Below are 288,358 nucleotides of genomic sequence, written 5' to 3' on the forward strand. Positions count from 1 at the left end.
CTGCTTATAGCATATTATTGGGCAAAGATTAAACAGCCAACTATTTGGGGAAGGGTTTTTTTTGGGGGGGGAGTTGTTTAGGAGTGAGAGGTCCTACTCTTAATCCTTATTGTATGGAGTTCTGCAGGATTCAGCACTCTTTCCATTCCTGTTTATACTACATGAAGCCAATAGGTAGATCATCCATTACCATGAGATGAGGAATTATCAGTACAAGTATATCAGAAAACACACACACACCTTTCACAGTAATGTAGTTGATGTCTAATCCCAGAGGTTTGTATGGGCTTTTTAAAAAAATTTTCAGCTGAACCTTGGCAAGGCTGAATGGCTTTGAATTTGGGCTGCCTTTTTTCTGTACCAAAACTAGGATAATGTGTTTAATTTAGCAAATTAGTATCTAATCCCGTGCTTATTCCAGAGAAGAAAATTCTGTGGATTATGTTCAAAGGTGAACTGCTTTGTTTGATTCACCAAATGAAAATCATACAGACTGAATATGCACCTGTGTTTTTATTTGTTTAGTTAAAGGTGCAGAAATAGTTTATCAATGTTATCAACGGACATTGTCAATTATCATCCAGTTTAACAGGTGAATTTTGGTGCTTTGTTTCAACACGATTTTATTTGGGTGATGCATTTCGGAATTAATACTAAATGATAATTCAGAGAGAAGAAAAAAATGTTCCTACTCTTTGTAATTCCTTGTAATAATGGAATTCTGACATGTTAATAATTGAACACATGCTCATTCATTATAGCCAGATCTTGTCTGTCCGATAATGACTAAAAAGAGGATGATGAGTGGATTCACACATAAAGGGATTTCTTTGTTGATGGAGGGACAAGACGCATTTCCAATTTGCATCTTGGGGATACATTTTCAGAATCCCTGCTTCCTTTTGATATGCACTCAGTTGTTATACCAAAATACCTGCTCTAGAGGTCAAGGATATTTCTGCACTACATATATGGAATTGCCTAAATAGATTTTATGGAAATATTAACAATTTCCATATAGAACAAGGGAAAGGATGTGATTTTATACATGCAATAATATAAATGGACATGCATCACAAAGTCATTTATGCACCAGTAGAATAGGAGTTCTTATCTTCAAACTAACTATGGAGGACTTTCTATCTTTTTAAATTTTTAATTAAGCATATGTAAAACTTTTCAAGGCTTTAGCTTCAGGAATGAATTTCAATATTCAAATACTCCTATGTATAGTAAGAAAAAAGATCCTTTTTATAAAAGAATGATTTCAGATTATAAATAGTTCAGCTAAACTATCTCCTGACATATGAATGTTCTTCATTATAATTGGCTTATTAATTTAAACAAATTTTCAAATGTTTCTATCTCTATAGGGAAACTAATAATCCATAATTGAGACATATATGAATCTCTCTTGCTCTAATTTTCTAAGATTAAAATCCATTCTTAATATAAAGTATTTTGTAATTACTGATGTAATTGTTAGGATTGTTAGAAATCTGATATATTTTAATACATGAATAAGAATAATATGTTGGGTTTTATGTTTTATGCTTGTTTTTTAATACCTCCATTAAAATAACCACATTTTAAATCACAATTTGCACTAATACATGCCCCTCCCTTCACCCTTTTAAAACAGGTTTTAAAGTTTAAATTACTGCAAGGTGGGAAATAGTGGCGCAAAGGCTTAATGATGTTGGAACTGCCAGACAGAAATGGTCTGCACTCCGGTGATTTGAGCCTAGGTCCATGAGATGGTATGAGCTCCTATCACTCCACCCTTAGCTCCTGTCAGCCCAGCAGTTCAAAATAATGCAATATTGTGAGTAGATAAATGGGTTCACGTGTGAGAAGAGAAGAAACCAGCGTCCGACCTGGCCGACATGAAACACCATGACACAAAGAGATGCGAGGAGAGACCGGCAGAGGAGCTTGGAAGAACCAGCAATCTGAGTGCCATAAATTAATTGGTGTAAAGTTAGTTTGCCCCCATGGTGCAGCAAAGATAGGCATACAAATGCTAAACAGAATTAACCAGCAATCTAAGACTGCATTGTATCAGGACTGTATTGTATCTAGCATGTGTAGATTTCCCTGACATTTTATGCCATGTTCTAATAAATAAATAAATAACCTCAAGGTAAGTTCTTTTGCAGTAAATATCTAATCCTTTTTGTGGCATTGTTTATAATTCTGTACTCTCAAAAAACTGTAAATGTATGAGTAAAGCAATGCATAAATGGAGTGAAAGCTGAAGGTGCCATCTTCATTGCTCATGCCTGCTGCATGGTGTACAAGAAATCCCAAGACTATACAGCTAAACTCCTAAACCCCTATACATAGAGGCTTTTCAAGCATTCAGATAAACTAGCATCAGTTGTGAAGGGAGAAAAGGGACTAAGTCATAGTTTGCCAGTATGGGGCTGTCCGTTTCTTGTGTGTTTAGTAAACCTGTGAGGCTGGCTGACTAGAAGATTTTTAAAGGATGTAATATAGACTATAATGTATTTTGATAATCAAAGCCAAGTTAGGAACAGATGAGTTAGCTATATAGTTTATTTAGAGCACATTTAAAATTTATGGGTATGCAGTGTGAATAATTGTAAAATAAATACAAAAAATTCTTGTTTTATGCAAAGTGATACAGCCAGTCACAAAATGCTCTGATCCACTAAGATGTTCTTTATTAACATAGCGGAAACTTTATGGACTTTAGAAGAAGGAAGGGAGGGAGAGAGGGAGAGAGGGAGGGAGGGAGGGAGGGAGGGAGGAAGGAAGGAAGGAAGGAAGGAAGGAAGGAAGGAAGGAAGGAAGGAAGGAAGGAAGGAAGGAAAGATTTGTGATGTTCACTGCCATCCAGTAATATAAAAGAAAACAATACTTCTGTGCATGGCAACAACAGTCTGAGTATTTTGTGTTCAAATTATGTAATAGTATGCTAGAAACTATCATATACTAGAGTAGTTGAGAGAGCAGTGCAAATGTTAACTTATTCAGCAGAGCCACAAAAAGCTTTCTTTTGGTATTTGACAATGGTTCCCTTGTTAAATGTCATACTGTAAACTGAATTTAGAGTTGTATCTACAATCTTGAATAGAAACTCACTATTCAAAAGCCACAATCTTTTAAACTAGTACAGGACAACATTCAGCAGCTCTTAGGATCACCTCTGTCATATAAAGAACTGAAGGTTTGTATTAAAGGACACACTATTGGGAACGTGTTATCTCCAATGACTCATCCTGAATATAATGTCAATTGCAAAAGTTTCCACACACCATAAGATTTTAGGCAATTAGTCCTTAAAAAAACATACAAGGAGATGGAAAAGAAAGAAATGTGTCTTGTTTTCTGATAGCAAGAAACAATCAGGGCACAGGTCCTGGCAGACTGGCTTGAATAAGGGAGCAGTGTTAACTGTTGCTTGCAGAATTACAGACTTGACAAAGGTTGCCAGATCAACATTTCCAATAATAAAGGGCACTGCAAAGATGTAGAATTTGTTGTTTTTCAACAGAGCAACTGTGTTTTGAAATAAGGGAGGTCCATTATGTAAAACAAAGATGAGATATTTTGGAATGAGACACAGTCATTTACAATCAAGGATATCCCAGAGGCAGCAGAAAAAATCTGGCAGTATTATCATTGAAATACTTTGCACATAAAAACAAAAAAGGGACAATGGGAAGTTGGAGCCTGGAGTGTGGGAAGAAGACACAAAAGCATCACTGATGGGGAAAAGGTTGGTTCAAAGTGAAGATGCCATTTTATCTGCTGGATTTGGAAAAGGCAAACCAAGGAAAACTCTGAAAAACATCAACCTTGTGATTACTTCCCGAACACATTAAAAGAAGTGAAGGATGTTGCTATTTAAGGGAACACCCTCCCCCACATGCTCTTGGTGACAATTTTGTTTTAGTTACACCGAAGGAGAGGCAGCATAAAAAGCACAAAAAGTTGGATCTTTTGCTTGTTGCACGTTTAAAAAATTAGAATACCGAAGTACCAAACCTGCTAAGCTTACATGGCTGCATTTCAGAAAGATTTTGTTTTACATTTCAGAAGATAAATACAAGAATTTGTTAAAAATTTTTGGCCTAATTTCTTGTGTGCAGATGATTTTTTATTTTATTTTAGGAGACCTGAATTTTCCTAGGGGACACAAACATTGCTATAAGATGGCACAGTGGTTAGAATGCAGTATTGCAGGCTACTTCTCAGAGGCAGTTCAATTCTCACTGGCTCAAAGTGGACTTAGCTTTCTATCCTTCTGAGGTAGGTAAAATGAGGACCCAGATTGTTGGGGGCAATATGCTGACTCTAGAAATTGTTTAGGAAGGGCTGTAAATTACTGTGAAGTGGCATATAAATCTAAGTGCTATTGCTACTGCTATAATGACAAAATGGTGATGGGAGTTACCAATATGCATATATACATATGTGGGGTTATATAATTTCTTACAGAAAGTAGTTTTGAATCCTAGCTATAAAGATAAGTCTTGAAATGAATGCTAATTTAATGTATACTCCCATCTGTGATTCTACTTCAGTTTGGCTCCAAATCTATTATGAAATCTGAAAAAGATAAATGACTGAGCTTGCATTGGATAGAATCTCTTTTCATGGTATAGTTCACCATTATAAAATACTATAGACTGATATAGTAATAGGTCTAATCACAACCAAAGATAGTTCAAGTATTGACCCCAATTGTCCAACAGAATATATTTAAATTTCTATTCTGCTGTAGGTTTTACTGCTGATTATGGACCATATATCCTCCTATACACATGCAATAATATACCTGATGCTTAGCCAGAAGAGGAAGCAACTATACTGCCTTGGGGTCAATTCTTGCAGAAATTTCTGTAAGACTGTTATAGTTTGTTGTTAATATATCTTTATATGTGTGCTTTGATCCAACTTGTATTGGTGTCTGTGCTATTGTAACAGGGTGTATGTTGAAACTTAAGAAACTTAAGGATATTTTGATGACCAGCTCATGTCATTCACACTCTCTTATCAGCTAAGCAAGTTTTTTAAAAAAACTTGAATATAAACTTACACAACTTCAAAGCATGTATATGTATATCCAGTCAGCCCTGAATATGATTGCTCAATACAACATTGTCCTACTGTAATTAATAAATAATGAGATCTAAAAAGAGGAATAAATGAGACAGGAAAAAACTTAACAGTTTTTGAAGCTAGGGAGGATTGGGATGGTAAGGAAAAGTTCACAGCTGTAGACAATTGGTGATGTGGGAGAGCAATAGCAAATGACTTCTTAGACTTTTACAAGGAAAGCTCGTCCATATTGTCACCAGAAATAGAGCTAAATTTTTAGTCTTTGCAAATCAATGAAATGTTATCAATATGTAAGATCTCAAGATTCTGTCTTGAGAACCTTTCATCTGTCTATCCTTCAGTAGGATTACTCTTGGCAAATGGAATGGAAATAACTTTGCTGTGATGAGAGAAGGTGATTCTCCCAAAAAGCTAACATTAATAAAGAACCATGGAATCAGATGAAACTGTGAGAAAAAATAATGCAAAAACAATTCAATTTACCCCAAATGGAGAGTAACCTGTAGATTCCAAAATTCCACCATTATTAACTGTCCTCTGATCTTTCCTGGTCATATAACCAAGAATGAAACATTTTGTATAGGGAATTCTGGGAGCTGAACTCCAGTCTTCTTAAAGTTGTTGGGATAGAGAAACATTTTTAAGGACCAAGAAAAATTCAGAAGCCATACTTAATCTATTTTCCTGTCTGTTTACATTTATATAAACAGTAAAATTGCTTATAAAATCTCATTTTTATTCCATTAGAGAGGAGAAAAGTGCAACAAGTTCCACAAGTTATCAGAAAAGAAAAGAAAAATCAGACCTTTGTAAACATATATGAAAGACAGATTTCTCTTGATGCTATTTTAAGATAAAAGAAAACAAGCAGCCTTTGTATGTGACCAGAGCAAAAAGATCAGTGATCAGGCTCAGCAGGACTGAATTAGTGAGTAACTCATCTTTCTCCTGGGAATGTAATTGTGCTTTCAAAAGAAAATTCTGTGTAATATTTGCTCTTGCAAACTATACCATGATGTCACAGGATATTAAAAGGGAAGGAACACTGTGTCTAGAGGTGGGGAGATTTTTACAACGCTCTTGGAAAGGGGGAAATTAAGGGTCTTATTTGTTTATGTGCGTTCCCAAAAATCTTGAAAAAGGGGTCAGATGTTGAAGTTACAGTGATACATAATAAATGGATAAATAACCCATTACACAGCACTTTGTTTTCTAGAGCCATTAGTGGCAAAAAGTGGCAAAAAGATTAAAAATGAATTGTAAATTGTTGAAGGAAATGCTGTGCACAAAGTTAAAATGAAAAAAGTTAAATGGCATGGCCATGAAAAGGACACATCATACACTATGCAGACTGTTCAGTTTATATAGCTAGTATTTAATTAGCTCTTTTGATTTATTCAGAATGCCTCACAAATATATCCATGATGTACTTGCCATTATAATTCTTTTTTTTTGGGCGGGGGTGTCATTATGTCTTTTTTTCTTTAGTGGCCAAAAGAAAAAGAAAGAGAGAGTATCCTATGTGGGTTTATATTTGTTCAAAATAAATTAAAAATTGACGAGGAAGCAAAATGTTGCAAATTCAACATCAGTTACATTGACTAATATTGGCTCTTTTGCACCATTAATTATTCATATGAATCAATGGTTAACCATAAGGAAAAATATTCTTTATTTTGTTATTGCAAAATTTGCCCAAATGTCCATGCATAGAGACCCCTTCTAAGCTTAGAAAAGCCTGAAAAATGTAAGAATGTTCATATATGAGAAAACAGTATATTTTTGAACCTCATTTTTGTATTCTTTAGTGAATTGTTCTTTTCCATTCTGTTTTTGAAAAAGGTACAGTTGCACTGTGATTTTGTATTATATATTTGTTTACCCATGTTTGCATTATTAGCTTAATATTTGCTTTTACAGTTCTGATTAAAATAAAAGAAATAAAGAAATAAGAGAAACCTTCCCTTTAAAATGTAATCTGTTTTTGCCAGCATTTAACATTACACATTTGTTACTGCTTTCCATAAACTATTATTAGTTCCTTATCCTAGTTTCTAGAAAACATAGTAGCTACTACAATTAAAACTATGGAGGTACATCTATACCCAAAATATTTCAAACTACACTGTTACGCTATAAGGGGAGACAGAAACTTTGTTTCTACCATTCTTCTGTTTTTGTTTTTTTCATATAATCTGGTAAACACAATAGCTTCAGTTTAAAAGTTTATTTTCTTTGGGGCAATGCTTACGTGTAGAATTAAATATTCTCCCTGGTAATACCACTATTCTGTTCCAAATGGTCTATTCTTCTTAAATGATATTTTGGAAAGACCATATATTTGTTATTTATTGTTATTTACATTTTAACATGTTTTTATTTATTTATTACATTCATTATGCCGCCCACCTCATCGTTGAGTAATTCTATATTCTCTGTCAGCCATAGAATCACAGGTTTGAGACAGGGGGCCATCAAAATCGAATGAATGAGTGAGTGAATAAATGAATATTTGTATTAAATATTCCAGTACAGAAAGACTAATGAAGTCAGAAGGTGGGCTAAATGGAACATTCTGACATGGACATTAAATTACTCTGCCATGAGTAATTCAAGAGTGTGTTTTGTTTTGTTTTTTGCTGGAAAGTGGAAAAAACTGGCCATGAAAAAGTAACAGATTGAAGTCATGTTGAAGTCATAGGATGTTGTAATGGATTATAAATGCAAACCATTTGCCAAGTGCTCAAAATGCAACCACGTGATCATGGGGACAGGAGTGGCAGTCGTAACTTTGAAGATGAGTACTTTTGGGATGGGACCACTGTAACTTTGAGTGGCCATTAAGTGACTGGTCATAAAGTGAGGACTACTTGTACTATTGAGCCTACACGTGTTGTTACCAAAATATGAGAATTTTCTATAGTCTGGCAAACTAGTCAAAATAGGTTGGTTAGTTAATTAAGCTTACAGGTTAAAAAGCCAGGTTCTTGTCTAAACATTTATAATTATATAATTATGCATTCTTCCTATAGCATAGGGAGAAAACCAAAATCATGAATAATATGGATGCTCTTTTGCAGAAATTTCTGTTGTATATAATTAAAATAAGTTATAGGCTGATTTACAGTAGCTCAATAAAACTAGGTAGCTGAGCAATGATGATATGGAGAAATGAGAAATAAGAGATTTTCCTCTGACAATGGGTCTCCATTCATTTACATCTGCACACAAGTATCCTTTCCACATTAAAAATGAATCCTGACCTTTTAATTAAAATGGAAAAAAGAGGAGAAAAGTGCCACTTACAGAGAGCCTAAATCTCTAATATTGGAAGCTTACTATATGTGATGCAATTAATTTAAAGTGCAAATCAAGTTCTCTGGGCATTAAAAAGGCTTTTTGGAATCAGATTGTGACTTTGAGCCCCCAGGGACAGGGTGATTGATCACTTCTGTAGTTATTTTTAATAATCCCAGTAATATTTTTCATCGCATAGAAAGTTGCCTTCCTATTTTATATTCAGACATGTTGTCACAGTACTTGGCCATGTGTTAAGAATTTTCAGTCTTGCACTTGCAGAAATTTAGTGTCACTTTCTGTTTTAAGGGAAGAAAAATGTGCAATATAAAGTTTAGCATGGATTTTAATCATATATAAATATAAGAGCAGGATATTATAAATCATACTTAAACATTTTTCTGGAATGGTTCAATGGAAGTTGGAGTAGATAGATTGCATTATTCTAATGGAGAATGCCAGAATTGCCTGTTCATAATCTTTACACATACAGTAGATTACTCTTAGTAAAGAAACAGGGTGTACAAACCATTTTTATGAATGCAATATAGATCTTATGGATTCTATAAGATAGTTAACTACTGGTGCAAAGTTAATGAAATGGAGACTGATAGACTACCCAAATTATGCCTACTAGAGCAAATAAAACCACAATCACAAATCTCCTGGATCCTTAAACTAACAAATTTTGTAAGAATCTGTGGTCTTCCTATCTCTTGTGTATCAGGAGAACAATCTAAAAAAAGAGTTGCCCAAAGAATTAAGGATATAGATGCACCAACTGATATCGCTATCCTTAGTAAGGTAGTTAACTTGAAATGGTTGAGTAAATACAAATGTACTTTCCAAATAGATAGCTACTTGAAGTCACAACTCCCAAAACATCTTAGGGAGATATTCACGAGAGCAAGATTTGAACAGCTTGATACAATGGTTAGATATGGGAGATTTCATGCAATACCGTACAATGAGTGTCTCTGCATTTGCGAAGTGGCAGAGGTAGAGGACCTGGCTCATATCCTATTTGACTGTTGCCTGTATAAGAGGATGAGAGACAGGTATCTTAGTCTATATATCAGATGAATGACCCATTGGGATACTCATATCAAAATAACTTACCTTATGTCCAGCCAGAACTTGAAAATAACATTTAAAGTAGCACAGTATTTAAACAAAATGATTCAGCTGAGATCTGCATATGTGGGATTGATTGGGGTAGACTGCAAGGGCGACTCTGTTATTATATTTTATCTATATCTATTATATTTTATCTATATCTTAAATTATTGTACATTATTACAATTTTATTTTGGATTGTATTTTATTATTATTTCATCTTAAATCGTATTTTGTCTAGATTCCATTTTAAATTGTATTTTATCAAGTTCCATTTTAAATTGTATTTTATCTAATTTCACTTTGAATTGCTTTTATTAAATTTTAGTAACATATTGTTGCTGGAACTTTGCACTTTGATATGGCCCAAGAGCTAATCAATAAAGACGACTTCTTCTTCTTCTTCTTCTTCTTTCTTCTTCTTCTTTCTTCTTCTTCTTCTTCTTCTTCTTCTTCTTCTTCTTCTTCTTCTTCTTCTTCTTCTTCTTCTTCTTCTTCTTCTTCTTCTTCTTCTTCTTCTTCTTCTTCCTCCTCCTCCTCCCTCCTCCTCCTCCTCCTCCCTCCTCCTCCTCCTCCTCCTCCTTCTTCTTCTTCTTATTATTATTATTATTATTATATACCCTAATTGTCATTTTTCTCAAACTTTGTTATCTTGGGGAAAAAAACTTTCCATAACATATATGTTCTTGAAACTATAAATATCATGTTTTATTTCTTAGTTGTTAGTTAGCTAGTTGTTGCTGACTATAGGGGTGGTGTTCATCTCCATTTCACAGCCATTGAGCCAGCACTGTCCGAAGACAGGCATGTGGCCAGCATGACATCAGAGAACACTATTATTTTCCCACCAAAGTGGTACCTATTTATTTACTCACACTTACATGCTTTTGAATTGCTAGGTTGGCAGAAGCTGGGATAAGGACAGCAGTTCACCTGTAGTGTGGTGCTTGGGTCTCAAATGTGGGTTACAGTTTTCTATTTACAAGTCCAGCATCTTAACTGCTAAGCACCACACTGCTCTTTTCATCTTGGAAACACTGAGCTAATTTTCTTAGAAAACCTGCAGAGACTATTTAGAGAATATTCAATCTTCAAGCTTTTATAGTGGTGTGTGTGTGTGTGTGAATGCACATGCATGCATACATGTGCACTCTTGAGTATACATATAAAATTGGAAAACAAATATAGAAATGTAGTTCATTTTATGTTATCTGAAAAGGAAATCAAATTCTGGCTTTCAGGATGTTATTTTTAAAGATGGAATTCCTGTTCCATAATCTGTGAATACTTGAAAATATCCATTTATTCCCATATCCAAAAATACTCCTGAGGAAACAAATACCTAGGATTGACATACCATGTGACATACAGAACATGTATGAAGACTGGATATCAGGAGTGGGATTCTACCAGTTCGCACCTATTTGCTAGTGACTTATGACCATTCTTCACACTTACGATTGTTGCAGCATCCCCACAGTCATGAGAGGCCAGGCGAGAAGATGCATGCCTTGATATGAGTGATATTGAGTTGGCCACGCCCAGCCAATAACATGACCACCAAGCCATGTCCACCCAGTCACATGACTACCAAGCCATGCCCACCACCTAAGCCACATCCACAGAACCAGTTGTTAAGAATTTTGAATTCCACCCCTGCTGGATATGCTTCCATCATTTATGTATGTAGACCATGCCCTGCAGTTTTATGTACTACAGATGTAGAGGAATAAGCCAACAGGCATAGTCATCAGTTTTCTTTTGATGAAGAAGCAGAGCGAATTCTTATCAGATCCACAGATCACACAAAAGTTCGTGGGATAGCTAGGGTATAAAAATAAAATTCAAAACTAGCTTGATAATTTAGACACCCAGCTGACAATAACAGAACTTAACACAGATAAGCACAGATTTTTCACTTAACAAACCAAAAATTAAATATATGGATATAGGATAGAATCATCAAGCTTGACAACTTTTCACAAGACATGTATCTCTGAATAGTAGTTGATTGCAAACTGGATATGATCCAGCAGTGTGATTGGCGGCAAGAAAAGCAAATGCCATTTTATGCTATATCAATGGAATTATACTTTCAAAATTATCAGAAGCTATCACCCTACTTCATTCTGCTTTGGTCACATCTTACCACAAGCACTGTGTCACAAGTTCTGAATACCATGTTCTGAGTACCATAACAAGGATTCAGAGAAACCTGAAGGAATTCTGGCAAGTATAATCTGAGGACTAGAAACTAACAGCAAACATAAACTTCAGTAAGTATAGAGTAATGGGAGGACATGTGCATTTTTATCCTTAACAAAAGAGACTGATGAGCAATATTATAGAATACTGCAAAAACCAGAAAGGATGTCACACAGAAAGTCAAGACAAGCCAGAATTTAAATTAAAATAAGCCAGATTCTTATTGAACATTAGTAAAACTGCCTAATATTAATTTGATTCTGATTTCCCTCTTTTTTGTGTAGAACTTTTAGAATCATATGGAACTTTTCAAAACATATTTTTAAAAAGGTGTGAATTTTTAGATTGACAAAAATAGACTAGACTAAACTAGACTAGGCTAGAATCTGGAAGGGACCTTGAGGTCTTCTAGTCCAGCCCCCTGCTCAAGCATACCATCTCAGACAAGTAACTGTTCTGTCTCTTCTTTAAAATCTCCAGTGATGAGCGCCTACAATTTCTGAAGGCAAGTGGTTCAACTGGTTAATTGTCCTCACTGTTGGGAAGTTTCTCCTTAATTTCAGGTTGCTTCTAGATTCCAGATTGGAGCTAGATTGCTGTGATGGAATTTACAGTAGATTTAATTACCATTACATTATTATTACATCACCTGTAAACCTCCTGTAAGCCTCCATGATAAATATGGTACTTATATAAATAATAAATTATGACGTATGAAAAAAATTGAACTCTTATCCTTCCATCTTCCCCTTTACCTAATCTGGCAGATGTGCAGAATAGCACTGATAAATACCAGCAGGCAAATAATTTATCTTTCCTATCACAGCCCTTGGAATGACTTCATTTGAGTCTTACATAACTAGATAAACAGAACAAAGGTTTGAAGACACGTTATTTAATAACTCATATTAAAAACATGCATTCCAAAAAGAGACTACCAGAAGATAAATAGCTCTGGAAAATAAAAGCTTTTCACCAATGGAAAAGCAACAAAGTGTGGAGGAGAGATGACATTGTAATGTTGCCTAGTTTGCACACAGAATCTCCAAGGCACCATTAAGAGTGTCCTGGGGTGTGAATTATTATCATAAGCTTCCAAATTACAAAGTCCCCAAAGCATAGAGAGTTACAACTTGCTTTCCCTATCAAAGGGAATGAGATTGAAAAATTCTATGGCATCTCTGTTCTCACAAATGCTTGAATTTTGATAACTCCATTTAGGGCTGCAATTGTATCAGAGCTGAGATTCCTGCATGTTATCAAACTATGAATGTTCAGCAATGTCAGAGGGAGAGACCCACGTTTTCTGTTGAGTATGTCAGCTTTGCCAGGAAATTGCTAAAGCTGCAGGTGCGCATGGGATGCTGTGCGTGTACATGTGTGGGAAGAGCAGAATGTTTTGTGATTTATTGGCAGGTACTTTGTGGGAGAGTGCAGGATTGTATCAGCTTTGTTTTTATGCTCAGTGTCACAGTGTGAATCCCTGCAGAGCAGCAAGGTAAGACTGAACACTGTGTTGTCAAAGGAATTTCTTGTGCAACAAGTTCTCTCTGAATGGGTATCGTTGTCCATGTATGGTCCAGTCCAGTTCATATAACACTGCATGTGGCCCATAGTGCCAGCTGTAGTGAAGAAGGAAAGGAATCCCGATAGCATTAGTATTGTGTACAGAAACAATGTTCAAGCATTGACCTTAATGGGAGTAACCATGAGACTTATACAAGAGTGAAGATTTTGTTTTCCTGTCCCATTTTGGGAGGTTGTTTTTGCCAAAAGCAACTGTATTAGTCTCCACTTTGAATCTTCATTGATGGACTATTTCTTTTTCATCTGACTTTTCCCCAGTGCCACATGCCCCTATCACACTGCTACTAACCAAAATGCTTTGAAGAGAAAGCACACTTGACAAATTTCACAGGGCAGTCACTTGAAGGCAATTAAGCAATTGCTTTGCTGTCCAGTCAAGCCATCAATTTATGATTTTTTTACACTCTTTCTACTGATAACTGAATAGAAGCTCTTGAGATGGCATAGTAAATTGTCAAGGTGCATTAAAATGCATTAATCCTAAAGCATAGTCTTCACTTGCAAGCATTCATTTTGTTGTTGCTGTTCCTGTTTCCAACTTTTTGTGTCCAGCAGGGATTGCCTGTCAGTATTTTCTGTGAGACACTCATGTTTACTAAGAACCCCTCAGTTCAATGGAGCTTACTTTTTCAAGTTGCCAAACATAAAACTGAGCTCTCTGCTATAAATGGACTTTTCCTTGTTTTCATTCCAAAATGAAGGTAGAGATAAAATTTAATCTGTGCCAGTCTGGTTTGGCACTCTACACTTACTTCTATGAAATAAAAGAACAGATAGATGGTTTCAGTGTGTGTATTTAATGTAATTGTTTGATAGTTCAAAAAATGCCACAAAAACCATGACTAAAGCATAATATTTTTTCCAACTGATGCAAATGATGTTGTTTTAGTTTTGTATACCACCCAGAGTCACTGTTATGAAGCAGAGTTAGAAATCATATAAAACACCTGGTCACCTTTCATACACCTCAAATATGCTAAAACTGAAGAAAGATTATATACTTAGTTGGATTTACTTTTTGTATAACAGGCATATTATAACATTTTTAAATGTTACTGGTGTGTGGTGTGTGGGATCATACACCACTGCATATAAGGTGGCTTATTTAATTTTGGCTAGCATGTTTTGCAAACTCAGAGAGTCATGGTTTATTTAACAAATAAATGCCTTAGCATTTTAGCAATCTAATCGGAACGTTAATCTCAAATTTGGGCTGGAAAAGGACAATTTTAAATCATAAAATACAAAATTAATGCCAAACACATCCTTCCCCTATTTAAAGTGTGTGAATTATATTATGTTGAATGTGAGAATGGATTCTGGGAGAAGAATAAAACTATGAGGATCAAAATATATCTGGGATTATAGTTTTCAACATAGTCTAAAACAGTGGTGGTATTCAAATATTGTTGTCACTGGTTTGGTGGGTGTGGCTTGGTGGGCATGCTTTGTGTGCATGCACACACTTTGCGTGCACGTGTGCATCAAACGTGCACTTTGCACAGACATAGAGGTGTTTGCGCAGGCGCAGAGGGATTCTATCTCATCTCCTGCAAACCTGCACGATCCCAGTCACTCCAGCAGCTGCCACGTGGTGCTATTCTGTGCCGCGCAAAGCAGCTGCACTTCAAATTCAGCGGATAAAGGTGAGTATGGGAGCCTGGGCAGGCGGGTGGGCCCAACAGCAGAGCCAGCAGAGCAGCAGAGAGAACCGGTTTGGTTTCCACTGCTCATTGCTCCTTCCAGCTTTCTAGAAACGGGCAGAACCGGTTGAATATAACCACTGGTCTAAAAATATTTAGACATTATCTTCTTAGTGTCCCTTCCCTGAGACAATTGTCATATCTAAATTTCAAGGATGAATGCACAGATCTATGGTATATCAAAGTTGCAGAGTAACAGAATAACAGGGTTGGAAGGGACCTTGGAAACCATCTAGTTCAAGAAGCTGCTCAAGCAGGACACCCTAGACCATTTTAGACAACTGGTTTTCCAGTCTCTTCTTAAAAACCTGCAGTGATAGAGCACCCACAACATCTGAAGGAAGCTGTTCCATTGAATGGTCATCAAATATACCTTAAAAGGACCATAAGCAGAGCAAACCAGCAACCATTGCAGCTAGTACAACAGGGGTTTTACAAAGGTCTCCCAATGGGCCTCAAGAACTGTCTGCATAGCTGCCTTCTGTGCCAGCTATACTTCCAGATACTTGTCAAAGGTAGAGTTGCTGGTTAATGCTTTCTACTAGTCCTTGTTTCAATCCCAACTTCAGTAGGGCAGTAATTTTAGCACTTTAAAGATTGATAATGGTTTTTTTTTTAAAAAAAGAAAGAAATATAGGGATGAAGAATTGGGAATGGAAGGAACTGTTTTCAAACTCTGACCAAAAAAGAAAAAGAAAAAAGTCTAAGTGTGTTTTAACTGAACTCATAGCACCTCTACAATAGAGAAATTGATTGATTGAACAGTTATGTTTTTCCTTTCTGCAATCTAACAGGCTGCAAAAAAATACAAACAAACAATGGCATTATGAGTGAAATGCCCTCCAGAACAAACGCTGTCTTTTAGAAGGGTATCTTCTGGAAGAGTAGGAGCAGATCTAGGTTCAAGTAGAAGGTCATTCCTAAGGGCCAAAAGGGTCATTCCTAAGGGCCAAAATAAACAAGCAAATCACTTCCAAGCACTGACTCACTTAGCCTTCTGAAAGTGGGGAAAGCAGTGCTTCTCTTTCATAAAGAAGGGTCAGGCCAATTCCTATAGGAAGATGTGATACAATAGGTGGTCTTGAAAATGAAATGGCGTCTGCTTCAATTACCCAAGAACAAAGTGAAATTGGGCATTAAGTAAATAAAATGAGAAATCCATAGGTATCCCATGTGTAGCCAGTCAACCTCAAAAATAAAATGTGTTTCACCAAAATTAGGAACAAAGACAATTGTGGTGTTGATAGCCCTGAGAGTTTATTATGATTGTCCTTATCACTGCTACTACTTGGTTATTGAGGTTCCTACTTGGCAGTATGACATTAGCTCTTCAGATTCAGTTGTTCTGCATTACTTATTACAGAGGGTGAACCTCTGCCCACCCATTTCTGAGACATATATTAAACCTGGTTGCACATCTGGGATCCAGAGATCATAGGGTGCTAGAAAATCCAGATAACTTGAATTTTTATTAAAAACTTGGTTATTCTTCCTGAGCAGTTCCAGCTTTAGAAAACTGCTGTATGATTGAACATCTAGTTACACATGCACAAAGGAAACAAAGAGTGCATGATGATGCCACAAGCGGTAAAAATAAAAGGATTCCCATTTCCCAAGAAAAAGGCTAGCCAATATCCTGGGGTGTCTTGTGAGTTGACAAATAAAGAACAGATGCATAATTGATTTTCTTTTACTTTTATTTATGATAAAGCCATCTCCCTGCCTTTTCTTTCTTTGCTTCAGTAAAGATCTGAAACTGAAGAAAATGATTTTTATTCTACTCTTCAAAAAATGATCTCCTCCCTCTCCAAAATCTGACAATGCAAATTACTTCATTCCAGCAAGCTATCACTTGAAGTAACTTATTCTTTACTGGAGTAAAAAAAAATTGCACATGTCTGAAAGAGACAGTTTACTGCCACCACCACCACCACCTCCATTCAAAAGAAAAATCAAGGGAAAAGTGATCAAACAGAAGCAAGGAAACAAATCAGCCTCTCATCTCTTTCACTGTTAAGTAGTAAAGGATGAAAAGATTCAAGAAAAGCATCTTGGAGTTCTCTCCTTCTCAGTTGGGAAGTCCCTTGGAACTTTTCTCCCTGGACTACAGAGAGGTGACAAGCCAGGCTTCAGGACTGGTGGTGCCCAATTTTTCTCCCTTCCTCTCCTGTTCTAGGCAGTTAGCACTGCGGGTCCTATCCTGTCTTCAGCATCCAGAGTCAGAGGTGATTCATATTCACTCACTCATTCTCTCTCTCCCTCTCTCCCTCCCTGCCATAGAAAGATTCACCTCTGTCTCCCGCTTCCCTCCCGACAGCCGATCCTGGGCTTTGCGGGATTTAGTCCAATGAAACAAACCTAACCTACTGGTTAGTTAGCCAACCGTATATTAATTAGCCTGGTGGGTTGTGCGAACCCATCTCCTGCGGTTAGTTCTTAGTTCTGTGGGCGCCATAGGTACGCAGTTTAATTGGGTTAACCGAGACAAGGGCCATTTAAATAACCTTGGGTCAGCGTATCGTCGGAAGGCGGAGGTTCGCCGACTAGACGGAGTTGCTGAGTTAACTCCCAAGTGCAGAGGCTAAGTAAACTGGAGCACATCTCAAGCTGGAGATTTCAACGGGGATTTTTGTCTGAGATGTTCCCTATTCCTCACCACCCCCACCCCCACCTCCCCCACCCTGCACCCTGCACCTCCGCACAGGTTTTTCGCTTCTGCTGACGGCACGGCTGTTACTTTGGGTTTAGCCGAAACAAAAGCGGAGAGGGCAAGGGGACAAATGCTATTGATAACGCCGCGCCTCTCTTGGAATCAAAGCAGTCCCCTCCCCAAAAAGGGCGCTCCAAACAAGGAGAGGTTTGGTGGCGAAGTCCCACCACGCACAGACCCTCTCGCCGTTTTCCTGCAAAACGCTCCTCCTTTCACCGCTCGGTCGCTTTGAGTCACAGCCTTCCGGGATCCCAAGCGCGGCTTTGCTTGCTGGAAGGAAAGAAGGGCGCTAGGACCTGGGCGCGCCGGCCGGCAAAGTGCCGGCAGCCCAGGCAGTCCGCGAGACTCCTCCTCATTTCCAGTGTCAAACTTGACATCAGGCTGCGAGCGGAGCATGGTAACTTCTCCTGCCATCCAGAGCGCTCACATCAGTGGCATGCTCCGGGAAGAGATGCAGCTCGCGCTGCCCTCTGCACCAGCCACAGCATGGATTGTCACTTCCCCAGCTTCCTCTGCCGCCTCCTCCTCCTGGGATCTACGCTCGGCTGCTTGGCAGATCTGAGTCTTTCCCCATCCAACGAAGGTAAGCCGAGGAGGCGCTGCTTTTCGGAAAGCCGGGAGTTAAATGCCTCGCTCGTTCAATGCCGGGGCCACGGCTGGTTGCTCTTTTTAAGGTGGTCCGCGAGGGCCACGGAAGAGCGAGGAAAAGCTGCGCGGCGTTCGTCCCGGACCAGCCGCTGGGCGGTTTTGTGGGTGGGTGGGTGGGTGTGGGTGTAGCTGTGAACGGGCACCGATTGGCAAAGTTGGTTCGGGCACGCCTGCTGGCTTGCTGGCTCTGGCGATCTCGAGTCCCTTAGTTCCCTTTTGGGAAGATGCAGGTGAGAGAGTCGGGCGAGCTCCCCGTCGTTTTACATCAGCTGCGGCTTGACGGTCGCGCGTGGAAGCGGGTGCCGGTGTAAAGTGACTGAGACCCAGGTTATCGTGAATAGGGCGTGTATGTTTGATTATTAGCATAAATGTGATGGCGCAGAGGAACCTTCCCGGGGAAGTCTTACCGTGCAATCGCCTGCCTTCTAAGGAGGGAAGGAAGAGTAAACTATCCGTGCAACTATTTTTGGGGGTGGGTGAAAGCAAACATTCGGGAAGAGGAACAAAGAGTAGATTTGGAGCCTCGAGATGGTGCTTCCAAAAAACGATGCTAATTCCGCATCGCCTTTTCTTTTGATTCAGTTAACTAGAGGCGTGGTTTTATCTGGACTCGGAAGGAAAGCAACCTGTTTTACCCGGAGAGACCCCACGAGTTTATTAGGGCAAAGACTTCTTTTGCAGAGATCACAGCTTGTGACTCATTTACACCTAACATTGTGACGTAATTGCACCGAATCATTTTACAGAAATAATAAAATAAAAGCCCAGCAGTCCACCCACTTAAAAAAATGTTCGTTATAGAAATTAATGTTTGCATTTTAAAGCGTTGCTTTATTAGTTTGCGTCACAAACTTTAGATGTAATAAACGTTGCTTCTCTTTTTTCTAAATCACCTATCTTTGGTGTGACTTCTTTTGCTGTAAAAATTGAATGTTGTAATTTAAATAGGTCCAATATGGGTAAGAAATTGTTACTGTGATCTCTATATTTCCAGGGACAATGACCGTTGAATAGAAGTTTTCCCCAAAATAATAGAAGATATTCCACACATATTCTGTAATGTGTTATTGAAGTTACAGCATTAAAAATTCTATCTTCAACATGACTATTCAACTTTGTGTGTACAAAACGTACAGGCCAAAAGGGTGGCGATAATTCTTATCCAGTAACTGTACAAATGTTGCACCTGCTTGATCATTACTGGTTTAAGGGATTTCTAAATGTTTTTGTTTTGGCTTGTTTTTGTTTTGCAGTAGGAAAAGACAGACTTATTTGTTTATTGCTTCTGCTTTGAGGATTGCTATATTCAGGAACAATGCAGAAATGATTTTTGTAAGCAAGTAGCCAAAACTATTTCAGCTTAAAAGAAAAAAAAACTCCTTTGTAAAAAAAAAAGCACAGTCAGTGTATGTGTGTGTATAATTGGATTATATATATATTGGATTCATTATAGTGTAGTCAAATAATGAGTAGAATGTGTGTAGCTGATAGGAAATCTCTTTCTGGAGACACCATTCTGGAGTTAGGTAAAAGTCTTATCAGCAAAACTCAAGGATAATACACAATAGAGCAATAAACCATCTAGTGTGCTGGCAGGCAAATCATATTACATATTAAGATAGCAACTATTATTATATAAACCTCTTAGGTTTGTATCTGTTATATCTGTTATTTAGTGGGGGTTTTTGCTTTTTGCTATTTGAACGTGGCAGAAAATTGAATTTATCGCCCATAGATGATACTGTTTGAAGGATATGTTTCCTTCTCCTGTCTATGTAGTTGGATTCCCTCCCCCCTTTCTTTGTTTCTTACTTTTGGGGTGGGTGGGTAATAATAGATTCTACACAATATTCCTTAGTATCATAATAACCTAGCTAAGTAAGCTATATCATTAATTTTTAAATGTAAAGCAAGAACATTTATTTAAATTTTTCAAACTTTGAAATAAGTATATGATAAGTAATATTAAGTTTTAAAATTTTGTAATTTGAATTAGGTATATGATATAGAATAAATATGGGAAAATATACAATAAAAATATAGGAAGATGTGTTTCTATTTGAGTACACTGGATGTTTTTTCAGACATTCAAATAAAATATATATTTTTAAACTGTATTATTTGACATCATTTCCCTATATTTGAACTGTTTATAAAATAACTAAATTGCACTGATAAAGAGAGTCACTATATTCTGAATTTGTTAAGAAGGCATGCCTATAAATGCAAAAACCAAACTTGCAGTTGTATTTAATTACCTGTAAAGTTAGCCATATTGCAATAATAGGACCTGAATAGACCTATACAAGGATTGATCCTTTTTCTTCATATAATCTACTGGTGAATTAATGACCAAAAATCTTTAAAATATTTTGGAGCTCTACATATGACTTGATCTATAATTCTGCAGAAGAGTAGAACAAATTGTTTGTATGAGCTAAGTTTATACTAACTTAATACATACTTTTGTTAACTGATTACTTTTAGGTTTGTGTGTCTGTATTTTTTTTTAAAAAAAGCATTTGTTTCTCATAACATTTTATTGTTTTGGTTATATGGCATATTGCACAAAATACTTAATATTATAGCCATTCTGGAGTAGGAACACATGATGTCTTTCACTGAAACTCCAATTAAGCAAAGAGATAATAAAATGTATTTTCTTCAGTGCTATTTAATATAGTATTAATAAAATTGAAATTTTTTCTAAGGATATATATTGTGCATTGAATCAAAGAGGCAGTTAAACAATCTCAAATTGTTTTTAAATATATTGATTATAAATAGAAAAAGTTGTGAAGAGTTAATCATGTAACTATTAACAGTAAAATGTTATAGAAATTAATGTCTCAATAATGAGTATAATTTATTGCTTGCTGAGCTTTGGATAGATTTTTTTTAAAAAATAATAGAAATTTAAGTCTAAAAGCACATGCTTATAACTTTCCTCTTTTTTCAATTCAAGATGGACTTTTCAAGAGTCTTCTAGATTTTCTGGAATACAGATAACCCAATGTGTTTAATTAGAAACTTGTTTAAAGTTTCACTTTTTGCATCATGAACCAAATAAATAATAATTGCAACTTTGTAGCTATTTCACCTTAATCCATTTCTATAATGATACTATTTGCTCCTGGTTACCGGCAACCTTAATTTAACTGTTTTATAACCTGCAATAGTTAACACTTGACCTAGGTCATTAACAGGATTATCAGCAAATTGGTTTAATCTTTTACTGACAACCTGAATTGCTTCAATAATATTTTGACTAAGCAGACAGGAAACTTCTTTTAACCTCTCAAATCTCACATAAAGAATTTCTTATGAATACAATTTTCACTCCCTACCGTTCCCAAGTCACTAGAAATATACATCTGTTCATGGTTACCGTCAGGCTGTACTTTGGTAAACAAGTAACGCAAAGTATTTCAGTTTACAATATATTTGTACTTCTGGTTACAATGTGTGAATATTTCCTTATATGACTATATATATTTCCTTATATCCTAACTATATAACTACATTGATTCAGTTGTTAGCTATATTAGTCTCCAAAAATAATTTTAATGTTTATAGTAATTTAAAAATTAGTAGCAATGAAGTAGATCAGGAATTTGTATTAAATCTATATTCAAAAAACTTCTAACAAAATTCAACTCTTGTTTTTGTTCAAACAAAACACATAATTACAAGTAATATTATTTATGTTGTGCATGTATCCATTTTTTAAAAATTTAATCCTGTGGAATGTTCTTCAATTTTTCTGCAGAAGTCATACATCAAGTATAAGGAGAGCAAAGCAATTGCAATTATAGGTTCTTGCTCCCATGTACTTATTATTATTTAGAATAGTAGCCAGTCATTACAAGGCTTATAGGAATTCAGGAATTTTATTTCATTATAATGTACAATTTCAGTATGTGATTAAAAGTTTTTAAAAAATGAAAGGCAAAACCTGATATCACCTGAATGATAGATGAAGCATTTCCAAGACTCAGCATAATTAAAATTCCAGTTTTATAGCTATCTAGCTCTTCATCTTCTCACTTATTGAACCCTGCTGATGCCTGTTTAATCCCTGCTGTTAAACCAGACCAAATTACAGGGGCTTAAAGTAGTTCAAGTATATATATAGGTGCAACAATTTGACCAATTCTGATCTGCTTAAAATTTAGCATGATTCTATCACATTAAAAGAAAAAAAAAAACAGTGTTTAGGCAGGCATGTGTATTAATGCTGTGCCTGAATGAAACAGCTGCTATAAAACTAAATAATCAGAGTTGTAATGCAGAATGTAAAATTAAGTCAGGACAGTTTTGAAAAGGTCCTTTGGTTGCTCCAACACAATTAGAATACATTATAATGACTGTTTTTTATGATGATGATGATGATTATTATTATTTATTGAACTGGACATGTCGTACCTGGACAACAAAAATCCAAACAGCCAAGGAGTAAAGAATGCCTCTAGATTTTTTCCAGATATGATTCATTTAATAGCCCTTAAAAGTTACATCAATATAAAACTCAAAATTTTGTCAATTCTTTTTTCCTATTTCAAGTTTAGATTAATGTTTATTTATTTGAATTTATAAGCCACCCAACTTCAATGGACTCTTAATACAGTTAAAGTTCTACTTAAGAATCATGCTTGTCTTAATATTTTCTAACAAATGATTGATTCATTGGATAAACTTGCAGCCCATTGAATGAGACATGTCTCATGATAAATATAAGAAGCTAAATGTAATACCGTTATCATAGCTTAACCAAGAGCTTGTGCAGCACTTGTGCTTAGCAAAAACTAAGCAAATGCTGGTGGAGGAAATTAAGATAAAGGGTTGAAGAATTAAAATACATAAAACTTTAGAAACCAGCCAGCTTTAAATAAGCACTAAGAAGCTTCTTTGAAGAAGAAAAAGTTTTTAGAAATCAAAACATAAAGGTTTGCCATTTCAATAACAATCCATATGATTAATTTAACAGAATATTATCTTTACTAATATTTTTCAAAATGTAGGAATTAAAACATTATTCTTCTGGATAAATGTACTAGGGAGCAAATTTTGTTTTGTTAAATTTGATTTCCTTTTGTTCCAGATTGCACCATTTTTCATCAAATTATATAACTTGTTTGTTTGAGATAATTGTTACTGAATGAAAGGTTTAATAGAAAAAATGCAGGGTTTTTTTCCTTTTGTAGTGAGGAGTCTGGTATTTATCACCAGCAAGGGTCACTACAGAGCTTTTATCAACAGCAAGAGAAGATGATAGCAGAATTTTTGACTTAAGGCGCTTGCTGTTCAGCTAGGCACGATTTAGTTTATTTATATTACAACCACACTTGATTTCTATTGAGCTATTTGTTTGCATAATGGAGGTATAGATAATATAAAAGAGTAAACTCCTATTGTCATAGAAGAGATTTAAAAAGTGTGCATTTAATTCCTAAAACCCATAGTTATATCCTAGCTTGCTTACTCAAATGTGAAACTCATTGGATCCCTTGGGATTTGCTACCAGGACAAAAGTTAGAAATTCTGTTGTGTGTGTGAGAGAGAGGGAAGGGATGGGGGAGAAAGATTTAGATAAAAAAGATTGCATTAAAATCAATATTCTATAAGAGTGACATTCTGATACTTTTAATAAAAATATATAAATCCTAGACTTAAATTCAACTATTTCCATCTCTCAGTGTGATTGATTTCTAAACAAAGATATTAAGGCTGTCTTATTATGGTTGGTCGCAGCTAGATGTTTAGCTAGATGTTTGGATTTAGCATTTTATCTACCTGTTGAATCCTTTCCAAAGACTGGGGATAGGGATATGTTGTTTTTAAATAATATTAAAGGTATTGTCACTTAACGTATGGTGTTGCAAGTGAATCTGTTTTTTCACAATCGACTCATGGTGGTCTGTCATTGCCGATGGTGTTCAAGTGGTGGTCCAGATGTTTGGAATTGTACCAAAGGTGTTTACAACTATTGGTACTATTTTTACTTTCTTTTGCCACAGTTATTCTACTTCTACTTGTATTTTATGATTTTTCTACAGTAGTTTCTGTTCTATTCTGCTGTCTCCAATGCATCAGACTTCTGCAATTGTTAAATCTGGTGGCAGGTGTCATTCTTGTTGAATTCTAAAGTCCCAGGGCACATTAGTTTTTATTATTTTGTCTATTTTGCAGTCCCACCAGTTCTTGCTTACAGGCAAATGATAGTTATTGCAGATATCCCAATGTGCCATTATTGCTCTTTGTAGTTAGTCTGTGCAATTTGCTTCCAAAAGCTAACTAGGTGGTCTGTACTGTCTCCTTCTCCTTCTCCTTCTCTTCTCCATGGGACTGGGAACTCCATGGGAACTCAAATTTCTCCTTTTCCTTCTCCTCCTTCACCTTGGGACTGTCATTACTCATTCTTGTAGGATCCTCAATTTTATTAAGAATTATGAATGCCAATCCTAATTGTATATTGAAATATAACATGATAATGGATTTAGAAGTATTTAACATGTGTAGTTTAGAAAATTAACTAAAATGTAGGTGTTTGTTTTTGAATTGAATGTGTGTGTGTTTATACGTACATACATACATACATACATACATATATCCAGTATATTCTAATTTATATTCAATTCATTCAATACATTCATTCAGTACATTTCAATTCTAAACCATACATACTTTTTAATTTTCACACAAACTTAGTAAACTATTGAATAGAAAGAAAATTAACTAAAAAGTAGGTGTTTGTTTTAAAGTAGGTGTTGTTTTTAAATTCAAATTATAATCAGTGCACAAAATGTTGAGCAGTTAACTATTATATTTTCTGCATTAAAATACACTTTTTAAAAGATACTGGATCTTAATTTCTAGATTTAGCTGCATACAGCATCCTCTTGGAAAACTAACTGTTTTGAATGAACCATTAACATACAACTATTTAAAAATAAAAGCACTTACTATAATCCAATCACAGTTAATTTAAATTCCATTAATTTGAAATAGGAAATATAGGAAATAGGAAATATTCTGAGGCCTTCATTCTATAATTGAAGTTGGATATGTAAAATTTGTAGTACTTTGGTTATAAAAAGCCTACTGGGCTTCCCAAATAAATATGTTGCAATACTTTAACTCTGATTAAAACTATCTGAAAATCTGAACTGAATGTGTGATTCTGGCAGCAGATTAATCAATTAATTAATTACATAGAATTAATCAGAAATTGCCTAATCCAGAAACTGTTTTCAATTGTATGCATCAATTAAACAAATCAACATAAACTCAGTGAAAAATGCAATACAACCAATGAAACCCAAGGCTTCAGTAAATGATCTTAACTTGATTTTGGAAATGAAAGCAACAACATCTTGCTGTCCTGAAATGCTATTGACTGAAATCCATAACATTTCCAAAGTTTTACATTTCGGCTTGCTTGCAAAATTTATAAGTAGCAAATAGAGTGGTAAATAGCAATTGAGAAATAAAAATAAAGATCATACTACTTGAAAGAAACTGCTGGGAGAGAGCAACAAAAGACTAAAAGACTAGCCTACCAAGCCCTTGTTGAGGATTAACGAAACCATACAAAATTAATTCTTTAACGTGGGGAGGAGACATTATTCAAACTGATGAACTGTAAGTGAAAACTTAGGCAGCTTTTTTGTAAAGTAATGTATATCCTGCTGTTTTGGGCAGAGTGAGGAAGAAAATCCCATTAATCTGGTGGAAAAAATATTGGGAAAAGAATAAAAACCCACCAAACAAACAGTAGTGGAAATGTACAAGACGTTTGAGAGTGAAATAAGCTTGCACGTGGGAGAGAATTACAGCACACAATTACATCAGGTGAACTCATTTGGTATGCTTAAGAAAGCTTCCGTTTTCAAAACTCAGTGTTGAAAATTTTATACACATATCAGCCTATCAACTTTTGCATTTTATAATTTTGTTTAGGTTGCTTTTAGAGAAATAAGGAATTTTGGAAATAACAAATCTTGGTTGTCTAGCACTTTGCCAGATCTAAATATATGGATAAAAACAAATATGAAACACTGTAAGATAATATAATAGACAGTGATATTCTCAAAATATTTTTCTTTATATTTGTATCACTTCTACAAATCCAGGCAAAATTCAGCTTTGCCTTTGTGAACTCTCTTCTCTATTCCGTGCAAGTTTACAGAGATATTAGTTCTACTCAGTCCAAAAGTAGTTTCATGTGAAGATAAGACTGATACATAGACATGAAAACTTTAAGAAAAACAAAATAAAATGTTATTCCTATATGATTTTTATTTGCTGAAATACTTTGTTTTTCAATTTTAATTAGAATTGTTGATTTATTTTTCATTTTTTTAGAAACAATATTCTGGATTTATTTACATAGTTTTATAGAAAACTTCTCACCACTTCCCCCCACTCGGCCAAATAAATTTTTACAGCTATTTTAAGAATGAGAGCACTTTAAAAATACTTCTTTTTTCCTGAAGGTAATTGTCCTTTTGTAAATTATTCTTCCACTTGAGCTCAGTCCTGCTGACTTATAGGTACAATAGAATAATATTGGAAAGAGCTACAAGGTACTTTTTTTCATTGCTTTTTGTGGACTTCACAATCTATTCCACAGCCATAGTATTCCTCTCCGAGTGATAATTATATCCCAACATACTTGTCTTCCAAGAACAGACAAGGTCTATTATTTTAATTTTATGCTGCTTTGTATTGTATCCTCTACCCTACTTATATATTAATGAATAAAATCTTGGGCTGAATTGTTATCAGAAGACAATGAATTAATAGACTATTTTAAAAGAATACTAGAATAACAGTAGAATAACAAATTGGAAAGGACCTTGCAGGTCTTCTAGTCCAATCCCTTGATCAAGCAGGAAACACTATATCATTTTAGACAAATGATGGTTGAATCCCTTCTTTAAAACTTCCAGTGTTGGAGCACCCACAGCATCTAGAGACAAGCCATTTCACTGGGTAATGTTCTTACTGTCAGAAAATGTGTCCTTGGTTCTAGGTAGGGTCTCTCCCTGATTATCTTCTGCTCATTGCTTCTTGCCTTGCTTTCATGTGCTTTGGAGAATAAGTTAACACCCTCTTCCCAGTGGTAGCCCCTTAAATCATCATAACTTAATTTAATGATGATTTCAACTTACTAAATCTGAATGCAACTGCTATAGATAGGCAACAGCACGTACCATTAGTCTCATGGCAGATTCATCAATTATGCTCCCTGTTTGAAACATGGTGAAAGGTGGAATATACAAAAGGTGTATCCTGTCAGAGCTACTTACAAGTGCTCCATAAATTACATGGGTGAAAAAATAGTTTAGGAAATAAATACATTGGGAAACTGGAGTTGTCTCAAGAATATGGTGTTGAGTTATGGGGAAAATGAAATAGGCACGAGAACACCTGCGGTGTTGAGTTATGGGGAAAATGAAATAGGCACGAGAACACCTGCTTCCTAGTCAAGAAACCCCCCAAAATAAGTAGGATCAAGTAGGATTAATACACCAATAGCATGTATACTAATTTTGGATAGACTGAGAAAAAGACTTGTACCAAGCCTGCAAGCTACTGGAATAGGAGATGAATAACATACAACATTTTGATGGTTCAAGTAAGAGAGGCTGCAGTAGCCTATATTACTATTTCTCTTTATCTTAAGTCATTTCAAATGTCAAAAATGGGTAAGAATGTATGTAATTTTTGCTTGTAAGGGCAGCAGATTAAACTGGGGCAATTTTTTAAAAAAGAAAATGCAAATAGAAAGGCACATATGCTCTAAATTAATTACCTCATAAATTCTGTTAAACAATTAAAATAACTTCTTGGTGACATCAGCTAGTTGGAAAACATAACCAAATTCAGCAAAAGCATCCTGTTTTCCTCAGTGTGACACTCAATAGATTTTTAAAAATTGTATCAGCATGTTGTCTCCCATTCCTATATCCACATTAGTTGTGTATGAGGAAATAATTTGGGGGCAACGAGTAACATTCTTTGGGCTCTTAATCAACAAATATCATTACAATAATTAACTAAGTTTTCAGTAGCTTATTTTTGGTACTGAGCTACCATAACAGTGACAGTTTGTAGTGTGTTTGCATCTCAGTATGAGTCAGTAAAAATTTAAATATCATTTAGGTAAATTGATATAATTATTCCTCCTCCTCCTCTTCCTCCTCCATTAATGGGTTGTCTATTCCATCAGTTTACTTATAGTACTACACTCCTTATTTCCTTTTCATTGGAAATATGCCCTCACTAGATCTTTGCAAATTGAGGCCTTCTGTAATTCAAATTATAATATTATATTTTAATTCAAGATTAACAATGATATTAACCATAATTATTTTATTTTTGTTCTGGCAGCACCCACTATTTGGAGCATGGCTCTTTGACCATGTAAATCAAGTTTCAAACATGGCCCTCAGTTTCCCCTCTTCTCCCAAATTGTGCACTCTGAGCTATAGGCAACAGCTTTGATTTCCACAATATGTCTCCTTTGCTAGTAGAACCACTTTAATCAATTATCTTTAAGCAATCTATATATGGAGGGTGTAGGAAATGGCCCTGAAGAACAGGAAAAAGAGCTGCTACCAAGGCAATGATTAGACAAGCTCAATTTGATCTCATTCAAAAAATCTACTTTGAATAAACACTTCACACCCCTTCCTAGTTTACATTTAAAGTTTGGGAAGAAGAACTTTCAGACTTGCAAGATTCTGTAACTGTAGCTATTAAAATAAAAGTAGTACTCCTGACATATATGGCTGAAATGACATTGGATTCTGGTTGGGCCTACCTTAGATATGAATGTTTTTCAGAATACAAGACAAAACAAAAGGACTTTTCTTCAAGTTATGACAAAATTTCCCAGGGACGTGAAGATCATTTCCGAAGTGGGCATTGTTTATGATTTGTAAAACTGTATGCATGGATAAAGTCAAACTTGTAAATAATTATATTAAGATAGAACCCTTGTATATGATATAGGATTATTTTACAGGATGGCAATTTAAGAATTTAGAATTCCTGAGAATGAAGAGGGGAATTGAAGGGAGAAGTATTTTCCAACTTGGCATTAAAGTAAAAGAAAAATATTTGATTCTGATATTTGGAAAAAGAATAACAGCACTGCAATAAAGTTGCGAGCAATCAAACAGAAAAACAAAATCTATTTGAAAAATGTTTAATGAATTGTTGAGCCTTTTAAAGAACTAATACAATAAAAAAGCTGGCAATATTCCTGTTAGAAGTTCTTTTGCCTTTCATATTCACCTACTGATCTGATTTTACAATGTGTGCTTAAAATTGTATTTGGAACTAGATGTAATTATACATCATAAGTACAAAAAATAATGTAAGGTTGTGATATGTTTTACAAATATTGTTAAATCTTTTTAGGCTTCAAACCTAGGAATAAGTATCATTGAAGGCAATGGGATTTGGTTTTAAGCAGACAGGTGTAGACTTAATGAGAGAAATATCCCTAAACATTAAATGTGCAAGCAATTGGATGGAGTTTTATTTTCCTCAGAAAAATAAGCCTTTAATCACATTTCGAACACAGGAATAAAACATGATTCTAATTCTTGGAAATTTTCATATTATTTCCTAAAACAGAATCTGGATAGTTATTTCTGTTTTAAGGGAAATATTTAACTAAATAGTTCCATTGCTTTCCCCTCCCCCAAATGGCAAAGAAGTGAGGCCGTTTGCTCAGTTTAGGAAGCTATGGTTCTTATATGTATAGTACATTTATGTGAGAAGTTTCTTTTAAAACTAAGTTGGCTGCTGATCTGTCCTCTGAATATTTTTTGAGAGATAAGATGGAAGAACACTTAGGTCCTCTGTAATATATCAATTACTGGACTGTTACTATTTAAAGATGAGACACAAGACGCTTTGGTTGTTCCATTATATAAAATATTCAATAGTATCTTAATGAGAAAGTTCTAAAAAATATATGCTTAAAAAGTCTAAAATCTTTTTATGAAAAAATATACTTATATAATATCTACAAACTGCAGCAGATAACATAGTATACCTTTGAAATGTTTATTGCAGTTATGAGTACATTATAAAGTTCATCATGCTTCGGAAACTTTCTTAGCCCTAATTCAATCTGGCATCTTTTTCAAGTAAGTCTCAGAGGAATTAAAAGAACTTGGTGTGCTTTTATGCAGGTTAGATTCAAAAGTCAGTATAGATATATAACATTTCCCAAGAAGAACAAGCAAAATTACTCCTGATGTGGTTTTTAATTCCCAGTATAACCCTGAAAATCTTACCTGACGTTGAAATTGCAGGCATCCTGAAGACTCCCACTCATTTTCCTTGTTCAGATTGCTTGGGGTTGATAATTCATTATGACAAGTCAAATATCCACCTCCTCCTTTTGCATCACTGCAGGACTTAAAGCAGTATTGAAGTTTTGTGCATCCGATTAGCGAAGAATTAATCCTGACTTTGATTAGGGAGAGCTATGAAAACATTTTCTAATCAATGGTAAAAGAGGGGGAAGAGAAAGGCAGGTGAAGTGTTGAAATAAAGGGAACAGGTGCAATGGAAAAAGAAAACTTGATGAGAGTCTTCGTTCTTTCTGATGTTACTGTTTTAATTGGCTAGTATTCTAACAGCTGGTGCTTTACATAGTAGTGAAGAAGGAGATGGCTAATGGCTAGCTACTTGGAAAGAATGCTGAATTTGAAGAAGCAGTTTACCAAGAACTACAAGACTGACTTACGTTTGCTGTTAGGTTCTAAAATAAACAATAATGTAAAATGTGTTCATTAAGTAAAAGTGATACTAACACTTTGAAAAAATGCAAACACATATATTTTGAAAATTCTGTGAACTATTTGAACAAAAGAATGTGTGTATAATGTATGTATGATATATGCATATGTGTGTGAGAGTGTTACCATCACATTGCAGTTTCCCTTTCACAATAAGCTATCTTGGACAAGTCAAAAATGTGATTAAGAAATAGTAAGCAAAGGAAATTAGAGGCAGGAAAGGAGAAAAGGAAATTTCACCCAAGAAAAATGAGTATTTTGAAAAGGAAAGGAATGCTCTAAAGCTATAGAAGTATGGAAGTAAAAGGCATTCATGTTAAATGATACAAGTTATTCCCAAGTAAGATGTCAGTAAGGGTGCCCTAATAAGTAAGATGAGACCGCTTTGAGATCAGCTAGGTTGGATGTGTATTGCCACTCATGAGGCTATATAAATATTGCATTTAATTCAAATCTATTTAATAAAATAACTCTTTATGGATATATAATTTCCATCTTACATTTTAAAACTTTTCAGAAAGGGTTTCAGGAAATATATCAACCCCAAGGTTTACAAAACTTAAATTCTACCCCAGATGTAAATTTTTGTTTGTTTGTTTTCTTAAGGCAACAATATTTATCAGCTTGTATGGCTCGTATAACAACTAACTGGAAGTCTCACAAAGAACAATTTCGATCTAAGAGCTGATCTTTTAAATATTATTCAAACATGTAAAACTGTAAAAATAAAAAAAAAGGAGTCAAGTTCTCTGGGTTACCAAAATTAATATCAAGATATCGATCAGATTTATGCAGACTTTTTGCCTGCATCTCAGCAAGGCTTCCTTAGTGGAATAGTTCAGAAGTGGGCATTGTCCTGCAGTGATTATAGTATGTGAAAAAGATTGGCTGGTGACTGGAATGTTCTTGGGAGGTGTCAATTAATGGCTTTCTGGAAATGTTGTCTCTGTTAATACCCAGGAACCAATTAATAATTTCCAGTAACCCCTTAATTGACATTTCCCAGGAAACCCAATGACTAAATATGTACAGCAAGCCTGGGCCATAATTGTGAAAGTAATGGTTGATAAATGTATTATATTCATACATTTTTAAAGCATACATCTGTGGTCAGCCTTTTCTTCTTTATAATTTTCTCGAATTATACTCCACAATTGAAAATTATCACAGTAAGTTTCACTTTATAAGGAAATGATCTTGCAATTATCTGGTGCTTTCTTAATCATAGTTCTTGGGAAGGAAAAATAGCTTCATTGAGTTAAACTGTTCTTCCTGTGTTAGTGAATTGTGGGATCACAATGTTTCAGATTCATTTTTATAATTCTTTTTAGGACAATATTGCATGAGTAAATAATATTTTAATAGTTTTTCCAGATCTACATAGGGGCTGGAAAGATAAACAATAGGACTAAAATTGGTGAAACTCATAATCAATAGGCCAATTGATTAATACCAGTATTCAAATATTTGGAAATATATGAATGTTTTGGTGAATTACTTCTTTCTTTTCTGTTAGGAACAAGTATATATTATTACTTTTTGAATATTCAGATGAAAAAAGGATTGTTTGAGACCTGAGACCTGATCAACGTTTATGCAACCAAGTTAATTTTAGGTAATAAGTTAACATGTAACATGTTAACATGTATCCATTTCATGTATTCATAACTATGTTTATACTTATACCTGTTATCTTATAATCTATTGAGAAAAATAAATAAATAAAACATTTCAAAAAGTAGCATGCACATATCTGTATGCACGTATGTGCACTGGTTCCAGTTATAGAACATTTGATATAATTCTGCATGATTTGAGTTACAGGGACACAAGCATAAGACTTTGAATGTTTGAAGTTTAACAATTGTAAAGTAACTGTTTGGTTAGTAGGGTAGGGTCAATTTCATAAATTAAGAAAATGAAATAATGCTGAGAACCATTTTTGGTGTAGCCTGTGTTTGTATGACTTTGTCGTACCACAAATATTAATGCTAACCCAATCTCAGGGTACATCATTTTAATTCTAAAATTATTTCTCAGCAACACCTAATCTTTCATCCAAACCAAGCCACCAAATTGCAAAACACAATTTCAGACCTGGTTAATCCAGTCCAATCCTCCTTTTTCCTTTGCATATTGTACTGCTTTATATTTAACTCATGGCTTTTTTCTCTTGCCATACGAAACTTATCTCTGCCATTGTTTAATGGTACAAAAATTGTCAAAACCAGTATTGTCCAAAACAAAAACATCCTTCTGAGCACAGCATTCATCATTATCCCATAAATTATCCCCAACAATTGTAGTCTTTCCCATCTTAGCATGTTTTTTTTTAAATTTAAATCCATATTAACATAATTATTTAAAATAACATACAGTTATTTGTGATAGTGTTAGCCAGATAGTTTACTTTTTTCCTCTATCTTAAAACCAGTTTTCTTCATCAGTTTTGTTTGACTCTTTATTTTCATATTTTCATATCTTCACCTTCTGGTTTCTATTCAGAACTTAAAAACTGATTACTTTTTTCCCCAAGTTTTTTCTGGCAGTCAAACTAAAGAGTCACTGCTTTCAACCTTAAAGTAATGGTTTCATTTTTCAGATCTTTTAAACATTCGTTAAAAGAATAGGAGAGAAGAGGTGTAGTCAGTTAGTTGCATGCAAGATTTGAACACTTGGGAATCAATTTTGAAAGTTCTATTTTCCTAATGCATAGGATGTATCTATTGTTTTAAATAATTTTTAAGCAGTAAGATTCACCATAATACCTGCAGTTATTTGAGTGCATGATGCAATTTTAAATAATTGGACGAGTATAATAAAAACAAATTTCTTCATAATTACAATCAAATGAATTGAAGAAAGTTATTGTGCTGCACAGTTGGTGTTACAATGAATTGCTAGAGAAATTCTATAATTATGCATTCTAATTGAAATTCTATTTTGAAGAAACAAACATTCAACTATGCTAACATTATTGTGCAGTGTGTGCATGCACATATCCACACATGGAAACTGGGCCATGTAGTTTTTAAATATTATATGTGCCTGTAAACAGTCCTGGTGTTTTTTTTAGCTCCAAGCAAAGACTACCTAGAGCCTGCCTCAGGATAGCTTCTGTGCTTTCCAAATATGAATTACATGCTTTAATTTTGAGTATATTCATATTTATTTATTTATGTTATTGTTTTGCATAGAAAACTTTGATTTTTTCTGTGTTAGCATTTTTCTTATAAGTGAAAATTAATGGCTACAATAATGAAAGAAATGAAAAACTTTCACTTCCTCTGACATTTGAAAAATTGGGATGGTAAAAATTTCTGTTTTCAGTGATTATCTTTTTTTATAACTATTTTAATAACTTGTTCAGTAACTGTCAATTTTTGAAATTGTTTTATGTAAAAATAAATAAGGAATTTACTTATACAGGAATAAACTCTAAAACTATGCTTTTATTCATTTAGATTTTTATCTTGTCCCATTTTAGTTCAAAAGAAGCTGCAAATCTATTATAATGTAAAAATCCAAGCAAGGCTTACAGTTCTAACAAATCAAAGTTATATATATGCACACAGCTTAATTATAGTATCTACTTAAAAATAATTAAGTTTACATGAGATCCAATTTAACATCTGCATAGTTATTGATTGATTGAACTTCCCATTTTAGATGATAGAAAAGCTAAATTTAATATAATATGGAAGAATAGTGATCACAGTCCTTACATTTTGAGTGTTGGTTAATAATAAGGAATAATAATGATGAATAATCATTGATAAGCTTCACATAGCTACCTTCAATGCTGTGAAGTATCAAAAGAAGAAACATATCTATACATTTTATCTAATGTAAATAATTTTTTCATTTGCATGTTAGTATTAGCTATTCAAGGACAAAACAGAGCACCACATGTTCTGTTTTTCTGTCCCACCTCAAACCAATAGCAGCATTGCAAGAGAAAACTCAGGAATGTTCAGTTTTTTCCCCCTCAGTTATGTTGCTTACCCTTCATTGTTTTTAAAGAATATTACACTCTTTATCATTTTTACTTTGTGTCTAACTGAATAAGAGATTATATGAGTGTAGTTGTAGAATTCACTTTTTTCATGAAATATATAGTACAGAGTATATTTTTTAAATGATAGTTACAGTTAAAATAGTTTCTTAAAACTGTACATTCCCTTTGTCTTGATTTTAATCATAAACAGCCTAATGATTCTGCAACCTTAACATTGTTTATTTTTGTTAATCCCGGTTTAAACAAACAATGTTTTCAAAGTTCAGATGGCACAAATAACTGTTATTATGTTCAAGATTGTGATGATTCCAATTTCTGATTAATGAAATTAGTGGATACAGAGAATCAAAATGTTCTCTATTTCTTGGGTAGTGATGAGCATTTCTCAGTACTGTAAAAGGCCACTGTTTGCATTGTGCTTTGGAACCAAATGCCATACATAGTGAAACCAAGTTTTCAGTTATATGCTGTTCTTATTTCAAGTTCTCAAATGATACGTGCTTATAAATAGGACATCAGTATTGAGGCTGTGGCTTCTCTTAAACAGTGGCTTTTCTTAAATAGTGATCACAGTTGAGTTTGCGGTGGATGTGCTGGAAGCAGAATTTTTAGAAAAGGACACTGTTAATAATAGACAGTTGGTATGTCTGTTGGTATGGTGGAATAGGCTGTAAATACCCTAATGTTCTATTCTGTGGGTAAACCTATTTTTTTCCCTTAGGGGAAAGGAAATTGGGTAATTTTCACTCTTGCAATTTGCATCCTGTTCCAATGTCTGTTTATTCCAAATAAGTCCCATTGGCCTGGCAAGCTTTACTGCCAAATAATCAGATAGGTATGTAGATTTGCAGGGTTTGCATCTATAAACTGCTACACAATTTGAAAGTCAGTCAGGAGTCTCTGTTTATGGTTTTTTGGTTATTTACTTGCCATAGGATAATTGAATAACATTATAAGATCCTTTGAATTATACTTCAGGTGATACAACAAAAATAGAATTAAGTAATTCAGGATAAGCATCACATAGTGTTAGATCATTACTGTATGAATTGTGTTTTATTAAAGTGTTAATGTAATATTAATTGCAAAAGACATCCCCTGCATTTTCAGATTTCATTTTTATTACTGTCATTTCATCTCACATAAATAAGACCTGCCACAAATATTGTACTGGAGAACTTTTTTCCAACAGGTCTTTATGTGCTCTGTTTCTGTCTGCAGTTGCTAATGGTCAACAGTATTGGTTGAAAGTATATTTTGGAATATATTTGTATCCCAAGAATAAAGTTGAAAAATAAGTTGACAAAGCATTTCAGAATTTTCTGTGAGGAGGCAAAATCATACATTTTTCATGAACTCATAATATTAACAAAATAGTTTGATATTTCAGATGTCTGGGCATATGGGAAGGTCCTGGAAATGATGGATTTTTGCATTATCCTGACTCCTTTATATCCCCTCCTTTCACTCTCTGTGATTGTCAGTCAGTATTCTCTGACAACTTAATGTCATTTGATTATTCATGGTGGTGGTAAAGGAATTACATGTTTCACATTGAAAGTATAAAGTCACTCTGATTTACATCAGTGGATTGCCAGTATGCATAATTTAATTAGTATTTCTTTTACTGGGAAAGAAAAGAACATTTAAAGAAAGAATTGATTCATTTCCCAACATATGCAAAGCTTGGTGTACTTTCCATTTACCATTTTGTATTACCACTAGATACATAAAAAAACCACAAACAAAAATACAGATAGTTGTATTTATAATTGTGCTTGAGACTAGACCTCAGCTTAATGTAAAACATGTAGATGTAGATATATAAGCATTAAGTGAGAGGAAAGAAATTTAATTTTTAAGATTTCTAAAATGAACGATCTTACCTAAGAAATTTTAATTATTTGAAATAGACATTTTTTTAGCAGTTTTGGGGTGCTTTGAAGTGAGAGATCTTAGTTTTCAAATCTTATAAATATTCAATCTTTAATGTTCCATGCAGATGTCAAATGTGCTTTTTAAAATGTTTAAAATATTTGTACAAAATATTTGAAAGATATGCGTGAGTGTTCATCATTGCTTCAACTGTTTCCATTGTGTCCCTCTGTGTGTGTGCGCGCATGTGTGTATTGGGGTGGCAGGCTTCACTTCATTTCACCTTGTTGAAATGACTGCAGAGACCCATGCACAAACAGATCCCCGAAAACTGTTCCTCCAGTCATTGTAAACAACAAATTTAAACAACAAAAAGTCTTCATTTTGAGGTAAAAAAAATAGAGTATAAATCTTAGAAGAGACTTCACATAATGAAGATACATAACTAAGAACAGCACCTGAAGCAGGAGCAGCCTGGGAAAAAAACAGGGTCCTTTATTAATTCAAAAATTGGTGCTTATTAAATGTTTCTGTATTAGAAAGAAATTGTATGTTTACTAAAAGTGAACTGTTTACCATTATTCTTTTATGATTCTTTGTATCACATTAAATAACTCTTTATCCTTTCTATAACATGCCATTTCTTATTGTTCTTAATTCATATAAATTGATTGTAAAACTTTTTTTTTATATAAAAGGCACTTAAAGTTAAAGTTAACCCTTCATTGCCTCAAACTTTGCTTCTAATTGAACAGTTTAAGTGGACAGATTCTTAATACAATGATGAACTGTATTGTGACACTATGTCCATTTCTATCAATCATTTCTTCCTACATTGCTTTGAAGAATCTGTTGAGGTTATCAGGAGAAACTAATTTAATTGTACAATTAACATTGTTGTACCTCAATTTTATAGGAAGTGATGGGAACAGCAACCTTAATTTTCTTGATACAAATATAAGCTCTATCTTCTAGACCTCCAACAGAAAAAAAAATCATACAAATAAACTTATTGTTTAAAAATTATTAAAGGATAAGATATTTGCAATTATATGCTGCTATTTTATATTTTATATATATATATCTTATTCCTTTTCTAATTCAAAAAATAATAATTTATTCTAACATACAGTTTATTTTTTAAAAATTCCTGATTCATCCACTTATTATATCTTTTGTCTTTTTTAAAAATAAACCACAGTAACATTTTCCCCCTTTGATTTTGAGAAAACACGTTTTAGATATTTTATTTAAAAGTTTGTAATAGTAATCTGAATTATTTAGAGTTGGTGTTCTAAATCACATAAATAAATAAGGTATATTTCAGTAAAGGATTTCTTAAAAAGCTGTAATAAATCATACTAAAGGACTACCAAATTGACTAGCAAAATTTTGACAATCACTATATGATAACATTTCTTCATGCTATCATCTAGGAGTCATGCAGATTTTTGTAAACCTCAATAGTAGAAATAGTTATCAAGTACCATAAGTCTACAGTGCACATCTGATGTTACATGCAGGATATTATGCAGATAGAATGTATTTTGGATTTTCTTGGATATATTGAACAGACTTTGCTTTAGTGAAAGAAGACTTACAATGTTGGGGAGAAAAAAATACATCGTAGTGCTTAATATTTGTAACATGTGGATAAGATAATGAATGGTTTATTATATTGTATTTTATTTTCTGTGTGAATTAAATGATATTTATTTAATATGTATTAATAAATAAGTATGTCTATCTTCAGGAAAAATCAATACTTTTTATTGATTTTAGTAGTTTATATTTACATTAATCAAAATATAATAAAAACTTTTCCCTTGTACAGAAATAATTTTGTTTTATTCACTAGCATAGTTGGATTCTGATAGTTCAGTTGCTGTAATATGAACAGTTATAGTCCCGAAGCACAACAAAGAAACTTATAAATCGCCAGAAGCATTCTAAATCTTTACATGCTAAATTGCTACATTTTCATACAGGTCCCAATAATTCTTAATAATTTTGCCAATATGAAAACTATCATAATGATGTTTTGTAGAATCATAAGAATCTTTCAGAGGCTTTTAGATCAATATATTTATTATGAAATATAGCACAAGCTTAAGTGCTTTGTGTGGAGGGTGCATTGACAAAAGGCAGATTTTACTGGATTTGTTTTCAACATTAATTTCAGAGCTTCAAAATGTATTTAATTCCTTTTGCAACTCACATTTTCAAATAGCATATCTGGTCTTGGTGTCTGGGAGATGAAAAGATTGTTAAAAGCTTGAGGTTATCTCAAAATGGAAATATGTGTTTAAAAACTTTGTTTGAAGTTATGCTTTTTCCTTAAAAATATACCACGGCAGCAAGTAAAAATATCGGCAGAGGAAGTAGAATATATCATAATGGAGTCATTATTAATTGTTATGCATGCTGAATTAAATTTTTGAAGTGTGAAACTTTTTTAAAAAGCAGAATTTTGTTGCATCACTCACTGACATTTACTAGTACTTATTGAACCAACTTTTTGGGGGACTGGGTATAGAAATTGCAGCTGGAGTGTGAGAAGCTGGTACATTTCTTTTTTTAATCTTATGGAAATTAATTGAAGGTACATCTGTTGCTCTGCTTTTTCTGCACTTGGAATAATTTAATTCAAAACCAACCAATCAAGCCTTTTTAAAAACAACAACAGAGAACTATAACTGAACACAGATTAAATTCATTACTCTTTATTTTGTCTTCTTTTCACAGTTAATCTGCTAGATTCAAAAGCAATTCAAGGAGAGCTGGGGTGGATCTCCTATCCATCACATGGGGTGAGTGTAAAACGGGAAACAGCGCTGTGCTATTTAACCTTTTCTTCATTTGTGGAAAACAACAAAACACAAGTATGATTTAGTGTGGCATTAGTGTTCTTTATTCTTTTAAAACAGAGTTTATATTTTGGGACTCATGTTTCCAGTCACACATCCCTGAATATGTTCTGTATTTCATATATTACCCAAACAGCACCCAGCACTTCTTTTCAGAAGTATTGAAGTGATTATAAATATTTATGCTAAGGATTGCTAAGAAGAATTTGTTTTACTTACTCAGCTTTTTCTAACCTTATTCCTCCAAATTTGTGGTGCTTTAACTTCCATGTTCCTTATTAGAAAATTAGGATTGATTGTACTAAAGATTGATTTGATATTGATTATGGTTTGGATTGAATGATTGAAGATGGTTGACTCTTTCCTGAACATTTTCCATGTTAAAACATAAGGGATAAACAAGGAGAAGATTCTTTAATAATTGTGCTTCTTCCGTAAAACTGAGACTGTTGATTTTAAAACAAATTGACAAAAACAACTACAGCTCTATACCAATTTTTTTCTATTTTTTTTCCATACCAATTTTTTTCTATTTTTTCCTTGTTCTAGAAAATAACCATAATATGAAAATCTTTGCTAAACCTGTACTTAAATAGAATTTGTAAAACAGGTTACCAATTCAAAATAATGTGAACCAAACATTGGCTGTTGTATTTTCATTAGCTGCATGTAAACAGTTATAAGCACGAAGAGCAATGAGAAGCATGCATTGTAATCTCATTCTCACTAGACTCAGTTAAAAAGCTCGGTATGATTTGAAAGCTTCCATTATATTATAATTAGACTATACCAGGCACCCCATGCCTTGCTTTGATTATCATTTCACAGATACTTCCTCACCAGAGAAACCGAATGATTACAGGCAGGGAAAAGTAGTAGGAGTGGGAACAACTTCTGATTTCCTGCCGGCTTTCCTATTGAATTTCCTTATGAGAAGCTGACAGGGAGCATGAAGAATTTTCCTTCCTTTCTCCCTCCCCCCCTCCTTCCCTTTCCCTGCCTTTCATTGGGGGAAGAGTAATGGATTGTGGAATGTTATGAAACTTTGAAGAGGATGATCACATGACAGACCACTTCAGCAGCGCAACAATGCAGCAGCAGCCTGGCAGAACTAGAGCAGCCACAACTTTCCAAATTTTTATTTCTCAGGAGTTATGGGTTCCAGATTTTGGCTCATTATACAAATTAACCTATTTTAGTTTGCAATTTAAAACTTAGAATTGTATACAGACACACACACACACAAACACACACACACACACACACACACCTATTTATTTATACATTCATTCAACTAAGCCATGTATGTTTATATTTTCTATTTCATACTTTACAGGAAAAGTTGGGTTTATTACAGTATATGTAGACAGGGTTAAGATCAAGTGCATTCTTCGATTTCTATGTGTATAGATATTGAACTTTGAAGAAGGTCACTGGTTCTGCTAAATTTAAGATAGGTGCATATAATAATATCAACTAAGAAACTGACTAGGTTTTGATACCTCTATATCCTTAAGGGTCTGAGTTTTGACAAATGTACATAATGATATAAATTTTATGAAAATGCCAATTATTATACGGAGCTGGTAAAATAAAATACAACATATACATGAATGTAACAATAAAAGGCAAGTAATATAGTAATACATTATATAGTAATGTTTAATTTTTAATGTAACATTGGAATAGTAAAATTTAATTTAATTCGTTAGCTCTGTCTACGATGAAATAGCTTTTCCTCTTATTTCAGCTTTGAGTGCTGAGAATCAAAAACTGGAGAGTAGTGGCAAAGTGGCTGCTAAAGCATTATTAATCTAAATTCAAACAACTTCAGCTGTAGCTAAAGCAGAACTGGAGCTAAAGTAGAAGATTTGATAATTAATCTGCCTCTTGACTCGTTAATACAATTTAAAAACGACTGAATAAATTATTTTCTGGGAAATTTAGTGGACAGAGTTAACCAGTTAAGTGCACAGAGGTATGTAATTTTTTTTTAAAAAAACAATATTTTGGTTTTTCAGTACCAAACTAGACATTGGTTTTTAAGAATGTATGTAGCTATTTACTTTAATGATCTGATGGTAGTTTTACTGGAATTGAATTGTGATACTAACTAGAAAAAAAGAGTAATGTTTTGCTTTATAACAGCTTATCTTGGGTTATTTGAACAAAAGGTTTGCTTTTGAGAACTTCCTGTTTTCTATTTTACAAATATTCATTATGCTATTTTATTTAAATGATATTGTATTACTGGTTTCTTCATGCTATATTGACTAGCATAAAAAATTAATATAGCAAAAAATCTGAAATTATATTGTCTTCCAATACATAGGTAAGAATGTCTTCTTTAAGAAAAATGTTCAATATACACAGTATCACTGTGTAGTGAAATATGGATGCAGACCTATCATCTATATGAATCTGAAAAGAAATCTCACAGGATGTAATACATTGAAGACAGGAAATGTAGATTAAGTAAAATAATGGTATATCAGGAAAACAGCCATAGAATTTCATGATGTGATTTATTTTATTTTAAAGCTCAATGATTGAATGTTTTTTTGTTTTTCTAGACTTGTAGTCTTAAGTAACCAAACAAAGTTCTGCAAAATAATTGAAAAGAGGAAATACAATATTTTTATAATCTTCTCTAAGTATATATTACTTAAAACTCCAGTGAACCTACAACTTTCTGAAATCTAGCTACAATATGAATCTCAACTTCACAAGAAAACAGTATAATAAGGTTGTCACATCATATTGAAACATTACTAATAGTGCATAGGTAATTTACAAGCTCGTTAATAGAGCTGTGCTTGAAGCAGTGACTCAGAAATGAAGCTTATAGCATGATATCAGTCAAATTTTGGAACACAACAGTATAGTCTCATTATAGCCCAACAGTTCTTGTATGCCAATGTGAGCAATTTTTTCCTCATCCCTCTTTTCTTTAGATGGCATCAAATGATGATCTTCAGACTCATGAAATTGATATATGAAGTGTTAATTTAGGAAGAGGAAAAAGAACAGGTTTTGTTTAGTTGCTTGGGAATATTTCACATATTTTTCATTATTGTGTTCTGATTGTCATTTATGGAAAATTTTGGGATGTTTATTTCAGAACAGACTCTCCTTTTATGCACTAATTTGTACTTGATAAGTCTGAATTGACAGTGTGTTTTAATCCTGGATTCAATATTATTATTCTACAATAATGTAATAGTTTAATTTCTCCCCTTTCCTCTTGGGGGAAAAAGAAGAAAAATAAAGCTACCCCGTACATGTATAACACTTGCACTTGTGATACTGTAATGATTTGGGGGGAAAGGAAGCAAGAAAGCAAGAAAGCAGAGCAACAGAACTATTAAAAATGGCAAAATTTGCACTAGAAACATGTATTTCTACATGATTTCAGAGTCCACAGAGATAATATTCTAAACCACCACCTGCATTTATGCCATTTTCATTCTGTCAATCAATCAAATCTATGAAAGGGTCTGAGAAATGAAAGCCTCTTAGTCTTTGCTGAACATATTATTGATATGCTGATTAAGCATAACAGAACTGATTATTAACTGCAATTCACATAAATTACAGCACTACAGATGTAGAATGGGGGAAATTCAAGTCTTGTCAGTCAATAAAATGAATCTGAGTACATTTGCTCAGGGGAAGGGGAAGAAAGAGTCATAACCATATTTTATTTATTAAAGTAAGAAACTGTCCTGTTCAGTTTAGTGTTCCTGCACTTAGATTGTATACTAATAACTTTCAAAACATTTTATATTCATTTTCAGTGAAAGCATTACTGTACTCTATTATATATGTAGTCCATATAACATAAGAGTAGAGTCTACAAGTCAAGTTTGGCTCCTAGCACTGGGAGAGAATGATTGGCCAAGGATCACCTGTTTGACTTCAAGCCTAAGCAGGATTAGAATTCATAAGTCTCCCAGTTTTTAGCCTGATGCCTTAACTACTGAAGCAATCTGTGTCTCATATTTTGGATTATATATATGTAAATATTGGACATCTTAATTTTTTATTTTAAATTCCATTCAAGAACTCCTGTACATGAGTTTTGAATTTCCCTTCCCTTATGCTAACAATATCAGTGTAGAAAAAAGCATGTCTAACATTCTCTGTTGTGTTATTTAATAATAGGAAAAAGTCCTTCAGAATATTTTTAATAAAATTAAAATACTAGAATACAAAAGTATAATTGCATGCAAATGTATAACAAACCAATTTATTTTACATTAAATTTTACAAAAAGAAGCAAATTTACATTCAGGAAAAATGGAAGACATATAGTACAAGAGAAAAAGAAAATGAACTGGGTAGTATAATGTGTCGTCCACATATGTCCCCTTATTTGATAATATAATTAGGTTTCAGATCAACCGTTTATTTTCTAGAAGCATTAATAATGCAAGATTCAGATTTACTAACTAGAACCGAGTATGATTCATCTAAATATTTAATTTTTGACAATAGTGTCAGATATTCCTACAAAGTTATAAGGAGGGCATTGCTATTAAATCAGTATACCTAATGCATTAAATTTGTTTAAAAATTTGGTAATATAACTATTATAAATGTTAAACTTATCTAAATAATATTTTTCTATTTATTTACTTATTTTTTTTAAATTAAACTTACATGGCCATCCTTCTCGCTAAATATGATTTTAGTTAGAGTATAACCAACAATTAAAACAATGTCAAAATATTAAAACACTTTAAAATAAATAAAAACAAGATTGTGGGATAATGTCCATCTAAATACAATATAACTATCGTGCAGGTTCCTCTTAATATCCCAAAATTGCTTGAAGAGCCAAATTTTCTGATCTTCCAACAGGCTATCAGGGATGGAGCAAACTTCACATCAGGAGGAATGATATTCTAGAAAGTACACAGTCTGGGTCCTCTCAGATGTAACTCTTCAGACATGCAACCTGTCTTGGATATTATACACATCTTGCTTTTCTGCTTTCTTCTGTACTCCTGCCTATCCCAGTTTCAATATTAGTTTTTTTAAAATTCTTTGACAAGAATCCATATGTTGTGCTAATTATGATATAGTATGGGATGGGAGGGGAGGGGATAGAGCCAGTTTTGTGTAGTGGTTAAAGCATGGGGATAGAAACTAAAGGACTATGAGTTCTAGCCCCACCTTAGATATAAAGCCCTCTGGGATACTTTGGATGAGTCCTTAGCTGTAGGAAGCTTTCAGAATCTTGCCAAGAAGACAGCAGGATCACCAGAAATCAGCATTGATTCAAAAGAAATATATTAAGTTAACCATTTACAGTAAGTCCCAAAGGTGCTTTTTTCGAAAGGCAACTGTACTTTGTTTTTCCTTGAAGACATTTCACTTCTCATCCAAGAAGCTTCTCAGAACTGAAGATTCTTTAATGAGGAGAGAAACATCTTCAATGAAAAGCAAAAAAAATACAATTACCTTTTGAAAAAGCACATTTGGAATAATGATGGATGACTGTGAATCTCCATAGACATTTATAGTTATATTTTCTTTTGTGTATTTATTTATTTGATTCTTTATAATTCTCACAAGGCTGTTACATTAAGTATTGCATACTTTATTTTGCATTATGCACAATAATCAAAATGCAAAAGGAAATAACTTTGAAGTAAATAAATATTGTAACATATCATATTTAGATATATCAGTTCGGCAGTGAAGCAAGTAAGCTTTCATAGCTCTGAAATCATTTATTGAAGATCATACTATCTTCATAATACTAGGTTGCCAACAAAGGATGCACAGTAATAAAATACACTTTTCAGTCAACCTAAATTATGTAAGAAAATAAAATTTACTAAAAATAAGAAAATGTAGAAAAGAAAACTCTGCTAGACAGAAATAATTTGCATTTATATTTAATTTTATTCAGAAAGGATAATTATTCCATGATGAAACAAATTAATATGTGTAAGACTTGGCAACTGAAAAGCAGCATTGATTCTATAAGATTTTGTCAATAATTATCATATGAAATCTTGAAAACAAATGTATAATTGTATAGCCAGTGTAATTTAGTTGTGTTGATGTTTCAAACAAGTGACTACAATTTCCTGAAAAGCTACTTTTCAATGCCTTTTTGGATTCTCCAGTAATGAGTTTTAATTCTTAATATTAGCTCATGAAGTAACTGGAGAAAAAAATGATGAAACTGATGATTAATAACTCCATTATATTAGACAAATATAATTTCTAGTACCTCACTACCTCTTTTTTTCTCCTCAGAGGACTTTATGAGGACTTTTATAAATTAAATTTAATCCACTTTATATTAATACTAATCCAACAAAGCATTTATTTATATTTTTCATATATATTACATTCAATATAGAGTTTAAATTATTGAAGAGAATAATGAATGGTGAATCAGAAAAGCAAATTCTACACCTAGGATTCAAAGCAGGTTGAAGACCTGTAGAAATAGAAGAAGTGCTGTCTCCATAAATAGTTAACATTTGTATTTAGAGGATGAAATGAATGTCTTGTCTGTAGAGTGCCACACTTCGCTCAGCTGGAGAAGAGTTTAATTATTTACTACATGAAAATGAATTCTACAGGATTTTATACAAATACACAAACACAATATTTTCTGAGGATATCTATTTGATCCTTACAATAGGATTGAGGTGTTCATTCTTTATGACTTTTAAATTGATAATAACTAAAATCATCAAAATAGCAAAAACTGTTTCAATCAAAACTCTTTTTTACTCTACTAATTCTTGCCTGCTTTTTATATTTTCAAAAGTTTCCTCTTCACTTTATGGCAAATCTCTCAGGGTTTTTTTTTACAGTTTTGTTGTTTAAAATAATTAAAGCCACCATCAGCTTAAGAAAAGAGTTAAGAGCCTAGCAACTATGCTGCCACTGCACATTTGAGTAGAAGGGGGTTAGTAGTGAAAGACTTTCTTATTTAATTACATATATAATCAATCATTCTGCTGTTTGCAGAATAACTTGTTGCAGATGGGGTGTCATTTTTCTGTGGTTTCCAGAAATGTACATTTCAGCTCCCATTCTGAGGCCTAAATAAAGATTTTATTTAGAAGTTATACTGCGTATGTTCCAGCTTCCCATTTTCCCTTTTAACTTCAATGGTTAGAAACAGTATCATTTCCCTTGTGGGCAGGCATTTTATTTCTGTCAGACTCTCAGCATAAATGCAGACCATTTGTGGAAAGTTATCAGAGATGAGATCATGGTGGAGATTCCCTTCCCCCACCTTCAAAGTCTCCAAAGAAAAGCCTTCCCATCATTTCTGAATTTCCCACTGTTCTTCAGAATTGATTAGCATAAGATAACCATGGAATAAAATGCTGATGCTCATTTGGAAATAATGGTTGCATTATGTCTTATATGCAGAGTTCTTCCACTACATTACATCATATTTATGAGCCTGGAGACCTTGGAGAAAATTAAGTTTTGTAAATCACACAAGGAACAAATACTTTAACTGTACATTGCCACCTAAATCCTTCATAAAAGTTCCACTTCTATCACTTTAATATTTAAAGTAAATATAATTATCAAAATACTTTTCAAATAAATAAAATACTTTTCAAATAAATATATATTAATATGAAATATGCTTTATTCTGTAATGAGTATGCTGAAAGAAGCTTTTATTGTACATATCATAAGGTTTATAAAAGACTGCCATTCTTTAGAGAAAGAGTCATTGGAAATAAGATTGGTGAAACCCTGTTGGACCTTGAATAAGGTTTTTCTTATAAAGTATTCTTTTGGTCCATTTCTCCTAAACAAGTTCACTGAGGATTTGTTGAAACTACCCAATTATTTATCTTGTGGAGGAAAGTGTTTTCATTAAGTAGCTTTTTCAAAATAAGAGAATAATTTTGACCCATCAAGATCCCTAAAATGCTTCTACCTTTTAGGGTGCCCTGCTTTGTTCAAGGAATGTGGTACATGAGAAATTATAACTGGAATTATTTGTAAACTTCTTACATTTTTCAACCACTTTTTTAAAAAAAATTCTACATAAAATCTGTTATGTAAAAAAAAAAAGCAGAGAGAGAAACAGAGAAATAACTTCTTAGCAGTACGAGTTACTGACATAGACACATTCCACCAAATAAAATTAAAATTATAATTCTTTCATAGCTCACTAAATAATCCTGAAATTGTATTGTATCTGCCATTCAGGAGATTGCGCAGGGTAGCATGTTATGCACTTGATTTCCTGCAAGCTGTTACTACTCTTCACTAAAACAGAAATTGAGAAAACTTGCATGATCTTTATTTATAGGACAATATGGTAGATACCAACCAATCTGAACAAAAAAGGGATAGTTTTAGCCATTTTAGGAAGCTAAGACTTTTCCAATAAGGAGTAGACACCAATATTGAAAAGATTAAAAGACTAACTCAACAGAAGTGGAGGTGGGAGAAATATGAAGAATGAACTAAGGGCAAATTGTAGTTTATTCTAACTCAATTATAAAAATTATTAAAAGCTATTAAAAATTACAGAAATACAAAAATACAATTCAGGGAAAGGCTGGATAGATCACTGATGACAAGCTAAGCATGAACTAGGCAAGTGAGAATAAAGATACGGAGCTCATGCTGAATTACAAAAAACATTGTATCAAAGAATATGAAATGCTTATTACTTTCTGTTCTGCCAGTATAGTTTCAGATGCCACATTTCCAGAAAGATATCGGTTAGAATAGATTCAGAGGAGGATGATACAGTTCATACATGGATTGGAAAGAGGTTGATTTGAAACTTGAGATGTTTATTTTATTTATCCAATTTGTACCACCACCACCCCATTGCCACAATCCCAACTACTCTGGGTGACTCACAAGTAAAACAAGGGAAATAAAATATTCAGTTTGGAAAGAAAAAGAAAAGCAAACATGTACATAAAAGAATGATAGAGGGAAGAAGGTCAAGAACAACTTTACACTGCCACAGACCTTATACTGGAAATAATGGGCACAAGTTGCAATTATCTAGCTTTCATTTAAATATTAAAAAAAAACTTCCTGACAGTAAAATCTGGACAACAGTGAAAAACTTACAGAAGTGAGTGATTTAAGAGATTGGAGAAGCATTTCTTGAGAGTATTTTGACTGGTTTTCCTGTATGTTAGAGAGAGTTGAATTACAACTGTTGTCTGGACCCTTCCAATTCTAGTTCTATGATTCTGTGAACCATAAAAGAATGCTATTACATTAAAATTTAACATGAAGCATATTTAATACAAAAGGTAAATCATATTTGGATGGTTTTCAATGGTAAATTTAGAAATGGTATTCTTGCAGTACAATTTTAAAACCAGTTAAGTGGGGGGGTGTAGGCTGGGGAACCCCATAAATGCTGGCATAGTGTTTAGTTCTGTATATTTCACATGTCTATATGCTTTCATAGGACAGGAGTAATTATTCAGTCTCTTGATATGCATGCTTATGATGCTAAAGGCTACTGCAATATACAGATGAATTGAACCATAAATCTCAACTACTATTGCCCCCTCCCAATATTTCCAAATGTTTTTTTATACATTTTTAATTTTATTTTACAAACATTCCATCTTTTCTTTATACAGTGTGTCGGCTGGGTACAAATGTCTTGTGCATTGTATTGTGGTTAATTCAATTTCCTTACTTTACAACAACAATTACATTACATTTTTATTTTGAACCAGTATACATAATATATCTTATTATCTATATTTGTATATTCATACATGTTCTATATATCTATCTTCTATGTTCCTATATTTTGTTTCTAATTTCCATTTTTCTTTTCCAACCATTGATAAAATAATTACCATATCATATAATATTCAGTTTGTTCTTTTCCTTTAATTGCCAGTGTTAACCTATTCATTTCTGCACATTCTATTTTTTTTCCTAATCACATTCTCTTTTATTGGAATTTTTTCACCTTTGCATTTTGAGCATATACTATTCTAGTTGCAGTTAATACATGAATAATTAAATAAATATGTCTTTTCTTTACTATAACTTTCAGGTATCATCCCTAACAAAAATATGTCAGGTTTTAGATCTGTATGTTGTTTTATCATCTTTTCCAACCATGTGTGTATTTTTGTTCATATCTCCTAGCTTCACTACATGTCTACCACATGGTGGAAATATTCAAAATGTTGATGATGCCATATGGGGCTGGAACATTAAGCAACTCTGAAAATTGTAACTGTGCTGATGAGATATCACTTGAAGTATTTTCAATCTTAACAGTATGACTCTCCATTACTAACCTTTGTGGGAAGTTTGGTTTAAAACTTCCAATTCTCAGAAGAGCCCAATGACTTTTATATTTGTTGTAATGAAAATTCAACAATGTGTTTGCACACTAGTTACCCATGAAATGGTTTAAGTATGGCTTTCTCACATAAGGCCAAATTGATAGAATCCAAATTTTAAGGATCAAACTGTTTCTAGATGACTTCTGTTTTAATAAGTATGCAATTAGTAACAAATGTTTTCTACAAATGTCTTCACCTATGTTAGCAAGGCAAGATAATGAGCTAAGACTTATGTAAATGGAAGAATTCACAAGGGAAAAGCAATAGGGAATTTTTGCCAGATAAAAATTCTTTTGAATAAGGTAAACGTTATATTGATTTGCTGTAAGATTAAATATTTTGTTTTTGCATTGAGGAAATTATCAAAACTTTTAGAAATGCTGCTAAGAGCTGTGGTGTGGAGATGGTTTTTAAAGTAATTTGTCTTCCCCCATATTTCAGTAAAATAGCTTTGTGGACTATAAGAAATATAAGATGAAGCCCAGCTTAATGCTATTTGGGGAGAATAAAATGGTTAATTTTAATTCTTACCTGCCTTTATCACAATAATACTGTTTTATCATAGCTCTGTTTTGGGGGGCAGACTCAACCAGAGAAGCAGTGCATTATGTCAGTCTCCAATTTAATTACCAAAAGTAGTATTCTACAGAACATTGAAATGTGTCCTTGAAGGGATACAGGCAATTTTATATATATATATATATAAAAAAACATTTGTCAGGTTTGTGTGCTTTAAATTAGATTTTTGCAAAGTACACCTCTGGATCAAATACAATTAAACATACCTTATTTAAAATTTTGCAAACTCTAAATTCTGATTAAACAAATGTTATTTTCTGGATGTATAAGACCGGCTAATCTGAAATGCAATAGTACAATATTAAACTATATCCTTGGCCTTCTTAAATGGTCAGATGGAATTCGATGCCACTAGGGAAGGGATGGCTTTTTTTTTTTTTTACAATGAATGCAAAATTTCTGTGTAATTATGTGTGACATGTTTGGAAGTAAATTTTTTAAAACCACATGTACTTGGACTAGTATTGGACATTATTTACAAACATTGGTAAAACATGATTTGGATGTTTGTTTAGCTTGCTTTAGGAGTTGACTTAAAGACATACCTTTAATTAATGTAAACAAGTTTGAAATGTCCTTATTATGTATTGTGTATAGGAAATTGGTTCATTTGGTCAGTTATGTCTGGTTTTCATCTATATGACTATTTGTCATTTTTAAAACTGATCACTACCACAATTTGATTTCCTGAGGAATTCTTTGGTCAATTTTAAACTAAACCTTCTCATTGTTCTTTTTATACTCTAGGGCAAGATTAATATTAGCTGAACAGTCAGTCACTGACCTATACTTTTCCCATACTTCTTAGACTTTTTGAAAATTTGCTTGGACTTTGAAAAATTGTAGTATTTTTTTTCAATTAAATATTCACTTTATATTTTATACTTTTGGTACATATTCATTGACAAATTAATATTTGGGCTATCAAACTCCAGGAGACTGCATGTATCAATATTATATATCCATGATAAAGTGAACATAATTGGATAGAATGACTCTAAGGCAATACCATATTTTTATCCCCTAAAATATCTGAAAATGGATTTTATTCACTTTTTAAATGAAACATGTGATGTCTTAAGGGATATGAAATATGGTATATGAAATTTAACATTTAATTTCTAACAATGGAATACGTTGGGGAGTTACAAAGAGGGTATATCTTTACGTGCCCTAGGCATACACAGACTGAAACAATTTGACAATTTTATTCATTTTTATTGGTCTTATACTGATTCTTTTTGAAACCTTTTTGATTCTGTTTATAATTTAATTGTAACTTCCCCATAACATGACAAGGAAACAATGACATTTAGAATCAGATATACTTTCCATGTTTAAAATAGTAGTATTCAGAGGTGGTATTCAGCAAGTTCTGAGCAGTTCTGGAGAACCAGTAGTGGAAATTTTGAGTAGTTTGGAGAACTGGCAAATACCAAGTCTGATTGGTCCCGCCCCCATCTGTTCTCCATCTCCTGAGTCCCAGCTGATCAGCTTCTTTTGTTGCCCTGCATAGGAGAACAGAGCTGGAGAGCAGGTTAGTGGGTAGGGAGAGAGTAGAGATTTTGCAGTATCCTTCCCCTGCCACACCTGCAAAGCCATGCCCACCTAGCCATTCTAGGAACCAGTAGTAAAAGAAATTGAATCCCACCACTGGTAGTATTGTTCCATACATGTTTTCTGTAGCATTAATAGTTTTAGATATTATTCTGCTAAAGAGAAAACAAGGTTGATTTCTACAATCAACCTTGGTACTGACTCTAAAGGCAATTAGGGAACTGAATAGGCTGATACAATTTATGGGACTCCATTTACTATAATAATTTCTAGTGGTGGTATGATGAATATGGAAGTACAAAAAACCATTCATACAAATGCAAAATACAAATGGATAATTAAATGATCATAGATTAGTTAATACATTTATTAAACTAGTTAATAAAATTATTTAAACTGTTAATAAAGGAAGAATAGGAAAAATTGAATTAAAAGTAATCATGTTTAATTATTTGAGGAAGCCATGGTCAGTAAAAGAAGTTACTATTTATTATTTATTTAATTAAATTGATTTATAAGGCTGTGACTCTGGGCAGCTAACATGTTAAACACACACACAAACACACGTACACACAAACACATACACACAGGATAAAGTTATAGAGTGAAAATGTCGGGAATATTAAAATTTCAAAGAAAATGCAAAGAATTATGAATGCAAACATTTTTTTATTTTTGTTAATTTAAAAATATTATGGTTTCCAAAAAGGAACAATACAAGAAAACATGTCTAGATTAAATGACTTCAGAGTAATTGAATACTAATCATGCATCCTTAAGGTTGAATTATTATTACTGTGTTTTTTGAAATATATTGTATTGAAGTGAACCAGGCCAAAAAATAAAAGCAGATATTAAATTCTTTTTTCAGAGTTCTGTAAAGTGTTATAAACATGAATTTCATTATAACCCTTAACATATTAGTTTCTCTGAATTTCAATTTATAATTTACTTCCAACTATATTGTCAATAATTCAGGTACAACAGCTTTCCCGGTCTGAGTTTTGAAATCTAGTACAAAATTTTGCTGCCTGAAAGTCATTTCTCCCCCAGGGGTTCTTTTTGGAACATTGATAGGCCCTTACTTGAGTATTGCTTGTTGAAGTGAGCAGTGATATCCTAGCAAAGTTCAGGATTTGTTAACCATTGAGCTAGTGGGTTCTCACTTAGCACAAGCCACCTATCTTCAGGAAAGTTACAAGTAACAAGATGGAGAGAAAAGAGATGACAAGAGAAATGCGTAGACCAACTCTCAACCCTAGGTTTATCTTTGAACCCTGGAAAAACCATGATCAATGTGGGTATGACACTATCAAACCCTAGTATAAGTGAAAATAACTTAAACTTAAATACCAGTCATTTTTATTGATATTATGTTGTTTGAGATTAATGATGCTACCTTGAAGAACAAATTAACTTAATAAACATTGATTCTTTCCTGCTATGTAAGCACTGTTCCAACCTTATTTGTTTCATTTTATTTTGTTTCTCTCCTTAGATTTATTATTTTTGTTTTTATATAGAACAGGCATATGTTGGGATTTGGATCACAATGAAGTGTCAATGAAAAGAAAATAGCTGCAAATTGTGCAATGGATAATAGGTAGTTTTCTCTTTTATAAAAAAATGTTTTGCAATCTATTGCATAAACAGAGAATACACTTCTAAGAAGTAAATTAGTTTACTTGGGACCAGTTTGCACTAGATGTAAATTGATGTGAAGTACATAACAAAGAATTTTTGCCAACCAATTACACTGAAGGATTTGTATGTCATTACAAGAATATTGGATATTGCTCAGTAGTAAACAACAACCAGTGCCATGCCTTCATAATAGATGTGGTATGTTTGCAGCAGGTGTCCCTGTTTAATAATACTAAAAGTAGTATCTAGGTCAATGTCCCAAAGTTATTAACAGCTAGGCTTTTGATCCATTTTTTTCCTTGGATAGTTATGTTTTATAGAAGCAATAATTTTAATATAAAAACAACACATTTGATTTAATTTATTATCAATAATGGCTAACAACAATGCTGTCAAATTTGAGTAAAGTCAAGGATGTATTGTTTAGTCACTTCAAGAATGCAGGTAAAGGACAGCTTACCCTTAGGGTGTCTTTGTTAGAAATAAAATTTTGGTAATATCTAATTAAACATCATTTCTTTTCTAATAGGTCTACAATTTCTTAAGATATTATACTTTATGCTGAAATCAGAGGATCATATTGTGGTTCACAAGTAATTTGTAATATTGATTTCTGAGTTGCTGACAAATTGGACCATCCCATAATGTAGTGGCAGATGAGATAAGGTTAAAGGTTAAAAAATTGGATGTTTTTAGTTTGGAAAGGGGATTACTGAAAAACAAGGTAATTCAGATATCTGAAAGGTTATCATATTTATACTCTGTAATTCTGGAAGATAGGACTGGAACAAAGTAGTTTGGCCATCAGGGAAATGTTTTGATGAATCTTGAGTGAAAAAAACCCGACTTTCTGTTTTCCACTTGTGAAGATCCTTTCTTGACCTATTCTAAATCCTCACAGTATAATTTTTTTTGTCTTCAGATGTCTTCCTCTGCTATTGCACAGGGGCATAGGTCAGCAACTTTGGCTGCAACATCATATAGTTTACCACATCTTTTAGCTTCCACTTATTTTCAGTGTTCTTTTAAAAGAAGTTGAATGACTCAGGCTTTGAATATTTAATATTCTATGCCACTTGTTTTGTTTTGTTTTTAATTTTGGGGGGTGCCTCTTGACCTGATACCAAGGGAGAAATACCAAAGGGTGAAATCACTGTTTCTCCAGTCACAGTTGGATATACATGTTTGTAAATAAATGAATGTATTGTCAAAAGCATACATGACAATAAAACAATATACATTTAAACACAGGTCGCTGTTAACACAGCAATTAAACTAAATAACAACACCCCCAAATCAAAAGAATAAAATCCCAAACCCACAGAAAAATTCATTCTCAACTTATTCCAGATGGTGTCCTAAACAAATATTTAACTGAATTGTAGGCTCTCCACCTGAAATAAAATGAAATCAATTGACTTTTGAAAAGAAAAAAGAATATAGAAAAGACCATACAATTCAATAATATTGAAAATGGCCAGAATAATGCATGCTGCAGTGTATCTCTTCCCTGTTCTAGTACTGAAAAGAGCAAAAGGCTTTCATTATGGCATCTAATGTAATATTTCATTATAAGTATGTAGTTTCCCTTTGTCCTTTTTAACACTGAATAGGCAGTCTCTTGAAATATATTTAGAATGGCTAAGACAGAAACTGTCACAGAAAACAGGTAGATTGAAGACTGGAGAAAATAACTCTTTCTTCAGCCTTGGTATCAAAGAATAAAATAATGAATTACTACTGTGAAGGGAAAAGAAAAGGACAATTGTGGGATGGTGGAGAATTGTATTCATTAAATAGGCAAGTAACTTTCTTTTGCATTTGCACTTTTCAAATACTTTCAAGTATTTAAAACTTACACTTCATTTTTAAAAAGATGTTATTAAAATATTTTACTTACATTACTTACAAAGAAAAAGATATATATGAGGAGAAAAGAAATGAAGGAAAAAGTAGAGACAAAGAAAAAAGATAGAAAAAAATGAAAGAATAGAAATCATGAAAATAAAAATAATCAAATGATTTCCAATCTTAGTAGTTATACATACAATTCTAATCAAATCTTTTTCTAATGTTATATCATAATTCTTTTCTTTAACCTATTTTTAACTAATAATCAAAACTATGTTATAAACACATTTTATTTTTATGCAAAAATATTGAAATAATATTCCATGACACTTTTCTGTTTAAAATGAAAAGTTTTGGCTTCAATTGAATATTAATCTTTAGAATCATCTGTATGAATCTAATTTTTCTAGCTTTTTTACATGTCCATCAAGCATGATAAAATGTCCCTTTGTGTTCATATTTCTAACATACATTTGAAATACTGTTATACATTCTATATAATTAACATGGCATACCAACAATATATCATTTTATAAAATCTTTTAGTATTGCTATGACAAGTATGAATTGTCAAATACATTTCAAAATAACTATGTTAAGACAAATTGTTAGGAATCTGTCCACCAATTAGTTGGGTTGGCAATATATAAACCAACAATGTATGTTTGTAGCTTTAAGACAGGATTACTGTATTGGTTTGTACTATGTTCTGATTGGTTGATTGTGTTGCAAGTTGCCATAATAGGGAGCTAGAGATCATGGCTTGCTCTCTCTAACATTCTGTTTCTCTGACATTCTGTTGCTATCTAAACTGTGCTTATATTTGGATATCTTTGTTTACTGTAAATGACAAAGGCAACCAGTAAGAAGATTTTGTAATTGGATATTCTTTGGACTGTTAAACATATATGAGCTGTACTGTTTATTGGACTGTGCTATTTCTTAAAGTAAACTTTAACTCAATTTAGTGTATCTGTGTGTGGCTGGATAATTATTGATAACTATTCTCATAAACGTTTTCATGTGCATATCCTTGTTACTCAAGGGTTATTGTGTACATATCATAACACAAATAACAAAATTAAGAAATATGTGTTAAACTGGGAAAAATTAAAATTGTCACTATTGAGAGAGTTTCTATGATAAAAAGGTATATTTTGCCTAGAATGTTTTGTTTTGACAACATAATATACCATTCAAGTACTGCCAAAAAGATATATTTAAATTTGTATCATAAGAGAAAAAAACTCCACAACTTGAATACAAAGTTTGTCAGATACAAAAGAAAGAGGAAGATAGGTTTTTAAAACTTTTTTTTTAGATTGATGTGTGATTTGGATAAAAACAATGAGTATTGTTAAGAAACAAGAATTTTTGATATTTGTGATATAGTAAAGTGAATGTGGATTTTAAAAAGCATTTTAATAGATATACCACATTGAGAATATTGAATAGGTACAAATTCATGCTGTGCATCAAACATCTCTCTCTTTAAATTTCATTACAAGAAGCATTTGATAAAAGAGAAACAAGATAAATCATTAACATATCAGGAATTATTGGAGAATTATCAAGGGGAATATAAAATTAAATCAAGAGATCAACTATTTAAACTTGTTGAAATTTGAAATGGAAAAAGAATAGGATAAAGAATGTACGACAATATTAAGAATTTTGGTTATAGGATAGAAATGGATCAATTTGCAATTTAGATTATGCACTTCTTCCGAGACTCTTTCAGCACAATATGTTCACAAAAATGCATATCTTAAGAGAAAATACATTTACTAATTCCCTATTAAAATTATGCATAAATTAGTAATCAATGAAGAATATATATGTTATATATGTATGTTTTCTTAAATTTTCGCGTGTACTTACATGTATGGCATTCAGCTTTGTTCGTAGCTAGATGTAGCTACAACTTTAAAAGCACAACTACAATGACATGGGATAATACCCGAACAAAGCTGAATGCCATACATACATACATACATACATACATACATACATACATATATACATATATATATACACATACATACATACATACATATATACACAGAATGTCAATTAAATAACAAAATAATATGTACATAAGGAAATATATCTATACTAAAAGATGTACTTTTTTAATGCAGCAGACTTATTTTTAAATTGCATTATGAAGTAAAAATTAGACAGAGAAATTGGATAGAATGAATGCACAATGGAAAAAATGAGGAAGTGGCAGAAACTGAAATGGACAGACCTGGTCCAGATCCGCACTGATGTAAATCTTAAAATGGAAAGAAATATTTTTATGCGCCACCCATTTTATAATGTGGTGCAAATAAAGCCTACTAAATTCAAGAAAGATTCTTCTTAAAGGATTGGGCTCAGTGTTTTAAATAGTTTCGTTCAAGTTTGTGACGCTCTGAAAATTTTTCATGGTAAGAACAAACATTTGTTTCTGTGTTTAACATTCTTCATGATACTAACTGAGAACTGTTTAGATTAAGTTCATTTTTCTTTTTAATTAAACCAGGCATCTATATTGAAACAATCCTTATTACAAATTTTGATTTGTTGAGACTTTGTACTTACTGGACTTTTTACAGGTAGAGATACATATGGTTATACATGCATGCATTTATAGAAAGGTAACATCAGACACTATCATGTTACATGATTTGGGGGATGTTTTTCATCTCTTACAAGAACAAAAACATTCCTAGTGAAAAATGTGCATTTCTTATTCTGTTTTAATAATCAAGTTTATAACGTCTCCTTAATACTTTTTCTCAATCATTTTGGAATTGAGACACTTGCTTTAATGATATGAGAGCCTGATTTGGCTTCCATGTGTAATATTTCTTTCTATTGAAGTTTATTTAAACCAGATGTTTTGCAATAAATAATTTATAAGTTGTTACTTTACACAACATGAAAAAAATCTCTAGGGTAAAATACTGTCAGTAGCATAAACTTCCATGCTCAGACAATGAAAGTGGGGGAGGGAGAACCATTAGCAACTAAATGTGTTTTCAGTAGATTTTATTGACTGTGAATGTAGATGCCATTCTTAGATAGCTTAGAAGTCTTAGGAGACTTAAATTCACATACAGTATTTCTTCTATAATGGCTTTCTTTTCAATTGTTTTTTTTTTAATGCTGTGAAATTGCATCATAATATAGATCGGAAAACCCATGAAATAACCAAAATAAGCAGAACTATTGGTTTGTTATTTTTAATGCAAGAAAAATAAATAAATGAATACAAACTGGATAAAAATAATATGCTATATTAAGCATTTATTTAGCAATAGTTGTTCTACACAAACCATTCTACATAAATGCTATTGTTGGGTTTGCCATATGTGTGTGGTACAGAAATACATTAAATAAGTGCAGGGGTGGGATTCTACCAGTTCTGTCCAGCTCCGGTCAGAACTGGTAGCTCCAGTCCTGTGTATGCTACTGTTTTGGCCCACCCGCCCGCTTGGGTTCTTACCTGACCTTTATTTCCTGCTTTTTCAACCTCAGCTGCTTTGTGCAGCACAGCTGCGTTTGAAAAAGCAGGAAAATAGTGCTTTTTCAAATGCTGCGCACCTGCATGCAGCAAAACGTAAATCACCTAACCGGTAGTTAAACCAGTTGGATCCCACCCCTGAATAAGTGAATACATTATAAAAAATGTAAACCTCCATCTAAAGTTAATTGATAAAAATAAAAATTCATAAAAAATAATGAGAAAGTACCTAAAAAGATTTTCAAAGATATAATCTGACTTCTTAATTCAAACACTCTTTTAAAAAATCATGTAGATAGCTTACACACAAACTAAGTAATCAGAAAATAGATAAAAGAAATAAGTTTCTTCTTCTCTAGTTATGTTCTAACCTCATGGAGAGAAAGGAGACATTATATTAATATTTAATTCAAGCATCGTAAGTGAAAATAATAAATCATATCAGTAGAATGAAGCCTGAATCAATATTTAAACAAAGATAACTAAGCAGTTAATTATTTTTCTCTACACACATCTATTTCTGCTTTCCCATATTTGCATGTAATCTAGGGATAAAAGTTCCATCCCCCAAATATATAAGAACATATCCACACAGAGAGATGAGAATTACTGAACTCTAGTAAGTTTGCCAATTTATCTAGTTTCAATGACTTTGTTAGATTCTGTGAAATACCTTTTGAGAAAGCTCAAATTGCTAAAAAACTATTTCTAATTCAAAAACCCATGGCAATCTTGTCAGAGTTCTCTGATTTGGGATTATCTAAACTATGAACAGAAATGATGTAATGCTATCAAGTAAAGGTTCTGAATCTTAATAAACTCAAAGTCTTAATTACATCAATATCTTTAGAATCAGATAAATTTACACAGACAGACAGGCAGACGGAGGCTCCCGATGATTACGATATCAACTGATGATTTTCCACACAAATGCCATTAAATGAAACTTGTAAAAGATAGGTTTTCAATATTAATCATACAAAACTATCATAGGTTAGTCTTCAGAGGCAGACATTTTTATTATTTAATCTCTTTTGGTTTAGGATGTGAATTGTTTATGGATTGAGTTGTCTGAATTTGTATCCAAATGTGTGAATGAACTGTTTCTTATGTTGTCTGTAAAAACTTTTCAGTAGCAAAACTATGTAAAACAATACATTTATGCAAGTTTCAGAAGGAAAATTAAACCAGCTTATAAATAGAATAAATGAGGCTGGATAGTGGGGGTGAAAAAGAAAGGAAAATTTAAAAACTTGAATAAAAATGTCCCATGCTTCAAATTAAGACCTTTAATATGACACAGAAGATCAAGACTTTGATTGGTTTTGATAAAATGGAAATCTACAATTACTTGCAGCTGTCTTCTCACATAAAATTCAAAACCGACAGAGCCAGTAAATAAACAGAATTTTAAAGTAAATGTTTACTATGTCATGGAAGGAAATCACTTATATTTTTAGTCCCATATGAATTGTTAAACTAATGCTGCAACAACAGCAGCAGCAACAACAACAAAAATATGTTTTTTAAAATAGGGAAGAGTTTTCACAAGTGGTAATAACTTGTTCTATTCTAAAGATGTTCCTGAATCTTATATGGAAATAGTTATTGCAATTCTTCTCCTTCTAATTCATGCTAATCTAATTGTGTGTGTCTGCTTTGTTTGGGTATTTTCCCACATCTTAGTAGTTGTGAAAGCACAACTACGGGAAAATACCCGAACAAAGCCGAATGCCATACATGTAAGTAACCGCGAAAACTTAAGAAAACACACACACACACACACACACACACACACACACATATATGTGTGTGTGTGTGTGTATGCATTTTGATTTTTAAAAACTTAATTGCACTCATCATATATATATGAGTGGGGGGTGTTCTCATTGGTGTGTTCTCATCACCACAGTCCCAATAAGAACACAGCCAAGCCCCCACCCAGTCAAGTCGCACTCCCACTGGCAGTTAAAAGGAAGAATCAGCTGCAAGCTCACATTACTCCAAGAAGCACAAAGCCGAAGACACAAGCCTGAAGATAACGAATGAGATTTCGTTGAAACGTCGCCAATATACTTCCAATTTTACGCGGGAGAAAACCCGAATAACCAAAGATCCACATATGTATGTATGTATGTATGTATGTATGTATGTATACATTGGAGTCATAACATACATACATATATATATATATATATATATATATATATATATATATAAAGTGTATATATAATAGTTTATATTTTATTTTGTATTGCTTGTATTTCTTCATTTTATTTTATTCTACTGACATAGTATATGTTGTAGTTAAAGAAAAATATTTTTACAGATGATTTATCAAAGGCAGGGTTGTCAACGGATAATTATGCTATGCATTATTGCAGGGAATGATGTAAAACATGAGGAAGCAGTGAGCACTCATTGCTTATTCAGTCTGTAACTCCAAATTATGTAATTGGTGACATTGCAGTTTATGTTTTTCAAAAGCCGCTGGCTTGCTGTCAGTGAAAATAGAATATTATATGAGCTTTTTGTCTAGTGAACAAGCAACTTATAGCAACTGTATCATAGCCTGTCCAGATTATATTTCATTTGTGTTTTCATTGCTACAAGCTTAGATTATATCAAACGCTTGATCTCGTTGCACTTGAAAAGTTATCATTGATTTGTCATCCTATTCTCTGCTTTAAAGCACACATGCCTAAAGATGGGTGTAATCTGATTCTTTTCATGCGGTAACACACAGTCTCCTCTGTTTCAATAGCTTCGTGACAAGAGTAATCAGGGTCAGTAGATAAGATGCAGCTGGAACAAAGAAAGCCTGTCATAGAGTATGGGACTCAACATAGTATTTGTGTCAGGTGCTATGGAGCTTCAAGCTCTGGTACCAGTTGTTTACTCATTCTGCTACCATGACAGCTGTTCAGTTGATGGAACTATGAGACAAAAGCTTTGTCTGGATTTTTGGAATAAGGAAGATATGTGACATTTTCCCCATTCTGGTAGGTTGTAATTCTTTTTAGTTTGTACTTTTGGTATTCACAGTTTGTCACATAAGCTATCTTTCAGCATGTTGAATTCTCTTTGCCTTCTCTAATCCTGCATGAATTTTTGGTAGCTTCTTAGGCATCCTTCCCCAGTTTGGTGTTATCCAAATGTTTTGGATTTCAACTTCAAGATTATGCTGGCTAAAGTTGGAAAATTGAAGTCCATCTTTGGAGAACACTGTTGCTCTGTAATCTGACCAATACAAATATTTAAAGTAGATTAACCTTTTCCCAAATAATACCCTGTGAATTGAAGGGATTAAGATGATTTCTTTCATTTATTGAGAATATTATAGTAAAAGAAGGTCTTGTTGAATGTAATAAAATGGGCAGCAAGTAAAGGAGTAGAAACCATTGTTGGCTTTTCCTTTTCTCTTTACTTATGGAGAATGAATATTTGTAATTAAGATTGCCAGAGCTGATCTGGAAAAGTATGGAGATAACAGTCAAAAGTTCATTTCATTTCTAACCAATAGATGTTTTCAAGTCAGGTCTGCTGGCCATACTGTATTGGAAACCTTATTTATCTAGAGCACCAATGAAAATAAGGAATCTAGAAAATTAAGATTCTCATTTTGTCAAGGTTTACCATAAGAGATTTTGATTAGAGTGGTTTTTTTTTTTTTGATAGATGAAGTATGTATTTATTTTCTTGTGCTTGGAACTTCAGCACAAGTAGCCTTGTTTCGTTTTCTTTTGAAAACAGAAGGATCTAGTCTATTGGTATTGAGCTTCCAGCATCATGATTCCTTCTGAAAACATAATGAAAAAAGACTTTCTTCCACAGTTTTGACATGGGTTAAGATAATCTAAGCAGAGCTAATCTTAGCATAGCAGCAACCTATACATATTTACTAGAAGAGTACGAACCAATGAATTCAATGGGATTTATTACAGCATATGTACTGTATGCCCAGATTTATATCAGCTGAGTGAAGTTTTTTACTTCTCTGTGAATGTGTTTTGTATGTAAGAAAGTAGTTGTGTGTGACTAAATCCTCTCTAGGTATATATTTCATTGTTTAAGTTTATATAGATTGACAAATTGTTTTTATTAATAAAAGTTAGTTTATTGTATAGTAATTGAATGTTTTGTCTTGAACCTACTCTTTTTTGGAGTTTGTTATTTGACTAATATGAATATGTATATCTACTTAATTTATTAGTGACCCATATTTATGCATTTTTGTAGAGAAAGAGTTTCGAAACAGGTTTTAGTAGGAAATGGCAAGCCTTTGCAGGAAAAGTGTGGAATGTATAATATAACTTCTTTTTAAAAAAATATAGCATACATCGCTTCTTTCCTGTTTTCATGAAATGTACTTCTTTCAGTCACTCATATCCTGATTATGTCTGTTATAGACTATTGCAATGCGGTTTACATGGGGATATCCTTGAAGAGTATCTGGGAGCTGCAACTGGTAGAGAATGCAGCAATGTGAGCACTCTTGGGTGTCCATAGTATCAAACATTTCTGTAATATATGCTGCATTGAGTTCCAGTTTTCTTCCAGGTCCAATTCAGGGTTTTGGTTATTATCTTTAAAGTACTTCATGGCATGTACCTGTCTTATACCAATTATATTGTTCTGTCCCATCTGGTCAGGAAGGGAGGGTATGTGGTAGATCCCTTTGGTTAAAGAATTTTGGCTGATGGGATTCAGCTTTCTCTGCCATTGCCCTAACACTTTGGAAGAGGTGGACCCCACTCTCCTGGCCTAGATAAAAAGTATCAAAATCTGGCTCTGCTAAATGACATGAGGATAGAATAATGTTAGGCAACTCTGGGATGACATCATGAGGATGTCCCCTTCACTCTTTTAGCTTTTTAATGTTTAATTCTGTAAATCTATCTTTTAATCTGTTTTAACTTTGCTCCTGCCTATGGCTTTATATTTTGTGACCTGCTTTTATTGTAAGTCACTCTGAAATCACCTAGATAAGATGAATGTATAGAAATGTGGTAAATAAATGAAATAAATAATAAAAAACAATGTGTTAACCATGTGATTATTTTCAACTATGTTAAACTACAATTTCCAGATTTCCAGAAATTTCACTTACACCACTAAAAATACAATATTGAAAAAGGTATCATATAACTTTCTAGGACAATGGATATGTTTCTTCAAGGGCCACTTTCCTGTCATTTTAATATCTAAAGTTGCATTTACCTAAAAGATAGCAAGTCCATTTTATTAATTCCTTTGTTCTGTCCTTTATAAATTTTGCAAATAATTACATATACTTCAAATAGATAGAGGGAGCATGCTTACAATTGGACCCTTTTCTCTCTAATTTACATGTTATAACAGTCTATGAAAAGAAGTTGAGAGCAAAGAGAATTTATCTCTGGTGTAAGGATCAGACTGCACTTTGATTATATTGAGAACTGCATAGATATTGAAAAATGCTTGCCAGATAAAATGCTTTTCAGTTTTAAAAGAAGGAATTCTTACTAGAAGGTCTCATAGATACTGACCGTCTCAGTGGGATTTATCCTATTAGTGAGACTGAAAAGAAGAGGGAACACTTTAAAAAGAACAACATGGAAGATTTGAAAGTCTCACGACCCCTCTAATGCTTCTCCATCTTTGCCTGCCACCCTACTAATATTTGGGTGGCTTCTCTCTTTTCCCAACTGATTGGTGAAAGGAAACGGCAGCTTGTTTGTTCCCCACATTTTTGTTTTGATTACTTGACTTTTTCTCTAGCTTCCCACTTCAAAATATTTTAAAAGTAGCCAGGATAACTGGTGGCAATTAAATGTCTTAATAATGAAATGGCCTAGGTCTTGAGACAAATAATGGATAATTATTTTTACCATCTATTTTTGGCTGGTCTGTATTTTTATAGACCTCTACAAGAGGAAGCACTTTGAAATAATTAGCATACTAGTGCTTTGACAGTGAAGAATGAATCAAAGATTTGGGATACAAAATATGGAGTTCAGTAAAAAAAACAAATAAATGGATATTTTGTCTTGAAATTCCCAAGAAAAAATCTATATCGTATACAGGCAAAACTCAGCTTTCAGGTTTAGATTTAAAAGTCATTGTGCTAAAAAAACAAGAGTTACAAGCATAACTTATAATTATTTTTCTGGGATAGGTAACTATTACTTTGTTAGCATAAGGATAGAATCAAGACCATGTAAAGTGTTAATGCCACTTTATAAGTGGTATTGGTAAGACCACACTTGGAATACTGCATCCAGTTTTTTTTCACCACAAATGTAAAAAAGATCATGAGACTCTAGAAATAGTGCAGAGAAGAGCTATAAAGACTATTAGAGAACTGGAAGCTAAAACATATAAAGAACAGTTGCTGGAATTGGGTATGCCTAGTTTAATGAAAAGAATGACTAGGGGTAACATGATAGCAGTGTTCCAATATTTCAGGGGTTTCCACAAAAAAGAGGGACTCAAGCTGTTGTCCAAAGCACCTGTGGGCAGGACAAGAAGCAATGGGTGGAAACTAATCAAGGAGAGAACCAATCTACAACTGAGAAGAAATTTCCTGACAGAACAATTAATCAGTGAAACAACTTCACAAAGAAGTTGTGAATGCTCTAATAGTGGAAATTTTTAAGATGACAACCATTAGTCTGAAATGTACAGGGTTTCCTGCCTGACCAGGGGGTTGGACTAGAAGACCTTCAAAGTCCCTTCCAACTCTGTTATTGTATTCTATTCAATTCTATCTATTTTAATACATTTTTGTATCATTATATTTTTCCTTCCAGTCTTATTTGTTGTTTTTTTCTTTCCTTTCCAAACTTTTAGGCAGACAATTAATCTTCAAACACAGCAGATTCCAGACAAAAATATGTCTAGCTTGAGTTAGTCAATGCTGTAGATGGGATATGATAAATAAGCATTTTTGCTGACACAAACGTGGACTTTTAAGGCATCTAAAAGTTTTTTCTTTCCACATTTTCTCTATTAGCTGAAGGAGCTTTAGTCTTTGTAAAACTTGATAAAAATCTTTGAAAAGCCAAAATTTAGTGGAAAAAGAGGTAAGAAATTATCTTTTTATGTCATATTTTAAGAGGAGGAATTTATTAGAAATGTTCTTCAAAGCTTGCAGTTAATTGACATTTGTGTGTTTATGTGTGTTTTAGCACGAGGTTTTTTCCTGATTTTCCTTTGGAATAGGATATGCTGAAAGATTAAACAATCCTCTTCCAATTGTTTTACTATACCTGAATGTCAATAAATTAGCATCCAAGTCTTTCATGATGAATAGAGATGAAAAGCAGGTGCTTGAATTATTTTGTTTATAATTGCCAACTAGTGTAAATTGACTTTTCAAGGATTTCTGTGAACAAATAAAAACTTTAGAAACAGGCTCTTGTTGGTTGTGCCTGATTCCTAGTTTGGCATGGTCAATTTGTGCCTGATTCTTGCATGGTCAATATACATAGCTGTATAGAAGAGACAATGAAGTGCTCTTCTAACCTTGCTCACATTTGATAAAATGATGAGTAAAGCAGCTTTCTTTCTATCCTTTGATTAGATATGATTGAATAGATATCAAGCACACTTGGAAATCATTACATTTTGGACTTAAGTCCATAGTTTATACAATATAATTAGTAAGGTTTTTCTTAAACAATCATAGAAGTTTTCTTCAATTCCCATTCACACCTTCACAGAACTTAGTTCTTAAAATATGAAACTTTCAGTGAAGATGTACCTTTGTTTTTCTCATTTTAATCTTAAATCTAATGTATCTACTTCATATTATGGTTTCTATTGAATTTTGTACATTTTTGGTATTTGAAAATAGAATTAAGCAATGTTATAATAGAACTATATATTCAGGGCCCCTTTTCAGTATTTGAAGTATATGGATTTTTCATAATAAAAGTTATAATGGAAAAACAGTCTTTAATTTATGCCACAGTTTGATGCCATCTAATTCAATATAATTTTCCTCAATCCAGAAAATAGATTTAGCTCCATCCGATTTCAGACATATTCTTTTTCTGACTAATTTTTTAAGCTTCCTCCCTCTTTTACGGTTATTGGTTGTGTGACATAAGCATATTAGACATTTTGAGAAATTTCTGGATAACATAGAATTGGTGAGGACATCTTATGTTAACATGTGGGTCAGAAAATAATTGAGGCGTATATTGCTTATTCTGCATTAAGAAAGGAATGTGCTATTCAGAATCTCAGACTTGGCATTCATGTAACTCTGTGGGAAATGAAGCAGTGTAGCCATTATTTTGGCAAGCCTGAGACTTGTCAGTACCACATTTTTTGGTGGATGACTTTCCAAATTGGTTATGTTCTATATCCATTCTGATAGGATGATTTATTAGGGTATACTCTTTGCCTTTTATGTGAGCTAAAGCACATCACTTCTCTGTGTTCGCTGAAACAGCTGCCGTTTAGACTTCTACCTTGACCTAGAAATAAATATATATGTAAATGTATGTATGTATGCATGCATGTATGTGTGTGTGTGTGTGTGTGTGTGTGTGTGTGTGTGTGTGTATATATATATATATATATATATATATATATATATATATATATATATATAGTCATATATAATCATTTTAATCATATTATGGTTTCTATTGAATTTTGTACATTTTGGTATTTGAAATCATATATATGATTATAAACACACACACACACGCATATGCTTGATACCCGTGCTTCGCTATGAAACTTGGACTTAGGTTTTTGGGAGGAAAATAAGGGGAAAAAATCTGCCTCTGCCCACCAGCATCCATCGGTATTCATCTGGCTAGCGTCCTGTCAGTATGTGAGAGAGTTGAGGGCTGTTTAGAAACTGAAACAGTATTTGCTGTGTGAGCAAGAAGGAGACAGCAAGGAGCCTGGATGTGGCTTAGCTCAACTATTCAGTACTAAAGCTGCTTGGTGCTGTGATGCTAAAATTGAAACTGAAAGTCCTTTCCTCTGCTTGTGTTTTGCATTTGGAGATTTTTTTTCAGGTGGGGAGAGGGAGTAGAACTCCGTAGCATCAGCGGGTATTAATAATAATATACAAAATACTAATGCTATGATACTCATCTCAAAAAAATCCTTTCTTAGTGAGCACCTACAAGCCAAGAGGAATATGCGTGCCAAATTTCATGTTTGTAGACGTTATGGTTCTGGAGATTTTGTGATGATGCATGAGTGGTATTTTACTTTTATATATATATACACACACACATACACACCTTGATTAGAGTATCTAAACTGTTAGATAATTAGCTCTAGTATAGGGACAGAAAATTAACACATGGCTAAATATTTATCACAGCCGTTTTTGATTTTACACTTATAACTTTTAGCCCCACAAAATCTTTATTGAACTCCACTGCAAGACAAGATAAGTCAGTATTTTGTATTGTTTATAAGAATACTTTCTGATAGCAGAGGTTTAAGCACACAAACATTATCCAAAACTATTATCATTACATTAACTTTTGTTTTTGCAGAAAGATTTATGACATCATTGATTTTATTGTGTCATAACATGCTGACATCAGTGGAAACAGCAGCAACTGTTAAAAATGATCAAGTACAACTGATTAAAATTAATGATTGCTTTTGGGCATTAAAAGTAAAGATTTCTTTTTGAAGTATTAAAATAATGCTATCCTAATTGGTGTTTAGCTTTCATTAAAAAAAAAACAGATTGGCTGTGAATACATTTGGAACATTTGAATTATTTCACATATGTCAAGTTTGTTTTTGAGTTTGGGAAAATAGACAAAAACAACATGATTCCATGAGACAAGAACATTAACTTATATCAAATGTTGGATTAAAGTGCCAGTAAAGTCAGTAGACCATCATAGATGTAAGCGGTCTAGTAATGAAGAGATAATCAATTGAAAAATGAATCTAAAACTAACCAGCCTTTTTACTGGACTGGAAAGTATAATTACCCCATTCTGCACATATGCACAGCCTGTTTTCTTTCAAATGCTCACAAATGTACACATTGGTTATAATCCAGTCAGAAGTTGTTCTTTTTGTACTATGAGGAAAGATAGGCACTTCTGCTTTTAGCATTATTCAAAGACTTCTTTGGAGTCAGGATACAGTGAAAAGAATGAACAAAGTCACAAAAATATAACATGCTTACTTCTTTCTTAAATAGAAATTTTTTTAAAGCACATTGGACTTCAAATGAGGTTCAAGTAAGTTTAAATTCTACCAAACCTGGAGTTCCCTGCCCAATCATTTTCACCTTATCTCCATATCATAGCATTGTAGCTTGTGTGGAATGAAGATTCCTATAATAGAATAGTAATAAAGAATAAGAAAGAAAAAAAATTCTCCATAATATCCTAAACCCAAATTTAACCACAAGAGATACCACATTTTCCCAAATTTAAATAGAGGAGGTACCATATATACAAGGTTATAGAAGGCATAACCTGGTATGTGTTACCTACTACATTGTCCTACAAGAAGAATATTGGGGAGGAAGAAGAGGAATAAGCAACATCTTTGAAAAAAGTTGCTTTCAGAAGCTAGTGCTAGGTTTCTGTTGTATCAGAACAGGGATGTCAAACTCAAGGCCCATAGGACATTTAGATCTAGCCCACAGGGCCAGCATGGAAATGGCAAAGTACTGGCTCATGGTGCCTTTGGTAGCATTCCCCCACTCCCCGCAGCCTGTTTTTGGCCTGGACAGCCTCCTGGCCTGGACAACCTCCTACAGCACTCTCCTGGCCAAAATGGGCTACAGGGGCTCCAGCCCTCCAGGCCTCTGTTTGGGCCTCCAGTCTCTCCTGGCTTGTTACAAGCTGAAATGTTATAGGCTGAAACGGAGCATCTGGAAGCCTCAACCAGCCTGCTACAGGACAAAATGAAGCCTCCGTGAGCTGTATCTGGCCCGTTCTACCCAATTTCCCATGGCTTTAGTAATTACTTTTTGAAGACCTCCAGAAGAAGCTGACTCACATGGCAGAGAAGCCAAAGTCTTTGATTCAGAAGCCCGTGAAGCTGTAAAAATGTGAGATGTAAGGAAATTAGCTTTCACCATCTGAATAAAAACTGGCTTCTCTGCTATGAGGGTCTGCAAATGTAAATCTGGCCAGAGATGAGCAGCCTCCTGGTTGCTGCTGACTGACTAATTTGAATGAGCAGCTTCAGGGATTGGGGCATGGCAGCCAAACAACAAGGGGCTTGAGGTTCAGCCTGATGAGACAAAGGAAATAGCTCCTTGTTGATTGGCTTCTTCTGCTGGCTTAATCTCAGAAACAGGAAGCTCCTGTGGCCCAGTCCAGGCCTTTTACTCAGTCTTTTACTCAGATGCTGGTGAAAACATTTTCTTTAGATTTCATCTTCTTACAGCTTTAGCAATCATCTGAATAAACCTTGGGCTTCTCTGCCAGAGTCTTAGCCTCTTCTGGAGCTACTTTTACTACTTTTACTCAAAAAATTAAGTAATCCATTGGAAATGGGGTGGGGATGAATAAGTGGAATCTGGGATGCTAGCAAAGCAGGCCCAGTCTGTACAGACCCAGCGGGGCAGGATTGGGGGAAGCAATTGTGGGGACCCTAGGGGAGCATGAGGTATCTCAGTGGATTGGGGAAGACCTTGGATGGCCTGCTGCAGCAATAGGCCCTGCATGCTCTTCCCCACTCTGAGATACCTTATGTGCATTTAATGACCTGCATATTCAATTAAAAAATGCATTGGGGAAAGCAGGGAGTGATCACATTCATTTAACATGATTCAATCAACAAATCTTTGGTTACGAATGTAATTGGCAGGTTCTATTACATTTGTAACTTGAGGATTACCTGTATAATGTGAGGGAGTGTCTCAGTGAAGTCTTGCCTTAGCACTTGGCCACAACAGGTGCTCCCCTGACATGAGTTCCATGCCATGCCTATCATGCCCATGCCCACCATGAATATGGGCCCCTCGGCATGCTCCGTCCCCAGCCCTGCGAGGTCAAACACAACCCTGATGTGGCCCTCAATAAAATCTACTTTGATACCCCAGAATTATATAAATACATTGGATTCTCTATCTCATGCTGGTGAGGGTGGTGAGAATTGTATAATTGGAGTAGACTGCCAGAATTTCAACTCAGATGCAGTCACACTTGGCCAGAGCAAAACTGAGTTGTTCATCACTATCATTATTGGGTACAGGTTTCTGTAACTTTCTCTTCCATGAAGACAATTGGTAGCTTATAAGTGTCATAGAAAATGCTCTAGCATAGTGTTCCTCAACCTGAGTGCCCCAAAGATTGATGAATTGGTAGAATGTCCATCACTGGTGTCTAGAACCTCTGGAAGTTAATTCCATACACAGAGTATTTTAGGAAAGATTGATCTATCATAGAAGAGCAAAAAGATTGTGTGTATTTTAAAATAGTTTCTACAGTGCTTCTGCATATTAACAAGTTGTGGAAAGAAGCAATCATATGCTATTCAAGGGTGACCTTTGGGCTGCACTTTCCATTGACTGAATTATTATTATCATCCCTTCGCTGGAAGAAAACAATGGAATACCACTTCCTGATTAAATAAATTTCCACTTTGCAATCTAATACAAGACAAGCCGGTGTAATAAGCATATAGGATATATTTTGTAGGATATGGGAAAAGCAAACAATTAGGATGGGTTTGCTCATTAGTGTTCCCAGAAGGAAAGGTGGTAAAAGACAAGAGACTCTAGCCTCCTGCTTTGTGATTGAGACATTGTTCCCCACCCCACCCTTTGCAGTTTAAACTCCTTAGTCCATTTGTAATCAATGATGTGGCTTAATAGCGAGCTGAAAGGTTCTTAGCATCTTGTTATAAATGTTAATGCACACAATGATGTGGAGGATGGTTCTTTGTTGCTGTTAACATCGGGGCTAAATGGAAAAAAACTTCTCCTCATTCACCCTAGAGCCTTCTTCTTTATTCAGTTGTCAGGATCCTATTGTGCACTGAAATGCTATCAGCCTTTATTCCTGGCTTTTTATTAGCAGCTTGTCATTGAAGGCTGGGAAGTGGGAGAGTGAGGATATTGGGACTAGCCACCAGGTGGTGACCAACTGAGTAGCACTTGCAGATATCCGAAGTTAACACAGGTTCCCTCAAGGCTGGCTACAAAAGGCACATATAAGTCCCTGAAAGCTTCATTCACTTGTTTGGATGAGAAGTGTACTTTTGTGACATATTAATTAGTTCCTTACTCTCAAGTTTAACCTTTACTATGGTCACTTGATTCAAATTACTAATAATTGCAAGGTTGTTAGAAACAATCTATGGAAATGGTAGCAAAAGCCTTCCAGGATGGAATAAAATGTTTTTGTGAACTTTTGTAAAAGAAGAAGAAAATAAAAAGAAGTGTTAATGTGGGAAGGGGAGAGAAAGAGAGTAAGTTTTCCAATTTTTAAAAAGTTAAACACATATCTCTGTAAAAAGTCATTTTTAATATAAAAACCAAACAATTTAAATGCTATTTATCTATTCAGTTTCTCTCCTAGTATGCTGGTCAAGCATTTAAGTATGCTGGTCAAGCCAAATAATATAAATACCCAAACAAAACAAAATTTTTAAAAACAACATTAATTTAGAGCTTCTCAAAGGAAATGCATTTTGCATTATTGCACCATTCCCTAGAACAGTGTTTCTCAAGCTTGGCAACTTTAAGACATGCATATCAATTTCCAGAATGTGGTAAATTGGTAAATGTGGAAGTTGTTGCTTCTTTACCCAGATTTACCTTGTGCAGCAATTGTGTCTTTAGAACAGCACACATTCAGGACAATTAGTCATTGTATTACTGCAGTTTGTTTTCTACTGATAAAGAGTTGCTTTTGAAGATTACCCAGAAATTTAATTTAATTTTATTTATTTTATTTGGTTTGTCAATTGCTTACAAGATAATAAGTAAAAGCATAGTTATGAACACATGGATACATATAAGAAAAATAAAAGAAACAATAGGACAGGGATGGTAGGCATGTTGGTGCACTTATGCATGCCCCCTACAGACCTCTTAGGAAAGGGGTGAGGTCAATAGTAGAAAGTCTAAGGTTAAAGTTTTTGGGGTTTGGGGAAGAAACCACAGAGTCAGGTAGAGAATTCCAGACATTGACCACTCTGTTGCTGAAGTCGTATTTCCTGCAATTAAGTTTGGTGCAATTAATCTTGAGTTTGTATCTATTGTTTGCTCTTGTATTGTTATGGTTGAAGCTGAAGTATTCATTGACGGGTAAGACATTGCAATGTATGATTTTATATACTATACTTAGATCAGACCGAAGGCGGCATAGTTCTAGGTTTTCTAGGTCTGGAATTTCAAGTCTGATGGCATAAGGTATTCTGCAATGAGTAGAGGAGTGGAGAACTCTTCTTGTGAAATATTTCTGGACTTTCTCAACTGTGTTAATACCAGATATGTAATGTGGGTTCCAGACTGATGAGCTGTATTCGAGTATTGGTCTAGCAAATGTTTTGTATGCTCTAGTTAGTAGTGTAATATTACCAGAGAAAAAGACGTAAGATTAGGTTAACAACTCTTAATGCGTTTCTCCCATGAGCTGTTCAGAGCATCCAGAAGTGGGAGGTGCTTCAGTCTCTTCTGGAAAGGCTGGGCTTAAAATTCTAGGATGCTCCTCCTCCTCCACGGGACACCTCCCCAGAATCCCCAAGTTTTAGCTCAGCCTTCGTGGTAAGAGGTTGTGCATTCCCTGACTGGAACGGTTTTTGATTCAGCTAGTCAAGATTCAGGTTTGCTCTTGGGTTAATTCGGTTTGCAAATTTTTCCCCTATTAATCTGGCGATTTCAAGGCTTGTGGCTCTATTAGGTTATCCCCCTGATCAGTTGAGAGCAGCTCTCTGTGACTGGCGGAGCCTGCCACTTCGCAGGCAGCCTGAGACGGCCGCTTCAGACAATTAGCCTATCTAATTCCCCGATCGTCTTATCTTTGCGATCTTGCCGGAATGCTCGCAGCCGCGGGTTACTTCTCCTAACAGGATAAGACGATAAGCCTGACATTTTAGAGAGTCAGCAGCAGTGGCTCGTTAAACTGCTCAGGCATTTACATTGGAGATTCTGCCTTCCCGCCATTTTAAATGGCTGGCTTCAAGTTCGTGCCTAAATATTACAGCCGCCATTCCCCGCTGATTTCCCTTCTTAGGGACCGGGGCAAGTACTTTCCCACTCCACTTTCCTGGGATTATTTCTCTCTTAGCCTGCTGACGTTGGATAAGCAGGCTCTCCTTAAACAGGAAATTTTTTTCCCCTCTCACAATTGCTTTTGGATCGTTACCTTGGAGCGAAGCCTCAAGTGCCATTTCAAACAGTGGGATGTTTTTGACAGGAAAGGATCCATCCAGGATCTGTATAGTTGGTTTCCCTTGTTGGGGACCAGAGATCCTGAATATTTCTTGCTTGGAGCGCTTGGGGGGTTTCCCTTGCTGGGGACCCTTAGATACTGTTTCCCATATATATGGGCTTACATATAGATATAGGCATATGTATATATATGTGTGTTTGTATATAGATATAGATATATAGACTTACACTCCTGAAGAAGCGCTCTACTTTCAACCACAGGGGTAGGCATCACCCCTAAGTACAAATAATAATAATAATAATAATAATAATAATAATAATAATAATAATAATAATAATAATAATAATAATAATAATAATAATAATAAAGTTAGAGACATGAGATTCAGTCCTTCACAATGGAAGGTGACAACATCTTCCTCTCCAAGACAAATAAGTTCTGAGATAAGTCAGTGGGCCCCAAAAAGGCCTCTAAGGCAGCGGATAAGAATGCCCATAGATGGCACCAAGCCTTGGAAAGGCAGTTGCAGAAATGGGCCAGGGAGGTGGACAAGATGGCTATGACACAACAATTGGATCAGGGCCCAAGTCCATTGCTGGGGCCCTTGGACTTATCTACCTAGCCCAGACAGGCTATTTCTGGACAGTCTCCCATAGCCATATCTCCTCCAATGAGCACTGCCCGGTGAAGCCCAGAGGCAACCTTCACCCCTACGGCCACCAGTTTAAGACAGGAGGAGGGATTACCTGAGACTATTCCCATCAAAATGAGGCAATGGATGGAAATGGCAATTCAAAAGGGCATTGCGGTTGGAATTCAGCAATCCATCCAGACCAGACACTTTTTGGCTACTTCGGAAATGGGATCCCTGTCTGCTCGATCCTTTGTGCATATGGAACAACATCAAACTCAGGTATTCCCCAATATTCCTGACATACCAGTCCAGGGTCTTCAGGAGGAGGTGGAATTAGATAACCAGGATGTTCCCATGGACGTGGGGTCAATCCATTAGATGGACTTGGGGTTGTCAGAGGCTGACCCACTAGAACGAGGAATGTTGGATGACGAAGGCCTCATTCTGGACCAACCTACCTTTCCGCACCTCTTTAAATCTTTACTATTCAAAGCAAAGAACACTGCTAAACTAGGCACATCAAGTCCTCATCCATTGTCAACAGGGTCTCAGGACGAATCCGAGGACCTAATATTCTCACAACCGGCTAATGAGGCAGAAGCTATTCCTGTCCCTTGTATGTTTGCTGAATTAGTACAAAATCAATGGGCATCAGCAGCATCTTACCTAGTCCCAACAGGGTACAATAAACGATATTATAATTTGGCACCAGAGTTTTCAAATTGTCTCAAAACGCCGTAGGTGGATGAGCCCGTTGTGGCACTGGCCTCTTCTTTAATCTTTCCCAACAAAGCTGAGGAAGCCCTGAGACCGGAGGAAAAGAGAGCAGAGTTGGCACTCTGTAGGGTGCACGTTTCTGACGCCTGGGCCATTAGGGCAGCTACAGCTGCATCCTTTCTTACACGGTCCTTCCTACGATGGCTCTTCCACTTGAGGGATATATTGCCGGCGTCAAATGTCAGAACCCACCACGACATTGCTAAGATTATTGCAGTGGCAGAATTCTCCACCGACACCAGATTTAATGCAGTCAAATTCTCATCTAGAACCATAGCATCTCACGTGTCAGGACAGAGACTGCTATGGCTCAGACATTGGCAGGCGGATACCAAGCATAAATGCAAGCTGGCATCAGCCCCAATATCGGAAGATAAATTATTTGGCAGCGTCTTGGAGCCTCTGCTTATTGAGAATAGAAACAAGAAAAAAGTGCTTCCCCCTCTTTTTTGGAGGTCTGAAAACAGAACACCCCAGTTGTTTCGAAGGGGTACCTTTCATCCCCACTATCAAGGTCCATACGTTCCCAGATCGCAGAGGATATCAGGCTACAGGCCCAGTTTTAGACAGGACAGGTCTGAATCTTCTGATAGAGGTCAGTGGGGAGGCCAAAACAGAAGAAACACCAGAGGTACTGGAGGCCGATTTTTTCATCACCCCAAGTGAGTCCTTGATAGCAGCTCCCATTGGAGGGCAGTTAAAATTGTTTACTGATCAATGGGACAGCTCCACCTCTGATGCGTGGGTCAGGGACATTGTTAGGTTTGGCGCTAGAGTTTCAATCCTCCCCCCCAAACTTTTTCATTAGGAGTCCTAGATCCACGGATCCCATTAAGAGAGTGTGGAGGAGGCTATCAATCATCTTCTGCATATTAGGGCCATTAGGGAGGTCCCATCTGAACAACGGGGTCAAGGCTGTTATTCTATATTGTTTGTGGTCCCAAAGAGTTTGGGGGGCTGGAGGGCAATTCTGGACCTCAAAAGTCTGAACAGATCATTGGTTTATCGAAAATTCAAGATGACTACTCTCCAGTCCATTCTGCTCAGCATTAGAGAGAACGATGTCCTGACCTCTCTAGAACTCACACAGGCTTATCTACATATACCAATTAGACCTGCTCACTACAAATATCTTAGATTTTGCTATTGTGATCGGCACTACGAATATATCGCCCTACCATTCAGTCTGGCTTTGGCCCCTAGGACTTTTACCAAGGTCCTAGCGGCTTTGGCTGGCCTCTCTGAGGATCAAATCTATTCGTTTACAATGCTATCTGGATGATATTTTAATTTTGTCATCTTCCAGACATCAATCAAATTTGGATACCAAGATTACCCTGGAGACCCTTCAAGGTCATGGTTTTTCCATAAATTGGGATAAAAGCCATTTGATCCCCTCAGCTAGGTTAGTTCATTTAGGCAGTGATAGATACTGTGGAGGGCAAGGTTTTTCTCTCTCAGGATGGGTTGAATAGTATCCAGTCCTTGGCCAGAGAGATCAGAGCCTTAAAGAGGGTTTCCCTGACAGTTCTGTCTCAACTGTTAGGGAAACTGATTTCTTGTACTTCCATTGTGCCTTGGGCTCAATTCCATTCTAGAGATCTACAATGGTTCCTGCTACCTTTCCAGCAATCTGGAAGAGCCACTTCCAACGTCCGGATAAAGGTACCGCACAATGTTCTCCAATTGCTCCACTGGTGGTCAGAAAACACGATAAACAAGGGGTGTCAATTCAAGGACCCGTGCAGGGCAATGATCACGACCAATGCCAGCCTGATGGGATGGGGAGCTCACTTCCAATCCCACACTGCTCAGGGAATTTGGACTATTTACGAACAATCACAAAATATCAACCTGTTGGAGCTGCGAGCAGTTCATCTGGCGTTACGCAGTTTTCTACCCCTCTTCCAGTCACGCCACATTCTGGTCTTGACAGACAATATCACAACCAAGCCCCATGCAAACAGACAGGGGGGTACCCATTCCAAACTTATGCTGGAGACGGCCAGGTTGTTCAAGTGGGCCGAGGCCAATCTGTTGTCACTCAAGGCAGAGCACATTGCAGGGGCCTTAAATACACAAGCGGACTGGTTCAGCAGGGCCATGATAGATCAGGCAGAGTGGCACCTATACCCGTCTCTCTTGCAGGAAGCAGTGCGGAGGTTTGGGCAACTGGTGATCGATCTATTTGCCTCTCCCCTCAACACCCAATTGCCCCGGTATATTTCAAAGTACTCGACTCAGGGCGGAGGCCGTCAATGGACTTCTATATGTGTTTCCTCCACTCCCAATAATACCCAGGTTGATCCAGAAGTTACTGGAGGAATGAGCAGAATTGATATTGGTCGCCCCTTACTGGCCCAGGCGAACGTGATTCGCGGACTTACAGGACCTGTCGAGAGAACAACCTTGGAAAATCCCACCATCGAGGGTTTCCCTCTTGCAAGGGCCGGTACTTCACCCAGACCCACAGTGGCTCAGCCTAGCTGTATGGAGGTTGAGCAGAACTGTTTAAGGACCCAACAGATTTCAGAGGATGCCATTGCCACCATACAAGCATCCAGACAGTCCTCTACAAATCGTATATATGAGGCCACATGGTCTGCTTTCTGTCGCTGGTGCTGGGGGCCTAAGATCAACCCAACCGCTCCATCAATAGGACAATTATTGGACTTTTTACAGGAGGGGTTGACCAAGGGCCTATCTCCAAATACTTTACGCAGACAGGTGGCGGCCTTAGCCTCGATGATATCCTGGGGTAACCTTTGTTCCACAGCTCACCATCCACATGTCCGCAGCTTTCTTAAGGGTGCTGCTAACTTACGACCTCCTGTAATTCACCGCTATCCCACTTGGGAGCTCAACAAGGTGTTAACTGCACTTACAACTGGTCCATTCGAGCCTTTAAGAACTGCTAGTCTCAAATTCCTGACATATAAGGTGGTCTTCTTAATTGCGATCACATCAGCAAGGAGGATTTCTGAGTTGGCAGCATTGTCAACGAGAAAAGACCTGTGTGTGTTTCATGCGGACAGAGTGGTTCTCAGATTGGATCCATCGTTCATCCCTAAAGTAAATTCAGCCTTCCATAGAGTGCAGGAGTTGGTGCTTCCAAATTTTTGTCCGAAACCATCTCATAGACTGGAGCATCAATGGCATCGACTTGACATTCGAAGGGCGTTAAGCATCTATCTAGACTGCACGGCAGCATTTCGAAAATCTGAGGCTCTATTCCTATCCTTCAACCCATCCACTTTAGGACACAAGGTGTCGTCAACGAACATTGGTGGATGGTTGAGAGCCACCATAGCTAAAAGTTAGGAATGACAGTCCATCTCAGTTCCTAAGAGCATTACAGCCCACTTGACAAGGAGTGCAGCAACATCAGCAGCATGGGCCACTTGGGCTTCCATAGATGAAATTTGCAGAGCAGCGACTTGGGCTTCACCATCGCCCTTTGTCAGAAATTATAAAATTGATGTCTACACCTCAGCAGACACTTCATTTGGCAGAAGAGTCCTGCAGAGGGTCCATAGAGTTTACGAGTGGATTTCGATCCAGACGGAGTCCTTCCCTAAGGACAGGCCAAGCTTTGGTATGTCCCACTTCTGGATGCTCTGAACAGCTCATGGGAGAAAGAGCGTTGGTACTTACCTGATATGCCCGTTCTCTGTGAGCTGTGAAGAGCATCCAGCCCCACCCATTTCTTTCTGTCTGGTGGGGTTCCATTCCGGTCAGGGATCTAGATTAGGTGATGAGTTCTGGACTTTGGCACTCAGTCTTCACAAAACTGGGGGACGCTGGGGAGGTGTCCCGTGGAGGAGGAGGAGCATCCCAGAGTTTTAAGCCCAGCCTTTCCAGAAGAGACTGAAGCACCTCCCACTTCTGGATGCTCTTCACAGCTCACAGAGAACAGGCGTATCAGGTAAGTACCAACGCCCTTTTTGGCTCTATAGTTACAGTGGGCTGTAGCACTTAGTTCATTAGAGATGAGTATTCCAAGGTCCTTTACAGAGTTTGGATCATCAACAAGGTCTTGACTATTCAGCCTGTATTTTATTTTCTGTTTTTTTTTGTCAAGACAGAGCATTTATTTGTTGATATTTGAAGTTGCCATTTGTTTGACCATTCTGATACATAGTCGAGGTCTTTTTGAAAGGTAGCAAATTTTGAAATGTCTCTAAAGGAACTGTTGCAAGTTGAGGACTATCTATAATGGGAGATCATCCTTCCAGAATTTTTTTTAAGATCTATTCAGAATACATTCTTTACATCAAAAGAAACACATATATATCTGTAGATACTACTATTAGTATTTTCCCCATATGTATTGTATTATTACTTGTATTTTCTTATATGTACACAGTGCAGCACCTTAGAATCAGGCAAATTATAAATAAACAAACAAAATTAAAGCATAATAGAATATCTAGTATAGTTTTCTTACATTTCTTGTCCTGTCAAGTTTATATAAGCATTAATCTTTGCCATATAATTGTGTGAATTGTTTGATGGTAGGTTGTTTTAAAGTTGAAGAAATGAATGTATGACATCTGGACAAGGTGCTGCAGAATGAAGGGCTTTTTAGCCATCCCTGCCCTATCCTAAGTGGCTCCATTATTTTCATCTCGTCCTCTAGACAAGATTGAATAAAATATATTCAATCATCTAGGTAGTGAAAGTTCTCACTTCTCAATAGATTATTTATCAGTTCTCACTTCTCAATTGATTACTTTTTAAATATTTCATTCATCCTTCCTAATTATATTTGTTCTTTGCTTTCTATATTAAAAATATTTTTAGAAACAACCTGGGGCAAAGACGTAGTTGAAGGTTTTTAATATTGTATGTAAAATAGCTGAACTATTGAACTGAAATTAGAGAATCCCCCTATCAAAACAAAAGAAGGTCGAAAAGAGCTATCCTGAAATTATAGTTGATTCTCATTTTACATTTTGTCATTCATAGACTCTTATCTTATTTAAAAAGAAAAAAAATCAGTAGGAAGGAAAAGATTGGATTGCTGATTTTTAACTTTTAACTTTTAAAAGGAGTGACATGTTTAATACTTAGCAGGCGTTCCTTCAGGCTTGGTGGGCAGGGATGCATATTCTAAGTCCAGGGCATATCAGATCTTAAAGTGGTATATGTTATGTTTAAAGCAGAGGCATGGCCTAAAATAAATATAGTTGGTTATCTTCCACCACATAGTACTTCAATTGTAAATATAAAGTAATTTTAAATATACATAATATACATAATAAATATACATAATAACAAGCCTGTTCTTACATTACTAATTGTTTTATGGTAATTTTGCTTCTGAAAAATCTGGTTGTAAGGACAAGAACAGAGTACAATTTAGATTTTCTCAATCTCCCTAAAATCCTCTCATGAAAGGAATGTTTCACAACAGACCCACAGTAAAAATATTGGGGCTTGTGTGGATGTTTTTAAATTTAACAAGAATAACTACTGAAAGACATATAAAAAAAGAAAAGGAATCAGCAAAATACAGTTCTAAATCTTAGCATTCACACTGCATTGTTTTCTTGTTATATCCTGGATTCTCTGAAACAAGAAAAAGCTGAACTTCCTTTGACAAAAGTTCTGTAGATGTTTGTGTAGTTTGTTTTCCTATTTCCTTTCTTCTTGCTCTAAATTTTAGGATTAAATGGTGGGAGAATATATTCCATTTAAACCAGATTTTTTTTTCTTGACAGTGGCTAGAATATTATATGCACAATATTGGAAAAATTAAATCATACCTTCAAAAACAGAAATAATAAGAAAAAATATGGCATGTGCAGAATCAGATAGGTTAACTTTAGAAATAAAAGACAAAGGAGAGTCTAAATATTATAAAACATGGAATAAATTCTGTCAAGAATTTGTAATTATTATTTTAAATAAGGAGATTATAAATGATGAAGTAGACTGTATATATGTATAACAAAGATAAGTTGGATGTATTCTCATAATTAAAATTAAAAATAAATTTTAAAAGAAATCCCATAGCGCTTTCTTTTAGAGCTAAAGAGCGTGGGCAGAAGTGTAACCCTTTCTCAGTATTTAAAACTTCAGTGACACTATTTCCTTTACTTTCTCTAGTTAATAATTCTATGGGAACTTGCCTGGTAATTTCACAACTGGGTTAGGAAATTTGGGGGTAGGGGAGGAGCAGAAAAAACAAGTGGTAATCCACTTCTATAAAACTGCTAAGAAATTGAATGGACACAGACATTAAAAATGAAGATTTCCATTATTTACCTTATTCTTGTTATGATAACCTGGTTTGCTATTGTGTTTTAATTGTAAGTAATATTAAAGCAACAGCAATATGTTTAAATCCAAAATGCTGTAGACAGAGGTCTCTCTTGCACTAAACAGTTCTAAAAATGTTCAATCTTTTGTTATTCAGCTGCTTGAATTGCTTCTAACCATAATTCTTTTTTTTAGTAATTTAGAATGATTTTTTTCAATAGTCCAGTCAGTGAACATAAGCTGACCACTTTTATTTAAAACATTTCAATTTATTTTATAATTCTATAACTATATTAATTTTATACTTCAAAAATCTGGTTCATCTTTTAAAAAATGAAGTCTGTTGAATTTGGAGAGATTATAAAGAACAAGATGTGTGCAAAGAGAAAATATCTGTTGTGAACTCTGCATAGGCGTCAGGAAGGGCGTCTGGCCAATAAATGTCAGCTCCGCTCAGTTGCCCCATCCCCATCCCAAAACAAGGTATTACAAGGTGATAAAAAAGAGAACAAAATGTATGGTAAAGTTAAAAATGAGGCCTATGTTTTAGACTTCCTTCCTTCCTTCCTTCCTTCCTTCCTTCCTTCCTTCCTTCCTTCCTTCCTTCCTTCCTTCCTTCCTTCCTTCCTTCCTTCCTTCCTGACCCAAAATTGTCTGGTGTAGTTGTCAAAATACCATAATAAGTGTGGTAGGAGGATTCAAATGTTAGTTTTTGCTTGTGAGGTAACGGTCCCAACAATGAAAGAAGTAGGAAATGGGGACTAAAAGAGATCTTGAGTACATGGAATGGAGATTTTAGACATGCCATCTTCAAGATCTCTTAAAGAACTGATTAAAAAGCCACTTTAAACTGAAACAAAGTAGAAAATGAAGCATAAGAACCATATCATTTTGAGTTTCCTTTGTTTCTAATTCTTATCTTCTCTGCAGTATTCATAGAAGGTTTTGACATCTGAGGCTCGGTGGTCTTGTTTCAGGCTCCTGAGATTGAGTCATCTTTATCAGAAACACAAATAATTTGACATGTAGTAACTCAGAGGCTAACCTTTGGCCAAGAAGATCCCAAAGGACACTGATAGTCTGAAGGTTAAACCACCTCCTATCCTTGGAGTGTTCCTGAACTGCTGCCGAGGTCATAGGCAGGGCATTTTATAGGATTGTATAGTTGCCTACATGAGTTCTGTCTGGTGTGCAAATAAAGACTTTCATTGCAGTCTCATGAGATCTGCCTTTTTTTTTTTTTTTTTTGCCAAGGAGGCACAATTCATCAAAAAGTCAAACAATGAAGTCTTTGTGTGGCTTCCTCTCAACCTTCTTACCCATTCCCTTGTGCAGAATCAAACATAGAGGAAAAAGTTAAATGCACTTGTCGAAACATGCTCCTGGCAGAATTACATTTAGCTATATGTTAATAAAGATAAAGAGAAAATTTATGAAGCATATACCTCATTCCTTTTCAACCTAATCAATTTTTGGGCATTGTAGATTAGATTTTGTTTTAATCTTGTAAAAGGCACCTAAACAGAACGGTCAAAATATTTAGTTTAGTGTTTAAGTTTAGTGTTAGTTCTTTAATATAAAAATGACATGATAATTAGGTAATAATTGTCATTGCTTATTGTAGGGGATAGGGCTACTTTCAGGAGCATGTAAATATTTTGTAAAGATTATATATATTTGCACCTTAACCTAGTAGGGTCAATGTGCAATAGCTTTGGCTATTGTTGTAGTAGATGGCAAACTCCTTCTCGTATAAAAATTCCTCCCTGCCTGAGTAGTTTTTAAAGGCTGGCAAAAAAAAGAGATAATTTTATTTTAGAAGGTTTAATGAAGCCATTTCAATGTTTGTTATATGAGACATTATTTTGAGAAACAATGGAGTTTTAATGTGGACTGTTTAATTTAGCATTCCATCCAGAAATTAGCATTAGTAATAAAAGCCCACCATTTAAAGGAAAATTTCTCAGGCATTGCTGAAGACATTCCACTTTGTTCCCAAATGGTGGAGTGTCACCTATCTGTCTGTTTTATGTCTCATAGCAAAAAGAATTATACATCATGATATTGTGTATCCTTCAAGTGAAGTGAATCTTGAAGATGTGACTCCTGCCTGGGATAGGATAGAGGGTATATATTCTGTGCCTAATGTTTATGCTGTCTAAGTGGGAAATATTTTTTTGTTCGAGCAGGCATGCGATCTTTGTGTGGATTATATTTTTATTAGAAGTTTTAATAAACATTTGTTTTTATTTTTGCCACCCAGAATCATGGGCAGACCTAGGAATTGTATTAATTTATTCACTGACTATGCCGATAATCTAATCTGTGATGACTCTGGTGACTTACAAATTACAATGTAAAAACAACTAAAAGAAAAGGAATACATCATCAAATGAGAAATAATAAGCCAACAGACATCAAAAAACCAAAACACCACACAAGGGCATTGTCATCCAGTTTAACCCATAAATAAAATAATACAATTGAAAAAAACCTCTGGAGAATTAATAACTGCCAGATGACTGGAAAAGAGCAAGTATGGTACCACATTTCAAAAAGATGAATAAGAAAGGAAGTTCCAGGAAATTCCTTAACAGTTAACTTGACATCTGTACTATACAGATAACACCTCTTGTAATATCTGTACAAAAGATAGTACAACATCATGTTTACAATCATGTTTAAAAGAATGCTAAAGTTAAAGAATGTTTCATGGTTTTGTACAGAATAACTTTCATGAGTCTAACCTTATTTCCTTTTACTGCCCTTTATCTAGATAAAGGGAATTGTATAGGTCAACAATTATTCAGTAAGGTAAAGGTAAAGGTTCCCCTTGCATATATGTCTAGTCGTTTCTGATTCAAGGGGGCAGTGCTAATCTCTGTTACAAAGCCAAAGAGCCAGCGCTGTCCAAAGACATCTCCGTGGTCATGTGGCTGGCTAAATGCCGAAGACACACAAAACGCTGTTATCTTTCCACCAAAGTGGTCCCTATTTTTCTACATACTGCTACAAACTGCTAGATTGGCAAAAGCTGGGACAAATAACAGGAACTCACTCCGTTATGTGGTGCTAGGGAGTCAAACTGCCGAACTGCCGACCTTTCTGATTGACAAGCTCAGCATCTTAGCCACTGAGCCATCATGTCCCTGTTAATTATTCAGTATAAGGTTCAATAAATGGTTCAGTATCTGGTTCTCAATCAAATTTAAGAGAAGCATTTGGGGGATCCCTGAGTACTTACTATATGATTCTGATATATCATGTAGAGAATGGAGCAGAGGGAATACATGTCACATTTGAAGATGAACCAAGGTAGGGGAGTTGGCTAACACCTTTGAGAACAAAATAATGTTTAGAAAGTCTTAATCAACTTGAATAGCATCCAGTCCAACAGGATGCTATTCAACCGTGAACATCAGTATGAAAAAAGAAACATCAAACCATTATGTAAAGACAGGGCAGACCAACCTTCATGACAGTGTGTCAGAAGGATCTAATCCTACTGAACTATTAGCTGAACCAATGTAAGGAAACAATCTTGGACTACAATATAAGCAATGTGGTATTGTGCAAGAGAGTGAAGGTTGTAATAGTTTCCATTGTATACTGTGCTGGTTGGAGCACATTAGTATTATGATGCCCAGTTCTGAACTCTGAACTCTAAAAGCAACACAGAGAGGCTGAAGTAGATTCATAGAAGAGCTGCCAAGATATTAAATGATTTGGAATCTATGAGAATCAGTTTAAAAAGCTGGCCATGATTTGTTTGCAAAAGAGACTAAGGGAAGATTAAAGTAGTGGTCAACTAATACCAAAGGCTGTCATGCAAGGAGTAGGACAATAACTTATAAGTTGACATAAAATAAAATTAAGGATGAGTATTAAGAAAAGAAATTCAGGATGGAATATTAAGAATAAATGTTAAAAAGAATTTACTGATAGTAAGATGAGGGTGGGGTGGAATCTGTCTAGAACTATAGTGGGGATTTTCAGAGAGAAGCTATCTGAAGGTAGTTTAATAGCTTCCTGCACTGTAGAAATTGTGTAAGATGTCTTGAAAACTAACAGTATGTTCTATGATCCCATGAGATGAATCAAGGCTCTTTTTCTCATACCTCTATAATGAGTCTTTTTCAGGTAGATTAATAACAATTTAGCTTTTTAACAGTTTAACTCCAGCCACCTGGAGTGTCTTGTGGATATATGAATGAATAAATAAATATAAATACATACAATATTATAAACTTTGGGATTATTGTGATTTTTAGCGGTCTATGGAGTACTTTAAAGATTCTACTTATGGATAATTTAATTTTAAACCACATTTGAGATCCAGTTTTGACACTTCTGTATCAGCAAATCACAGTAGACTATTGAATGTGAACTTTAGGAATTTGTACTGCATTTTAGGTGGTGGCTTTCATGAGAAATATGCTATTTATATATTTGCCTCTCATTAATTACATGTAGTAAAAAGTAAATATGTTGAGGGGGAAAGCTGTTTGCTTATGAAAAGGGTCAAAATGTGGGTGCCAGGAATCTGAAATAAATTTGTGATAGATCATTTTATGAGGGAACAAAAGCTCACAAGGAAAATATTGGTAAATGTTAATGTTTCCTAAAGAATAAGGAAAAGCAGGGACAAGAAAAATTTAGGAAAAGTTTAAGCTTGCTGAAATGTGGGAATTTCTTCTTTGATTCATACCAATCCATGTATGTGTGCTTAGTAGCAATTTTCATGAAGGATTCTTTTCTACCTCTTTTTTCTAAAAGAGAAACATTTTAGGAATTATATACTTGATGATGAATGCTACTTCAATAGTAGCATGATAGTAGTTTTTAAATGAGCTTAAATGGACTCGGGAGGATGGTAGAGGACAGGAAAACCTGGAGGAATGTTGTCCCTGAGTCGCGATGGGTTGGACACGACTTCGCAACTAACAACAATGAAGTAGTTTTTAAATTAAAATTCCTACTTAATTAAACCTTTCATTTACTGAAGAGTATGTTAATTGGTCTCTTTATCCACATAAAGACCCTTTTTCAATATAAAACTTTAAAGATAAAACTTTACATTAAACCCTTCTTTATTTGGCTAGCATACAGGTAGATAATTATTTATATCTAAAGGCATTTATTTTTTTAAATAGAATGTCCCAGATAACTGAGCTCAATAAGAGAGGAGATTCTTTCCCAAAAGCCATCACATTTTTCACAGCCTGTTCACACTATTTGTTTTGTGGTAGCAGCTTGGTAATTCTGCTCCTATCACCTTCTTCTAAGGTAGTATTTAGAGGATATAGCCCTTCCCTTTGGGGGAAGAAAGCAAGCAAGATGAATGAATAATAAAATATAAAATGCAAACATATGCTGTTAAATAGATACATTGCAGAACTTTCCATTGGGATACAATGATTATTAGTGAGTTAAAGAGGCACAATCCAAAAGAAAATACAATCTTCCAGATAAGTCACCATATGACCTTGGAGAGATTACAAATTATTGCTAATTACAAGAATAGTCTATCAAAAATTATAATTTTGCAAACATGGACTGAAAGATAACTTGTACTGAGTGATACAGTTACTTCTGTTAAGCTATAGCTAGTCATAGTTAAATTGGTTTAAGGAAATATTTGATAGTGCCTGATGATATTCTCATGAATAAGAAAAAATAGAGTGTAAATTCTCTTGTTAGGTAGACCCCCTAGATGACTGAATGACCACCTCCACTGAATGCTCATGAATTATTGTACTTCACAGATCTTAGTTCTGGATCTTGTAGTGCTCGTTTTTAACTTGGATGAAGGAAGGAATGAAAGAATTGAGAGCACACTTATCAAGTTAACAGATAAGCTAGAAAGGGGGACTTAATATATAATGGAAGTGAGAAAAGATTTTAAAAAATTAATCTTGAACAGTGGACTGAAATGACATTAATAACAATTAAGGAGAAATGCAAAGTAAATGTTCCTTCTTACATTTATCCAAACTTTAATCAGAGACTATGGGGAATTATGATAGCCCTATGCTTTTTCAGCCTCAATCGATGGACTTCAACAGAGTTGTGGCTGTTTTATAATTACCAAAACTTTATGAGAATTAGTCAAGGGAAAGGGTGTGGTGTCTTTATATGATCCAGAGGATATTTCACTTATGGGGATAAATGTCTGGCATGAGAAACGAGAATAGAGGAGTATTATGATAACTTTAAAGAAGGAACATGATATAATTTGTTTCATAAGCACCAGCTTTATCCAGAAAAAAAGGAGCAGTGAGAAAGAAACTCAAAACTGTACTCCCTTGATATGGGAGGGAAGGAGGGAAGGAAGGAAGGAAGGAAGGAAGGAAGGAAGGAAGGAAGGAAGGAAGGAAGGAAGGAAGGAAGAGAAATCCTGTCAGGTTTTCAAGAGTTGTTTCCTGACATGACCTTGTTTTCAAGCACCAAGCAGGCTATATTCATAACAGGATGATTAATTGAGTTTCCTATCCCATACTAGTTCTAGATACTCCGCATTTCAAACCTTTGTGTAGGTTTTTGAGAGGGGATGCAGGAAATTGACAAAGAAAGGAAAACGATGTAAACACTTTTCTGCTTGACCTCCACTGGATATAACCCCATATTTTCAGCCAAACCAACACGTCATTTTTCTCTTTTCAATCTGCCAACCCATTTTGACTCTCTCTTCCCCAATTATAATGAATATGTTGCTGTACAATAGATTTGGGTTTGAAGTATATGTCTGAATTCAATAAGTTATCCATTAGATCAAAATATACTAGCCTTGTTTAAGCTAAATCAAGTGGGTAAAGCTATTGGCAGAAATGTAGGTTATAAATAACACACTAAATAAATATACAAGTGAAATTATGGGGACTCTGGCAGGGTAAGTCTGTTTTATAATGCCATATCATATAGATTATATGTGTCTTATGGTGATTTTTTTAGATAGTATAGGGAAATGCATTTTATGAGTTTTATAGCAGAAAGCATCACTTGATAGTTTTCTGAAAGACCTTTACTTTTGGTTGGTTTGTTAATTTACAGCACATTGTATATGTGCTAGCTGGCTTTATGATTGAAACCATCTCATACGCATAAACTTTTTTTCCATATGTTTTCATGTGAACATATATACAGGTCCTATTTGTGTCATAAGCCTAGACAGGAGAAATAAGATCCAGCTTAATTCACAATTGGGAAAGTTTGAGAACATATTTGTTTTTGCGGTTCTTTAGTCATAGGACTGCTGATTATATTTATTAGTTCTAAATATTAAACAGCCAGCAGAATTCCATTGTATATAAATAAGACATTTGAGATCTGGAAGTGAGCCATTTCTAATATAACCAGCTGGTGTTTTTTAATAGTTTTATTTTAGCACAGCATTAAGGAATCTGTGTGCATTTGAAGTCTTTAAAATGATGATAGAAGAATATTTACTTTTTAAAGATTTCTAACATATACAGTTATATATATTTAAAGTAATGTAATTATAGAAATGATATATTGTGCACCTGGTAGGTGTAACTTTTTTTTTCTTGCTTGCTTGCTTGCTTCTTTCAGACAGAAAGAATACCAGAAGCTAATATTTTGGAATGTGAAGATTTTAACTACTCTGAATTGTAATTAGGTATTTTCATATTAATATATTTCTCAGTTATATATACTATAGATCAATGAATTATTTTATGTGGATTACATCTTTCTGAAAGGAAGAAAATATTAAATATTAAAGCTGTACTGCTCTGCCTTTTATACTATTAAATTAATTTCATTATATAAAGCCAAAGAAATTATAACATAATTTTTCCCCTTTTTAACATTTATACACTATAAACTGATTACTATTATGTGAATTGTACCGCAACCTCTGCATGTAAGCTGCTTAGGACTTTTGTGCACAAGAAAATATAGTTTCTGAAAAATCATGTTATGTCACTTATGGATTCATAAATAGTGAACTAACTGTCCAAAAGCTAGAGAAGTCCATTTTCTGACAAGGGCTGAAAATCCTTCAGATAGAACTATAATACTGAATGTTTGAAATAGGAACTATAGATTTTTGTGCTGTTAGCTCATGAACAGCCATATAGATTGGAATTTTGAAAGTTTATGGCTTTGGCAAAAACATGCATATTGTCAGAAAAAAATGGTATTTCTGTACTGGTGGAACAAACCATCTGTTCTTGATCCTGGCTTGCAATACCCACCTGTTGCCTTCACCTCTAACCCTGACATCATGCATTCATTAAATCCTAATGCTCTGTTGTTTCTTCTGTACACTGCAGGGTGTCTGGCAATTCATCCATGAGGATTTTTTTCTTTAGGCAGGTCATGACACAACTTGTGGGAGGCACTGGGTTGAAAGGTTCCATGTTTTTATTTACTGTTTCTTACACCAATTACTTGGCAACTTAAAAACACTATTATCAGTTCCTTTCTGTTAGTGGAAAAAATGTAGTTGTCTTGCATTTGCAATATGAATATCTTGTACTGTATTTATGCTATTTTCTGTAGCACTATTCCATGAAAAAGTTTCAAAAGGCAGAAACATCAATGTGTGTACATTTATCTTCCATATCCTCTAGTTTAGAAACCTCTATTAAATGTACTTACTAAATGGGATCTAGGTTTAGGGTCATACATTTTTAGCGTAGTTTGGTTATAGGCTTATTGTGTGGGGAAATTAGAGAGAAGCATTATGTGACTAATTTAAATATTCCACTCGAATGAAACATAGGATAGAGCAATAGAATTTATATATTGCCTCACAGTGCTTTACAGTTCTCTCTAAGCAATTTACAGAGTCAGCACATTGCCCCCAACAATCTAGGTTCTAATTTTTCCAACCTTGGAAAGATGGAAGGCTGTGTCAACCTTGAGCCAATGAAAATTGAACTGCTGACAGTTGGCAGAATTAGCCTGGAATATTGCATTCTAACCACTGTGTCATCATGGCTCAATATGAATTAAGAATTATATAAATAACAATCTGAATTTTAGCAAATTTTGTCTACTATTGTAGGGAGCCATGAAATGACCTTGAAGAAACTATTAATGATGGTTACAGTGTCATGTGCAAAACATGCCTTGAAACTGTAAAAAAAAAGGAAAAACATTTAAAAGAGATTCAAGAGGGCTCCTCCCTGATTCCCTGGGATATAAGACAGCATGAAGGGAAAATGTAGCTAAGCTTTTGCAAGATTTTGTACCATGGCCAAGCCCAATGAAGTATACTTTTAGTAATCTTGTAGAGTTTGTTTCCCGATCTGGTGAATTTCGAAGAGCTGACAGCTATGATATTTCTGTTACATGAATGAGTTCAAAAGGTGATATAAAATAATTCCAATGACAATAAGCATGCTGTGCAATTTTGCCTATTTGGAATTTTTAAAAAAAGATATATTTACTTCCAGCAGAATATCTGGAACTTGTTAGCACATGTAGCAGTCTTCACATTTATTAGTATCTTAGTATCTCGTTGTTATTTACTTTTCTTAGTTACTCCCAAGTCCATATTGCCACTAATATTTTTAGGAATGGATAGGTCAGTTCAGCCTGATTTCCAAATATAAGCTTGAGATAATATAATAATTGGAGTAGTCATGATACTAAATAACAACAAACATGCAGTCAATTTGTTTGTATACTGTAGCTGTTAAATAGACTAAGTCTTATGGATTATTGTCTCCAGTATTGTGTTCTGTAATTTTAATAGTAATGAAATCCCTGATTCAAATTATACTGTACAACTGACCTTATTGTCTGAAGAATACATTTATATAAAACTCCAGAATGATATTTATGATGCGAAGTTCTATGGCACGATACTAATTAATATTAGTATATTTTCTGAATGTTTGAATATCTTTGTGTCTGAATATTATTAAAGCTTTGTGGGCATCTTACTAATATATAAAGGGAATCTGACTGAACAAAAGCACTGGAGTCATGTATTCCATATATAAATTTATCAAAACTGCAGGATGCTAGTAACAGATTTAACAGATAATCAGAGTTGGAAGGGACCTTGTAGGTCATCTAGTCCAACCCCCCCACCCAAGTGGGGGGGTTGGACTAGACCATTTCTGACAAATGGCAGTCCAATCTCTTCTTGAAAGTCTCAAGTGATGGTGCTCCCACAGCTTCCGTGGAGTTGGTTGATTGGTTGATTGTTCTCACTGTCAGAAAGTTTCTCCTTATTTCCAGGTTAAATCTCTCCTTGTTCAGTTTCCATCCATTGTTCCTTGTCTGGCCTACAGGTGCTTTAGAAAATAGCTTGACCCCTTCCTCCCTGTGGCAACCCCTCAAATATTGGAAGACTGCTATCATGTCTCCCCTGGTCCTTCTCTTTATTAGACTAGCCAAGCCCAGTTCGTGCAACCGTTCATTGTATGTTTTAGCCTCCAGTCCTCTAATCATCCTGGTTGCTCTTCTCTACATTTTTTCTAGTCTCAACATCTTTTTTATAATGTGGTGAACAAAACTGGATGCAGTGCTCTAGGTATGGCTTACTAAGGCTTTATAGAGTGGTATTAGTACTTCCCTTGATCTTGATTGTATCCCTCTGTTAATACAATTTAGGAATACATAAGCTTTTTTGGCTGCTGTGCACACTGCTGGCTCAAAATAGCTGGTTGTCCACTAAGACTCCAAGATCCTACTGACCTCTTTCAAAACCTCAGTATCGTTTCCTAAATTTACATCCCTTACAATTGAGTCCCCAATTGGCTTCTTTTTTTGGATGTCTTGCTCTTCTTGTGTGACTGGTGTGTAATACCTGATTCACACTTTCTCCTTTCCAAAGTAACTTCTTCTTCTAGGACCATGATCCCCGGCTTACTTGAGTTATCATTATCACAACTACCTTGACCTGTCACTTTAGTGTCCCTATTAAGGTCAGCAAGGGCACTGTATCTCTTATGTTACAAAACAGCAAAAGCTTTGCATTTATGGTCCACAGCTCTCACCCTGCCAGATCCCACGGTTGTCCATACTGCCCTTTTCCTGTAGGATCTTTGTGGTAGTGGGGGCTGGTAGCATGGCAGCTCAATAGATGGCTGGATTGGGCACTTAATTTCTGCTTGGAGAGCACAGATTAGAGATTCTAGATAGGTAATCTGTCCATGTAGACTGGTAATTTTTTTTACAAAGGGGACAGTATCCAAGTTTGAAAAGAGTACTGCAAAAGACAGCTGTAAAACAAATATTACACTGAACTAAGCCAGTCATTTTGAAATAAAATAAAATCACAATCTCAAGCGCACTTACCCTAAATGTCTTATTGGTATTCTTGGTTTATAGTTATATGATTCATGCGCCATTATGCGTGTGGGCTGCTATCTTTCTTCTTTCTACTCACCCTCTGCTTCCTTCACAAGCAACCAGCAGCTCCTCCTACAACCTCTGGGAATTTGAAATGCAATCATTCAACTTCAAGTAATTCAGTACAATGGATAAGTACGGTAATGGCAAGACAGTTGAATGATTATTTAATCAGATCTGAATAGGGCTCAACCCAGCCCTGTATAAATCTAATAAACCTTCATCACTGTGAAATTATTACTATGTAAATTCAAGAGGTACAGTATGCCTTGGTCAAAACAAATGTCTGAAGATCTCAGTTTAAAAGTAACTGATGCTTCTTGATCTAGGTAAGGTTACAAAAACAGTAAAGCTCTGTCAATAAACATATTGTCTTGAAATGGACAAAATCTAGGAAAATGGTAAATCTTCCCAAAATTGGTAGTGCAGTGTTATTTCAACAATTTGAAAAGAGTACCACTATACATACAGGTACATTCTAGTGTTTACATCCTTGGCATCAGAACCAAACTGACTGTTTTCTATGTTTCTCTTCTTGAATTTCCAAGTCATCTCCTGTCCCAAGAAGGAGATAAAAAAAGACAGGTCTGTGACAGCAAATATCTATTTTCTTTGACTATAAATTACATTTTCCAGATTCCTCTGCAAGAAAAGATGCTTTACATAGAGCTGAAGATGCAATTTTTCTATAGTTAGGCAAAACAAGATGAAGCAGAGAAATCCAGCTGAGTCCAATCCTTAATTTTTTTTCACAGAATCTTGCCAAACTACTGTAAAGCTATAATTTTCTAAGCTAGTTATATCCTAAGACATTCCAGGATGTAATTACCATAAACCTCATATCACCATATTCAGGACTTCACAGTCTCTTGATCCTGGTCTCTTCCTGGGAAACCTTTAAGTTGAAAAAAATCTTTCCACAATACTTCTGCAGGCACATTCCATCACAAGCTTACATCCATGGGTAGGATTCAACTGGTGTAACAACCAGTTTGGTGAGCACGCACTTTGCATTTCCAACTCACCTTCTGCTGCAAGCCCTATGTGTAAAACAGCTGATGTGCGGCAATCCACTGTGCCATGCGAATCAGCTGAGTTGGAAATAAAGCACAGACTAGAGTTGGGCTGGGTGGCAGGCCCAACAGCTGATCACTGGAGCAAACCTGTTTGCTCACAGCTGATCTTCAGAGCTACCGGTTTGCCAAATTGGGCCAAACCAGTAGAATCCTACCCCGCTTACATCCCAGCCATGGTAATACATCTGTTTCTAGAAGAACATTCTAAAACTGTCATGAGAAGTCAAGGACTAGGCTCAGATAGATAAATGGTGTTCACATACCAAATAATAAGAAAAGATCAGATTCTGTAGAGAAGAATAAGCTACCTATGATGCAGGTAATTATTTGTAGGAAGGTTAAAATCTTAAGTTTATTTACCACATTCCTTCATTCTAATGTACTGCTTGTCATTCTTTTCTCAGGCTGGTGCTATCTGCACAACTTTTACATAATTGTCTTGTCTGTTCTGGGCTATTTACTTTCCACTTTGCTGGTTTTACCTCTCCCCAATGACAAGGTTTGATGGAAGAGTGATGGAAGGAGTCCAATAACTATGTAACCTATGCAAATGCAGCTATAGATTCCATGGTATCTGAGAAAAGACAAACCATGATGTCATTGCACCAATAAGGGGAGAAGAATGCTGTCACATTCTTGTAACATTCTTACTTTCATCTTCGTAAGCTTGTTAATGACAACTCTGAGATTCTTCCTTGAAAAAAGATTTACTTTTGGTTCATGCAGCTGCTAACATATTCTTTTCAACATATACTTTTCACTTTGTGGTTGGTTTATTTTTACCACTAATTGCTTCAGTTTTGTACTGTGGATTCCATAGAATTGCTCTTGAAGCAATGTATTTGTAAACAGCAAAAGAAATTATATTCTTGTTGCCTCTCCCCAAATAATGGCCAGCTGCAGGATCACCTCTTTGCAAGATATACCATTGTAGTAAGTTTTCTTCTTCGTCATTTCTTTATATCTTACGTGTAGAAAAGGAGCATCTGGCTGACTCTGCCTGGGTTTGGAGTGAGTAATGTGCCTGATTAGAAATTGGAGGGCAAACTGAGAGAATAACAGGCATCTAAATTGCTATGAGAAATTAAAGAAACATTCCAGAAGAAAGCAGTAGCAGAGGGCTAATGCACTATTGCATGAAAATTATATAGCTGTAACTATAGAATCATTATGAGCCGAGTTCAATTGAAAAAAATACTTTATTTATTTAGCATTACTCTTGAGGGGTTACGTTGAAATATGCAACATTAAAAAGGATCTTATAAAATTTAAAAAAGAAAAAAATTTAAAACTGTATATAACAGAGGCTTACCTTTGAATTTTGATGTTTAGAATAATGTTACAAATGATAAAATGTGGTAGGACCTAAACATTAAAAAGGTTCTACATGTGAAAGCTTTTTTTTACATACAAATAATAACTACCAATAGAAGAATATATATGTATGTATGTATGCATGTATGTCAGGTTTGAACTTTGGGGACCTCTGAGCTTGGTTGTTTTCTTGCAGATATTTCTTATGCAACTAGGTAACATCATCAGTGCTTGAAAAAAAAAAGGTTTTCTTACTGTTTATATTCAAGTGGCTTATCCTGTCAGTGTTGGTAGAAGTATTCTTGGTAGTTACTTGATTAGATTGTTGGTTACTATTTATTTGTACCTTGATTTGTATATTGTTTCCTGCTTGATCGTTGGTCTATGATAAATTTTGGTTTTAATATCTGCTTACCTGGGTGTTGATTGCTGGCAAGAAGGTGCTCTGGTCTTGGCTGTGAACAACTGATTCACAAACTTACAAGGTTAGAAATGCTGATGGCAATTATTATGTAATCATTGTGACTATCCTTTCTTTATTAAGATCTGAAATAGTTGCTCAGGATTTATTTGCTTATTTAAGGAACTTATATGGCCACTAATTTCATTTATTAATTTATTCTGCAGAAGAGATAAGATTGCTAATATAAGATAATAATGGTGAGAAACAGCTGTTTGGTTTAACTTCTTTATACTCCAGTTACCTTTTTGTGAGATCTACATTGTGGGGAAAAAATTGTTCACAGGAAGTAGCACCAAATTTTGCTAAGAATTTTTTTCCCTTTTGAATATGTATAAATTTCCTGTGATAATTTAGCACCTGATATGATCACATGCTAAATACATTACAATGTATTCTAGTAGAAAAAAAAATTCTGTCATTTTTACTTATTTAGGCTTATCACTACTTTACCTCCTAGGAATCCATTTCCTCATTATGTTATTAGGCAAAAGTTTAGTGATTCATTTGTTTTAGTCATGACTATGCAAAGGAATTTCTTGATCGACTGCCTCTTCCAACACACTGACAATTCAATTATCTTTTCTTCATACTTCAATCAAATGAGTCTTTTATTAAAGCAAATGTATGCCCTTAGTTAAAGAGCTATTTCTGTCTTCTTATGTATAATATTACTTCTAATTAGTTGAATGCTGAACTAACCATTTATACTTCTTTGCTCTTTAAATATAAACATAGTAGAGGATGAATAAAGTTGTGGCATATGCGTACATATTCCATTAAATGTAAAATATCAGTTATGATTAGCATAACAAACTGTAAATCAAAGCAAAGTGATGATCAACATCATATAACAACATCAAACAAAGCTTAAACTTAGCTTCATTAGTTTTATTCCATATATTAAATTTAGCTTTCATTTTTTATCGATAAGCTGTTTTTGAGTCTTCTTTCATCATGTATAAGTTGAACAGTTGTACACAAAATGGCTGTTGATAAAACAGCAGAGAGACTTCATTCTGATCTTCTTTAGTCCCCTTTATACCCCTAACCCTAATCCTTGCCCCTTATTCAGATAATTTTATAATGTTATTTAATTTCTATAATTTATGATATAGACTTTGAAGTGATAAAAGCACTTTGTCACCATTTTAGATTTGTTTAGTTTATTTCTCCAGTTTTATGCCCATTCAAATGTGCAAATATAAAATTTAGCAGAAAAGCAAAAAAAGAAATATCAAGTTACAGGTAAAACACCGCATAAAATAACATTTGGATTCAGCAATAATTATGTAGATTCATTTGTAATATGGTGTCAGAGGAGCACCTGTGATAGACGAGTGCTAAGGCAGGACTTTCCTGAGACCCTCCCTCACTCTCATTATACAGGTAATCCTCAAGTTAAGAATGTAATAGAGTCTGCCAATTACATTCCTAACCTAAGGATTTGTTCGATTAAATCATGTTAAATGAATGTGATCACTCCCTGCTTTCCCCAATGCATTTATTAATTGAATGTGTGGTTCATTAAATGTACATGAGGTATCTCAGAGTGGGGAAGAGCATGTGGGGCCTAGTGCCTGAGCAGGTCATCCAAGGCCTCCCCAATCCACTGAGATACCTCATGCTCCCATAGGTCCCTACAATTGCTCTCCTCCCATACTGCCCTGCCAGGTTTCCACAGACTGGACCTGCTTTGCTAGCATTCCAGATTCACTTACTCTCCCCCGCATTTCCCATGGATTACTTTTTTGAAGATCTCCAGAGCTCCAGGAGAGGCTGACCCACTGGCAGAGAAGCCAAATGGTTTTATTCAGATAATGGTAGAGCTGTAAGAACATGAAATCTAAGGAAAACATTTTTACCAGCTTCTGATAAGAGACTTTGGCTTGGGGCCTCTGGTAGGAGAAAAAGCCTCTGCTTCAGGGATTGAGGCAAGGAGCTTGCTTCCTTTGTCTCATTGGGCTGAACTGCAAACCCCTTGTTGATTGGCTGCCATTCCCCAATCCCCAAATCTGCTCATTCGAACTGGCCAGTCAGCAGCAAGCAGGACGATGCTCCTTGCCATCCAGACTGGACCCAAACTAAGCCTGCATGCCCTCATGGCAGAGAAGCTGGTCTTTTATTCAGATGAGGAAACCTGTTTACCTTACATCTTATGTTCTTACAGCTTCATGGGCTTCTGAATAAAAGACTTTGGCTTCTCTGCCATGTAGGCCAGTCTCTTCTGGAACTCTTCAAAAAGTAAGTGCAGTATATCCATTTTCTTTGTCATTGAAAGGAAGTGTTTACACTTTTCTGTGAAAAACTAAATAAATAAACAATAAATTGAGGACTTTGAATATTATATACCATATACTGTATATTTTATAAAGCCCTCCAAAAAGAAATATAAAAGAGAGATGGAACTCAGATGATTTTAATGTTACAGTCTTCTTGGAAACTTTTGAAAAAATATTTTTGCCAACCTACAGGTTTTAAATGAGAAAAAATAGTAAAATGTTTATGGATTTATAACAATTGCATTGTTACACAATGTCATTGTTCTTCTGAAATTATTTTTCTTTGGTGATAACCTTTCAAGAAATCACCATTTTGTGATTTGTCTGGTTATTAGTGACTACATACAGTTTTTTTGTTTAACTAATTTATTTTTATGCTTCTTTCAGTGGGAAGAAATAAGTGGTGTTGATGAGAACTATACTCCAATCAGAACTTACCAAGTCTGCAACGTCATGGACCACAGTCAAAACAATTGGTTAAGAACAAATTGGATACCACGCAATTCAGCTCAGAAAATTTATGTGGAACTCAAGTTTACTCTGAGGGATTGTAACAGTATTCCATTGGTTCTGGGCACCTGTAAAGAAACTTTTAATTTGTATTATATGGAATCTGATGATGACCATTCTGTCAAGTTCAGAGAACACCAGTTTATAAAGATTGATACCATTGCTGCTGATGAGAGCTTTACTCAGATGGATCTTGGGGATCGGATTCTTAAGCTCAATACAGAAGTTCGTGAAGTGGGACCTGTGAGCAAGAAAGGATTTTATTTGGCTTTTCAAGATGTGGGTGCATGTGTGGCCTTAGTATCAGTGCGAGTGTACTTCAAAAAATGCCCTTTTACTATAAAGAACCTGGCCATGTTTCCAGATACAGTACCTATGGATTCTCAGTCACTAGTGGAAGTGCGAGGCTCCTGTGTTAATCATTCCAAAGAGGAAGACCCACCCAAGATGTACTGCAGTACTGAAGGAGAATGGCTAGTACCTATAGGGAAGTGCTTGTGTAATGCCGGCTATGAAGAAAGAGGCTACGCCTGCCAAGGTAACATAATGATTTAAACTATTTTTCAACAGAAGCACACCACTTCAGGAAGTAAGGAATGCAATTGTCCACAAATAGCTGGGTCATCATGAGCAAGACCTTTCTCTGTAGTACACCCGAACTATTATATACCTTTAAAAATAGAGCATATATTTGCTATGCTTTAGGAGTAGTATAGTGCAGATTAAGTATTAGAAAATCATGAATGAAGAAAAGATAGATTCGGTGCCATTGTAAAAGCAGTTTGGACCGCTGTGTGCTTTGGGGCCATTAATTTCAACCCTGAACTGATCCTAAGGCACTAAAAATTTTCCATGACTGTTACTTGAGCTCCTTGGTGTTAAAAGCAGGTGAAAGGACAAGCATATTGTGAATTGTTACACAAATTAGTTTAGCCAGTTGCTGTAGTATTTAAGGTACCAGGCTAGAAATCAGTAGATCAGGAATTCTAGTCCCACCTAATACACAAAGCACTTGGTAACCTTTGGTCAGTCTCTCTTTCTCACAACTGTAGGAGTGAGGCAACAGTAAATCACTTTTGAAAAACTGTGTCAAGAAAACTGCAAGGACTTTTCCAGATAGTTTCCAGGAGTCAAAAACTTATTCAAAGGCATACATTAATAAACAAAAAAAAAAACAAATAATATCCTATTTCAGAATAGAATTCTTGCATCTGTTTCTCGACCACATTTTCCCCATATTTTTATTTACATACTTTTCTTCTAGACCTATTTGCCTGGTACTTTTTCTTTTTTAAAAAAGTATTTATCTATTTCCTATTCAAGGCATTAAATCTAACTGCATCAGTCATTTCCCCTTTTCTTAATGATGGTCATGTCCAAAAATATTTCCTGGGACTCTATTCCCTGGGGTGCAGAGCATTTTCTGCTAATGTACCAGATTACAGATATTGAACAATGCAGCTTATTTAATATTGTGATTATGATTTTTTTGTTTTTGTTTTGTGTCTTCAAAAACATAAATGAATAAGCTTCAGTGAAACACAGTAAATTTTTTAAATAGAATCATTTAAAGTTTAAAATTAATGTAAAAAGAAAATTTATATTTGATATATAAATATATAGTATATTTATTTATATATAAACTTATATTTGAGCACAAATCTTACATTTTATATAAAATATATTGCTGTTTGTGCCTGTGTTCTTAAAATGAAGTTGAGTGATTTCAGTTTGTTTTTAATCTAGATTGTGTATGGGGTAAACGTGAAAGGAGTTTTTAGCTAGTGCTAAGGACAGAAATTCTCCAGCATTTTGGGTGTCAATTCTCAATAAATGTTGTAAAATAAAAATATTTCAGAAATTATTTGAAAGGATAATGGAGTTTGTGGGAAGTTTTTAAGAGAGGAACTGAGTTTTCTTGCACTGGTTTATATGATTAAAGGGTGGATATCTTTTCTTTAAACCTTATCTCCAGCAGCCTGAACTTTTCCAAGAGAAAGTTCCCATCACAAAAATACCTTCCATTGGATTTTTTCACTAGTAGAATCCTGCTTTTGAGACATTACTGGAGAAAGCCAGCAATTATGGAGAAATTTAAAGAATGCTTTTAACTAATGTATATATTCACATGCCCAACTTTTAGCCATTTGATGTTAAACAATTATTTCCTATAGTGTTTGTTTTATTTTCTCCACTCTCTTTGCTTACTGTTTTTATGGATAAAAATAAAACTAACTGAAGATTTTTCTGTCAAATATATACAGCAAGCATGGAAAGTCCATCCTGGAATGAGACTCCTTCTATAGAGAAAGGGATAAAATCCATACTCCCATATGTGCAGTCCAGTATGCATCAGATTCCCATGACTGAAATTTACATTTAAGAAATTATTCTCCTATTTATTCAAATGGCAGTTCATTCCAGTTACATTTTTAAAGTGAAATCTGAAGACTGGGGATAAGAAATGCTGTAGAAATTGCTTTCATAAGTGTTATATATATTTTTAAAATTTTCAGTTCTAGGATCCAAAAGTAGATGAAGACATGTGATTTCAAACCATTTGAATTTTTTTCTCAGTGAGGTTTTTTCATCAAAAAAGACTAATTGTAAGGACAAAGTAAAGTTTTGATAAAGCAGTCCCACTGAAAGTAACAAATTTGTTCAAGCATTTATTTATTTTAAATGTCAGCACAAATTAAGACAGACGGATATTGTCTTAAATCAGGAGTGTCAAACTTACAGCCCACTGGCCAGATGCATTGCATGCAATCTATCCCCATCCCAGCTCTGCAAAAAATGTTGTGATATATCACGTGACAGCAATGTGACACCTCAAATTTGACACCCATGTCTTAGGTGTTTATATCACTGGAAGAATAATATTTTTAGACACTGTATATATGTGCCATGTTTGCAGATGTGAATCAGGAAGATTATGTGTTTTTGAACAATTATTATTTATTAAGAAAATTTATATGGCCATCATCTCACTCTTGGTGACTCCAATTGGTTTTCAAGGGAAAAAAACCAGTACAGAAACCAATAACCCCATCCCTATTGAATATAAGACAAAATTAGATTCTGACTCTGCAGTAATTTCTTGCATCTAATTACATTTTCCTGTTTTCTTTGATTGCCATCCTATTTTTTTCTCATCAAGGAGAGCATTGAAGTAACATAACAATAGCAAAAGTGACAAGATAATCAGAATGCTTTTATTTTATCTACAGTATTCTGCTGTCTTGACAGCTTTTGTCAAAGCCCAAATTTGTCAAATATTTTTACCAGTGTAATTTAAGTGGCTCCTTAAAAGCAGTTGGTAATCCAATCACCAAATTGTTTTTGACATCAGTAATCTGGCAATCTCTCTCTCTCTTTTTCTCTGTCCCTCCCTTCCTTTCTTCCTTGTCAATGTGGCCAAGAATGGTTCCTTCTGTGCAGTGATCTCTAAATTTGACAAAATTAAATTTGAATTTCTGGATGCAGATCAGGCAATCAGTGGATACACAATCATCTCACTAATGTATGAAAATGATCATGAGACAGCACTATTATGTAGATCATGAATTTAGGAAAAATAAGATCATCTGAAAAATTTGGCATAAACTCTTACATACACTGTTCATGTATTTCCTCGACAGAGAACAGAATTTGTAAAATCTGAATTTCTAGTAATAGTTTAAATCATGTTTATATAATTTCAATGAGTTACTAAAACTTCTGTACACTATGAAACAATGTGGAAAAAAGAAATATAAGATTCAAATTACACTCTAACTTCTTCATGGCTTGATAAATCAGCTTTTCAGATTTCTTTTGAGAATGGAACATTGTGTTTAATTGAAATTGAAGACATAGGATAAACATAAAACTTATTCTGAAATTCATGTATTACAAATTTAAAATATTACATTTTTATGTCATGCTTATTTTTAAAGACCATTTAATTTGGATTTATAGCAGTTGCTCAATCAACATAGCTGACATGTTATGTTTAAAAATAAACTCTGGGGTTTTGTTCCTGGTATTTAGAGATGACAACCTAATTTGTACAGATATCAAAGATCTGAGAGAAATATATGCTTTTGGGGACAAGCTATTATTAATTGGTTCAGTCTTCATTCAGCTTCAATCCAGCACAGAAACTGCTTTAGAACGTAATATTCAGTATCTGTGTTATAAAATATTTTTTATAATACGTAGCCTGTGTATTCATTTTTTAAAATAAAGAGAACTGCTAGATTCATTTTACTTGTAAAAATCTCCCAAGAATTTGGAGCTTGTTAACAGTTCATAGACAAAATCTTTACTATAGACAGGTTTAAAACGTACATGATTACAATATCAAAGTAACATATTGAATATTGGTTTCCAGAACAACTATTTAAAAGTCTATCCTCCTGTCTGATGTTAAAGCAAAACAAGTAACGGGAATTTATATATATATCATAAGTAATTGTTAATTGTTTATTTTAGGGGAAATGGAAAGCCATTTCTGTAGATTCAAGATAGAGTCATTTCCAAAAGAGGGCATATGTTTTCTGAAATACATATATTTTGAATAAATATGTCAAAATAATTTAAATGACTATTTGGATTAGCTTAAAAATTAATTTAGTCAGTCATTGCCATTCAGCTATATAATGTAGTCTGATGAAATTTTGATAATCAGCAATAGCAAAGTAGTAGCATTGAGACTTCTATACTGCTTCATAGTTCTTTTTAGCACTCTAAGCAGTTTACAGAGTCAGCATATTGCTCCCAACAATCTGGGTCTTAATTTGACCAATCTAAGAAGGATGGAAGGCTGAGGATGGAATCTTGAGGTAGTTCAGTTAAATATTTCCTACTGGACAATTAGCCAAATTGTCTTCAGAGCACTAAGTGATCATTTCATTATTTGTTTGTTTGTTTGTATCCCACAAATAACTCAAAGTGGTTAACATATTCAACATCCCTTTCTCCTCCTATTTTCCCCACAACACCAACCCTGTGAAATGGGTTGGCCTAAGAGAGAGAAAGTGTCTGGCCTAAAGTCACCTAGCTGGCTTTCATGACTAAGTCTGTACTTGAACTCAGAGTCTCCTGCTTTCTACCCTGCTTTCTATTTGGAATCCAAAATGTTGAATCATAGAATAATTACCACTTAAATGTATATATAAAACAATATAACATATACATTTAACTAATATATAACATATTGTATCACATTGTATGCATTGATGCTTTTGAAGATAAGCTGAAACATTGGTAAAGATAAAATAAAAATTTTGAAATATTCTTTAAGGGTTACCTTACAGTGGTTTTGATTATTTCTACTATCTGGTTTCTATTTATGTTTAATAATAAGAAAAATTAATTTAGTAGCTCCATTGCAGCTAGAAATAAAAACATTTTATGTTACTAATTTTAATAGTAGTTTTTATCATGCTTATTTTAATATATATCTTCATCAGTACATGAATGAGTAGTAGGTATGAATGGTAAAATTGTGTTTTGAGGGAAGGCATTTATCTAGATTTATGATTGCCTTTGATAGATGGTTTGGTTTCATCATGAATTATTGGAATTCTGGTTTCTACAAAACCAGATGTAGCATCAGTAAATGTCTTTCCATTTACACAGCAGAAACATTCATAAAGGCATGAAAACCAAGTGAATAGTATGATTAGTCATTGTTCTTCTTATACCACATTTAAATTGTTAGTTTGTAGAAACTATTTTTAATTGTTTATTTAAAATATTTACATTATACCTGTCATATAATACCTGCATTAATTATATTTTGATTCTCTAACTGGTTGTTTCCTCTGTTCTGCTTATGCTTACAGCTAATAGGGTAGCTGGTTAGTTCAAGGATGACATATATAATACACTGCTCAAAAAAATAAAGGGAACACAAAAATAAGACATCCTAGATCTGAATGAATGAAATATTCTTATTAAATACTTCATTCATTACATAGTTGAATGTGCTGACAACAAAAGCACACAAAAATTATCAATGGAAATCAAATTTAGAAACCCATGGAGGTCTGGATTTGGAGTTACACTCAAAATTAAAGTGGAAAAAAGCACTACAGGCTGATCCAACTGTGATGTAATGTCCTTAAAACAAGTCAAAATGAGGCTCAGTAGTGTGTGTGGCTTCCACATGCCTGTATGACCTCCCTACAATGCCTGGGCATGCTCCTGATGAGGTGGCGGATGGTCTCCTGAGGGATCTCCTCCCACACCTGGACTAAAGCATCCCCCAACTCCTGGACAGTCTATGGTGCAACATGGCATTGGTAGATGGAGCAAGACATGATGTACCAGATATGCTCAATTGGATTCGGGCCTGGGGAACGGGCGGGCCAGTCCATCAATGCCTTTGTCTTGCAGGAACTGCTGACACACTCCAGCCACATGAGCTCTAGCATTGTCATGCATTAGGGAGGAACCCAGGGCCAACCGCACCAGCATATGGTCTCACAAGGGATCTGAAGATCTCATCTCGGTACCTAATGGCAGTCAGGCTACTTCTGGTGAGCACATGGAGGGCTGTACGGCCCCCTAAAGAAATGCCACCCCTCACCATTACTGACCCACTGCCAAACCAGTCATGCTGGAGGATGTTGCAAGCAGCAGAACGTTTTCCACGGCATTTCCAGACCCTGTCACGTCTGTCACATGTGCTCAGTGTGTACCTGCTTTCATCTGTGAAGAGCACAGGTCGCAGTGGACAATTTGCCAATCTTGGTGTTCTCTGGAAAATGCCAAACATCTTGCACAGTGTTGGGCTATAAGCACTACCCCCACCTGTGGATGTCGGGCCCTCATACCATCTTCATGGAGTCTGTTTCTGACCATTTGAGCAGCCACATGCACATTTGTAGCCCGCTGGAGGTCATTTTGCAGGGTTCTGGCAGTGCTCCTCCTGTCCCTCCTTGCACAAAGGCAGAGGTAGCGGTCCTGATGCTGGGTTGTTGCCCTCCTACAGCCTCCTCCACGTCTCCTGATGTACTGGCCTGTCTCCTGTAGCACCTCCATTCTCTGGACACTATGCTGACAGACACAGAAAACCTTCTTGCCACAGCTCGCATTAGCTGTACTACCTGAGGCACTTGTGTGGATTGTAGACTTCGTCTCATGCTACCACTAGAGTGACAGCACCGCCAGCATTCAAAAGTGACCAAACCATCAGCCAGAAAGCATAGGAACTGAATAGTGGTCTGTGGTCACCACCTGCAGAACCAGTCCTTTATTGGGGATGTCTTGCTAACTGCCTCTGCTTTCCACCTGTTGTCCATTCCATTTGCACAACAGCATGTGCAATTGATTGTCAATGAGTGTTGCTACCTAAGTGGACAGTTTGATTTCACAGAAGTGTGATTGACTTGGAGTTACATTGTGTTGTTTAAGTGTTCCCTTTGTTTTTTTGAGTAGTGTAGCTATGAACAGGTTTTGATGAAGAGCTATTATATAAATAGGTATGTTCTAATGATAAATGAAAATGCAGTTAAGTTATTTCATTTTGAATGTGGTTTCTTTAATAATTAAAAGACTGTGTGTTGCTCATGTTCACATGCATTGGAAACACAACTTTTAAAGTGCTTTCCATAATCTTAATCATTACTATATCTATGTTAATATGAACTGGGGCCTAAGATATATAGCTGAGTTTTTTTTTGGGTTTTTTTGCAATTGTGGAGCCTCCCTTTAAGTTGTGATTTCAACAAATTTGTAATATTGTTTTGAGATTGTAAAATAATTCAGAATAGTTTCAAAAATAAAGAACAGCAATGATGGTGGTGGTGGTGATTATGATGATGGTTATAATGCTCACCTAAACTTTTCAATATTAGTGTCATGGTCCTGTGCATTTTGCATCAATACCCTGCCTTTTCCATAGGTTTGTTGTCCTTCCCAATACAAATATTGCCTATTCTATTGTAAATCTAACACTTTTATAAGTGTCATTAATAGAATGAACTTTACTGAATCTGTCTGATTCATTTATCAGATTCTTTGATAAAAGCATTTATAGTCAGTATACCCACAAGAATCTCAAATATCAGATGTTTTGCAAAGCTGTTAATTTGAACATTATTATCAATTATTGCCAAGTAGTTTTTGAAACATTTCTTCAAAACTCTTTCTTTTTCTTTGTTTGATGTACTTTGTAGTTTTAGATATTACAAGTTTAAAAAGAAAAGACTGATATGAATAACAAGATAGTGCCTATGAAAACGATGAGGTTATGAGCCATGTGGTTGGTTAGAAACAAGTCAACATGTGTACAGAATTAAGATGAGGGTGAGTGTCGTATTAGTTTTTCAGATTTGGCATAAGGAATAATCACAATCTTTCATTTGAAAATTAAATATAAATAAATGGAATTATGGGTGCTCCCTGAGTTTGATTGCTTGCAGATGTTCATTATCCAACTAGAAATCATCATTACTGCTGGTGACTGTGACTATGAGGATTGCTCTATATTTATATATAGTAGCCTGCACTGTCAGTTTTGGTGAGAGTGTACTTGGAACGTCTTTTATTAGAGTATTGCTTTCTTTTTGATTGTTAATTCTGACTTAGCTGAGTGAAAAGAGCAATATAAATCTGTCCACAGAGTCCTTTTTGTATTTTGGAATTCAGTTTGTAAATGTTTTAAACTAGCATGGAATTCTATTTTACTGTTAGTTTATTATTTATTTTTACATATTTTTTCAATATATGTAAAATATATATTGACTCTTGATAATGAATGTAGCTTTTCTTTTATGTTCACTGAAAGCATTTGCACCAAGACAAATTCCTTGTGTGTCCAATCACACTTGGTCAATAAAGAATTCTATTCTATTCTGTTCAAAAGCTTTTCTTTTCTTATTTTTATATATGGTACAGATCAAAACCATACATTTATAAAATGAAAGTTTTCAAAATATGTTTCTTGGAGGGATGTCTATGTTTTCTTTTTAAATCTTCCATAAAAGTAAATATAATTGATCCTTGACAGAAAATAAGTTTTTCCTACAACAGTTCTCATCAACATTAATATTCTAACTTAATTTCAATAAAATTTAGATTGATTTAAATTATAAAATTTTAAAGCTTGGCAACTCCAATAAACAAAATGAGCTGGACCTGAGATTAGCTGAAGTTTGGATGTTATAAGTCAGTGGGGTGGGATTCAGAACGTATTTCTTAGAGATCCCATTGCCATCAGCATGTTGAAAATTAAAATAGAGCAAGATTCAATTAAGATGCACCTCTGCCTAAATTTGAGTATAGTCAGATTTAGTCCTTGGGTGCGTACTATTTCAGTAGTCCTTTTCCAAGTTCTTTGCCTGTTTGTTTTGGCTAGCAAAGAAAATTGTCAACACATTTTTGTGATTGGTCGAACAATGCCTTTTAGTTCAAGAAAGAATTTATTGACCTCTGTTTCATTTTATTTTTTCTAGTAAGTGACTTTGAGTTAGCCTGCAATTCTGAACATAGAAGTTCCACATAGAACTTACCTGGAAATGATTTCTGGGTATTCAGTACAGAAATACACTGTTCCTGAGCCCGATGTCCATCAAAACTGAATGAGAATTAGAAATGAGGATGGAAATGTATTAATTATGGAAAAAGTAGAATTGCTGTATTGAAAAACAAACTGAAACTATAGCCATTACTTCTTTGTAATGAGATATACCACAGATTTGTATAATAATCATTTCTAAAAGGTCAGTGCAATTGTTTGGCTTTCTATCTTAATACCAGACATGTCTATCGTCCAAATTCTTTCATAATTAGGGAGGACACTTCCGGTTGTAAGGCTTCGGCGGCTGCAGGAATCTGCTTCTCTGCGGGTCCCTGCTGCGCTCGCCATCAAGGTACCCCCGATCCAACTGGATTTGGGGGTTGTCGCTGCCCTGAAGGGGCAGCGGAAGACAGAGGAGATCCGGGCAGGGGTCTGGGGACATCGCATCCCCCTTCCCCAGCCGGCTAGACTCCTTTTTCCTGAGACGGTGGAGCGGCTGTCTCCATGGCAGCCACAAAGGAATCTTCAACTGGATAAGATTGTGCTGGAGGAAGTCTTAGAAGGAGAAGTTTTCTTGGCTAAACCATGACATTATGTTACTTTTAAAACACCCTGGAAACCTGACTTTGGATTGATACATTTGTTTCCAAAAGAATTTGTTACATCGGCGAAAGTGCTGAAGGAAAGCTCACTCCTCCTCCTTACGGAGAAAGCAAAGGAGCACAGAAAAACTTGCTCTTTAAAGGTAAAAATAAGCTCTTTGTTATAAGTGGGAAGGGGAGGACTAAAAATTTTTTTTTAAACTTTGCTGGAGGAGATGCCTTGAAGATTACAAGACCATTAATTAATGGTAATACGGCTTTTAAAATACATCTGGGATTTTGCCTCTGGAGAAAAAACTGTAAAGAGAAGAAGAGGAAAAAAGTTTTGTTTGTTTGGATTGTTTGATAACTCTGACATTTGGAAACTACTTCAAGATTGAAAGCATCTGGGTTGTTTTTTTAAAAAAAACTATAATGCTACCATCGGTTGATGAAGTGAAAATGGAATATGAAAAATTAAAAGAAAGACAACAAAGTGGCAAGGATTCTTTGGGAGCTGCCTTCCATTTTTTAGAAATGGCGGTTTCTACGTACCAGCAAACACTGGAGGAAGGAGAAGGAGAAGAAGAAGAAGAAAAGGAAGAAGCCATTTATAATGGACTAAAAAGTGTGACTAAGAAAGAAAATGGGAAGGGAGGAAGGGAAAAGGAGAATTTAAGATTTAATAAAACAACCAAGAAAAAGAAAAATAGAGTGAAAAGAAGGTACAATGTTAGAAAGCAATTGAAAAGAGAATTACAACAGAGAGGGAAACTTAAAAAGGGGGAGAGGAGACGGGGGGGCAAAAAGACCAGATTGGAGAAGAAAGGGAGGGAAAAAGAAAAAAAAAGCCATGGGTTAGGACAAGATTTTTTAAAAAAAGTTTTTTTTTTTTAGAGATGAAGGATGATAGATAGTTTATAATTAAAGAAGATTCTGCAAGAGTGCATAAGATAGTATTGTAGTATTTGCATATGAAACAGTTTATTGGAATATTTAATAAAATATTAATGTTTAATAATGATAGATGTTGATATTTGATTGAATATTAGGAGACTGTGTTAAATGATTAATGCTTAGTTAAAGTTTAATTTGTTATTGTTTTAATGTTATTATAACTTTAGTATTTTATTTTTTCTATCCTAAAACAATGTACTTATCTGAATTAGAATTAGAATAGAAATTATATATTTAATTATACTATAAGTTTACTATTCTCTTATTTTAAGATTTAATATGTAGAATGTACTAAGCAGAATCAGGATGGAAATTATGTATTATTTTAAGCTTTATTTTAGGAGAAGGCGTCATACTTCAAAAGTGATTACAGGGGAAATTTTTTGTTAAAGGGAAGAGATACATAGATGTTTGGTAAAGAACGGACAAAAGATATAAGTATAATGACTTTGAAATAAGATGAAATAAATAAAATATAATTAAGAGAGTGAAAAGATGGGAGAAGTTATATAGAAAATACAAAATGGTTAATAAGATATGAAGGGTATATAAGGTGGGCATGAATTTGATTTAGATCTGTCAAAAAAGATGTAACCTGGGGCCAAGTCACTTTTCAAAAGAAGTTTTATGTTTTATGTTTAGTGTGTGGATTATTTACGTTTGATTCTAAATTAATAAAATCTTGGAGAAATGAAATTAAAGGGAGAGAAATTGGGAAAAGATATGTATAAATGATAACTAAGGAGGTTTTTTTTTCTCCAATGTTTTGCTTTAGGTTATGTATTTTGTGTGCTTATGACTGATTGAGAATTACTGAAACTTTGATAGAAGGAAATATGATTGAATGAAAGTGAAGGGAGAAATAATGAGAAATTTGGAAAAGATATATATGTGTAAATGGAAGTGTGATAATGTGGAACTATGTTTTAAAAAATAATGCTTTATTTGCCTTGTTGAAATTTATAAGTAATTCTTAGAAAGGAGGTTTTATACTTCTATGTGTTATGTTTTGTTTGTCTTCAAAAATCAATAAAACTTGTTCTTAAAAAAAAAAACAATTCTTTCATAATTAGGGATTACTGTGTAGTGTATCAGTTCTACATCACCCAGGAAGCATACCATCACTTATTTAAGACATCACTGGAAGAAAGTCATCATTATCTCCTGATAGTAAGAGATTTAATAAAAAGAGATTGAAATAAAATAATTTATATTTGACAAGATACTGCATGCTGTGAGATGATGAAATATGGTACAATCCAAATTAAAATTATGCTAAAATTCCTTAAAGGCATTTCCTCTCAAAGCTGATGAAAAAAATGTGTTACAATTTGCATTGTATCTTATGCTCTGCCCTCTTTACTTTTTATTCTATATTGTTTTGAACTAATTACAGTTGCTGCTAATGAAAAAGCATTGGCTTACAAAAAGTTTCCATGCTTTCCTAGTTAGTTTTCTGAAGATATATAAGAAGTCTGCCTAGCATATTTGCAAAATAATAGGGTAAATCACTTTGGATATTTTTACCAGTGGTTTTACTGTCAGATTTCTTCACCATTTTCCAACTTGTATATTTCAAATAAGAACAATCAAGTTGAGGAATGTTAGAAGAATTTGTGTCAGATGGTGCTCCATTCAAAATCCAAGAAAGAAATACTTAGACTCCATTAATTAGAGAAAAGATATCTTTTACTGGAAGTCAAGTGGTAGCAACAAAAGAATTCTGAATCTGAGAAAATGAGCGCATAAATCACATATATAAAGTGATGGCAACGTTCCCACCCCAATAGTTCAGTTGGCTCATCCAATTAAAAGTTGTGTATATGATCATGTGGGCACCTCCAGGTGGTGATGAGGCCTCTGTCCATTGACCTTGACATATTTTGATAAAGAGTTGTGGCTGAGCATAGCATAGGATAGAAGCCTAAGCAAGAACTCCCCCCAAGTATTGGAGTAAACCCAGTACTACTATGTACCGAACTGTTATATGCCACCTCAGCGAATGGCAGTAGGTCAGCCCAATCAACTTGCTGATAATTTATATAACATCTAAGATACTTTTCCAATACCAAGTTAGTCCTCTCACAAGCCCCATTGGTTTGTGGGTAGTGGGCGGAGCTTAAGCCCTTGGCGGAGCCCAATAACTTCAGGAACTCCTTCCAAAAGTTTGAGGTAAACTGGTAAACCCATCTGAGATTATGCATTCAGGAACCCCATGTAACCTGTAGATATGTAAAATAAACAGTTTAGCCAATGTTTTCGCAGATGGGATTTTTGCACAAGGTATGAAATATACCTGTTTGGAAAGCAAATCTGTTACTACCCAAATAACTGTATTTCTTCCACTTTCAGGTAATTCCACTATAAAATCCAAAGAGATTTCCTTCCATGGAGCAGTTTGTCTAGCCACATTTTGTAGTAAGCCTGCTGGTTTACCAGGAGGCTGTTTGGCTGAGGCATAGATAGGACAGCTAGCCACATAAGTCTCAATATCCTTTTTCAAGGTAGGCCACCAAAATTGCCTTTTAACCAAGTGTAAGGTCTTCACGAATCCAAAATGTCCAGCAGCTTTAGAGTCATGAGCTTGCTGTAATATTTGATTTCTCAGCTTTGCTGGCACATATAATTTGGATGCCAATCCATCTCTAACCATACAGTTATTTGAGTGAGCAAGGAACCAATCATCAAGTTTTAGAGCTTCTTTTAATTGTGCAGATAAATCATTTGATAAATCAACTTCTTTCTTTTTCTGGGCTCTGTTAACTACTCTGTTAACAACTGTTTGGTTGGGACAATAGGCCATGCCACTTCTTGGCGAGCCCTATTATATTGAGTTAATCTAGATAAAGCATCTGCCATGAAGTTCTTCTCCCCTGGAATGTACTTCAATGAAAAATTAAAGCGTTTAAAGTACTGCGCCCAACGAACTTGCTTGGGAGACAGCTTCCGAGGTGTTTTCAAAGCCTCCAAATTTTTATGATCTGTCCACACCTCAAATGGGTGTTTTGCCCCTTCTAGGAAATGCCTCCAGGTTAACAGAGCCCAGTGAACTGCAAAAGCTTATTGTTCCCAGATGGCCCATCTTCTTTCAGTTTCAGTTACTTTACAGGAAGTATATGCACACGGTTGCAGACTCCCCATCTCGTTTGCTTGTAGTAACACCGCCCTGACTGCTATGCACTCACATCGGCTTGGATTACAAAAGGAGCATCCATGTCTAGGTGCTTGAGTCATTTCAGCTACTCAAAAGCAGCTTGGCACTCCATGGACCACTCCAGTGGTTTACTAGGCTTCGGTTTCACCTCCCTTTTTATTTTTAGGTGATTTGTGATAGGCATTGCAATCTTCGCAAAAGCAGGGGTAAATTGATGGTAAAAATTATCCCAAGAAACTTTGAAGTTGTTTCCTGGTATGGGGAGGGGCCCATTCCAAAATGGCACAAACTTTCCCTGGATCCCTTTCTATGCCATCATATGATATGCGATAGCCTAAATAGTCAATTTTTCCCTGGTGGAATTCACATTTGAACAACTTTGCGTACAGTTCAGCAGCTCAAAGTTTTTTCCAGAACTAACCGCACTAGTTTCACATGTTCATCACGAGTCTCCATGTAGATAAGAATATCATCAAGATAAATCAACATTGTATAAATGTTCGTGCAACAGCTGATTTATCATTTGCATGAATACTGCAGGGGCCCCCTGTAGGCCAAATGGAAGAACGTTGCATTGGAAACAGCCCTTTGGGCAGTTAAAAGCAGTTTTCCATTCATCTCCTTCCTTAATTCGAACTCAGTAGTATGCTTCTTTCAGGTTGAGTTTCGTAAAAAATTTCCCTTTGGTCAAGTGGGCCAACATGTCCTTCGTCAAGGGGAGGGGGGTACACATACTCCACTGAAATGGCATTGAGGTTCCTATAGTCAATACATAAATGCAGAGAGCCATCTTTCTTCTCACGGAACAATACTGGGGCCTCTATTTGGGGCCTAGCAGGTTGGGTGGAACCACGTTCCAAATTTTAACAATAAATGACAGCACTCTTCTAGCTCCTTCGGTGTCATCGAGTACAGTTTCGGTTTGGGAGAGTTTCACTCCTGGCAAAATTTCAATCCTGTAATCCGTTGATTACATGTGGGGGAGCTCATCCAAGGCCTTCTCACTGAATACCTCCTTTAAGTCCCAGTATTCCTCTGGAATTTTCTCCTCCCTTCTCAGATTCTCGGTGCCAGTGGAGGCCAGTTCTGTGGGATTCTTGGGCTTTGGTTGAGATTGCCCCTCCCCTTCTGGGGGTTGGTCTGTACGTATGTGCAACGATCCCCTCCTCCAGTCCATTTCCAGAGCCAGGGCAAACCCAGTATTGGGGGCGCTCCATCCCAGGAGCCACAATAAAACACAAAGTCTCTCTATGCTTCCCCATTGTCATTTCTACTGGTTCCTTTATGAAATGCGCAGGGCCGCCCCCAGCTACTGATCCATCTAGTTGGCAAAAGGCTATGGGCGTTTTTAAAGTTTTTAGCCTTAAGCCCATTTTCTCTACTACCTCTGAGCTGATTACGCACCTTGTGCACCCAGAATCTAACAAGGCCAACATTTCCCCTTTGGGTCCCGAAGTGGATACCCTTAATCTCACTGGAATAGGGCCCTTGTTTGGACTTACCAGTGAGTCTTCCAATTCAGATTCAGTCTCTTCAGAAGAGGTTGGAGTTCCAAGCTCTTCTCCTTTCGGAGGGGCGATCTCTACAACCTCCTCCGCATTAAGGGCCATTTCATGAGGCTTTGCTGGGGGGTTTTCAGGTTTTTTTCCACCTCCTCATGCCCGCTTTGGCTCTAACTTGGCATGACAGTCTGACCTTCCTTCCCACATCGGAAGCATGCAGTGGTCTTGGGTTTTGCCGCCATCCATCCCTTTTGAGTTTTTAAGGTTTTTTGAGGGCTGGTGGGGGAGGACTTGCCAAGGCCCCCCCAGTGTCTGTTTCGGGACAGATCAATTTCCACCTCTGTTGCCAGCATGTACCACAACTGCAGCTCACTGGGATCTCTTCTGGCAATACAGCTTTGATAAACATTTTCATTCAACCCATCTTTAAAAGCGTCTAACAAGGCTCCCTGGGACCAGCCTTGAATATGACACACCAGCTCTCTAAATTTCTCAGTGTAATTGGCCACTGATCTCCACCCCTGATTTATGGTCTTCATCCTAATTCTGGCCTTACGTTCAGCAAGAGGGTCTTCAAACCTTGCCCGCAGCGCAGTCATGAACAGGTCATAATTCATCAGCTGGGGAGCATTATCATTATGCAAAGTCACCATCCATTTTGCAGCTGTTCCCTCAAGAGCCCTGGTAACACATCTAACTTTGGCTGCTTCTGAGGAAAAATCCTCTCCATATTCCTCCATATGGCTCCAGACTTGTGCCAGGAAGAATCCTAACTCCATGGGATCCCCCCCATATTTTACTGCCAACGGAGGCACCTTTGGAGTTCTACACCTTCTGGCAATTACCCTTCCCATAGGGGGGCCCTGGACTGCTGCTGCCTGTTGCACCGGCCCAGGTTGATTTATGGCGGTGGTTGCCCTGATTCTTCTGGCTGGGGCTGCCTCCCCCCTTCCCCCTCATACCTTTGATCAGTCTGAGTTTCTCCGATAGCTTCATTTAGAAGATGCAGGGCTTGAGTTAGTAAAAAATTCTTTCTTTCCTTCTCTTGCCATGGCTCTTCTCTTCTATGCCGACGGGTAGTGGTCACTCCTGGAGGAGGCTTTTCCTCAGGATCCTTCCAGCTGACTCCCAGGGACCATTTGGGTTTTATGGCTGGTTTTTCTCCAAGACTTAATTCTGCTAACAAGTCAGCTTCCCCTGCTGCCTTTAACAGCAGGGAATCTGGTCCTCTAGTTGCTCCCAGGTCTTCTTGGTCACTGGCTGGATTAGACATTGTGTTCAGACCCCTTTGGAAGAAAATTTATTAATTCTCTGGACTGATAAAGTCAGATTCAGAATAATGTCAGATGGTGCTCCATTCAAAATCCAAGAAATAAATACTTAGACTCCATTAATTAGAGAAAATATATATTTTATTGGAAGTCAAGTGGTAGCAACAAAAGAATTCTGAATCTGAGAAAATGAGCGTGTAAATCACATATGCAAAGTGATGGCAATGTTCACACCCCCAATAGTTCAGTTGGCTCATCCAATTAAAAGTTGTGTATAGCATCATGTGGGCATCTCCAGGTGATGATGAGGCCTCTGTCTGTTGACCTTGACATATTTTGATAAAGAGTTGCGGCTGCACATAGCATAGGATAGAAGCCTAAGCAAGAGCTTCTCTCCCAAACTTATACAGTTCTGTTTTGTAACACCTCCAACTCGCTTCCCATAACCATGTCCCCCCCTCCTCCCCCCCGTTACTTATGACAGTCGAAAGATGCAAAGCAAAGGAAGAAAATCTTGAAGGGTGACAATTTGAACTATACGAGTTGGAAAATGGTGAAGAAATTTTAAAGTTATGGCAGAGGTGGTGGTAGAATTACATTTAAAGAAGGATTGACAAGGAGCAATTTAATGTAATTCTACCACCACCTCTGCTATAACTTTAAAAGTTTAGAAGTTGTTCATTTAATGTTTTTTTAAAGAAGATATTTTTTAATCCTCTTCACACTTGACATATAACAATTGTATATAACATCACCTTTTATGAACAGATTGAGGACTACTGAAATAATGTTGCAGTGGTATAAGATGTAAAAAAGATATCAGAAAAGATAATTTCTGGTTATGACTAATTTTGCATAGGACTTATATAATTGTCTAGACCAGATATATTTTGGTTTATTAATGCAATTGCCATATTCACAAAATATTAGCTATATAATATGACATAAAATATATGATTTAAACGTTCAGTTTTCATTTCTTCATTTTTAGGGGGGTTGGGAAAGAAGATAGAGATTTCCTGGTGTTTACTTTAATCTACTATCTATAGGTTCATTGTAAAAATTAATGAATGAGAAGACTTTCCCATGGCATCCAAACAAGTCAGTACTTGTTTACTTGTTATTTGTAAAAAAAAAAACTATTTACAATTGATGTCAAGCAATATGAAACATTGCTTAGTTTCTTCTTAATATAAAACTGCTTCCTAAATGAATTAATCGAAAGGAAAGTTATTTCTCCCACTTCTTGTTGTTTATACTAATTGTATCAAGGGCAAATGACCAACTTATGCAGGACAATGTGCATTATTATACTTAAACTCCTGCATTGATATACATAGTGTGACACATGAATTACTGATATTTACTGGATGAAAGTTTTGTTGAAATCAGTCAGTGGTATTGCTAATATACTGTTAGCATGCATACAATTTAGCCTGATGTACTATATCATGTTGTTCAGATTTAGAAACATAGTCATCAATATACCTGACAAAAGACTGCTTACCTTTCTGTCACATTTATAATTTTTAAAATTCCTTCTATTTGAGAAATTTGATAACTGACATATGACAATATGAAGTACATAATGTAATGTTTTCGTGTAATGTTTTAGAATATCTCAAGGCCATAGTTACTTTGATTAGATTTGATTCCATCTGCTCATACAAACAAATAAAGATAAATTGGTGTAGTCAGGTATTTCACATATGTACTACAGATACTTTCCATTAGAAGGTTTCCTATAGAAAGCAATTTGGCCAAATGCCAAATTTGTGTCAACTTATGATCACAAATGAACCCCAAATTTCTGTTGCTAAGTGGGGCATTTGTTAAGTGAATTTTATCTCATTTTTATGACCTCATTATTTTTAAAGGAAAAGAAAAACAACTCATATGGATTAATCTTGCTGAAATTCTGTTCATTTGAATGGGAAGTTACTAAAGGTCGATTTTGGTTTATGTGTTTGTGTTTGTGCTTAATAGCAAAGGATGTTGCACTGCAGGCAGAATGATTTGACTTGGTAGTTACACATAAGTTCAAAGCATTCCTTGTGTGCTTTCTTTCTGTTGACATGACTTCTGCTTTCACCTTCTCCTGCTGTTCTGGACCTTTGGGCCCTACACAAACTGCTATTTTTTGTTAGCCAGATATGACATAAAGAAAGGACACGTGGTGCTAGTGGTAGAGAACGTATTCTTTTTTCTCCCTCTCCAATAGCTGTTGCTTGCCAGGAATTTGTCTTGGGATTGATATTCAGATGTTTAGGTTGGATGTTTAGTTTGGAGTAGTAGTTAGAGGCCACCACATGAATAAGATAAATGACTGCAGGTTAAAGTCCATCGCTAAGAAAAGTGCATGAACAAGGTATAGTGTTGTTATGCCTGACTTCCACGTTTTTTTTCTAAAGTGAAGGGACCTTAATTTGATTTCCAAACTTCCATCCACATCCCCCACCCTCATTCACTTTTCCGAGGTTTCGCTATTGATTTAAACTGTGTTCATGATTAAATTTAATAATGATGAAAAATAGAACCTGATTTTTGCACAATAAACTATACTAAATACCTATGGAGATTCTCAGTCTATCCAGGTCATAGTTGTCCCAGAGGTGCTTTTTCAAGAAGCAACTGGACTTTCTTGTTTTTCTTTGAAGTTGTTTTGCTTCTCATCCAAGCTCAGAGCAGAAGCAGCTTCTTGGATAAGACCTGAAGTATCTTAAAAGAAAAACAAGAACGTCCAGTTGCCTTTTGAAAAAGCACCTCTGGAATAAACTGTACTGTTTATGTTACTGTTTACTGATTTAGAAAAATGTTGTTAATCCTCATGTACAATAAGCCACAACTACTTTTGGGTGAATAATGTTGTAGATTTTGAAAATTTTGATATATTAAATGCTTGAAATAGAATAGCAGCTGCATATACGTAACACAAAGGAGGAAATTACAAGATGTAAAATGCTTCCTCACTTTTTAAATAAAAATATATTGATTGACTTCTTTTGGAGCGGGTAGAACAATGAAGTTTATCATATTAATCAGGCTTTTGTTTATAATCCAAGAAGGAAATTAGTTGAAACAATGAGCAAATAATATTTCAAAATAGCATTCATATCCTGTATTCCTCTCATAATTAGCGGTCACCTTTACATATAAACTATGTAATATTAAAGGGCACAGATAGCAAAAATATGGGAAATCAATTTTAAGTATTTTCTGTATTTATGACACCTTTTGTTTACTTTAATAAACATTTATATACAATCTGTTTTACTCTTCTGTAGCAATGAATATTGCAGAGAAATCAATAAGTTCACTTTATAATTTAAATTGACATAATATGAATTATTTTTATTGATGTTTAGACTTCATTTTTCTTCATGAATTGGACCCTAGCATGTTCTTCCAGGAACAGAGAGGAAAAAAAACCCTAATTTATATAATCTGTTAATCTCAAGGGAATTATTTTTTTGATTTACTGTTTACTTATAGAGCTGTTTAGTTAAAATTCTTGGGAGATATCACGGATATCTAAGATGGCAACACTGTTGAATAGAATTAGAATGCTGATAGCAACCTTGTCTCTGTGGAGCAGTTGGCCATCCCCCGTGCCATTTTATAAACTCTCAAGAGTTCTCCTATATTTTTTCCCTTACAGCAAAGCTGAGTTGGGAATATATTATTCCAGTATTGCTATTAGCAATTTAAAAGGCCAATCTTGATTAAAATAATTTAAATCTTACTCTGCCTCAGCAATTTCAATCAGGCCATTTGGAAGAAAGAAGGTGAAATTTAGCCCCCAGCAGAGTTGGAAAAGATTTTATTGAATACTTTTTGTCCTTTGTGAAATACAGTACCTCAGAAACTCTGGTGGGATTCAATTTTTTTTACTACCAGTTCTGTGGGTGTGGCTTGGTGGGCGTGGCAGGGGAAAGATACTGTAAAATCTTCAGTCAGAGGTGGTATTTACCGATTCTCCGAACTACTCAAAATTTCCGCTAGCGGTTTTCCAGAACTGGTCAGAACCTGCTGAATACCACCTCTGCTCAGAAAATGGGGATCTGTTAGAAAAATATGCAAACTAGCTGTATATTGTAATATATGCAAAATAGCTGTAACTATTCTTATAGATGTTATTAATATAACACAAAAGATCTGCTCATTAAAATGTTAGCATTGCAAACATGAGAGCAACAAAGTGTCAGAACTGGCGGGAACTATGAAATATGAACTGTTAGTAATTCTGTGGGTTTCGTGCTATCAATATTTATTGCATTTTACAATTTTCTGTATGAAACCTCACTGCATTTAAAGGCATATTTCTACCAAGTATCCTGCAACTGTTAGCAATAGAAAACATAATGTATTTTCTCAGAAACCTCCATTGGCATGGAGTGTTTACAAAGAACTACAAACTACAAAATGTGTGCTGTGATGTTATTATGCAAACTCCATTCTTACATGCATTTACGCTTACACTTTCAATGTTGCAGTACAATTGCAAGAGGATAGATTTTGTATTACAACATTACAATACATATTTCATTATTTTGGCATCATCATGCTTATATGGCTGCTGTCAGACTAACAAGACTAGATCAAGAAATGCTGCATAGGCTATAAACTAGTTGTATTTACTTTGCTATAGTAACCAAAATCCTCTGAATGTGCTTTCCCTTCTCTTGCTTTTATCTTTATGAAAATACCTACGGCATGTTCCTCACCAACTTCTAATTCACTTTGGTAAATTGGGAGTTCATACAAGGAGAGTGCCCTAGGTATTTTCATAAATCTCTATCTTGGTATGGATTTAAAACATTTATGTATTCATTGCTTTGGAAGAAGATCTTCCTTATCTCTATCAAGGCCATCCTCTTTATTTTCTGTATGTATGTATATCTTTATCAAAATTGCAACTGTAGTTAGAAGAGTTTCACAGATTTTTCTAAAAAATATTGTGTGTATAAAGCTATGTCTGAAAAACTATCCCTTATGATATGGCACATCTGAATAGCAAAAAGCCATTCTTGCCAGGAATCCATTATCTCTTATGTCTTCAAAATGTATCTAAGCCTTGGTTAATACATTTATATATATGGTTTCAAGTTAGAAACAAAAAAGTATACATTTAATCCTTTTGCAGAAGGGGATGTTTCAAGATTTGTGGCTTTTTCTGGAAAATCCTTTATACTTATTATAGGGTTAGGAACCTGGTCCTGTTGTGGAACAGGCCCTCAATTTTATGACAGCATCCTTTGTCAGTATGTAAGGATATGTTAAATAGTGAATTCCATGATTAGCTTTTTGCATACTTAAGTTTGTAAAAGGAAAAAATTATACTATTATATTATTTTATGTAATTGGCCTGAAATAATCTCTTGTGGCATTATTACTTTATTTTAATTGAATGAGTGGACTAATAGTGACATTTTAATATAAATAAACTTAACATCTAAGCAATAATTATTGGATATATTGATATTTTTTTACGATCAGCAGTGTTTTAAATTCAATACAATTAGTGTAATAAATTCAACATAATCTTATGCCTGGTTTAATTACATAATTAAGCAAACATATTTAATATTGAAATCTTATAAGATATAATTTATTGTTTAGAAGCAGAACTTATCCATATATTTTGGAAAAGTCTCAAGTTTGCCTTTATAATTTGGAGCTAGTTTTTAAAAAAATCAATAATGTGCTTCTTTCTCCTTTTGTAACTAAGATGTTCCCCTTCATCAAGAACCAAAGGCATTTCATACATCTATTATTTATTATTTTCAATTAACCTATTGAAAATGTTCTTGTTTTCTTAAACAAAATATACAGTTCAATTATTATGTTTGCCTAGTCTTTTCCAAGCCAGTGCTACAGCTATGTAACTCTGACTGGAGTTAGTTAATTCAGTTTTCAAATAGTCTTTTTGCATGACGCCTACTTTTCTTTTTAACCTCTATTCATGTTTTCCCCAGGTGTCATTGAGTTACTTCTAGTGATAAGATTTATATGTTGACAAGTGGTGAACCGAAGCTGCGGTTAAAGCAGGGAAATGATATTCCTGATCCCAGCAGGAGTTACTGGCAATCTTGGGTTTTTACCCTGCAAAGTTTCCCCTTGTGGATAACTATAAATTACTTTATGGCCAACATTTAATGGAGAATAATACTTCTGCCATTTAGACCTGCGGATTTCTGAGGTGTATAATAAAAGCTAATCAGAAAATATAGATACGTGGGACTTTAGCATTTGCTGAATTCCAAGTTTATAAAAGTCTGAACTTAACAGTATGCTATTGTGCCAAAAATGCATCATTATGGGTTGTTTCCTCAGTTATTTTTAATAGATATGTTTATTCCCCAAGGGATTATTGATAATGAACTAGTTATCTAATTAAGCAGAAGGGAATACTCATAGTGGAGTGCTATGTGAGGACTCAAAAGTGCTGTCCTTTTGGTTTCAGTGATTTGCTAATAATAAGAAAGAACTTTAAGGAGTGAAAAACAGATTATGGGACAATGTAGATAAACAATACTTTTTAATTAATTTTCTTATTTAATATTGATCTTGGGAAAATCCTGCAATTATTTTTCCATAATTTTACTAGCATTTATTAAAGTATATACTTCAAAATATAGATGGTGTGGGATAAATATCCATAAATCAGCATCTAGTTCCAAATATACTGACAGCTTTCGATATAAATTTAAAATCTTTTCATTAGTTATTTAACTAGTGCTGCCATATCTGTTGTATTAAATATGCTGTTTCAGTGTAGGTGTGCATAATTTTCAAAGTCCAAATTAACATATCTATAAGAGGAAAACAAGTAAGGATATATTTCCCTATAATTTAAACCAACTGATTCTTGCCATTTGGAAAAACTCTAATTCAGTCTAGCAAAATAGAGTGATTGTAGGGTCAGAAACTGACTAACCCTGGAACAATACAAATTTTAGCTCTTGATAGGTTGTGTCTCTCTGGAAAGTATTACTCTTAAATCTGGGATCCTGTAGATAGGTATGAAGATTGCTTCCGGACTCTTTCAACTTATGCTGGAATAGCAAGGACTACCTGTGGACACAAAAGCTTTTGTCTATTATCATCTTGTAATTGTCCTTATAATAGAAGTTACTGGTTAGAGTCACTTATACGCTTGTCATATCACAGATGGTTTACTGCATATGCTACATAAAACTCCCCTTGAAGTCTATCCAGAAGCTGCAATTAGATTAACAAGGACAACTGGCATTGACAAGTAACTGCAACTTTTCTTGCAGTTTTCTTTTCATAGTGTTAATTCAATGAGTAAAACAAAGCAGAATAAAAGAGACAGACAGAGAGAAAAAAAACCAAATGACAGTCTCTGTATTTGCATGCATGACTGTATGAGTCTCTCTCTGTGTGTGTGTGTGTGTGTGTGTGTATGTATAGATAGAAGATTGGTAAAAAGATAATGATTTAATAGAGACAGACAGACATTATAGGTTATAAGTCAATTGAAATGGATTCCAGTTCATGTTCTACATAAATCTAAGCACTTAGCTTGATAAAAGATGATTGATAGTTTCTTTGTAAAATAAGATATAAAATATAGAAATATTTTAAAAGTAAGAGAAATCTCTTTCCTTTGATTTATCTATTTCACTTTACAGATGAAGTTTCTTTAAGTAAATGTTTTCCTTGCTACATAGATATGTCAGCCATGTTTTTCTTACTTTCACAGTTATCTGTGTATTGGTGGTGTTCTAACATTGAAAGTATAATATTTTAAATTGAAAATTAAACAAAATGACAAATGTTTACCAAACATATATAATACACAGAAGTAAGATCTTCATCTGTATTTCAGGAATCATGAGAAATGGGAAATATGAAGTGAGAATATGAAGTGAGAACTCCATAACTACTTGAGAAAGCTCCATAACCTAACAATATATACAGCTAGTAGTGTATATTTAAGTGATAAATATGACAAATTTGCTGTTCTGGAAACAGAATGTTCTCGAGAAGTGTTCTAGTGAATACTGAAATTTAGTCCTTCCAATTGGAAGTGGTTCATGGTATTTTGGGCAAAGCACATTTTTGGGGATTGGACTGTTTCCAGAATAGTATACACCCAATTTGAAAACTTAATTTTAAGAAAGTCACTGGTTTAGGACCAGAATGCTAAGTTTTTACCCTTACATATTGATTGAACACAACGGAACATGCCAATGAGTTGCAACTTCTGTGACTATGTGGTAAATTATGCCACAGTTATGTAATAACTTCAATTATGTGTGAGAAATTACAGCTTCTCATTATTGCAGTCATATATATTTCAGTTTCATTTGCTGAAATATACATAGACTTCATACATGCAGCCATTTAATCCTACTATACATCTTCCTTCACAAAACCATTACAAGCCAACATGCTTTTTCATTGTACTTAAATGGATACTTTAGTTAATAGGTCCCAAAGACATTAGGATATAGATTTAGTTCATGAACGAATTTGCTGGCAAGATTCCCATGTTTTCCAGTTCAGAGGAATGCAAAGCAGTGTTACATCATATCACCTTGATTTATATTATCTCCATTCACACAAAGGGGATTAGTTGGCTGTTATCCATTATCAGAGTGCAATTGTTTATATCCCAGATTATTAAATATTTAATTGTAGGAACTGAATCACTGAGGTATGAAATTTGATTTTTTTTCCTAATGTAAAGTAAGAATGTTAGCTAATCTCCTTCACCTAAATCTAGAGTAAAATGAGAAATCGGCACTGATATACATTATGAGAAGGGTGAAGGATACAATTAAACATGAAAAAAATAGTTTTATTACAGTAATAGATGCCAAACATTAAAACAGTAAATAAGTTTGCAAATATATCAAAATCTTAACAGTGTTTCTTCTAATAAATATTAGACTATTTCACTATGTGAAATGTACTATTTTGTACACCCCTTTACTCTGTTTTTAAGTAGCTAACTTTTAAGTAACATACAGCTGTGTGAAAAAGTCCTGCACGCTTTACGTTTTACGGTTTATGACATTTTGGGGATAGGCCATTGATTTTATGATATTTTATGCTAACTGCTATGGAAATATTGTTATATTTAAATAAATAGTGAAAAGCATAAGCTTTTTGCAACTTAGTGCTGTTTGGATGGGGATTGTGAATTTTCTTGCATGCTTACAATGCATGCTTACAATGACTATGAAAACAGATTAACTGATGCATACCCAGTGGCATACGTGTTGCAATTACTAAGGCTGATGCTAGTGTTTTGTTAACATTTTTATTGTTTGTGGCCCTGAAAAGGACTGTTTAGGTAACCAAACATGGTTACTAATATGAAATTGGCCAGCCCTTTTTGCTTATTACCAGGCAGCGTCGCTTTGGCATAGACTGTACAGTATGCCAAGTGGACCAATGAACATTGAGCCAAGGTCATCTTCAGTGATGACAGCAATTTCTATTTGACTGGTAATCAGTGCAATAAGTATGTCAGAAGATTTCCAGCTGAAGAATTTAGGCCATACTGCCTGAATCTGTCTGTGAAGCATCCATTACATATGATGATCTGGGGATGTATCTCTGCTTCTAGTATTGGTCGAATATAAATCATGCAGAGAACCATGAATTCCAAGCAGTATGCTGAAGTCCTGGAAAAGACCATGCTTCCTTCAGCTCAGCAACTTGTAGGCAAGGATAACAATGCTCCTTGTCATTGAGCCAAGTCCATCCAGCAGTGGATGAAGACGCATGATGTTTGACTTCTGGATTGGCTAGCTCAGAGCCTGGATTTGAACCCAATTGAGAACATGTGACTCAAGGTTAGTTACAAAATAAGCAAGAAGCATCCGAAGACCGAGCAGGAGCTGATTGAATCCATTATTGCAGCCTGGCACCACATTGTCACCAAAGATCACATGCAAAGGCTTATACAGTCTATGCTGAAGCAATGCCACCTGGTGATAAGCAATAAGGGCTGGCCAATTTCATATTAGTAACCATGTTTGGTTACCTAAACAGTCCTTTTCAGGGCCACAAACAATAAAAACGTTAAGACACTAGCATCGGCCTTAGTAATTGCAACACATATGCCATTGGGTATGCATTAGTTAATCTGTTTTCATAGTCATTGTAAGCGTGCAAGAAAATTCACAATCCCTACCCAAACAGCACCAAATTGCAAAACGCTTATGCTTTTCATTTAAAAACCATCAGTATTTATTTAAATATAACAATATTTGCATAGCAGTTAGCATAAAATATAAAATCAATGGCCTATCCAAAAAATGTCATAAACCGTAAACTATAAACCATAAAGCATGCAGGACTTTTTCACACAGCTGTACTATATATACTGTTTGTGTTCCTTTAATTTTATCTACTAATTGGATATATATATATATACCACATGAGAAAGAATTAACTGACCTTTTCCCTATCACCAGCAAAAAGAAAAATTGTAATTGGATTTTAAATCAAATCAAATCAAATGTAGCAGCAAATGAGTAAAGACCAAAATGAATCAGGAAGGAATGTAACCTAATAATATGAAAGTTGATGTTAACTGCTATAACAAATATTACTAGTAACCTATTGCTAACTACAGTCCCTTTAAGTTCTAAATAGATTTTGAAGGAAAACTGCCTTGACTATAAGCGGAGCTATCTTCTAATACACCATCTAAAAGTTTTAATAGGCATTATTCTATTTATTTTCTAACAGCATATAATTTAATTACCTTAAAGTTAAATTGCATTGGAGCTCTTTTATGTATTCCTAGGAAAATGCAAAATATTATATAATAAAGAACTTTTCAGCAAGAATGAACTATTGGGCGATCCCAGTTCTTTACATTTGCTAGTTTGAGGATTTTATGAACTATACCACAGTATACTTTTTTAAATATAAAAAAGTTTAGATTTGGCAGCCTCGGCTCTTGATTTAGAAACAATAACTTTGTAACTCCTTTTTGAAAAAGGAAGGTGATTAAGATTTGGAAATGCTAATTTGAGATTATTGTATTATATTTTCAGGAAGCTTTCTGTAAGATATTGTCTCTAGGTTAATTAAAATTAAATACTGTATAACAATCTTTACATAATCTGTCACAATAACCTTTAATTCCAAATAAGGGCTTTGAAAAAAAATGTGATGAATCTCTACAAAGAAGAATCTTTAGTAAGACACGTAGCAGTTCTACAATAATACTGTGAACTGAGAAAATACACTTTATATTTTGACTGGTTTTGTGTTATTATGTTGCTGTCAATATTTAGCAACCACATTGATTTTTAAGTGGAATTTGTCCCAATCTAATCTTTCAAATTTCCATTTTTTTATCCATTGCTACCACAATTGAATCAATTATCTTGTTGCTATTTGTCCCTTTCTTTACTATTTTATATTTAAATTTTATAAAAATAAATGCAATATACAAATCATGTAATAGTTAAACTGTTTTAATTTAAAACAAAATTTGTTATTCCAAATGGACTGACCATATGAAATGGATATATGGCATTCATGCATGATGCACATTAACTCTTAAAGTAAAAAATCTGTTAGATTTCATATATGATCTGAATAATACTGAATACTGTATACAGTACATAGTCTAACAGTCAACCATAATTCATCTTCTGTTTGTTTTGTTTCTCTATCTGTCTTTTTGGGAGAAAACTATTATAGGGTATATTCTACAGAGAGTATAGACATGATCATCCCCAATTTGGTGTCTTCAGAACTTCAGATGTTCTTAACAACATGTTTAGGATGACTAAGAGATTTCCCAGATGTCAGGTGAATATCCAAAAAACAGAAAAGTGAAATAAATATATAGATAGATAGATAGATAGATAGATAGATAGATAGATAGATAGATAGATAGATAGACAGACAGACAGACATTCCTATACCAAGGAATTATTATATATAATAATAAAACACTCTTTGAAAGAATAGCTTTAGAATGGAAACAGATGATCCATCACACCTTTCACATTGCAATAATAGTAACATATTAAAATAATAAATATTCTGATAGGGTAAATTTGAAGTCTTTACTTTGGCAAGGGATAATTTAAACCTCCCAGATTGCCAATCTATTAAATTTAAGTCTTATTTTATAATTGTTTTCAATAGTTCTCTAAGTTTGCATTTGAAAACCTGGTATGATTTTACTGCCAAAATAATATTTTATTTAGACTGAGACTTGTTACTGTTAACATAGCTTTTTTGCTGCCTCATTTTATAAATCTTTGAATATTTTATCCTTCCAAATTCTGGAACATGAAAATTTCCTTCTGGGAATTTTACCTCTATTCTGAAAGGATTTGGTCAAATAAATTTTTATACATTTTTAATTAAGTTTTTCTTTACTGAACCTCTGTATAGTAACAACTGATTTTAAACCATAGTGCATATACCTTTGACACTTTTTGCTACAAGTTAGTTGTTATTTATCATTTTTTTGGTGAAAAAGGAGTATGTTAATATTTTATAAATATAGTCAGAATTTTATTATTTGTTATGATAAACATGCATATATGTTTTCTAGTGACATGAGAATTTACAAGCATCTCTTGTAGCTTTATTAAAAATTTACATTCATGTAAATAAATGGTTAAAAGAAGTTACCGATGAACATTATATTATTCATTTCCTCTGTAGTTGTTAATGATTGAAGTTGTGATGTGTTTCGCATGAAAATTAATGTCTATTACCGTATTATAAGTCTTCCCTGGACTATTATATCATGGGAACAATTGTTGTGCATTTGTTGTCCAGTATATCCTCAATTTACAAATTACATGTCTGGTGAGACTCCATTCTCAGACACACTTGGAACTATTTGTACTAAAAAAAAAAGTATGGTGTAAATCACCCACTGACAAATTGGAGTTGGTGCATTTATTCATTTTCATAAATTTAATCTTAAAGAATTAGTGAGCATATAAATTCAAACTTACAGGACCCAAAGTAGAAAAAGAGTTATATAGCATCACTTCTAGCTCTTAGACGTTGTTTGAAAGAAGACATAATGAAAATGTTTGATTAAGTGAAGGAGTCTAAGTTTTACTAAGCTTTCTACATTGTACGTCAAGATTTATGACACCATGTTGAATGGCTCTCTCAGGAAGCCAAGTTTCCCACCGAATCCAGGAAATGATGCTTTTTTCTTTCACACTAAAAAGCACATTATGTATTTAAGGAGAGTATCGAAAGTCCTGGCTCTTTTGAGATAATGCAGCTGCAGTGTTAAATAAAATAGATGGCAATGACTCTGCAATGAGATGGGATATTGTTCAAGAGAGGATGAAAACAGGAGTTTAAAAATAAAATATATTCAGTTTAGGTAAACTAATTGGTTTGATTTCCTTCCTTCCTTCCTTCCTTCCTTCCTTCCTTCCTTCCTTCCTTCCTTCCTTCCTTCCTTCCTTCTTTCTTTCTTTCTTTTTTTGGAAGCTTCAAACTGCATAGTAATATTTGTTAGTATCGCAACATGCTGTTATAATCCATCAACAATATCTGAAAAATGTTAAATTACATGCTTGTTTTCAGCGTGCTTTCCGTTTTTCTTGGTACATTACTCTTTCCATTTTGAGAGTTTAATATGAATGCATGTTCTACAATTGAGGATTATGTATGCCTTACTTCTTAAAAAAAACAATAAATTATACACTTAGAAGAATTTTTACATCTTTAAAAAAATCTTAGTTTTGTAATTAAATCTCTTAGTTGTAATCAGAGTCAAAACCTGTCCTTTTTGTGTTTATACATGATGTCATGGTAATACACATTTTGTTACTGTAAATTCAAAACATGTCATTAAAATTGGCTGGGATTAAACACAGTTTGCCATATTAAAGTTTCATATTATTCCCAACAGAATATAACAGTTAATATTAAGCTTAAAAATAAAGGGGAAAGGGAAAGGTTAAATACAAAAAAGAGCTAAGTATATTCTTGTGTTTCAATTAATTATTGTATTCACGGGTGAATTTTACAGTTTGGATCTTATATAGCTGGATTCACAGGTGTTATTTACCAAAATGATAAAACTGGCATTGTAACATCACAACACAAGCTCCATCCTTTCATATTTGAGTCACATCAAAGAAAAAAAGAAAGAGAGTTCCAGCTGTGATACAATGATCCATATCTCATGATTCCTTTTGAAGTTTTGTAGCTGGCATTTGCATGACATATGCTTAACAACTTTTAATATAGATTCTCAGTGGAAAGCCAAATGGGGCATTGAATGTCCATATACAGATGAACATATAAATGAGCCTACACAAAAGGTGTTGGTTTTTAAGTACCACATCAAACAACCTTAAAAACGAGCCATGGTGGTGCAGTAGTTAGAATGCAGGATTGCAGGCTAAGTGTTCCCCCAGCCTAGAGTTTGATCTTGATCAGCGTTGACCCAACCTTCCATCCTTCTGGATGGTAAAATTAGGACCAGATTGTTAGAGACAATATGTTGACAATGTAAATTGCTCAGAGGGTGTTCTAAAGTACTCTGGAGCAATATATAAGTCTGATATTTTTGATTAATTTAGCAGAAAGAAAAAACAATTACAATCAACCTGCCTTCCATTGAGGACCTGTACACTGCGCAAATCAAAAAGAGGGTGGGAAAAATATTTACAGACCTCTCAATCCTGGACATAAACTATTTGAACTCCTACCCTCAAAACGATGCTATAGATAGAGCACTGAACACCAGAACAACCAGACACAAGAACAGCTTTTTCCCAAATGCCATCTAAACTCTGCTAAACAAATAATTCCCTCAACACTGTCGAACTATTTACTAAGTCTGCATTACTATTACTATTAATCCTCACATTCTTCCTTTCACCCATCTCCTCCCACTTATGACTGTTGCTTGTATCCCAATAATTTTTGTTGACTGTTTCCTAATATGATTTGATTGCTTATACCCTATGGCTATTATTAAGTGTTGTTCCTTATGATTCTTGACTCTTGATGAATGTATCTTTTCTTTTATGTACACTTAGAGCATATGCACCAAGACAAATTCCTTGTGTGTCCAATCACACTTGGCCAATAAAGTATTCTATTCTATATTGATATTGCGAATGGGATTTGCATCTCATACAGTATCTGCCAGGATTCACTGTATAAATGATGTATATACTGTAATATTCTCTTGTCAGTGTGACTGTGGAGTCCCATGTCAAACTGTAGATCACATTGTGATGGCTGTAAGATGAGGGCATATACCGGTGCAAGATTTCATTTTTTCTTTACATAGATGATGCAGTGCTTCAATGGTTAGATGGCCTAAACATTGCTATATGGATATAGATATTTTTAACATTAATATATTACTGTGTTTTTAATCCAGGGGAAATATTGATATATATTGCAAGTCCATGTTTGATATTCTATATGTTAAGTAAATAAAGTGGCAGCTTTCGCAGATTATTTTTGTTTTACTTGTAGCTGAAATGAAAGGATATATAACAATCTGATAATCCTATTGGAATACATCAAAGATACAGGGGTTGGGTATGGAAAGGGAATAGAAAGAAAAAGAAAAGAAAGTAAAAATCTAAACACAGGGGGACATTTTTTTAAAGTTGGGCATATCCTATTTATTTATTTAGGCATGATATGACTCCAAGATGACTTTGAACTTAAAGAATTTAAAGTAAGTCGCAGTACAGAGTACAGAATATACAATATGTTAAATAAATGATACAAAACAGCAATTCTCATACAAGACACATAATAATAACAAATCTAACAATATCACCTCTTCAAGTCATTTTGGAAGGCAAACAGGGAGGGAAATCCCCTCATAGACCTCTGAGTGGGATCTCATTCTAGAGGCAGCAACATGACAGAGAGGAAACACATCCTGGATTCTGAAAAATAACATTGTGAGACCCAGAGATCACTAACTCTGCTGAAAAGGCAGAAATTATGGGTCACAGAGAGTTCCAAAAACAACCTGACCCGATGCTATTTAGGGCTTTATAGTATAACCAGTACTATGTACTATATCCAGAAGCACTTCGGTAACCAGTATAGTTCACAAAGCAATATAAACTTATTCGTATTTCCTTCAATGGTCAAGCCACATTTGTTATGCTCTTGTTCTTGTAGATCTTAAAAAAATAACACTCTTTTTTGAAAATCATATTATTACAACAGAAAAAAATAACTCGCATGTAGTTTGACAGGTTCAATGGTCCCATTAAAAATGGGGAGGGGAGGATGTTTCACCTGTTCTGTTTTTTATTTAACTTTTTATATTGGAGGGATTTAATCAAAACATCTATTCCTTTCAATGCCTGAAATTTCAAAAAACATTGTGCTTATGTTCATTTTAATAAAATGTAATATTATATCCAAATGTCTGACTGCAGCTGTTTTATGAAGAAAGTTCATAAGCTTTCCCTTGATCATATTTCAGTTTTTCTCCAACAATTCTCTTTCTTTTACTGGCTACATGATGACTTCATACACATTTCTGTATTTTCTACAAATTGCTTATGGAAAAGCACAGTTAATAATATCCCCAGGAAGCCATTTAAAGATAGATTTGAAATGTTTCTGCTAAATTAATCTAATAGCATTAAAGTACAGCGGTGTGGTAGAACATTATAAATGTTCATGCTCACATTTTTGAATTATTTATGGTGGAATTTTGTATCTGCTTAGAAGTAACTGCATTTCATGGTAGTGGTATTCAGAATGATAGTCTTCAATATACAAAACTGGTGATTAAATTAGTTAGCTTGTTTCCTCAACTGAGTCACATTCTAATATTATAATCATTTATTGGAAAGATCTCACTGAAAAATATTTTAGTTTTAACATTTTTAAAAACTAAGATAAAATAAAAGATTGCTACTGATTAAAGACTAATTAAACAGTAACCCTAACCTCATAGATTTCTTTTTTAATCTTGCATTATTCTTTCTCCTTGTTCTTGCTTTTGCTTTGTTCTCTTTTTTAATCTTGATGCATGAGGTATCCTTAGTGCTCTCTGAGCTTGGTTGTTTTCTTGCAGACATTTATTACCCAAATTAGGCAACATCATCAGTGCTAGTAAGAAGTGGGTTTGCTCTCAGTTTATATTCTAGTGGTTTGCCCTGTTAGTGTTGGTGGGGGTGGTCTTAGATGTTCTTTGGTTGGGCTGTTTATTGTTGCCTTGTTTGGCTTGATTGGAGTATTGCTTATTTGATTGTTGGTCTGATTTTAATAATGGAGTTAATCTATGTTCATATGCTGATTGCCGGTGGGGAAGTGCTTTTTGTTCCCCCTTTGGCTTGTTGATAGTCTCTTTGCATAGTATATATTGATTGTGTATATGTGACCAATTTGACAGAGCGCTGCGCTTTTGGAAATTTCTAGAGTTTTAAAATTTGGCCTAGGATGGTCTAGGACGATCACACTTTTCCAGTTGAAACGATGGTTAAGTTTGTCCTTGTGTCTGAAATTAAAGAATTTTCATCATATCTTCTGACTGCTAATTGGTGTTCATGGATGTGTTCCGCCTGTTTGTCCTACATAGTAGTTGTTGCAGTCATTACACTGTATGTTGTAGTTGACTCCTGCTTTTTTTCTCCCTTTCTTGTGGTCCTCTACTTAGTCACAATATTATTTCCATCTTACTATTTGTTGTGTTGTCTAGTGAATTGAATGTCTTTAAGTTGTTGATGAGCTTAACTTGCCTGAAAAAGAATTTATAAAATTTTCCCAAAAGATTTTAGGATGGACTACTTTGGAACCTACTTTGGAACTAGAAAGCATACATATCATTGGTTCATGTTACGGTGATGCTGGGACTATTGCCATATTTTAGGAGTAAAATGGTCAGCAGTCAGACAACCAGACAACTGGATCAGTATGCAGATTCCTGTGAGATTTGATATATTTGTAACCATTACAAGATACGGTCTTTTACAATCTGTTCTTCACTTTGAATTTGATGCAAATCTAGTAATTTTGAGTAGAACCACAAAAAATAATGGGACTTATACAGTATTAACATTTAGATCCAACCTTAGTTGTGACTTTTGTCTTTTTCTGATCCATCCTTCCAGCAATGTAAACTGCACAAGTATATGTTGCTTTTTAATTGTTTAAAATACAGTAACTTGTTTCTTAAAGTAATGCATTGAAATTAGCAAGAATTTCTTCTGAAGAAATTATCTCTATGTCTGTTCTCTGTCTCCTCATATGTTTGATATGTGGAAAGATATTTCAGAAATTGTTAAAAACTGATGGTTTTTAAGAGCTATTTTATGAACTATACAATTACATTGTGCAAGTTACAAACCTTTCTTAGCTAGGTTTTTTTAAAGGCATGACTGTCTAGAAATTTACAGCGTAACAGAAAAAGATGAAACGAATGAATGTGGGAAGATAATATTATAATTAAATAATGAAGAAATGATAGATTTAAATAATTTAGATTTTTTTTAGTGCCAATAGGTAGTTTCACTATTTGGATTTTAGCATGCTTTGACTCTGCAGAATTCCAAACGCCTGATACAGCCATTCATAATAAAATCCAAAAAGAATATGTAAATTGAACTGCATGTCTATGCAATTTTTCTACATAACTGAAACCATTATTTTCCAGTATCCTTATCTTGAGAAGAAGAAGAAAAAAGCACTGCTAATTTTTTTCATATCTGTGAATTACTTTGGCAGGTACATGTAATCCAACTTCACCAACCCTTCTAAAAATTCATTTTAAATTCTAAAAGCATATAAAGAGGGTGACAGAACAAGATTTTATATGTCTCCTTGACGGGCAATTACAGCCTTAAAAAGAGTGATCCATCATTTTGCATTCATGTTAGGAAATGTATTTAAATGCACCGCTCTTGATAATACTCTTCAAATAAGGACTATATCTGGGGCAAAAGATCAGTAGCTATACTTTCATATTTACTGTTGAAATTCTGCATAAGGATTCATTTATAAGAGTCTTTTTAAACTATCTACAATTGATTAATGCCATTGTAGCTTTTTATTTATCACTGTCTAGTGATAATTGCTTAAGGATTTTAAAGATTTGTTTAATACTAAGGTAAATGGGGCTGAAAATTTAGAGAAATGGCTCAATTTGTTTAGTATTCAATGATGTAAGCTGGTCTATCACCCATTCATACATGGAAGCTTCTCTGTTAATTGATTACAAGTGACATCCTACTGTTTCTTAAATGGGGCAATTCATCTGCCAGAAGCATCTCTTAATATGTGTTAGGCACAGCAGCAGCATAAGGCTATGAATAATTGTGCATTGTCTCTTCTGTTTTTAATATTCAATCAGTAGCAACTGTTTCATAATATGCAATGACAGCAAAAATAATACATTTAAGAAATCTTGGGGTAATTACAATACCAAATTGGAAAGCAAATGCATCCAATCCATTTGTAGTGTGTTCTACAGGAAGATTACATTTGCTAGCACACTCTGCAAATTGCTTCATCATAGATAATCAATAATATTATTGTTCTTTCAACATTAGCTGTGTTACAAGATGTAAGTTGCAAGTAACCTATTCCATTTTCAGTTGTTGTATTGAGAATGTGAAATTAATGAAAATGTGTTCCTTAATCCCCTAAAGGCTATGAGAAATAGATGTGATGATTCAAAATCCAGGAAAAAAAGAGATATTAAAATGTTTACGGTACCTATTAAAGACATTGCTAAATGAATTTCCATACCAGGGAATTAAAAAGTGATTATTTTCCCATAAGACCATATGAATGCTTTTCTGCCAAAATGCTAAAAATCTTAGATCAAGGGAGAAAGCAAGAGTATATTTCTACAGATGGAGAAAAATGTTGAGATAAAAGTTGTCTTTCTTCAGTGGCAAAGTGAGAAGGCTTACCATATTTAATGTTACATGTACAGATAGGCAATTAAAGAACAGCAGAGAGAACCAACAGCATATTGTAATTTTGATTTAGTAAGTATTGTACTGATCTTACAAATTAAAACCTTTATCAGTGATCTTTTCTAGAAATTATTGCAGATTGTCATCTTCTGTTTTTTCTTTGCACAAAACTTTTACAAAAAGCAAGCTGAAAAAGACTGAAAATGTAGATAATTTGAATTTGAACTAAGTTACCAAGCAAAGGGTTGGATCCTAAGGTTTTCACATTTGCATTAATATATGGAAATATTTTGTAAGAAGTGTAGAAACTTAGAAATACAAAAAAATTAAATAATCAAAGTTTCTCCAGATGAGCTGTTCAGAGCATCCATTGTTTGGGATGATGCTTCTGTCGCTCGTTTGATAGGCTGGGCTTTAATTGAGAGGACGCTCATCCTCCTCCATGGGAATCCTCCCTAGCGTCCCCAGTTTTTGCTCAGCCTTCGTGGATATAGGCAGCTTAATTTCCTTTCCTTTGGCCATAATAGCAAAGTCTTCAAAAAGAGTCAAGAAAAAGGTTTGCTTTTAAACTCTAAACAAGTCCTTTAAGACTTTTAGTTTCAATGAGTCAAGCAGCTCCCTACGATATATAACTCAAGCCAAGGGTGCTCACTGTAGCTTCAGATAATGATCTCTCGCCCCCAGGACGATAGGAGGTGATAACACCTCAGCTGCATGGCTAACAACTCACATTACGATCTTTTCAAGCCGAGCCACTACGATCGCCGCCGCCCATGCCTGACGGGAGAGGCTCCATTTTAAAAGGGTCCGAAGCTTTTTTCTCTCCTCTGGAAACACCGTCTGGGGTGGGGGCATCAGCGCTCATCTGCCCCACCGCGTCTTTTTATTCAAGGGGAAACTCTGCAGTATCGACTCCCCACAAGGCGTGGAAGTGCTGCTGAGCCGATTTAACTCATTACACGCCTAAAGAGATAATGGCTGGTGCCATTGCAGACTCACTAACCATGCGGTAGTGATCTGCATTTTATTTCTGGAACTGTGAGAGTCTTTTCTTTCTCCTTCCTGGAACCCGAGAGAAATCACCCTAATACATATGTGTGTGTATGGATGGATAGATAGATAGATAGATAGATAGATAGATAGATAGATAGATATTCAGATATAATTATTCTATTTTGGACCCTTATTCATTAAGGAGGAAACTGTTGGCTTATGCCCTCACAGAATTAAACAGCAGCACCACAGCGAGCACCAAGGCCCGTGTCCGCCTGTGCAGGAAGCTGTCACAGGCCTAATCTTATTTCAGCAATTTCTCCTTTCTAGGCCTGTGAGGTGTTCCTAATTTGGCTAATTCGGAAATAATATTAATAACAAAATAATAATAACGATAATAATAATAGGAACAAGAATAAGAATTCAGTATTCTTATATATGATTATACAAAACTGGGGAGCATTGTTTTAGGGTTCCCTGGCCATTGCTGGTTCAGGCCCCTGGGCGTGCCAACCGCCCAACATTTCAGCCTCATTAACAGTAAAATTTAATAAGCAGTCACAATGGCAAGCGGCAGTAGCTCAAGAGCCATGTCAAATTTTCAAAACAAATTGAAGCATTCCAAGTGTATCTCCTAAGCAGCAGAAAAAGACACTAACAAGCGCCATAAGGTACTGGAAAAACACATGAAGAAGTTCATGTGGGAGGATGAAGGAAATTCTCAAACCTCATCTCCTCCAGGCCTACTTCGGCTCCAATCCCCCTCTGCAACCACCCCTGAATCTGCTGTGTAATCCAGATGCAGTGCAGCTGCAGGTAGCCCATCTAGATCAGTACAAGTGACTTGAAATGACTCTGTGGCCACATTGCTCCAACAGCGGCCAGATTCTGTCAAGATGATGACTTACCGGAAAAGATCCCCACAAAGATGTGACTGTGGATGGAATTAGCAATGCGCCAATGTATCTCTGTGGAGGAGCAGAATACTGCTCTGAACAACAGAGCGCTCCTTTGACTGGAATTCCCTATAACTCTGGTCACTAAGCAGGACAGAGCATCCTTACCCTCAGGTATCTCTCCACAGGAGATTCTGTAGTTTCAGATATACTCCCGCAAGGGAGTATATAGAAGAAGCAAGGGCTATTGATCGGGTGGAGCCAGAGGACTCAGAGTTCTCCTGCTCAAATTCTCAAATTCTAGTTAGATTCGCATCAGCTCACAATAAGAATTCCATGGCATTATCTGTTGAGAGGCCACTTCCCCTCACAAGGATCTCTCCGTGAGGGTCCAGGGGACGTTTATACTGATTATGGACCTCTTTCTGAGGTTGACTATTGGGCTTCCCTTTTTTAAGCTGGCAGCCCTCACAGAATTCTAGCAGCACAGTAACAGCGAGCACCAAGGCCCGTGTCCGCCTGGGCAGGAAGCTGTTGAGGGCCAGTGAGTGCAGGATCACCCAACTGCAATACAGGTCCTGAAAGGTGTTCTCTATTTGGCCTCACAATTTGATTCCATATTCAGTCATCTAATTATGGGTTTGGTAACAGCACAACAATTTATGTAGTAGCTGTGCACAGATATAACAAAAATATTATCAATAATAACAATATTAATGATATCAATATTATTATGAATAATAACATAATAACGAATTGAATTTACCAAAAAATGGGGCGAGAGCAAATATCAAGAGGATTCCCTGCCTCTGTTTATATCAGTCCTCTGAACCAGTCAACAGTCCATTAATATCTCATACACATATAGATACATAGATATAGATATCTCACCTTGTGGGCTTTAGGTCAGAATCTTCAAGGGCAACCAAAAATACCCCCAGAGGACAGTAAACCAACTCAAAGTATGTAAAAACATCCTAGAGAGACCTCTAAGGCAACAAAGGATGCCAAGAGACACCAAAATGCATTAGATGAGCATATCTTAATTTTTTTAAAAAAAATGCATGAGGGAGGTTGAACAGAAGTCTCAGTCCTCTTCCCCAGCCAGGCTGGTCCCAGTTCCAGAGTGCTCGCTTCAGCAGCACATATACTAAAATTGGAATGATAAAGAGAAGATTAGCATGGCCCCTGCGCAAGGATGACACGCAATTTGTGAAGTGTGCCATATTTCACCTTGCCTCCATCCCTGGATCTCTCAACGCCATCCAGGAGAGCCTCAGAGAGACCTGTTCAACCCAGGCCTTCAGCAGCACTACTTGCCTGACAGACAGTTGTGGGACCACACCAGAATTCCTTCTCCCAGAGGATATCCCTGACAAATTGAAGGCCTGGAGGGACATGGCAACTTGAAGAGGCATCACAGCCAGGGCACAGTAGAAGTTGATGGCTAGGCAGCCTCCACAATCTGACCTTGATTCTCACTTAATTTAGTTACTATGCAGAATAGACCTTCATTACCAGCAGGTACCTTCTTCAGGGGAGTATTATATAATCCAGTTACACATTCACATGATGCACAGGATGAGGGAGAACTAGAGACCAGATGGAACAGGTTGAGGAAGGATCTACTCACAACATTGACCAAAATCTGTCAGAGGCGGATCCCCTAAAAAAGGGGGGCATGTCAAACATTGAAGGCATTAAGCCAGACCACTGACCTTCAGGTCTGTTTTGCCCTCAGACTTTTTTCAAGTCTCTGTTGTTTCAAACAAAAAACAAAAAAACCCTACTTCCTGCCTTGATATTCCATTTCCCCTCGGCCCAACAATCGTTACTATAAGGGGAGGTCAGATGATTTAATCTTCTCCCAACCAGTAATGTAAAAGGAAGTCATAACTGTCCCACAGAGGTTCTTGGACCTCGTCCAGAAACAAGGGGTCTCTTCAGTGGCGTATACCCCTCTTACAGGATATGACAGCAAATTTTTAATTTGGTTTTCTCATTCTGCTAAATTTCTCATCACCACGATAGTAGATAAAACAATAATGGCAATTATCCTCCTCCTCTGCAATTCCAACGGAAGCAGAAGAGGCTCTCAAGTCAAAGGATATACAGGGTCGAGTTGTCCCCATGTAGGGCATGTCGATCTGATGTGAGGGCCATAAGAGCAGAGTTGGCCTCATCCCTCTTTTTTTACTAGATCGTCTCTCAGGTTGCTCTGCCATCTGAGGGAGATTATCTCAAATTCCAATATCAGGGCACACAAGGATGCCGCAAAACTCTATTAAATTATCTGCTCAAGCCAGGGCATCTCAGGTTACTCCTCACCTACTGCTATGGCTCAGACATTGGCAAGCAGATATCGCACAACAATCGCACAATCTCTTCCTGTACCCAGGGGCATCACTGCTCATTCGACGTGGAGCACTTGGGCCACAAGCGCCAATAGCGAAAATTTACAAGGCGACAGCCTGGGCCTCACCATCGCCTTTTATTTAGAAACTATTAGAATGATGTCTTCGCCTCTACAGAGGCTTCCTTTGACAGGAAAGTGTTACAAAGGGTCCATAGGGACCAAGAAAAGGGGAATCTGAACTAGACAGAAGCCCTCCCGTAGGACACGCCAAGCTTTGGTATGTCCCAAACAATGGATGCTCTGAACAGCTCATCTGGAGAAGGGGCGTTGGTACTTACCTGACACGCCCTTTCTCTGTGAGCTGTGAAGAGCATCCATCCCCACCCTTATTCGTCTGGTGGGATGCTATTCTGGCTAAGTATTAGAAAGGGTGAAGGAGAAGAAATATTTCATCACTTTGACTTCGCCAAAACTGGGGACGCTAGGGAGGAGTCCCGTGGAGGAGGAGGAGCGTCCTCTCAATTAAAGCCCAGCCTATCAAACGAGCGACAGAAGCATCATCCCAAACAATGGATGCTCTTCACAGCTCACAGAGAAAGGGCATGTCAGGTAAGTACCAACGCCCCGTCTATGAAATGTATGTAAATTATTAAATTTCTGCATCATAAATTTTCCCATCAATTTCCTTTCTTTTGAGACATCCCCTTCAGGCTTTATGAATGCCATGCAGTAGTTAGAACCAGAAGAGTAAATAGCAGAAGAAAATACTTTCATATACAGAATATATTTTTTGCCATAATTACAAATTTTCTTCTAAATTTTATGGTGTGGTGTGGGACTTAGGTGATATTATGTTTGTATTTCTAATATTTTTTCAGATATTCAACTTCTGAAAAATGACTGAAGATCTTTATTTAAAAATTTACATAACTATACTAAATTTGATTTAAATAGAAATATAGCATAACTGATGGTGAAAAGGTTGATTAAATTAGATAAAATTAAGTATCTACTGCAATTTATGAACCAAAAATTCATTTTTTTCTTACAAAAGACACTTTACAACTTAACATTAAACGTATACAATGGAATCCACCAAATATTCAGTACTATCGTAGATTCATGAAGGCAATGATTGCTTCGGTGAAAAGACATATACCTCTAGGATTTAAAGAGAGTACAACCCAGGATGGAATGAAGAGACTGAATCTTTCAGACCTTCCTACAGAGCAGTGATCTGGAAATGTCCGACAATCTCTTACTCAGTTTGGATGCAGATCAACATAAGAAGTGGGAACCATACACAGAATGATTAAAGTTCAGCAAATCCAGCAGGAAAGCTTGGGGCCTATTAAGGAAATTGGATGGAGATAGACAACCCATATGACAAACACCAAGTGTAACTCTTGACCAAATAGCCTTTTGAGTTGTATCTCTCTCCAAAGGTGAAAGGACACTCTTGTCTTGTCAAGAAAGTTCTTTCAGTTTTTAAGCAGTCAGGCCAAATGCTTTCTGAGTATTATTGTCCCTTCTGTATAAAGGAAATTGATATTGCCTTTAGTAGCCTGAAACATGGCAAAGCACCAGGCTTCAATGGCATTCATCAAGAATTCCTGAATTGGATTGATAAATTCATTTTAGATATAGTTTTTAAGTCAAGACACAGTGTCAATCCAAAGTAAGGCAGGAATCACAATAACCAGAAAACACACAGCTGGGAAATGAACACATTGTTCCTAATATTGCCTCCATCTGTCTGCTATGCTAAATAGCCAGCTTCTGGTGCATCCCATTGAGAAGGGCAAGGCCTTATGAGTAATCTGGATGACCTCTGCTGGTCCTGCCTTTTCTCTGCTCTATATTCTTGGATCAATGGCAGAAGGCAGTTCCTCTTCCTCATACCTGACTGGCTGCAGCAGTATGCTTTCCCCATCTGATGGCCCAGAGCTATCCTGCTGCAGCTGTGCTTCAGCCAAAGCACTTTCAGACAGCTGCATGGAGCCATTGACCAACTCCTACCTGATGTGCCAGGAACTTGTTCATCCTCCCCTGAGCTGACATCTGAAGAGATATCTGGGGAATCACAGGAGGGGAGAGTCATCATACTTTATCATATTATAATATACACTACTCGTGGGCTTGCTTAATTCCGTTTTATTTTTCCACTTAACTCTTGAAAATGAATAATAGAAATTCCGAGCTGCATATTTGTCCTGCAGACAATGTAAGGTTTTTTTAAAAAAAGTTTTTATTGGTTTTTAAAAACAAACACAAACAAACAGAACATAAAAACATCAAGCCATCTTCCATATGTATGCATACAGTGTGCCGGTTGGTTTACAAATTGTTTTGTGCTTCCATTTCATAGTCTTCAATTACAATTACATTGCATATAATCTTGTAATTTCAATCAAAAATTAAATACCTTAGTATCATTATTAATCAATCATTTGACTATACTTTTATTCATTCATGTTTTACAAGAAAATCATAATTTACTTAGTTTGTTTTATAACAGTTCATATTATCATCCCAAATCTATCCTAAAATCATTTTGTAGATATAATAAGAAAGAAGTACATCTTTATATATTTATTATTTTCTAAAAGTCTACATATTTCATTACTGTATTTTATTGTCTAACCATTGATAGAATAGATCCCAAATTTTATAAAATTGTTTATCCTCTTGTTCTCTAATTTCAAATGTCAGTCTACTCACATTCCAAAATTTTCGTAATGATTTCCTCCTGTGATGGTGTTTTCTCATTTTTCCAGTTTTTGGCAAATACAATCCTAGCTGCTGTTAATACATTTACAATCAGATATTTCAAGTCTTTACTATATATTTCAGGTAAAATTCCCAATAAAAATATCTCTGGTTTCAAGTCTATATGTTTTTTTTTGTCATTTTTTCCAACCACATGTGGATTTTAGTCCAGTATTTTTTAGCATCCACACAAGTCCACCACATATGGTAATATGAACCAGGTGTCTGATGCCATTTCCAAAAAATTTTGGATTTATTCTTGAACATTCTTGCTATTCTTGTCGGGGGAAAATGCCACCTGTAAAACATCTTACACAAATTTTCTTTATATGCTGTTGACATTGTCATTTTATAATTTTGAGACCACAATTTTTGCCATTTCTCTAAATCAATCCCATATCCAAAATTCTTCCCCCAAGCAATCATAGTTTCTTTAACTTGTTCTTCTAATTTAATTTCTAATAAATATCCATACAATTTTTTAATCACCTTTTCATCAGTACCTGTCAAAATCTTATCTAAATCAGTCAATTTATCATAGAAACCTTCCATTTTAAAATCTTTATCATACCTTGAATGTATTTGCACATATGAAAACCAATTCATCTTTCTACCTTGTTCCTCTAGTTTTTGTATAGATTTGAGTTCATCCTTTTCATTCAATATTTCACCATATCTAACTGTTTGTTCCTTTTTGTATATTATAGGATAAAAAAATGCTTCAATAGTCAATAGCCAGACTGGAATTTTCAAATAACATTTTCTTTTAATCTTCTCCCAGTTTAACCACTGAGACACCCGTATATAATGTCTTCTAAAATACCCCCGTGTTTTAGTTCCTTTATATCATAAAAAAGCATGCCACCCCAACAACAAATCATGTCCTTCTAATGTCAACAATCTAATATTTCTTAGTGTTATCCATTCCTTAACCCACATCAGATTTGTAGCTTGATAATACAACTCCCAATTAGGCAAACCAAATCCTCCTCTAATTCTAGCATCTTGCAAAAATTTTAACTTTATTTTCGCTTTCTTACCTTGCCATATATATTTCAACACAATTTTATTTAAATCTTCAAAGTAATCTTTTCCAAGCCTAATTGGAATTGTTTGAAACAAATATAAAATTCTGGGTAATATATTCATCTTGATGGTTGAAATTCTCCCTATTAGTGACAGTTGTAAATTTTCCCATTTCGCCAGATTTAGTGCTATCTGCTGTTTAAGTTTGATATAATTATTCTCTTTTAGTGTACTACATCTTGCTGTCAAATATATCCCCAAGTACTTGATCTTATTCGTGACCTGAATTTTCAATAGGTCTGCCAGTTCTTCCTTTTGTCTTAATAGCATATTCTTTGTCAAGATCTTTGTCTTATCTTTATTTATTTTCAAACCAGCCACCTTTCCATATGTCTCTATCTTTTCTATCAATTTTGGTGCTGTTTCTAGAGGGTCTTCTAAGATGAAAACCAGATCATCTGCAAATGCTTGCAGCTTAAATTCTTCCTTTTTGATTTTCATTCCTTTTATATTCTTTTCATCTCTAATATTTCTGTTTAGCACTTCCAAAGTTAACACAAACAACAAAGGTGATAGTGGGCACCCTTGTCTTGTTTCTTTTCTTATATTGATAGAGTCTGTCAGTTCTCTCTCTATCATTACCTTTGCCATTTGCTTATAGCATATAGCTTCTATTGTTTGAATAAATTTTCTAGCAAAGCCCATCTGTTCCAACAGTAATAACATGAATCACCAATTCACATTATCAAATGCCTTCTGTGCATCTAGAAATATCAGAGCCGTTTGTTTTTCAGGATGTGCCTTGTAGTATTCCAAGGTGTCCAAGATTACTCTCATATTATCTTTAATTTGTCTCTTTGGAAGAAATCCATTTTGATCAGGATGAATAAAATTATTTAGATATTTTTAAGTCTTTCTGCCAATATTGAAGCAAAGATTTTATAATCTGCATTTAGTAAAGAAATAGGTCTATAGTTCTTAATTTGTAATGGATCGGCCTCCTCTTTTGGAATAAGTACAATATAGGCTTCTGACCATGATTTGGGTATCTTCTTCTTTAACATAACTTCATTCATAACTTCTAGCAATGGAAGATTCAACGATTCTTGTAATGTTTTATAAAATTCTGCCGGAAGTCCATCTGGGCCTGGTGCCTTTCCATTATTTTGCTTCTTGAGTGCTTCAGTTCACTCCATCATTGTTATATTGCTTTCTAACATTGTTTCAATCTCTTTAGGTATTTGAGGTAAATTAGCATTCTGTAAGTACTGTTTAACTCTTTTCTCATCAATATTCTCTTGCATATATAGTTTCCCATAGAATTAATTTCACTAATTGAATTCCAAGAGGACTGCCAAATGGCGATTGAAAAAGAAGAAGGTGCAGTAGGTGAAAAGGTGGAAGCTAAAGAACAACGTGAACTAAGATCTACGAGAGCTGCTAAACCTAACTACAAAATATAACCATGGAAGAGAAAAAACTGATTACAATTAATATAAATGGACTTAACTCAGCTGTTAAAAGAAGGAAAACATTTCATAAATTAAAGAAATTAAAATTTGATATAATTTGTCTACAAGAAGTACATATTAAAAAACAATATGAACAATTGTTGATACAGCCAAAACTAGGGAAAATATTTACTTCCTTGACACAATGTAAGAAAAGAGGAGTGGTTTTATATATTAAGGAGACCATCCCAGCAAAATTGATTTATACCGATGATGATGGAAGAATACTAATGGTGGAAATAATGGACAATAATACGAAAACACTCCTGATTGCAATCTATGTTCTGAATGACAAACAAGAAGAATTCTACAAAAAAATTACATATGAAAATAATTGAACTGGACTATGCTAATATAGTTATTACGGGAGATTTTAATGGAATTGTAGACAATAAATTGGACTACACAGCACAGAAAACAATAAAGCAAAACAGAAAGACTCTCCCTAAATCTTTTTTTAAAATGGTAGATGAAATAAACTTAAAGATACATGAAGAGAAAGAAATGCTAAAACTAAACAATACACTTTCTATTCAAATAGACACTTATCATGGTCCAGAATAGATATGATATGGATGTCAACAGAATTAATAACTAATATTCAAGAAATAAATATTGAAACAAGTACTTGGGCAGATCACAATCCAATGACAATTAAATGGAAAGGACAATAAAGAAGATCTAGATGGACATTAAATAATACTATTTTAAAGGAAAAAGACTTCACACAGTGGATGGAGAAAGAATTGGCTTTTTTCTTTAGAGAAAACAAAAAAGAAGATACATCAATTCAGAATGTATGTGATACAATGAAGGCATATGTTAGAGGCTTGATAATACACTATACAAGGAAAAGAAATACTAAAAGAAATACTCTAAGGCCTTAGAGGATGAGTATAAAAGACTTGAAAAAGAGCTACAGAAAATGGCATAGAAAAAGGACATCAAGCTAAAAATGGAATATAGTTGAACATAAAATGGGTCAAATAGAAAAAGAAGAATTAGCACAGAAAATTAGAGGTGCTAAGCAGAACTACTTTGAAGATGCAAACAAACCAGGTAGATGGTTAGCATACAAATTGAGAAAGGAGAAAGAATCAAGGAAAATATGACAATGTAAGGTTTTAATAAGATTTCTCTTTAATATGAATGGATAGCAATCCCTCTTTCGGCAGCCAGTATGACACATATGAAAAATATGCCAGTATTTTATCTTATTTCAAATTTTATTCATATATTTATTTAGGCTGAGGTCCTATTTTCATTATTGTGAAATAGGTGCTGTTTTATTCTTGATTAATTCCTAAGACTCTTCTTTTCCATTGTATTTTTAATGTGAGGATGAGGATGATCATAATAACAGTAAAGTAATCATTATTTGTTTTATTCTAAAATCACAATAATTTGGGATTTTATTTGTTCCATGCCTATATTTTGTACTTTGTTGTATGTTCTTATTTTGTGAGCTACCAAAAATCCTTGTGGAAAGATGTAAGTTTGAATAATAAATAAAAAATAACATATGAATTATGATGCTACATGTTGATTATAATTGGAAACATGTCAGAATTGATCACATTTGCATAGCGGAGGTTGTTTTTGGGTGGTAGTGAAAAATAAACTCAGATTCATATATTAGGAATTTTCATAAAAACAACTGTTTTTGATTGGCACTTTTTTCTCAGACTTCTGGAATAGAAATACATTAGAGGCTGCTGAAGACTGAGGCATGTAATGACATCTGTCACAGTACATTTATTTTTGAGCAAAAAATTTGTTCACAAAAATAAGCAGAATCTCCTCAAAATATATTTTCCATAAACTGTTTTGCATCCAGTATATTCTCTTGATATCCTTAGGGAAAAGAAGTAAATTGTATTGTATTCCTGAGAATGCTATAACTGTACCAATATTAGTATTACAATTTTTGTCAGAAACGAAAAGTTGAGATATGATAAAATAGACTTGCTTGCCTGTTGGTTTATTATTTATTTATAGATGGACAGAAACATACTGAATAATTGAATTGTAAGGGTCATTTAAGCCAGCGGTTGCCCACCAGTGGGCCGTGAGAAAATTTTGGTGGGCTGCAGAGAAATCTCACCTCCAGAGCACCCCCACAAAGCAATTAATCCAGGCTGCACAGAAACACAAGGCTACGTGGCCCACATGGCCTATGGGAACCGTCCCCACCCACTCACTCCTTACCTGGTAAACTTGCCTGCTAAATTGCTATTTTTCCTTTTTCCAACCATCATCTGTTCTGCTGTGCCGGGAGATTAGCTAGGAAGCAGGAAATGGTTGGATTTCTTGCTTTCTAGCTAGTCTTTAGATCTTTGGCTCAGCACAGCCAAATCTCCCTTAGGACTGAAGTTTTGCTTGCAAGCAAATTCAGTGCAGACTCAGGGCAAGCAAATTTGAGAGACTGAGCTAGCCAATAGCAGATAGATAGATCACTGAATGATTCTGTGAGGAACTCAATCTGACTGCTTTGCCTGATTTTGGGTAAAAGTTGCTCTTTTTTATAAAAAAAACAATATTTATATAAATATTTATAATATTTACATACAAGTCATGCCCAGCCAGTCACATGACCACCAAGCCACACCCACAAATTAGGCCACAGCCACAGAACCATTTAGTGGTCCCTGGGATCTAAAATTATGAGTTTGGTGGTCCCTGAGGTCCAAAAGGTTGGCAACCCCTGATTTAACCTATGTAATGAATAGAATTTCAGCCTAAATTCTATTCATTACAAAAAGCACCTTTAACATATTGTATGCATATTACTTTACAATATTCTTCTTTTATTTATGTCTTTTAAAATGAGAATTATCTAGGATTTTTTGATATAATAATGTAGTATATTTTTCTGAGTGGGTTTTTTTTAAACATGTAGTATTTCTCAATTACCATATTTGGAAGCTGTAATAAATTTTTGATTTTTCCCTGTAATCTGAGTTTTTCTAAATTTATTTCCTAGTGAGCTTCCCAAACAATTGGGGTTATAAATTGTATGGTGAACCCCTCCTAGTAGGAGAATTAATTCATTCTGTCAGTTTTCTTTTATATATAAAGGTGATATAAGACATCAGGCTAAGTAAACTTTAGAATTTCTGGAGAAACTACATGTAGTGCTGCCAATTTATTGAATTTCTATAATTACCTAAAGCTGACTTACCTCATTTTGCTATTGCTTCTCAAGTGGTAAGTTAAGAAGAACTTTTTGCTTTTTAAAGGAGTATGGATTATTCAGTGACAAAGGAATGAAGGAAGCAGCTTGTAAGATACCTCTAAGTTTAAACAATTGTGTATATGTAGCTTAAATATATTTCAGATAAAACATGTACAGCTGTATGTATTTCACAGTAAAATACATTTGGGTAATAACATTTGGGTAATAGCATTTGGGTAATATATATTTAAAATGCATACTTGGTGAAAAATGCATTTGAAAATAATGTATATCTTAATAATTCAGTCAGAATTGATTAACGGCCAAACATACGTGAAAGTGTCCATATCATATTTATTTATTATTTTATTTATTAAACAAATTTATTTAGAATAGATTAGAAGAGAAGAGAAGAGAAGAGAAGAGAAGAGAAGAGAAGAGAATGAATTCTTTATTGGCCAAGTGTGATTGGACACACAAGGAATTTGTCTTTGATACATAAGCTTTCAATGTTCGTACAAGCAACATCGATCATGATTATCATAATAAAATACAATAATCATAAATCATAAGATACAACAATCATTGATAATCATAGGATACTAAATAAGTAATCAAACATAAATCATACTAAGATACTAAATAAAAGCAAACAATATAAATCAAAAATTGATGGATTCCCTGGGCCAGTTCAGATGATAAGGAAGAGCTGCCTCTGGGGACTTTGAAAGGGGGATGTAGTGGAGAGCTAGGAAGTTGCTGTGGGCTCTGAGCCAGGACTGCAGAGGCCGGGAACAGTGGAAATATTACTGGAAAATTGATCAGCTGAACAGCGGGCTGAAGAAGGAAAAGCAAAGGCACAACTGCAGCTGGACAGTTCAGAGGTTCCACTGGAAGTGCCGGGTGGCAAAGCTGCACAGCTGCAACTGGCCACTGGGGATGAAAAGGAATTGCTCCTCCACCTGATCTTGTGAAGGGGCAGGGATGAGAGAACACAGGTACAACAAAGGTCAATAAGGCTATTCATGAGGCAGCAGCTTGTTTCTCCTGATGAGCTGCACTGGCTAAACTCTATTTAATTGAAAGAGTGGATTTAGGGGTTGTTGGAAACAACTGTTCATTCCTTTGCCATGTTCATGCTTTGTCCTTGTGGTTTTAGTTTCCTTGACTACAGATTGTGCTATGTACATGAGGACCTTGGATTTGTTCATGGATTTTGAACCTTTGCTTTGGACTTTGGACTTGACTTGGACTGTGGACTCTGTGTACTTTGCCTTTGCCCTTGGACTTGATAGCCTTGCATCTTGATGGATTAGTGTTGGACTTCCTAGGACTTAGAAGTGGGTGCAAATCAGGCCTTGGGAATTCACATTTGTGTAATTCATATATGGTGATTCTGGAGCTTATGGCAGCAAAAATCCATAACATAAAATCCAGTCACTGTAGCTCCCATCCCACAATGGAAGCAGAAACAGCAACACTAGGATATTTCCTAGGTACAGTGTCCACTACGAAGAAATTCTTGTCACTTACGGCAGTTTATAGCTTTAAGGCTTTTATTATATCAGAGGCAAATCTCTGTGCTAACTTTTGTTTTGTTTTGTTTTTTGCTTTGAAGGGTAGGCTGTATGATTGTATTGTAGGAAAAAAATTATATTAGGGTATCAATAAATAAAGGCACTCTGAACTAACTGGTCTATAATAGAGAGCCAGTTCTATATTAGATCATCATTTCATAGATATTTTCTTACCTAAACAGACAAGCAGAACGACTACAGGCAAAAAAGCCCTGGGAGCAGGAACAATATCTGACTTCCTGCTAGTTTCCCTATTGAGTTTCATTGTTGGAATCTGGTAGGGAGCATTGGAAATTTCATTCCCTTCCTTTTTCTTTCTTCCCAGCAGGCAGGTAAATGGCAGGGCGGGGAGTGAATTATTGTGAGACTTCCGGGGAAATTCTAATGGAATTTTGAAAAGGAAGATCACATGACATCAACAGTAGCCCAGCACCTTTGCAGTAGCTTGTACCTGTGAAAGAGTTACAACTTTTCCAAAGTTCATTCCACAAGGAATTCTGGACCCTGGATTTTGGATGCATTCTATATGCTAGCCCAGTGATGTCAAACCTTTTTGTTATGGTGTGCTAAAAGCGCTCATTGGCATGCTGCCACTCACAATGCAATGCACCCTGCCCCCCCCTGCACATGCACGTAGAACACTCCCACCCCCTTACCTGCATTGTGCATGCACATGCCTCCCAGCTCATTTTCAGCCCATTTTCTCCCTCCCAGAGGCGTGAGAAGAGCTTCTGCAGCCTTTGTAGGCTGAAACCAGGCCCGGAAGGCCTGTTTTCAGAAGGCCCGTTTTTCAGCCTCCCGAAGCTGCAGAAGCTCTCCTCAAGCCTCCGGGAAGGCAAAAATAACCTCAAATGGGCCAAAAATCATCTGGGAGGTGCGTGCATGTGCAGTGCAGGTAAGTTTGGCTGGGGCTTGTGTGCCCGCACAAATGGCTCTGCGTGCTAGCCCATTTGAGGTACCTTAATTCAAAATTCTTAGCCCTGTGATGCATCATTTTGTCCAGCTAAAACTGACAACCAGGGTTTTAATAGTATATAAATAAAAGCTGAATCCAAATATTATTATAACCATGTAAATTTCACATATTTGAGAAATCATTGTCTGAAGTAATTGGTAAATTATTTCTATAAGAATGTACTATAAACATTGTTAATAAAAGATACAATAACAATTATACCAACCATTTTGCTAATTATTTTGTGTTTTACCATCTAAACGAGACATGTACATACATGCAGACAAACATACTGTCTATCCCATATTTTGGGAAATGTATGTATATGTATTTCAGCAGATTAATCCCTCTACCATATTAAAGTCAAATAGAAAACTCTTAATTGATTTTAATATTAAATTGTATTTTCATGCTTCTAGGCAAAATATTGGTCTAAACTGTTAAGTTATTATTAGATTGAACACCCAGAGGTATTATTTAAATAGCATTGTACTATATTTTTTCAATTCTTTTTATGAGCTTGTTTAATTGACAGCTCAATCTGTAGTTAGATCGTTACTCATAATATGTAAGATTAAATAAATATAAATTCTTGTCAACGTATAACCTATGAGTTGCCAGGATATTACTATTACACTTAAATTTCAATAAAATTCATTATTTAATAATGAAGGATTATAAAAATAATACAGCATAACATTATTACAAATCCTTTACTGTAAGTTTGTATAATTAACTGTGAAATCATTATTTTAGGAAATAAAAATAGGACATACCTGTACCCGTGAAAATCTACAAAAACATATGTATGTATGTATGTATGTATGTATGTATGTACGTACATATGTATGTATGGTACTTAGGTTTCTTCAGGTATTTTTCCACATCTTAATATTTGTGCTTTTATTATAGTGACGTTTTGGCAGAATCTCATCTGCCATCCTCAGGCTTGTGTATTGAGTTCTTTTTAATCTTGTGTGTCAGGCTGATGTGAGAGACTGAGCTAGCCAATGGCAGATAGATAGATCACTGAATGATTCTGTGAGGCTGACACACAAGATTAAAAAGAACCCAATACACAAGCCTGAGGATGGCAGATGAGATTCTGCCGAAATGTCGCTATAATAAAAGCACAAATATTAAGACCTGGGAAAATACCTGAAGAAACCTAAGTATCATACATATAAATACCCATGAAAACATAAGAAAACATGACAAGATTAGAGAATAAGATTAAGAGTATCTTGGCAACGTTTCGGCAAGGTCCCACGCGCCATACTCAGGCTGGTGCTTTTGGCTTCGTGCCAGTGCAAGCAGTGTGTGATCAGAGCTGCCATCTCTCTATAAATACTGGTGGGGGGGGCTGGTGTGCTGAGCTGGTTGGCTGCACTGCTGCCTCTTGATTGGTTGATGGAGGTCTAATGGGCTGTGTGATGGCCTTGTGAGTTTTGTTGTGGAGATATCCTGAATCTTGTGCTGTAATCTCCTGGGTCGTTTGTTTTGTAGTGATCTTTTTTCCATTAGCCTCTCATGTTTTAACGGCTTGGGTAATGGGCTGTGTGATGGGCTTGCAAGTTCTTTTGTTGTGGTATCCTTGGTCCTGCATTGTAATCTCCTGGGTCATTTGTGTTTTGATCTCTTTTCCATTAGCCTCCTGTGTAGTAATGGCTTGAGTAATAGGTTGTGTGATTACCTTGTGAGACTTATTGCTGTGGTATCCTTGGTCATGTGCTGTGATATCCTGGGTCATTTGCTGTGTTGCAACTTCTTGAGTTCTTGTGGTGTAATTTCCTGAGTTTTCTGATGTGATATCCTGAGTGGGCGGCTGTGATGTAGCATTCTGGGTTTTAGTCTGGCTTTGAGTTTGGGGTCTGGGTCTGTGTTCTTGGCATGTGTCAGCTTGTTTGGTTTTAGGGTTGGGGGGTGCGACAGCTGGCGAAGCAGCCCTGGTCTGTTTTCTGGATGGTGGTTGTCCTTTGTTGATAGGATAGGCTTGGGCCTGGGCCTGATGAGGGGGATTGGTGGTGGTGTCCCATGTTGTTTTGGGTCTGGTGTTGGTTTTCGTGGCTAGGACTCGTTTGTTGGTGAGGGCTAGCTTCCAGATGTCTGGTAGGTGGGAGGTATCATCCCATCTATTCATGTTATGGGGGTGTTTCTCTATCTCGATGGCTTCCCTGATTATTCACTTGCTGGAGTGTTCAGTGTTGGATATTAATTTGGTTCCTTCGAAATTAATTTCATGTCCTGTGGATATATATATATATGTATGTATGTATGTATGTATGTATGTATGTATGTATGTATATGTATATGTATATGTATATGTACATACATACATACACATACACATACACACATAAATATACTCTGAATTCTTCAAAAATAAAATGAATGCAATTTTTGACAAAGATAGTTGCTAGGGATATAACTAGAAGAGTTAGAGGCTTACTTGCAAAGAAAAATAACAACAACAACATATAAATAGTTAATTACAAATGCCAAATGCATTATAGGCAAGTTGGATACCTAAGTTTCAGAAATTATTAAGAACCCGTGTAAAGCCTTGAAATGCATTGTTTCATGAGATTATGTGCAGAGATCATTTACTCCATTTTAAAACTCTAATTGACTGAGAGGAAGAGGAACTAACTTTCAACCTTAAATAGGAAAAGGGTTGGCCTGTTTTATGCAATGCATATGTCTGTCTGATATGATATATGAAAATATATCTTTTCTTAATGAACTGATTCATGTTCCAGATGAGGCTTGATGTATTTTGGGAAGGTTTACACTGTGTGCCTTATGACAGTTTTAGTATATAGTCGGTAGAGATAAGTGGGAGATGGCTAGAAATCAACCTCTTACAAATTGCCAACATCCAAGCTGAGCCATAAGCATTCCCTATGATTGATTTGGTTGTCTCTTGTGAGTGAAAAAAAACTTGCCCTCACCAGAGCTCCACGGTCCTGTCAACTTCCAGCAATGAATTCTGCTATTTTAATTTACCTTCTCAATAAAGGGCAGCTTATTCAAAAGTAGTTCCTTTTCATAGTATACATCTTTTATGAATGCTATCACTACTCAGAGAAAAAATGTCAAACTGGTTCTTTCCTAAGAGGACATTTTATATTGCACAACAAGATTGCTGTAACAATAGAAATGTGCAAAACTCTTCCCTTCATTTCTACATTTTACAGATATACTGTAGGATATACTTTAAAATCAAATATTCAGTTTTTAAAATCAGCAAGATTTAAAATGTTTCCAACTCATGATTTATGAATATAAATATTCCTGGATTTTTTCCCCATAATTTTAACTGGCATAATTGTTCAGCAGCACCACCTTTTCCACAATAGCCTGTCTTTGCAATCCTATCACATTTTCTTTTGCCCTTTACAGTCCTAATGTTATGCCTGCCTCTCTCGTATAATTCATGTGATTTCTACAATATATTTCTTTATAGATTACATAGTTATCCTTTGAAAACTTACAGTATATCCTAACTGGAATGAATAAAAAACAATTCTATATTCACTTGCATGCATAAGTCAGTTAGAACACACTATTTCTACAATAATTCCTCTCTATAGGCTTTTAGGATTACACTCCAGTCACTATAATATTTTGTGCTTTGGAGTCAGTTTTTTTTTATTCTTGGTGACTGCTTGGAGAAATCCCTGCAATTTTCTCAATAAGATTTTTCAAGTGGTTTGCCATTGCCTGCTTCCTAGGGCTAAGAGAGGGTAAGTGGCCCATTAGATTTTGTGCCTAAGGCAGAACTAAAACTCATGGTCTCTGAATTTGAATATTCTGCAATACAAAACTCAGTACAGAGATACTATTTTCAGTGGAAATCCCATCATGTATACTTTCACAGTTTAAAATTATTTCTTGGTACACTGCTATCCGTTGTAAAGATTATAAAGACCATTAACATACATTTGTAGGTTATAGATTATAAAGACTATAAACATAGTCTTTAAGAAAAACCTCAGTGTTAAACTATCCTGTTTGTGCTTTTATGCCCATATTGCTGACTGTGCTTTCTTTAGGTGATTGAAGATTTCAGCAGGAAAAGAGCAAAATTAGATTAAGTGTTCAAGTCATTACAGAATGGTAATCAATGAAAGCTCATTATGTCACATTTTTAATGGCACCAGGTGGGCATAAGAGTTCTTAATCAGTTGCTTTGGCATGAGTGTGTTTGTCCAGTGCCAGATCTATGGAAAACTGCCTTGATTTGACAGTGCGATGTCAGTAGAATAAATAATAGTAGTAGCCGACATGCTATCAGTGAGGCATCACTTCACATTAAATGTGATTTAATATATTATTCTACTAATACATTATGACAGTGTCTAATAATAAAAACAACCTTCACTTGCCAATTTAAATACTTTTTTGCACATCACTTTGTGTTTATTCTATTATCATGTAGAATAATCGTACTATAAACACTTAAATTTTCAAGTCTACAATGTTATTATCTGTGGTGGGATTCAAATTTTTTTACTATTGGTTCTGTGGCTTGGAGGGCATAGCAGGGGAAGGATACTGTAAAATCTACAGTCACATTTGCTGGTTCTCCAAACTATTCAAAATTTCTGCTACTGGTTCTCCAGAACAGGTCAGAACCTGATAAATACCACCTCTGGTTATTATACTTATGGAGTGATTATATTTTCAGAAATACATGTTCATGGAAACAGTGTGATTAGTAATACCATGTTTCCCTGAAAATAGGACCAGGTCTTATTTTCTTTTGACCCACCAAATAAGCATTTGGCCTTATTTTCGGGAAGGTCTTATTTCCTCCCCCCCATTGTTCTGGGAGGTGGGGGGAGCGGGTGGAAATCTGCCTCTTACCAGCAGCTCGGTCCTTGGAACAGCTGATCAGCAGGTCTTGAAGAATCCTGGAAACTCTTGCAGCCAATTGAGGCTGCAAAAGCAGCAGGAGGCGCCACGAACCTTGTTCTCCTTTCAAGAATAGTCTTATCTCAATTGGTTGGTGGGGGATGGAGCTGAAACCATCGAAGCTGGTGAGTCCATTGATGAGGTGGCAGCAGCAATGGCAGGACATGTCAGGACAGTGCCGGCCAGCCGCTCATCAGTAGGCCACTCTCCTGTCTTGATCTGGCTGCAAATGGCACCAGCAAGCAATGAGGTGTGCGGCAGACGTGAAGAACAGAGAGGCGGCAGTGGTGATGGGACATCTGGCAGCAGTGCAACACAGCTGCTCATTAGCTGTTTGCCCCTGTGGTCATACATGTGCTTCCAGACATGTTTCCCAGGACTCTGCACTATGCTGTTGGCCTGACCATACCACTGCGACCAGATGTGCCATCATTGCCATTGCCTTCCTGTTCTTCGTGCCAGCCATGCCCCTCAGTGCCTGATGGTTGCAGCTCTGTGCCCCCCATTACTGCTAGGTATGGTGAGCCATGGATCAGGACTCGACAAGAGGCCCTCTGCTGTGAGGTTGCCTGGTGCAGGGCTGGCTGGCAAAAATGTGCAAGGAACACCTCCAGATGCCCAGAGAGGTAGGAGGAGCAGCTTCTGATCAGCTCAGCTGATGAATGGGTTCTGATTAAGGGGCTCTGCTGCCATTAGCTGACTGGGAAGGGAAGGGTTTCTCCTGTGCTGTCCACGCCCACCCCTTCACTAGGACTAACTTTGGGGGCAGGGCATATATTAGGCCCACCCCCAAAAAATCAGGCTTAGCCTTATTTTCAGGATAGGTCATATTTTTGGGAAACACGGTAGGAACATTTACCAAAGGAAGGTTTTATACGTGTTTTTCAATACAGGACCATCTACCTTATTTTAGACAAAATGATATAATCAGATAACAGATAAACAGAGTTGGAAGGAACCTTGTAGGTCATTTAGTCCAACCCCCAATCAAAATCTTATATTTTTTTTAATCCACCTAGCATGGATAAATTCTTTCTTAAATGTTCTAAAAATAAAAATCATTCTTCAGCTTTAAAAGTTTGGCATAAGCACTGGCTTCCAATTTTAAAGATGGTATACCTTTAAAAAAATGTTCTCAGTTTCTAATGACTAATGAAACATGCAATTTTACAGGAGAATGTTTATATGTGGTTTGCCATCTTCTTCAGTCTGTGTTATTTTTTTTCAAATTCTCAGTCTAGCCTAATGGAGACTATTCCCTGCTAATCTGACAGAAGTTCTATCCAGGCCTAATTGTGTTCAGCATCTGAGGCAAGACAGATGCTGCTATCTTTTTAGACAAAAATAGATAATACGATGAATATATACACTTTGAATGAGAACAGATCTAGAACTAGGGGGATAATTCTCACTCAGCTTGAAGCCATTGGGTGCCATCTTGCTTGATAAGCTACTTTACAGGTTTGATGTCGAGATAAAATTGGATTTGGGGAGTATGATGCTGGTTGCCTTAAACTCTTACAGGAAACATTGTATTATGTAAAGCTAACAATGGAGACAATCAAACATCAATGTATTCTTTGAGCCTCCAGTTTTTCTATCACTTAAGTGCAAGTTTTCAGGGAGACTTCTGAATATGTTAGCATCATGGCTTGTATTTCTAGTTGTTATGATATCTTATAATATCTATTCTGTATTTTACATTTTTGCTTTTGCTTGTTTTTGTTCAATGTTTGCTGCCCAGAACTGCCTCCAGAGAGATGAGTGTCTACATACACTTGATGAATAAACTATAAATAGTGAACCATGTTAACACTGACCAAACTTATGTTGTACAAATATAGCTTCTAGGTCTATAGCAACTAATTAATCTATATTGTGATGACACAAGTACCAAGGACACGAAATTTATATATAAACCATACTTAACCTAATTGGTCAATAATCCAGCCATAGATCCATACTATTGAATTTACCAGCAGATATTCACACTAACCAGGTCAAAGGCTTCCATTTTAAGAGATATAGCATCTCTACTTATTTAGGGCATTCTGCCCAATGTCCCATTGATATTACACCAGAAAGCAGTTGGAAGGATTTATTAGATCAGTGCTCTTCTTCATTGCCAGCCAGGCAGTGATGGACAAGACTAAATTCTACAGACAATCACAATTTTGAAGGTATATTTTTTGACTGATGTAATTACTCTTTTGTAACAGAGCACTTTGTAATTGCTGCTAACTCTGCCTTTTTTTTACCCTTTAGAGAATTGCCTAGGAAGGATACTGACACTACCTCATTGTTGACTAAGTGCATCGGGTTCATATGACAGCTGAGAATAATGTGACCAACAGTTTGGATTAAAGCTGCCTCTTTCCTTTCCCTCACCAACTGCTTTATTAAAAGGGTGTTATTAACCTGATTAAGACCCATTATACTCTATACCTGTACTGCCCTAAAAGTCATTTAACTTTTCTCATTAAGTTGAATGAAACTGATGTTTAATCAACTGAATCTGCTTCTGACAAAGCACTCTTTAGCCAATTTAGAACAACAGACCTAGATTGTTGAAATGTTAAGCATGCTATTGACCAGCTACATTAAATTAAGAATATTACTTTTATAGCTAATAAAATTCACCTTATTCATATAGTTTATTACAGTTTGCTGGTGGTGAAGTGGTAACAATAATTCCTGCTAATTTCCTGCTTTTGATTTATGTCAGTGTTACCTTATATACAATTTTCACAGCATAAACTAATCTGATCCCTTCAGATCCAATGTCCTTCACATTCAAACTTTAGTACATAAAGTAACCTAATTACAAAAATGCTACCAATTTTGGCAGCTCTAGCATAAGTTCTACATTCTGTGTTTGACAAAACAAAAGTAAGCACTTTCCATTTTTTCCAGAAAAAAAGATTTTGTATTTAAATTTCCAGCAAAATTACTGTGATTTTCATTATTACTTAAACATTAAGCCATAAAATACAGGAAAAATGGAACAGACATGAAAAACAACACTGACTGAAATTCAGAATTGAAATTCATGCTTTGTCAATGTTACATTCCAACATACAAACAAAAATAACAGAAATTCATAGAATTGGAGCCAGGAGTTAAAGGAATTATCTACCATTGTTTTTTTATTCAAAATACAGAATATAAATATCCAGCCAGTAATAATTAAATTTGAATATTGGTAGTAATTGGAAATGTGTTTTTTAGGTAGTCCTCAACTTATAATCACAACTGGACCAAAAATTATGTTGCTAAGTGAGAAATTTCTTAAGTGACTTTGTCCCATTTTTACAATGGACTTTTTCTTGTCACATTTATTAAGTGAATCACTGCAGTATTTAAATTAGTAACACGGTTAAGGGAATTTGGTTTCCCCATTGACTTTGCTTCTCAAAAGATTGCGAAAGGTGACCCCAGGGCATTACAACCATCATCAATATGAGTCAATTATCAAGCATCTGAAGGTAAATCATGTGACCATGGAGATGCTGCAATGGTCATAGATGTAAAAATTGTCATAAGTCACTTTTTTCTATGCTTTTGTAACTTCAAATGGTCACTAAATGAACTATTGAAGTCAAGGACTACCTTTATTTAAAATAAAGGGGAAACGATAGAATGAGGAAGCAGCATATTCCACTACTTAAATGAGCAGCATATATTCTTTAGTCTTAAGTCACTGGCCTACATCAACAAAATTCAACACAATTAACCAGTGGAGCAATCATTTTTCTTCCTCAACACAATGAAAAATGTCAATATCACTGGCTGACAACTCTACAGCTGTAGAGGGTGTTGATACATTTGCAAAATTGCTGATGATACATTTGCAAAGTTGCTTCCTCTTGGTTTATAAAGGCTAGAAGGTGTCTTACCTTATTTGCAATGCAGGTTCTGGCTGCCTTTTGAATTTGATGTTGCAATCCACTGAGAGATCAAGTTCAAATGCTGCAGAATCTCATAGAACATGTTAACAATTGGAACATTTCTTGTAAGGGACAACCTATCTAGTATACATGAGAATATATACACAGTTGTAGATCTATCTGCGGAAGGTAAAAACACTTATTCAATGTCAGATCAGGCAGGAATGATTCTTATGCTTCAATTTTTATATCACTTATGTTCCTCACAAAATAAACTATTAGATAATTTATCACACAAATCTGAATTTGACATTTCCTTGCTATTTCTTCTTTCCACAAACTTGAAACCTGACAATTTGCACTGCCATTCACCTACCTCCAAGAAGCTACATTCCAGGGATGCTAGGGATGAGGAGGCAAGCAATGGCTCTGTTGGATCAGCTCTACTACAACAACTAGATCCATATGTCAGAGCTCCAATTGATGAACTCCATCAAAGCCCAGAAATGGATTCTTTCCTTTAATTGTGATTGAAAAATGTTTGTTTTACGTAAGATGTATTACAACCTTTTTCTATGACATAACAATGCAGGACATGGGAAGTGTTCAAAACATTTCATCTGTTGTTCAAAGAATTCTGAGAAAGAATTCCAAATGTAAGAGCACTTATCAAATAACTTTTTAAGTCTATTTTTGGGCCAAGCCTTTCAGCAATAAACCAATTTCTCTGCATAGGTTAGGTGCTTTGTTTCCTACCATATTTGTCAGGCAACAACAGGAACACATTTCAGCTTTGTATGAATCTTCCAAGTGTGACTTGTCCATTGAACTTGGCAATGGTGAAGTTGAAGTACTGGATGCTGGTTTGCTTTAGAAAGAGGAAGAAGAATGCATGGAAAATACATGTGAATCCTGAGAAGGTAGAAAGTATAGGAAGGAAACTGAAACAACTTTGCTATGATTGTGTTAAGTATTAGTTGTAGCAGAAGCAGGCTTTGATGTGCTTTTAAGACCCAATTCCAATCCCTTAACCAAACTAAAACAAATTTCTATAAACTGCTATTTCTTTCTTTTCTTGAATAGCTAACAATTCCTGGCATAACTTTCTGAAGCTTGGAATAGTCATTTAAAAAGAATACAGAACATGCTGTCCTATATTTTACTAGCTGTGTACTACAATACATGACTGAATTGAAACATTCAATGAAACTAATTGTTTTGTTCAAAATATAAGAAATTTTACATCTGTATGCAGTAAGATTTCTGCCACTTATACACTTAAACCATTACCTGCTTGATAGGAGGCTTTTTATGTTATTGTTTATTGCTAAAGCCACTTTCAAAAAATTATATGATATAATAATGCAATTATATTAAAATTACATAACTAGAATATGAAACTACTATAAAGAACAAAACTATTTTGTTATTCCCATATGGTGACATTATCTTTTATGTACACATAATTGATATTTCTGTGGGTAAAAGTTATTCAAAAATTCAAGAAGTCTGCTTCTGTTGAATAACTTGACCTGGACTACAGCCAATGTTTTATTAAAATGTTAATGTCATAAATTAGTATAAAACACAATGTGTGCAGAGTAAATGGCAGAAATTCTCTCATAGTTGAGATATGAAACAGATTTTCCTGTCCAACAAACCTATCGTATATAAAAAGATAATTTTATTTTGATTAATGACCAGCTTAAAGCAAGATATGCCAAAACCTAGCTGTGCAGATATAAAATGCTTAAGTACAAATACAATAGGGCAGCATGGTAGTCTATTAACAGTAAGTCTGTGAACTAAAATGTATACTTAAAATTAGATAAGGGAAAGATTAACCATAAACCATTATAAGTGAATTATAAAACTATATTCTCCATTTATAGTGCAGTAAATTCATAGGAAAAGATAAATCATACTGTATAATCAAAGTATCTATAATAATGAACATAATCTGCAATTAATAATATATTTATCCATGGCTATCTTTATATACATAGACCAGAGGTCAGTTATTTGCAGCTATGGGAATTTTATTAAATCTCTTATACATTCCATGCACTCCTATGCTGCTTGGTAAGTAACGTCTGTCAACATTTTGTATGGATGAAGGGCATGAGTCATTGACACTATTTTCTAGTCTTCCTATCAGGGACATTTATTCTGCTTGAGTCCAATCCACTATGCCATCTGTGGAGCTAAAGACTGGAATTTACCCAAATGTTAGTTGCCTTGATGACATTTCTTCCACTGAGTTCAGATTTTAAATTTTTCTTCATTTCTCATGATGAATTGACTTCTAAGTCTTATTGATTATTGTGTGTGTGATGCTATCAGGTTCAAGATGTCCAAGTATTGGTATTGATCATCTTCATTAAGATTCTTGATGTTATTTCCATTGAGCAACTTGATACCTTTAGTTTTCAGAGTTGTTGTTTTTTTCTGCCCTGTGAGGATGGTTGATTTGACCAGTCCAAAACCTATTGCAATATCTTGACTGCATATACCGAGAGTGTTGAGCAGGTCTGGGATATTGTGTGAGGTGGAGGTAGAGGTTGAGAAGGCTGTATGCAGTGCAAGTGTGCAAGAGATCCCATGAAGCAGAGGTGGTATTCAGCAGGTTCTGACCAGTTCTGGAGAACTGGTAGTGGAAATTTTGAGTAGTTCGGAGAACCGGCAAATACCACCTCTGACTGGATATTTTACAGTATCCTTCCCCTACCATGCCCATCAAGCCATGCCCACAGAACTGGTAGTACAAAAAATTGAATCCCACTACTGCCATGAAGGTATGGGAAGATACATGTGGGGTGAGTGAGCCAGGAAGAGTGCATGAAGGTGTCCAAGAGGGTCAGGTAAAAGGTCACAGTGGAGCTGCATGAGCTGGGGAAAATGCATTGAAGTGAACAAAACGTGGGTCGGGAAGGTTAGTGGATGGCTAGCAGGGTATATGGTTGTGTGCCAGAAGTACCACATGGGTTAGGGAAAGCATGCAAGGGACAGAATAAATTGGAGGGGGTGTAGGGGATGACATTGGCTAGGAAAACTATGTTGAATTCCTTTCTCCCTGTTCTTCTCCCTTTATTCTTCTCTTCCCTTCCCTTCCCTTCCCTTCCCTTCCCTTCCCTTCCCTTCCCTTCCCTTCCCTTCCCTTCCCTTCCCTTCCCTGCAGCAGCAGCTGCTAGGTTTGGGCAGAAACAAAGGATTGCAAGAATCCTTTGGCTGACAAACTAGGAAACATTGTAAATGAACATGTTTCACCCAAAAATTATTATGATAGTTTTAATGGTATATAGATCTCAGGGCTGTTTAATATTTTTGGGAAAATCCAGTTTTTATTTCACTTAACACACATGTATTGTGGAAAGTCCAACGCAATCTTAGATTGTTCTACTTTAAGGTGGTGGGGCATCTGGAGAATAGTGAGAAATGATTGGTGTATGGGAGGGCTGTCAAACTTGCAGCCGGTGGGCCTGATGTGTCATACACCAGCTCACCCCACGCCCGGTTTAGCAAAGGAGAAAAAAGTACCAATACGTCATATGATGCTGCTGTAACAATCTGAGTTTGACACCCCTGATGTATGGACAGTGTAGTTGCATGAGATTCTCCTATCAGCAATCCATATACTGCTCTAAAACTTAGGAAGCATATGTATTTGAAACAAATATATAACTTGGGTCTATAAAACGAATTTCTGTAAAAAAAAACCTTGCAATAGTGAATGTATTTTATATATGGATATAAAGTGGTAGATAGGCTAAGCTCTGCTTTGATCAAATCACATTCTTGGTAATAGAAAGTCCTTTTTAAACACTATCTTTCTACACTCAAATGAACATTCCAGCAGTTAAAAAGCACCATCCATTTGTAAAGCTGTGTAGTGATGTATGTAAATAGCAGCTGTCACTGTGTAAAGTGCAGATGTCTGCAACAGGAAGCCCTTGTGTGCTTCACTAATGAGAGTTCAAGGTGTTTTGGAAGCCGGCATGTACAGTATATGTGAAAGCTCCATGTTGCCAAATGTGCCTATAAGCAGCAATATGTCCACTAACAACTCAGTTTGAGTTTACAGAGGATAGAGGCTTTAAGTAGCCTTCATGAAGTTATTTTCAGTAACATTTGGTTCCTCCCAGGAATATTGCTCATTCAGAGTCTGTAGAAAAGGTTTACTATTTCTCAGTTTCATGTTTTGGCTATCTCCTCATCTCCATCTATCCTGTTCAATTTTCATATTTCCTCCTGCATTCATTCCATCCTTCCTTCCCTAGCTGGAAAATTGAGCTCTATTTTTATTTTACCAAATCCCATAAATAGAGAGCATATAGTAAGAATATCATGCTAATGTAATTCATGTTCAGATGATACCTGTCATAACTTAATCCTTGGTCAAATGTTGTGTAATATGCATGGAAAATCACTGTTTTACATATTATTTGTATTCCAAAATTATAAAATACAGTATGGCATATTTCTGAAGAGCTTTATACAAATAAATCCATTTTATAACTTTCTTTTAATATATCCTAATATTCATTACACTTCTGAAATGCACCTTCAGAAATAGTAGCCTTTTAGGTTTTTTGTGCTTTATACACTAACAGATAAGGACTACTGCAAGATATACAAAATAACTTCCTGAATTAACTATTCTGCATAAACTTATTTGTGCAAGGTCAACATAGCTGTTTATTTGTCAAATGCGGCACGTGCTATGATCTAACAGGAACTTCCTTCTTAATGTTCTGAGTTGAAATACAATACTTAAGGCAAAGTTTACCGCAGTTCAATGTGCAGTGATAGAATGTTTTCACATCTTATGCTTAGTAAACAATAGACATCATGGTCAAAATGATCCTATATTTCCTTCTATTGTTTTCTTATTATATATACTTAAGTAGGGATCAGGAGGAAAAAACAACAGATATAGTAATTGGAAATTGTAACTGTAGTAATTGGAAAACAAGAGGAATTATTGCCAGGAAGACAAAATATGTCTCATTGCCCTTAGGACAGTGTTCTTATCTTAATTAAATGACAATATATTTAATATTTTGCACATAGTACATTTTTTGCACATTTTTTATATATTCCTTGATTTTGACAAAATGGAATCAGATTAATTGGATACTTTTTAAGTCTATAAAGGATAGTGAAACAAAGCTGCAATGCAGGATAAAAGGTATGTGATAAAATGAATATATTTCTCCTGTAACTGAAATGCTTTATTTTATTACCAAAAAACTAACAGGATACAAAGGGAAACCAAATTTCTAGATACCTCAAATAACTGTGCCCTGGATCAACAACCAAGAAATGAAATGCAATACACTGAACTTCTAGTGCAATTTATATATTATTAAAACTTTCGTTGTAATTATTATTAACCATGTAAAACAGTGCATCATGGGCAACCATTTTTGAACCAAAGTATCTCAAATGAGGTAACTTACAGAATATGTCAAAAAATCAGGGCTGACCAGTCACAAAAAGTCACAGTTTGAATTAAGAAATATCAAATCCAGCTATAATATTAATTTTTATTCAGAAAACTCCACTGAGTTTAAAAATTCATTAATGAGATTGCTTGAAGTAAACATTTCCCAAATAATTTCTATCAGAAAGAATTGTTTGCAATATTTTCTTTAAAAATCTGAAAAATCAGGTGATTTTTAACCAAATTTAAGTTTGCCAACCCTTTATTTGAAAAGCAATAGAAGAATAAATTTACCATTGTTTTGGAGATGTGACAAAAATCTTATACTGAAATGTGGTCTTAAGCACCCCAATAACATTTGAATACATCCTAATTATGTCAGAATAAAATATAGATAATGTATTTTATTCTACTATCATTAGAAATTTAAGGAGCTTAGATAGCTTGTTTAACACTTTATATCTGATAAAAATGGATTAAAATGTCTGACTCAGACTGTTGGTTCCCTAACATCCAATAATCAATACATTTAAATTAAATATAATGACATACTGACATTGATTTCATAAAGTCATAATTCCCACTAATTCAAACTATTGTATTTATTAACATTTCTGAATTGCTAATTATCCATTTTGGTTTGCTCCTTGATGCTGTGTTATGAAATATAATGCTACTGAATCTCAGATAATATAGGTTTGAATAATTTCCCAGCATTCTGGAAAGAATTTACCTCATTTCTTCTGTTTTTAACAGAATTTCTTTTCACAAATCTCTTATTTTGGAAAAAGCTTGCGCTTTTTAAACCAACCATGCATGTCGATTTCTAATGAAATTGCAATTGGGACACAACTTTGCTGTTTGTAATGTGATGTCACATGATTGCATAAATTAGCAATGGCAATCACCATTGTTCTGATAAACCAAGATATGTTGGCTATTAAGCGGGAAGCTGAGTCCAAAGCAAGGGGCATGTGGGTTTCATTGGGAGAAACTCTAGAAAGCCCGATGCAGGCTGCCTAGGAAAGACAAAACTTTACAAGGCATGAGCTCAAAAGGTCATGGAATAGGTGTGCAGGTGCCTCTGATTGCAGGAAGGTGAGGAAAAGAAAATGCGGGGTACATATGATTGAGGGAAGCCATGGTAAAAGGGAGGGCATTGTATGTGTGATTGAAGGGAGGCTGAAACTCAGAAAAGAGGGAATAGGAAGCATGCATTTCTTTGTGCAAGCACAGGGAGGCTAGGAGAATAAGATTTAGATGGTTCTGCACAAAAGGGAAAAGGAGGGCACAGTACATGTGAATGAAGAAAAGCCTACCAACTTGTGACCTTCCTTGCTGGTTTTCATTGACTTTGGTTGGAAGAAATTGGCAGGGAAGAATACAAATGGCAATCACATGACCACAGGTTGTGCAACTAGTTGTAAATATAAGTTTGTTACTAGGCACCTGAATTTTGTTCATGTGACCATGAGGCACTTCAACAGCTGTAGCTTTAAGGATCAATCATAAGATCCTTGGTTCAGTACCGTCTTATTTTCAAACAGTTGAATCATAATTCAAGGACTACCTATAGAAACAAACAAAAACTATATTTCATAGTTCCTTTTTAAAATATAATAAAAATTAATATACATACATCTTAGTCCTTTTCTGTGAAAACTGAATCTAAAATATACTTTATACAGTATGCAGAAAGATAATATGGCTCTGTAAGCAGAGGTAATAAATAAATCCATTATCACTCTTCTTGAGAAGAAATATGTTTCACAATAAAGGCAACATCCTCCCCTTATCCTTCATGATGTTCAGAAATAGAATCATGTGGCCATCTTTTCATGCCATTCACTTTCCAGGATTTAATTTACAATGTAATTAATGGCTTTATTTTTTCCCCTCCTGAGAATTGTAGCACTGAATGATCTTATTTTCACTTGGCATACAAAGACAGAAAACTTTTAAGACAAGCAGGATGGGGAGAAAAGATACACATCAGACTCTTCCACTAAGGCTTTCTGGGACAGCAGGCTTCTAACTAGCTCATTTGCTTCATAATTGGTATCTTTATAGCATTGTAACTTAGCCATGCAGAAAACACAAAGAGATTGCAAAGTTTTGCCTCTAGAGACAATAAGCAGACTAATCTGGCTTTATAGTGATGTTTCTTATTATGTAATTCCCTTGTCTTCATTAACCACAATGTATTGGCTTCCTGGTTCTTAAATTCTGCTTCTGTCCATAATTTTTTTAGGTTGGGCATTCATAAATGTACAGTTATTATTGTGACCCTTTCAATCATCAGAAGAGTTCTCAGGAACTTGTAGATTATACAATACAAATTCCCCTCGTGTTTGAAGAGAAAGCAACCTCAATCCTGTGGAAATTTTAACACAGACTAATATAAAGCAAGTTACATAAAATGCTAACATTTAAGGCTGATAGGATAAAAAGGATTTTGTTGCCCACTAAAATCACAAATCAGGCTAAACTTGAAGATGCTTAGGCTAAAGTTACAGTCTGAGTAGGCCACAGTTGAAAAGGCCATGACTTACTTCTGCTAATAGTGCAGGAAACTTTGGGATAGTGAAGGTTTAAGCCTATAGTAATTAAGATTAGCATTAAAGTGGGCGCTCTTTCTTTCCAGAAATATCTCTGTTTTAATTTATCTATTAGTCTGTAGGCTAAGAGACACCAAACAGAGGGTGGGTTTATATATAATTTCTGTATGTGTTTAAATATATTTTGTAGATCAGAAAAATGGTTTTGAGGGGAAAAGTCTTTTTCTTTTTTTTAATGTGTGAGAGGTGACTGGAACTGAAGCCAGTAAAATTAGCTGTTATCTCAGGATATGTAATTCAGTTAATAAATAAAAGAGAGTTTGTGGCCATTTGAGAAGAGGTAATGGCAGACGTCCAGGCACTGTGGCTCTATGCCCATCCCCAGGATTTACCCATTATAAATACTGTATTCTAATGAAGCATAGTGGCATGCAGTTACTTGCAGATTATGTCATTCTCACTTTTCACTTTGTATTAACATGATGTGAGGTGGTTCTGACTCAGTCTAGGCAATGAAAAAGACTAAAGGAACATGCCAATGTTAATGAAACACCACCTCCTGGAGTTTGTCACTAACAGATTATACAAGCTAAGACACTATCCGCAGCAGTGTCTGTAAGTGGAAGGATCATATACTGAGAGATAATTTAATTTTGACCAGAAAAAGCTCATTGTGCTTTTGCTTATTTTCAGAATTATATGAACATTTCATTATTCACATTTTGTTATGGTTACTATGGCTTGCTTACATATGCTAAGATCAAACCAAAGTGTGCTGGATCATCGGCAAACATTAGACTTTGCAAGAGAGTTGAATTCATGCTCAAGGATCACTACAGAACATAAACATCAAAGCAATTTTGAAACTATATAATTTATTTTTCCCTTCAATTGGACACATTCTTTAGTAATGGTGCAATTATCAGTATTAAGTATCATATTCTCTAGTTAAAAATTATATCTTTTCTGCCCACCTCATTTCGCTTTTGGTTCACATTGTTTTAACTTTCTCAGCACAGAAATGGAGGATGACTGAGTTTTCTCAAATATCAATATTCAACAAATGAAAATGTTATTTTTCAGTTTAAACACCTATGTATGTAGATACTATTCTTAATCAAGCCCATTTTTAATGGGGTGGCACTTCAAGGATGCAGAGACCTGATGGAGGTCTCCTAGATAACCTGACATTTCTTAGTCTGGACAGCCTACTGAACAAGAGATAGTTATAATTTGCTTATTCTAGATCTGTTATATTCCTAACATAAATACCTGTTTTATGCAAAGTTCTTCTAACTATTATTACCTTTATTGTCAGAGTATAACATGTGTCCCTTTGTGCACCCCCCCCAACAGAACTCACAGTGAGGACAGAAGTCCCTAACCCAGTCCCAATCTTATTACACTATGTGACCTTGTTGCACAATGTGCCGGCCCTGCAAGTCTATCATACTATGTTGACATGAGGTTATTTTCCATTCAGAAGTCTGACAGCCCATAGGTAGAAACTGTTCTTCAGCCTGTTGGTATGGCTGGCTATGCTTCTATATCACCTACCCAATGGAAGGAGAGTGAAGTTCTGACCAGGATGTGAGTCATCCCTGACAATTTTCCTTACTTTTCTAAGGCAGCGAGTCCTAGAGATGTCATCTAGTGGTATCAGGGAACAGCACACAATGATTTGTGCTGTGCTCACCACCCTCTGTAATGTCTTTCTATCCACGGATGTCAAGCCAGCATACCACACCGTAATGCAATATGTGAGGACGCTTTCTATTGTGGATCATTAGGAGATCATCAGTCATTGTTCCACTTTATTCTTTCACAAGACCCTAAGGAAATGGCCACCTGGGTTGTGTTGATTTTCCAGGTAAGATCTTCACTTAGGTAGACTCCCAGAAATTTAAAGGAGGAAACTCTCTCCACACAGCCCCCCTCGATGTAAAGTTGGGGCAGGTTCCTCTTTCTTCTTCCAGAAGTCTAACACCATCTCCTTTACCTTGCTGATGTTTAGGTACAGGTTGTTTTCTATGCACTATGAGGATAATTTTTGAACCTCCCCCCTGTACGCTGTTTCATCTCCACCTGTAATGAGACCCAATATAGTAGAATCATCAGCGAATTTAATGATCACAGTGGATGCATCAGACAATACAAATTCATGTGTTTACAGTGAGTACAGGTAGGAACTGAGCACACAGCCCTGTGGAGAGCCGGTGTTACGTTTCAGAGAGGTGGATGTGACAGACCCAGCCCTCACTGTTTGTGGACATCGCTCAGAAAGCCTTTGATCCAGTCACAGTTGAAAGAGGAAAAATCCAAGTCAGTCAGCTTTTCGATAAGGATGCTCAGCAGGATAGTATTGAAGACTGAGCTGTAGTCAATGAAAAGCATCCTGATATAGTTTCCAGTTTTCTCTGATGGCTTGCTACAGAATGTAAGGCAGTAGCTATAGCGTCGTGTGTTGACCTGTTCCCCCTGTAGGAAGACTGATGTTTGTCAAAGTCTGGTTGGAGGCATGTCCTAAGGTGTTGGAGAACCAGTCTTTTGAAGCATTTCATCACTACTGCCATTAACGTGATAGATCTGTACTCATTTAGATAGTTAATTGCTGTTTTCTTGGGGATTGGGACAATAGTGGCTGCTTTCAATCATGATGAAATACAGGCCATTTGCAGGGAGATGTTAAAGATCTTTGTCTAATTGATCGGCACAAATCTTTACCACTATCCCCAGCTACCACTGCCACTATCCCCAGCTACCACTACCACTCCATCTGGAAATGCAGCTTTACTGGGATTCACATCCTTCAGTGCAGCTCTCATTTGATGTTCATATAGGGAGAGTGGCAGGGAATCAGAAGGCTGGCAGGCAGAGGCTTCACCTCATAGTGGATGAAGATGTTCAACTCCTCTACTAATGAGGCACTGACTGTGATTCTTATGTTGCCCTTATAGTTAGTTAGATGCTGCAGTCCCTGCCACACTTGGTTCAGGTTGTTATCTACTAGGTGGTTCTCCACCTTATATTTGTATTGCTGTTTTACCATCTTAATGCCTCTTCTAAAGGTTGCCCTGGCTTCTCTTTCTCTCTATATATATCCCTGTCCCCTGCCTTAAAGGCAGAATCCCTATCTCGGCAGTCATCCAGTGTTGACAATTCCCATAGACTCTGATGCACTTGTCCATTGTTACATTGTCAGTGCACACTTTGCTTTAAGAGAGTACGGCATCAGTGTATTCATGCAAGTTTTGATGTTCAAATGCACTCCACTCAGTGGTTTCAAAACAGTCATGCAGCTGACTGAGAGCATCCTCTGGCCAGATTTTAATCATTTTCATGACTGGCTGAGTTACTTTCCTGAGAGGGACATTCTTTGGGCATGACAGAAGTGAAAGATGGTCGGATGTACCCAGGTGGGCGAGGGGAGTTACTCTATATGCCTGTTTCAAGTTAGCGTACACACATTCTAAAGTGTTCTTCCCTCTGGTGGAAAATTGCACGTACTGCACAAACTTAGGGAGAACTATCTTTAAACAGGCTTTATTGAAGTCCCCAGCCATGACAATAGCGCCCTCTGAGTGAGTTTGCTGCTGCCTGGAGATGACATCATATAGCTTAGAAAGTGCCACGCTGACATTGGCATCAGCTGAAATATAAATAGCTATAATAATTATCACAGTGATTTCTCTAAGCAGATAAAATGGCCTACATGTGAGTGTCATCAGTTCCACATCTGGGGAGCAATACATATAAACTATTCTGCTGTTAACACACCAGTCCTTGTGTATATAGATACAGAGTCCTCCTCCCTTGCTCTTACCAGAGTCACTATCAGAGTGATAAATGACTCGGCTTGTCAATTCCACTGCTTCATTGGGTACAGCTGGGTGTAGCCAGGTCTCTGTTACAATCATCACACAGTTTTTGTAGAAAAGCCTGCTTGCTACCATCTGCAGCTCTAATTCATCAATTTCGTGGATGAGGGATCTGGCCTTGCTCAAAAAGACACTTGGCAGTGCTAGTCTATGGGGCTGCTTTCAGAGCTGAGCCAACAGACCAGCTCTACAGCCGCACTTTTGTTTCCGTTCCTTTCACTTTCGTCAGCATCTCCCCGATCCAACGACAATCCATGGAGATCCTGGAAGTCTCCCTATGAACTTTGCTATGTTGCTGGCAAAATTGCTGGTAATCCTGGATTGACTTGCGAGCCTGATGTTTAGCAGCTCTAGGTGTGTGTAGGCAAAGTTTGCTCCTTGATCTACACTATGCACACACATTGATACACACATCATTCCAAACACCACACACTAATACCGGGAGTTTGGGGCTGCTGCGTGTGAACGCGCCGCCATCTTGGTGGCAGGAAAAATAGTATTGTAGCAAGGATGTCTATATTGGTTTAGACAATAATTAATAGCCATTCTGGAAAATGGCAGAGATTAATGAGATTAAAAATGTCCAAGATAAAACTGTTTCTTTTTTCTGCATGCAAAGCGTGTTAATGTAAATGAAATATGAAACTCTAGAATTGATTAAGAAAAAAAGAGAGGAAGGTTTAAATTAAGGCCCTGATTTTTACCAATTCTCCAGAATATGGTTTAGAATTAATATACTTTGCTTAGACTGAGGCAAAGTCATAAAGTGAATATACTTTGATACACTAAGACCAAGGCAACTACTTTTTTTTTCATATATGCTGTTTCAATATTGTCTTTTAGTTTTCAGGTGGAAAATCTTTTCCCTGCCTGGCAAAGAACAATGAAACTTTAATATGAAAAATTGTAAGCAAGTACTATTCTTTTACAGCTTGCCAACCAGGTTTTTATAAAGCCTTTGCTGGTAATGTTAAATGTGCCAAATGCCCACCCCATAGTTCAACAAATGTGGAAGGTTCTACAAACTGCAAGTGTGAGAAGAACTACTTTCGATCTGAAGGCGATGTTCCATCAATGGCTTGCACAAGTGAGTAACCTCATTATGATGACACTGGAACCTGTCCTTACATGTTGTTGGTCATTTAGGCCAGGAGTGTCAAACTCAATTTTATTGAGGGCTGCATCAGGGTTGTGTTGTCCTCAGGGCCAGGGTGGGTATGGCAGCGTGACGTCACTTGTGTTTGTTGGAGAGCACCTGTGATGGCCTGAGCACTCTGCCAGAGAAAGTGGAGCTTAGGAGAGCTGCATGCAGCCTTCACAAGCTCCCTTTTCACTGACAGAGGCACCATGGGCTGATTCATCATTATTTCCAGGCTAGATCTAAGCACCTTGTGGCCCGGATCTGGCCCCCGGGCATTGAGTTTGACATCCCTAATCTAGGCATTTTAGAGTATTTCCATGTCATTAGTATTTCCATATTAATCATGATTAGATATTGTTATGGTTGTTGGTTTGGGAAAAGGAGTGGAGAATAATTTTTAAACACAAAAATGCAAACTCCTGGAAGACAAAGTTTGCATTCTATTATGAAGAGAGAAAGAGGGAGGGAGACAAACCAAAGACTTGAACTCTGGAATCTGGAGGTAGAATAAAATGAAAGTGCATACCAATTGAAAAACCAAGCAGGTAAACAAGTTAAAAGTAAGATACCAGACTTGTACCAATTTCCAATAAACAGGAAACATGGGTCGAAGCAAATAAATGAAGACCTTCAAAACAGTTATGTAGGATCAGATAGGCCCAGAGACAATTTCTTTGTGATGTAAACAATAATATGGACATACCTTTAGTCTGTATTTCTACTTTAGTTTTTTATTGTTAAAAAAATTGAAAAAGGAACAATTTTATTATATCACTGTACATTGTGTTTGTATGGTACACCACCATTCTTATCGTTACTACTTTTTATTGCATTATCATTATTATGCACAGTAGCATAATAATTGTAATTAATACAATGTTATATTAGAATTACTTCCAATCATATAACTGGTTAATTATCCCTATATCTGGGTGTGACAATTCTCATTCATTCATTGTGGAAATTCATATATACAGTTGTCCATTGTGGAAGACTAACATTGAGCCTTGGGCTACATATTAAAAACCCGAGTACCTAGACTTAAGTCTGCTTTTTATTAAGACCGTATAAAGCTTTGATGGATGATTGGACTCACATGGTTTGACCGATTCCACCACTGAATTAAATCAGAGAAAAAAGCAACCTTTTTTTAAATTACTGAATTGAATTACTCCTTCCCATGGTTTACAAGCACACAAACAGCTTGTTGGTAGTCACTTAACCCATAATGGCAGCTAGTAAAATAGGACTGACCCTCATCTCAACTTTGATATTTCACAGGCCTGAATATGTTACCATTCCTCAGTTACCATGGCACATTGCATCAGCTGGATAATGAAAGCACAGCATTAAGGCAATGCATACTTTACTGATTTGGTTAATTTCTTAATAAAGTGCTTTATATGGCTATACGTAATGTTTTTATTGCCTTTCAGTGCTGCTGAATTTATTCATAGTAATAGCCTGAATATTAGTTAATTTGGAAAAGTGATTAAAGCTAGACATTAGAATACACGTGTTATAAAATTGGTTGATATCTCTTAAAGTATGTAAGAGAATATATAATAAATAATCTTTCTTTAGGACAGGGATGCGGAATTATGGCCTTTTATAACTTGTGGACTTTTAACTCCCAGAATTCCTAAGCCATCATACTGGCTCAGGAATTCTAGCAGTTGAAGTCCACAAGTCATAAAGGGGCCACAGTTCCCCACCTCTGCTTAAGAGATATAAGATAGATAATAAAACAATATGTCAGTGACAACTGTTAAATGCACGCTCAAATGACTTTATTTCTTGAGCAGAATTCAGACAGGATAATTAATACTTATTTTATTTTCATTCTCTTTCCACATAGGACCACCTTCTGCTCCCAGAAATGTTATCTCTAATATCAATGAAACCTCAGTTATCCTAGATTGGAGCTGGCCTTTGGACACAGGGGGAAGAAAGGATGTAACTTTCAACATTGTATGCAAGAAATGTGGAGGAACCAGCAAGCTCTGTGAACCATGTAGCAATATAGTAAGATTTCTTCCTCATCAGATGGGACTCTCCAATACCACTGTGACTGTAGTGGATCTGTTGGCTCATACAAATTACACTTTTGAGATAGATGCTGTTAATGGAGTATCTGATTTAAGTACCTTCCCAAGACAATTTGCTGCAGTCAGCATTACAACCAATCAAGCAGGTGAGTACAGAAATGGTCATTTTGCTATCACAGAAGAATGATAGGACTTGCAGTGTCCCTCATCCCTCACCCCTGTTCCTAACCTCTTCTTTTACTCAACCTTCAAAGCACCTTTTTTTGGTTTAATTTTCAAGCAAGTAGTTATATGGAAGGCAGGGATCTTACAGCTGATTATCAGTAGACTGTGAGTCAGCAATTATGTTGCTACAAGAAAGCAAACCTAATTTCCATCTCCTACAATATAAGCATGGTTTCTAAATCATGGGAAGTAGTTTTCATCTTCATTATTATCTTGGTATCTCAAATATGTGCCAAATTCTGGCTTTAAGGAGGATCATTATAAACTTGAAAAGATTGGAAGAATAGTAACAAGAATGATTCATATACTGTAAAGTAAGTTTTAGGAAGGCTGATCAAGGGATACATTTTTAAGATACAGCATTTGTAAGTATTCTGTCTTATGATTCACTTGCTGAATATAAAGACAGATAGAATAACTACAAATTCTTCCATACAAAGTTTTTTTTTATTGGATTATATTAGGTATCCTCTAGGTGACTCACAGTTATGTCGAGATGCATCTAATATCCAATTCTTTGCATAGTTGAAATCGTAGTGTAAATGATATTAATCTTTCTATCCCATAGTCACAGAGGCAGGGGGTAGAGCTGCCACCACGAGGCTGTGTTCAGGCAAGAGTGAGGGAGCTTCCCAGACATGATATTCTTCCGATTAAAATTGGAATTCCGATTTTTTGGGGAATCACCCCCCCTTCCCCCCTTCTTCTCCTCCCCTCAGAGGCCCCGAGTCAGTTGCTACCGCCAGCGCGGCTCCAGTCCCGCGTTGCCTCAGGAAGGGAAAGGCAAAAAGGAAGAGCCGCGGTGGCGCTTTGCAACAGCAGCAGCGGCACCAGAGGCTCAGGCGCAGCAGCTCCCAGTTTTGCCTTCCCGAGGCAATGCAGGACTGGAGCTACGCCAGCGGTAGCAACGCCGGACACCTGAGCGAAGCCCGGGCGGTGCGAGCGGAGGCCGCTGAGCGGCAGGAAAAGGGAGCTGGCCAGCCACAGACCAGCCGTCTCCATGCAACACGCCACTGCCCGGCCTTGGCGAGGGAAAGCAGCGGGTGCTCCCCAGGCAGCTGCCTCGGCCCCGCCCCCAGGGAAGCGGCTACCCAGCTCTGGAGCTGATCCACACGTGACCAGTTGGAAAGGAAGGGTGTGTAGCGTTGGTGTTGTGTGTGCGATTTCTTGGCTCGTGGCGCGGGGTCTCTTTTGGCCGGCCCCGATTTTTTTTTCAGAGGGGAATATCATGCCTGCCTCCCCCAACCCAACAAGGATCAATATAGCTACCAATCAGGATTATAGATGTAACCACATGACATGGACTACATTTCCCAGGATACCTTAACTACATTTACCATGATGCATTTCCTTAAGGGGACAGCTCACAATTCCTAACTAACTATCCCAAATCCCATTAACTCTAAACTGTCTGGACAGCTCAGTAAGAGAAAAAATTGACCATGGAATGAAACTTGTATTTGCTACTCAAGTCATTTGATCGCTATTTCTTCAGAAATGTCTGTTAATTACATCTTTGAATTATTATTTCATATTTCATCAGTGAGACTATTACTTTAACTGACTATTTTTAAGTTATCTTAATTTCCTCCCCAGAAGCATTAAGATCTTCAGTCATTGCTTTAGCTTGATTATTAGTGTAAAAACTCAGACTTGGGAGAAAGATCTATGATATATTTTCTCCTAAGTAACAAATGTTTCTTTATTCATAGCCAAGTCATCAAGAATTTTTGAACTTAGGAACATAAAATCTATTTTTGCTTTTGTCCACCTATTTGCATTGCCTGTTGCACAATAGTAGTTATATGAATTGAATATATATATATTTGGACAGTTTCATTTCCCAATTCCAAACCATTTCATTGCTTCTTATTGGGTTTCTATTGATCAAAATAACCCATGATTTAGGGTAAGTAGATTTTGTTATAATCTGCCCAGTTGAAGGACAGCTTTAATATAATTAATAAAGCAAAAATAGACATTCTTCTGAAATGCCATTGCCTCCCCCATTATCCATTGGTATTACCAAAGCGGCATTTACTTTTGCATTTTCTGAGTTCAGCTTATCTGACAGTTCTAATTCTAAGTACTGAGATAAATGAACTTATTTGGTAGTTTGAGCATACTTTAGCACTGCAATTTATTTCACAGGATTATAAACTAATCTTTTCCAGTTCTTTGGCACTGCTTATAGCATTTTAACTGCATTATCTTGTAAGCTTTTAAAGAATACATCTGGTGTTTAATCAACTCATGCAGCTTTGTTGTTAGCAATATTTTCTAAAGCTTATAAAATTTCATTTTCTATTATGACTGTCTATGGTTTAATGATCAAACCTTTATATTTGGCAATTTCTTCCTTTGTTTTCTTAGAGAGGGTGATGTTGAGGATACAGTTTTATATATTTCTATGATCTTCATTTTTGCACAAAATGTTCTTGATATTTATATTTTACTTAAATACCCTGTCTTTTCTTTTTGATTACTATCCTATTTTCTGTTCACTGCTTATGTACATATAATCCCCCCTCCCATTTTTCTTGATCCTGTGTTAGGTTTTCAATTTTCTGTTGCCTCCAGTATTCAGTATTTCTTCAGTTATTTTCAATGTATCAACAGAGATACGTTTTTGTGTGTGTGTGTGTGTGTGTGTGTGTGTGTGTGTGTTCATTTCAGATACTTTTGTTTGATTCTTCATTCGTTATATCATACATTTCTTTTTAGAATTCTTCAGGTACTCTATCAGATATAATTTATTAAATATTTTCAAAATAATATAAAATATAGTTGATACTGTAAGTTATTGGTCGGACTATTTGGCTTTATTTATTATTTTGTTTAAATGATAATTTTGCAAAGAACTCTGCCACATTCAGCACCTAATCTTGTTTTTGTTGGCTGAATGGCATTTGTTTTTCTTTGTTTACACAATGTGTAGTCAATTTTGATTTTTTTCCATCCAGCATTATCCATAAGGAAAGTCATCTTTAAGTTTGTTTGAAGAAGATATTCAACAAGGTATTTAAATTTTCTTGGCCGAATGCCATTAGTCTCCCTTCTACTTCATTTTATACACCAAGATCAAATTTCCCCATTATTTCAGATTTTGTTGTGTTTCCAAATTTAATATTCTGTTTTCTGATAATTAATCTGACAATTTTAAAAGTGTGGACAAGCTATTACAAATTACCATAAAATTGTTCAGCTGTAGCTTCCTCTGCCTCTACTATTACAGCATAGAGTTGAATTGCCACAATCTTGATTGGCTTGAATCAAACAAAGAACAGATTTTCATTTGTGGGATATATTGAAACACTGGCTTTGACACTATGTTTGTTAACAATTATGGCAATTCCATTTCTTCTGTGGTTTTCTAGTGTACAATAGAAGATCTGATTTTTCTTTGATGTGAAATGAAGTTTCAGTTCATTTCAGTTCACTGACTCCCAGAATGTCAACATTCAGTCTTGACATGTCTGCTCTAACATTGTTTAGTTTGCCTTGGTTTCTGGTTCTGACATTCCCTGTAACTGTAGGATTAATAGATATTCATCATTGTACTTTCCTTTTGTTCCTCTATCAACAGCAGCTGGGCTTCCTTTTGGCTTTAAAATGGCCACATAATAAGGACTTGTCTCATTTCTTCTTGTTATTGTTCGTTTCCAATAGCCATTGGACTTTTCCAGTGTGAAAGCTTAACTTTCTAGTATTATGCTGATTTCTCCTTCTTGCAATTGTCTAATTGTCTACTACAGTTGGTTGCTATTTCCATTTCCAATTGACTGAATTCATTTAATTTGATATTTTTTTCTATGACATATCCACCATAAGTGATTCTTCTGGAAGTGCAAAGTGTCAGTGTACCTCATTATGGGAGATACAAGTTTTCTTATTGTGCAATTTTATGTTTCATGATGTGGAGCACACTTTCTATACTCTTCAAGTATCTGAAGAGATTTCACACAGAAGAACAAATAGAAGGCCATGCTGTTTTCTGTCATCTTACTAGCCAATGTATTGCTTCCTATGGCAAAAGTTGTAAGCCAGATGTTGATTAAATCTACATTAGGTATTTTAGGGCAAAGAAATAGTAAGGACCATGACTTTGGTTAATTCAAATTAAGAATGCATAACATTAATTGAATAGAGGGAATATGAACAATCCCATATATTTAGCAATGTTTATATTCATGATAAACTTATTCTTCTGATGGAGCTTGTGCATCATTGTTGCATGCTTCTTTTTCCTTTCTAGTTTTAAATTGTGAGAAGTTGATTGTAAGTTGATTTAGTTTCACTCTTAAAGGAGAGAATTTCCAGTTGTTAGAGGATGTTATTACCAGCAAAAAACGTTTTAATTTCCAAACCAAGTGAGCAATGTAAAATAACATTTTGTTAAATGATTTTTTATTACTAAAATCAGATATTAATCAAAACTTCATACCAATGATACCTAGTGTAAATTATAGAGGTAATGTAAGTAATTAATTCTGATAATAGAAATGAAGAAAATTAAGTCCTTTTATATTATAAAAGACTAGCTTTCCTGCACATCCTTTTCTGTTCTCTTTGTAGATTCTGATCATCACTAGTTTTATGTGAATAATCATTTAAAATATCAATTATATTTATTTTTCCTTCACGCCAGGTAGATTTATCAGTTTTACAGATGGTCCTCAACTTACAACCAAAATTGAACTCAAAATTTATATTGCTAAGCAGGGCGTTTGTTAAATAAGTAACCCAGGGATACTGCAATCATCATAAATATGTACCACTTGCCAAGTATCCAAATTTCCATTATGTGACTATGAGGATCCTGCAAAGGGCTTTAGTATGAAGAATGGTCTTAAGTCACCTTTTTTCAGTACCATTGTAACATTGTAACCAAATGAACAGTTGTAAGTTGAGAACTACCTGTATTGCAGAATAAAATTGTAAAAATAGTTTTTTTTCTGGAAATTTTAAGGATTTAATACAAATCTAATACAAAATTTGTTATCTATTGCTGAGTATTAAATGCTATTTTATTTATTTGGCTAAATTATCAGTAAGCTCCTCAAACTGGCATTATATGCTTTATAGTTCAAAACATCATGATGGATCGGTGTTATAGTTCAGATAGGTCTGTAGACCAGTAAATGCTATTATTCCTAGTTCAAGAATTTTCATCCAATTAGCTAGAATAATTTCTGATTAGTAACTTGCATAAATCTTTGGCCAATAATTGATTTTTCCAAGTGGTTTTTTTTGTAATAAATTTTTATTATTTTTATATTTAAAAACATCTCTTTCAGTGAACAATGTGGTTTCAGGTTTACACTTCAACACAAACATGACCTTAGTACATATTTATCTTTCACATTCAATTCTATATCATATTATCACTTCTATTTTCCAGTAAATTTCTCCATTATTCTTATTTTCTTTACACTTATTAAATGCATTTCAATTTATATCTTATCTTAATTCCTTTTTCTATAAATGTTCTCAAATCTTATTCTCTAGTCTAACTTTCTATTTTTTTAATTCAAAATTCATTATACCTTAATACTTTTATCTGTCACATTTGCAATTTTGTCACATACTTTTATTTCATTATTCAATAAATTCCATCTTAAATCTAATAATTCCCCAAAATTTCCCCCTTTAAGTATTAATTAGAGTGTGCCACCCTTTTATTTTATACATCCCTCAATTTATTTCCTTTTAATCGATAATCAAAATTTATCATAATATAATCACTATATAACTATCACATTCTAATTTAATAACAATAATCTTCTAATTACTATATGTCGTGTGTGTGTGTGTGTGTGTGTGTGTATACACACACACACACATACACGGCAAGGTAGTATTCCCCTCAATTACTTTCTAAATCATTTATTTCAAATATATTGATCTATTCAGTTAACTCTAGAAATTGATTTTAGTTTTTCACTAGGATCCTCATAATTCAATTAACTATATTCTTTATTTTATTATCCATATATAAATTAACAACAATCCTTAAATAAAAACCCAATTAAAGAAAATATATCAGTTTCATTCTCATTTAAAAGCTACATTCTTATGTATTACAATACATTGCCTTGCAGAATCCCTTTTCTTTAATCTTTATCTACCCATTGTCTCTATGTCTCCTGACTAAACAATTTCTAATTATTTTTGTTCGGTTTCAATATATCCTTATTTTCTGGTTCTTTCTCTTATTACATCTTTTTCATTTCTTCCTTTCTTTTTTTATTCCAATTTTTATCTCCCTCCGTCTTTAAGACTTTCTTCTGTAATTCCCTTTTCTGCTTTGTTTGGTTTTCAAGACATTTTCCTTTTTAATTGCCTCATCAACCCTCCAAGTTTTAATTCCCTTTTTTTTTTTTCATTTTGATGGTCGTTGCTCCCTTTGTTCATTAAAGCTGGCTTCTTCTTTAATTACCTCCTCCCCTTCTGGTACTCCTTGTTGTTCTTTCTCCTAATCACCATTTCTAATAATTGTAAGGTAATAGATTACGATTCATTTCTTTCATTTAACATTTTTTTATGTTTCTTAGTTCCATTTTTAGTTCCAAGAAAAGTTCTTCCATTTTCAAACACTTCTTTTATATTTTCTTTATCCTTTTCTTTAGTATTTAAGTCCAAGCCAATTGTCCAGTAATTCAATTCGACAGTGTCTTTAATTTTTATTTCCAATGATTAGCTTCTATTAATTCTTCTTTAGGTTTTTTTTCCAAATTCATCAAATAGTCCAATACCCATAAGTTTAGATTTATGCCAAGATCACCAAACAGTCCCAGTGTAGTTTCTTCATCCTTCTTTCTTTTATTTTAATATTTTGTGTTTTCACTTTTCACTTGTCAATGTTTTATTGCAACAAAGTTCCTCTTATTTTGTATCAAGTTTCAGTTTTGAAAGAACCAGGCACTTTTTTTAAAAAAATCACTGTAATTTACTTTTACTATTAGGTGGTGCTCTGTTACATTCAAGTTCCACCCTTTCTATCCACTTTTTTTTTCTTTTTATTTGAGGTATTTAGCTTTTAAAAATCCAATACATCTAAATTGTAATTAATTTCTTTTTGGCACATTCAAGTTTAGCATGTAATTGCCTGTTTAGTGCCAGAATCATATATTTGTCCAAATTTTCTTCCAGCTTCTTCCTTCAATTTAGCTCCTGTCAAAATTCAAATCCTCTTTCTTTTTTTTTTCTACCCTTCTTTTCTTTCTCTCTGGTCACTGCTTTATAATCCTTTTAGAAAAATTCTTTATACCTTAATTCCAGGGTATCTTTATGTCCATGAGTTATGTCTGGTTTTCACACTGTTCACTGCTTCACTGCTCCAGCACAAAACTTAATTTCCGGATAGCTTTCCATTGTCAGGGCAGCCATTAAGTACTGCCGCTTAGTCCTGTCTTCGAAGGGAGTATACCTAGCCAGGGAGGGGAGATGTGGCTTCCCTTGAACTAGCTGGCAGTCTCACCTTCTTTCCCCACCCCTCTGAGGTGGATCGGTCCTGTTTGGGATCATCTGACGGGGCAAACACAGCTCAAAGCCACGTATGATCACGGTCTCTGGTCTGTCACCGATGGAAGTGCCACCGGAAACGATTTTTCCACACGTTGATAGAATAGAAAGATGTAATGGTATTAATGCTACATTACTGAAGATCCCTGATTTAAACCATGTTTCCATTCTCCTTTGAAAGTTGTGTGGATCTCTGTGCAATTATGGGATTGAAGAATTTGACAAATGGACTGCATTTTCATTATTTTCATAAATAAGACTATGTTTCTGTGCATTTCATTAAAAATCTGGCAAAAGGTTTAGAATAAAATTAGCAAATACCTACAACAATGTAATAAAATACTGTAAAATTCAATCAGTAACAATTATGTTCTGAAATAATGCCCCTCCATCTACTTGTGCCCCTTAGAACAAACTGGAATCTAATGTCCATCATATATCTACTGTCCATCACATTGAAAGTGTTTGGTTTGCAGTATGCTTGCTTATAGGCAAGTAAACATACTGCAGAAAGGTAGATTTGTTTGTGATGAAGAGAGTTCGGAGGTACTGCTGTGAGAATTACCATATGAGTGTCCTATGTGGTTTTAGTCTTCTAAATCTTTTCCACCATATAGGGCCCATCAATAAGCAGAAACAGAGATAGAATATAATAGAATATAAATATATTCTTATATTCATCACTTTATTTCTGATTCTCACCTATTGTTTGAACCCAGACTCTGAGAAAATTGCCTTTAAACTGGCTTTGTTGTCATTTCTGATATTGTGACAGTATCACACTATGACTTTAAAAGCTCATAGGATAAGTTTGAATCAGTTGGCTTTTTATTTTATTGTTAAGGGAAAGGCTTGTTGAACTGCAGTTATCAACCATGATGAAAGGAACAAATTCATCTCAGTTCACAATAATATGTTTTCACACAGATGTTATCTAATAACACCAATCAACCCTGCTTAAGAAGGGTCACTGGCTGCCGCAGGAGATTTATATAACATTCACAATCCCTAGAGGCAAGGTGCTAATTATGAATCTGACACAGACAGAGATGGACAGCTGTGTCTCTGACAAGCTGATATGCAGATTTGCCTGATTCCCTTGCCAATATTAACTTAGAAGCTGCATTACATTTAGGTTGCTGTTTTAAAGATCCATAAATTCATTAATTGAATGTTTTTGGGCTCATAGGTATACCTTGATTTTGGGGAAATAATAGCACTGTACTAAATATAATACTATATCTAGTATTTATTGTATCCTGGTATTAATCAGGAGTATTCTGGGGAAGCAAATTTAAAAATAAAGACTATATTCTTTATTGCTACTCTCTGCAGTATATTTAAGTTCTACATTATTTTGTACAGAAAATCAAGTCTGAGAAAAAACATTCAATTCGGTTTTTAAATCAGCTTCAAGTTACTTGACAATAATTCAGGAAAAAAATAACATATAAAAATTGCTCCAGTTCCAAGGAGATTAAGTCAAATAGCATGATTCTGGAGATGCAGGTATTTATTTGGAATGAAAAACTCTTCTCAGGTTCAGTCATATTGCCTTTAGGGTGTAAAACAAATTAAACCACATATTGTAAAAGAAAATGTTATTTTTATAAAAAGTGTTAAAGGTGCAAACAATGTAGGAATGTGTGAACTGTATAAATGTAAATGCAAAAGAGCAAGAATTGTGGAAAAATAGGACAAGGAAGAATTAAAAATAGCAGAAAAAGTACCCATTGGTTATATATCTAAAGAAATACAAAGTAAGAATTTTCTTATTTATTTCAGAAATCAGTCTTCACTCTTAAACAGTAAAACTAACCAGTACTTATCAAATTGCAGAAGCAAAAAAATCTAAAAGTATCAAATTAGATAAATATATGAATAAGTTCATATAATTTCTTCCTATGTCAAACTGTAATTTATAATAAGTGGATTTTAAGGAGTTGTTCCTTGGAATCATAAATGTCCATATTCATTATCCAAAAAGAAGAACAAAAATATTTATATGAATATACCCTGACATCTGAGGGTGATTGTTTCCAACATCATTGGACATTCATGTATTAATTGCAGCATATACTATTACTACTACCACTATGTACATGCCCTGCTCTTCAAGTTAGAGAGCACTTACTATGTAGTAGAGAAATTATTTGTGGTAAATAAAATACCATGTGGATCAATTAAAATTGCAGATCTTTGGTGTTGGAATAGGGCAGAAACTAATTCTCATTCAAATGTTAATTTATATAATATTGCAATCTGATGCCTACTTAAAATTCACTATTTTTCCTCCTGCATTTTGCATTGCAATTTTCTTTTCAAAAGATAAGCTTTAAAAGAATATATTATATACACGAAAATGTATAAAATCTATTTGTAAAATTATTTGCACATTTGTGTACAGAAAACAAAATTGCAACATCAAAACATTGCTTTAATACTGAAGAAGAAATAAATAAGATTTGTAATTATAACATTCTTTTGTGACTTGTTACAATCTTTTATTCTGATTTCAGTAATATTGATTTTTCAGTTGAAATGTAAAAACAGTATAAAATCAAATTTGTGCCTAAACAAACTTTGTTTGTTTTTTAAATCAACCTCTTCTCCTGTCCTTCTCTTCCTTAAAATTACAACTTTTAGAAAATCACATAACTTTTTTGCAGTTTCTGGGACAACTACAAGATATAATTAGTAATGGAAAATACTATAAAGCCACTTGATAAATATTAATACAGATGACAAATAAATACAAAACTAGTAACAGACTACTAGGGAAGAATGGTTGAAGAAGTTTATGGACTTGGCTGAAATGGCAAAACTTACCACTTTGGTTAAAGAAAAGAATATAAGTACTTTTGTTTCTGAACTTTTTGCTTGATGTGGAGAAGAATGAAACTCTGGCTTTGGAATTTACTGATTAGACTGATAGATCTTTATAGAAATGGTTTGTTCATATTATTATGAAAAAGCAAAAAGCTGTGATTTGATGTTAATGCCTTATTTTACTGTAACAGAGAGAGTCGGAAGTCAATGCTTCTTTTTCTTTGTTATCTTTCCTCACTTCTCCCCCCCCCCACAGTGCTCTTCTATTTACTTTGTATTTTGTATTTTATAATACTTTGTATTTCAATAAAAACATTAATGGAGATATAAAATAATAATAAAAACCTAGTAACAGACTGAAGAGTATCTGCATGGAATGCAACTTACAAAATTCACAGAAATGACAAAATTGTTGATGAAGAAATATAACAAACAATACTAACATAAAAACTGAATTTAGATAGACTTTCTAAAGACTTTCCATAAAACTCATGTAATGAATGACAATCCACAGCATCAAGTTCTTTTTCTCCACAAGACCCATTTATGATACTATCAGACACTCTGTGGAATACTCATAATCTCTTATCATTCTAACCTTCAGTAACTTCTCAGCCTCAACCCATTATATACAAACATGTATATAAAATGTATCTTTTTTCTAAGCTTGTATTTACAAAGCATGCAGTAAACAGAACAGGAAGACAAATAGCTTGCAAGATATACACACATAGAAAAGTAAGCCTGGATCTGTTGGGAAATCAGGTCAGACTTTGTTGTGGCTATTTTTGAAACTGCATACCAGTTAATGGATTCAGATAGTCCCAGGCTTGATTGACAGCTTAACAATTCCCTTTCAACCTAAGCAAATCTTCATCATCACCTCCTTACCCTTTCACCTCCCTATTAATGTACTACCCATAACACTAAAAGAGACATGTGCTAGTTTGGCTTATTCTGAGATAATTTTACCTGTCTCTTGTTGAATGTAAAAACAATATTGGTAATGGCAGTATATAGGATTCTGATTTAGAGTATCTGTACATTGGTTACAGAAGCTTAAATCTTCTTCCACATCACATTCTTAATTTCCCCACAGAGAGCAATAGTTGGAGAAAAGAGACTAGTTATCATTCAGGCAAATAGTTCAAAATGAGAGAAAAGCAGAAGACCAGGTATAACAATCTATGTAAAATAAGGATGATATCATATATGGCAAGTGATTCCATAAATTCCAGATTTCAATCTATCATAGTTTGCTTGTTTTTTATTTGTTTATTTTTGCTTTGGAAATGCCTCATTTTATTGGATCTAAATTCACTGAGCTTATACCATAGAAAATATGGGAACAGAATTTCTATATTCATGTGATTTCCTGAATACCTAAATTCAGAGGATTCATTTGCTACTAGAACTATTCTGCCATATTTTAATCAGAATACACCTAGTCCAACTTACTGCTAAAGAAGGCCACCCTATATCATTTCAGATAGGTGGCTGTCCAGTGTTTTCTTAAAATCCACCAGTGATGAAGCACCTACAACTTCTGAAGGCAAGCTGTTCCACTGGTTAACTGTTCTCACTGTTAGAAAATTTATCCTTAATTCTAGGTAGCTTTTCTCCTTGATTAGTTTCCATCCATTGTTTCTTGTCTTGCCTTCTGTTGCTTTGGAAAATAAATTGATTCCCCACCTCTTCTTTGTATCATCCCTTCAAATACTGGAATAGTGCTATCATTTCCCCCCTAGTTCTTCTTTTTTCTATATTGACCATACTCAATTACCACAACCATTCTTCATATGTTTTTGTCTCCAGGCCTTTAATCGTTTTAGTTGCTCTTCTTTGCACTTTTTCCAAAGTTTCAACATCTTTTTTGTAAAGTGTGACCAAAACTGGGTGCAGTATTCCAGGTGTGGCCTAACCAAGGTTTCATAAAGCAGTACTAATTTTTCATGTGATTTTAATCTATGCCTCTGTTTATACAACCTATAATTATAATTATATTTCTAGATTAGAAAATGACCCTTAGATATAGGTAGCAAAACAAAGAAATATCCATCTATTACATAAAATAGGTACCTGGGTTACTTGGGATGCAAATTGAAAGGATGGTATTTCACAACATCACCATTGGAGATTGTTTCTGTAATATCCAAATACACACCTACATTTTTCTAACCCTGTTTTACAGTATCTAAAGGAACCTCGGGTTAGGCTCCTGAAATTTGACGGTAAAATGGTTGTGGTTTTTCGTTTTAGCAAAACAACATTGGAAATAGTTATATTTAGACTGTGAAGTCAAACCCAAAGCTTACTTTTTTCAGTCCCACCTAAGCCTTGGGGAGGGGGCAAAGGGAGCAGAATAAGTAGTGGTATTTAAAGAAGTTCAGAGAAGATGAGGCTAGGCAAAAGTGATTTGTTTCAAGGAAAGAAACTAAAACAGGAATGAAAGACTGAACTTAATTTTTATTTCATGAACAAGTTGTGTAACTTTACTGGCTTTCAGATAGTATGGATAGAAGCATTCTTCATCTTGATCATTAAAGTCAATGTTTCATTTATAATTTTTCCAATTAGTCAGTGGTTTTCCAAATCACCTTTTAAGCTGATGTCTGAAGATGAACCACTTCATGTTTTCAGTAAAAATGTAAAAAGCTTTCCATTATAAACATGCTGTTCTGAAATATATTTCAAAAATTTGTAAAGAAAGCAGCTTTGAAAATTCATTTCTGATAAATTCATTGTTGGTCCATTCACACTTAAGGAATTTAAGAAAATATGAAAAAGCTTCTTTTTCCAGAATTATGATGATTAATAATAATGTTTAAGGCTATTCTGATGTTATCAGTATGCTATTGATTCATTTAAAATAATTAGAAAAGGTGGTAGGAAATAATTACTTTTAATTAGTCATAAATATTTATGAAGGTTATCTTAACAGACATACTTGGGTTTTTTTGCAAGTTTTAATGAAATAACAGAGACAATAAGAATGAATTAAAAGGACTTCCGGTGACGAGATATAAGTGAACGGAGGTGCTGAAGCTCGCTCTGGGTTTCATACTATCTCCTCTTGCTGTTGGAGTGACCCTTAGGGGTGCAGGCATCTTTAGAGAAGTGTGCCAATGTGGGGAGACTCAAGTCATGGTGTGGAAAAGGCGATTCTCATCGCGACGTAGAGAAACCCTGTGGAGACCGACAACAAGAGACTGTCAGCAATGGCGGTCCTAAAGCCTTGATCGTTGCATACAAGAGGAAGCAAGTGAGTGACAGACTGTGGTGAACGAAGAGTGCGAGTGAAAGAATTTGTGGTCCTGATTGAGCATTGAATATTAGAGTATCTTAGTCAGAGCGAAGCCCGAAAACAGCGGCCAAAGCAGATACAAGCGGCGGCGAAAGGGCTCGTGAGACGGAAGAGGGTAAGGATGAGCGATCGGACAGAGAAGATAAGAGAGTCAGAGGGATCTGAGAGACTGATAATAATTGGGGGAGAGAAAAAGAAGAAGAAAGAACAATAATTTAATTTAAGGGAACTTTGAAGGATTTGAATTGTGGACTTTGGGGAAAATTGGAAGGACGAACTTGAGATGGGGGGGGAGACTTGAAGTAAGGAATTAAATTACAACTTTAAATATTCCACGAACAAAACTGAATAATTTATTAGTCTCCTTTTGGATTATTGGACTGGAGCTGTAGTAAGTGGAGAAGATTTATTAAAGAAAGAGACTATTTGAATCTAAAAATTGACTTGTTAAACTTTCAAACGAAAGGAGAAATGACTACAGCGGACAGTGTGGTGAGATAGTGAAATCAGAGACATTACTCAGCAACTCTGTACTTACGGTGCACTCGGTGAAAGAATCTTGAAGAACTGAATATTATATTAAGACACTTTAAGCTTTTAAATTTGCAGATTGCAACAATTATTTATTGACACCAACTTAACTGATTTTTGAATGTGGTAAATGTAATTTATATATATTTAATTGATACATATTGTAGTTTATATTTGGTTATAACACACATTAAAAGGGAGGTGATAATTAATTATTTAGGTATAGATATTTGATTATAGTTGATTAGATTGAATTAAATAATTAATTGTGATTAATTGTGATTATTATAGATTAAGTAATTAATTATTGTATAGTGAGGTTGATATATCTATATTCAGATTTGTAGGTATTTGAAATATTATTTTATAACACTATTTTGAGATTTGGGATTCTATAACATTCATAGATATACAGGTCAATATTATTTAAATTTAAATAGAGGAATTTGATGTATTATTAAGAATTATAAATCCAGATATTTGATTTAGAAATTAGCTGTAAAAGTGTTCTGGAAAATATATATATATTGATAAGAGAGGTTAATCCTGTAACATATCATATTAGGTCGAGATATTATATACAAAATTTCTAGAGAAGAAACAATTACATACAAAGGAAAAGAAATCTTGGTGTTTAAACAAAACCCAAGAAGAGTGAGAGAGCAGAGGCGAGATTATAAATTCTTGGTGAACCAATTAAACCAAAAAAGTATCATATTTAGATGGCTAATCCCAGAGGGAATGCTAATCACTTGGGAAGAAAGAAAAATTAAAGTAGACTCTGTGGAAAAAGCCCAAGAATTCTATGAAAGATTAATAGGCCATGAAGAATCGAGTAGTAGAGACAAGTTAGAAATAAATTTGCAAGGCGACCAAGACTACCAAAAAAAATAGAGATGGGAATTGTAGGAATTCAAAAAATAAACAACATCAAGAGAGAGAAGAACTGAAGACACACAATCAGTCACAAAGAGAGACAGGAGTAACTACAAGACAAAGAGCAAGAGTCAATTAGGTGATGGATGAAGAAAAAAAAATACTATCAATTAACATAAATGGCCTAAACTCTAGGATAAAAAGGAAAAGAATATTAACCAAATTAATTAAACAAAATGCAGATATAATATGTTTACAGGAAACTCATATAAGGAAGGAAGAAGAAAAATATTTAGAATGCCCCAAGCTCGGGAATTTGTATACGTCGCCAGCAGATTTCAGGAAAAAGAAAGGGATAGAAGTATATGTGAACGACGATATGAAAGCAAAGCCAATTTGGATAGACCCCAATGGAAGAATTCTGATGTTACAAATTTGGATTAAATCAATTCTAATTCTACTAGTGGTAATATCTGCCCCTAACGATAACCAAAAGGAATTTTTTAAACAATTACATGAGAAATTAGTGGAATTAGATAAAAGGAATATTTGTATCTTGGGAGATTTCAATGCTATTGTGGACCACCAGAAAGATCATTGGGGGTGGGGGGGGAGAAAAAGAGAACTACCAAAAACATGTGAAGAAATGAGATTGAACTAAATTTGATAGACATGTGGAGGAAATTAAACTCTGAGAAAAAGCAATTTACATTTTACTCCAACCCTCACCAATCATAGACACAAATTGATATGGTGTGAATGAATGGTGAATTAGTAAATGAATTAAAAGAGATTGAAATCTTACCAAATGAATGGGCAGATCACAACCCGATTCAGATAGTGTGGAAAGGCAGGAAGAAACCAAGGAAAAGGTGGACCTTAAATACACAGTTAATTAAAGAAAAAGAATTTATGAATAAACTTGACGAGGAATTAGACTATGTTTTAAAAGAAAATAATAATGAGGCAACTACAAAACAGAATATTTGGGATACAAAGAAGGCAATAATAAGAGGCATAACGATATCATACACTACTAAAAGAAATAAAGAAAAATATGCCCAACAAAATAAATTAGAACAAAGAATCAAAGTATTAGAAATTCAGCTGTAAAACACCCCAAAAGATTGCAAATTGAAAAAAAAAAACAGATGATAATAACTAAACATAAATTAAATTGAATCGAACAAGAAGGAATGGTCTCAAAGTTAAACACAGCCAGATATTTTTTGAACAGGCCAATAAACCAGGAAGGTGGTTGGCCTATAAACTTAAAAAAGAAAAAAAAGATTGATCTACCAATTAATAGATGAGAATGGGGATGCCCAACAAGGGATAGAACAGAAAAAAGAAATTGCATGTAAATTTTTTGAAGATCTTTATAAAAAGAAGGAAGTAAATGAGGATATGATAAGAAACTATTTGGGTATTACTAAAGATAAAATAATTAAGGAGGAGATGAAGGAAATGTTAATTAGAGATATTACGTGACCCAAGATAAAAGCAGCAATAGAAAACCAAAAGAACAATAAAACCCCAGGACCCGACAGGATACCAGGGGAACTTTATAAAAAAATAGGAGAACAAATAAGAACAAATGGTGGAAGTATATAATGAGGTCCTACTAGCAGCAAGAATGCTGGATTCATGGAAGAAGACATTGATATTGTTGATTCCGAAAGAAGATTCAGATTCATGACATATACAAAACTATAGACCAACTTCCCTGTTAAATACTGATTATAAAATATTTACTACAATTATAGCAAATAGATTGAAAAAAATATTGAATGAATATATACATAAAGATCAAAATGGATTTCTTCCTAATAGACAAATCAGGAATAATTTAAGGATAGTATTAAATATTTTGGAAAACTACGAAGCCCACCTGGAAAAACAAATAGCCCTTGTATTCTTGGATGCACAGAAGGCCTTTGACAATTTAAATTGGCAATTCTTAATTCAACAGATTTACAATATGAATCTAGGCACTAAGTTTGAAAACATCGTGACTACAATTTATGATTCACAAAAGGCGACTATTATAATTAATGGAGAGTACATGCGCTCAATAAAAATAGAGAAAGGAGTCAGACGGAGATGTCCATTATCCCCCTGCTCTTCATATTATATTTGGAAACATTGCTTACACGAATTAGGCAGAACCCAGGAATAAAAGGACTAAAAATTTAAAAAGAAGAATATAAACTCCAGTCATTTGCGGATGATGTGGTATTTTTCATAGAGGAACCAATTGAAACAGGTCAAGAATTACTGAAAGAGTTAGATCAATTTGAGGAAATTGCAGGACTTAAAATTAATAGGGGAAAAAATGAAATTAATAACTAAAAATTTAACAGAAAAACAAAAACTAAAATTGGAAAGGCTAATGGGATTACAAATAGTAAAAAAAGTTAAATACCTAGGAATTTGGTTGACGACTTAATGCAAAACTCTAATGGAAAATAATTATAATAAATTATTACAACAAGTTAAAAAACATTTAGAGATATGGGTTAAATTGCAAATCTCCTTATTAGGGAGGATTGCCACTATAAAAATAATATTCTGCCCAAATATATTTACTTATTCCAAACAATACCAATAAAAATACATAGGATATAGCATTACATTATTAGAATGGGAAAACGTTTGGACAAGGAATAATAAAATTACAAGATTAGCAGCATATAAAGAAAATGCCTATAAAACGTTTTATAGATGGCATCTCTCACCCTTGAGAATAGCAAAAATGTCTCCTAACATGAATCCGAATTGCTGGAAATGTAAAAAGAAACAGGGAACATTTTTTCATATGTGGTGGTCCTGCACTGAAGCCCAAAGATACTGGCATAGAATAAAAAAATGGTTGGAAGAAATAACGGTGGAGCAAATTGAATTAAAACCAGAATTCTTCCTATTGGGGATATTTAATAGACAAATTCCTAAAAATGTCAAATATATAATACTGCATATTCTTACTGCAGCAGAATAACCTTTGCACAGTGTTGAAAACAAGCAGATATTCCAACAGAGGAGATGGTTATACAGAAGATAACAGCCTGTGCAGAGATGGATAAGTTAACCTTAGCACTTAAGGACAAAGAAACAACAGAATATTATAGAAGCTGGGAATGCTGATATGACTGGATAGAACAAAAATAGAAAGTATATTAGTAAATAGCGTAAAATGTAAATCATAAATATATATTCACAATAAGATGTGTTTGTAAATGTATCACCAATATTGATAACAAACAAGGAACCATAGACTGTCGATAGTAGAATTGTTAGTTTTTTAATCATTTTCTTTTTTTTCTATTTCTTTTCTTTCTTCTTCTGTGTGTTGTGTTTGTTTGATATTTTGGTTTTGTAATCAATAAAGTTTGTTTTTTTTAAAAAAAGAATGAATTAAAGAGCTACAAAATGATTTACTAGGAAATAAAAAACATGACATTGAATTATTAGTTGTATTTTAATATTTTATTCTTTTTTAAAAAAAATCTTATAATCTGCTTTAGTAAATATGTGAATTTCAGAGAACTGCAGTTATTAGATTCTTAGAAACATTAACAATAGCAACAATAATAACTATATAAAGAAAAAACCCACACCAGTGTCATGCATATGAAATTATTCCTCAGGTGATAAAATATGATTTAAATCTTTTTGCTAACAGATTTATAAAAGCATTTTCAAAGAACTTAAACTCTTTATATTAAGATACTTTTATTTGTTGAATTATGGGAAATGCGTTCAAAGATAAATCCCCAAAGCTACAATTAGGTGAATACTATTTTTCTTATGTACATATGCTCTATTTAGGAATAGTCCCATAGGTATTGTTCTCCAGCTACTAGATTGCTCAAAAGATTGAGCAAATGTACATAGAAAACTAATTATATTTATGAATAAAAAGCAGTGTTTTAGCACTGTTCCCTTTTTTCTAATGTAGTGGATGCCACTGAACTTTTCTTCATCATCCTATTAATGGCAGAAGTCCTAAGGAATTAATATCTTGTAGTTCTTTTCAAGAATCATGTATTGGGAAGTTGTTTATGGAAGGGTAAGTTTTTCCTACAAATGCCAGTTCTTCCAACCTTCCCTAGAATTATAAGCGCAGCACTTTTCTTAACCACTTCAGCTTATTAACTAATTTACTAATACAGTTCCAAGCTATTAATTAAATTTGTAAATAATAGAAGTCATGATATTATGATCTTACTAGTTCATGTACTATGGTCCTGTGTCTTTTACATCTTTTCCCTCATAGAAGCAATCCATAACTCATCCTCCAGCTGACCAACTTTATAATTCTTACTTTGAGCCATTAAGCTACGTTATACATTTTGCGCTGAAACCTATCTCTTTTTCTGAAAACTGTCTTCTCTTGTGAAGAAATGTTTCTATTTTAATATATAGCTATACTCTTGGCAACTGCTTGGATGAGTTTCTGCAGTTTTCTTGGCAAGATTTTTGAAGTAGTTTGCAATTGCCTTTTTCTACGGCCATGAGAGAGTAATTGATCCAAAGTCCCTATTATTCAGTACCTAAGGCACTGTCCTGGTTTCAAGCCCCAATACCTTTAACTACACTACATTAACTCTTAATAGGAATTAGTATTACCTTTTTTAATATTTACTCTATTTGATGAGAATTCCTTTTCATGTATACAGTATTATCTCTTTTTGATTTTTTTCCTGCTTTTTATTTTTCTGTTCTTTGCATAATATATCCCAAAGTGAATAGTATAATGGGGGGAGAGGCTGGGGGTGGATAGAAGTACATATTTGGCAATTTTTAGAATTAGCAGTTTGGAAGATCATTTTTTAAAAATTTATTGTTATGATTTGCTGGAACATACCTTGGAATGGTTGGTCATGGCTGGTCATGGGGGGAAGCACTGTAGGAGTGCACTATGATGGCTTCCCTTGGGATTTAATTCAAAGAGGAAAACTAAGCAGGTTAAAATATATGTGGTTGAATGATGTATGTGTTTCTGTGTGTCTTAAACATATCTTGGCATCTTGTGATTGAAGTAACTACTAAATCTCATACACCATCCACTCAACACGAATACTTTATCACCTTTTATTTTCTTGTGATGGCAAATTAAAAGCTGTTCTTCAGCAAACAATGCAATAAAAATAAAATTGGAAAACTTTTTTTTTATTTTAAAAAAGTACTTTATTAAAGTTCAAAATATTAAAAGGTTTTAGAAAAACTGTTTAATTAATATGTAGAAACTTTTTTCAAATTGACTTGGATAAAGTACACTGATTCAATATTTGGTTTATAACAATCAAAGTTGTAATAAATGAACATGTTTAATCTTCTTTATTGTTTGATCTTCACTCTTTTTCCAGGATTTGTAGTATATGAGAGAGAGAGAAAAAGAGAGAGTAGAGTGTATAAACAAGTTGCACATATATAATTTATACATTGAATTGGATTTTTCTATTTTATAACAGTCAATGAAATTAAAATGATTTAATATAGTCATAACTGAATGATAATTTTAATGTATTTTTTTAAAAAAACACATGACTATATCTAACAAATTTCTGTTTCCCATCATCATATACAAATCATCTTATTTTTACTCTCTCTCGCTCTCTCCCTCTTTGTGTGTGTGTGTTTGTGTGTGTGTTTTTGTATGTGTTTGTGCATGTGTGACTGTTGACATTCTGAAATAGGTGTCTTTAATTGAGCTTCATAAAAAATTATTAAAAATGTGGGAGAAATTTATTAATCAGAGTGAGGTATTGGAGAACATGGAAAATGTCAGCAAAAATAAGACATTTAACAGCATACTAATGATTATTACTAACAATAGACCTCTTGGGATTTTGCCCATAATGTATTCAGTTACATTGTATATCTGACAGGAGGAACATTATCAATGAGCTGCAGATTTCAGTAATAATAGCACAGATTCTAATGAATAGACAAAACTCTCCCTTTTGGCTTCACATTTTAATATAGCAACTGAATTTCATTGCTTACATTATGGTAGCAGATTAGAAACATCTGCTCATTCACCACTATGGTACTAGCAAGAATAAGTCTAACTTATTTTTCTTCAAGTTATCCTGCTTCAAGGCTTGAATAAAAAGTTTGCAATCTAGCTATTAAGGGTTGATCCAAGTCCAAGTTTATAATCAGGATCTATTTATATCAAATCTCCTATTTGGTGCATTTGTTTTCTTTCCTTAACCATCTTTTTCTTTTTTCTTCTTCTAGCTCCATCGCCTATTACAACAATAAGAAAGGACCGGACTTCTAGAAACAGTGTCTCTCTGTCTTGGAAAGAACCTGAACACCCAAATGGGATCATCTTGGATTATGAAGTGAAGTACTATGAAAAGGTGAGAAGACACCACAAAAGGGACAGAACGAGTCAAATCTAGTTTGGATAAAGATAAGTAAACATGAAAGTTAAATAAGGGGGGGGGGGGGGTTGAAAAAGATTTTTATTTTCATAACAAAAACAAAGTGAAAGTGAAATATAGTTTAAATGTGCTCATGGTTCATATACTAGCTTTCCCATAGTATGAGCAAAACATAGAATTACATTTGCATTCTAGTAAGGATCATATTAAGTTATATCTGAAGTAAGCAACTGTAATATTTTACCATAATATTTTAAAGGTTATATTATCTTGATTTAAGAATACAAGCACCTAATGTTTATGTAATAAGGCTTTCTTTATCTAGAATATAAAATAAATTAGATTAGATAATGTATTTTATATTAATCAGGATTTTGTAAACTTTTGTAAGTATGCAAGGCAAAAAAATACATCCAAAATATTCCAATGTCTTAGCTCTAGTTTTGCAGGAAAGCCAGTGACAAACAATGCTGACTTTTCCATATATCAAGAATTCCATTCCCTATTCTCACTTCCTGCTAGGAAGTAATTAACATTTGTAAAGGTCATCCTGTTGGTTTGAAATGTGAAAGTTTGAAATGAGTTCTAGGTAGAGTCACAAAATGAAAAATTTGGCAAGGACAAATTAAAATTTAAAATGTTATTGTCAGTTTTCTTACATAATATAGGGATGTTTTCATCTTCCCGCTATCCTCAACCATATATAATGAACTATGTCCAGATTATATATGTGTGTTTTTTACATATAGATATAATATATGTTATACTAGTTGTATGCAATATTAATAATTCAATAGTGTTACATTAGCTATTTGCAACTATAATCAGTTGCATTAACCGTCATGCAAAATATAGCAGTTATACTGCATTATATTTTATTTAATGACCATGGTGATTTGCTTGACCGCCACAAAAATTGGTCACATGATTGCCTGTTTTATGAGCACAATTTATGATCATAATGGGTAAGCTCTGTGACAGTCATAATTCAAGAACCTGTAAGTCTATAAAATGCAGATACATCTTATGACAAAATTAAGTAACTTATATAGCATTATTTCAACTCTAAAAAAAACTCTGTTTACTAGGTATTCCATAATATTATGCCATGTTGGAGTTGTATGAATGGTAATCTATGAATTGTAATATTCACTGTTTAGGCAATAATACTATATATGTTAAGCTGAGGTACATACATAGAATTGAATTATAGCCTTATAACTTCCATTAATGTCAGCTACAGTACTGAAATGTTAGAATGAATGACAGAAGCTGAATTATTCCTAGGCTCATATGTGCAGCAGTACTATCCAGAATTTTTCCTCCTTTCAGTGATAGGAAGAAAACTTAACATTTTAAGGTGTTGAAACTTAGTCACAAGCAATGAAATATACATTATCTGCATACATATTACCCAGTATCTGGGTCCAGAGAGATCACAAATGACATAATCTCTGATCTACATAAGTTATAACATAAATGAAATTTTAGCAGTAATATCTAAGTGTAATGAAAGAGTTAGCCAAGTTACACTATTAGCTTATCTTCAAATGCAGTAATCAGAGTAATTTAGTGCTAAAGCCAAGAGCCAAATTCAAATGATCAGGAACTCCTGCATGTTTGTTCATATCTCATATTGGAAACAAGAAGCAAATTTGTTCTAAGACTGTCTGCATTTCCTCTGTGCCATTCTTCTAAATGCACACCTATTCCACTAATGCTGTTGGTCTATAAGTTTCTTAACTTTTACCTTTTCATGAAAAGCCATAAAACCAGTGATGTACTTATTTGCAAAAAGGGGTTCCAATTTTACAAAACATCAGACATGATTTCTTACAAAAAGCATGTACAATGAGAAAAAAAGGAGATCTTTTTCTGCCAAGATGTAAAACAGTAGAGATCAGATTTGGAATGGAAATATCTGGTAGGATATTGGTACATATTGTCAACCCTATTATAGTTCTTTTTTTGAAGGCAAAAAAAAAGGTTCTGGAATTGAAATCTAACTTTCTTCTCTCGGATCTAATCATACAATGTATTTGAGGAGGTAAGATAAAAAAGATTGATTGCTCTCTATTGAAAAATCTTAATACACCAAAACAATTCTCAGAAAGGGCATCTATGATTATATCAAACACAAAATCACTTTAGCTATTCTGGTTACAGAAGATAAATGTACAATGAATACAATTAACTTATACTCAGAATGCTGTTTGCACAGCTGGAATAATATGAGATGGGAACTGCTATGAAAATGAAATAAATTCATTCACTATGGCAACCAGGTTTGACTACCTGGGTTTTAATGAGGCCCATTTCTTTTTCTAAAGCAGGAACAAGAGACAAGCTACACCATTCTGAGAGCAAAATCTACGAATGTTACTATTAATGGCCTTAAGCCAGACACCACTTATGTTTTCCAAATCAGAGCCCGAACTGCTGCAGGATATGGCACCAACAGCCGCAAATTTGAGTTTGAAACCAGTCCAGACTGTAAGTACTTGGGGAAAAAAAGATTTTAAATGATTTCCTGCACAACTTCAAAATTATATGGCTGACTAATTTCATATTGTCCGTAGTTCAGCAAATATGATTTTGTATTTATGATCTGGCTTTCTCGATAACTTGTATATAAATATCTATTTTTGTCATTATTCTTAAAACATGTTTTGAGAACTATATCATGAAATGCTGTACTTTCTCCTGTCACATCTTATTTATTTTTCCAGAATTCAATGAATCTTACACTAGGTAGAACTGATGCTGGATAGAAATATCGAATATCATAATCTGGTCTTGTTGAGTGAACTTGTGAAGTCTAAACTTCTGAACTCTTTCTCTTTCTTTCTAAATATTTAAAAGCCACATGGCAGTACATTTGTTTCAGTAATTTTGCTGGAAGTAGATTCCTGTATTCTTTTCTTCCCAAAAACTGTTCAATATTGTTTTCTCATTTGGGAGAGAACTTTCGCATTTAATTGCAGTTAATTAGTAAATTCATCCATCAGTTTTTTCTAATTCCAGATTTTCAAGTGGTACTTGTAACAGATATCTAACAGATTCTTACTTATATTTTTCTTCTTTAATAATTTTACAGGCTCTGTTGAAAAGTAGTTTCCAGGCAAATGAAAACATTATAGTAAAACTTAATGGTTAACTCCCTTTCCCATTTATTTACCCAACTATTAAACACAACCTAGATATTTATACTTTACATTAAAAATTATTTTGAGTATTTATATTAATGTTTTCATCTATTATCATTTTCTTCCTAAAAAGAAACAAATCCCAAATGTTTACATTTGGCCTACTCTGTAATGCAATATAAATGGAAGATGTTCTTAATTATATTTTATTGGACTTATATAATTAATTTTATTAATTTATTAATAAAATTAATTATTAATTTTGCAATTCCTGCATATTCTCCAATTTTCATATTTCATTCTGATAGTATCAGCGAGATTCCTCTTTTCCAATGTGCCAATTTTTTCTTGTATCAGAGAGCATCTAAATAAATTGTCATATTTTAGATTTATGTCTTTGAGAACATGTTTTCTGCAAAAGTACAGAAAACTTGCCTTGATTTTGATGACATTTTTTGAAGAGGTTTATCCGTTTTGTGTTGGAAACTCGAATCTGTTTTGGTTTCTTTTGTTTAATGTGTGGTGCCCAGAACGGGACACAGTACTCAAAAAGCAGTCTTACCAAAAAAAGCATCTAATCAGAATTTTAAAAATCCAATGATTAGTGGATTATATCCAATGATTATATCCAATGATTGAGAAAATATTCTTCTGCTAATGCAGTCTTTATGTTTTTGAGTAACCTTATCACACTACAGATTCACATTTGAGTTTCAACTAATTGCTATTTCAAGCCATTCACATTTGAAATATTTATACTTTGAACATTTGTATTTTTTTAAAAAACAATCTGCACTTTTTGTAAGGTTAGAATTGCTCTCTTAGTCAACAAATTAATTTTTCAGTAACCTTAGATTATGGAATAAATGGAAGAATATTCATAGATATTTCAACTCTTTTTTAATTTAGTTTATGGGAGAACAAGGAAAAGAAATATGTTCATATATTTTGTCATGTGAAATAAAAATGTGTGAATGACTGTGAAAGTAATAGAATAAAGATAACAGCTTTGTGTTACATATAGCAGATTTTTCTTTATTTTAATATTAATTGAGAACAGATTACAATGTTACTTTTCCATATTAAATTAAATTTAGATAAGTTATTTTTTAAAAAAATTATAATACCTTGTGCTTGAAAATGTGAATATAATCCAGTCAAGATTAACATTCTTAAGTACCTTTTATATTAGATATTTTTTAGCATAATAATTCAAGAAATGACCAGCATAGATCCAGGTTTACTTATTTATTGTAGGAACTGAGTTAGCACAAAACTTCTTTGAGCCTCATAGATGAACTACATATTTTATTAAGGAAAAATGTTCCTAGGAATTCTTATTCTATTAATATCATACACATTTTGACCTTTTTTTAAAAAAATACATACACACGCGCGCGCGCACATACACACATAATTATAATTATCTTCATGCCTTATAGCCAAAAGTGTCATTTTCATGAAAAGATGTCTTATTTCAGTTATAGAATACCACTTCTAAGAAAATATCTTCTATTACTATAAAGTCATTCTGAAACCTGTTTCTTTTGTTAAAGGAAGAAAGATATTTCCTTTTTAAAAAATCTGACCATTTTTAAACTTACTAAAGCAATAGCACCTTCTTGCCTACATTGTGCCTACATGAATAAAGTTATATTTGCATTGGTAATGCTGGTGTCTTGGAAGGAAATAATTCTTTTCTGGGGTAGAAATGGATAATATTCTGAAAGTAAAACTATACTTTTAGGTTACTAAATTTGCATTTCCTAGTCACTCTGTCCTTACTTTCAAGGAGAAAGCGGAAGTGGACTGAATGGGAAAAGAGGAATTTGAATTCTTGCATGTTGAATTAAATGGTGTTTAAAATGCCTTTATCTGGTTCTGGTGTCCTAAAGTTACTCCAACTTAAATTTCAGTATATCAAAGTTCCTAAGCCAGGAAACTCTGTTGTACAAATTATTATCTTGTAAGCAATTGACAAATAAAAATAAATAAATAAATAAATAAACCTTGCATTTCTCAGCAATATAGCAAATCTTGCTTCTCTCTCTCTCTCTCTCTCTCTCTCTCTCTCTCTCTTTTTCTTGGCAATTATACAATTTATTTTTATCTCTGTAAAAGATAAAAGGTCAATAGGAGAAAAGGGGTAACAACTCTCTTCTAAGCTAAAAACAAATGATGCTGCAATACCATTTTTATCTTCATCCAGTTACCATCAGTGCTTATTGTTTCAGTCCTCAATATTTTTTTTCTTTTTCACTTTTAGCTTTCTCCATCTCCAGTGAGAATAGCCAGGTTGTAATGATTGCTGTTTCAGCTGCAGTAGCAATTATTCTGCTCACAATTGTGGTTTACATTTTGATTGGGAGGTTAGTTCCTTGTTCCTTTTACACATTGGATTTTATTTCTTAAAGCCTGCAGTAGAATGATAAGCACTGTCACCAAGATACTGTCAAGGATACTCAAGGATTTAATTTGGTATGCGTTTCAAGGCAAATTGATCTGATTCGTACTTCCTGGACTAATGTGCAAGTTTGGCTGTGATTATCCTTTGGGTTTCATATTTCTTTGAATTTTGCTCTGCAGTTCTCAGTTCAAAATTGATACCCAAAGCATATAAAAATGTATTTAAGATATTACAAATATATACAGATATATTGAGAAAAATATTTGAAATGTATATGTTAGTACGTTACAGAAATATGTAAAAGGGTTTTATGAATGTACATAATGAAAAGTTGACACAATTGGAAATACAATGATCTAGTCTTTACTGCTATGTTCTGAGCCAAAAATTATAGAGGAATACATAACATGGCTGTTAACTCTAGCAGCCCTTGTCCTATTAAACTAGTTAAAAATAACTATTTATAGATAATTGTGAGAAAACTAGATGAATGAAAAATCAATATGTTTCCCCGTATATTTCTTCCTTATATTCCCATAAATTTACCTCCGCTTTGCTTTGTAGAGTTCATAGACTATAAATGTTAAGAAAATGTTTCTGAGACATATATATAGACAAAATATTTCATCCTGAAGTTGTCATGTGTACATTTGTATTTACATACCTAGCTGTTTATAATATGTTGCCTTTCTGATATTCTTATCTCTTGCTGTTTTTAGATTCTGCAGACATAATAAATCAAAGCATGGCTCTGATGAGAAGAGGCTGTATTTTGGTAATGGCCATTGTAAGTTACAAAAATTGTGCCAATCACTGATTTAATCAAATTCATATGTATTCTAAATTTACATCTTAGTAATAGTATACTGCAAAGTTTTGTAGCTATAGATATCTGGATATACAGTATTCTTTCTTCAGAAACATACAAAAGAAGGGACCAATTTTCTTTATATTCAAAGTTGTTCCATTCTGCACTAGCATCATATTTGAGAGTTGGAATTATCAGTAAAATCATGTTCTTTGCCAATATCTAAGCCCATTGTAGCACATTTTAGATAAAATCATAAGAAATGATACCTCTGCACTAATGAACATAAGAAAATCTCTTCATTTTAATGCTATTTCCCATTCTCTTTGCTATAGGTTAAATATAGGGATCAGTTCATCCCAGGACAGCAGTAGTTCACTTTGGGAACATGAATGATAAGTTGGTACCACTTACCAAAGTAGACAAATCTATTTTTCCTAATTCTTCCTTGAGATACAATTGATATAAATATCCTATTCTTGTCTCAAAGGTGTTTTTCCCTATGAAAGAAAAAGACCAGATGACTGCAAAGAAATATGGTCCTTCCAAATGCTTCTCATCCTGTCAGAACTAATCCTTCCATCACCCAGACAATCCTGCCAGAAGCTTCTTGGATGAGAAGCAAAACATCTTCTTCCTCAGGGGAAAAAAAAAGCCCAATTCAGTTTGTCTCTTGAAAAAGCACCTTTGAGACAACTATTACCTGGATGATTAAGAAGCTCCACAGATCTATATCCAATTCTTTTTTTAATCAACTCAAAATTATTTTTCAGTGGTAGCAAAAGAGTTTTGTTGAAACAGAACCAACCTTTGGTTTAGTAATATTTGTAATATGAGTTTTAGAATCAAGAAAAATATATTGCTTATAGAACAATAGAATAATTCATTCACTATTACAATAGAATAATTCATTCACTGCTAACTTCTTAAACTATTTCTGACATTTTTAAAAATTTAGCAGATTTGTTCACTATTAAATGTTTATTGATACTTCCAATAGTAAATTATAATAAAGTATTGATTCATATATATGAAATTTAATCTTGTAAAACAACAAACATTTTAGTAATTCCATGTTGTGAACAGTGTGAAAATATGATTATATTTTGAAACTCTGTTAATGTTAGGACTATGTCTTTAGATGAACGGATATTAATTACTACATGAAAAATCTCCTTTTTGAACTGCTAATAGTAACTGATCCAAATAGACTGGCTACAATAAAGGACACAAGGGTGTGGGTGAAAAAGAGGATATTCTATGTATGATTTGAAGTTTTTCTGCACACCTTTTGTGTTGAATTAGGACTAAAGTCATTTAAATCAGAAGTAATGCTTGTAAAGAAATATGATTGTAAATATGATTTCTTGTAAGAACAAATGGCTGGGAACAAGGCAATCTACTTCTATATAATAATCCATTTTTTTTTAACTTAAGAACTTCTCATTTATCAATGCAACATATATTTCATATATTATACATTTTACTTGCTACTCTTTTATTCCTAATCAAGTCACAAAAAGGAAGTAGAAGTGCTTAAAATATGATTGTCTGATTGCAAGATTCCTTTTATGTATTGAAGTTTATTTGTCATTCTTACAATTAAAGGCTACTACACCTAAATACAATTGTTAAAGTGACTGAAACTTCAAATTGTTTATATCTGGAGTCTTTACAATAAAGTATTTTTCTTTAATGTAGACATGGAGGCTATGATTTGCAGATATTTAACATAGCACAATAATGAATAGCAAACGGCTTAAGCTACCCACTTAATAAAACGTGCTTCATGTCACAAATCTTAATTATTCATATTCAGTTAGATTTCAAAACTGATACTATATTTTAAAAATCTTCATAACAGAATGTAATGAGATTTAAAAATCCTCTTTTTTGCTGAAAAACAAATTATTTAACAGTATTTTTATTTTGTTTTGCTATATTTCCTAAATGTTGATTCTCTCTCTCCCTCTCTCTCTCTCTCTCTCTCTCTCTCTCTCTCTCTCTCTCTCTCTGTGTGTGTGTGTATACATGGAACAATTTATGGTTTACTAACAAAGTTTGTTTCTTGCCAGGATGGAAAACTTGTTTCTAAAAAGATAAATTCTGGTGGATTAATAATGTCTGGAAGCCAAACTGGAAAATATGTCCCATTAATGTTCCATGAATCATCATGGCTAGCTGTAAACTATTAAGTGATGATAGAAATGCAGTCAGAAAAATACTCATAGGTGGTCGTCTTTCATTCTACTAAAATAAATTCCAGGGCAAACATCTGACATTTGAAACAAGCTTCTGAATCAAGCATTGAGGAGTTCTGGTTTTATTTAAAACCTTTACAAATCTTCTGCTTCCTTTTCATGACTTCATAACATTAAACATTTTGCTGTTAAAAACCTAACACTCCAAACAGTTTAACTGTGACATGTTTTATTAGAGTGCATATCATCAAAGTTGTATAAAATCTTTTTTGCGCCCTATTGAGACCTCCAAATATAATTTGTTCTTCCCAAGTTTGCATGAGGAGACTGTAAACTCAACAGTACGGGACATATTTTGGAGTTCCTTGGCACGTGAAGTGCATGTAAATACAGCAAACAATATTCTTCTGGATTAATTGCAACAGTATAAAACAAAATCTATGTCTGGAATACATTTTTTCCACATTGGCCCATAAATTCCTGACTTACTCCAGTCTGATTCTGAATTGCTAAGGGGGGAAAAGCCTCAGCCGTTAACAGTTCCTGGTAGTCTTATTTCCTCTTTCATAATATCAGAATATAATTTTCCTCCTTAAATTCATCTGTTTGCCTTTCATAGGCCAAGTCTTATTAACTTTTTCATTTCTCATGGGACAATTCATATGGTTAAAATAGAATTGATTCTGCTCTCATAAAAGTAGTGATAAAGTTCTGCAACTCAGTATATTTGCATGTGTTTATTTTCTGCTGCAAGACAGTCATGTAAGAACGTAACACTTCTGAGCTCTGACAAAAATCTTTCAAAATTTTGTAATTGTGGAAGGTTACTTTGTTTTAAGGGGAAGGAAGGATATGTAGCAGAACCAGCATGGATGGCAGGGAATGCTTTTGAGACTTAAACCGTCTGGCAAGATGTGTACATGGGTTTTAATTGTTGCTGTTTTTCAGAAAGTTGTGTTGTAATGTTTCCTTTAACAGACTTCAGTCTTACAGAAAACAATGCATGCCATTTTAGGCAAAGCACTGTCTCTATTCTGAATGGTTTCTTTAAATTGTATTGGGGGCAATTAGCATTAGAACAAAGGAAGTAAGTATTTGTAATGTGCTTAAAGTCTTACAGCAGCTGGTTTGGTACATTAGGCAGGAGCAGATAAAGAGTTCTGATGTGAATCAGATTGAAGAAATATTCAACTTGGCAATCTGCTTGCCACACTTAGGTGCTTCCCTAAAGAGCTTCCATAATGTTTTCTTCTCTATCAAACATCATTAGGTTGCTAAGAGTCCTCTACAAATTCACCTAACACCTCTATAAAGTAATTTGGGTTATTAGCCATATATTGTGAGGGTCATCATTGTAGCTTTATGTAGGAGATATCACATGTCTAATTATCTACCTCAACATGGCTAGCTAGAACAGTTTGCAGTTGACCATGTATGCAAACTTCTATATAGAATGATCATCAAAATTGTCAAATCTTGGAAGCCTTGCTATGTCTTGGGAGCCTAATAATATTTGAACAGAAATTTTGCCTGGCTTGAATGTGTTCCCCAATCCACACATTGGCTGACACTGAATTCTAACTTTACCAGAAAATGAATTTCTACTTCTCTGTTTAGATCCTCTACTTCTATTATGCCTCTTTTAAAAATAGACAGTAGACGGGAATCTGTAATTATATTTAAACATTAAATAAAACACAATGGTGAAGAATGATTTAGAGCAATAGAAGAGGGTGAGAAAATTTTAAGATGATTATTATTCCACTTCAAATTTAAACATATACAAAAAGCAGATGTCTAATTTTTAATGAATGGATTTTCCAAAGTTCCAAAGCATTGCTACAGAGATAGCAACCAACCTTTGAAGTCAATTCCTATCAGGCCTAGCACAAGAATAACATCAAGCAACCCAGTCAAAGTTCAGTTCTTTAATGCTTACATTAAGTAGACAGAAGCTTGTCAGACTAAAACTTTACTATTCGCTTTACTAAGGGATATGTCCTGGAAGACTCTAGGGCAGGGGTATCAAATTCAAGGTCCATGGGCCAGATCCAGCCCATGGAGTGCTTAGATCTGGCTCATGGAGCTACCCTGGAAACAGCAACAGACTGGCCAATGGTGCCTTACCAGCAAGTATGTGGCCATTGCAAGCTCTGTTTTTGCTGAGGGATGCAGGAGGCTGTCGCAACCAGAAACAGAGCTCGGGATCCTGTTTTCTCTGGCAGAGCTCTCGGGCTGCCACTGGTGCCCCCAACATGAGTGACATTGAGCTGGCCACGGCCAACCTGGCCACACACTTCCAGTCCCCACAAGATCAAACACAACCCTGATGCGCCCCCTCAATGAAATCGAGTTTGACACCCCAATCTAGGGAATGGCTATCTTAATTCTGTTTGTCTCCTATCCAACTTTGGGCTGTGTGGTTTCTTGCCTGGCTCCTGACAGAAATGCACTCTGTCTTTCCTATCACTTCACTGTAGCCCATCACACTACCTCCCCTTTGTAGGAACAATCCATCACAATTACTAAATTCTTTATGAAATCATAAATAGAACTTCTCAAAAACTGTAATATTTCTGGGTAGGACATAGGAGCAAGCAGTTAACAAAGAAGGCCTAAATAAGGTTAATCTAGTTACAGGGCTCAAGAACAGATTTCTCCAACTTTTCCAGCTTTTATGGGAAAAGAGGAGATGGTTCTGCATGAGCGGTGACAAGCATGCATGCGCACAGCTGCATTTGCACCCACTGGTCACACATGGTCATTTGCCTTTTTCATGGCCCAGTTGCAAACAGCTCTTAGGCCATGGTTCAGGGGTTAGGGACCTCTGATCTAGAATATACATGAGAGTCTAGGATTGTATATTGTGGGTTTTTATGTTTTTAATTCTTGAATGCCACCCAGAATTACCTGTGTGAAATGAGATAAAATCATATAAATTAATAGATTAAACAGATAATCTCTATTTTTAGGTCTGGGAATGTCTTTCTTCCTTAGTGGGGCAGCTAACATTACTAAACATGGAAAAATATTTTGATAAATTTAGTAAGAAATGTTGTTGATATTATGATATCATCTACCTCAAAGTACATGATTAAAGCTATAAAAGGAGAAAAGATTATTGGACTCTTTTTCCAGTCTATGGAATATGAAGAAAATGGTCAAATTATAGTCCCTTATAGTTGTTTACTGTTGAAATAAATTATTACTTGTCCTAAAAAGTAGTGTTCTATAAAAAAATACAATTTTTCCAGAAGAATTTCTTTCAAGTACTTTGTGCATGTTCTCTTATGGAATCATTAACTTTTTGTGTGTGTGATTATTTATCCATATATTTTCTTGTTCTTATTGTTTTACACAGTGAAGCTTCCAGGACTCAGAACATATGTAGATCCACATACATACGAAGATCCCAATCTGGCTGTTCATGAATTTGCCAGAGAACTGGAGGCTTCCAGCATAGCTATTGATAAAGTTGTTGGGGCAGGTAAAAATATTAATAATGAGAATCACTATGTCGTATCATTCTAACTAATCATTAAAGAACTTTGATCTTTCATTCTGTGTTTAGAACATCATACAGACTGACAGAGCTAATGTCTTTTTCAGTCTAGGTAACATATCATTTAGCTTTGCATTATAGCTCTGACTTGAAACATAATATCTGTGAATGCATTTGAAGTATTGTGTTAGTACACAAAAAGTAAAAACAGTAATGTTGGCTTGTCTTTTAGGGAAAAACATCTCCAAATTCCACAACTGATCAAGCTTTGTTAGGACTACAATATTACAAACTAATGTGCCAAGTTTGTTAATCTTTATGAGGCTAGGTGATACCAAACTAGGGGATGAGAAGTACTGTAAAGAGATAAAATTTCTACACTTAAGGATATAATTTAGTCATACACAGTTGTGGAATTAAGACATTAATTCCTCCTATGTACTATAAATATAGAGTTCAGTTAGAATTCCAGGACAGAAAAAAAACCTAACCTATATTAGAAAATGCAGAATCCAGCTGTTTCCAATCTATCCCTTGCCAAGGACAAATCATATATTTTGCATTTTCCTCTGAATTTAATGCAGTGTCCGTTGCAGATTACAAAATTTCAAATCATATGTATTGAAGATAATATTAAGCACCGTAGGCTGCAATTACGACTCCAATGCAAAAGTGGATCAGTAAACTCAAATTCAGAATAGAAGGAGAAATAGAAATTCCATAAATCTGGAATTAAACTTCTGGTTTTCATTTAGTTATCTTACATATATTGGGGATTGTGAAAACAAGTTTTTGCTATGAAAAAGTGATATATTAAAAAGTTTTTAGAAATGTTTAATTATCAAACTATTAAAGGATTACATTTATTTTAGATTTTAATGTCTTGCTCAGGGGTGGGATTCAAATTTTTAACAACCTGTTCTGTGGGCATGGCTTAGGTGGCTTGGTGGTCATGTGACTGGGTGGACATGGCTTGGTGGTCATGTTATTGGCTGGGTGTGGCCAAGCCAACATCACTCACATCGAGGCACGCATCTCTTCGCCTGGCCTCTCATGACTGTGGGGATGCTGCAACAGTTGTAAGTGTGAAAAAAGGTCATAAGTCACTTTTTTCAGTGCCATTGTAACTTTGAATGGTCACTCCACACAAGCAAAGTACCAGCAAAGGAGGGGAAAAAAACTCCAGAGATGTTCCTGAGACAGGAAGTCTAGTCCTGCTGAGAATGTAATAAGAGTTAACGGAGAGGCAGTTTCTGTAAGCAACACCAGAATGTTTCCTTCCTGCCTTCCTTACAGGATTAGGCCTGTAATTTCTTCTAACAACCAGTTCTCCAAACTGCTTAGAATGTTAACAACCAGTTCTAGCAAATAGGTGCGAACTGGTAGAATCCCAGCCCTGGTCTTGCTCCAGAAGATGCTATTTTCTTTATCATCTTCAGTTCAACCACAAGTTTCCTTTTGCTGTTGCAAATTTGAACAGGCAAAAAAGAAATTAAGTATATTTAGGAGGAAGTATAAGGTGACATTCCTCTGCATGTCTTGGGGCCTTTTTTAATTCCTCATGTATAGTCTAAGATATTGAATTTGTATAACTCTCTGCTAAAGATTGTGAGTGATATTGACTGAACCTGTTCAATATATTCAGTCCAATAGATGGGATGAGCTTTCTGACTGAGTTTGGAAAACTCCAAAAGTTTTCAAATCAAAAGACACTTATGCTTTCTAATAGTTACAGTATTTATTTAATTATAAATGCTATACCATTTCATTTTAACGTATTTCATTTTGTTCCCAAGACTTTAAGATAAATTAAATTGGCTATTGCATTCTGCTTTTTATTAATTTAATAATATTCAAACATATATACTTTTAAATTGTTTTATGGCTTAGATATTTTTAATATAACCCATTAATAGGGACGCCATGAATGTGCTAGGTAATTCATGATATATTTAAATAACCCTTTTAGGTCACCCTTCTGCCACACCCTAGTTTGTCCAGCTGAAGCATTCTTAGAACTTTTGTCAAGGATTTCTTCCTTCAGCCCAGTTGTATAGCTTTTTTAAAAAAGAAATCAGCATGGCCAGAGGCAGAATTACAGAATTCAACAAACCGTATCCCAATTCTGAAGGGAGTAGCTGTGCAACTTTGCAATTTTGTACAAAAATGGGAAATGATTTTAATGAGAAGTCACTTTTCAACCAACAGATCTCTAGATAATCTGAAATGGGAAAAAAAAGCTGAGCAGAAAAAAGGGGATATATAAAGAACGAAGCAATGCAAAAAGAACTCATACATAATTCTGCGTAAAATCAGTCTAACTAAACTATGGAAGTTCATGTCAGAAAGAATGATTTAAGAGAAAGCATTTTGATGTGGATGTTGTGAGGCAGGCCTGTCTCTGCTCTTCTCTAAGTTTTCTAAAAAGCAATATTCTCACAGTTGAGAATGAGAAATTCATGAAGACTTCCTTGAATGAATTATACTTCCTTACTTCTTGAGTTATACAGCCTAGCATTGATAGATTATCCTGTTCTCACTAATGAAGGTTTCAGCACAAAAGATTTCAGCTCATGTAAGGCATTTGTCTTACTGGAACAGAGAAAAAAATGTCAAGAAGGACTCTGCTGAACAAGGATTCAATTTTGAACATACTTAACTGGGAAGAAAAAACAATTACATCTACTCCATGTTCAAATTGTCACCAAAATGGAAGTGATGAGACAGGAAGCACCTAAATTGATAGAAATATCCCAGATCTTCTCAGTAGATTGAAATAATGTAATATACCACATGATTTATCTGTATGCATCTGTAACCTTCTATTCCCGTACAGTTCAGATTGAAGCCAGACAAATTGCTCCTACATGGGCTTGTAATATGAACCAAATTTTAAAAAATTTGAAGAAAGTCCTCTAGTGCAGGAGTTGCCAACCTTTTGGACCTCAGCGACCACCAAACTCATAATTTTAGATCCCAGGGACCACTAACCGGTTCTGTGGGTGTGACCTAATTTGTAGGTGTGGCTTGGTGGTCATGTGACTGGCTGGGCATGGCTTGTATGTAAATATTATAAATATTTATATAAATATTGAATTTTTTATAAAAAAGAGCAACTTTTATCCAAAATCAGGCAAAGCAAGCAGGCAGATTGAGTTGCTCACAGAATCATTCAGTGATCTATCTATCTGCCATTGGCTAGCACAGTCTCTCAAATTTGCTTGCCGTGGGTCTGCACTGAATTTGCTTGCAAGCAAACCTTCAGTCCTAAGGGAGGTTCGGCTTTGCTGAGCTGAAGATCTAAAGACTAGCTAGAAAGCAAGAAATCCAACCATTTCCTGCTTCCTAGCTAATCTTAATCTGGCAGAGCAGAACAGATGATGGTCGGAAAAAGGAAAAATAGCAATTTAGGAGGCAAGTTTACCGGGTAAGGAGTGAGTGGGTGGGGAGGGTTCCAGCGGGCCATGTGGGCAATGCAGCCTTGTGTTTCTGCACAGCCTGGATTAATTGCTTTGTGGGGATCCTCTGGGGGTGAGATTTGTCTATGGCCCACCAAAATTTTCTCACTGCCAACCGGTTGGCGACCGCTGCTCTAGTGTTCCTGCCTCGACAGCAGGGTCATAGATCCTTATCTTTCCCTAATACACAGGAAGTAGAAATTTGACATTCCATTAGGTCCATAAAATACATTTTTCAAGAAATAGAAATATTTCAGGCAGATTCTAGAATTGGACATCTGGATTATGTGCAATATTCCAGAAGAGTAAAAAGCTACAGAATATACAACGTAGATTGAAAGTGTAGGTTTCTGAGCCAATTAATCTGTCATAATCTCTAGCTAGAAATTCAAAACTTTTCTGTTTGCATTTACTGACAGGTGAATTTGGAGAAGTATGTAGTGGCCGCCTAAAGCTTCCTTCCAAAAAAGAAATATCAGTTGCAATAAAAAGCCTGAAGGTTGGTTACACAGAGAAACAAAGAAGAGATTTTCTTGGAGAAGCAAGCATCATGGGACAATTTGATCATCCCAATATAATCCGGTTAGAAGGTGTGGTCACCAAAAGTAAGTTAACTGTTGAAATAAACAATATTAGCAGAAAACTTTTGAAAGATCTGCTTGAAAGAAAAGTTTCTGGGGCCTGTTTTTATTGGGTATCTGAATTTAAAGGTAAATATCCCCCCTTCTTTCTTCTGATGGCTGCTAGTATGGATGGAAAGGGCAATTTGACTACAATTACTATCCAGCTCACAATTTTAAACTTCTTTGCAATCAGTGTTATTTCATTAAAAATATCTGAATTGCTCAGCCAGTTTGCATGTCAATTTGCATATAATCCCACACTACTTAGCTATGTTTTGTTTTTTAGATTTTTGTCCCACCTTTATTACTTTGTAAACATACATATTACTCCTCTTGTCTTTTACTCACAACAATTCTGTGAGATGGGCTGGGCTAAAAGAAAGTGACTTGCCCAAAGTCAGTGAGCCAGATTTGAAGCTTAAGGCTGGACTAGAACTCAGTCTCTTGGTTTCTAGCCCAGTGCCTTAGTCACTAGAACCATTAGCTTCTGTTAGCCATAGAATAATTGCTACATTTTTTCTCTTCTTTTTTTTTTAATATTTGCATTTAGAACAGGGCTGTCAAACTTGTGGCCCACAGGCTGGCCATGTGCTGGCCATGCCCAAACCCGGTTTAGCGAAGGGGAAAAATATGTTACATGATGAAGCCATGACGACATAAGTTTGACACCTGTGCATTAGAGTGTCTTGTATCCATTTCCAAATTAGCTGCCCCTCTTTTATTTTTGATTTTTGTAACTCTTAAGCTACAATGAAATCTGCAAATAAGTCAGCATTTTTAAAAATGCCATTATTGTCAGTGGAAACATATATGACATATATGTTAGGTTTTAATTTTAATCTGAGCAGTCTCTCAACACTCAGAATTTTACATATATTTTAAAACAGAAGGATAATACATGCTATTCCTTTACCTTGTCATATAATTTAGCTAAAATGCTTGCAATTAGTTGTGGGCAATGCAGCATATAGTTTCAGCTACAAATATGTTGGCATTGTTCCTAGAATTCTTATATTTAACAGAAGCTCCTGAATAGTACAATATCTGCTAGTATTACAAAATGGAAATATTGTAATATCCAAAGAAGTATGGTGCCTTTTCCAATGTTGTAGCTTAAATTTTACTAAAATACAGTTTTAGAAAATGAAGAATCTTGCTATGAATCCATTATAGATTTTAAATATTATAATGTGCACTGTACACCCTCCTGTGGTAATAAAGATGATAATGCTTTACAGTTGTCATTCTGTATTAGAAAGTACTAGATTCTGCTTTGACATTGATTGCTCTTAAACAGCTGCAGGCATTCTGGCTAGACTTGAAAAATCATACTGCGTATTACCTCATGGTGTCAGCATCTGGCAAATATTTGAAGAGCTCCATTCAGAAAGCAAACAAAAAAACTAATAATTGAACTTTGTAATACTTTAATTTTGTACTCAGCATTTATTTAAACAGCAATAATAGCCGAAAGCATACATGTAGCAAATCTGAACTTCCAACTGATAACTTGCCAAGAGTTTTGTTGATTAGTACACTGATAAAATTACATTTCTTATTGATAATATTGCCACAAAAATAATAATATTTTGGGAAAACAAACTGAATATTTAAAATATGTAAAAGTTCAATTAAATTACTAGAATTATATCAATTATCTTCTCAGATGGTGTTCACTAGAAACCCAAAGAATCATTTTTATATCTGGAACTCATCACTTTTTTGGAAAATCTCCATCAATGTACAAGAAGAAAATATACTCTTGTTAATTGGACTATTGGTTCCTTTATGAGTCATTGAGACCCATTCTATTTTTATCATTTCTCATATCCTTATGTTTATATCCACCTTAGCCCCAGGTCTCTCTTCTTTTCACCCATAACTAATATACATATTGTTATAAACTTTATTTCAGTGTCTTTAGCACTCTCATTGTTTATCTATTTTTTTGTAGTAATATAGAGCTTCTCCTTACTGGTTCAGTATCTCTTGTCTAAATATCTTCTTTCTTTAAATGCAGTGGTCCCCAACCCTAAGCCATGGCTTCGACTAGGTGGTGGTATACTTAGAAATGGGCCACATGAGTGACTGGTTGGAGTGCACGTGTCCAAAGGTCAACTTGGGCAAGCAGCAGACCAGTGGGCACTCATGCACACATGCACTGATCTACCTGTCACACCAGTTGAGATGTGCACATGCATGCTGGCATGCTAATTGCGAAAGAACTGTGGGCATATGTGTACCATTGGCTCGGCATTCACAGGGCCCAGTTTCCTTCTGTCCCATAGCTGGGCCGCCCAGCTATAAAAGTTGGGGACTGTTGCATTATAGTATTCATATATAATGTCTACACAATCCTTCAATGATGGGAGAGGTGACACATTTTTCAGAGGCTCTTTGTTTATGCATAGAATTTTTAGCTATATATATAGAAAAATGATCGTGATCTCAGACCATAAAACTTTGGGACCTGTCTGTCAGAGTGTTTCCAAATTTGCCATCAAAATATTATTAAAAGAATAAGAAAATGAATTTCTTAGATATATGATGTAGGATCATACAGAAATCCTCATCATGTATTTTAATTTAGTTTCAGCATACTCTATTTGTTTACATCCTGTTTTGGATGTACCAGTCCTTACTTAACATTTTAGTGAAAGGCCAAATGCAGGACTCACTCCAAAAAAAAGTTGTAAGTCCCTCAGGTGTACTTTTCAATACAACCAATCAGTGAGCAATGGTGTGAATCATGTTCCTCTAGAAACATGTTATTCTATATAAGTAGTTCTTTTCTGTCAAATATTTTTCTTGTTGCTTTCTCTCATCAGTGTGATTCCCAAGTTCTTATTTCTTAATCTGTTCTCTCTTCCTTAAGAGGTAATTCTTGTAGTCTCTCCCTAATTTAGTTTTCTTAAAACTCCTTGCATTTCTCAGATAAATTTCTAAACCATAGTTCCTTGTCTACTCACAAAACTTGTGAGATTTTTTTTGAGGAGGGGAATAATTTATTAGTGATTAATCTATTGTGTTAGCATTTATAGTCACAAACATGCCATCACTGTAGGTCATCCTAATAAATATCAGGTACATTTTACAAGTGTTTGTTAGAGATGAAAAAGTAAAAATAAGAAAATACCCTATATTATTTTTTGCTTTCAAATTATTTTTGTGAAACATGTTTTGAATTATTATTACATTTTTAAAAGTCGAATATATTTTTCTTTCTGTATTGATACATTATAATGAAAAATCTTCCAGTGCTTTTGACTTATATTTTACTGATAATTATGTAATCCTTAAAGTTTGGTTGGAATTATTTCAAAGTTAGTAGATTATCCATGGGTGTTCTTTTTTAAAGAAATGTGCCAACCATACCTTCTTATATGATACATATGATTTATTGGCATTGGGATTTTCTGTGGCAAACCAAATTTGTTGGATAGCCTTTACAAATAAGCTATTCATGCTGAATGCACATTATGGGATAATTCTTAACAACTTTCATGGCTGTCATCTGTAGGAAACTCTTAGTTGGAACATTGGCACATACACTGTTCAGCAGCTGTGTGGCTTACTGCTCACTAGAGATATGATAAGCTACACAAGCTAAAGAAGAGTTCAGTCTATTTTTCCAATGCTGAATTATTCCCCTGTTTCATATTTGTTTCTGTGCTAGTCTCCAATGTTAGTCTCCAAGGTGCTTTACAGACAGCACTTCTAATAGCCAACACACATGTTCTGCTTAGTTTAGTAATAATTTACAGCAGGTTTTAGCATGGTAGTATAATAAAATTTAGAAACACTGCTGAAACAAGTTGTTATCGTATAAATGGTTACATTTTGATAAATGAACATAACATGTTTCTCTAAAAATAAGTTGGGTTACCTTAGAACATGTGTTTCTGATTGCTTGTTCATTTTCAGCTTAACTATGTGAAAACCTGCTCAGATAGGATAAATATAAAGGAAATGTGTGCTTAATATTTTTAAATGCTTTTCATTATTTTATTAATTTATATTTTGGATATTCTTATTGCATTGTGTCAATGTATTTTTACACGATTTTATCAAAAAAGTACTATGCTAAAAAAAAATCAATTGTATTTTAATTAGTTGTTTAAATTATTATGGGTATTTTAAAGTTTTTTTTAAAACATATTGAGACATGTGAGAATTGTTACATATTATTTTTTTCTCCAAAAATATTCTTAATTTTATCCAAAGAAAATTGAGATGGAATATAGAAATAGATGGGTGAAATGATTTTAAAACATGCACTATTTCCCAATTGTGCTAAACTCTTTCCTGGCTGAGGTATAAAGACTGTGTTTCTGTGATAAAATTAAAATTAATTAATTTAATTAATTAATTAAAAAAATAAAATGAATTAAAATTAAATTAGTGGTTTAACTTTATCAGTCCAGATGTCTAGAGTCATTTAAAAATGTTTCCACTGAAAGAAAAGCATACTGCAAAAGCAGTCTATAATTTCAGCAGCTGTTTTCAGATGAAATGTAATTATTAATAAATTAAGTCAGTACCTTACTACACTCGGGTGTTTTTATTGACAATGTATTGAAAGTGGTGAATAAGAGAAACCTTATCCCAAATGGGCTAAAGCAGTTGCTAAGTGGATTGTGCTGTATGTATATTGGGAGGGAGGAAGTTGGTTCCCAGGCCATAACTTATGTCAGACTTGACTAGAAACGTTTGAGTTATGGGCTGTTGTAAAGATTCATTGGAGCATAATCATGGCAGTGTTTCTTCACAAAAGGCCACATGAAAGAAGTGTGTTCAGTTGTCATTAAGCAGTGAAAAGACTGTTGAATAGAGGATGTGAAATGCTATTCCTAAACTACTTAGTACTTGGGATAATTAAACATAGCACATTTGCCATTGGCTAATTAGTCATAATGGAACACGATGGCACTCTGTTATGGTAATCTTTTGTCCTTACGTATCCAGAACCTTAGTTTTCTTTTGCCAACAATAGCAATAATGTCCTATATATTAGAGCCTAAGGCACTAGAATTTATAAAATAGATAGATGCTGATTTTTCTAAATTGAAGATTTGAGAATCAAATAAACAAAAGGAAATTTAAGAAGAAATACTTGATATAAGGCTTCAGTTTGCACACCCTTTTAAAAGTTTTGTTGTTTTTAACAATTTGTAAGTTTGTTTCTGTCCATTTTGCATCAAATGCAGAACTGATAATCCAAATGTATCTTTGTATGCAATTCAATGGTACATAGTTCTCTTAGTGAATAGTTTAGAGTAGTAGGTGTCAAACTTGCAGCCCACGGGCCGGATGATGGCCCCGCTCCTGCCCAGTTTACCAAAAGGAGAAACAGTCACAAGTATGTGACGCTTCCGTGATGCTGTGAGTTTGACACCCATGGTTTGAAGCAAGAATCCCCAATGCCCAGGCCTGCTAGGAACCGGGCCGCACAGCTGGAGGTAGATGGCAGACGAGAGAATGGAAACAAAACCGTAATCCATGGAAAAATTGTCTTCCACAAAATTGGTCCCTGGTGCCAATTTGATAAAGATTGGAGACTGCTGGTTTAGAGCTAATATTTATATTATTTTCTGCATTCTTTTTATAGAATAAACATACATATAAATATGTATATGAACATTTTCTTAATATACCTGTTAAATATAGGAATAAAATTTAGGAAAATAGAAGCTTGGGTCCTTAAATAATGATTAAGTTCATTCTGGATTGCATATAGGTTTAGATGGAAATTTCTACTTAATTACTATACCTAAAAACCTAGAATGTTTATGCTATAATATTATTGTAGATATTACAATATTTCATCTGTTTCAATTTCCTCATTATTAAAATTTTAATTTTCTATGTATATAATATATATAAATAAATGATTGCTTCCAATAAATCTATTTATAATTATGGTTTTGCTTTACTTATGAACTAAAATTATAATGTAAACTGATTTTTGAATTACCATACTAAATAAAGATAAAAAATAAGCAGTAGCTAAATAAATAAATGCATATATTTATCTATCTTATAACTAAACATAAATTTATTGTAATAAAATGTGGACTCTTTGTGTAGAGACCATGTTAATAACATTTCTATTACTGTAAATGTGACATAATAATAAAAGTAGAGAAAAGATGTGCAATTTATTAAGATATATAGAAATGGAATGTTGAACATGCATACACATGCCTACTATATCCAACTCTTGCAGTTTTGGAATGCTATGAAATATTTTAGTATGTTTCCTATATTTTACAGAATTTTTCAATTTTGACTTTTTTTTTTATAGCTATTGTTATACAATTAATTGCTTTGTTTAATACATTTTTCAGGTAAACCAGTCATGATTGTTACTGAATATATGGAAAATGGTTCTTTAGATAGTTTTCTCAGGGTAAGTGATTGTTGATATCATCCTATAATTATCTTAATTTATTATCTTAAAAATTATCTTCCACAATCTTAAAGAGATAAATATCTAGATGAATGGAACCTCAATTATTTTGAAATGTTATTACTTTTTATGAAAAGAATGATAAAAATCCAACATCATTGTGTACAAAGCAATAGAACAAGTCAACTAAGATCTAAGTCTAGTCTTTTCTAAGCATTATTCAAGTGTCTTTGCATATATCAGAATGTACGCATAGTTCCAGAATCAATAGCAAGAGGACACTTTTAGGCATTCATCCATCCATCTATCCATTTCTGTGAACTATCCCAACATGAAGCTCGATTTACAACTATAGCTTTTAGAAGAACAGCAATTTACATCATAATTTTATATAAGACCATTATATTTATTTCATGCAGTGTTTGGTCTAATATCAGAATCACTAAGACTTAAACTAAGATTTCATTTTAGATGAAATTCATATTGCTTGACATAAAATATATATAGTTTGGGCCATAATTTCCATTTTAATTCTAGAATAAATTCCTCAGGCAAATATCTGGAAAGAATGGATGCTCTGTATAATGGTTACATTCATATAACACTCTTAATCTAGTTACTTGAGAGCATTTACCTTAAAGTTTTACACAATATATTTTATCCAGATGACTATGGTTTACCTAGCAGGTAAACTACAAAAACAAATGAAAAGTTATCAATATTAATTTTAACATATTCTGACACTTCAGCTACTATATTGATAACAGAACTGTCTAAGTTTGCTAACAGCTATTGTGTTTTGCCAGAAAAAAAAATGAAGCTGTATTATAGAAAAATAATACTGTGTCAAAGGTCATGTTTAGATAGAATGCTTTATTTTGAATCCATAGTATACATAATCTTAGTTTATCAAAGCTCCCATGTATTATTTTAATATAGTAAATTAAAATGAAAAGTTTTCATCAACCAGAGACATTTGGTTTGAGTTAGTAAACATTATGTTTCAACTCTGTGTGTGTCAGAGAGAGAGTACAAGTGAATGAGAGAGAGAGATGTCTTATTTGGCAACACATATTAAATTTATCTTTGCTTTAACTGGTGCATTTCGGCATGCTATTTTCAAAACCAAGCTATACTGAGATTATTTCTGAATAGAAGCCTTAAGTAAACTGAAGGGCTAAAAGGTTGTTTAAATTGTTTGCAGAAACACGATGCTCAATTCACAGTCATTCAGCTGGTAGGAATGCTTCGAGGAATTGCATCTGGCATGAAGTATCTGTCAGATATGGGTTACGTCCATCGTGACCTTGCTGCCCGCAACATACTCATCAACAGTAACTTAGTATGCAAAGTCTCTGATTTTGGCCTCTCTCGCATATTGGAAGATGATCCAGAAGCTGCCTATACAACAAGGGTGAGTTCTGTGATCTAGGACAAAGCAGTGTTATGTAATCACAAATAATATGGAGAAACTGCAGATAAATCTTACTATGTACAGATATTTTGTGCAACCATTTTATTCACACTAAAATTGTTCAGTATAGTGATAGCAAGTACATTGCCCTTTAATTGCTCTGTTGTGTTCAGTCACAATGGTAAATATTACATAAACCCTGAACTCACTCTAAGGCCTTTATTCCTTTTTTTTTTCAAGTTACATTCTTTGAAGAGCCTTAAAGTAGAATGCACAATTTTTCCCACGCCTTCTGCTCTTACGTTTGTAATCCATGTAGCATCAAATAGCTTTTAAATTCTAGAGGGGATAAAGCCAACAGTCAGATCAACCAATCCGCAAGTGGTAATATGCATGTTTCGTACATTAAGTCTTATTAAGTGTGTGTGTGTGTGTATGTGTGTACAAACACACACACACACACTTAACTACATGCTTATAGGATTCTATTTTATGTTTTATTATTGCTTATTAATTCTGTATTATTTGTTTCTATTCTCTATAGTTCTACAGAACCAATGTCTAGCCAAACATATAGTATATATATGTTTGTATCTGTCCTATATAATTATAACTGCATATTCTAAATATACAGACCCTTTAGTCATGTAGGAATATTGCACTCTTCTAAGTAACATTAGTTTTCAATTGTTCATACATACATGGACTAATCCTGATAAACTAAACAAGATGGGAAAATGGGATTTAAGAGAATATTTTGTCTGGCAGAGTAAGGTTTAAATTACGTTCTATGGATTATTAGCTTGTTCCATGTCTAGATCAAACTTTAAACTGCCACAATGAAGCCAGCTTCTTGGCTTTATCATTGGTAAAGTTTGTTACATGGATTGTTATATGAGCTCTCTAGAGTCATTTTATGAGATCAGTGGCCATATAAGTCCTGTAAGTAAGTAACAAGTAAATAATCAACAATATTTTTATTGTGTTTATATTTCTATTCAAAAGATAGAGTGCAGAAATATATAAGTGTATATGATGGTTTTGCCTTATAGGGAGGCAAGATTCCAATTCGTTGGACTTCTCCAGAAGCTATTGCTTATCGTAAATTTACATCAGCCAGTGATGCATGGAGCTATGGTATTGTTCTTTGGGAAGTAATGTCCTATGGAGAGAGGCCCTATTGGGAGATGTCTAATCAAGATGTGAGTACATTGAATTGTATAGACAATTATTATACCAAAAAATTATCAAAGTTTAAAAACCCTTTTGATGGAAAAACTTATTTCGTTAGGAAGCTTTTTGCTTCTTTTTTTTAAAATGCTTTTTAAACAATTACTATTTTTACAAAATAGAAGAAGAAAAGGGATTCAAGTAAGTCATAAAATGGCAAACTGTTTTAAATTAAAATTTCAGTGATTAGAGTTCCTCATTAAATGTCTCCTGATTTCTTTTAATAGAATTATTCCATGAGTGCTATAGATTAGATTAAAGTGAACTTTATAAAGGGAAAGTAAATATTTGTGTATAAGTTTTTAACAATTAGAACATGTTTTGAGGCACTACATATGAAGTGACTATTTGGTTTTCTTAGACTTGTTTCCTGTAAACAGTTTAAATAATTATATTTTGCTTTGCACTTATGCTTCTTTGGAATATAGCATTTCTCAATAAATAATAATGTTATTTTGTGCACTTGATTTACTTTGGTTTATTTGACAGTACATAAATTCTGTCATAATTTTATTTTTTAAAATCTCATGTACCAAATACATTTACTATTTTATGAATTGGCTTTATATTGTGTTCATCCACTAAGCTGTACAATATTTCCAAACATAGCCAATATTCTAAGAGATGAATGTTGTAATGTTTGCTCATATCAATAGCATCTTACAATTGTTCGGTATTAGCCATCATATAACTGTATGAGTGTTAACACCAGAAATAACTAACTTTAAAATAAAGTTTGAATACACATATGAAACCTAACTAAATTAGTTTCTAATTACAACTGTGTTTGGCTCTGAAAACCTTTTAGAAGCTGCTGATATTTTTAATATTGTCATAAATGTATGTGTAACCTTATGTGTATATAGCTTAATGTCAACATATTTTGTTGCATCATTGAATATGAAGTACAATAATTAAATTATAGATATGAGCTATTTGATTTAGAAATAATTAATTTAACAATTGATCCAATTAAATAAAAAAGGTTAAGAAATAAATGCTTTAAATACATGATGTATTTAAAGCTTTCTGCTGATTTTGGGTTATTTTCTGAATAAGTTTGATTGATTTGAAGCAAATATACCAAAGCACTGCAATTCTCAAATCAAAGCATCATAGAAATGGTAATAATAAAAATTATAACAATTTTATAACCATGTGGTTCACAATATTTCAAGACTTAATAATATTTATGAACTTTCACAAATATTATATCTTCTCCATTTGAAATTCTGAAATATCAAGAAGCAACATACCCACATACGTGCATACATATACAGTATATATATGTAATGTTAAGATATTAGCCAATAATGGATATTTAATGGCTCAAGACTTACCTTTTTGTCTGAACCAGAAATGTAAATTACATTAATGGTTTACATTTCCATATTTCTATATTAATAAAAGTAGTTTACATAGGATTCTTCCTGCATATGGAGCTTCTATGTAAATATTATTGGATCTTTTCCAAAGCAGGATTTTTAGATAAATTAAGATTCTGAAATATTTAAAAACTGGAAGCAGGATTATTGTGTTTTTGGCTATGTACTATTTCAGTCATTGGCTAATCCAGTTAAAGAAAGAAAACTGTCCTCCATCTGAAGCCCAAGAGATTTGTTGCTAGTCATTGTAAATAATGCTAAACTATGGACTGGTATCAAGCAATTTTCTAAGTTCATATGATCTCAAATAACAATTCCTATAAGACCATTGAAGGAGGTGGGGATGAATGTACAGCAGTAATCCAGATGTTTTCTCTTTGGAGTAATTAAGCTAGTATTGTAGGAAATGTATTAAATTGAGTTGTATTTGGTCTAATCAAATTTAAACATTGGATAAGATTGAGTGTCACTTTCTTCAAAGATATGTAATTATCCTCTGCTTTTTCCGTCATGTTTTGTATCTCTTATTGTCAAGTGGCTTATTCTGGAGATGAAAAAAGAATAGGCATGATTCACAATTGTTAGGAATAAAATACATCTGTTTAATTACTAAGCCTCCACATTGGATTATGTAATGCATATCATTTTCAGAACCAAGGAAGGAGAAGTGAACTGAATATCTTTCAGGTTCTACAAACTGTCTTCCTTGTGCACAGGTAATTAAAGCAGTGGAGGAAGGATACCGTTTGCCACCACCCATGGACTGCCCAGCTGCCTTGTATCAGATGATGCTGGACTGTTGGCAAAAAGACAGAAACAACAGACCAAAGTTTGAACAGATTGTCAGCATCTTGGACAAGCTGATCCGTAATCCCAGCAGTTTAAAAATTATCACCAATGCAGCTGCAAGGTGACAAAATCTATACATTTATAATTTGCTGTAATTTGAATATGTAGCAAAAGGTATGTTTGCTGTGAGACATTAGTTAGGGAGATAGAATACAGAAGGGAGATAGTTCAGTAGTGCATTCCAAGGCATTCTTTAGGCTTGATTTAAAAATGTAAGTAATATCAAAACAAGATTTTGTAACTGAGTGGTTGAATTAGTATTGACATGACATCAGAAGAATCGATCCTGATTATCTCTTATTTCAAGACTCTTGTGTGTGTCTGGATCAGTGGTGAGATTCAAATTTTTTTACTACCGGTTATGTGGGATTGGCTTGGTGGGCATCGCAGGGGAAGGATACTGTAAAACATCCAGTCAGAGATGCCAGTTCTCCAAACTACTCAAAATTCCCGCTACCGGTTCTCCAGAACTGGTCAGAACCTGCTGAATGACCACCTCTGGTCTGGCTGCACATTTGTCTATTTCTCCGCATATAACTTGAAAGTATATCATAAATGCTAGTTAAATTTCAGGACCTGAATAGCCTAGATATGTTGAGAATTTAAGCAGCATGTGTATTCTTGTTGATATCTAAAATAAAACACAATTCACAATTCACTACTGAGGATAAATCCTTCTTAAAAATTAAAATGTATTTATGTATTTGAAGTACAGTAATCAGCAATCTTACAATGCAGAGAATTTCCTATCAATTGTGTGCATATCAGAATATTTTTGCACAATTCCTTTGCTACTTTGAAAATACTTTTGAAGTACTTTTTCCCAATAGTTCCATATGTAGCATTAAATAATTTTAAGAGTCTTTCTCACTGTACCATGTGGTTTGATTTTCAGTATCAATTTTGGAATTTTTCCTCTCAATATATCTAGCCTTTTTAGTTTTGAGTGCAGTAAAAAACCACAGAACAATATTTCAAGTTTTGTTAGTTTTTTAATTATTGTTCTATTAGAATAGAGTAATAACCATAATTTATTTGATTTTTAATAATTCTAAATATATGCAATTCTACATATAAAATTTTGGGATTTTATTCAGAGCAAGTTCATTTTGAACACTTCTGTTATTGCTTTCTTTTTAAAACTTAATGTTTATTAAGATCCTGATCATTGCTTTTTAATTATAAATATTAAGCTTGATTATAGAACACCAATAAAAGAAATAAAAAACCAATATATTTAACAACTTGTATTTTTTTAGGTTGGTATACAACCTGTACATTAGATATCCTTATCCATTCCCAATCCTAAACCCCACAAGTATCAATTATTTTTGACAGCAAACTTATAAATAACTAATTGAAATGAGCAAGTAAAAAGGGGAGTTGTTTATTTGTTTATATACCTTCATTATCCATTGCAAAAAAGGAAAAAGTACAATTATACTGATCACTAAAGTTCAGGGGGGGAAAACAGATTAGAATTCCATACAGGTCTGAAAGCATCTCTCAGAAATAAGCCCCATATATTAAGAGACTACAGCAGTCCCTGGATGGGGACAGGAGGGGGCTGGAATACTATGGTCCACAAAGAGTCAGACATGTCTTCTGATTGAACAATAACCATTATTAAATTATCAAATACCAAAGTATCATTGCAATTTACAGTAAAAATTATAAAACTAAAAATATTTTAACTGAACATTGAACTTCTCAATTTTTTAAAATTGTGCAAAGGTGTTCTTTCAAGAACCTTTTAATACAGAATTTCTGCTTCTCAACCCTATACATAATGCATTTGCAAGAACAGTTCAATTTGATAGAATCATTATAAATATAAATGAACCTTTTCAAATTGTGATAGTTTGCTGTATGTTCTGCTGGTCAAACCTGGGTAACTGGTTCCCACAGTACAGGAAAGATGCTGATTAATTGGAAAAAGTACAAAGATAGTGAGAATCCTAGATCCTACATCCTCTGAAAAATGTTGAAACAAGCTCAGTAAAGTAGATAAGATTAAGACTAGACATGTTTAGTCTAGTCTTCCAAGACCATCCAATATTTAAGAGCTATCCTAAGAAAGAGAATGTAGATTTATTTTCTAGATCATTTACAGTTGAAGAAGAATTAGTTGGTGGAAACTTTACAGTGGGAAGTCCAAATGTGATATCAGGAGAAAATTTCTGATTATGAGAATTATTAAGCAATAGAACAGTATCCTAGAGCCCCAAGGGTTCCATTAATGGTGGCCATTAAGGAAAGGTTGTATAGTTAAGTAACCATATTTCAAGAATGGTATGAGATTTCTGTTGTGGGATAAGCACTGGTTTGAAAACTTAAAAGATCTCTTCTAACCCTATGATTACCACAGTGAGCAAGGAAATTAATGTTATATAAGATATTCTCTGAGGTAATGATAAGTCCAAGATAAACAGGGCTTTAGACAGGATCTAATGTGATATAGTTAGTAAGCTGCTGTGTTCAGTAGCTGCAGCAAGATGTAGCTTATGAAACATTTCTGAAAGGTGATCCAGTGTCCTTTTTATGAGAAAGAGGTGGAAATGTCTCTGCAGTGTTCTCTTTTAGCAAATACCTATGGAGTGAATGTGAGGATTAGCATGATGAAAGAACACTTTACTGCTGATTAACAATGCAAACCACAAACATTCAAACCACAAGACATGACTCCTCTGTATATACGACACAAAGTTGCAGTTATATTTTAAACCAGAAACAAACAAAAAACAAAAAATAGGGACAAGAATAGCTGCATAAAATTAGTGGGGGAAGCATAAGTCGTAAGTTCTAAAAAGAAAGATACAACATTGAAAATTAATTGCAAGATTACTCCAGATGATTAACATTTCACAGCTCAAAATTAGCAATATTAGTAATAGCCCAAGGCATTTGGAGCTACATGGTTTGCCTAGTATGATGTGTGAATTGTCATTAACCTAGATTCAACCTTTCATTTTTCATCCAAGAATGCAATATTGAATGAGATCATAAAATCCATCCATAGAAAAATATTTTTATGCACAATTTCTTTTATTATTTTATCTTCCAGCACTGAAAGTTACTGTTAAGTATTTCAGTTAAAAGCATAGCTTCCTTACCTCCTCCCCAAAAACCCATTTTCTTAAAAAGTTAAAATTATAACAAAAATTAAAAACAAGAATAATATGGAAAACCTAAAGAGCAATTAGTTATTCTATGGATTTAAATAGATAAATCAAGTTTGCTTATAAAACAAACAAAAACCAGAGAAAATAAATCCTGAAGCATTTTTCTCTATAAGGGGAAGAGAAATTTACCCGAAGTTAATGGTTGCCTAAAAGGAACTCAAAGCTGGCTAGAGTAAGCTGCAGGTTGTTAAAAGGCAACAAAGTATGGTTAACCTTAATTGTATTTAACAAGCCAATTCACAGCATGGTTTCTAAAGGAAGTTTGTATCAACAAAAGCTTCCAGTTTTGTCAAATTGTGTGGTGTGGCTTTAAAAGAGGATTAAATTAAATAATGGAAGATAGGGCTATCTGTTATATCCTGTCTCAGCATGGCAGGGTTGATTAAGTGTTAAAGCACCTAATAATGTCATAAACACAGGTCACAATATATTGAAGACAACATAAAGCAGATTCTCAAGCTAGGCCAATATTTACACACAGAGTTCACTTGAAGGTTGAAATATCTAATAGTGCCCATTATCCAAAGTTGAGGTCTAGGGTTAAGAGTCAGAACCACAACAGAGTCAGTAGAAATGACAAGAAGGTTAAACTCTGATGTATAAATATGTCATTTTCAGTGATAGCTATTTTAAACTATGTATTTATAAAGCCAACCATTAAGTGATTTACAAAAGTCACATTCTCATTACAAGGTCATTACATTTCACTAAATGTTTTCTCATGAGGAGACCTATGCTGTAATCATTATTGGGCTTAAAGCTGCATTTTCTTGTGTTCACTAGGATTTATATTTATGGGTAGATGGATGGATGGATAGGTAGATGATGGATGGATGGATAGATAGATAGATAGATAGATAGATAGATAGATAGATAGATCCAATCCCGAAATAATATTTCAAAAAAATGTAATAATTAACAATATTTTTTGTATGTGCATCTACCATCTGTTAATTAGAAGAATCTGTCTCCAAAAACTAAACAGAATTATAATGGGCTCTAAGTGTAGCCTTGAAGAAAATGAGGAAGACACAATGAGGAAGACACAAATCAGATAAAACATCTGGATCCAAAGCAAGAGTGGAACTTTAGAAAATATCTCAGATTTTACTATCTTTAATTGTCTTTAGAATAAAGGCAGGGAATGGGGAGGATATTCAGAGTTGCAAGATTCTGTTAACTGATGCTATAAAGAAAATAATTTTAGTATTCATAGTTTTAGTGTTCAAATCTGCTCTACTTTAAGGACTTACAAGAACAGCATTAAAGATAATGTAGTGGCAAAATAATGATCAGGTTTTAAAGTGGATATAATTGAGTTGGGAATTTCATGGATTTAAAAAATAATAATCTCATGTTGTAATAGAATGAGATCATTTGAACTCCACTCTGAAAATCAACTTATGGAAAAGAGGTAAGAATTTCTAGGGATCCCAAGTTTAGGACTAGGGTTAGAAATTAGAAACCAGGAGACCAGATTAGAAACCAAGATTTCTAGTCCTCCTTAGGCATGAAGGTCAGCTGAGTGATTTTGGGTCATTTGTTAAATAGTAGTTAGAATTTTACAATTTCTGACCATAGGCTTTCAGTACAGTGATCATAATGTAACCAAAGTGCAAATAAAAGTATCTGCAGCAATGGTAGACAATTACAGATTTGAGGATGTTCAGTATTTGCAATAGAATTTGAGAAATCAAATATGACAAGTTCTTTAACTAAAAGACTTTGCTATTTGATTTTCAAGTTAACACAGAAGCTTAGCTCAAAAATGTTTCTATATAACTATCATTGAGAATACAAGATAGCAGTAACAAAGGAAACTAGGTTACTAGGGTATCCACAGGAGTAAAAAAGCCAATCACAACACAATGGAAATCTTGTCTTTTTTTATATTAATTGCATACTCTTTGATCACAAGGTCATAGCTGCCATGTTTTTTGAACCCTGCCACATCCCTGCTACACCAATCATATTTAATAACTAAGATCACATTGTTTATTCAATAACAATCTGAAAGCAAGTATAAATAGCTGTAAATAGTACTTCTTATACAATTTTGCAATGCTCCTTAGTGTATCTTTAATTTTCATGACTCCTGATAATATATTACACATCAGTAAGTGCATTTGGCAACAAAATTAAATTAGAAGAAAAAACTGTTTCCTTAAGCCTACAGACAATAAAGTAATCTTGTACTTTTTTTTAGAATTCTAGTCCTGGAGTTTATTTTAATACCAACCTGGTGCAGGAAATGTCCAGCCTGAACCTGAGGGCAGATCAACTGCATCATCAATTTGGAGTCTTTTGCTTCCGGAAGAGACCTAAATCCAGACCTTAGTGAATTCAATTTACTCTTAGATAATGCCAACTTCCCTTAACTATTAGTAGATCTGATTCTTGGGTATAGGTGGCATGAAATAAATTCATAGTACTTTTGAACTCTATCTCAGCTTTTGGTTTCATGTGCCTGACACATGGTTTGAGTATAGTTAAAGTACAGGTGTAACAGAATAGTAGCAGAGTAACAGAAAAGATGGCTTCTTAACTTTTCCTATTTTGGATGATTCCTGCTTGGTTTTGAATAGAGGTCTATGCTATTCAAAAATGTGCACACTTTTTGTGTTCTGTTGTTTAAACCCAATGAAAAGTATGATGAGATAATACTATTTTGGATTATTTTCATGGACCACCATGACTGTAATGCTTTCTAGAATGAGATTGTAGTAAACTGTCAATAAGATAATAAAAATAAATCCAGAAGCTCCTCTAATACCTTATATAGCCTCTGTCATGGAGCCTGCCTTCTGAAATAGCATCCATCTAGAGATATGAGGGGCAGCCACACTCCTAGAGTTCTGAAAAAACCTTAAGATTTGACTTTGTTCACAGACTTTGACCTGTGATTTGTGAAATTCTTAGGCTGGATTGGGCTGCTATTTTATTTTTATACGCTTTATTGCTCTAGCTGAGCTGACTGCTTATGTGGATTTCAACCTTTTCAAATTGTTTTTATTGTTTTTCTAGATTTGGTAAGCTGCCAAAAATCTTCTGGAACAGGCAGCCATAACAAATCAAATAAATCAAATCAAATCAAGTTTTGTTAGTAGCATAATACAAGCCAGATTTGATGGTAGCAGTTATAAATAGAGATATCTTTTTCTCACTGAGCAGCTGGTGCTCTCAGAACAGTGATTTATATCAATGGGATGCAAAGCATTACTATGTATATGTTTATTTCGAGACATGATATTGTAAGATAGAAAATTCTTTGCAATGTGGCAACATCGATCTTAATGAGAGCAAACCAGGGCTCTTCTACAGAACAAGGTTAATTCCAGCTGTTAACATAACAGGTTGGTGCATAAGAGACAATTGCAAGACACTGTTGGTTGAACATATACCCTGGAATGTCAGTGTTGAGTAGACTGCTGTCCTTTTATTTATGGACACCATATGCAGCCTGCTATGCTTAGTATTCTGTTCAATAGCAATTATATAAAAATATCTTAATATGTGTACACCACCCTAAGGAGTACAATTTAACAATCTAGTAAGTGAGAGAAGGGAAAGGCAAAACCAGAGCTAGAGAAATGTGTTGGGTAAAATTCATACACTTGTAGTAAGCAAACATGTAATTTCCATGATTTCTTTTTAATGGCTGCAGTCTGACACTAGTAGGACCTGATTTATGAAAATCTGTGAAAGATCAGGTGGAACTCTGCAGGACATCATTTACAGCTGTATGCATTGCAGTCTATCTAATTTGTCTAGTAAAAGTGTGAGCTTATGGTGCATATAACCCAGCTCATAAATTTCATGTTTAGACCTGATGTCTGGGGGATGGGTCAAAGGGAGGGGGGGGCTAGAAACTAGTAAATGCAGATGCTCTGAAAGCTTTGCATTCCCTTGGTGCTCATGAGGAGACATCACAGACTGTTCACAGCAAGAAACAAATTCCTGTTCATTGATAATCTGTCCAGATGTCCTCTCCAAGGAAGAGAGTAGCCTTTTGGCTTTGTTGAGACATCCTACACAAAATTGTGATTACTTTAATTAAAATTAGTTAATATTTTAGTTCATTATATCAGTAAACATAAACAAAATATCTAGTTTTTGCACATTATTATCCTGCTTATTTTTTGTTCTTTGTTCTTGTTTTGTTCTTTTGTTCTTTTTTAGCTGCTTAAATTAATGCATTTTTAAAATTAAAATAAAAACGGAAACAGGATAGGTTAGCTACAGCTTCTCACACTTTATATATATCTTGGAGTTCTGCACGTTTCTCAGTTAAACTGGAAATTAAAAGTATCATTTTCATGAGACAAACAGGAGCCAGCTAGTCACTTTTGATATGACTGATATGAAACTTCTTTGTTATTTATTTTTGAATGAAAAATTAGAAAAACTGGCAGAAATCCAGAGACATATGTGAATATGTGGTCTTGAAAAATTGCACATCTACTCAAAGCTTTCTTTAGCCTCAGCTATTTAATAGTCACAAGCCATTCAAAAGAAAACTCTAAACATCAGCTCATATTTAAAGAAGGTGACTAATAGGTGCTTAGATAAATGGGCAAATTCTAGTTTTGACCACAGTGGTTGAAAAATATAATTCACATATTATGCTATTAATAGTATTCCTGAAACAGTATTTTCCATATTCATCTAATAATAATAATAATAATAAGCAAAATTAAAATATTTAGAATAATCTGCAAATTCCCCAGAGGGTTTCCACCTCTTAAAAGAGAGAAAAGGAAACATGAAATATGCTGATTATTGGGTAAAACATGCAATCTTTCCTGTGCCATCCAATACTTTCAAATAGCTGTTTAACTGTGTGAAGAGACAAGGGCCATTCAGTGGGAATTTGGGATAAGGTCAACCCTATTATTAGGTGAAATGAGGCAGGTAGTCTGAAGTTTGAGACATGTCATAATATATTTTGACTAAAGAGCTATAAGATTCACTTTACGAATGTTGCATGTGGGATGTAGAAAGCATAATCTTGTCTTTACCTCCACTATAACATGCTGCTAGTGGTCATGTTCACGGACCATTTCTCCCAGTAGTGTCAGTGCTACGTATGTTGGCTGGAATGGCAAAAATTCATATTAGATTCAACAATTTTGACACAAGATTGTTTAATGCATCATATAAGGAAAAGAGAATAAAAATAAAAAGAGAGTCTGACCTATGTCTTCCTTCAGCAACATCATTGCTGAAAATTCATTCATGTTGAGTTTCTTTCACTAGTTTGCTGTTGTTATTTAAGAAATCTTATAGTGTTGAGGACAATTTTTAGCAAAATCAACTAGAAATATTTGTCATATGTGATAATTGGAAAAAAGTCTGACACAGGAGGCAGTATGAAAAAGAAAATTATGTGTCATCCATAAAAAGCAAATATTATGAAATATGTTTAAGGAATAACATTAAAGTACAGATCTTTAGAAATGCACAAATATAATCACAGATCTGTTCATAACCTACAAAAGTTTTAGATGAAGGCTTCAGAGATCTCCCTCAAATTGTAAATTTGATAAAGTTTAAGGAATGAAGAAGGTATTAAATATGCAAATTACAATGAGAGTTACATAAAATAATTTAATAAAAGTAAACATAATGAAATCATTTCTGAATACGAAATAGAATAGGACAGCCAAGTATAGGCCTGAAGAACAATTATTCATTCTTTCCTTTCAGAGAATATCTTTGCAGGTTGTCTCCTAATAGGAAACAACATTCAACAAGTGTTTTCTATATATTTGGCTTATATGATTATTAGAGCAGGCCATTTTTAAGATACCAAGCCCTAAGTTTTACAAGACTTTATGGAAGATAAACAATACCTTGAATTGCATATAGCAACAAATTGATAATAAGCATAGAGTCTATAACAACGGTGTAATTTGGTATAATGTGACAAAACTATTATTGCAATATTTTGACCAGTTGAAATTTGTATGTTCAAAAGAATCTGAAACTCCTGATTTTTTTTTGCATTAAATCAATAAGAAACAAAATGTTTTCTGCCTGGACAGCTGTGTACATGTGTACAGATATGTCATTTGTGGGGACTAACAATACATTTAGCTTGAAGATAAATCTTGGATAATTTCTGTTGTCTTACTATTACTATCATTTTATTCCAGACCATCAAACCTCCTACTGGACCAAAGTAGCATTGAAATCTCACCCTTCCGCTTAACAAGTGACTGGCTCAATGGTATTCGAATAGGGCAATGCAAAGACATATTCACAGGAGTGGAATACAGTTCATGTGATACAATAGCCAATATTTCCTCAGAGTAAGAGTTTTATTAAAGATATATTATTACATATTTTTTCAATTCTCTTGCAGTTTCCAAGTTTAAGACTGTAATCTCATGGTCATTAGAAAGGTATCTGAGAAGTTCACATTTTATAGATGTTCAGTGCTGAAGTCTAATTTTGGAGTGAAAAGGGATCTCGGTGAAAAATAATCTTCTAAAATCCAGGTCATCCTTAAATCCCAAAATAAAAGGAAATACTGTGAGGACCTGAAAGATATACTCTCTGTAGTTAAACATTTTCATCAAGGACTTCAGTAAAATCTACATTGGTTCTCCACTTATTCTTCCCCAAGCCCTTCAAATCAAGTGGGGCTCCTGGTTAATTGGAGATTTAAACAAAAATGTCCCAAGTCGTAGTGTCTACAACCTGCTTATAACCATTGGAATTGCATATCTGTGGTGCCAGGTGTGTTTGTGAATACCATACCATTAAACTCTGGTATGAAACTTTCAATTTATTTAAGTTATGAATTTGATGTGTTGGGATTCTAAATGTATTTTAAATATGACACTTTTTATATTTTCAACATATATTTTCAATATTGTTCTGTTCACTTTGAAATCTTGCAAATATGTATTTTATTACAGCACTAGTATTTCTAACTTAGAGTACATAGATATACGGATTAAATAATTTCATACTAGAAACCTGGTATCAGTTGAGTAATTAATTCACTTCAATCAAATACCTACCTGCTAATAGTTATTGTAAGCAGACCTTGTGCTATAGAATCCACATAATAACAGAACACAGAGTAGCTATTGATATCCAGGGCAGCTTCCATTCCTGTCTAACTCATACTCTTTTACCATAACAGTCAAGTCATGCACGATCTGAAATTTATATACAGATATTACATTTACTACAGCTTTTAAAGTATTTATGATATTTAGACTGGAGAGGTTTTTTTGCCTACCAAGTCCAAGCTCATGATTAGTTTAGGAAGCCAACATATCACTCATAGTTAGCTGTCCAACCTCTCTTTTAATCTTTCTATTGCAGAAGAGCTCATCACCTTCCTAGATAATTGATTTCACTGCTGAATTATGTTTTTATAAGCTAGATCCATTGTCCCATATCCTGCACTTTGAAACAGTAGAAGTGTGTCTTGATCTTTTTCTAGATGACATCTATTTAAATATTTCAAAAGTCCAGTCTTCTATTAAATATGCCTAATTCACATTTATACCAACAAAGAAGAAGTACTATTTTCTTTGAACTTAGAAATGCCCATAATGCCTTTCTAAGTTCTAGGAAAACAGTGCTTCTTTGTTGGTACAAATGAAATTGGACATGTTTAATCTTTAGAAGATTGGATGGGTTTCTTTCCATTTTCCATTCTAAATTTTAGCTCAACATTTAGCAGAATCAGAGAAAATTATGTTAAAGTGAGTCACTTGCTGCCTATTTAAAAATAAAACAAACATAAAACCTTAGATAACTTTTTTTGCTATTATTTTTCAGTGACATGAAGAAAGTTGGGGTGACGATTGTCGGACCACAGAAAAAACTTATTAGCAGTATTAAATCTCTGGAAATGCATACAAAGAATGGTCCTGTTCCTGTGTAAATTACCAAATGCTGGCAACCAGGACTCAGCTGGAGAAAGTGAGAAAAAATATTGAAAAGGTCCTGGTAATGTGTGGAAAATTGTGAGACTTAAAAGGCATTGTTGCAACAAAGTGGGCAATTTGCAACAAATGTGAAATTTCAAGCCCATTAAAAGACTCATAAAGTTGAGTTCAATTGCCTTAAATTAGGAGTGAAAAACTTATTTTATATCTCTTATTCTTGAAGGAGGGGTTGTTCCCTACAGTAATAATGGACTGCTCAAACATAAAATGCATTTGGAAGAAAAAATAAGTGTTTAAAAAAATCCATGTAACCTTAAGCCATTCAAATGTTAATAGACTGAATATTATAAAAGGCAAAAGAAACAGTGGATGTGATTGGAATGACTGTCAACAGCATTAAACATTATTTTTTTAATATGAGGAAAGAATAGGCACGTAGCATTTTATTTCTTTAATTCTTGTAAGTATATTTGAGGATAATACTCAGACTTGTCTAGCCATATCTGCAATGATATCCTTGCAATATTCTGTTTTTGACTGTGGATGGTAAATCTGAATGACAATTGGGTGAAAATGAAGGCAATACTTCACAGATTCTTGTCCTGGGTGTGTTCTTTAAAAACAAAACTTTATATAAAAATGCATATTTATTTCCTTTAAAAATGTTCCTCTTCTTTATATTTATATAGGTTTTGACTGGGATTAATGACTGCCAAATGCCAAATTTCTTTAAACTTTGGCTGTCAACAATATTTAAGGGGAGGGGTCAATAAAACTCATGTGATTTTATTCCTAATAAAAATATCACTACAAAGGAATTGATGTGCATACAAGAATGCTCTTAAACATACAATACATCCTTTCCAAAATGGATAATTTCATGCACATTTTTAAAATGGAACAATCCATATAACCATCTTATTTCACATGGGGAATATTCTTGGGGAACTATTTAATTGCATGTACTTAAACGTTGCAGTATTCAGATAGTTTTGGAGTGTATCAAATGTTTAACTGTTTAATGGATTACTTGATAGTAGAATTCTTTGCTTATTTTGCCCTAGGATTTTTAAAAAATGCTCTTAGGTGCTTCCAGACAAGGATGTTCTTGTGTCAAAAGAGTCCAAACAACATTGTCTTCCATTTGTTAATTTCTTGTGTTAATCAAATTTCTTCCATCTTCTTTCTCAATGGAACACACAAACACACATACACAAACACAACAAACACAATTACCTACCATGTATTTTGATCAGTAACACTAGAATCTATCTCTTGGAAAATATTATTTTCTCACTTTGAATTACTGGTCACAATATATGTCAAATAATGATGTTATTACAAGGCAGTATGTGGATATGGATATAAAATTTTATTTAAATGAACTTCTGTCTTATTCATGTCCTTTTTCTCTATTTGGCCTTCTTTGAACATCCTGTTTTATAGTAATTAGCAACCATTATTTTAATGTAATCCAAAACTTGCAGAAACTGTGACATCTAAGGTAGTATGTAATCATTTTTGAACGTGGATAAAGTAACATTGCAAAATATTAGTTTTACATGGAACTTCTTTGCTCGTTCTAGAATTTTACTAACCCTTCAGTATGGTTTCATTTTTCATGATATTGGAAAAGTATACCACATCTTAAATTTTATTGAAAGCATGTAACAGTTTTGAAAAAAAATTGAATTGGGTTAAATTAATACTTTCATACCAATAATGACACCTTCATTATTTTAAAAAATTGTCTTAATGCCTTATTGCAAACATTCAAGCCAGTAGGAAATAAGGTAAAATAAAAATAATAGAATTGCTGTTCTCAACAGTAGTGGTGGAAAAATTATCCTAGAATCAATTTCCAGTTCCTATAAAAGGGGAAAAAAATCATCATAATTTTTTAAAAATATATTTCAGTTTTAGCTGCTCTTAATTTTATTACAGTATCTAGTAATGCCAGGGAACGTTATTTTGAGTATGTTCATTACTTGGAATGGGTATAATAGTTTGTTTGGGAGAATTGCTTCTTTTCCTCCTAAGAGGGTTTTTAAAAAGCTTTTAGTCTTCTCTCTCTTACAATTTTTGTACTCCTAAAGGGCATTCTATAGCCCTCATTTCCCCTATCCCATGTACATATGTAAACTTAGCAGTGTAAAATTTTAAACTGTGGAGTAGAGGAATAAAAATTTTGTGGCCATCTTCCTGTACAGGACCTGCCTTTGATTATTTACATCCAAAAAGAAAAACCACAGTCATTACAAATAATATGTAATAATTGATTTTGTATCTTAAAATATTGTTTTATCTGTATTATTTATTTCTATTAACAAATAACATAGTCTTTGCTGTACTTTAGAATCCAATAACTCGAGATGTATAGATGTAATTGGAACTCACAAATCTGAATTTACCTTTAACATTTATTTCAAAGCATTACTTACTCAGTTTATTATGTTGTGCAAATATAGATGGCCTGTTACTAATGTAAAATGATTTGTAGTGGAAACCTTTATATTTTTATAATAAACATCATGAAAGTATTTTTACATATTGGAATGTGGAGGTGATTGTTTAAAACTTGCATAAGTTTTTATGATTTTGCATTAAATTTGCAGCATCTGCTTAACTAAATTTTTGATTTAGGTTTGGTTTCACTGCATTAGCTGGTAATATTAAAACTACTTTACTGTAAGATTAAAACTGCTGAATGTTCTTACTTGATCTCAATTTTCATATCAATGAAGATGGTTCATTGGTAATTCCCAGGAATAGATGGGTATTTGTAAATCATTCTTACTGCTAGACCTGGATCCAATGGTTGCTGCTTCAATAATACAAATCACATTTAGGGGAAATTAAGCCAAAATCAATCTTTGTTCCTATTAAAATAATTTGGCTTCTACACTCTTCAAGCACATTACGGGCACTGTTTCTTCTAGAGATTGACCAAAGAAGTAATTATACATGAATAGAAACATGAATATGTAACTTCTAACTGTAAAACTAAGCATTTATGATGTCTTCAGATATGCTTTATCTGAAGCATATCTGAAGACACCATGCAAAGATATATTGTAAATAAATTAACCATGAGATATGATAGTAGAAATTTAAAGTTTATATTTTTACAGTCTTTTCATCAGACCTTTCTCCACCTTACAGCCTTCCTTGCCAAAGTTTTTTCTAACTAAATTGCAGTTTTCATATGAAGGTTATTGTTGGCTTGTATTTTGACTTCTAGTTCTTTTTGGAATTCCAATTAATCTATTCAACAAATGCCAAGGCCACAAGTTACTCTACTGATTTTATACCTTGGCAAAGTTTAATTTGAGAATTCAAATGTTTGTTCCACTCCTAAATATAACAACATCTGTTTGGAGCATTGAGGAAGTTTAAATTTGATCTTTGTTCATGTGAAATATTGACATTGAGAGATCTAAATATAAAATCTCAGGTAAGTTCTTTATTTTTTTTCAGAAACGCTTGGGCAGAAAATGTTATCTAATTAAGTAATGAAATGTCTGCAAGAAAAAAAAACAAGGTCAGAGAGTACCAGGAATTCCACAATTCAACCCTGAGCCACATATGTTCACTTCTGTTGGTACTTATTATTTTATCAGACATATTGCTTGAATGGCAATTTTCATTTCTTTCAATAAACTTTTATTCTTCATAACTGGTCACATACTATTTCCACCGGTATTTGAATGTTGTAACATTTCTTCATCCATTTCTCATCTTTAGGAAACTTTTATCAAGGCATACAAATGTATGTACTTATTATAGTTTTTCATTATTATGTATATCTTGCAATTCTTCACTTTATATTCTCTGTCAAACATAACTACATTGATTAATTCTCAATGTAAATGGAAATTTGCATTAATTTCCAGTTGTTGGTTCAAAGAACCTAATATTTTCTTTAAATCATTCAAGTTTAAATCATTCAAATCAGCCAACATGATGACATTGTCTATATCTCACAATAATTCTTTGTTACAAACATTATGATAACAGAGCAAACATATTTTGGGGTGGAGTGGTTCTTGTCTTATGTGCAGTAGTGGATAGAGAAGTCTCAGAGTTCATGTTTAAACCTACAAATGTTTCCTATAACGTATATTTTATCTTAACCTAAATGAGTAAAACTGAGGACAAGGAAAGCCATAGCTTCCTTTATAATATTTTATAATAATACAATTTTCCTGTGTAACCAAGGAAAGTCTAGCAATATTATGAATCAATTCTATTTTCTGATTTGTTTTGGAAAATTGGATTTCTTGTGCATGCACAATGGAACATTTTAGGGCTCGGATCAAATAAAATAAATCAAATTGAAAAAATTGCTCTGTGTTTACTCATTTCACTCAATTCAATATGACAAACCTTTTCAGTTAACTTCAGTACAATTCCCTTAACTCCAGGGCCATTTACCATTTATTTTTAACCAAATTTGTGATATAAACTGCTGTAACATGAATAATTGCAAGAAATATAGTCATTGTGATAATATGGAAAGAGGAATCAGCAGGTGTCAGTTTTTGCTAGTTTTATTGTCAGTTTAAAGATGTCACAGTTGATATATGACTGAGCTATGGTGAGCAGAGATAGCAATATGGGTAATAGCAATGCCAGCTCTATGGTTTCTTTAATCCAATGCTTCCTTTTCTCTGTTACTATAGGGTGAGCCTGCAACAATTCCCTCTACACTTTTGCCAATCTTTCAAAGTCATTGATGGAATATTACCAGTTTAGATTCAATGGGTAGTAATTAGGATAGGTTTAAATATTTTATCATTTACTATGTGTACAATTTACAAAAGCTGCATATCACCTCATCAAATTTCTGAGCTGTTTCATATTCTGGCAGGCTATCTTTTATATGCTGCTCTAGCAGCTTCCTAAAATATTGCATACAACAAATAATGCTATATATCCTAAATTAATCATCCTCTAGCTTCAGAAAGCATGTGGTTTAGGACAATTGCTCAAGGATACCACAAATAATGATACCACAAATGATCAAATTATCATCTAATAACAATGTCTTGTTCAAGAAGCATACTTCACAATAAAATCACAGTTAATAGTTAAAATGTGTGAAATCCTTTGTTAGATTTTAATTGAGTAATGCCACTACCTTTAAATGTATTTATAAAGCAGACCAATTTTTTTAAAAATATACAGCTTAATTTAACAAAGAATTGTGTCTGAAGTTAGAGCCACAACACACCATGAGCAATCTGACATTTCTTCTGTGTTGAAGAATTTATTCTGGTATTTAAAAATATTGTGTCAATATATCTCTATGATATTTATTCTTGAAAAAGTGAAAGTTATGCACTTTGGAGTCCTATAAATGTGCATAATATATATTATATTATATTATATTATATTATATTATATTATATTATATTATATTATATTATATTATATTATATTATATTATATTATATTACATTACATTACATTATATATATTGCTTGTATTAATTTGAGGAACCATCCCATCCTCAGCCCTCACCCCCAGAAAACCCTGAATTCTAAAGTGCTCTGAGAGTAAAGTAGAATATCAATTATTTTTGTCCCACGTGGGAAGAAACTTAAGGAAATTAGGGGAGGTATTTGATCACACCATTAATACTATCTCTCTAGCATTTTTCTCACTCTAACAGAAAATGTATCTTTGTATCTTCATATTTTTCTTAAAACTGTTGGTAAAATCAATGTAGAAATCAATGTTACAGCTGCTTCATACCGTGAATTGCTTTATAGATGCTTGATTTATAGAAAGTAATGCTTTCTGGCCCAAAATTTCATGTCTGTTCTTTGGCTTCTTTGACTTCTTTTTCATATCATTACTAACAATTCAGCACATACCCAACTCTAATAATTTTTTTTGAAGATTTCACAGTCCATACAACATCATTTCTGTAACTATCTCTCATGTGATAGGTAAAAGGTGTAAAGGTAAAAGGTTCCCCTATCCAGTCATGTTCTACTCAAGGGCTGATACTTATCTCTGTTTCCTAGCTGAGGGAGCCAGCATTGTGGACATGTGGGCAGCATGACTATATGGTACCTATTTGTCTATTCACATTGCATGCTTTCAAATTGCTAAGTAGGCAGAAGTTGGGGCAAGTAACAGGAGCTCACTCTATCATGCAGTGCTTGGGTCTCGAAACCAGCCTTTCAGCTTTTCAGCTAACAAGCTCAGCATCTTTAACCACCAAGTCATTGTGCCCCTATACATTGTATAATGCTATGAAAAATCTGGTAAATAATTTGCATGAAACATCAGAAATAACATGTAAAAGTAGTGTTCCTTTACTGCAAGGTGTCAAACCAAGCCTAGGGACCAGATCCGATCCATAGGGTGCTTAGATCTGGCCTCTGGGGTTGCCCTAGAAACAGCAAGGACTAGCCTGTGATTTCTCTGCCAGCAAAAATAGAGCTCAGTCCTGTTTTCAGCTAGGACAGCCTCCTGCATCAGGCTGTTGCAGCTGAAAATGGGGCCCAGGGGTGCATGCATGGCCCATCCAAGCTCCATTTTCACTGGCAGAAGGTTGCAGGAGGCTGTCAAGGCTAAAAATAGAGGCCATTTTTGCTGGCAAAGTGCTCAGGCCACCACAGGTCCCCCCGACACAAAGTCAAGCTGGCCATGCCTACCCTGGCCATGCCAACCCCAGTTCCTGAGGTCAAACACAATCCTGATGCGTCCCTCAATGAAATCGAGTTTGACACTCCTGATTTATGACTTGCTTACTTTTCTATTTGTTAATATAAGTTGACTTTCTTTTTAGCTTCTTTGTAAAGCAATTCCTTGCACAATACGGTGTTTATTACTATATATAGATCTCTAGTGCAGTGGTCAAGAAAAAATGAGTTCCATTTAAAAATGAAATAAAAAACTTTAGAAGTGGGGACTGGAAATAGATGTTCTTTCCCCTGCTTAATGAATGCATAAATAAAAAATACAATAAAAATCCATAAATTATCTGAAAGAACACAGTTTTGAAACAGATTACACTTTCTTTGTGCTACCTGTACATCTGGAACATTCTATGTTAATATAAGAGCAAGAACAACTTCGTTTGGTCACTGAAGCACTGAAATGTGTCTTTTGAGAAGAATTTGCCACTTGAAAGCAAAAAGAGCATTCATATCAAAAGGAGCATTCTGAATAAAAATACTAGCAGTCACAGGGGATACATTAGAAATTCCATGTATGATGGAAAAGAATGTATGGGGATATTTGGACGGGGACCAAATATCAGCAAAAAGTTAAAGGGTCAATCAATGCATTCTTGTTTGCTTAACTTAGTCACAAGAAATCATAGTTGTACAGCTAATCTTACTCCAAGGATTTCAGTTGAGAAAATGTAACTGAAATAAGATCAGTGTATCATATGTTTTTGCTCAGAACAAAATGGCTTTGGAAAGTAAAATAATTATGTAAAGTGTCTGCAAGATTTAAACTAAAGACAGTTATTAAGTTAGTAACCACAGTGTGTAACACAGGAATATATACATGGAAATTTCCCCAGTGCAATTAAAAACAGTATGTCATAGTAATTAGACTGCTGGTCTAAAGTAGGGAAAAATAATGTTCAAATCCTCATACAGCCATGAAATTTATTGGATATCCTGCAGTCTAAGCTGTGTCACTGAAAAAATAAAATAAAATGCAGGATACCTGTGCCATGGTTTACTTTAACCTAGTGGATTAAAATATAAAAAATTAATAATATTATCATTTGTGATAGAAGATGAAGTTATTGGTAATAAATGATGTGCTGTATTACTATTTCTTGTTTGTAGCACTACTGCCATTAGCTATTTAAACATTTTTCAGCTTCCCAATCAATATGAAATTAAGTAATATTAAAATGAATCTGATTTATCTATGTTCAAAAGAAAATAATATATCAAGTACCCCAAATGCAAGAAAAAAATGTAGAATACTTTTGATATTTCTCATATAAATTTCTCATATAAATTCTAATGTTTGTTTTTATTGTAAGAAAACTTAATTTGAAATTATTATGAAGGAGAAAATGAATACTATAGATTAGCTGCAGGCTAGAATTTGAAAATTTTTGAGTGAACTTGCTTCTGACGTGCAGAGTTGATGTAAACAGAGAATATCATTTATGTAGGTTAAAACCACAGTAGGATTCACAGAAAAGGTTTATTGGGAGTGATCTGTAATTGCGATATTACTACTTTTCAGATCAGAGGTGGTATTCAGCAGGTTCTGACCAATTCTGGACAACCGGTAGGGTAAATTTTTAGTAGTTTGGAGAAATAGCAAATACCACCTCTGACTGGAGATTTTGCAGTATCCTTCCTCTGCCATGCCTACCAAGCTACGTCCACAGAACCGTTAATATAAAAAAATTGAATCCCACCACTGGTTCAGATGGAATAATTGAATAATTCATTATTCTATTGGAGTCATTATCATAAATATGCTGGCCCCTTTATAGAGTTGGCAGAGTGAAGAATGTCTTGTTGGAAAACATTGACATTGATCTTGAAATATAAATTTTAATTGCATTGAAGATATAGGAAACAAGCATCAGTTAAGATTAGTCCCTATCATTAGGTAAAGAATTGCAGACAATTCAGGGAGCACATGCCCAAGAACGGGATCGAATAGCAGTGCATCCAGGCATTTCAATGTATAGATAGGATTGGTTTGGGGCCAGAGCGGCATTATGTTCTTTAATGCAGTGAAGGACACTTTCTTATTGACACAATGGAGTTAGCTAATAGTGACATAGGTTCTATTGGTGGAATTGGGGTGGGATAGGAGACATACAACAGTTCCCTGCCTTGTGTCTTCCGTGCCTATCCATTCTGGCTTAAAACAAAGTTACACATATAACACAACTGTTATGGGAATTAAGGTTTGCATATTTGGAAGGCTTACAGGTAAGAAAACCATGATTACTATAAGACATATAGCTAAGAATCAGATTTGCCATCTGTTTTTCCACTCTCTGCAGTCACATAATTTTTCCTTTTTTTCCTTGATTAAAATGAATTTTCTCCAACCAGCTCATGTTTAGACTCCTATTATCTTTCTTCTTTTTGTTTATATGTATATATCCTTCTGCTTCAGCACATCTTTTCCTCCCCCACCATAGTTAGTGCCACTGGTCATGCTCCATATTTATTTCTTTTAGTCCCATGCTTTTGACATTGATTTCCCACTTGTACCATCATTTTGCCTAAGCATAAGAACTCAACATGTGTGGAATTCCATATTCTAGTTAGAAGCACATGCGTGCTTTTGGTTCCTGTTCATCTTCCCTGAAGGAACAAAATTAACAACTCAAGGCTTCTGGTCTTTGTGTTCCTGTCTTTGTGCTTTCAGTTGTGGAGTATCATCATCCTAGTAATTGTTTTTAGCTTTCTTCAAACATCTACAAATTTGCAGCAGGAAGCAAGTAACTCTGGAATAGATAAGTCTGTCAGCATTACCAGAGTCTGATAGAAGAAGAAGAATTGACTAGGTTCAGTTCAATAAATCCTGTTTTCTAGCGCATGTGACAGTTTTATAGCAAGTCCATTGACATTTTGAAAAGTCTGACCACTATCTATCCACTTACCTGTATTATTTTATATCTTTTTTTACACTCAAAAGTACTGTACCTTTAAAGATAAAGCAGAAACTAGGATTAAAATCTAACAGTCTTATTATGTCTGTACACCTTTTTGTTGCTGTTATCTTTTAGACTATAAGTAAATGTGAAAGTTCAGTTATAACAGGTTTACAAGCTGTTCTTCTGGGAGTGGTGAGACACTGAATATTAATGGTACATCAGTTATTGCTGATTTAGTATAGCATGAAACCCTTATCACAGTAGAGATTATTTTACTTTCATGTCAGTAGGACCTATGCACTAACAGTGCATACTAATTATGCCTGGAAGCCTGGAAATGAACTATCAGCTCTGTATTGCAGAGAATGGTGATGGGTGGTGGGGGAAAATATATTATTAAGGTACAATAGTACTTCACTGCATTACAATTGGTAAATGTTTTCATTCTCACTGTTTACAAACAGATTAGGTCCTTTCTATTTGTCATTAATACCTTAATGTTATAATTATCTTCCATAGCTTTCTCTTGAAATTAATCAAATTTTATTCTTACTATAAAGTTGGAAGATGGAGCACAGTGGACATATCTTTCAACTTACAAAGATTTTTCTTTAAAAAATGAATCTTCTCTATTATACCAGAGATATTAGGGGACTGAGCAGGAATCTTTCTGAATGTCAAGCATATCCAGTATTTCTGACCATCGCAAGAATAAAATTTGGATTACAGACTCACATACATGCTTGAAACACTGTTAACCTGAATGCGTATTCCTTCACATCTTCTGAACCCATGCAATACCATTGGTGACTAGATCCTTTTAAAATGACTATCTTTCTGATTCTGTATTTTCTAATGCTTATTCTGATGAATTATTTGCATAATTTATTTAGTACTGTGTACATAAAGATCCTCAAAGGTGGATATTCCAGGGCTAGTGAATCTAAAAATCTAGAGAAACACTGACAATTAATATAAAATAAAGCGTTTTTATCCTGTTCTAGGTTGCATTAGCAAACCATGAACAATTAAATGTGTTGTGTTGTGTTCCGTTGCAGCCAAATTCATTTCATACAGTGCTTCTTGCTATGAGTATAATATTTCATTTTTCCTGATCCAACACAGCATCATGGTCTGAGTTCTTCATAGACATATCCATAAATTGAAAAACATTAGGAGGAAGGAAGCGATGTATGATTCAGTCTTAGTGGGAGTAAATTCCTCTTTGAAGAAAGGGCTTGTAATAAAGCAATGATTTGCCCATTCTTCAAAATGTTGGATCCAACTATTTAACCTTCCTTTGGAGCGAGATGCAGAGGCGGTTGTGTGACAATTCGAGGACTTTAAAAGCAGCATATTATCTGGACTGCTCTCACTGGGAATTGGAATCTGGATGATGGAATTGAGACATAATTAATCATGATTATAGTTGATCTCTGACTGGAATAGTATGAGGATAGTGCATTTGACCTTGTTCTTCTTGACCATTCTGCAGTCCTTTTAATACCATTGATTATAGCATCCTTCTGGACTGGTGTCGGGGGTTTAATGGCACTATGTTGTGCTTGTTCTTTTCCTTTCTCCAGTATTAATTCCAGTTGGTGTTGATAGAAAGAGGAAGGTCCAAACTTCAGCCTTTGTTTTTTCTCCTTTTTTTCTCTCCTATTCTGTCCTTTTTAAAATCTACCTAAAGCTGCTACATAGCTTCTAGGTGACACATCATTAGTATTTTGATGATACACAGCTTTTTATCTCCACTCTAAATTATCTGAGTGATATTGTGGAGATTATGCTTTGTGATCTGAAGTAAAGACTGAGCAAAGACAACTTCTGAGCAAAGATAAACAGAACTGAAGATGATCAAGTAGACAGAGCAAAGAGTCTGTATTCTCAGAAGTAGGGAGGTATAGTCAAGGAAGAGAAAAGCCATTTAAAAAAAGATTATATGATCTAGCACTGCAAGATGAACAGACAGAAAGACAAAAGTGTAACAGAAACAAAGATGGAGAGTATTTCCAGCTTTACTGTAGACAAGCCAGCATATTCAGAAAAATGATAACAGCCAACAAAACGAATCAATTTCATGCTGACAGGAAGATCCAGAAATGATGGAGGAGTAGTGCAAAAAGCACATGCAGACAGTTCATCTGTCTGCCTCAGCCATATGCCTGCACAAGCAATGGCTGTTAGCTAGTGACTGAAATACTGAGTCTGTGAATATTGTGGTTGTTAGTATCAGCTCTGTTTTCCTATCCACAGACTTTAAGAGTCTAGTGTTATCAAATTATTTAATTGTGTATGGCATGTTGAGAATATGTGCTAAGCAGGGGTGAAAAATTAAACTTTGCATTATGATATGTATAGATAATATGTATAGACAATATGTATAGATATTGTCACTATAAATAAAATTCCCCAGATATCAAGCCAATTAATTATCTAACCAAAATGTACAAAAAATAAAGCATTCAAGTAATTTCTTTCCTATTCCACATTTACCCTTAAATGTTTCTCTAAAATTAATTTTTTGTGAATTACAACAGTCTGACACTGATCCAAACCAATGTCACTTTTACAATTAATTTTTGCCATGCATGTTTACCTTTCTTGAAACCCAAACTCTAAGCAACAGAATAATATATTATGATTAATGACTAGGTTTCTAAGAAGAAATGTATAGAGAGGGCTTAAGATCTTCTTCATCTTCAGTACTTGAAGATATGAATGAGAAAATGTTGCCAATTCATACCTTACCCTAATGCCACCATTTCAGTGGAACCAACTGCCTGCTTTGAAGTAGCTTTGGATATGATGTTTTAGTTATTTAAAAAGAAAAATGCTTATCTTTACAACAAAAGATTGGTCCAACCCATTTTGTTTCCCATCAGATAATGAGAAAGAAGCAATTCTAGGCAAAGGGCTTGAAGATACGGTGAAAAAATTACAAATATATTAAAAGGCTGAAACATTTATAATTTAAAATTATTATGGTTGGTCACACAGAGTCAGTTATTTATACTGGATTTACCATTTTTATCCACCTATCAAATCTTTCCCAAGGACCTGAGTTAAGCATATGTTGTTATTTGATGGAATTAATACAATTGTTGCAGGATGTAAACTGTTCCAAATAAAGCTACCATTTTCAATTGACTGGTTGTGATTTTGTCAGTGCTGCTGATACTCATATAGTGCTCCAGTTGTTTGGGATTGCATCCAAGCCACCTCTTACTATAACTTTGCTTCGTTAAATCTAGGGTGTTACATGGCAAGTTATATATTTATTCTGAAGTCTCAAAGCACATTAGTTTCTACATTTTCTATTATTTTATCCATTTTGTGGTACCTCCCGTTCTTGCTTGCAGGTGTTTCTGAAGACATTCAAATACACCATTGTTGCTAGTTTGTCATGTTGTTGTCATGTTGTGATCACATAGATATCTTTGTGATCTTCTTGTAGCAGCTAGCTAGGTAATCCATTGTATCTTCTTCTTTTTCTTCAGCGTTTGTCTCGCGCTCGGGCGAGGTCCGCTAATGTCCTTGAGTACTGCTTCCACACCTCTCTGTCTGCCACGTGTGTCGGGTCTGCCTTCGCGATCTCTAGATCGGCCTTGATCGTGTCCATCCAGCGTTGTTTAGGTCTACCACGCGGTCTCGCTCCTCCGACAGTCACCTTCATTACAGATTTGATGATGGATTCTTCCTTGGCGCGGCTCACGTGGCCGAACCATCGTAGCCGGGACTGCCTCATGACCGTGGGGATGGGCACGACGTTGAACCGTCTACGCACTTCTTCGTTCCTGACGCGATCGAGTAGGGTGAGGCCTACCGACCATCGGAGCATTCGCATCTCCATTATCTGGAGTCTGCTTTCGGCTTCTTTGGTCGTCGGCCAGCACTCTGCGCCGTATATGGCCACGGGGCGCACCACAGAGTTATAGATTTTCGCCTTCAGGCGCATCGGCATCTTCTTGTCACAGAGGACGCCCGTGACGGACTTCCATTTGCCCCACGCTGCATTGATCCTGGCTGCCACCTCAGTTTGTAGTAGGCCTTCTTCCCCAAGAGTAGTTCCCAGGTACTTGAAGGTGGAGGCGCGCGGTAGCTCCTGCCCGTTCACGTGGATGGAGCCTGTCATTTCATTATCAGTGGTCAGGTATTCGGACTTCTTTAGGTTCAGCCGGAGCCCGAACTGCTCGAGGCGGTCGTGCCACTGTTGGACTCGGTGCTCGAGTTCAGCCTTGCACAGGTTGGCCAGGAACACATCATCGGCGTAGAGCAGCGTCCATGGGGCGGGCGTGTACAGGTCGTGTGTAATTGTGTCCATCACCAGAATGAACAGCAGTAATCCATTGTATCATTCAGTTAATCTTCACTTGGTGCTAATTCTTGATCTACCTAGCCTCTTTATCTACCAATTTTCTTGTTATTATAAGCTCTTTCATTTTAGCTTAATTTAAAAAAACCTTACCCATCTCCTTTATCCAAGCTGCATTCTTATTTTATTTCTTTGGGTTGGGTTGCACCAACAACTACACCGTTTTTTCTTTATCAGGTGTCAACTGGTTCATTGCAATCTCTCCATTGATGGATTGGTAGAAATATTTCTGGTTTTACTGAAATTGAAGATTGTGTCTATATTATGCAAGTTTAGCTTTGTATTTGATGGTCTTTCTGGCTATAGCTATTACATGCTGCTTTATTATTTTTGGTGCTTCTATAACCTTTCTGTAGATGATATCTTCTGATCAGGTATTTTGGGGTTTTCATTTTTAGCTTCTTTTCTTTAACCTGTTCTAGCTTGCTTTCTTTGGAACCTATTTCCCAACTTTGAACTTCCATTTTGGTGGTGTTCTGTTTGGGTCCCACCCGCCTTGCTTGTTGATTTTCCATCCATAGTATTCAGTTATAATTGCAGCCATGCTGGACAGTAGTTGGTTTGTTCTTGTGGTGAGTTGGTGCTTATATTTGATATTATCATATTGACATGCGTTAATACATTTTCTAACAATTTCTTTGGAACAAGCTTCAATGCAGTCAATCTTATTCTGTTGCTTTTGTGCTGAGAATACATGCTCATATATTCTTTGTTTCAACTTCTTTTTTCTTGTTAGAGAACTTTGTTCTTTCGGAGAAAAGGCAAAGGAAATATTATCTAGTTTGGGAGTAACATTCTCCCTGGTTTGCCTTTACAGTCTGATCTACTTCTGGCAAACCTTCCATTTCTTTGTCTTAGGTGTACCTTTGCAGTTGTTTAATTCTACTTCTTTATTTCATATTATATATCAGTGTTGAATTGCTTGCCTCTATTCTGTTATTTCTGATTCTGAGTATTGTTCTTTCCAGAACTGATGAATTCCTTTTAGATATATTCTTCCCATTGGACTTGATTCGTAATAGTAGATCAGTTCTATTTCTTTAAGTGATCAGTGCTCTGGCTTCACTCACATCTGCTACCATTTTGTTAATGATTGCCTTCAGGGAGCTCAAACTCTTTCTAATATCTTGTGGGCAGAAAAAGTTTGAAAATATATTTTTTTCTAAGAATTTCCAGGGATAGTTATTCCTCCTTTTTCTTTCTTTTTTCTTCTTAGCCAGACTTAATGGCATGCAGTTGCTGTTGTAGCTGCCACACATACACAACATAAAAGTCTCTTTTAAAAAATGACTTAATACATCATTCTTTCCCCACCAAGGTGCAAGAAAGAGAATAAAAAGAGAAAAGTAACAAATAAAGCCAAGTTGAACGTTCAACTTCCTCAAGAACCTTGCTTTTTCAAAGAATAAATCTTGAATCAGTATACAACCTAGAATGAAATAAAAAATTAAAAACCTTGGCCACCATGTATGTAGTCTCTTTTAATGTTGGTGATCATTAAGTTGACAACTTTTTTATAGCATCAGATTATGATTCTATGATGAAAGCATCCCTGCCATTCGGAGATAAAATATAAAATTCATTGAATTTTTTTAAAAATTATTTTGTTACTAGAAAGACCAGTGCAATAATTTTAGTGAATTACAAGTGGCTAATTAATATTTTATGAGATTCTCCCTGATATAGATCCACAGAGAGTTAAAAAAAAAAAAGACTGATTACAATCAGACCAGTGTTCCCCAACATTTCTGGGTTGAAATTCTTGCATGGGGGAAAGAGGGGATGGTTTTGGTGAGGGGCATGCATGTGAGTGGCGGATTGGCTCGCCCATTGCTGGCACAAGTGGGGCTGTGAGCCCAACACTCGCTGCTGATGCAGGTGAAGCTGTACATGCCCATGCCTCACCCACTGCTTGCACGGCCCAGTTCCAAATGGGTCATGGCCCAGTTCCTAATGGGTCATGGCCCAGTAGTGAGCCAAGGCCCAGGCATTGAGGAACCTCTGAATCAGACAATACTTATTGCCTTGTCTTTTTTAAAAAATGGCTTTCCAAATGAAGACAATTTCATATCATGGTTGTCATTTAGATTCACAAAACTGCATCTGTTATAATCATTTCAACAGGAGAGAATGCTGCCAACTTTCCTTATTTTGGAAAGTTGGCAGCATATCCATTGCTGAATTAGCTTTATAGCTAATGCTCCTTTTAAAGAACTGCCAAGTCTGAAATCAGTAAATATTGAGCATACTTTAAGACTAGGCAAAGCAGTATGCCTGAACTGGTACATATGCCAGACTCTTATTGCAAACTGGCTCTGGAATCATAATGATTTCATTTTGAAGCTAAGTCACCTTCTGCTTATTGCAGTTGACCAACAAGCAGAGGCATTTTCATAAGTGTTCATTCTGGTAGCTGTACACACACATTGTTTTTCATGGAATGCTTTTGTTTAAGTATTGCCTGATCAAAGATGTCTATCTACCGAATCATACAGAGGACTATATTACTACTTATGGCAACATATTAAAAAAAACCCCAAACTTCCTTTTTCTATGTCAGTATGCTGAGTATTGAAGAGGAAACTTTTTATATATGGGCCCAAATTAACAATTTTTCAACCCTAAATTACTTTTCATAAACTTTGCCTGTTGGTATGTCAACTGTCGTTGGGCATATTAGAAAAAATCAAATTTATTTCTATAAAGTAGAACATTTAAAAAACAGGGAAATGGGGGTGATTCGGGGAATAAAAATTGAAATTTTTCTTGTAAATGAATGATTCTTAAGTATTAACAGAAAATATTGTTTCATTATTAGCCCCATTCCTGACACAAATCACTCTGAATATTCACTGGAATCAAATGCCTTCATAATCTTTCATTTCCTTTTCTCTCTTCTTTCTTTTAAGAATATTTTTGTTTTGTTTTCTCTGTAAAGGCAGTGGCTTAAATTGCTGCTAGAAATAATGTGATAAATAACTTCACTGCTATTGAAGGAATTACTGAGTTTTGGCAAAGTATGCTTATAATGAGCAGGAATATTTATAGATAGAAATGATTTTCCTTTCCATTGCTCTATGACTTACCTCTGAAATTGGGGATCTTGCAGTGTTGATTGATCCTCAAGGTAAAATAAAAATACTAAATTTTCACACTTTATAAATTATCTGTCTTTTCTAAAAATATTTAGTAATTAGACTTTGGCAAGATCTCACTTGATTTGATCATTTTGGCCAAAAATGATCACTTTACATGATCTCAGATTTACATCAGGCATTAATAATGCAGAACCAGGATTTATTTGTTTGTTTGTTTGTTTACTCTCTCTCTCTCTCTCTCTCTCTCTCTCTCTCTCTCTCTCTGTGTGTGTGTGTGTGTGTGTGTGTTTCTTTCTTTCTTTTTGCAAATTTTTCAGGTCTTTCCTGGGGGGAGGGGTTTTCCTACTGAACTGCAGTTCATTTCCATCATAACTTTTCTCAGTAGAAAGCCAAAAGGAGATTTAAGTACATGGATGGAAAATCAGATGTGCCTGTAATTAGAAGCACAAGACCACCCAGCAAGTTTTGGGCAAATCTGGAAATTGAAACCCTTTTTATAAGTAAATTCAAGTTAAGTCTGAGGTTTGAGTTGATTGCCCATGAAGCCAAAATAACAGGCCATGTCTTGTAGTGAGTAAGAACAGCAAAAATAATAACCACATACTTCCATGTTTGTTCTTTTTGCTGATAAGTTAAATAGCATGAATTCTGTAAGAGTCACATAAAAAAATTTTTCACCATGTACAGTCTTGTCCATTATAATTTGTAACACTTTTAAAGAGAGGAGGAAATCTCTGAGAGCTTACATGTCAACTGTAATACTCGTGGCAGTGTTCACAGACATACAAATATTCTTGCACAGAAAACAAGCGCAGTATCCCTAGGCAAATTAACCCAGAAGTATTTCTTTCATCATAACATCCTCTCATTCTGTCTTCTATCATCCTGGTGATAAGGAAGAAGTTTACTTCAATCTGAATGTCAGTCATGCATGTTGATGTCATTGGTAATTATAGGAAGTTTATGAGGAATTTCAAAATCACTTGATTGGTCCCATCATTTACTCAATTGGAATATAGTAAAATGCAATAAAGCATATGTGAAGGGCAGGCAATCCATAGTTATAATCCACTCTTTGGAGTAAATCCCACTGAATTCGCAAGGATTTTAAAGTAAACATATATGAAACTAGACTGTAATTATTTCATTTTATAAGTGCTGAGTGGAATCATTTTTGAAACTATTTTTTAAAACTTGCCAGAATATATAGAAATTTTTAAAGAATTGAGAAAATATAGGAAATATAGGATGACAGAGGTTTTGCTTCCTAAGAGGCTGTTGCATACCATTAAAGAAAGGGAAACAAGCTGCTTACCAGAAATATATTTTCGACAACTGTAGATGTTTCCCAGATGAAAGTTGCTAAGTGAAACCATCAGCTCTTCACATTCTTGTCCGATAGCAAGTTAATTTTCACAGCTAACCAGTAGAGCATGTTACTTGTTTTTTAGAAGATAGTCCATTATAATGAATTGGGTATATTTCACATTGACAGGAACTGGGAACAGAAGTTTCTATTTGATAACATATGTAAGGTTTTTGTCTGTATACAAAACTGAGTGGGTGGGTTCATCATCACATCAGGGGCTCTCTTAAATTTAATTCCTGTTTACAGATTGGAGATGCAGGGAAGAGAAGGGAGAGAAAGACTTGATAGGTTAAGGTCATGAAGCTTAACTGTTAAAAAACAAATTCATTCTGAATAGTTTTGTATCTGTAATTTATTTTCAAAAAATATTCTGTTAGAAATCTCTCTGCCTTCTTCTTGATTATCAAAGTTTGGAATGCTTTGCTAGTCTCTTTGGCATCATTATGAATATCAAGTCCTTGGGAGCTGCCTAATGCTTTGCAGATTTATTCTAAGGGGGGATAGTGTGGGGTTAGGTTTCAGTTCCCCTCATTTTAGTTACCTTCAGAGGAAAATGATTAAATAGACAAATGGAAAAAGACATTAGGAATTAACTTTAGGCAATTGTGTCATGCTATTGGCATGACTTGGCAGATTTTGAGTCTTAATTATTATACATTGTACTTTTTGGCAAAATTGGATAATTCTTTCATTGCCTAACTTGATGTGGGTGGTTCAACAATATGGTAAATGTTCAAATGATATGATTCATTGGGAAAAATCAAATTTATTTTTAGGGATTTGATAAATTGTTCAATATATGAAATTAAGTTTTATAATCTGTACACATACATATATTAATATTTCAGATTATATATTTTATATGTAATATTTATATTATGTTATAAATATATATTATGTCATATTTATATGTAATATTTATATTGTGTTGCATTACATTAAATCGTTATATTTAGCAAAAGATAATTTTAAAAGGTCTGTAGGCAATGATGTGTTGCCGCTGGCTCACACTGGTTTGCAAGAATCAATTGTTATGTTTTTCTGGAAGTTTGTAAGCCAACTGACAGCTTACAAATGAGATGAGGCTGGATGCCTAGCATGTCAATCAACTGCCTACAATATGGCATAGCAGTGGAAACGGGATAGGCAAAGCAGTTCTTAAACTTTTAGTAGTAGACCACTGTAGATTTTCTTTTTGATCATGTAAGAAACCTAAGAGTATGTCAATGTTCTTGTCCAATACTGTTCCAATTATTTCTATTTGGAATAATAATGAAACTACATAAATAGATTTATGGGTATATTTTATATGAAGGTTATTTTGACCATTATTGAGGAACCTTGATTACATAATAATTCTAAATGTTTTTTTTATTATTATTGTTTTTATTCTTTTTTTGTGCTGAATTGTTTTCTCTGAATTTTCTTTTAAATGAGAACAAAATATTATTATTTTTTAAAAAATGTACTTTCTTACAACTACAAATTAATGTGATTAAAATCCTTTCAATTAGTAATGTGTGGTATACATCAACACATATCTTTCCTGTAAAAAATACCCTTTTCCTACTGTTTCACCTTGTTAGATTTATGCTGAGTAATTGTCCCTATCTTGTGATGATTGTATAGCAGAACATACATGACTTTCCAATTAAATTTAATTCATTACATGATTTTGCCTTAATAAATTCCATAACTTAATTTGGATATATTTTATGACTGGAGGAAAATGTCATTCAGCTATAGTAGTTTTTCCCTTCCTGGTGCCCTAAATAAATATTGGGATTATATTTATCAGTATTCTGAAATAACACCAGGTTTGGAAAGGATGCTTTTCAAGTGCCTAAAGATCCAATGTAAGAGCTTCTGGTTGAGTGGAAATTGAGTCCCAGTGCAATAGTTTTAAATACTTGTGATTGTACTATACTCATATAGTTGTATACTTGTATACAACTATACATTTTATAATAATTAATTTGTATACTAATCTAATATAATTTATTTAAAGTTTTAAAAACAAGAGGGAAAATGAATACCAACTAAAATAGACTAAAAAGAAAACAGAAAAAGAAATAAACAAAAACAGTACATTAAAGTGCAAAAAGAAAATAAAAGAAACGAAACAAGGGAGAATAAAAATAGAAAAAACAGAAAAAAGATATAATAATAATAATAATACTTTATTTGCAGTCACAGACCAAAACACAAGTACAACAAAAGAAGAACATGGGAAAATTAATCATGAACAATTGGTCACCAAAAACTTGACTAAGGGGAATTACAGCGTTCTCCTCTGATGGTTACAGCTCTTTAAAAAAAATTGGAAACCAAAGAAGTGATACTTAGATCTGCCTGCATTATACACAGGGCAATATAAAAGGACATGCTTCACAGTTTCAACCTCAGCTCTATCACAGGAGCATAGCCATTCATTAATCAGGAGCCTCTTAAATCGCCCATTCAGTAGTGCTGAGGGAGAAGATTAAAGCGAGCTAGGGAGAAAGCTCTTGGGAATACTTAAGAGTGTAAAAATAGGAAGCCATCCTCAGTCCATTATTATTAATTTGGTTGAAGATCAGAGGGAAGCAAGTTTTGTTAGCTCTGGCTTGTACATATTGCAAGTCAATGTCCACAAGCTGTTGGACCATCCTAAATTGGGCGTCCTTAAGGCCATAATCTCCCAGGGCCTCCCCCATAAAACTTAGCAGGTGTAATTTCTTCATCAGCTCCCTCTTCCAACGAGAAATATGAGAGTCAGCAAATGCCAGGGACAGGTAGCTACCAGGAACTGCCAGAAAGAGCACCCAAAACCACCATTTAAAGGTGTTAATCCACGCCATACATTCGACTGATTGAATGCTCAGTTCCAGGTACATTGGAGCAAAACCAACACAAGGAGGGAGACCCAGAAGTTTTCTAAAAAAAGACAGCCTGGGTTCTTTCAATACAATCCTTGAAGCCCCGTATCCATATGGGAATTCTGTAAAGAGTTTGAGCCAAAGTTTTGGCTTTGTAAATATGCAGAGCAGAAGGAATAAACTAGCCTCATTGGGTATAAAAAAAATAATCTTAAAATCTGCTTGTGACTGCAGGACACTGAGTTCAGCATCTGTGTTCGATGTCTAATCCAAGCACCGGTGTTCTGAAATTGAATACCTAAATAGTTAAAATGGAAAACCTGCTTAACAGCATTACCATTGATAGCCCAGTTATTCAATTTCCGGGCTCTAGAGAACACCAATACTTTGGATTTGTCATAATTAATAGACAAGTGGTTCTCAGCACAGTAGGACCTGAATGCAGAAAGTAATCTTTTCAGACCTGGCCTTGACAATGAAAGGAGGGCCGCATTGTCAGCATAAAGGAGAAGCGGGATCTTCGTAGTTGACAACTTTGGGACATGGGACTTAATACGTCCAATGTGAAAGGCCAAGTCAGATAAGAATAAATTAAACAAAAGAGGAGCCAGAACACAACCCTGCCTTACTCCGTTCTTAATCGGGGTAGGATTTGAAAGTTCTCCCTGAAGACCACACCTGACCTGACTTGAGGTCTGGTTGTACAAGGATCTAATTTGGAACAGAAGACATCTATCAATGGAACTTTTGAGCAGTTTTGGCCACAACAGTCCCCTAGGGACTGAGTCAAATGCTGACTTTAGGTTGATAAAAGCAGTAAAAAGTTTGCCACCTGGTATGGTAGTATATTTATCGACCAGGTGCGCTAAGACAAAGCAGTGGTCCAGTGTGGCACAGCCCGCTTTAAACCCAATCTGTTCAGCACCAATAATATTGGACTCCTCAACCCAGGTGAGGAGTCTATGTTGGAGATATTTAGCATACAGTTTCCCAATGATGGAGACCAGGCTTATGGGTCAATAGTCTGCTGGATTGTTCCTATTTCCTCGTTTAAAAACTGGAACAATAATTGCTAAGCTCCAGGAGGTAGAGATCCTGCCAGAGGTATTGATATGCATGAAGAGTCTTCCTAAGAGAGGAATCCACCACTCAAGATTGGATTTTAACAGATCAGGGGGTATAGCATCAGGGCCAGGGGATTTGCCTGACTTGAATTCAGAGATAAGCTTGGTAATCTCAGCATGAGTCACGAGTTGCCAGTCAGGAACTGCAGGAGGTAGCTGTGGCCCAAGTACAGTCGAACTTGTTGATGCCTGGAAAATTGCCAAGAAATGGTTTTCCCAATCTCTGTTGGAAATACAGCAGAGAGGGAGTTCTTGGTGACCCGGCAAGGAGTGACAACAATTTGCCAAAATAATCGAGTGTTCTTCTGCTGGATGGAGAGGAGAAGTAGGTCCCACTTCTCTCTCTCTTTAACTTTTTGTTTCTTAGCAATTAGTCCTTTATTCTTCCGCTTCAAGCAATAGTAGTCCTCTGGTGGGCATTTATCCCCTCGATTACGATAGAGCAGGTAAACCCAATTAATCTGGTTCCTGAGCATCAGACACTCTTTGTTAAACCAAGAATTACTTCTTGAATGATATGGATCACTCAGCCTATGGACGGCTCCTAACTCCCTTTGAACACTATTAATTAGTGATTCAAAGGCTGAGATTGTCCCTGGGCCACTACTTGTTAGGGCCTGATTGTATTGGCTGAGACATTCTGGAGATGATAAAAAAGGAGTGGAACTTTCTTTCAGTATTAGAAGACAATTTGATCCTTCTTGTATATGAGGCCACATAGGGATCTAATATTGGGGGACCCCTAGGGAGATGCATATTTGAGGAAAGCTCAATGATTGTGACCAAGGGGTGATGGTTGCTCTCTGTAAGGCAGTCCACATAAAAAGCACGGACTGCCTTTCTAAGAAGCTGGGATACCAGCACAAAATCAATAACACTACTTCCACGCAAGGAACTAAAAGTAAACTCACCAGCTAGATCACCTAGGGTACTTTCATTAAGAATTATCTTATTGTGTTGGGCTGCTAAAAGGGTTAACTGAATGCCAGCAAAATTTGTTAATTCATCCTTAGAAAGTCTGGCTGAAATCAGTTGTCCTATGGCCTGGAGGGTTTCTTGGGAGTAGAGTGCCTCAATCAATGAGGGAACTTGGACTCCCAATCAGGCATTAAAGTCGCCCCCTATAAGGATGTACAACACTGGGAATTTAGTTTCCATACAAGTAATGTAATTCTCCAGCACGCCCCATTGAGCCTTAGTATCAGCTTGCCTCACCATCGGGGGAAGATAAACGTTGAACACTAGCAGTTTGCTGCGTCCTCTATTAATTAGGAGTGCCATAGCTAAAGAGCCACAGAGGGGCAGCTCCACTGTCTCCACTTTCAAAGCAGTAGAGACCAAGCAAGCTAAACCACCCTTAAGCCTTCCTGTCATAGATTGTCTGGTGGCAGCCAAGGAAATGATCGTAAACCCTGTAAGGGATATCTTATCACATGCCCAGGTCTCCTGAAGCAGCACCACATCAAATGAGTGAATATAGTTGGCGAATTCTGTGGTACCACACCTTCTCCCCCAACCTGCTATGTTCCGTGAAAGGTACTTAAGTGTGCATGTGAGGATTGCCAGATTTAATAGTCATTCTGTGTGATTAATTTTTCCCAGAGTGCCCTCCCGGATCCGAAAAGATACACCCTTTGTTAAATGTCAGGGTCATCCTCTAAGGAGGCAAAGGCAGGGAAGGAGGGAGGAGAGGTGAACTTGTTCTTGGGGCTGTAGGGCTCTAAGCGCACTCCAGTTCATACTTGTGGCATTAATTGGTTGCTTTGCTGGCAAGTATTCAGCAGCATCAACAGACAGAATTTGAAGTAGCCCTGGATCTTCAAATTTATGAATTAGACATTTTGGAGAGAGCGCCAAGGGAGCTTCAGTTGATAAATCAGTATAGACTCCCTGGAGTCCAAGGGAATCCTTTTCAGGTAGTAAAAGTCTCCAGAGCTTGGATTTAACTGCATCCAGATGTTTTATGATTTGGGCCCTTTCTGGTTGTGGAAGCACACAAAAGGAGTTGAAGAGCTGTGTCTCCTCCTGGTTTCAGAAATTGTCTTGACATAAGTCAGTGTCATAAATAGATGGAATCCCCGAGACACTGACCTGGGGCTTATTTACTAAGGAACCATGCGTACCATGGGTGCCCTGGGCTGGTGTCACTTCCTTTGGGGACATTTCTTCCCAACTGATCAAGTCAAGGGAAGCTTCCTGGTAAGATGTTGCTCACTGTGGGGGGTTGATTTGACTGGTTGTAGGAGGAATAGGCAGGCTACCATCTGAGAGGATGCCAACTGGAGGTTTTGCGGGAATAGGTGTATAATTACTATGTGATGTAGTATTCAAGATGGCATTCAAGGTTGGCACATTAATATGTGCTGCTGAAGATCTTTTGTGGGCAATAAATATCCTGCCACTCACAAATTGTTGATTACTCAAGAGTGGCTTAATTGACATATCTTTGAAGACTCTTCTTGGCAGAATGCCAAAGGTTCTTAACAGGGATCCTCTTCTGAAAAATAGTTTTGGGGTGTTAGAGTTGTCAAAACTGAGTAGCACTCTTGTGCAGTGTTCGGGAGAGGGTAAAAGTTCAACCTTCTTCAAATCATCCACTTTTAGCCCCAATAACTGTGATATATGGCCCCTTGCCAGCTGTGTTGAACCCCATTGAGGTAAGTTGCCATTAATGGGATTAATGATGAGGGCCACCTGTTTTGATTGTAAGACCAGGTGACTGTGCATCAAAAGATGTAAAGTTCGAACTATTGGTAGGATTACGTTGGCCAGTGTTTTTGCTGAGGCTTGGCAGGGAGAACTCTGCTGCTGCATCAGGCTGCCGAGCGGTCAGCCCAGGACACCCATTGGTAGTCCAGGAAACTAAGTAGTTTAAAGTACTTACTATTTTATCAAGCTGGAGCTGAATGCTCGCTGTAGTTTCTGCAACCAAGAAACATTGCTGAGCCAAAAGTTAAGGGTGGGCTCATTTAAGGATTGGTTGGGGGCCATAGTTTTAGATAAGTCTTTGTTCTCAACTTGGGGGGCGATGCCCTCAACCGTCGGAAGTTTGCGCAGCCATACAAAAGGGAGCAGGAGCTTTCAAACTGAGAGGCTGAACTAAAACAAAGTCTTCAATCTTGGATTGCTTCAGAGAAGGTTGAGGAACCTGGTCAGTGAGAGATCTGTTCCTTTTCCTTGTCTTCGTTATATTAAGTAGCACAATAAAGGAGGAGCTGTGTAATATAGCATAGAGTCTAGTCACTGAAACAAGTCCTTAATCCAGAGAAAAAGGAATCGGGAGTGGAGAAGAAATGAGTCCTAATGCAATCAGTGGCAGAGCTCCTCACAAGTATACCAAGGATCCTACCCTCCTGACAGAGCAGGGAACATGAGTAAATAAAAATGATAAAATAATAAAAATAGTGGATAAAAATAGAATAAATTAGATAAGAGAAATCACATCAAAGCTAGGCATTGCTAGACTTCCAGCTGAAGGAGTAAGATGTGTAGAACAACAACAAAGAAGCATTAGCAAGGCCCTCCTATAGCTGAGGCCCAGCTCTGGCTTTTTTATAAATTCAGCTAAACCATAGCTGAAATATAACTAAAAGTGGATTAGTAATCACACTGCAAAAATTTCAAAACTGTAAAGGGTTTAAAAATAAATAAAAAATTGAAGACTAAGATATGATAGAAAAATAGACTTAAAAGCAGGTAATAATTAGAATAGGCTAATTTAATTTTAGTTAAGCAAAGAGCCTACTTGCCTGCTGCTCTCCAGGGAAGCTTCCTTCCAGGTGGTGCCTCTTGAATTGTACATGTAAGAATCTCTTTCCTTTTCTCTCCTGAAAAAGTTTGAATGTGGTCGAAGAAGGTTCTTTGCAGTCTGTTTGCAGTGGCAACTTGATATCTGTGTTAGTTGGTTTGAAGAAACGGTTGCTTGAACTACAGCCGAGGATGAATCAGCAAAGGAAGAAAAAGACCAAAAGAGCGCCGAAGAAGAGAGGCTCCTAATAACCAGCCCATTTCAGCAGACAAGAGCTTGAGCTTTTTCCAGCTCCTAGATGTTTAGAAAAAAAAAAGAAAAGAAAAAAAGATATAAAGAAATAGCTTCTGATCTTCTTTACAGCAGTTATAATTGTAGATTTATCTCTTTCTACAAAGCGACATTATTCTTTCTATTATTTATTTAGAGCATGGCATATACATTCTAGAATCTATCCTATCAAAGTGTCAAGTTCAACTTTTGTTTCATGCAAAAAGTTTATAAGCGGTTTTCTATTAACAATAAACAGATATTTTCTTTTTGCTAATCAAATAAGTCAATTTGGCCATCTCAGCAAGTTCTATCTTCACCAACTATACCTCTGTTGCAGGAATTTGCTAAATGTAATCTTTAAGAATCAACAAAAACATGATAGAACATAATCAATCAACTAATCAACATAAAATTCCTCACCAGCTAGAAAGAGTGGTTTCCAAATTCATATCATTTCTATTAATCTATTTATTTATTTAAAAAGATTTATATGACCATCCATCTTAAACAAGCAGCCCCCATTATCCCACTTCTATATTATACACATATACAATATTACTCCAGCATGTCACTAAAAACAAGGTCTTAATGGCTATCTGAAAACCTAGAAGTGTGGAGGTTTGTCAAATTCCCAGTGAATGTTCTACAAGGTGGAGGTCACCATGGAAAAGACATGTTTCCAAATATCCACTAGATGGAAACATTTCAGAGAGGGGATCTGGAGTGTGCCCGTCAAATCTGATCTAGTGGGAAATAGAAGATATTCCTAGTGAGAGGAGGTTCCACAAATAGCCAGGTCCCATGCCATGTAGGGCTTTAAAAGTAATAACCAGGACCTTAAATTGTACCTGCAAGAAATCTGGGACTCAGTATGCTCATGCTATAAAAATGTAACATGGGTTATTCAATACTGTGCACATTGCTGCATTCTAGTTCATTTGTAACTGCTGAATAGTCTTCAAGGGCAAGCCCAGATAAAGCACATGTAATAATTCACTTGATTAAGACATGAGGACACAATTAGCAGACAAGATGGATCTCTGCAAAGACATTATCTTTGTTACAGTTGCAACTTGCTCATTGTACTCTCAGATTGCACACATGTATATGCAGATGGGTCTATGACAATTCACCACAGCCAACTCACCATGGCCAATTTGTCACAACCAACTCACTGTTGGACAACTTGCCACAGCCAAAACATAAAAACATAAAAGCATCTTCCATTTTATATACATACAGGGTGCCAGTTGGTTACAAATCTTTTGTGTCATATACTCACAATTTATATAAATTTTCACATTGTCAAACTAACATATGCTTGTATATTTATCAATTATTAGTCATCCATGACTAAACTATTTATTCCATCATTTTATACGAGATGTTCCAAGTTTTATGTTAAAATTTATGTTATACTTTCAACCAATGATTATATATGTCTATATTATGTCTTATATCAATCTATTAAATTTCTATCACAAAATCATCTAGTCTATTACATAACTATGTCTTTTTATCCAACCATTGATAAAACAAATCCCATTTCATTTGTCTTCTTGTTCTCTAATTTCAAATGTCAATTTACTCATTTCAGCACAGTCCACAATTTTCTTAATATCTTCCTCCTGCATAGGTATTTTATCATTTTTCCAATTCTTAGCAAATACAATCCTAGCCACTGTTAATACATTTACAATCAAATATTTCAACTCTTTGTTATATATTTCTGGTACAATTCCCAATAAAAAGATCTCTGGTTTAAAGTCTATATGTTGTTTTATCGTTTTTTCCAACCATGTGTGGATTTTAGTCCAATATTTCTTTGCGTCCAAGCATGTCCACTACATTTGGTAATACCATGTTTCTCCAATAATACGGCCTCCACCAATGGGAAGGCCCAGCATGATTTCTAGGCATGAGGTGAAATTAAGCCCCACCCCCAAAATTTAGGCCTATTTAATCCATGCGTTTCCATGCCATTTCTCACATTGTTCATTAGCACTATGCGAGATGAAGAGAAATGGGGGGAAGGGCAGGGGAGTGGGCAGAAAACTTGCCTTTAGGAGTGCCCTGCAGGTAGCCAAGGCTAGAATACCCCAATCTACCAATAGAACATCAGCCGATAGAAGCTCCCCGAAGGCAGAGTCCCCAGACGCTTCGGGGTGAGGTGTGGCTACCCGTGTCCCCTCACCATTAGGTAGTGTCTTTCAAGCAATGGAAGCTCCCCAAGGGCAGTCACCAGCCACTTCGATAGGCCGATAGAAGTGGCCTCACAGCAAGGGGAATGTGTGTGTGCGCTCACCCTGAGGCCGCTTCTACCAGCTGATCGAAGTGGCTGGTGACTGCCTTGGGGAGCTTCCATTGCCCAAAAGACACTGCCTAATGGCGAGGGGACACAGGCAGCCACGCCTCGCCCCAAAGTGGCTGGGGAGTCTGCCTTTGGGGAGTTTTTGTCGGCCCATAGAAACAGCCTCATGGAGAGGTACGTGCATATGGACCACTCTAGGTGGGGAACTAAAGTAAGTCACCCCCAAAAAGATGCCACCTGTAAAACATGTTATAGAAATTTTCTTTATATGCAGTTGACATTGTCATTTTATAATTTTGAGACCACAATTTTTGCCATTTTTCTAAATCAATCAATATCCAAATTTTTCCCCCAAGCAAACATCGTTTCTTTAATTTGTTCCTCCTCCAATTTAAATTCTAATAAGTGTCCATACAGTTTTTTAATTACCTTTTCATCAATATCCATCAAAATCTTATCTAAATCAGTTAACTTATAAATACCTTCTGCTTTAACATCTTTGTCAAATCTAGATTGAATTTGCAAATATGAAAACCAATTCATTTTTACACCTTGTTCTTCCAACACTTGCTAGATTTAAGTTCACCCTTTTCATTCAATATCTCACCATATCTAACTGTTTGTTCCTTTTTATATATTATTGGATAAGAAAAAACTTCAATGGTATATATCCATAGTGGAATTATTAAATAATATTGTCTTTTTATCTTCTCCCAATTCAAAAACAATGCCTTTCGAATATAATGTCTTCTAAAATACCCCTGTGCTTTAGTTCCCTTGTACCAAAGGAAGGCATGCCATCCCAACAGCAAGTCATGCCCTTCTAAGGTCAATAATGTATTGTTCTTTAATGTTATCCATTCCTTTACCCACATCAAATTTGGTGCTTGGTAATACAACTTCCAGTTAGACAAGGCAAACCCTCCTCTTATTCTTGCATCTTGTAACAATTTTAATTTTATTCTTGCTTTTTTGCTCTGCCAAATATATTTCAACACAATTCTATTTAAATTTTCAAAAAACTCTTTCCCTAGTCGGATTGGAATTGTCTGGAATAAATATAAAATTCTAGGCAATACATTCATCTTAATTGTAGAAATTCTCCCAATCAGTGATAATTGTAAGTTTCCCCATTTTATCAAATCTGTTGCAATCTGCTGTTTGAGTTTAAAATAATTATCCTCCTTCAGTGTACTACATCTTGATGGAATGTATATCCCTAAATATTTAACCTTATTCATGACCTGTATTTCTAAAACTTGTTCCAACTCTTTTGTCTTACTAGCATATTCTTTGTTAGTATCTTTGTTTTATCTTTGTTTATTTTCAAACCTGCTACTTTTCCACATTCTTCTATTTTTTCTATTAATTTAGGTGCTGTTTCCAATGGGTCTTCTAATATAAATACCAGGTCATCTGCAAAAGCTTGCAATTTATACTCTTCCTTTTGGATTTTTATTCCCTTTATTTCTTTATCTTTTCTAATATTCCTATTCAACACTTCCAATGTTAACACAAACAGCAGGGGCAACAGTGGACAACCTTGCCTTGTCCCTTTTCTTATATCTATGGATTCTGTTATTTCTCCATTTACCATAACTTTTGCAGTTTGTTCATAATATATTGTTTTAATGGCTTGAATGAATTTTTTACCAAAGCCCATTTGTTCCAATTGCAATAACATAAATTCACTTTGTCGAAGGCTTTTTGTGCGTCTAAAAACATCAAAGCCATTTGCTTCTCAGGGTGTGCCTCGTAGTATTCCAGAGTATCCAAAATAATTCTCACATTGTCTTTGATTTGTCTCTTTGGCAGGAATCCATTTTGATCAATATGGATAAAGTTATTTAAGTATTTTTTAGTCTTTCTGCCAAGATTGAAGTAAAGATTTTATAGTCTGAATTTAAAAGGAATATAGGTCTGTAATTTTTAACTTGCTGCAAGTCTGTATCCTCCTTCGGTATAAATGTAATGTATGCTTCTGTCCATGCTTTGGGTATTTTTTTCTTTAACATAACTTCATTCATAACTTCTAATAGGTGAAGATTCAGTATTTCCTGAAAGGTCTTGTAAAATTCTGCTGGTAAGCCATGTGGACCTGGTGCTTTTCCAACATTTTGTTTTTTTAAAGCTTCTGTTAATTCCATCATTGTTATATTCCCTTCTAGCATTGTTTCAATATCTTTAAGTATCTGAGGTAAGTTGGCTTTCTGTAAATATTGCTTAACTTTTTCTTCTTGAATAGTCTCTTGAAAATACAATTTCCCATAGTAATCTTGTATAATTTTTTTCTTCTCCTCATTTCTATAACATGCATGTCCTTCTTCATTTATTAGTTGGCTAATCCTTCTTGATTCTCTCTCCTTTCTCAATTTATAGGCTAGCCATCTGCCTGGGTTAATTGCATCTTCAAAGTAATTCTGTTTAGTGTTTTTAATTTTTTGTGCTAGTTCCTCTTTTTCCATTAGTCCCATTTTATGTTTAATTATATCCATTTTATTTTTAATGTCTTTTTTGTGGGGACTTCTGTAAGTCTTTTTCCAGTTTTTTTATAATCATCCTCTAACATTTTGAAAGTCTTTTTCTGTTTTATATTTCTTTTCCTTTTATAGTCTATTATCAAGCCTCTTGTGTAGGCCTTCATCATGTCCCAGAGGTTCTGTAGAGATGTATCCTCTTTTCTATTTTCTTTAAAGAAGAAAGCAAGTTCTTTCTCTATTTTCTGTTTAAAGTCTTTTTCTTTTAATATTGTATTATTAAAGTCCATCTGGATCTCCTCTTGTATCCTCTCCAAGTAACTGTCACTGGGTTATGATCTGCCCAGGTGCTTGTTTCTATTTCGATCTCTCATATATTAGCCAGTAGTTCTGCTGACATCCATATTATGTCTATTTTAGACCATGAAGCATGTCTGTTTCAGTAAAAGGTGTATTGCTTACTCTCCACGTTTCTCTCTCTCCAAGCATCTTTTAAGTTGAATTCTTCTGTTATTTGAAAGAAGATTTTGGTAATATTTTTCTAGCTTTCTTTGTTGATTTCTGCGTTTTGTAATCTAACCTATTATTAACTATTCCATTAAGATCTCCCATCATACAAATATTAACATAGTCCAATTCAATTATTTTCATATGTAATTTCCTGTAAAATTCTTCTTGGTTATCATTTGGAGCATAAATTGCAATTGAAAGTGTTTTAACATTATTGTCCATTATTTCCACCATCAAAATCCTTCCATTGTCATCTGTATAAATTAATTCTGCCAAAATTGTGTCTTTAATATATAAAACCACACCTCTTTTTTTAGATTGTGCCAGCAATGTAAATAATTTCCCTAATTTTTTTTTAAAGTATATATTCATGTTGTTTTTTAATATGTACTTCTTGTAAGCAAATTATATCAAATTTCAATTGCTCTAGTTTATGAAATACTTTCCTTCTTTTAGTAGCCAAATTAAGTCCATTTATGTTAATCATAATCAATTTTCTTTTATCCATGTTAGGCTTAGTGATGGGGTTTTATTGCTCTAGTAGGTCTTTTTTATAAAAAAAAATTATTGGTTTTTAAAACAAACAAACAAACAAAACATAAAAACTTCAAGCCATCTTCCATATATATACATACAGTGTGCCGGTTAGTTTACAAATTGTTTTGTGCTTCCATTTCTCAGTCTTCAATTACAATTACATTGTATATACTCTTGTATTTTCAATCAAATATTAAATACATTAATATCATTATTAATCAATCATTTGACTATACTTTTATTAATTCATGTTTTATGAAATAATCATAGTTTACTTAATTTGTTTTATGACGGTTCATATTATCATCCCAAATCTATCCTTAAATCATTTTGTAGATATAATAAGAAAAGAATACATCTTTATATATTTATTATTTTCTAAGAATCTACATATTTCATTACTATATTTTATTGTCTAACCATTGATAGAATAGATCCCAAATTTTATAAAATTGTTTATCATCTTGTTCTCTAATTTTAAATGTCAATCTACTCATTTCAGCACAATCCAATGTTTTCTTAATGATTTCCTCCTGTGATGGTGTTTTCTCATTTTTCCAGTTTTTAGCAAATACAATCCTAGCCGCTGTTAATACATTTACAATCAGGTATTTTAAGTCTTTACTATATATTTCAGGTAAAATTCCCATTAAAAATATCTCTAGTTTCAAATCTATATGCTTTTTTGTCATTTTTTCCAACCATGTGTGGATTTTAGTCCAATATTTTTTAGCATCCACACATGTCCACTACATATGGTAATGTGAGCCAGGTGTCTGATGACATTTCCAACATTTTTTGGATTTATTCTTGAACATTCCTGCTATTCTTGTCGGGGGGAGAAATGCCACCTGTAAAACATCTTATACAAATTTTCTTTATATGCTGTTGACATTGTCATTTTATAATTTTGAGACCACAGTTTTGGCCATTTCTCTAGATCAATCCCATATCCAAAATTCTTCCCCCAAGCAATCATAACTTAATTTAACTTGTTCTTCTAGTTTAATTTCTAATAAATATCCATACAATTTTTTAATCACCTTTTCATCAGTACCTGTCAAAATCTTATCTAAGTCAGTCAGTTTATCATAGAAACCTTCTGTTTTAGAATCTTTATCATACCTTGAATGTATTTGCGCATATGAAAACCAATTCATCTTTATACCTTGTTCCTCTAGTTTTTGCATAGATTTAAGTTCACCCTTTTCATTCAATATTTCACCATATTTAACTGTTTGTTCCTTTTTGTATCTTATAGGATAAGAAAATGCTTCAATAGTCGATAGTCAGACTGGAATTTTCAAATAACATTGTCTTTTAATCTTCTCCCAGTTTAACTACAGAGACTCTCGTATATAATGTCTTCTAAAATACCCCTGTGTTTTAGTTCCTTTATACCATAAAAAAAGAATGCCACCCCAAGAACAAATCATGTCCTTCTAATGTCAACAATCTAGTATTTCTTAATGTTATCCATTCCTTAATCCATATCAGATTTGTAGCTTGGTAGTACAACTCCCAATTAGGCAAACCAAATCCTCCTCTTATTCTAGCATCTTGCAAAAGTTTTAACTTTATTCTTGCTTTCTTACCTTGACATATATATTTCAACACATTTTTATTTAAATCTTCAAAGTAATCTTTTCCAAGCCTAATTGGAATTGTTTGGAACAAATACAAAATTCTGGGTAATATATTGATCTTGATTGTTGATATTCTCCCTATTAATGACAGTTGTAAATTTTCCCATTTCGCCAAATATAGCGCTATCTGCTACTCAAGTTTGATATAATTATTTTCTTTTAGTGTACTGCATCTTGCTGTCAAATATATCCCCAAGTACTTGATATTATTCATGACCTGGATTTTCAATAGATCTGCCAGTTCTTCCTTTTGTCTTGATAACATATTCTTTGTCAGGATCTTTGTCTTATCTTTATTTATTTTCAAGCCAGCCACCTTTCTATATGTCTCTATCTTTTCTATCAATTTTGATGCTGTTTCTAGTGGGTCTTCTAAAATGAAAACCAGATCATCTGCAAATGCTTGCAATTTAAATTTTTCCTTTTTAATTTTCATTCCTTTTATATTCTTTTCATCTCTAATATTTCTATTTAGCACTTCCAAGGTTAACACAAACAACAGAGGTGATAGTGGGCACCCTTGTCTTGTTCCTTTTCTTATATTGATAGAGTCTGTCAGTTCTCCCTCTATCATTACCTTTGCCATCTGCTTATGATATATAGCTTCTATTGCTTGAATAACTTTTTAAGCAAAGCCCATCTGTTCCAGCAGTAATAACATGAATTGCCAGTTCACATTATCAAATGCCTTCTGTGCATCTAAAAATATCAAAGCCATTTGTTTTTCAGGATGTGCCTCGTAGTATTCCAAAGTGTCCAAGATTACCCTCATATTGTCTTTAATTTGTCTCTTTGGCAGAAATCCATTTTGATCAGGATTGATAAAATTGTTTAAGTATTTTTTAAGTCTTCCTGCCAATATTGAAGCAAAAATTTTATAATCTGTGTTTAGTAAGGAAATAGGTCTATAGTTCTTGATTTGTAATGGATCGGCCTCCTCTTTTGGAATAAGTGAAATATAAGCTTCTGACCATGATTTAGATATCCTCTTCTTTAACATAACTTCATTCATAACTTCTAGCAATGGAAGATTCAACGATTCTTGTAATGTTTTATAAAATTCTGCCGGAAGTCCATCTGGGCCTGGTGCCTTTCCATTATTTTGCTTCTTGAGTGCTTCAGTTAACTCCATCATCGTTATATTGCTTTCTAACATTGTTTCAAACTCTTTAGGTATATGGGGTAGATTAGCATTCCGTAAATATTTTTTAATCTTTCCTCAACAATGTTCTCTTGTGTGTATGGTTTCCCATAATAGTCTTATATGATTTCCTTCTTCTCTTTACTACTATAGCAAACCTGGCCTTGGTCGTCTATTAATTGCAATATTTTCCTTGATTCTTTCTCCTTTCTCAATTTATATGCTAACCATCTACCTGGTTTATTTGCATCTTCAATGTAGTTCTGTTTAGCACCTCTAATTTTCTGTGCTAATTCTTCTTTTTCTATTAGACCCATTTTATGTTTTGTTATATCCATTTTTAACTTAATGTCCTTTTTCTGTGGCATTTTCTGTCACTCTTTTTCAAGTCCTTTATACTCATTCTCTAATGCCTTCAAGGCTAATCTTTTCATGGTATTTCTTTTCCTTGTATAGTCTATTATCAAGCTTCTGGCATATGCCTTCATTGTATCCCATACGTTCTGGATTGATGTATCTTCTTTTTTGTTTTTTCTAAAGAAAAAAGTCAGTTCTTTCTCCATCCACTGTGTGAAGTCTTTTTCCTTTAAAATAGTATTATTTAACATCCATCTAGATCTTCTTCTTTGTCCTTTCCATTTAATTGTCATTGGATTGTGATCTGCCCAAGTACTTGTTTCAATATTTATTTCTTGAATTATTAATTATTAATTCTGTTGACATCCATATCATATCTATTCTGGACCATGATAAATATCTATTTGAGTAGAAGGTGTATTGTTTGGTTTTAGCATTTCTTTCTCTCCATGTATCTTTTAAGTTTATTTCATTTACCATTTTAAAAAAAGATTTAGGGAGGGTCTTTCTGTTTTGCTTTATTGTTTTCTGTGCTGTATAGTCCAGTTTATTGTCTACAATTCCATTAAAATCACCCATCATAACTATATTAGCATAGTCCAGTTCAATTATTTTCATATGTAATTTTTTATAAAATTCTTCTTGATTGTCATTCGGGGCATAGATTGCAATCAGGAGTGTTTTTGTATTATTATCTATTATTTCCACTATTAGTATTCTTCCATCGTCATCAATATAAATCAATTTCGCTGGGATAATATCTTTAATGTATAAAACCACTCCTCTTTTCTTGCTCTCGTAGGTCTTAATTCTCATTGCTCTCTGGGTACACCACCTACTGCACCTGCTTCTTTCTCTTTTTCAATTACTGCTATACACTCCTCTTGGAATTCAATTAGTGACTTTTCCTTTCTAGCTGCTTCCTCTTTTCCTCTAAAATATTCTAAGTAGAATAGTTCAGCTTTTTTAACTATGTCAATTCTGTGTCTTTGTTCCTGCCAGGTGAACAAGAAGCCTTCTGGCATCAACCATCTGTAATTTACTTCTCTTTTAAGTAACTCTTTAGTCAAAAATAAATATTCTCTTCTCATCTCTCTTACTCTTCTTGGTACCTGTTTCAGCACCACAATTTCTTTATCTTTGTACTTTAAGGTTTTATCTCTTGCCACCTGTAGTATCTGTGTCTTAATAATCATTTTAGTGAATCTAATATGAACTTCTCTTGGTAGTCTGTTTCTCATTTCATATCTTGTATATGCATGGAACACTTCATCAATCCCATCCATCATCTTCTCTTTGGTTATCTCTAATGCTTCTGCCAGTATTTCTGTTATTATTTCAGCAAGATTTTCACCTTTTCCTCTTCTACATTTTGAAATCTTAGGTAGAATTCTGATCTGTCAATTTCCCACCCTAATGGTTCACATCTGTGCTTCTCAATATCACTCAATGGAGTGTCAATATCTCCAATTTTCTTATCCCTTTGTGTATCTTCTTCTTCAATTTTCTTAATTCTGTCCTCATATTTCATCATCATCTGTTGAATGTTCTCTACTTTCACATCTGACTCTTCAGTTCAATACTCTCAGCTCTTTGCTCAATATTCTCTATTCTCTTTTCAATCTTTTGGATTCCTTGCATAATCATCTGTAATGTCACTTCCTTCTCTTTCTCCTGTTGTAAAATTGTCTGTATTGACCTCCAGATGCTGAAGAGGCTATTGGTATTGAGGAAACTGGTGCTGTTGTCTTTCTGTTCATCTTGTGCTTACCTGTAGAGAGGGAGAGAGAAAAAGAAAAAAGAAAAAGAGAAAAAGAGAAGTACAGGCAGGCAATTGCCACTCCAAAAAAGAAAAAGGGAAGAAGATAAAAAGAGTAAAAAAATTACGCTCTAGTTTCTGGAATAGAAGGTTAAAATCCAAGCATAAAAATCCAGCTGGGAGAGGGGAATAGAAAAGGAGATGGAAAATAATCTAGAGTTAAGCCAGCTGCTGCCACTAAGTATCCAAGGCTCTTTAATAAATCAAACTCAATATTTCTGGTTCCGGTATTTTCAAGGTCACTTAAATCTTCTTTCATTCAACTTCAGCTCAAAGCTCTAATTATTTAGTTTCACAGATGAGCACCTGTATAAACAATCTACCATGCTCATCTCACTATCTTTTCCATTGCAAATCTCAGAGTCCTTGAGTATAGCAAGTTCATAAACAAACTGAGAAAGAAAGAAACAATATGTCCAAGCCTCTAAATAGCAGTGCTACTTTCCCCCCCTTCACTTTCACTCCCCCCCTCTTGTATCCAATACCAGAAACAAAAAGAAAAAATGGAATCCTTCCTTTTTTTTGAAAAAAAAATACAACTCAAATCCAAAAGAAGAGTCTTAATCAAAACAGACTTTCAAAAAATTATTTAAAAAAAAATAAAAATAAAAACAAGGATGAAAATTTAAAAGAATCCAGTCCAGTTTAAAGTTCAGCAACTTACCAAATTCGAAGTTCCATTAAAAAGGGAAAAAGAAAAAAAAACCTTTTACTTTAACTAGTTTAATTTTGCTGCTTAAACTCTTTCTTCTTCACTTTTAATTTCACTTTAAATCTTTCAGGATGTTCTCTTCAAGTAATAAATAAAAGTTCATCTCACCAAGCTGACACACTTTCCTTCAATCTCTTCCATTCCGGAGCTGTTCTGGCTTCAGCAGCTTGAATGGCTGCCTGTCCGCTGCAAGCAGAAGGGCTTTTCCTGGATCAACCAGGGACTTTGCAAAGTCCCTGAGATCAACAGGATGTGCCCTCCTTGGTCACCATCTCTACAGGACGGTTTAGGTCTGGTGGGACTGTCCTGCAATGGAGATATCAGTGGCGATCTTGGAACTTCAAGATTGCATGCTGTACCACTGAGCCCCCCCCCCCGTTGTGATCTGGATTCATGAATGATTGATTTCAGCAAATGCTGAAAGCAAAGATGTTACATAAATGTATCTGCAGGTAGCTGGCTACAATTACTCAGGCCCTTTGAGAACAAGGAGTCTCACTCAATGGCATTACTCTTCTTGTCACTGAGACATGGGGCTTGGGGTTATGCATCATCATGTACTTTTCTCAGTTGATCAGGTGATGCCTGTGATTGATCAGGTTCTTCCTCAGAAGAATCATGGCTTGATTTCATCATATCAATGTCCTGCATAAGAAAGTTCTAGACATAAAACAAAAGCATTAGGACTCAAGGTTTGCTTTATTCACAGCAGGGAACTTTTATTCTTCAAAGCAAAATAAACACTGATTTATATACAGCACTGTCTCAGATTCTATCTATTCTGTCATATTTGATCTGAGCACCTGCTGCCATTATTTCATGTTGGTGGGTGGTGACAAGAAAAATTAGAAACTGGTAGTGAAATTGAATCATTAGCAGGAGTTTTTCTAAGATACAATAAAACTAGCAGCACAGATAGAGTGGTCTTGCAAAACATCATTAAGGAAAGGTTTTGATAAATGTAATATTTCATTTGCATGAGGAATCATGAAGGATGGGGTACATCAATGGCATTTCCTTACAACAAATTACTTAGTTGACATGGCAATGTCACTTGTCATCAAAAATGGTCTCATGTTAGCTGGTATTTAGCAATTAAGAAGATAGAAATGGCACCTCAGAGAGTTACCTTTCAGAGAATAATTATCAAAGGTGTCAACAAGCACTGGGATAAGAAAGATTTGTATTATAGATATGAATCAAGCTTATAAATAATTCAATAATTACTTAGTATAATCACCTGAGTCTTCTACACGTAAACTTCCTATCTCTATCTTTTGTTTTCTTAAATCTTTGCCCTAATTCTTTCCATTCGGGAAAGTAGAAGTAATAATGTATAAGTTGACTGTACGGTAGACAAAACATGAATATTTTCTTCATTAATTAAACTCATGAATTGTTGGGTTACAGGTTTTTTTGGCTTTTTACCTATTATTTCTGTCTTGAATTATCCCATAATTAACCAGTTGTGAAAATCAATAACATTACAAATTGATAAGACAATTTAACTTCACTTTACAAGTGGTCTCAATAATGTTTTGTGCACAAAATTCAAAACAACTTCTATAGTAAATTTTTAATAAAACTGTATTACCTGGGGTGGGATTCTACCAGTTCTGTCTGGCTCTGTAGAACTGGTAGCTCTGAAGAGCAGCAGACATAGAACCAGTTCTATGTCTGCTGCTATTTTTCTCCACCCGCCCGCCCGGCTCTTACCTGACCTTTTTTCCTGCTTTTTCAATCTCAGCTGCTTTGCGCAACACAGCTGCAGTTGAAAAAGCAGGAAAATTGTTCCGGACTAGCAAGCTTGTAGCCTGCAAATCTGATTGGCCCGCTGATAACCGATCGTGATTGGTCGCCATAGACTGATGCGATTGGCCAGTAAACGGGCTGCCGCGATTGGCCCTGCCAAGAGCGGCAAACTCAAATAGCCTTCATTGGCTGCCTAGCCGCAGCCAGCCCTATATAAGGGGCTGCTGCGGCTGGGATTAGTTGCTCAGATCTGAAGTCACTAATAAAGAGCTGTTGTTGCTATCTGAGTCTTGCCTCCGTTCTTGAACCGTCCTCCCAGATCTAACACTGGCGACGAGGATGGGATGCGGAGGCAACGAAATCTATTGAATTGAGCTAGCCGAAGAAGCACGTGGCTGACAGAGCGCAACGACGGTGACATGGCCAGCAGCGCTATACCACCCGCACCATTCAATCCAGCTAGCGAAGACTGGGACTCATATATGGACAGATTTCAAATGTTCCTGGAGGCCAACAACATCAAAGATGCCACGCCCAGCAAGAAACGAGCCGTTTTTCTAACCCATTGTGGGCCAGCCATTTTTAAGATGGCTAAAGCCTTAGCAAAGCCAGCTGAAGTTAAAACCATGGATTGGGACACCCTTGCTCCCATCCTGCACAACCATTACGCCCCAGCCATGCCAACTCTCATTTGAAGACATGAGTTCTACCAGAGGGACCAACGTGAAGGTGAGAGCATTGAGGATTTTGTGGCAGACCTGAGGAACCTGGGCGGTTTGTGTGGCTTCACCAACCTCGAAGAAGCCATGAGAGACCACATCGTCCTTGGCCTCAGAGACCCAACCGTCCAGAGCAAGATCATGGCCAAGGGAGACATCTCACTTGCAGATGCCATAGCAGACGCCACAGCAGCCGAAGCCACTTGTAAATCAGCAGCACGAATGCGTCGAACCAGTGGGACCAACCGCCAACTCACCAACGATGCTGGGAAACCTTCAGAACAGTACACATCGACCACCCATCATGAAGATGTCGAGTCATCCTCAGACAGCGAGGAAGAAGAAGTCCACAGGCTCCGGTCAGAACGTGAGCAACGGGACCAGCGGGGTCGCAAATCCAACTACCAATGCGCCGGATGCGGGGGAAACCATCCCCAATCCGAATGCAGATTCTTAGACACCATGTGCCATTTTTGCAAGAAACGAGGACACATCACAAAGGTATGCAGAAACAAGAGAAATTCCAGTCCCAGACGGAGAGGGAGCAGCCCAAAGAGAAATGATGGCAATGCCACCACACAGAGGGACCGCCCTAGCAACCAGTGGAACCGGTACAGCAGACCCCAAAGGTTTAACGACACCCCCAGACGAGAGGAGGCTCATCAAACCATCACCATCGGCCACGCTTCATCACTTGACGCTAAAAAAATCCGAGTAAAGGTCACCATTGAAAACAAACCGTGCACCATGGAAGTCGACTCTGGGTCATCACTATCCATGGTATCCTGGAGAACACTCAAGCAGCTAATCCCCAACATCCGACGCCAAGACCTCAGCAGTCAGAGACTCATACTGAAAGACTATCAAGGCAACCGGATTCCAGTCGCAGGTACCCGCCATGTGCAGGTCTCTTTCAAGGGACATAATGCAATTCTACCACTCACCATCGTAGACAGAGACCGGCCAGGTCTATTGGGTCTTCAGTGGTTCGCACCATTAGGAATCGGAATGGCTGGCATCCATCATACTGAAGATGATGACTGGGAGGCGGCTCTCATCCACGACTTCCGAGAAGTGTTCAACAAAAGCCTAGGCAAGTACAAGGAGTCCCCTATTTCATTTAATCTTCGCCCCGACATTGCACCCATTCGCCTAAAGCCACGCCGAGTTCCCTTTGCTCTCAAATCCAAAATTGACGAGCAACTGGACAAATTAATTGTGCAAGGCGTGTTAGAACCTATTGACCACGCCCGATGGGAGACACCAATTGTCACCCCCATAAAGCCTGACGGGTCCATAAGAATCTGCGGTGACTACAAGGCCACCCTCAATCACGCGCTACAGCAGAGCGCCTACCCAGTGCCAGTTGTTCAACATCTCCTGCATTCACTTGGGGGTGGCAAAATATTCACAAAATTAGATCTGGCCCAAGCGTATCAACAGCTGCCAGTTGATTCCGAGACTGCAGAAGCCCAAACTATAGTCACACATCGTGGTGCATTCAAATGCAACAGGCTCCAGTTTGGTGTAAGCGTAGCCCCAGGCATCTTTCAAAGCCTGATGGAGAGACTATTACAAGGTATAAAAGGGTTTGTGCCCTATTTTGATGACATATTAATAGCAGCACCCACAAAAAACCAATTAGAAAAACGCCTCAGAACAGTCCTACAGAGGTTCAAAGATGCTGGCCTCAAGGTTAAGAAGGAAAAGTGCCAGCTTTGCACAGAAAGGGTGGAGTTTCTTGGCTACCTCCTTGACAAGCAAGGAATCCACCCCACAGAAAAAAAATTGGCAGCTATCAAAAATACTCCAAGACCCAAAAACAAAACCGACCTCCAAGCCTTCCTGGGACTTATTAACTTTTATAATATCTTCCTACCCCAGAAGGCGACTGTTGCTGAGCCCCTTCATAGACTACTCGATAAAAGGGCATCCTGGATTTGGGGACGTCAGGAGGAACACGCCTTCCAACAAGTAAAAGACCTCCTTACCTCAAAGGCAGTACTAATTCAGTATAACGAGACACTACCTTTGACTGTCACGTGTGATGCCTCACCATTTTGGGTGGGGGCCATCCTGAGCCACGTCCTATCAAATGGCTCAGAAGCACCAATTGCATTTTTTTCAAGAACTCTATCAAAAACAGAAAGAAACTATAGCCATTTAGAAAAGGAAGCCCTTGCTATTGTCTCTGCAATTAAAAGATTTCATGAATATGTTTATGGGAGACCATTTTCTATTATAACGGGTCATAAGCCACTACTTGGGATTCTGGTGGGCGACAAACCTACTCCACACATTCTCTCCCCCAGAATGACGCGATGGTCAGGATTTCTCGCTGCCTACGACTATCAATTAAAGTATCGCCCGGGGAAATCTATTCTCCACGCAGATGCCTTGAGCCGCTCACCACTACCCGAGCCACAGGAAGACCCAGCTCCCACACTCCCGGTACTGCAAATAGAGACAATGCCATCACCTCCACTAATGGCCCAAGACATCACCCTTGAAACCAAAAGAGACTCTTGTTTGGCACGGGTTCTTGGCTGGGTGGAGAGGGGATGGCCAGATTACGACACTAAGGAAATGTTTAAGCCATTTAAAAACAGACAAACAGAACTTTTTTCACAAAGAGGGTGCATCTTGTGGGGAGACCGAGTTTGTTGTACCAACTAGGTTACAAAAAAGGGTCTTGCAAATGCTACACGATGGACACCCGGGCATCGTGTGTATGAAAGCGCTGGCAAGAAGTTACGCCTGGTGGCCAGGTATGGACAAACAAATCGAAACCTGGGTCGCCTCTTGTAACAAATGCCAGGAAAACCACTCAGCCCCACCTAAAGCTCCACCAGCAGAATGGGAAACACCCAGGGGTCCTTGGTCTCACATTCATATTGACTTTGCGGGACCTACGAGAGGCCACACTTTCTTAATAACTGTAGATGCGTATTCTAACTGGCTTGAGGTCAATAAAATGAAAGCAACCACTACTGAGGCAGTCATTAAAAAATTGAACAGACTCTTTGCCACACACGGGTTACCAGATGTCCTGGTCTCTGACAATGGGCCCCAATTTACTGCCTTAGCCTTTGAACAGTATTTAGTGGAACGGGGCATCCGACACGCACTCACATCACCGGCTCATCCTGCGGCGAATGGCCGGGCTGAACGAATGGTTCAGTTTACAAAGAAAACCCTGCAGAAAATGGATCAAGGTAACATCCACGACAAAGTCACTAGAATGCTGCTCCTGCAACACATCACACCAAACAGCATGACCAACAAGAGCCCAGCTGAACTCCTGATGGCCAGGAAACTCAGATCACCTCTAGACTGTTTGCACCCTGCCTACACCCCGGAAAAGCCCCTGGGTTCCAGCAGCAAACACCGTGTTTTCAAGGTAGGAGACCTCGTTTTCACAAAAAAATTTCTGGGGATCCCCTTTGGATTCCTGCCCAAGTAACTCAAGTTACGGGTCCCCGCTCCTACCGTCTACTCACCACTGATGGCAGAGCATGGAAACGCCATATTGACCAGCTGCATTCAAGACTAACCACATCTTCCAACCCTACCCTAACTTTGACACTAGGGGGGGAGGGGAAGCAGTGAACTCAGAATTAGAACCAACACCTGTTTATTCTGAACTAACACCGAGATCACTGCACCATGGTTGGCAACACTCACCAGCTGCAGCTGAGCCTGGATGGTCAAACCAGGCAGGTTTAGCCAGCCCCGGGAGCCATGGCAGTAACAGCGAGGCTGAGGACTCTATCACCCCAGGGGCACCAGAGGAGAGTCCTGACCATGGCACCGGTTCACTGCTCCTGTTTGATCCAGCAAACAGTCCATCTGAACCCGGTTTGGAACAGGGACAATTGGAATTGCGTAAGTCAGGTAGACAGGTGCGAAGACCTGCCTACCTGCGAGACTATGTTACTCCACCCCTTAAACGGAACCGAGAGGGGAGGGGTGTTCCGGACTAGCAGGCTCATAGCCTGCAAATCTGATTGGCCCGCTGATAACCGATCGTGATTGGTCGCCATAGACTGATGCGATTGGCCAGTAAACGGGCTGCCGCGATTGGCCCTGCCAAGAGCGGCAAACTCAAATCACCTTCATTGGCTGCCTAGCCGCAGCCAGCCCTATATAAGGGGCTGCTGCGGCTGGGGTTAGTTGCTCAGATCTGAAGTCACTAATAAAGAGCTGTTGTTGCTATCTGAGTCTTGCCTCCGTTCTTGAACCGTCCTCCCAGATCTAACAAAAATAGTGCTTTTTCAAACTCTACACACCTGCGTGCAGTCCTGCTCAGCTGTTTGGGCAGCATAGCTAACGACGTTCCACACACGTGCGCAGCAAATTGCAAATCGCAAAATTACTGAACTAGTAGTTACACCGATCGGATCCCACCCCTGTGTATTATTATCAACATTCTCCTGCCCATCTAGCAGTTTGAAATTATGCAAATACAAGTAGAATTATGCAAATACAAGTAAAATTATGCAAATACAACTATCCACTGCCATAGCCAAACCTCTAAGCATAATCTTTGAAAAATCTTTCAGGACCAGCTCCTTGCCTAACCTATGGTTACAAGCCACAGTCATCCCCATCTTCAAAAAGGGAGACCCCAGCCTAGTTGAAAATTACAGACCAATCTCCTTATGCTGCGTCTCCTGTAAAGTCATGGAATCAATTATTAACCAATCCATCATCCTCCACTTAGAGACAAACAACCTACTCTCCAATAAACAATTTGGTTTCAGAAAAAAACTATCCTGTAATCTGCAACTTTTACACTGCAAAAACATATGGACTACACAACTTGATCAGGTCAAAACAATAGATGCAATCTACATAGACTTCTGTAAAGCCTTTGATTCAGTGGTACATGACAAACTACTACTAAAAATAAAATCCTATGGTATCTCTGGACAACTGCATAACTGGATAGAAGCATTCCTGTCAAACAGACAACAAATGGTCAAAACTGGGAGCGTCCTTTCAAATTCTGTACCTGTCAATAGTGGTGTCCCCCAAGGCAGTGTTCTAGGACCAACTCTCTTCATACTCTACATAAATGACTTCTGTGATCATATTAAGAGCAACTGCGTTCTTTTCGCTGATGATGTAAAGCTGTTCAATACCACAGACAATACTGCTACCCTTCAAAAAGATCTTGACTGTGTATCAGAATGGTCAAACAAATGGCAACTTCAAATCTCAACAAATAAATGCTCTGTCTTACATATTGGCAAAAAAAATCCGAAAATAAAATACAAGCTGAATAGTCAAGATCTTGTTGATGATCCAAGCTCTGTAAAGGACCTTGGAATACTCACCTCTAATGATCTAAGTGCTAGAGCCCACTGCAACTACATAGCCAAAAAGGCATTAAGAGTTTTTAACCTAATCTTACGTAGCTTTTTCTCTGGTAATATCACACTACTAACTAGAGCATACAAAACATTTGCTAGACCAATACAGCTCATCAGTCTGGAACCCACATTACGTATCTGATATTAGCACAATTGAGAAAGTCCAGAAATATTTCACAAGAAGAGTTCTCCAGTCCTCTACTCGTTGTAGAATACCTTATGCCACCAGACTTGAAATTCTAGAACTAGAAAACCTTGAATTACGCCGTCTTCGGTCTGACTTAAGCATGGTATATAAAATCATACATTGCAATGTCCTACCTGTCAATGAATACTTCAGCTTCAACCATAACAACACAAGAGCACACAACAGATACAAACTCAAGGTTAACCGCACCAAGCTTGATTGCAGGAAATACGACTTCAGCAACAGAGTGATCAATGTCTGGAATACTCTACCTGACTCTGTAGTTTCTTCCCCAAACCTCAAAAACTTTAACCTTAGACTGTCTACTATTGACCTCACCCCTTTCCTAAGAGGTCTGTAGGGGGCGTGCATAAGCGCACCAACGTGCCTACCATCCCTGTCCTATTGTTTCTTTTATTTTTATTTTATTTTTCTTATATGTACCCATTTCATGTATTCATAATTATACTTATTATCTTGTAAACAATTGACAAATAAAATAAAATAAAAAATAAAAATAAAATAGATAAATAGGTACCACTGGTGGGAAGGTTATAATACTCCATGATGCCATACTGGCCACACGACTACAGAAATGACTTCAGACAGAGCTGGCTCAATGGCCTTGAATGAGCACTGCCCATTATCAGCAAGGACTAGCAGAGCAAAATCTGCAAGGACTCCTTTACTTTTACTTTTTACTACCAACATTAACAAAGAACAGAGTTTCTTAATCAGGTAGCAGCAAATAATTTGATAAAAATATTTGCTTGCTCAGAGAATGTCCAAGATCATCTGTTTGTCTAACAATACTATTTTATATAAACATTCAAAAACTATAAACTGATGCACCAAGTAATAAAAAGGTTAAGATTCATGAATAAAAAGGTTAAGATTCATGGACAGCGAGGGAAATGATGGGTATCTTGATACCATCATGAGGAAAGTACGTATGTGACATTTATATAATGATGTACACAACATCAATATTGTATCATCATGGCTTATTGTGGATACTACAGTCACAATTATTAATCACCATGCCACTATCTTCAATTCAATGAGATATCATACTTTATTTTAACATGCTGAAAATTCAACATATAAAGTTAAATGACAATTTTCTTCCTCCAACAAGAGTGGTTTAGAATTATCTACCTCATTCTCTGAATATTTTATAAATTATTTTGAATTTCTTTGCTAGTGTTTTTGACCTTGCTATTGCCATTACTCTTGTTTCTCTTAAATCTCTCTTCATCTTCTGACTTAATTTCAAAATGTTCAATAACTCCCATATGATGTCTTCCTTTGAGATTTCATTGAAAAGTGTAGGAGGCTTTAGGTTGTTTAATTGATCATTGTCCATTAAAGAAAAGGATATTCACACCAGCCCTTGACCATGATGTAACAGAATTACAAAATGGCTACACTCTACCTAAAATATTTTCACTACATGTATTAATGGGAAGGATTAATAAATTATTACTGTTATTTTTTTCTGTTGCAATGCAATATGCAAAGGTAATAATCTATAATAGAGTATTCAATTTTCATTTGCAAGAAGATGGAATGTAGAATTATTACTATTGTTAAACATGACTTAATAACTCAACGCAGTAAATTGCCCAGAATCCACAAGTTAGTTTTGGCACATAATTTCCATAAAAATATTAGAGTAAGTTTAAAATCTGCATATATTACTTGCAATGAATTAAGCTTACTTCTGAATAGGGAAGTATGGAACTGATGGTAATAGGGGGCATGATAATAGAACTCCCCCTAAATTACTTCCCATTCACTTTTCCAAATGTCAAATTTGTTACAACAAACAGTATAAGACACGTCAACATGCCTACATTCATTATCAACCATATTCAAACCATATGACCGTCTCTCCAATGTATAGTTCATAGACTTGCACCTTAACTATTCAGGTACTACTATGCCTGAATAATAAGTGCAGAAATCCTGATTTCCAAACATTTCACTTTTGAAAGATACCAGAAGTACATACATAAGTGCCCTCCCTGTCGACTATTTTTCCTGTGATTAATGTGTTAGCATTTGCTTTAATCTCTTGCCATGTGTGGCAAAAAAGACAAATAATGTTTATGTTAGATTGTCCCCCTCCATGATTCCCAAACAACTGCTTTTATGCACCACAGGCAGCTTGCTTGAATCGTGCTTAATTACAGCATTGGACATCTGCTTTCAATCTCCAAGTCAGCAAACAAGGTCCTTCTTGTCCTGGTGCTTGCACAGTTGTCCCCTTTGTTTATTTATGGTTTGGTTTTTCAAATTACATGTAAACATGCACAGAGACAACAATGTTGTAATGTTTGAAGTCTGCCATACTGTACTTAACAGATACAGAGAAATACTTGTGGATCTTATTAATGTGGACGTTCAGATTTGCCAGTAGAGACTTGTGGTCATAACCTAACCAGACAAACCCCCCACTGTTAGTGAAAATTAATCTTATTTATTATATCTGTAATTGCTTCACCTTTTCCTAGGGGATTGATCTACCATTTGTTCCCATCTGTATTAATCATTTCTGGCTAATGAGTTGAAGCTTCAGCTGCTCTGTAAGCTGACTAAATTAAGATTCTTTTCAAATAGGTTTGGCGCTGTTCATTGTGAGCCTCAACAGCAAGTTTCCTTTAAATGTATAAATAGTTTCATTAAAATATCTTTTGGGTTAAATATATGATTATTAAAGTGCAAAAATACAGCCCTGACTTGTATTACAATGTGTGGAAAGCCATGACTGGGAAATACATGCACAAATGAACATTACATGAGCTTTGGGATGTACGGCTGGCATAATTCTCACTAAGTGAGTTGTAATCAAGCTCCAAGATAAATCAGATAGTGTATTGAAGGGGTGTCTCCCTCCATATTGGGACAGGATTTGCAGGGATATCTTCAAAATTTGTGATTTAGTGATTCCCTAAATCTCTCTACTCTAAGCCAGACTGAGCCAGAGGCATCAATAGAATTCTCCAGTCCCTATAGTAATCCTCCCTGATTTTATCTTCTCAATGGTGAAGGAGTTCAGGCTTCTACCACTACTGCCCATCTCCCAGCCTATGCTTCTACAATTATGATCAGGTAGGAGAAAGAAGAGAATCTTCATATTGGAGTAAGATCTATGTTTCTGAAACTTGTCAACTAAGATGTGCAGACTTCAACTCCCACAATTCCCCAGCAAGTATGCTGAAGTCTACATACCTTAAAATTGCCAAGTTTGAAAAATCCTGTCCCAATATAGAGTTAGAACTTTTTGAGCTGAGTTAGGATCCAGAACAGTAGTGGGATTCAAATTTTTGTACTACCGGTTCTGTGGGCATGGCTTGGTGGGCATGGCAGGGGGAGGATACTGTAAAATCTCAAGTCAGAGGTGGTATTTGCCAGTTCTCCAAGCTACTCAAAATTTCCACTGCCGGTTCTCTAGAACTGATCAGAACCTGCTAAATACCACCACTGATCCAGACCTTTTTGTTTTCCATCTCTATTTCTTTCTTTTAAATACTTCAGAACTGACTCAGGATGTTCAACATAGCCTTAATGGTCAATTTTCTATTATGTAAATATAATCAATGGTGATGATAAACTAAATAGACAACAGGTTGGAAAATTATAGTATATCATTCTAAGGAAACAAAATAAATTATAATTTGGTAACAATTTTTGAAATTATTTTACGGGCAAAGCATTTCTAGAGCACACACATGATTGTAATTACTACATTAAAGATTAGGGGCAATAAGTATTAATTTGGAATGGGATCAACATTAACCCATCCTTAACTTTTCTTTCATTGTTTTCCATGTTTGGCTTCTCATTTAACCCTTGTCAATAACACTTAAGCAAATATTAATTGAAAATTTGTCTTCAGTGTTGATGATAAACTAACTACAAGTGATTTATTACCAAAATAATTTAGAGTGCTACCCATATGTTGTGTACTATTGGTCTACACAACTGGCTGTTTTACATAGGTATTCTAACCAGAACATTTGGTGAGCTCCGCTAATAATGGCACCTTTACCACATAACATTGTTAGATTGTCAGTCCTTCAGGTAAAGTTGTCTGGGAGCTCAGTCATAGCAACTAGATTTCTTTTCTTTCTTTTTTCTTTACTTAGAAAGCATTTTTCTGCTTACTGGAGTAACTTCTTCAGTACCACATAATGTTCATTACTATATAGCGTAATGTAGTATCTTTTCATCAACAAATTTCTAATTGTTTCTCTTTTCAGAGAACTTAAAAAAACTAAACTTCCATCACCTGAATTAATACAAGATAACTGTATGATATTGGGACCAAATTGATAGATACCAACCAGTTTGTAGTAGTTTAGCTATAACAACAAATCATCATTACCACAAAACATAAGCAAATGCTTTTAATTCATAGCTTCACTGTACTTAAAAAAACAAAATGCATGACTTCATATTTCAAGCCATAATGCAAAATACAAACCCACCAAAATCTTTTTAATACAGTAATGGGTTTTATCTGTTCTCTAATTTCTCAGATATATAACTTTGTTAGATAAATAAAATTTAAAACTATGGAATAAGTTTATTAAATCAGGTTTCTTTTTCTGTTGCAGAATCCAAACTTTATAAGAAATTTAGTGTTAAAGTTATGATTGTTCTGTTACTCTATCCTGTGGTAAATAGGTACTCTATTAAGGAATCCACAGAACAGTGGGTAATCTTTTATGTTACATTTCTTCAATGTATATACCATATGTGCTAAACAGTGCACTGCATGTTGTACATTAGATCACCTACAGTTTTAGACCCCTGCTGTAACAAGTCACCACCAGGTGAAATAAGGGCATTTTGATTGTCTATTTAAGATGTATTCATTTGGCTACAGTATATTTGGTTAAGCTGAATTCTTAAAGCAATGTTATGTTTCTTAATAAACACCATTTTCATCTTTTTACATCTTCCGGGTTATTTGTCTCTTGAAAATAAAAGCAGATCTGGTTCTTTTATGTAGTTGCCACGGATGCAGTTCAATTAGGCTGCAGTATCTTATAAGACATTTTCATAAATTTGCTTCACTTGGACTGAAAGCATAATTGTGTTCCCATTAACATAAACACATTCCTCCCCACATATTCATTTATAGATCTACAGTGCTAAAAAGACTCAGACCAGTAATTCAAAAGAGTAAAATACCACTTAGGGAAATGTTTTTTTAGAATAAGTGTTGAAGAAATACAATGGAGTTTCTTTTTTCAATCCATTATGACACCAAGCATAGACTCCCAATACCCTCTTTTATCGACCAGCATGTTTCCATTAGTCACAAAAGTTGATGGATTTGGAATATAGGTCTTTCATAAATAATCTCCAAGATTTCCTGCATAATTCTCTTCCCAACCATTAGTTGCAGACAATTCTACCAAATTTTATGATATTTCAGTAGGTATAAGAAGCAGCATAATATGTGTGCAAGATCACACATTTGACTTTTCAGAAATAATTAAATTAGATTGTTTAAGAATTATTTTCTTTTTGAGCAATTATGTTATTTTTTAAAATATAGAATGCTCAGAAGTAGATATACTAATTCATGCATACAGTATGTATGTATAAATATATGTATGTACAGTATGTATGTATAAATGGACTTTATGCTATTTCTAATCAATATACTGTAGAATGTTCCTCAATATATAAATTTATTGTGGTGATGTACTAAACCACTATGTTTCTGCCTTCCCCCTGTTAAATTTAATTGCAATTGCTAAAACTTCGAGTGTGGGGGGTTGTTGTGTTTTTTTCTGGTTCCATTCAGCTCAATACATAGAGATTCCATATTGCAATTTATAAACACGGTTGATATTGTTAAAAACATCTGATTACAAAACTACAATAGTATGGGATTCTGAGATTTCAATAGGAATTTACATAAAGGAAGAACGATATTTTAATGATCAGTCAGCTTTCTTCTACATTGTTCTGAACATGTAGAAAAGGATGCTAACAATGAATTTTCACTCTGTCTATATAGAGTATGAGTGTGGGAATGTTTGCAACTCTACAAACTGTCATAGAATGTGATGCTGACAATTATGATTTATCCATCTGCCTATAGGTCTGCTTGAGGAAACACAGATTAGCCCATGGTGATTCCTGCTGTCTTCAGCATTCCATTCTTGGCAGGGATTAAGATGATTGACCACTCATTTTCAGAATGCTTTAAATAATTTTTTTAGAGAGATGGGAAGACTGTCATGTGGAAATTCCCAGAGAACAACATATTGGACAAATCATTGATTAGAAAATTAGGACTTGAAGAAAGTATTATGAGGTTGGCTAGGCATGGGTAGATGCATTCCTGAAAGCATACAAAAATTGTGGACACTTGGTCAAAATTAATAGATCTTGAAAAGAAAAGCATTGTAATTATAAGTAAGTTTCATTGTAGATCATTGCAGTCATAAGTCAAATTATACCCAATTTTACAAAAAATTTTATGGCAAACTTTAAGGGAATCACATGGGTATTATGCAAATCCAGATTCTTCATGGGTGTTTTTTACCATTTTTGCTAGAAATTGGCAAAAGAAATGTACATTGTGATTATATTACTGTAGGGTGTTGTAACTGGTTGTAAAAGCAAGACAGTATCACATCACCCAAGTTGATGACATGGCAGCAGGGTATATATGTAACTGTGAGTACAAGTAGTA

At 34.9% G+C, this 288,358-nt stretch overlaps 1 protein-coding gene and 1 non-coding gene across 3 annotated transcripts; both read left to right on the plus strand.

Annotated features, from left to right (window-relative positions):
* The first annotated feature begins 17,986 nt into the window (after window positions 1-17,986).
* Window positions 17,987-236,061, plus strand: EPHA3 (EPH receptor A3). Of its 2 annotated transcripts, XM_026700759.2 has the most exons (17): window positions 17,987-18,292; window positions 39,820-39,884; window positions 99,296-99,956; window positions 173,171-173,326; window positions 175,239-175,574; window positions 196,964-197,088; window positions 199,443-199,605; window positions 202,525-202,627; window positions 203,385-203,452; window positions 209,036-209,161; window positions 213,054-213,239; window positions 219,605-219,666; window positions 220,871-221,080; window positions 222,133-222,282; window positions 224,412-224,605; window positions 233,882-234,037; window positions 235,527-236,061. In XM_026700759.2, the coding sequence occupies exons 1-17, from the start codon at window positions 18,196-18,198 to the stop codon at window positions 235,630-235,632; spliced, it is 2,964 nt and encodes a 987-aa protein (XP_026556544.1). In that variant the 5' UTR covers window positions 17,987-18,195; the 3' UTR covers window positions 235,633-236,061. The 2 variants fall into 2 exon arrangements, with proteins under 2 accessions (XP_026556544.1, XP_087793563.1); XM_087937437.1 differs by lacking the exon at window positions 39,820-39,884 and having other exon boundaries at window positions 18,183-18,292.
* On the plus strand, window positions 139,314-139,419 carry LOC113436430 (U6 spliceosomal RNA). Its single transcript, XR_003374080.1, has one exon. It is a non-coding gene; the product is annotated as a U6 spliceosomal RNA (small nuclear RNA).
* Window positions 236,062-288,358: the final 52,297 nt, after the last annotated feature.

Source organism: Pseudonaja textilis, chromosome 7 (genome assembly GCF_049901715.1).
Source record: "Pseudonaja textilis isolate UNSWEBS1 chromosome 7, rPseTex1.2, whole genome shotgun sequence".
Classification (NCBI taxonomy): Eukaryota; Metazoa; Chordata; class Lepidosauria; order Squamata; family Elapidae; genus Pseudonaja; species Pseudonaja textilis.

What these genes read in the sequence shown, in the direction of transcription:
- EPHA3 (XM_026700759.2), top strand. Translation starts at nt 18,196, where the DNA reads ATGGATTGTCACTTCCCCAGCTTCCTCTGCCGCCTCCTCCTCCTGGGA. An exon ending in AAGAGGCTACGCCTGCCAAG is followed by an intron (nt 99,957 to 173,170) that starts GTAACATAATGA and finishes ATTCTTTTACAG; the next exon opens with CTTGCCAACCAGGTTTTTAT. An exon ending in GGGAGATGTCTAATCAAGAT is followed by an intron (nt 222,283 to 224,411) that starts GTGAGTACATTG and finishes CCTTGTGCACAG; the next exon opens with GTAATTAAAGCAGTGGAGGA.